This window comes from Nyctibius grandis, chromosome 17 (genome assembly GCF_013368605.1).
Source record: "Nyctibius grandis isolate bNycGra1 chromosome 17, bNycGra1.pri, whole genome shotgun sequence".
Classification (NCBI taxonomy): domain Eukaryota; kingdom Metazoa; phylum Chordata; class Aves; order Nyctibiiformes; family Nyctibiidae; genus Nyctibius; species Nyctibius grandis.
Genome location: NC_090674.1, coordinates 9959039 through 10225026, shown reverse-complemented (window position 1 = coordinate 10225026; position 265988 = coordinate 9959039). Strand labels below are relative to the sequence as shown.

The 265988-nt window shown below is 63.3% G+C and overlaps 22 protein-coding genes and 2 long non-coding RNA genes across 30 annotated transcripts in view; 14 read left to right on the top strand and 10 right to left on the bottom strand.

Moving 5' to 3' along the window:
- Positions 1-13686, top strand: part of KIRREL1 (kirre like nephrin family adhesion molecule 1) — a 25288-nt gene extending 11602 nt beyond the window's left edge. The window contains exons 2-15 of the mRNA XM_068414465.1: positions 5478-5627; positions 6428-6577; positions 7235-7392; positions 7504-7654; positions 8524-8629; positions 8780-8928; positions 9019-9146; positions 9230-9356; positions 9471-9571; positions 9678-9876; positions 10635-10742; positions 10854-10993; positions 11089-11166; positions 11293-13686. Of these exons, the coding sequence (XP_068270566.1) occupies positions 5478-5627; positions 6428-6577; positions 7235-7392; positions 7504-7654; positions 8524-8629; positions 8780-8928; positions 9019-9146; positions 9230-9356; positions 9471-9571; positions 9678-9876; positions 10635-10742; positions 10854-10993; positions 11089-11166; positions 11293-11763 (2216 nt within the window). The 3' untranslated portion in view covers positions 11764-13686. The remainder of the gene's footprint in view (positions 1-5477; positions 5628-6427; positions 6578-7234; positions 7393-7503; positions 7655-8523; positions 8630-8779; positions 8929-9018; positions 9147-9229; positions 9357-9470; positions 9572-9677; positions 9877-10634; positions 10743-10853; positions 10994-11088; positions 11167-11292) is intronic.
- A 2681-nt stretch (positions 13687-16367) lies between these two features.
- On the top strand, positions 16368-17310 carry LOC137671587 (uncharacterized). The gene is made up of 2 exons (XR_011049426.1): positions 16368-16458; positions 16970-17310. It is a non-coding gene; the product is annotated as an uncharacterized lncRNA (long non-coding RNA).
- Positions 17311-19981: 2671 nt separating this feature from the next.
- LOC137671425 (SLAM family member 8-like) lies at positions 19982-26378 on the top strand. 3 transcript variants are annotated; one of them, XM_068414994.1, is made up of 7 exons: positions 19982-20104; positions 22761-23102; positions 23500-23793; positions 23903-24022; positions 24126-24217; positions 25343-25450; positions 25560-26378. In XM_068414994.1, exons 1-7 carry the CDS (start codon positions 20035-20037, stop codon positions 25602-25604), a joined length of 1071 nt encoding a protein of 356 aa, XP_068271095.1. In that variant the 5' UTR covers positions 19982-20034; the 3' UTR covers positions 25605-26378. The 3 variants fall into 3 exon arrangements, with proteins under 3 accessions (XP_068271095.1, XP_068271096.1, XP_068271097.1); XM_068414995.1 differs by having other exon boundaries at positions 25343-25467; XM_068414996.1 differs by lacking the exon at positions 25560-26378 and having other exon boundaries at positions 24126-24206; positions 25343-25455.
- A 1834-nt stretch (positions 26379-28212) lies between these two features.
- LOC137671537 (SLAM family member 5-like) lies at positions 28213-32807 on the top strand. The gene is made up of 6 exons (XM_068415133.1): positions 28213-28282; positions 29992-30321; positions 31145-31429; positions 31503-31622; positions 31762-31853; positions 32733-32807. Exons 1-6 carry the CDS (start codon positions 28213-28215, stop codon positions 32805-32807), a joined length of 972 nt encoding a protein of 323 aa, XP_068271234.1.
- Positions 32808-34614: 1807 nt separating this feature from the next.
- ETV3 (ETS variant transcription factor 3) lies at positions 34615-43169 on the top strand. 2 transcript variants are annotated; one of them, XM_068414684.1, is made up of 5 exons: positions 34615-34742; positions 36171-36233; positions 37150-37387; positions 39415-39530; positions 41936-43169. In XM_068414684.1, the coding sequence occupies exons 2-5, from the start codon at positions 36188-36190 to the stop codon at positions 43111-43113; spliced, it is 1578 nt and encodes a 525-aa protein (XP_068270785.1). In that variant the 5' UTR covers positions 34615-34742; positions 36171-36187; the 3' UTR covers positions 43114-43169. The 2 variants fall into 2 exon arrangements, with proteins under 2 accessions (XP_068270785.1, XP_068270786.1); XM_068414685.1 differs by lacking the exon at positions 34615-34742 and adding an exon at positions 35716-35736.
- A 13714-nt stretch (positions 43170-56883) lies between these two features.
- Positions 56884-82587, top strand: ARHGEF11 (Rho guanine nucleotide exchange factor 11). Its single transcript, XM_068414522.1, is given in 43 exon segments — positions 56884-57013; positions 64841-64932; positions 65438-65536; positions 66836-66885; positions 66985-67042; positions 67564-67685; positions 67687-67743; positions 67840-67911; positions 69035-69154; positions 69362-69416; positions 69498-69574; positions 70045-70182; positions 70343-70417; positions 70716-70817; positions 71146-71244; positions 71813-71855; positions 72213-72309; positions 72405-72527; positions 72802-72825; positions 73240-73384; positions 73619-73715; positions 74176-74205; positions 74530-74659; positions 74799-74978; positions 75419-75466; positions 75960-76147; positions 76254-76400; positions 77108-77187; positions 77385-77510; positions 77597-77714; positions 78008-78186; positions 78268-78343; positions 78547-78714; positions 78842-78929; positions 79033-79134; positions 79358-79446; positions 79559-79792; positions 79884-80114; positions 80739-80831; positions 81298-81497; positions 81638-81687; positions 81689-81807; positions 81926-82587. Coding segments are annotated over 43 exon segments (4503 nt in total). The 5' UTR covers positions 56884-56981; the 3' UTR covers positions 81976-82587.
- A 46-nt stretch (positions 82588-82633) lies between these two features.
- LRRC71 (leucine rich repeat containing 71) lies at positions 82634-87521 on the bottom strand. Its single transcript, XM_068415093.1, has 16 exons — positions 87485-87521; positions 86458-86551; positions 86254-86370; positions 86017-86148; positions 85747-85822; positions 85587-85661; positions 85408-85476; positions 85140-85299; positions 84973-85056; positions 84797-84883; positions 84609-84677; positions 84408-84447; positions 84270-84322; positions 84077-84182; positions 83872-83987; positions 82634-82814 (listed from the first exon to the last, which is right to left on the bottom strand). Exons 2-16 carry the CDS (start codon positions 86540-86542, stop codon positions 82698-82700), a joined length of 1386 nt encoding a protein of 461 aa, XP_068271194.1. The 5' UTR covers positions 86543-86551; positions 87485-87521; the 3' UTR covers positions 82634-82697.
- Positions 87522-88089: 568 nt separating this feature from the next.
- On the bottom strand, positions 88090-100978 carry PEAR1 (platelet endothelial aggregation receptor 1). The gene is made up of 23 exons (XM_068414788.1): positions 100898-100978; positions 99262-99354; positions 99067-99171; positions 98661-98761; positions 98494-98586; positions 97306-97552; positions 97100-97214; positions 96887-97023; positions 96288-96500; positions 95348-95522; positions 94434-94554; positions 94193-94356; positions 93593-93695; positions 93365-93511; positions 93152-93280; positions 92944-93072; positions 91672-91800; positions 91381-91596; positions 91184-91299; positions 89522-89633; positions 89298-89357; positions 88498-88713; positions 88090-88357 (listed from the first exon to the last, which is right to left on the bottom strand). The coding sequence occupies exons 2-23, from the start codon at positions 99351-99353 to the stop codon at positions 88206-88208; spliced, it is 3072 nt and encodes a 1023-aa protein (XP_068270889.1). The 5' UTR covers position 99354; positions 100898-100978; the 3' UTR covers positions 88090-88205.
- Positions 100979-105107: 4129 nt separating this feature from the next.
- On the bottom strand, positions 105108-115471 carry NTRK1 (neurotrophic receptor tyrosine kinase 1). Its single transcript, XM_068415313.1, has 16 exons — positions 115284-115471; positions 113807-113881; positions 113573-113644; positions 113066-113134; positions 112605-112759; positions 112344-112492; positions 112038-112164; positions 111629-111958; positions 111101-111177; positions 110750-110852; positions 109653-109799; positions 108652-108782; positions 108405-108577; positions 106260-106500; positions 105389-105547; positions 105108-105293 (listed from the first exon to the last, which is right to left on the bottom strand). The coding sequence occupies exons 1-16, from the start codon at positions 115469-115471 to the stop codon at positions 105108-105110; spliced, it is 2382 nt and encodes a 793-aa protein (XP_068271414.1).
- A 1674-nt stretch (positions 115472-117145) lies between these two features.
- Positions 117146-128175, bottom strand: INSRR (insulin receptor related receptor). The gene is made up of 22 exons (XM_068415312.1): positions 128082-128175; positions 125384-125935; positions 123575-123887; positions 123348-123490; positions 123090-123234; positions 122786-123000; positions 122588-122714; positions 122190-122428; positions 121944-122111; positions 121667-121856; positions 121510-121551; positions 121133-121401; positions 120860-120996; positions 120179-120347; positions 119777-119885; positions 119590-119660; positions 118816-119045; positions 118626-118736; positions 118353-118512; positions 117802-117931; positions 117587-117721; positions 117146-117398 (listed from the first exon to the last, which is right to left on the bottom strand). The coding sequence occupies exons 1-22, from the start codon at positions 128173-128175 to the stop codon at positions 117146-117148; spliced, it is 4002 nt and encodes a 1333-aa protein (XP_068271413.1).
- A 651-nt stretch (positions 128176-128826) lies between these two features.
- LOC137671535 (death-associated protein kinase 2-like) lies at positions 128827-132363 on the bottom strand. Its single transcript, XM_068415131.1, has 12 exons — positions 132295-132363; positions 131973-132076; positions 131672-131893; positions 131454-131592; positions 131181-131310; positions 130888-130936; positions 130732-130758; positions 130466-130618; positions 129773-129818; positions 129603-129692; positions 129291-129374; positions 128827-128999 (listed from the first exon to the last, which is right to left on the bottom strand). The coding sequence occupies exons 1-12, from the start codon at positions 132361-132363 to the stop codon at positions 128919-128921; spliced, it is 1194 nt and encodes a 397-aa protein (XP_068271232.1). The 3' UTR covers positions 128827-128918.
- A 1488-nt stretch (positions 132364-133851) lies between these two features.
- On the top strand, positions 133852-138276 carry SH2D2A (SH2 domain containing 2A). Its single transcript, XM_068415130.1, has 9 exons — positions 133852-133905; positions 134629-134709; positions 135889-136023; positions 136199-136353; positions 136483-136572; positions 136646-136811; positions 137078-137245; positions 137401-137901; positions 138160-138276. The coding sequence occupies exons 1-9, from the start codon at positions 133852-133854 to the stop codon at positions 138274-138276; spliced, it is 1467 nt and encodes a 488-aa protein (XP_068271231.1).
- Positions 138277-139229: 953 nt separating this feature from the next.
- On the bottom strand, positions 139230-147761 carry PRCC (proline rich mitotic checkpoint control factor). The gene is made up of 7 exons (XM_068414610.1): positions 146929-147761; positions 144549-144596; positions 143440-144018; positions 142777-142872; positions 142092-142235; positions 141440-141505; positions 139230-140892 (listed from the first exon to the last, which is right to left on the bottom strand). The coding sequence occupies exons 1-7, from the start codon at positions 147487-147489 to the stop codon at positions 140806-140808; spliced, it is 1581 nt and encodes a 526-aa protein (XP_068270711.1). The 5' UTR covers positions 147490-147761; the 3' UTR covers positions 139230-140805.
- Positions 147762-148030: 269 nt separating this feature from the next.
- Positions 148031-149898, top strand: LOC137671624 (uncharacterized). Its single transcript, XR_011049434.1, has 4 exons — positions 148031-148104; positions 148662-148790; positions 149029-149113; positions 149669-149898. It is a non-coding gene; the product is annotated as an uncharacterized lncRNA (long non-coding RNA).
- Positions 149899-151166: 1268 nt separating this feature from the next.
- Positions 151167-158326, top strand: HDGF (heparin binding growth factor). 3 transcript variants are annotated; one of them, XM_068414872.1, is made up of 6 exons: positions 151167-151624; positions 156891-156967; positions 157125-157263; positions 157370-157552; positions 157626-157831; positions 158009-158326. In XM_068414872.1, exons 1-6 carry the CDS (start codon positions 151538-151540, stop codon positions 158013-158015), a joined length of 699 nt encoding a protein of 232 aa, XP_068270973.1. In that variant the 5' UTR covers positions 151167-151537; the 3' UTR covers positions 158016-158326. The 3 variants fall into 3 exon arrangements, with proteins under 3 accessions (XP_068270973.1, XP_068270975.1, XP_068270974.1); XM_068414874.1 differs by lacking the exon at positions 151167-151624 and adding an exon at positions 156163-156236; XM_068414873.1 differs by lacking the exon at positions 151167-151624 and adding an exon at positions 156395-156813.
- Positions 158327-159282: 956 nt separating this feature from the next.
- On the top strand, positions 159283-161763 carry MRPL24 (mitochondrial ribosomal protein L24). The gene is made up of 6 exons (XM_068414511.1): positions 159283-159347; positions 160050-160249; positions 160334-160429; positions 161128-161231; positions 161317-161447; positions 161543-161763. The coding sequence occupies exons 2-6, from the start codon at positions 160070-160072 to the stop codon at positions 161677-161679; spliced, it is 648 nt and encodes a 215-aa protein (XP_068270612.1). The 5' UTR covers positions 159283-159347; positions 160050-160069; the 3' UTR covers positions 161680-161763.
- METTL25B (methyltransferase like 25B) lies at positions 161676-164768 on the bottom strand. Of its 2 annotated transcripts, none has more exons than XM_068414509.1 (7): positions 164746-164768; positions 164060-164319; positions 163670-163960; positions 163506-163568; positions 162686-163419; positions 162415-162602; positions 161676-161975 (listed from the first exon to the last, which is right to left on the bottom strand). In XM_068414509.1, the coding sequence occupies exons 2-7, from the start codon at positions 164162-164164 to the stop codon at positions 161779-161781; spliced, it is 1578 nt and encodes a 525-aa protein (XP_068270610.1). In that variant the 5' UTR covers positions 164165-164319; positions 164746-164768; the 3' UTR covers positions 161676-161778. The 2 variants fall into 2 exon arrangements, with proteins under 2 accessions (XP_068270610.1, XP_068270611.1); XM_068414510.1 differs by having other exon boundaries at positions 164060-164277; positions 164746-164765.
- A 122-nt stretch (positions 164769-164890) lies between these two features.
- ISG20L2 (interferon stimulated exonuclease gene 20 like 2) lies at positions 164891-167828 on the top strand. The gene is made up of 3 exons (XM_068414623.1): positions 164891-165606; positions 165933-166133; positions 166474-167828. Exons 1-3 carry the CDS (start codon positions 164977-164979, stop codon positions 166585-166587), a joined length of 945 nt encoding a protein of 314 aa, XP_068270724.1. The 5' UTR covers positions 164891-164976; the 3' UTR covers positions 166588-167828.
- A 3942-nt stretch (positions 167829-171770) lies between these two features.
- CRABP2 (cellular retinoic acid binding protein 2) lies at positions 171771-177648 on the top strand. Its single transcript, XM_068414624.1, has 4 exons — positions 171771-171840; positions 175248-175426; positions 177337-177453; positions 177574-177648. Exons 1-4 carry the CDS (start codon positions 171771-171773, stop codon positions 177622-177624), a joined length of 417 nt encoding a protein of 138 aa, XP_068270725.1. The 3' UTR covers positions 177625-177648.
- Positions 177649-181715: 4067 nt separating this feature from the next.
- Positions 181716-186612, bottom strand: LOC137671133 (dnaJ homolog subfamily A member 1-like). The gene is made up of 8 exons (XM_068414485.1): positions 186556-186612; positions 185360-185502; positions 185085-185283; positions 184292-184396; positions 183985-184212; positions 183667-183897; positions 183484-183584; positions 181716-182467 (listed from the first exon to the last, which is right to left on the bottom strand). The coding sequence occupies exons 2-8, from the start codon at positions 185489-185491 to the stop codon at positions 182240-182242; spliced, it is 1224 nt and encodes a 407-aa protein (XP_068270586.1). The 5' UTR covers positions 185492-185502; positions 186556-186612; the 3' UTR covers positions 181716-182239.
- Positions 186613-193370: 6758 nt separating this feature from the next.
- NES (nestin) lies at positions 193371-201028 on the bottom strand. Its single transcript, XM_068415202.1, has 4 exons — positions 200133-201028; positions 199051-199175; positions 197939-198012; positions 193371-197403 (listed from the first exon to the last, which is right to left on the bottom strand). Exons 1-4 carry the CDS (start codon positions 200943-200945, stop codon positions 193835-193837), a joined length of 4581 nt encoding a protein of 1526 aa, XP_068271303.1. The 5' UTR covers positions 200946-201028; the 3' UTR covers positions 193371-193834.
- A 9812-nt stretch (positions 201029-210840) lies between these two features.
- BCAN (brevican) lies at positions 210841-222817 on the top strand. The gene is given in 16 exon segments (XM_068415129.1): positions 210841-210925; positions 211042-211434; positions 211835-212009; positions 212096-212223; positions 213819-214112; positions 215559-215851; positions 215854-215973; positions 216266-216287; positions 216578-216757; positions 216929-217363; positions 220015-220122; positions 220323-220481; positions 221543-221625; positions 222175-222319; positions 222525-222707; positions 222792-222817. Coding segments are annotated over 16 exon segments (2829 nt in total).
- Positions 222818-224269: 1452 nt separating this feature from the next.
- On the bottom strand, positions 224270-226014 carry HAPLN2 (hyaluronan and proteoglycan link protein 2). Its single transcript, XM_068415218.1, has 5 exons — positions 225927-226014; positions 225316-225666; positions 224982-225098; positions 224694-224879; positions 224270-224553 (listed from the first exon to the last, which is right to left on the bottom strand). Exons 1-5 carry the CDS (start codon positions 226012-226014, stop codon positions 224270-224272), a joined length of 1026 nt encoding a protein of 341 aa, XP_068271319.1.
- Positions 226015-228996: 2982 nt separating this feature from the next.
- Positions 228997-234822, top strand: RHBG (Rh family B glycoprotein). The gene is made up of 10 exons (XM_068415216.1): positions 228997-229177; positions 230842-231028; positions 231422-231572; positions 231994-232141; positions 232458-232624; positions 232846-232983; positions 233155-233288; positions 233495-233616; positions 234484-234557; positions 234757-234822. Exons 1-10 carry the CDS (start codon positions 228997-228999, stop codon positions 234820-234822), a joined length of 1368 nt encoding a protein of 455 aa, XP_068271317.1.
- Positions 234823-265988: the final 31166 nt, after the last annotated feature.

Sequence of the window (265988 nt, the reverse complement as noted above, 5' to 3'; positions counted from 1 at the left end):
TTTAAGGCTCCTCAGGAAGGAAAAATAGAACCCAATTCCACCACGTCATCTCTCCCCCCGGTGTATTTATGCCTCTTCCCGACGAGATTTTTAATTGAAAATTGTTTTGCACGGTCGCCGCGTCGGCCCTAGCTGGGTGATTGGGGTGGAAAATTTGGGGGTGGGTTATCCTCGGGCTGGTGGACCCTCGTGTCTCTTCCCCCGTGCCTCAGTTTCCCCGTGAGGACGGCCAGCGTCTCCTGGGGACCGTGGCAACGTGGGCAAGTGGTACCCAGGGTACCAGGCCCTGTCCCCGCCGGGGTGGTGATGGGGTGCGGCATGGCAGCGCCCGTCCCCCTGCCCGGGGGATAATCGAGGTGGGATGTTTGATGGGATGGGAAATTTTTGGTGTTGGGGTTGGTGCCACCCCGAAATGAGGGATTGGGAGGGTACAGGAGGAGCCGGTGGCGCGGGGACATGGCATGTGCTGGGGACACGGAGGGACCCCAGAGCTGGGGTCACACATGGGTGGCACAGAGGGGCTGGGGAGCTCCTGTCCCACGTCGCGGTGCTCCAGGGGGTGGCACTGCCAAGGTGACCCCGGGCAGGGCACGAGGAGGGGGGAGGCGGTGGGGACGCGGTGGTGCCGGGAGCGGGTGGGGAGGAGAGGCGGCGGGGCCGGGGGAGGGGAAGCCATCGCCTCCTCATTTGTTTTTATAATTTTTGCCTTTTAAAAAATGAAAATAACTGGAGCATCCTTTCCCCGGAGAGCTGCGGGAGCGGGGAGGCACGGAGCGGCCCCCGCCAGCACCCTGCGGGGACACTGGGGACGCCCGAGTGTCCCCAGCCCTGGGGGAAACTGAGGCACGGTGCAGCATTGGTGGGTTGTGGAGGCTCCTGTGCCCCCCACCACGCCTGGTTTTCCCCCTTGGTGGGGGTTGGGGTTAAAGCAGCCCCAGTGCCACAGGGGACACTCAGCCAGGCGAAGTGACACCCCCCCGAGATGGTGACGGCGATGGGGGCCAGGCTGGATGTGGCCCCATCCTGGTGCCTCCCGAGCCCGGGCGCTGGGCGCTCGCCAACGATGCGCTGGCGTCATATGATGGTGTTGAAATACTTTCCGTTCCTGGCGGGATGGGGAGGATCCGCCAGCGCCGGGAGCAAAGCCAGGGTGCGGGGACCGGAGGGAGCCGGGACGGGGACCGGGATGGGGACAAGCGGGCGCCGAGGATGCTGGCGTGGCGGGGACGGGGATGGGGACAAGCGGGCGCCGAGGATGCTGGCGTGGCGGGGACGGGGATGGGGACAACTGGCCACCGAGGATGCTGGTGTGGCAGGGATGGGGATGGGGACAACCAGGCGCCGAGGATGATGGCATGGTGGGGATGGGGACAACCAGCCACTGAGGATGCTGGTATGATGGGGATGGGGACAGGGACAACTGGCCACCAAGGACACTGGTATGGCAAGGATGCGGATGAGGATGGGGACAACCGACCGCTGAGTGTGCTGGAGTGGCCAGGCTGGGGCCAGGATGGGACAAGCAGGCACGGAGGGTGCTGGCACAGCCAGGGTGCTGCCGGCTCCCCGCGCATCCCGGCGCAGCGGCCGGGGGATTCAATTAACGAGGAATTAAAGGATGGTAATATTCAATTAACGTCAATCAAAGCGGGATTACGGGCGAGCGCTCGCGGGGGCTGAGAATGAAGCGGGGGGCGAGGGGGGGAGGGACAGAGCTTTGACCCCCAAATTGTGCTGCCAGCACCGAGATGGGTCCTCAGCTGCCGGTCCCCCCGGTGTCACCACCCCAGGGCCACCCCCCCAGGTGGCTTTGCCACCCACCGTCCCGCCAGGGCAGTGTTAAAAAGCCAAGAGGAGAGAGAAGAAAATAGATGAGTGGCTCCGGGCGGGAGCAGAAGCGGCTCCTCCTGCCAAGGCCCGGCCTGTCCCTGGCCAGCGCGGCCGTGCCAGGACCGTGGCAGCGGAGGGGCGTCACCAGGCGTTGGTGGCACTGGGGACCCTCCCCAGCAAAGATTAATTTACTGGCCGGGAGCTGCTGGCGAGCGCGGTGCGGGGTCGGGTGGCCACCGGATGGGTCCCCATCCTGCCAGGGGCAGCGGTGACCTGGGGATGCTGCGGGAGGTGGTCAGGGGCATCTGAGGATGGGGCAGCTGGCCCTGTCCCCATCCCTGCCATGCCAGCATCCTCGGTGGCCAGTTGTCCCCATCCCTGTCCCTGCCACTCCAGCATCCTCACTGGCCGGTTGTCCCCATCCCCATCCCCACCACACCAGCATCCTCAGTGGCCAGTTGTCCCCATCCCTGTCCCCATCCCCGCCATGCCAGCATCCTTGGTGGCCAGTTGTCCCCATCCCTGTCCCCATCCCTGTCCCCATCCCCATCCCCGTCCCTGCCACTCCAGCATCCTCAGTGCCCAGATGATCACCCTGGGTGTCCCCCCCCATCCTCCCCACAAAACCCGCCGAAGCCTTGCCCCATCCCTAGGGTCAGGATGGGGCCCCGCTGCCACCCCAGGGCCACGCAGCGCGGGGGGTCACTGGCCTCGTGGCCATCCCCCTTGTGTCCCTGCCCCGATTTAGCTGAAAGACCCAAATTGCCGGAGCCTAAAATAGCCCCGACGCCGGGCGCAGCGGGGGGAGCGCGGGGACGTGCCAGGGCCGATCACGTCTCAGTGCCAGCGCATCCCCCCCCTGTGCCAGCGCCTGGCAGGACAGGACCCCACAGGCGGGGGGGACAACTGCGTCCTTGGTGGCCTCCACCAGCGCTGGGCGGCCGGCGCTGAGCTCAGCCCCATTCCGTGCCTCAGTTTCCCCACGCAGGCGACGGCTCCATCACCATCTCCCACCGGGGTTATTTCGGGGACGATTTTTCCGTGCCATCGCCTCGCGCAGGGTGACGGTGCCTCGGGGCTGTGACAGCGGAGGGGACAGTGCCCTGGCCGCAGCATCCTGCACGTCTCTCCCTTTCCGCAGGGAACCCAAATCCTCTTTTCTCTCCGGAATAAAACCACCGAAGGCGTTTGGGGGTTATTTTTTTCCCCCTCCTTATTTTTTTTTTTCAATATAAATAGAAACGACTCGGGGAGAGGAAGGGGGAAAGGCTTAAATTGAAAAAAGCGGCGAGAAGGGGGAGAGGGAGAGAGATAAAATACTAAAATAAATTAATAAAATCGAATAAAACCCCGAGCGCGGCGAGATTTAGCTCCATCTGAGAGCTGTCAGCGCGGATCAGCGGCGCCGCTTTGAACCCGGAGTTAAGAGCGAGAGGAGGGAGAGGGAGCGGAGAGCGGCCCCGGGGCTCCGGCAGAAACAGGGGGAGACGGGGCGGGGGGGGCTCCCCGCACACGCCACGCACACGCGTGTGGTCCCGTGTGCAGAGACATGTTGGGGGTGTGAGTGCGTGTTGGCAACGCGCGTGTAGGGGTGCTCGCACGTGGGTGCGTGCTCCCAGGCGCACGTGTGTATTCCCCTGCACACACGTACGTGCTGCTGTGCACACGTGTGCGTTCCCACGCACAGAGGCATGTTCTCATGCACACATGCACGTGCTCCCATGCACACAGATGTGCTCCCGTGCACACAGACGTGTTCCTATGCACGCATGCACGTGCTCCCATGCACACAGGCATGTTCCCATGCACACATGCACGTGCTCCCGTGCACACAGACGTGCTCCCATGGACACAGGCATGTTCCCATGCACACAGGCGTGTTCCCATGCACACATGCACATGCTTCCACGCATTCCCATGCACATGGATGCATCCCCATGCACACAGGCATGTTCCCATGCACACACGCACGTGCTCCCATGCACACAGGCATGTTCCCATGCACACAGGCACGTGCTCCCATGCACACAGATGTGCTCCCATGGACACAGGCATGTTCCCATGCACACAGGCGTGTTCCCATGCACACATGCACATGCTTCCACGCATTCCCATGCACACAGATGCATCCCCATGCACACAGACATGTTCCCATGCACACATGCACATGCTCCCATGCACACAGACGTGTTCCCATGCACACATGCACATGCTCCCATGCACACAGGCATGTTCCCATGCACACAAACGTGTCCCCATGCACACAGACGTGTCCCCATGCACACATGCACGTGCTCCCATGCACACAGACGTGTTCCCATGCACACATGCACATGCTCCCATGCACACAGGCGTGTTCCCATGCACACGCGCATGTGCTCCCATGCACACAGGCATGTTCCCATGCACACAGGCGTGTTCCCATGCACACATGCACATGCTTCCACGCATTCCCATGCACATGGATGCATCCCCATGCACACAGGCATGTTCCCATGCACACACGTGTGCATGCACGCTCAGAGCCCAGGGCTACCATGCCTGCCACGGCAGCGGGTGGGATCGGCTGTGCCGAGATGCTGATGCTTCATGGGGGATGGCGTGGTGAGGAGAGGGGGGCATGGTGACGAGGGGGGCACAGTGACGAGGGGGAATGGTGAGGAGAGGGACATGGTGACGAGGGGGACATGGTGACAAGGGGACACGGTGACGACGAGGGCACCCCTCGCCTTTTAAGCCCTGGCCTTGGGGAGCCGCCCGTCTCCTCGGCGCGATGCCAAGGCCCCGCGGCACCTTCCAGCGCAGCCTCCCCCGCACCCGCTGTCCCCTATCACCCTCCTCCAGACTAAACAGCCCTTTGCCCGGCAGGACAGGATCCTGGGGTGCCATATCCCGGGGTCCTGGGTGCCATATCCCAGGGATCCTGGGTGCCATGTCCTGGGGATCCTGGGTGCCACGTCCCGGGGATCCTGGGTGCCACGTCCCGGGGATCCTGGGTGCCATATCCTGGGGGTCCTGGGTGCCATATCCCGGGGATCCTGGGTGCCACGTCCCGCAATCTCAGGGTACCAGGTCCCAGGGATCCTGGGGTGCCCCACCCTGGGGTTTTGGGGGTGCCTGGTGCTGACTCTTTGGGGTACTTCTTGGCACAGCCTGGCGCTGCCGCACGTGTGTCATGGCAAGGGCATGGGGCACCCCTCGAGCAGCCCAGTCATGCCGTGCCATGCCATGCCGTGCCAGGCCCAGCCAGCCATGCAGGCGGAGACCACGCTGGGGACGTAGTGGCTTCGTTCTCCGCAGCTCGCTCATGCCCAGCGGGGATTTCTGCCCCCCCCTCGCCCGTGCCACGGCAGAAATCACGTGAATATTACAAAAAAAAAAGGCTTTTAAGGTGGGGGGAACCGCTGGGCTCCTCCGCCACGATGCCCCTCGCCCTGCTGCCCTCCCAGGGTCCCCATCCCCTGCCCCAGGGCTGGCACATGCCCCACGTCCCCCCCGCCGTGTCCTCGTCAATACCCGCTGGCCACGTGATGGGCACCGAGATCGATCCCGGCTGCAGCACAAGGCGGGGGCTCAGGAGCCCAGCGTGGGGGGTCCCACACCCCTGGCACCCCGGGCACTGCCCGATGCCCCTCCTCTGTCCCCAGTGGCGCAGACACGGTTCGTGGAGGAGCCCGAGGACCAGACGGTGGTGGCCGGGCAGAGGATCGTCCTCTCCTGCGTGGTGCTCAACTACTCCGGGATCGTGCAATGGACCAAAGACGGCCTCGCCCTGGGCATGGGGCAGGGGCTCAAAGGTACCCGCGGGGCGGCGCCGGGGGGCTCTGGGGGCGTCACCGCGTGGGGCAGGGGCTGTCACCGCGCAGGAGCCTCTCGGGCGTTACGTCTCCAGGGATCCTACATGTGCCAGGGATCCCACACGTGCCAGGGATCCCACGTGTACCAGGGATCCCACGTGTGCCAGGGATCCCACGTGTACCAGGGATCCCACGTGCACCAGGGATCCCTGGCACATCCCACGTGCGCCAGGGATCCCACACGCGCCAGGGAACCCACGTGTGCCAGGGATCCAACACATGCCAGGGATCCCACGTGCACCAGGGATCCCACGTGCACCAGGGATCCCACGTGTGCCAAGGATCCCACGTGCACCAGGAACCCCACGTGCACCAGGAATCCCACACGTGCCAGGGATCCCACGTGTGCCAGGGATCCCACATGTGCCAGGGAACCCACGTGTGCCAGGGATCCAACACATGCCAGGGATCCCACGTGCACCAGGAACCCCACGTGCACCAGGAATCCCACACGTGCCAGGGATCCTACATGCACCAGGGATCTCACGTGTGCCAGGGATCCCACGTGCACCAGGGATCCCACATGTGCCAGGGATCCCACACGCGCCAGGGATCCCACACGCGCCAGGGATCCCACGTGCACCAGGGATCCCACGTGTGCCAGGGATCCCACACGTGCCAGGGATCCCACACGTGCCAGGGATCCCACACATGCCAGGAACCCCACGTGTGCCAGGGATCCCATGTGCACCAGGGATCCCACACACACCAGGGATCCCACACGTGTGCCGTCCCCGCAGCCTGGCCGCGCTACCGCGTCGTGGGCACGGCCGACTCGGGCCAGTACAACCTGGAGATCACCGACGCCGAGCTCTCCGATGACGCCGTGTACGAGTGCCAGGCCACCGAGGCCGCGCTGCGCTCCCGCCGGGCCAAGCTCACCGTGCTGAGTAAGGAGCCAGCCCCCCACCACACCCCATGTCCCCCACCCCGTGTCCCCCACCCCGTGTCCCCCACCCCGTGTCCCCCGAGCCATCGCAGGCACGGCAGATGGCCTGGGAGGGGGGGGCTGTGAGCTGGTGGGAACAGCCCTGCCCCAGGGGCTTTGGGGTGGCACTGCCAAGGGTGGGGGTACCCGGGGGTCTCTGCCACCCACTGCCAAGCTCAGTGGGGTCCCCCTGTGTCCCCTGCCCAGTGTGGGGCTCAGTTGGGGCAGGGCAGGGGGGTTGCCAGGCAGGGTCCCTGAGCACAGGGGTCCCCAGGCAGGGGGGTCCCTGGGCAGAGGGGTCCCTGGGCAGGGGGGTCCCTGAGCACAGGGGTCCCCAGGCAGGGGGTTCTCTGGGCAGGGGGGTCCCTGGGCAAGGGGGGGTCCCCTGACAGGGGGGTCCCCTGACAAAGAGGTCCCCAGGCAGGAGGGTCCCTGGGCAGAGGAGGCTCCTTTGGGTATGGGGGTCCCCGTACAGGGGGGTCCCTCCCTCTCTGCCCCTCCCACCACCTCACCCCTCCACCAGACCCCCCAGTCCCCATTTCCATCGTTACCCACAGCTCCCCGGGGGGGTTCGCAGCAGCCGAGGCACCCACCCCGCTGTCCCCTGTCCCCTCTGCAGTCCCCCCCGAGGACCCCACCATCGACGGAGCCCCCGAGATCCTGCTGCGCGCGGGGACGCCGTACAACCTGACCTGCCGGGCACGCAGCGCCAAGCCGGCGGCCACCATCGTCTGGTACCGGGACGGGCTCCAGCAGGACGGAGCCATCACCAGCACGGTACGGGGACACGCCGGGACCCCGCACCCATCCCCTTGCACCCCGGGCCGTGCCTCGGCGTCCCCAGCGCGGTGCTGGGAGCCAATGGGGACCGCCCCCTCCCCGTGGCAGGAGGTGTTGGCCGATGGCAAGCGGGAGACGACCACCAGCCAACTGGCCATCAACCCGACCGACCTGGACATCGGGCGGGTGTTCTCCTGCCGCAGCACCAACGATGCCATCCCGGCGGGCAAGGAGACCTTCGTCAAGCTCAACGTGCACCGTGAGTGGGTGCCGGGGGCGGAGGGGACGGTCCCTGCGTGGCGGTGGTGGCACAGGGGTGTAGCTGGGGCAGGGGGCTGGAGATGAGTTGTCGGGGTGCCCGGGGGGTCCCTCCAGCCCCGTGGTTGGAGCTGGGTCGCTGCAGAGGGGCTGTGCCCACGGCGGGGGTTCGCCCAGTCCCACCCGGCTGGTGCCAGGCTGGAGCGGGGAGGCCAGGCTGGGACTTGGTGGTGAACACCGACCTCCAGTGGCTGCTGCGGGAAGGGTCTGCCCTGCCCGGGCCCGGCACCCACCCCAGCACCCACGGTGGGCAGGGACGCTGGGTGCCCACGGTGAGCACCCACGATGGGCAGGGACGCTGGGTGCCCACGGTGAGCACCCACACTGGGAAGGGATGATGGGTGCCCACACTGGGAAGGGATGCAGGGCACCCACAGTGAGCACCCAGACCGGGAAAGGATGCTGGGTGCCCACGGTGAGTGCCCACACCAGGCAGGGATGCTGGGTGCCCACGGTGAGTGCCCACACTGGGAAGGGATGCTGGGCACCCACAGCGAGCACCCATGATGGACAGGGATGCTGGGTGCCCACCCTGGGAAGGGATGCTGGGTGCCCACAGTGAGCACCCACACCAGGAAGGGATGCTGGGCACCCATGGTGAGCACCCATGCCAGGCAGGGATGCTGGGTGCCCACCCGGAGCATCAGAGCTTTTGGGATCTCCCACCCCGCAGGCCATGCCCCGGGTGGCAGCGTGGGGAGGGGGCGATGCGGGCAGCGCTGGGCAGGGGGCTCCTCCTTTTGTCCCCTCTCCCTCTGCCACGCTGACCCGGTGCCAGCGCCCGTGACGGCTCCGTCCGCCCTCCCGCAGATCCCCCGACCGTCACCCTGTCCATCCAGCCCCAGACGGTGCAGGAGGGCGAGCGGGTCGTGTTCACCTGCATGGCGACCGCCAACCCTGAGATCAAAGGCTACAGGTGAGGGTCCCGCGGGCCCCCAGGAGGTCCCTCCCCGACCTCCTGGCGTGGCTTCAGCGTCAGCTGGGAGCACGGAGGGGTCAAACGGGGCCACGGGGGTCCTGTGCACCCCCTGAAGGTGCCCATCTCGGGTCTCTGCCCCCCCCCAAGGTGGGCCAAGGGCGGGGTGATCATCGAGGACGCCAAGGAGAACAAGTACGACACGCAGGTGGACTACACCTTCTTCACCGAGCCCGTCTCCTGCGAGGTGCACAACGACATCGGCAGCACCAACGTCAGCACGCTGGTGGACGTGCACTGTGAGTGGGGCAGCACCCCCACCCCACCCCAGCACCCCCGGGCTGCTGCCAGCTCCTCACCTTCTCCCCCTTCTCCACCACCATCTCCAGTTGCCCCACGGATCGTGGTGGACCCCAAACCCACCGTCACGGACATCGGCTCCGACGTGACGCTGACGTGCGTGTGGTCGGGCAACCCGCCGCTGACCCTCACCTGGACCAAGAAGGAGTCCAACATGGTAGGGTTGGAGGGAGGGTGGTCCGAGGAGGGTGGGGGGTCTCGTGCCCCCCTCCCTGATACCCCCATGGCGCTCGCACCCAGGTCCTGAGCAACAGCAACCAGCTGTACCTCAAGTCGGTGACGCAGGCCGACGCGGGGCAGTACGTCTGCAAAGCCATCGTGCCCCGCATCGGCGTGGGCGAGCGCGAGGTCACCCTCTTCGTCAACGGTGAGTGCGTGGTGTCCCCACCCCGTGCCAGACCCTGATCCGGGACACGGGGGGGTCCATGCGGTTGCGGCACGGCGTGCCCCCCATCAAGCCCCCCCTCCTTGCCCCCCGCAGGCCCCCCCATCATCTCGAGCGAGGCGGTGCAGTACGCGGTGCGCGGGGACCGCGGCAAGGTGGAGTGTTTCATCGGCAGCACGCCGCCCCCCGACCGCATCGTGAGTGCCACCGGGCTGGGGGGGACGGGGTGGGGGGGACAACGCTGAGCTGTGGGTGCTGACGCAGCCCCCCCTCTCCTCCTCCCCACCACCCCGGCGGGGCCAGGCGTGGGCCTGGAAGGAGAACGTTTTGGAGGCAGGGACGCTGGAGCGGTACACGGTGGAGCGGGCTAACACGGGCAGCGGGGTGCTCTCCACCCTCACCATCAACAACGTCGTGGACGCCGACTTCCAGACGCGCTACAACTGCACGGCCTGGAACAGCTTCGGGCCGGGCACCGCCATCATCCAGCTGGAGGAGAAAGGTAGCGCTGGCACGGCACCGCGGCCACCTCGCACGGCACCGTGGCCACCTCACATGGCACTGTAGCCACCTCGCATGGCTCCACAGCCACCTCACACGGCACCGTGGCCGCCTCAAACGGCACTGTGGCCACCTCACACGGCACCGTGGCCACCTCGCATGGCTGCACGGCCACCTCACATGGCTCCACGGCCACCTCACACGGCACCGTGGCCACCTCGCATGGCTCCACAGCTGCCTGGCATGGCACCGTGGCCACCTCACATGGCACCATGGCCACCTCGCATGGCTCCGCAGCCACCTGGCACGGCACCGTGGCCACCTTGCACGGCTCTGCAGCCACCTCACACAGCACCGTGGCCACCTGACACGGCTCCACGGCCACCTGGCACGGTTCCACGGCTGCCTGGCACAGCACTGTGGCCACCTTGCATGGCTCTGCAGCCACCTCGCATGGCACCATGGCCACCTCACACGGCACCATGGTCACCTCGCACAGCTCCACGGCCACCTCACACAGCACTGTGGCCACCTCACATGGCACCACGGCCACCTCGCACGGCACCGCAGCCACCTTGCATGGCTCTGCAGCCACCTCACACAGCACTGTGGCCACCTGGCACGCCGGGGAGTCCGGCCAGGTCCCCGGTGTTGCAGGCAGCGAGGCCTTGGCGAGGGCAGGCACCCTCCTGCCGCGGCCACCTCCTGGCAGTGCCGCTGTCCCCTGTCCCCAGCTAACGTCTTCCCCGTCTCCCGTAGAGGTCCTGCCCGTGGGCATCATCGCCGGTGCCACCATCGGGGCCAGCATCCTCGTCATCAGCTTCCTCGTCGCGCTCGCCTGCTTCCTTTACCGGCGCCGGAAAGGAAGTGAGTAGGGGGGGCACAGGGGGGGTCTGCGGCCACGGATGGCACCCATGGGGTGAGGGTGGGAGGGTGCTGCCGGCGGCCGCCTCCATCCCCGGTCCCGCGTGTCCCCAGGCCGCAAGGACGTCACCCTGCGCAAGCTGGACATCAAGGTGGAGACGGTGAACCGGGAGCCCCTGACGCTGCACGCGGACCGCGAGGAGGACACGGCCAGCGTCTCCACGGCCACCCGCGTCATGAAGGCCATCTACTCGGTAAGGGACACCCGGCGCCAGGGAGTCACCCCACAGCACCAGGACGGGTGGGACCGGGGAAGAACGAACCCGTCTCTCTCTCTCCTCTCCTGCAGTCGTTCAAGGACGACGTGGACTTGAAGCAGGACCTTCGCTGCGACACCATCGACACCCGCGAGGAGTACGAGCTCAAGGTCCGGTGACGGCGCCGGGGGTGCGGGAGGGGGGGCAGGTCCCCGTTTTGTCCTGGGGGGGAGGAGAAAGGGGCCAGGGGACTCGTGGATCCTCTCCCAGCGCATCCCCCCGCTCTCTCCTCGCAGGACCCCACCAACGGCTACTACAACGTCCGCGCCCACGAGGACCGTCCGTCCTCCCGCACCGTCCTCTACGGCGACTACCGCAACCCCGGCCCGGCGCGCTACGACGCCCGCCCGCCCTCCCGCCTCTCCCACTCCAGCGGTTACGCTCAGCTCAACACCTACAGCCGCGGCCCCGCGTCCGACTACACCGCCGAGGCGGCGCCGGGGCCCGGACCCCCTCCCGGTACGGCGGGCGGCGAGACGGCGAGCCAGCTCTCCTATGAGAACTACGGGGGTCACGCCGCCTTCCCGGCGGGCGCCGGTTATGCCACCTACCGCCTGGGGTACGGCCAGCCCCCCGGCCTGGACCGGGCACCCTACGACGCCTACGACCCCATGGGCAAGTACACCAGTGCCACCCGCTTCTCCTACACCTCCCAGCACTCGGACTACGGGCAGCGCTTCCAGCAGCGGATGCAGACACACGTCTAGGGGTGGGCAGCGCCCAAAAGGAGGTGGGGGGGGGGGTGGCACAGGCAGTGGGGGGGTCCACAGGTACCTCGCGACTGTCCCCTGATATTCAGGGGCTCATCCTGACCCTCCTGCCCCGCTTCTCCTCCGGCAGCTGGACTCCAGGGGCTGTGCCACCCCTCCGGGGTTTGCTGCCGGTGGGGATGTGCCCCGAGTCTCTTCGAGCTTCCACTCATTCAGTTCGTTCTTTTCGGTACCTTCCTGGAGGAGGGAGAGGGGTTGGGGGGCATCCCACCCCCTCCATGCCCACCCTGTACCCTCCCATCACATCTGGGTCCACACGGCTGTCGGGGCCGGCTCTGCAGCCTCCCACCGGGCCGGATCCTTCCCCTGTGGGTCCCCAGCATCCCCGAGCCAGCACCCACCTCTCCCTCCTCTGCAGGAGGGAGGGGCTGCACACGAGCTGCCCCCAGAACCGCCCCCCACCCCGTCCAGCCCCCCAGGCGAGGGCGCAGGGAGGTGCTACACGTGTGCCCATACGTGTCGGGACGTACACACGTGTACGCAGCGCCCGGTTGCTGGTTTCACCCCAAACAAGCCCCGTCCCAGCCTGTTCCCTGTGCCTTGACTTCGGGGACAGCCCCCGCTTGGGGCCGGCTCCCCCCTTCCCCATCCGTCCCACCCGCCGGCAGAGCTGCAACCATGGGGGGGGTGCCCTGGGGGTCCCAGGGGATGGGGACTGGTGAGTTCAGAGCAGCAGGACCCCCCCCCCCGGCATCCGCGTGTCCCCCCATACGCACACTCGTACCTACAAGGTGGGTCCCCGTCCCGCCGCCGTCACCCTGACCCCAAGCAACACCGGCCAGCGCCGTCCCACCAGCACCAGCCGGTGTGGGGGGGTGGGGGGTGGGGGGGGATCCCTCTTCTGAATGTATATAAAGGCGTATACAGGGGTGGGAGCACCCTCCTGGCCACCAGCAACCGGCACCGCTCCGCAGCCCCATCCCCGGCACGGCCCAAAGCAGGCGGGAGCTCAGCCAGTTCCCCCAGCTCCAGGGACTGGGAGGCACTGGGCAGCCGGAGCCGTGGGGACCCTGATTTTGCTGCCTGCAGCGATGGGGACCCCGATTTTTTTGGAGGGTGGGGGCACAGGGTGGGTTTGGGGGAGCCCTTCCTGGCCACATCGCTGCCTGAAGCTGTCCCTGCGGTCCCTTGGGATTCGGTACGAAACACCTCCCCACGGTGGGGGTCTGGTGCGGGGAGGGGGATGTGCTGGGTGGTCCCCATCCCCCCCTCCCCAGCACCCCGGAGCTGGACCCCGGTGGGCTGGATTCGGCCCCGTGGCGAGCAGGTACGATTTCAGGGGGCTCACTGGGAGGCTTTGGGAAGGGGGGGTCCTCTGCCCCCCTCCTTTCCTCCCTGACCCCCCCCAAAGGTACTGGCAGGACAGGCCAAGCTCTGGAAGGTGCTGAGCCCGCGCCCAGCCTGAGCCCCCGACCCCAGGACCGCGTGCCATTTCTTGCAGTGGTGCCTGATTTACCCCCCCCCCCCGACTTGACACCCTCCTCCACACCCCCTCGCAGGGCACAGCCCCATTCTGGGGGGGCTCCCACCCCAGGTGCTGCACCCCCACCCCCCCGTCGATAGCAATACCCACCGCGGCGGCGCGGGACGGGCCTCCCGCCCCAGCCATCCCCGGGTGCCGTGAAGCGAAGCCGAAGCTTTAAATTAAACCCCCACCCTGGGGTGGGAACGGGGTCCCCCCCCACACCCCGAGACCACGGCTGAGCCCCCCAGCACCGGGCGAGCGGGTCCCCTCCTTGGCCCAGGCTGGTTTCGAGCCCTAGAGACACATCTGTGATCCCCCTCCCCGCCCCCCACCACCCATTTTTTGTCATTTTCCTTTTTTTTTTAAATATTCTGTACTATATTTTTAGTCTTAAACACGATATATTATATATATTTAATTTTTTTATATATATATATAAATATAAATGTTAAAAAAAAAAGGGGCTGCAGGTCGCCTTTGTTCTGGGGGAGCAGCTGGGTGGGTGTGAGTGACCCCCCTCCATGGGACAGAGTGGCTTCAGGCTGGGGGGTCCACAAGGGGTTGGGGACATGGGTGCTACAGCGGCCCCAGGGAGGGACGAGCTCCTTCCCCATGCCCAGCACTTGACCTTGGGGTGACGTCTGTGGTGGCACGAGGCGGGGGGGCTCCACTGGCCCTGCAGACCCCAACCAAGCAGCCCAGGGGGCGGCAGGACGTGCCAGGCTCCGCTGACCTATTTTACCGAAGCTTTTAGCTGGAGCCGATGCCAGGAGGGGCAGGGGAGGTTTGCCAGCCCCTCCACACCCCGCCTGCCTTCATTTTCTAGATATATATATTTTTTTTTTTCCCCCAGCAAACCCTGCAAACAAGCTCGCTTAACGATTTTGTTTCCCTACAAACTCGGTGGGTTTCCACGCCTGGTTTATTATGCATGAACCAAGCGGTTTCCCTGCTGCTCCCAGGGAACCCATCTTTAAAACAACAACAAAAAAGCTGCTCTGTCGTTCTTAACGGCTTTTGGCAGAGCGAGGAGCGGGCCATGGAAGCGGGGAGAGACGGATGGACACGGAGGAGAGACATTTCAGTTTCTTCTCCATCCATCACCCCTCAACTCCAACGCCGACGCGCGAACCAAGCCAGGCAGCTTCAAAGGGCTCCGAAATCCGAGCCCCGGAGGTGCCTCCACCTTGCTAAAGCAGCACAATCCTTTCCCCAGGAAGCCAATCTCCCCTCCAGCCGCCTCATTTCTTCCCCAGATAGATTCTAATTTATTCCCCAGGACTCACCGCCTCCTCGGTGAGCGGCACAGAAGTCTCTCGCTGCCTTCTTCCTCCTCTCGCTTCCCTTCCCTCGCTGGGGCTGCAGCCTTCGGGGGAGCAGGGGCAGGAGGGAAGGAAAGTTGGGGTGAGCTGCGTGGTTTTCCTTCGCTTCCATCCCCGTGGCGCCCGTTCTCCCCTCGATGCGGCGGAGAGGAGGGCGGCAGGCGGGAGGGGAGCGTCTGTGCTGAAGTTTGGGGCCCCTGCCCTTGTCCCTTCATTTGGGGTGGGGGGAAGGACCCCCCCCCAGGACCAACACCACGTACTCCCCCTCAGGGCCCAGGGTTTGCTCCAAAATCCACCCTCTACCAGCAAAACCACGAGGCAGGCAGAGAAACAACCGGTATGGACAGCCACAACTTAACTCCGAGCCACTCTGGCAGCTGCAGGAGGTTCAAAAAAAAATAAATGAAATGAAGATTCTCTGAAGAAAAGCGTAATTTGTCTCTCGGAGCCCAGCGCCCGATGATAACACGCTGTAACCAGAGATACGATTCCCGTCCCTTCCCTCACCGCCGGCTGTCAGGCTGGAATTGAATCTTTCAGCCCTCTGTTACCTCGGCTGGTGATAAAATAAAATTTGATTTCGTTCCTAATAAATCACAAGCTCTTGGAGAGGAAAAAAAAAAAAGATTGAGGGAGGTTTGAGGTTGCCTGAATTTGTCTGTGTGGCAGAAGGATGAACAGTGGGGTTAAGGCCAGCACCCCAGCACGGTGCTTGGCATCTACAGCCACCCTGAAGCAGATGCAGGAAGCAGGGAAGCAAAGCAGAGGTTACAGGCGGGAGCTGCCTACAGGCCTCAGTTTCCCCACCCACCCAGGGCTCACAGGGCCAGGTCAGCACCAGGAGCAAACCATGAGGGCAGTGACACAGCAGCCACCCCTCCAGCCGCAGCACTGCAGGGTCTGCCCTGGGCAGGACGGCTGCTTAGAGGGCAGTGGAGAGGGGGAACGACAGGGTGAGATAATAACTCCCCCTTGGCGCCAGGCCTCAGGGGCAGCCCTCAAGAGCCAGGCCTTGGCCCTCACAAGCTTCGGCACCAGGCTTCGGCCTTCACAGGCCTCAGGAGCAGGCCTTGGCCCTCACAGGCTTCACCCCTTACAGGCCTCAGGAGCAGGCCTTGGGCCTCACAGGCTTCACCCCTTACAGGCCTCAGGAGCAGGCCTTGGGCCTCACAGGCTTCACCCCTTACAGGCCTCAGGAGCAGGCCTTGGGCCTCACAGGCTTCACCCCTTACAGGCCTCAGGAGCAGGCCTTGGCCTTCACAGGCTTCAACCCTTACAGGCCTCAAGAGCAGGCCTTGGGCCTTACAGGCCTCGGCCCTCACAGGCCTCAGGAGCAGGCCTTGGCCCTCACAAACTTCAGCACCAGGCCTCGGCCACCACAGGCCTTGGCCCTCACAGGCTTCAGCCCTTACAGGCCTCAGATCTCACAGGCCTCAGGAGCAGGCCTCGGCCTTCACAGGCTTCACCCGTTACAGGCCTCGGCCCTCACAGCCCTCAGGAACAGGCTTCAGCCCTCACAGGCCTCGGCCTTGCCGCTTCACGGCACCCGCCCCGGCTCTCCCGACCCCTTCAGCCCCGGGCCGCCCGGCCCCCGCCGCGCCCCCTCCTCGCCGTTCCCCGCCCCAGGCGGGCACTGAGGAAGCCCCGCCCCCCGCGGGCTCTATTTATAGCTCGGGAAATCCCGCGAGACTTGCGTGATGTCCCCGCCAGGTGAGAACGAGGCGCGGGGCGGGACTTGCCTCCCGCTGCTTGCGTCATCACTTGGCGCCCGGCGCCAGCGGGCGGGAGGCGCCGGGTGGGGCCTGGGGGCAGCGTCGGGGGGTTCCGGGAGCGGAGGGGCCCTTGGTAGGGGCGGGGGGCATCGGGCATCGGGCCGGGGGGGCAAGAGGGGGCTCGGGGGCTCCAGGGGTGTTGGAGGGCCCAGGCAGGGCTGGGGGGCGGTGGGGCCTAGGGCTGGGGTGCAGGGGCCCAGGCCCAGGGGCTCTGGGGGGCCCAGGGCTGGGAGGTGCTGGGGGCCCCAGGGCTGGGGGCTGCTGGGGCCCGGGGCTCGGGGGGTGCTGGGGGGCCCAGGGCTGGGGGGTGCTGAGGCTCTGGGGGTGCTACAGCCCAGGCCTCTGGGCTCTGAGGGGGCTCAGGGCAGGGGTTGCAGGGGTCCAGGGCTGGGGGTGCTACAGCCCAGGCCTCTGGGCTCTGGGGGTGTTCAGGGCTGAGGGGACCCAAGGCTGGGGGGTACTGGGGGCCTTGGGGGGGGTCTGCTACGCCCATAACCCTGTTCTGCTTCCTGGGGGGCAGCAGGCAGAGGTGGGCAGAGTCCCCCCCCCTTCACCTGCAGCCTGACCCCCATGCACTCCCGCAGGCTTCTGTCCTCAGATGAACGGGGGACACGCCGGTCCCCGAGCAGCACGGGGGCTCCTCCAGGAGTGGTGTCACTCAGCCCCGGCGAGGGCAGCCCCGGAGGGCACGGCCGAGCCCCGGAGCTGCCCACAGCAGCCAGGCCTGTGCCCGAGAGCGCTGGGAGCGGAGGCAGGAGGGGCTGGGATGGGGTTTGCCGAGTGCTGGGGGGCTCCCGGGGAAAATGCTGCTTTCAAAGTGCTAAATCGTGTTAGTGCTGGCCTGGCCCCGGGTGGGAGCGCTCCGTAAGAGCGAGTCTCCATCCCTAACCCTTGGTGATAAATAATAAAACACCACTTTCTCTTCTCCTCGTGTTCTTGGCCCCCTCTGGTAGCCCTTTCTGGAGCAGCAGCCTGTTTCCCAACGTGCTGTCGTGGCGAGGGGCACTCGCTGTGCACAGGAGTTGCTCACAGCAGCCCTTGGCGCTTCCACGGTGTCACAGCCCTTGTTCTGAGGAGAAAAAGGGTCTTAATATTGTGAGTTCGGCTGCCTCTGCCCCTCGCAGGGGGCCAGAATCGGGACCTGGCGCTGGCAGGTTGAGCTCTGGCCGTGGCTGTGGGGCGCACGGGCACCCCCAGTTTGTGTTACCTGGTTTTAAATGGTTGGGTTTTGTTTGCCAGTGTGTGCTGGAGGGACAGGGGAGCTGGCATCGGCTTGTGGGGGGTCGGTGCCCCCCATGCTGGGTTCCTCCTCCTCCTCGTGCTGCGGGGGTGAGTCCTGGGCGTGGGGGGTGAGCTCCTGACCCTGCGCTGGGGCAGGGGGTAACGGGGCAGCTCTCCCCGGCTCTGCCCCCCAACAAGACGGTGAAGGAGATCAGGTGGAGCTTTTTGTGCCACACCAGTGCCACCATTTACGGGGTGACAGCGGGGTCTACGGGGCTCGGATGAAACCACCTGGCGCTGGTGGAGGATCCGTCCTTCAACCTCTCCGTCCACGGCGAGCGGCTGCGCAGGGGAGGATGGAGATGACAGAAATCCCTTTGTTGGCAGCACCTGCCAAGCCAAGGCCGGTGAGCACAGGCAGCCCCAGCTCTGAGCTCCCCACACTGTTTCCTGACCTCCTGGCTCCAGCACGCTGCGGCCACGCTGGGTTTGAGCTAATCTGGCTACAGCACGGGGCGTGCGGCTGGTCCCCATGGCCATGGTGCTTGTTGGGCCACATCCTGGCTGCTCCCAGCCTCTGCCCAAGCTTTCGGTTGCCCCCGAGCCCCTCAGGACAGGACGATCTGCTTTTGCCGGTGTGTGTAATCCCCTCCTGTTGTAGTTTCCCAAAGTCCCTCCGTGGCACCATCCCTGGTGATAGTGGTGGCTCAGACCTCTGTGCCCACCTTCACTGATGCTCTCTGCTGCCCGGCTCCCCGTGCCACAGGGACATCCCTCGCCATCACATGCCAAGAGCCACAGCCCGTGCCCACGGCCAACCATTCCCAGCTGCAGGGAGCAGCTCTGTCAGCGGCACGTGCCAACGGGAGTGACAACCTTGGGACTGATCCCGTGTCCTCCCCTTGGCTCTCACGGACACCCCGACACCCCCATGGCATTTCCTGGCACGATGGTCGCGGAGCGACAGAGCCAGCGGCTCCGCTCGGTGTATCCCAAAGTCCTCAGTCAGCACCCAACGCTTTCAGCCCACCCCAGCGAGGTGCTGCCCGTCTCCCCATCACCCAGGGACCGCAGGGGGTGTCTGGTGCAGCGACGCTTCACCTCGCCGGGGATGTCCCCGCCTGCGAAACCCCTCAGCGCTGCCCCGCAGGCAGGAGGAAGCCCCTGCCTTGCCCAAGAGCTGGCGTCCTCCCCGGGGAGCACCAACCGTCTCTGGGTGGTTGGCCTTCGTGCCATCCAGCCGCATCGTTCTCCTCTTCCTCGCCTCGCAGAGGACCGGCCGGTTTTCCCCGTTAGCTGGAAAATTCAACTCAGCAACTTTCATTTCCCTTCTTCCCTCGAGAGACGTGGGAGGAACTGGCAGAGTGGGCAGCGTGTCCGGCCCCTGCCCGCTCCACTCGGGGGGACCCCGACGGGCAATTTTGGCCGTGAACAGCTCATAGTCCCCCCCACGCTGGCCTCAGTTTCCCCAGCACTTTGAGGATCCTCATTTGAAGGTGCCCCAGGAGAAGGGCTGGAGTTAATTGTCCCCTGGGGGCAGGTTAATGATGTTGCTCGTAGGCGGGGAGCGGTGAACGCCCTGTCCTGCCGCAGGGAGAGCAGCCGGGCTGCGGAGGCTGCTTTTCCCCCCTCCCTGTTTTCCGCTTCGAGTTGCCGAAGGTTTTAAATAAAAAATAAGCTGATGGAAAGCGCTTCCTCCCAGCCACGGCCCCCGCAGCAGCTCAGAGCTCCTAAATCATGGCTGAGAGGGCTCGGGGGGGGCTTTTCTGCAGCCCCCTGAGGGGAGAGAGATGCATCAGGGCTTGGGGGGAAGGTTTGGCAGGTCCAGAGCTGCCTCAACATTGCTGCCAGTCCCTGCCAGGGCATCTGTGCCCCGGGTGCATACCCTGTGATTCAGCCAAGACCTCACAGCCACGCGGGGACACCCCCTCCTGTGCTGCTTTCTGCACCCAAGGGTGCTCGGGCACCCCCACACCCCCCTGCCCCAGGAGCAGAGCTGGCAGTGCTCCCACCACCCAGCTCCAGGGTGCTCCCGCTCCCTGCGTGTCCCCAGGGAATCGCTCTTGATATTGAGAAACCCCATTTCAACGAGCCCCTTGGGCATCCCCAGGGCCAGCGGGAGACCTGCCAGGGCTGCCCCGGGCATCACCACCGTTAATCCGGGCACCGAACCGGGCTGAGGAGGGATGCGGCAAGGTCGGGGGTCACCGGCAGCCCCCGCCACGCTCGCTTGGCATCCTCGGTGGTGCCTGTCCTCCGCGCTTCCCCCGGCCGCCTAATCATTTCTGGCGAGCTAATTAATAAGCCGGCTGCGCCCCGCGATGCTCCGCTTCCTACGGGTTGCGGCGAGCGGCGGCTTTGCTCCTCCCCGTCTCTCCTGCCGCTGACTCTGCCCACTGGAGCCGCACGAAGAACCCGAAGAGGAGAAATGGAGGGGGAATTGAGGAGCAAAACCCGGCTGCCCTCGCTGCTCCTGGCGCTGCTCAGCCTCGGGCCAGGTGAGTGCGTGGGTGGCCACTGCCAGGGCCACCGAGCCCGAGCCCCCCCGGGGAGCCTGGTGGCAGGGTGGGCTGCGGGCAGGGCTGCCCACCCCATCCATCCCTCCCGCCTGGGTGCGAGGCCTTTCTCAGCCTTAACGAGGGGGTTTCGTAACGAGGTGGTGGCCGTGGACCCCCTGGCTCCATCCCCCTGGCTCCATCCCCTCACCCCTACCGTGGGGTGCTGCTGTCCCCTCCCCCGGAGCCCTTGAACCAGATCGGGCTGCGAAGCGGCTCCTTACGTAAAGCAGGAGCGAGGAATCCCCTTAATTCCCCGCGTGCTAATCCGCACATTTAATAATTCCCATAAAACCTCCAATTCCTACAGAAAGCATCTAATAGTCCGGGCAGATTAGCAGGGAGGGTTTATCTTCCGAACGATTAATTGGCTTCACGAGCAAAGACGGGCTGTCGCCGGGCACGGGGCAAGGAGGGCTGTGGCACAAGGTGCCAGCCCTGCCACGCTCGTGACAAATATCTAGATGGAAAATAGGCTGTTAACGGCGCTTCGGAGTTTTCCAGCTGGTTTCTTTGATCAAGATGATTTGATATCAGAGCGTAGCGGGGAGGGTGATGAGAAACGGCTCGCGGTGGATAAACCCTGGGCTAAAATCACCCCCGGAGCTCTTATGTTTTAGGGGGTGATGGAGAGCTGAGTGGGATTAATCCGGGTGCCGAATGCATCGCGATGCGTCGAGCATCAACGTGTTTATCCTCCGCCGCGGGGTCGGGGCTGCGGGTCCCCTGAATCCCGGGGTAAACAGGACGGGCTGGGTGGGTGCCGAGGCGGCGGCTGGAGCCCTGGCACCGGCCGCCTTTTCCCAGCCGTCATTTCCTCCGGCCGCTCGTACAATAGTGCGGGGGCAGCCGGCGGGGACACCCCCCCCCGGGAGAGCCGGGGCTGGCGGATGGGGGAGTCGCCGGGGAGGGGTACGGGGAGGATGCCCGGGGCACACGGGCACCTCCAGCCTTCGCACGGCAGCAGCCGGGGATGGGGGAAGAGCATCTGCCCGGGTTCCTCCATAAGAGGAGGGCTCCCCCCAGCTCCTTTCTCCTACTCAGGGTGGTGGCTGTCCCCTCCTGTCCCCCCTGAACCCCAAACCTGGTGCCTCAGCACCCCCTCGCCACCCTGTATCCCCCCATTCCCACTCACGGGCTCAGCATCCTCCCTCCCCGCTGGGCGAGAGCCACGTGGCGACATGAAAATCGCCCAAAACTTCGCAGTCAACCAGGAAAAAACCATGAGGAATTCGGTCAGGTTTAAGATCCAGCTGGAAGAAGGGGGCTGGAGCCCGGGATAAGCAGGATCAGAGCAACCAGAAGCTCCAGCGACGTGGAGCTCTTCTTACACAGCGAAGCGAAGAGGCAGCTCGTACCGTGGGGCTGCTCGAGGGGTTTATACGGAGTAAACCCTCGGATGTCTGTGTTTAATCTGCTTTAATATAGAGGCTCATCTGCTTCTGTCTCCCTGCGGCGGGGGGAGAGGAGGGGGGTGCACAGAGGCAATGCAGGACCTGTCACCCCGGCCATCGCGGGGACCCGTCCCAGGTGGGACGGGGACAAAGCCGCTCGCCCCGACCTCGCCGTCCCAATGACTGGGCACCCCGGTGGGACGAGGCCAGGGAGAGAGGGGGGCCGTTAGCCCAGTGGCAGAGGGGCGTGGGGGGCCGCGGGGGCTGGGGCCGGCAGAGGAGACAGCTTGTGGGTAGGCGGGAGCTGCCAGGAGCGAGGGCGGCGGTGCTGAGCGGCGCCCGGCGTGATTCCACAGAGAGCTGGCGGTGCTGCCGAAAAAAACCTGATGGTGGAGGCTGGGATGGGGGGGCTGAGTCCTGCCCCTGGGGCTGGGGGGGCTGAGTCCTGCCCCTGGAGGTGGGGGGGGGCTGAATCCTGCCCCTGGAGGTGGGGGGTGCTGAGTCCTGCCCCTGGGGCTGGGGGGGGCTGAATCTTGCCCCTGGGACTGAGTCCTGCCCCTGGGGCTGGAGGGGCTGAGTCCTGCCCCTGGGGTCGGGGAGGGCTGAATCCTACGCCTGGGGCTGGGGGGGGCTGAATCCTGCCCCTGGGGCTGAATCCTGCCCCTGGGGCTGGGGGAGCTGCTCGGGCTGGAGGCAGCCAACTCCATCCCTGCAGGACTTGCCCTGGTCCGGTGTCTCGGAGGCGGCTCCATCCCTCATGGGTGCAGGGCCCCCGCCGTCGCCCTGACCCCCATCCCTCTCTCCGTAGGCACCCCGGCCGAGGCGCGCGGGCGGGCGGACGGGGAGCTCTGGCAGGTGCTGCCTGGCAACTCCTCGCAGGCTCTGTTGGAGCGGTGTTCTGGTGAGAGCCCGGCCGCAGCCCTGGCACCGTTCAGATGGGGCACCCGCATCTGAACCACGAGGTGCCTCGTGGGTTTGGGTACCCGGTCGCCATCCTGCCCTCCCTGCCGGAGCATGAGGCGGCTCCGTTGGAATATAGGGCTTTTTAGGGGGGACATCGCCGTCCCCAGCCCCGAGAGGTGCAGAGGAGGCTGTGTCAGGGCAGGGACGTGCTGCTTCATCCCCCCAAAAAGGGACCCGTCCCCGAGGATCTTCTGTCCCCATCTTGTCCCCACGCACCCAGTGACTTTCTGCCTTGTCCGCAGAGCTGCTCTTCGGCCAAGCCTGGGCCCAGCCCCAGCAGGTGAACGGCGTTTTGGGGGGGTCGGTGCTGCTCTCCCCGGCTCTGCCCCCCAACAAGACGGTGAGGGAGATCGAGTGGAGCTTTTCAGCCGGCGCCGGTGCCACCATCCAAGTGGCAGAGTTCGGTCCCGGTGGCTTCGAGCGCCCGGACCCCCAGGACCGGTTCAAGGAGCGGCTGGAGATGTTCAACGCGACGGCGCTGAAGATCAGGGCGCTGGAGCGGGGCGACAGCGGGGTCTACGGGGCTCGGATCAAACTGCACCCGGCGCTGGTGGAGGATCGGTCCTTCAACCTCTCCATCTACGGTGAGCGGCTGCGCAGGGGTTTGGCAGAGCCTCGAGTGTGAGCATTAACTTTACAGGTGGGGAAACTGAGGCACGGAGCAGTGGTGGGGATTGCCAGGGTTAGGTTAGACCCCAACCTTTGCAGGTGGGGAAACTGAGGCACGGAGCAGTGATGGGGATTGCCAGGGTTAGGTTAGACCCCAGCCTTTGCAGGTGGGGAAACTGAGGCACGGAGCAGAGATGGGGATTGCCAGGGTTAGGTTAGACCCCAACCTTCGCACCCCAGTGCCTGCAACCCCACAATCTCCCCGGGGTGGCCGTGCCGTGCCGCGCTGGGGACAAGCGTGACGGTGGGGATGAGCAGGGTGGTGAAATCCCCGCGGCCCCGCGCTGATCCTGTCCCCCCCCTCGGGCGCAGAGGCGGTGCCGAGCCCCCGCACCCGCAGCCAGCTCCTGGCCAGCACCCTGGAATGGTGCAACCTCACGCTGCAGTGCCAAGGCGCTGGCAAAGGCGCCGTCAACGTCACCTGGAAGAGGGACAACGTCATCCGGGACCTCACCTCCGATGGCCACCAGCTCTCCCCGGACGGGACCACCCTCCGGCTGGCCCTGCCACCCACCGCCACCAACGTCACCTACGCCTGCACCGTCAGCAACCCTGCAGACCAGCGGGTCGTCCTCTTCGACCTGCAAACCATCTGCCAGAGCGGGGGTGAGCCCCTGGCCCCCGGGGAGGGCTCAGGGGTCTGATGCCAGCCAGCTGGCTTGGCACAGGGCAGGGGGGGGTTGGCACCACTCAGTGCCTCTCTCTGCCCTCCCAGGGGGACAGACGTCCTTCTCGAAGTCGGGGTACATCGTCCTGACCCTCATCCTGCTGGCAGTGAGTTTGGGGGGAGCCTTTTGGTGCTGGCGGATGAACAGCGAGAAGGCAGCAGACCCAGGCAAGTGAAGCCCCCCCCCACCCTCCCTGAGAGCTGGCACGGCTTTGGGGGGCTGGGGGAGTGTGTATGGGGGGTGGTTCTCAGCCCCCCCGCTCCCCTGCAGCTGCCACCCCCACGGTGCCCGCCGAGGAGAGCCCCTCCGACCCCCAGTACGCCGAGATCGCGCGCCGGAGCCCCCCGGAAGGTAATGACCAGGTGAGGCCCCCGGGGGGCTGGGGGCTGCCACCCGCGGAGGGCTGTGCCGGGGGGGGGGGTCACAGCCACACCGGGGGTCCTCAGCCATACCAGGGGTCCCGGCCACACTGGGGTCACAGCCATGTTGGGGACCTGACACACAGGTCCTGGCCACACCAAGGTCATGGCCACACCAGGTTCTTGGCCACACCGAGGGTCCCAGCCACGTTGGGGTCCCCACAACTCTGGGGGTCCCAGCCACACCAGAGGGTCCTGGCCAAACTGGCGTCCTGGCCATGTCGGGGTCACAGCCACACTGGTGTCCCAGCAGCACTGGGGGTCCCCAGACACACCAGGGGGTCCTGGCCACACTGGGTGTCCCAGCCACACCAGGGTCCTGGCCAAACCGGGGTCCCCGGCCACACCAGGGGGTCCCCAGCTATACCAGGGGGTCCTGGCCACGCTGGGGGTCCCAGCCACACTGGGGTCATGGCATCACAGGGTCCCCAGCAATGCCGGGGGTCCCAGCCATACTGGGGTTCCTGGCCATACTGGGGGTCCTGGCCATACTGGGGGTCCTGGCCAAACTGGGGTCCTGGCCAAACTGGGGTCATGGCCAAACCGGGGGTCCTGGCCACACTGGATGTCCCAGCCACGCCAGGGTCCTGGCCACATCAGGGGGTCCCCAGCCACATCAGGGGGTCCCAGCCACATCAGGGGGTCCCCAGCCACATCAGGGGGTCCCAGCAACACCAGGGTCCTGGCCATACTGGGGTCCTGGCCATACTGGGGTCATGGCCAAACCGGGGGTCCTGGCCACACTGGATGTCCCAGCCACGCCAGGGTCCTGGCCACATCAGGGGGTCCCCAGCCACATCAGGGGGTCCCAGCCACATCAGGGGGTCCCCAGCCACATCAGGGGGTCCCAGCAACACCAGGGTCCTGGCCATACTGGGGTCCTGGCCATACTGGGGGTCCCAGCCACACCAAGAGTCCCAACCATAGTGGGATCCTGGCCCCATGGGACACCCATGGGTGCAGGCTGGGCTCCGTGCCGGGGCAGAGCACCCCGCAGGGGCTCCCCGAGGCCGGGGAGGGGAGCGGGGCCGGCGGGTCCCTCACCACCCCCCCCAATTTCTGTCGCAGGCCCTCAGTCACCCCCAAAATAACCCCGAGCAGAGCCCGCCGCAGAAGGCACCGCTCACCACCGTCTACGAGCAGATCCGCCGGGCGCCAGAGGACACGGCCGAGGAGGTGACGTAGACCCTCAGGTGCGGGGGGGGCAGCATGTGGGGACCCCCCCCCCCCAAGCTCTGTGCCCTCACCCCACCGAGGCTGAAGGGCTCCTCTCCCCCTCCCGCAGGCACCCGCAGAGCCGGAGCATCGGAACCTTCCGGAAGGGCTGTGAAGTGCATCGTGTGCCAAATCCAAACCCCCCAGCCCCCGTTTCGGCTCCGGGGGTGGGATGCACTGTCTCGGGGTGACGCTTCCCCCCCCCCCCCCCTCCGCTTCTTCTCCAACCCCCTTGTCTGACACCCTCCGAGACTTGTGTGGGGAGCGGGATCAGAGATGAGCGGCTGCAGCGGCGAAGCTGGGGGACCCTCCGTGGTCCCCAGATGCCCCAGGATGGGGGGGGACCCCGGATTCACCTCCCACATGCCACCACCACCATGGGCTGGGGACATTGGGGAGGGCAGGGGGACATCCCGGTGCCAGCGGGGCCACGCCGCTTCGGCACGGCGCTGTGGGTCCAGGATGAGACCCCATGGGGCAGAGTGAGCCCCCCCCTCCCCAGCCCACCTCCCCCAACCTCCAGCTCCCCCCAGGGCCTCACAGGGACCCTCTGTGGGGACAAACCTGCGTGGAGGGGACCTGCCCACCCGCTTCGCCGCTGCCGCAGACACACGGAGAAGGGGGACGCCGGGGTGCCCCCCCAGCCCTGTCCCACGCAGCTCCAACTGGAGCGGACCCGGGTGGCATCTCCGGGGCCACGGAGGGATGCAGAAGGGACCGTCACCCACGGCTCCACCGAGGAGCACCCCGCTTCCCCCCCCGCACCCCATCGCTGTCGCCTGTGTAGCCCCGTCACAACGGAGGGGGTGTCCAGCACCATGACGGGGCCCCTCGCTCGGCCGGACCCTCCCGCCGTTGTGAAAAGAGCAAATAAATGTTGGTGAGATCACGGGGGAGAGCTGGTGGCGTGGGCAGGCGTGTGGGCACGTGTGTGCACACGTGTTTCTGTGCAGCCACGCGTGGATCCGTGTGCTCAAAGCACCCCGGGGCCGTGCAAAGCTTTGGGGCTGCACCCCAAGAAACCCCCAGCCCTGCGTGACCTCCACTCGTGTCCGTGTGCTGCCTGGGGCCAGCCCGGCCCCCCAAATCCCCCCCAAACCCGGGGGCCTCTCACAGCCTGACTCTGCAGCGGGAGCCCCGAGGGGTGACAGTGACCGTGGGGACAGGGCAGGGCTGTCCCCAGAGCCCTGCTCCTCTTTTACACGTCTCCTGCTGCTGCTGTGGTGGGGTTTGGGTTCAGCGAAAGCTGCTCAAGTGAAGATGTTGCAGCCTCGGGGCAGGGGATGGGACATCCTGGGTGTAGGGGACAGGAGCATCCCGGGTGTAGGGACAGGAGCATCCCGGGTGTAGGGGACAGGAGCATCCCGGGTGTAGGGACAGGAGCATCCAGGGTGTAGGGACAGGATCATCCTGGGTGTGGGGACAGGATCATCCTGGGTGTGGGGACAGGATCATCCCGGGTGTGGGGGACAGGACATCCCCAGTGTAGGGGACAGGAGCATCCCAGGTGTGGGGACAGGAGCATCCAGGGTGTGGGGACAGGAGCATCCCGGGTGTGGAGGCAGGAGCATCCCGGGTGTGGGGACAGGACGTCCTGGGTGCAGGGGACAGGACATCGCGGGTGCTGGGAGCCCAACCAGGACGTTTCCAAGCCAACAGGAACCCCATCCCCTCGATGCCAAGCCAGGCGAACCCTCGGGCAGAGCAGCCACCCCAGCCCGGCCCCGCGGTGGGGACCGAGGGCTCGTCCTCCTCCCGGCTGCGCTGGGCACCGAGCAGGGCACAGCTGGTGCTGTTTACCCAAGAGGTGGCATCCGGCTCCTGCCTTCGTTTATTGTACCTTGTTCCCGGGGGGGAAAACAGGGGCTGGGCAGCGGGGACCAGCTCAGGGACTTCAAGGACCAGCTCAGGGGCTTCAAGGACCAGCCTGGGGGCTTTAGGGACCAGCTCGGGGGCTTCAAGGACCAGCTCAGGGGCTTCAGGGACTAGCTCAGGGACTTCAAGGATCAGCCTGGGGGCTTTGAGAACCAGCCTGGGGGCTTCAGGGACCAGCCCGAGGGCTTCGGGGACCAGTGTGGGGACTTCAGGGACCAGTGTGGGGACTTTAGGGACCAGCCCGGGGGCTTTGGGGACCAGTGTGGGGACTTCAGGGACTAGTGTGGGGGCTTTGGGAACCAGCTCAGGGGCTTCAGGGACCAGCTCAGGGACTTCAAGGATCAGCCTGGGGGCTTTGGGAACCAGCCTGGGGGCTTCAGGGACCAGCCCGAGGGCTTCGGGGACCAGTGTGGGGACTTCAGGGACCAGCCTGGGGGCTTTGGGAACCAGCTCAGGGGCTTCAGGGACCAGCTCAGGGGCTTCAGGGACCAGTGTGGGGACTTCAGAGACCAGCTTGGGGACTTCAGGGACCAGCCCGGGGGCTTCGGAGACCAACTTGGGGACTTCAGGGAGCAGCTTGGGGGCTTTTGGGACCAGCTCGGGGGCTTCAGGGACCAGCACCAAACCCTTGGTGCAGCAGGAGGGTGAGATCCCACTGACCCCGACCCACGGCAGGGGCCCTCCGGCCGGGGCTCAGCGATGTCCCCGCGGTGTCCCCGTGCTGTCCCCGCATCGCCACTCCCCCGGGGAAGGTGCGGTGCTGTACGGGGGTAGATTTGCATGGTCACTCCCCCGGAGCCGGTCCCGCAGAGCTGAGATCAAGGCATCGAGCTCGCAGCGTCGCAGTGATGGGGATGGCACTGGGCCACCCATGTCCCCATGTCCCCTGGCTGCTGGCCCCGCTCCTCGTGGTGGCAGGTAGGTGTGAGGGGAGGGCTGGAGCCACGCTGGGAGGGGACCACGGCTGTTCTGATGCTTGTGACCCCCATTTCTTAGTGACCCCCATTTCTTAGTGACCCCCATTTATTAGTGACACCCATTTATTAGTGACCCCTATTTATTAGCGACCCCCATTTATCAGGGAACCCCATTTATTAGCGACCAGGCGGTGGTGGCAGAGCCCTGGGGAGCGTGGCTTTGTGTCCCAGTTGCAAAATGAACCCCAAAAATATGTGTGATATTAGGGGTGAGAACGGGATTTCCCCCCCCGAAGGAGCCGGGGGCGATGCACTGGGACACCGGGGCTTCCTTGGCGTGGGGCAAGCCGGGGCTGCTGGCTGGTAGCCCATGGGGGAAGCGATGCGGGGTGTTGCTCAGCCTCCTCTCCTCGATTTACTACCGGCATAAATCAACCCCTGAGACATTTATGGTCCCCCCCGAGAGATTTACGGTCCCCAAGGGGGCTGGGACCCCGGGGATCTTTGCTCCTTCCCGTGGCTGCCGCTGGGCGCAGCGATGAGAGGAAAAGGGAAAATTCACTTTGGTGGGTTATGGGGGAAGGAGAGGAGGAGGGGTGAGCTGCGAGGAGGAAGAGGGGGGCCGAAGGGCGGCTTGGCCCCCGCGCTGCTCCGGCTGTGCCGCGGCACCACCGCTACGTACCCGCATCCTCGGTCGGGGGGGGTTCGCACCCCGCAGCCGCCGGTGGCACCTGGGACATGCTGGGTGGGTGCGAGGAGTGGGCAGGGGCTGGGGGGTGGGCAGGGAGATGGGGGGGTGCCCCAGAGATGGGTGGGTGCCCCGGGGACAGGCGGGACACCGCGGTGTCACCGGGCACGGCTGCTGAACCGAGCCCAGCACCCCGGCAGCACCCGACGCGGTGGCACTCCAATGAACCCCCCTCCTTTGCTCCCTCCCGAACCAGGGGGGTGCGGGGGGGTCCACGGCTCGTGACGAACCCCCCGACGCCGCGGTTTGCCGGCCGCGTCGCTCCCCTCGCCCTCGCCTTCCTCTTTGCAAACCACAGCGGCTGCGGGGAGCTGGGGGGCGAAGCCGGAGCCGGCCCCGAAGGGTGCAGGAAGCCAGCAGCGTGCGAGCCGGGGTGCAGGGTGGGCCCTACGGGGGGGGGATGCGGCCGTCTGTCCGTCCGTCCGTCCATCCCCCACCCGTGGAGGCTTCTCACGGCATTTGGCATCTCGGAGCCACATCCCGTGGCGTGGGCATCTCGCTGTCACCCCGGGGATACAGCACCCCAAAAGCTCAGCCCTGAGCTGCCCCACAGCCCTGGACGGAAGGTCCCTGTCCCCACCGGGACCCGTGGGGACATTTCCCGAAGGTTTAAGCTCAAATCTGCCCTGCTTTGAGCCTCACTTGGGCGCAGGCGCGGTGGGGAGAGCATCCCCATCCTCTCCGCGGAGCCCTGGCTGGTCCCTGTCGTGGGGGTGACCCTCGCACAGCGTAGGGTGACACTGGGTGACACTGGGAAGGCACCACAAGCACCCAGCGTCCCTGGGGATGCCCAGCTTCGTGCGTGGTGCCCGGCTGCTGGCAGGGAGGTGATGGGTGTAGGATGAAATGAATCAGCTCCAGCGGACTGGAGGACCACGGGGACCTCAGCTGGGGGGGCTGCGGGCAGGGACGGGGGGTCTGCTGGGGGTCCCTGTCCTCCAGCCCACCCCTATCCCGGCCAGGCACCACGGCTGCCCAGCCCCAGCGGGTGAACGGCATTTTGGGGGGGTCGGTGCTGCTCTCCCCGGCTCTGCCCCCCAACAAGACGGTGAAGGAGATCGAGTGGAGCTTTTCAGCCGGCGCCGGTGCCACCATCCAAGTGGCAGAGTTTGGCCCCAGTGGCTTCGAGCGCCCGGACCCCCAGGACCGCTTCAAGGAGCGGCTGGAGATGTTCAACGCGACGGCGCTGAGGATCAGGGCGCTGGAGCGGGGCGACAGCGGGGTCTACGGGGCTCGGATCAAACTGCACCCGGCGCTGGTGGAGGATCGGTCCTTCAACCTCTCCGTCTACGGTGAGCGGCTGCGCAGCGGCGGGTTTACAGCCCCGTCGGGACCGGCCCGTGGGTGATAAAACCCTTCTGCGCCCGGGAAAGGGGAAGAGAAATCGCTCTCGCTGCTGAGCGTCTGTCACGGGGGTTTCTCCTGGGTTCATGACTAACTGCGACTCACCCCGACGTGCTCTTCCCCTTCCCACGCCCTCTCGCTGCCCCTCCAGCCCAGCTCGCCCTCCCTGAGGGACCCAGGGTGTCCCCGGGGTGTCCTCGGGGTGTTCCGGGGTGTTCCGGGGTGTCCCAGGGTGTCCCAGGGGTGTCCCAGGGTGTCCCCAGCATGTCCCAGGGTGTCCTATGGTGTCCTCGGGGTGACCCAGGGTGTCTCTAGGGTGTCCCAGGGTGTCTCCAGGGTGTCCTTGGGGTGTCCTATGGTGTTCTCTGGGTGACCCAGGGTGTCTCCAAGGTGTCCCAGGGTGTTCCAGGGTGTCCTGGTGTCCCAGGGTGTCCTTGGGGTGTCCTATGGTGTGCTCTGGGTGACCCAGGGTGTCTCCAGGGTGTCCCAGGGGTGTCTCCAGGGTGTCCCAGGGTGTCTCCAGGGTGTCCCAGGGGTGTTCCAGGGTGTCCCAGGGTGTCCCTGGGGTGTCCCCAGTGTGTCGCAGGGTGTCCTATGGGTGTCCTAAGGTGTCCTCGGGGTGTCCCAGGGTGTCTCCGGGGTGTCCCAGGGTGTCTCCAGGGTGTCCTATGGTGTGCTCGGGGTGACCCAGGGTGTCTCCAGGGTGTCTCCAGGGTGTCCCCGGGGTGTCCCTGGGTGGGCTGTGACAGGGTTTATTTGCACCTCCAACAGGGCCAGTGCCTGTGCCGGAGATCCAGCACCAGCAGCTCTCCCTCGGCACCCAAGGGTGCAACGTCACCTTGAGGTGCTGGGTGCCAGCTGGCAGCGACGCTGAGGCTGCCTGGCAGCTCAGCAGCTCCCTGGGGACAACATGGGGACAGCTCTGCGAGGACAGCCGCACGCTGTGCCTGGCTGTGCCCGCCAGCGCCTTCAACACCACCTACACCTGCGTGGCCCGAAATCCCACCCAGGAGCGGAGCACCTCTGTCCGCCTGGACACCCTGTGCCAGCAGCAGGGTAAAACCCCCTCTGACACCCAGTGCCACCTATCCAGGGGGGTCCTGGCACCCACCACGGCTTGTCCCCGCAGACACGCGTGGCTGGCGGAGGTGGCACGTGTGGCCGGTGCTGCTGGCTGTGAGCGCGGGAGCCCTGCTCGGCATCGGCTGGCTGTGGAGGAAGAAGAGGAGGAAGAAAGCGGGCGAGGGAGGTGGGCGCTGCCAGAGCCAGGAAAGAGGGAACTGGCTTTTGCTCTGTCTGCCCCTGCCTGAACTGGGGTGTCTCCATGCCCCCCTGCCCCGCAGCCTGGCCACCCCCCCGCTCACCCCCGCCTGCTCCTCTCTCCGTAGCCGCCCTCGCCTGCCCCTCCAGCGAGGATGCCCCGCCGGAGCAGCCGTACACCGAGATCCGGAGGAGAAACCCCCCGGAGGCGGACGAGAGGGTGAGGCTGGGGCCGAATTTGTCTCCTGGCCCTTGGCACAGGGATGCCAGGGCTGAATTTGGCTCCTGGCCCATGGCACGGTGATGCCAGGGCCGAATTTGGCTCCTGGCCAATGGCACGGCAATGCCAGGGCTGAATTCAGCTCCTGGCCCATGGCACAGGGATGCTGGGGCTGAATTTGGCTCCTGGCCCATGGCACGGTGATGCCGGGGCCGAATTTGGCTCCTGGCCCATGGCACGGCAATGCCAGCGCTGAATTCAGCTCCTGGCCCATGGCACAGGGATGCTGGGGCCGAATTTGGCTCCTGGCCCATGGCACGGTGATGCCAGGGCCGAATTTGGCTCCTGGCCAATGGCACGGCAATGCTGGGGCTGAATTTGGCTCCTGGCCCATGGCATGGCGATGCCAAGGCTGAATTCATCTCCTGGCCCATGGCACAGGGATGCTGGGGCCGAATTTGGCTCCTGGCCCATGGCACGGTGATGCCAGGGCCGAATTTGGCTCCTGGCCCATGGCACAGGGATGCTGGGGCTGAATTTGGCTCCTGGCCCATGGCACGGTGATGCCAGGGCTGAATTTGGCTCATGCCAGGGCCAGGCTCTGGCCTCCAGCCCTCCCCTCCAGGCGCTGTGGCTGAGGGTCCCTCCGTGTCCCCCAAGTCCCCTGAGGGGGGGACGCAGCCCCTCGCTCAGCCCCGTCCTGGATGCGGCTCCCGGCATCGCTCCGACGCTCCTCGTGCTTCACCGGGGGTGGACGGGGAGGTGCCACGAGGGGACGTTGAAGGGCTCTTTCCAGGGCCACCGTGTCCCCAGGGGTTTGTCCCCCCACCCAAGGGCCGGTGGCTCAGGGGGGGTTTCTCCCTGTTTTCTGGCCCCCAGCAGCGAGACCACCCCACCACCATCTACAGCGAGGTGCAGGCAGGCGCGGGCAGCTGGGCCCAGCCCCTCGCCTAACCCCCGCCCCGGTGAGCACCGGGGGGGCCCCGTCCTCGTCCCACACCCCCGGAGGGACCCGGCTCTGTCCCCAAGCAGGATGGAGCAGCAGGACAGGGCCCACCGAGCCCCCACAGGTGCTGTGGGCTGAGGGACACTCATGTCCACCCCCCCCAATGTCTCCTGTCCCCTCCCCACTCCGTGTCCCCCCACCCCTGCTGTGGGGCACAGCGGGACTCGGGGGGGTGGCGAGCAGCATCCCCGGAGGCTGCCACATCCCCTTTCCCCAAACCCCAGCGGGGACGGGGTGTGGGACGGGCTGGAGGGGGGGTCCCAACCCCCCCCCCCCCCCCCCCCCCCCCCCACTGGGGACTCCAATAAAGGCAGGCGAAGGCGAGCTGTGGGTGATTTGTGGGGGCCGAAGCCCATCGTGTTCGTCATCGACACCTCGGCTCGAGCAGCTCGTGTCGATTCGATCCCCATCATTCACATCTGGTAAATAGGGATCCGAAGCCCATCTACGCTGCCCAGCCCCACACAGCTGGATCCAGCCACAGCTGGATCCAGCCACAACTGGATTCCCACACAGCTGGACCCCATATACCAGGATCCCCGCACAGCTGGATCCCTGCACTCCTGGATCCCCACACAGTTGGATCCATTCACAGCTGGATCCGTTCACACCTGGATCCCCGCACACCCGGATCCATTCATACCTGGATCCATTCACGCCTGGATCCGTTGACAGCTGGATCCATTCACACCCGGATCCATTGACAGCTGGATCCATTGACACCTGGATCCATTCACACCCGGATCCATTGACAGCTGGATCCATTCATACCTGGATCCGTTCAAACCTGGATCCGTTCACACCTGGATCCATTCACACCCGGATCTGTTCACATCCGGATCCATTCACACCTGGATCCATTCACACCCGGATCCATTCACACCTGGATCCATTCACACCCGGATCCGTTCACAGCTGGATCCATTCACACCCGGATCCATTCACACCTGGATCCATTCACACCCGGATCCATTCACACCTGGATCCATTCACACCCGGATCTGTTCACATCCGGATCCATTCACACCTGGATCCATTCACACCCGGATCCGTTCACAGCTGGATCCATTCACACCCGGATCCATTCACACCTGGATCCATTCATACCTGGATCCACTCAGACATGGATCCATTCACACCCGGATCCATCCACACCTGGATCCATTCATACCTGGATCCACTCAGACATGGATCCATTCACAGCTGGATCCATTCACAGCTGGATCCAGTCACACCTGGATCCTTTCACACCTGGATTCATTCTTACCTGGATCCGTTCACACCTGGACCCATTCACACCTGGATCCATTCACACCTGGATCCATTCACACCCGGATCCATTCACACCTGGATCCTTTCACAGCTGGATCCATTCACAGCTGGATCCCCGCACACCCGGTTCCGTTCACACCCAGATCCCCACACACCCGGTTCCATTCACACCCGGATCCGTTCACACCCGGACCCCCGCACACCCGGTTCCATTCACACCCGGTTCCGTTCACACCCGGATCCCCGCACACCCGGATCCGTTCACAGTGGATCCCGTCCCCCCCGCCGGCCCCTCCGCTTTCCGCCCTCCCTTGTCCCTCGCCGCCTCCCGTCGCAGCGCCGGGCCGGGGGAGGCGGGGCCGTGCGTGCGCGCTCCCGCGCGGGCCGGAAGCGGAAGCGGAAGCGCGTGGGCGCGTGCCCGGAAGTGTGTGGGCGGTGGCGGCGGTTCCGGTTCCGGCGGCCGTGCGGGGGAGGCAGCGGCGGCGGCGGCGGCAGCAGGGAGGCGAGCGGCGCGTACCCCGCATCGGCACCGCGGCCCGGGCGCGCTCCGCCGCCCCACCGCACCCGCTTCACCCGCCGGACCCGGCCCGGCGCCCCCGCCGCCCACGCAGGTGGGTCCCGGTGTCGGGCGCGGCCGAACCGCCGCCACAGCCGCTTCCCGGCCTCCGGTGGGGCCGCCCCGGACGCGCAGGCTCGGTGGTGCTGGGGGCCCGGGGAGCGGCTGCCGGCGAGGCCTTGGCGAGGAGGGCTGGTTACCGGAGGCGGGGGGGGGGGGACGTGGGTGCCCCGGGAACCGGGAGGCCCTCGGTGAGGCGGAGGCCGCGGCGGGCCCGGCTACCGGAGGCCTTTGGCGGCGATGCTGGGGATGGTGTGTGGGGGGGTATTGGAGGCCTTGCGGGGGGGTAAACGGGGAGCCCCCGGTTACCGGGGGTCGCGCGGTGGGAGGGGCTGCGGGAACGGTGTGCGGCTCCGGGGAGCCGTAGTGGGGGGGCCCTGCCGGTAACCGGGCGCCTCGGTAGGTAGGATGGCGGTGGGGGCGTACGGTTTGCGACGGCCGTGGGGAGGGTGGGAGCCGGTAAGCGGGAGGGCCCGGCGGGGGAAGGGGCGCGGGGGTCGCCCAGGCGGCTCGTCCCTGGGGGGGGGGTTAGCGGCGACGGGGAGGCGGCGGCGGCGGCCTGGGCCCTTCCCGGAGCTCCGGGGGGGGTGGAGGGTGGGGGGGCGCGGCGGTGCCCCGCCCGGGGCAGGGGAGGGAGCGGCGGGCAGGCCGGGGCAGGCCGGCGGCGGGGAGCGGAGGGGGCGGCGGCGGCGGCGGTGGCAGAGCTGCTGTAACGGGAGCCCGGCAGCCCCGGGCCCGGCCGCCGCCGCGGCGCCTGGGCTCCTCCTGGCAGCCATTTCCATCCTTTGAACAGTTCAAAGCAGGAAAGGCCGGCGGGGACGGAGCGGGGCCGGCGCCTCCCGGGGGCTGGGAGGGCGACGGGGCGGGGGGGGGGGGGGGGCTCCCCCGGAGCCGCCGCTGCTGCTCCCCGGAGCCCTTTTTTTTACCTTTTTTTTTTCTTTTTGCGGTGGGGGACACACGGCGACGCCTGATTTCCGCGGCGCTCGCAGGTAGCGCTTCCCGAGCCCCCCGAAAGCGATTGGAATCAGATGTGGCGGCTCCACCGGGGAGCGGGAGCCGGGATTTTCTATCCCCCCCCCCCCTCTCCCTTCTCCTTCTCCCTCGCTGGTACATCTGGGCGAGCTCAGCAGCTTGTGTATTTTGGCAGCCGAGCCCGTCTAGTAACAGAAGACAAACTGTGTTTGGCTTGTTTTGTCTGTCTGCCGGCCCCGCCGCGCTGCGTTCGCCCGGCTTTAACGGCGAGGCCGGGATTAAAACGGCGGCTTTTGGCGGCGGGGATGGAAAGACACGAACGTGGGTGCTGGGGAGGGAGAAGCCCGGGGCAGGGCTACGGCTCGAGGTGGTTTCACCGGCGAAATTCCAAGCGCCCGTCGTGATAACGGCGCCTCGGTGCCGCTGATGCCGCTTTCCTTCTGTTTCGCAGTCAGCAGGAGGGAGAAAATGAAAGCAGGCTGCAGCATTGTGGATAAGCCAGAAGGAGGAGGAGGTAAGGAAGGCTAAAAGCTGACTTGTTCAGCTGTTATGATTTTTTTTTTTTCCCCCAGGATAAAGGAGCTCAGGCAGGATTAAGCTCTCGTACGTGGGCAAAAGCCGTGTGTGAGCGAGGATCCATCAGATGTCTGCTCGGCGAGTTTAAGAGCGCTGGGTTTCATACGCAAATAGATCTTCCCAGAGGTGTTTTATATTTTTAAGGTGGATCCTCTCCGCTCTGGTACAGCTTCGTGCCTGATTTTTATCTCCGGCGCAGCCCGCCGTAGTGGTGGGGGTGGCGTTGGAGTGTGCGATGCGACTTCTTCCACGCTGCCGGAGCCTGAAATCGTGGCCACGATGATCTGGAAAGAGGAAAAAAAAAAAAAATAAAAAAATAATAAAAAAAAAACAACCAACCAGCCTCGCGTTAGTAGCTGGGCTGGGAAACTATTCTGAGAAAGCCGAACTTGGCAGGCGCTCAGAAACATCTGCCGGCGCAGCTGAGGCTGGAGCGGGCTGCGTGCTCTGAGAGAAGGGGGAGCTGGAGTCGCCTTCCCCCTCCCCACCAGCGCGCCAAACGCTCCGTTCAGGATTATTCACCTTATTTCAGTCGCCTGGAGGCCAAATTGTAGCGATGTCTCGAGCTTTTAGGCTCCTTTCCGCTGCTCCTCGTGCTTACGGCCCTTTGAGCTTAACCCTTTTTGGGTTGGTTGGGGATTCTCCAAGGAGAGGGGGCTAAAATGAGCGTGAAAATGAGTAGGAGAGTCACGTTTCTCTGCTTCCACGTTGAATGTTTAATGGAATTCCAGCCCCCAGCGATGCTCTGTGATCTCACTCTGGAGATAACACGATAAATACGCAGTCGAGCTTGGCAGCGGTGAGCTCCTGTCGCTGTCTGAATGCCTTTTCTTTTCTTTTTGGCCCTTTCCAAGGTTATCATTTCCCAGAGTGGGCTTACAAAACCGAGTCCAGCCCCGGCTCCCGACAGATCCAGTTATGGCATTTCATCCTGGAGCTGCTGCAGAAGGAGGAGTTCCGCCATGTCATCGCCTGGCAGCAGGGCGAGTACGGGGAGTTCGTCATCAAGGACCCTGACGAAGTGGCCCGGCTGTGGGGCAGGAGAAAATGCAAACCCCAGATGAACTACGACAAGCTGAGCCGGGCTCTGAGGTGAGCAGGAGTCTCCGTGGAGGTGCGGGGCTGGTAAGGAGCCCTCCTTCCCTGCCTCATTTGGGTAACACTGTAGATATTCCGGCCCTGGCTCAGTGGCACCTGTATTTTGGGGAGGTTTGTATCACATTTTGCTCAGGTAGGTCTGACATGGGTGTGATGAGAGAGAGAGAGAGGAGGGAGTCCCTGGTTCACCGTGCTGTCACGGTGTAAATTTGCACCTCCAGTTCAGGTTGTCATTATCAGGATGGCTTCCTTCCTTCCGGGGAGCTTTTCTGTCCCTTTTCTCAGCTGCCATCTCTGCCGCTGGCTTGAGCAACGAAGGTGTGGGAGGAAAGCAGAGGTGTTACTCTATTATCACCCCATCAAGGGTACTGGTTCAGAGAAAGCAACTCCCCTTTCTAACATGATCTGTACTTGCCTCTTACCGCTAAATCCGTGCGAGGCAGAGGTTGGGTGTCAGTCCCAAGGTGAGGGGCTGGGCTGAGTGTTTCCTAAGCTCTGATGACACGAATTTGGGTATCCTTAAGGACACCCGTGTGAGATGGGGGCTGAGCATTCCTCACTTGGCACTTCACAACTCCAAAGCCTCAAGACTAGCACGACCCTCTGAAATATTTCACCATTTCAAGCAGGAGTGGCTGGGTTCTGGCATTATCAGCCTGTAACGTGGACTTCGCTGCCTTACGCCCTCTGATACCTCCTGGGTGGAGCTGACAAAGACAAACAAGGCAGCAAACACAAGAGTCTCGGCCTGGAACAGGAAGGAAACAATAAATTGAGTGGCACCGAGGCTGTAATTGGTGCATGGGGGTGGAAAATAGCCTCCACCTGCCGACACCGATCACGTCTTGGCATCTTGATGCCTAGTGTGACAGCAGAGGGTATCAGCAGCCACTTCAGCTCGGGATCTGCGGCTCCTTCCCTGCTCCTGCTCAGGGCTGGCCCTGCTCTGGGTGCTGGCACTGTGGCAACGGGCCCTGGGTGTTCATCTGCCTCTTAAATACAACGGTGACGCTGAACCGTGTGTAACAGCTTTGTAACCAGTATGAGGAGGCTGAGGATAAACTGGTGGTGTAAGCGGGGAGGAGGCTGCGGTGGGGATTAAACCCGCTGTCTCTGCTGCAGAGTTCTGCCTTCGTTTGGTGCTGTGAAGGTGAGGAAGGGAGGCAGGAGGGCGAGCAGGGCTGGTTGCCCTCCGCAGCCCCGACCAACACCGCCTGCGAAGGCGAGGGAGCGTTCGGAAGGTGCGAGTGGGTGAACAGAAGGGAAGCAGCTTGCTCACGGGCGGGAGAGCTGCAGAAGCCAGCTCGCCCCATTTCCAGCCCCTGTTACAACGCCCCGGGCTCTGAAGATTGCAGAAATAAAAAACAAATCGGAGGCTGTTGGGGTGATCCGGTCCCTTTTGCTCAGCTCCACTGAGTTTTGTCCTGCCCCAGCCCAGGTGCACGTTCCCCTCTGTCAGGCTCTGTGCCTTAGCGCAGGTTCACCTGAATTTTCCCCCTCCTGGTTTGGGTCCTGTAACGTTCCCCGGGTGCTCACAGCCCACGCGGTGGGTTCTGCTGGCTGCGGGGCATTCGTGCAGGTGGGACTAAGGAGGTAAGTGCCAGCACCGTGCAGGATGCTTGTGTGAGACCCCCTCAGCCCATGGCACCGGTCCCAGTTTGGACAGGGGTGAGAACGGCGTGTACAGGCTTGGCCTGGTGTTCGGCTTTCGCTCCTCTTCAGGATCTCACCTTTTCCCACACGTTCTAAGAAACATAAAATGGTTTGAACCATGAATGGTTGAATGGTTTGAACCTGTAAAATGGTTTGAAACTTACTGCTAAAGAATGGGTTGTCAGAGGAGTTGAGTGGTGCTTGGAAACTTCCCGATCGACTAAGATTTTATTGTATTAATAACAAATTCTCTGGGCAACTTCATTTTTGTAGCTACATCAGAGGTGGGTGTTGATGGCGCTAAAAGAAACGAGACCTTTACGCAGTCACCACGTGCCTTGATGGCTCTCTTTGGCTTTCCTTAACAGATACTATTACAACAAGAGGATTCTCCACAAGACTAAAGGCAAAAGGTTTACCTACAAGTTCAACTTCAACAAACTGGTGATGCCCAACTACCCCTTCATCAACATTCGGCCTAATGGTGAGTGGGGGGTGCTGGGGGCTGCTGCTTTGAGCTGTCACCTCTCCTGGTGTGTGGAACAGGGCCGGGACCGACCCCGCAGCCTCTGCAGATCCCCTATCAGTCATCTCCTACACTTAAAAGACTGCCGGGGCAATCAGTGCTGCTGGGGGGGGAATGTCTGGGCGCTGATAAAGCTTTATCTGCTCTTGCCCTCGGGTTTGTCCCAGCCACAGCTGTGGTTGTCTTCGGGGGGGGAGACTGGAGGCATTTTGGTTTCCTATTTGAGCTTCTTTGTTGGACTTGTCTTTATGGGTGCTGCGGGTTTGCTTTGCTTTGCTCTCGGGGGGGTGGGTGTCCTTGGGCTAAGACACCCTAGCTCTGTCGCGGGGACCTTGCCTCGCTCACATGCTTGTCACGTCACTTTATGGTGCCATATAAGTGTGACCCTTTTTGACAAGGAGCTTAGAGGTGCACGGTGGGGCACGGAAAGGTCGCAGCTTAACAGCAGTTTGCTCTCCTCCCTGCTTCTGCCAAGGCCCCTCGTTCGCTTCAGTTCTGCTCCTTTTTATATCAAAAGGAACTTTTCTTAACCAGCTTCTGTCTGGAGCTCGGAGTAACGCAATAGCGAGCGCAGAGAAGCGTAGCAACTCGTCTGAGTTTGACTAAAATCACAGGTATTTCTCGATTCTCCCTGCGGCAGAACGGCGTGCTGACAGCCAGGATAACGAAAAAGGGTTTGGGAACGGAGCGTAATGGTTCCCTTCTCATCCTAAAAGGCCTTTGAGTCTCTTGCCTGGGAGCAGGAGTTCGCTCTGGGGTTGTCCTGGAGTCAGCAGTGCTGCTACGGCTTCGCTGGAAGAGGGTCCTTTGTTCACAAGGTCCTTTTTGGTGGAGTTAAGCCCCCCCTCATAGCTAGATTTCTCCAGCTCCATAACTGCAGAGCCACCACGCAGCCAGGGAAATTAGTGGCCATCGAGTCCATCAAAAAAAAAAAAACCCAAAACCTTCTGGAAGTCATTACAGCGAGACTGCAGACTCCGCAGCAAAGAGGGCGAACGCAGAGGCGCCTGCACCAGCCTTTCTCCCAGCACCTCGTGGAGGGTGCCCCAGGGGAAGCCTTGAAGATTCGTCTAGCAGGGAGAAAGAGCAGGGGAAAGTGGGGATTGAATGTTGACTCTGAAACCCCGGCGGCTGAGAAAAAAAAACAGGTTATGTGTGGGCAAGAGTATTTCTCATCGGCGCTCGTGTAGGCTCTGCCCACGTACGGTGGTGACTGCTCGGCGCTTGAAGCCACCCGCGTCCCCCTCCCCACCCCGGGGAGTCCCAGCCTGGGCGCGAGCACGAACGTGATCTCAAGGCATTGTCTTCTAAGCAACCAGTAACCTCAAAACGGGGCTGGGAGATTAGAAATATTCATCAAGGCGTTGTGCTTCGCCTGTGTGGGCCACGCTGCCTTTATGGCAGCGGCGAGAAGGGAATGTGTTCTCCAGGAGTCCTCAGCCAAAGCATGGGGGTGTAAGATGTAGTACGAAGCCGTGCTGCAAATCTATAATTACTTGCAGCAACGAGTCTGGGCAGTTCCAGCTCAATATTGCTCACTGCTGTTCCTTTTCCCTGTTTGCAGCCACTCCCTCCTATCTCTGGGGCATGCATTTAAAAAAAGAAGTTTGGAGAACTGGAATGCACTTGTCTAATTACAACCTGTTTTCTTTCCTTCTGGCTGGGATGGGGGGTTGGGATATCAAACCTGTTTGGGGCGCTGGAATCGGGTTTCTTCTCTGGGCTCGTGCAGTTTTGAAGGGAAGGGAGAATTGTGGAGGTGAGAAAGCGGGTGGAAGAGTTTTGCCTCAATGTGGCTCGTTACGGCACGAGTACGTCGTAGGCAGGCGGCTCCGTAGGTGTGGCGGTGGAAGAGGGGCCGGCAGCGACGTCGGAGAGGAGATTTCTTCCCAGAAAAGCACAAATCAGGGACTTTCAGTCAGAGCTTGAGGTTTGCTGGTGGCGTCGGAGCGCGGTTGCTTAACCGTGCTCCCAACGCACCGGCGGCGAGACGTTCGCTGGGTAAACCAGAGCGAGGAGGTCAGGGGAGGGCGTCCGAAAGTGGAAGTGATTTCAGTGGCACTGGAGGTTCACGAAACCTCAGCCGGGGCAGAGGGAGGAGAAGATTCCTCCCCAGAAGTGGCGAGGTTTTGAGGTGGGCAGAGGAGACTGGAGCTACGCAGGGGAAGGGAGCAGATGGGAAAGGCGCCTCCCGTCTAATTGTCTGCCACGTTGGTGATACCACGTTGGTATTTTTGTGTTACTCTTCCAAACGCCCGCGGGTGCAGCCCGAAAAGCAGCTCTTAACCTGTGATTTAACTCCCTCGCCAACCACACTCTTTAACTCTCTCCCCTACTCTCTCTTCCCCCCCTCCCTGCCCCAGGTGTCGTGCCGCAGAGCGCTCCTCCCGTCCCCACCGCTTCGTCCCGCTTCCATTTCCCACCGCTGGACAGCCACTCTCCCACCGAAGATGCCCAGCCGGGTCGCTTCTCCGCTGCTTCCCTGGTCCCATCCAACCCAGAAGCGTTGGGTGACGGCGGCGAGAGGAAGCCGGACATGCCCGAGCTGGAGGACGCCTCCTCGGATTGGCGCCGCGGCGTGGATCTCATGGCCTCGCGCAACGCCGTGGGCGCCGGCGGCGTCAACCACCAGAAGCGCAAGCCCGATATCATGCTCCCTCTCTTCACCAGGCCCGGGATGTACCCGGATCCCCACAGCCCCTTTGCCGTGTCCCCTCTGCCGGGGCGCGGCGGGGTCCTCAACGTCCCCATCTCTCCGGCGTTGTCCCTGACTCCCACCCTTTTCTCCTACAGCCCCTCGCCGGGTCTCAGCCCCTTCACGGGGAGCAGCTGCTTCTCTTTTAACCCCGAGGAAATGAAACACTACCTGCATTCGCAAGCTTGCTCCGTCTTCAACTACCACCTGAGCCCGCGGACTTTCCCCCGCTACCCGCTCATGGTGCCACCACTACAGTGCCAAATGCCCCTCGAGGAGCAGCCCCAGTTCCCCATCAAGCTCCAGCCTCCGCCCGTGGGGCGTAAAAACAGAGAGAGACTGGAGAGCGCTGAGGAGCCGGCGGCCCCCCAGCTGGCCAGTCCTCCTCCTCCCAGGGTCAAGGTCGAGCCCGCGGTGGACAAGGAGGCAGAGTGTGAAGAGCCACCGGCGAAAGGAAAAGAGAAAAGCGAGAGAGAGGAAGGCTCCGGCGTGGAAGAGGAGAAAGGGCCTGTGTTTGCCAGACCGGCCGCGCCATCGTGGCACCCAGCCCCAGCGGCACCCAGCCAGGCCGGTTTCTCGGCTGAAGAATCCCAGGAGCAAGGGGAGAGCAGCGGGGAGAAGCCATCCCGAGAGGCCGCCGGAGAAGCGGGCGCTCAGGAGAAGAGAGAGGACGCCCTGATGCCTCCCAAGCTGCGTCTCAAGCGTCGCTGGAACGGCGACCGGCAGGCGGACGGCCCCGAGGAGCGTCACAACGGCCGAGTCCACTGGAACGGCGAGCTGGGCGGCCCGCACCTGCTGGCGGCTCCCAAGGCCGTGGCGGCCGCGGCTGCTGCCTCCGACACCTAAACCCGGAGGAGCCGCGCTGAAAACATCCGTGTATTTATGTAGCAAGGTTGCAGAGCGTGGGGGGCGGGCGGGGGGCTGGGGCTAGCCTGGTTTGGTAATTCTAGAAACTTAGAGGGGAGGGGGTGGGGGGGGGTTTGTGTTCTTTGTTTTCGTTGTTGACTTGCAGGTGAGACGCGGTTGTCTTGCTCCGCTTAGGAGAGGCGAGGGAAGCCTTGCATGGACTCCAGCGGGGTTGAGGCCTCCACCGGGACGGAGGAGCTCCAGACACGGTCTATTTTATCGATGCGCTAGTATTTATAGCAGCAGGAATCTCGGAATTCATCTAGTTCCCTTTTTATTTTGATATACGGAGCGTGGCACGACGGTGGGAGAGGATTTCCTGCCCCTTCGAGACGTGCCGTGTGTCCTGGGTGTGGTTTTTTTTCGGGGCGAGGGAATATTGCACTGTCTGTGGAGCAGGGAATGGGGTGGAAAGACAATTTGAAAGTCAAGGTGGGCCGCTGCTGGAGAGGGAGCCGTGTCCCTGGCAGTAGCGCTTCAGGATACCTTAGTCCTTTTCGCCTTTCTGAAATACTGCAGAAGCCATGAGCAAAATATTTTTAAAGAAAAAAATAATCTTTCAGGGAAGGGAGTGGGGTGGGAAAAAAAAAAAATAACCTAATGCCTTTAATAGACGCATTAAAATGTACCCTAGGTGGTTTTTTTTTTTTTTCCCTTTCCCCCTAATTGTCTGGGTGGAGTCGGGAGCGATTGGAAGATTAACGCTGAAACGCTTGTTGGTGAGTTCATGGAGAAGGAATGACAGGAGCTTTGTTCAATCTTCTTGCCTTTGTTTGGTTCCCCTATCACTTTGACTCATGCCTTAACTACGTGTACACTTTAGAGCGGGGTCTGCTGGCAGCAGCGGCAGCCCCGGGTGCGTTGGGCCCAGGTTGGGTTTTGCAGAGGGTTTTTTTTTTAGGATTTCGAAGCGATGGGGAGCGGAGGGGCGGTGTAAATCTCGCTGTATTTTTGCTTATAAATCTGCTTATTTTTTCCCTACGCGGTTTCTCGTTAGGCTGATTAACTTCCCCCTCGAGGAACGTCCCTGCGTCGGGACGAATCCCACACGATTCCTTGAAAAGGGGGTTTGGAAACAACCGATCTCCTCGAGCAGGGATCAGAGAGCGGCCGTAGGCGTGTGCGGGCAGGTGGCTCCTGGCCGGGGCTCGGGCGCTGCCGGGGCTGGTGTGAGCACAAGGATTTCTTTGCAGACGCTTTTAGGCAGGTAGAGAGGGGCTGCGTGAGCCTCGCGGCGTGCGGGGTAACCGGGGGATGCTGGAATCCCTGGGTGAGCTCAGCCCCCTCCTCGCTTCGCCTCCGGACCCCCCCCACGCCTGGATTTACCTCCACACCCGGAGGACGAGGGGGAAGGAGCCCCTCGAGCGAGTGAACTCAGGAATTCAGAAACACGAGGCCTTTCCCATCAGTAATGCATATCGTCCCCCCCCAGAGGTGGGCTCCCTTTGGGGAGGGGGCTCTGGGGGGGGGGGGGGGAGCCGCCCTTCTCGCCCTTCTTAAGGCAAAAAAAAAAAAGTTTGTACTCGGTTTTGGGGCGCTGGGGAGGGGAGGGGGGTGTTCAAAGCCATTGCACTGCGGACCCGGCGGCGTTCAGGGATAAAGGACTCAGGTTCTCAGGACAACGGAGCAGTGACCGGCTGCGGGTGATGGGCTGGGGGGGGGGGGGGGGCTGTGCACCCCCTGATCCCCCCACAGCGTGTCCCCAACCCCCCCCCCCAACTCAGGGGGTCACCTGGGTGCGAGGCAGGGGCTCCTCCCCACCAGACTTCACCTCGCCGAGCAGCCTCGGAGGGGAGGGCGCTTATAAATACATTTTAAATAAGAAACGATTAAAAAAAAAATTAAAAAAAAAAATTATATATATCTATTCCGATGTGCCAAAATATTTAAACTTGTAAAGTTTAAATGGTTGAAATCTCCACGTCCACCTGTATTAATTAATCAAGAGCATGTTAATGTTTAAACCATTTTTTGCTTTGTTTAGTCATAGAGAAGCTGTAGGAAAGAGACTTTTAAGCGGACAACCAGCGGGAAGAGAGTTTTGGGGGGGAAAACCCACAAACGATCGAGGGAGGATTCGCCACGTCCCCCCCACGCTGCAACGAGCCTGGTAGGACTGAGCGAGCCCCGGGCTGGGGCCAGCGTCCCCTCCCCAAACCCAGGGGAGGAGGAGGAGGAGGAGGAGGAAGAGCCCCTCTGCGAAGCATTAACCTCGGCGGCCCATCGCGTTGCTCGGTTGTCCCTTGTTTTTTATTTATTCCATAATTATGTTTTTGTTTTTAAAAGTAACTTGTGGGGTATTTTTATTTTTTTTTTGCTCTTATGCATCCTGGTGGGTTTTAAAAAAAATGAATTTCTTTTGGTTTGAAATAATCGTAATCAGATTAAGAAAAAAATTTGATTTTTTTTTTAGAGTGCTTTTAAGGAGAAACTATTTACTGATAGAAACTTTTTTTTTTTAATTTTATTTTAAAAAAATCACTTTTTTTTTTCCTGAAGCATGTTCTTTTGACTTTACTCGACTGGATTCAGCAGGGATTCGTGTGGGTGCACCCACGCTGCGGGGCCGGGGGTTGGCTGGAGCTGGCTGTCGGCGGAGAGCGGGCTGGATCGTGGGTGGAATTGTACATAACCGTGTAAAGTAGGCTTGAAATACTCCCTTGTGCAGTGCCTTTAGACGTTCCACTTTCTATAAAGTTCTTCAAACAAACAAACAAACAAAAAAAAAAAAAAGTTTGCATATATATATTATATATATATGATGTAATGTTATAGAAATATATGTATAATATACATATTTTTTTCCAGGGGTATCCGATAGCTCTGTATTTTGTTATGGAAGTTGAAAGAAAAAAATAACAAAAAAAAAAAACGACAAAAAAAAGTATTTTACCTCAAATTAAAAAGTTAAATAAACCTTTTAAATAAGCATTTCTGCTGGTAGCTCCGTTCTTGGCGGGTTTTGCGCCGCGGCCGGGCCTCGAGCGGCGTCTCTGCAAGGCCGGATCCGGAGTCGCTGCGGATCAAGATGCTCTTGGGGGGATTTTTGGAGATTTTTTGTTTAAACCCGAAACCTGAAAAGTCAAATTTAAGTTGGATTTAACTAAAACTGGCTTAAATCCTTGCCCTGAGCCCATCAATCAGGTTGGAAGAGACCTCTGAGATCACCGAGGCCAACCATTGCCCTGACCAGGGCGGCTTTCCCCTGCCCTGGGCCTTTTTTTTACAGGATTTCTCCAGAGGAAAGGGGCTGGGGTGGGGGCCGTGGCTCGGGGCCTTTATTTAATTTCTTTTTTAATTTGATTTCTAAGCAGAGAGAAGGGATCTGTGTCGGGAGAGGATGAAGGGATGGAGCTGCTGGTGCTTACACCGTGGGGCCAGCCCCTTTCGTGGCTTTAATTCTTATTATCTTTTATTATAATTATCATTATTATTATCATCATTATCATCGTTATTATCATTATTATCATCATTATTATCATTATTATGATCGTTATTATCATTATTATTATTATTCTGGGCAGCAACACCACACATAAAGCAGCTCAAACCCCCCCCCCCAGGACCCTCTTGTTCACGCTCTTGGAGGGACAGAGCTGCCCGGCTTTCCTCTCCCTTCCTCAGCCACACAATTAATCTAATAAGCAGGATATTTAATTAAACACCCATTAATTCCCAGCACGCAGGCGCTGGGGTCCTGACAGCCACCTAATCCTCACGCTGGATTTATTTTTAATTTCTCAATCAGTGCTTATCAATTAGATGGGAATTCAAGCCCGTGCTGAGCGCGGCGGCTTTGGCGAGGCCGTTCCCAGGCTGATATTGGGGGGATTTAAGATGTTTTTGGGGAAAAACTGGCCCCGTTTAAACGTTTTTAAAAAGGTTATTGCAAAAAAAATCCCGTTGCACAAGGAGGCACCAAGTTGTTCCCCCTCCCTGGGGATGCTGCTGGGCCCCACGCAGGATCTGGCCCCTCCTGGGGAGAGAACGGCCAGGAAAATAAGGGGAAAAACCGCATTTTTGCAGATGTTTTTTCAGCTTCTTGATTAAAAGGAAAAATTACAAATGCTCTTCCAGTTCTGTGATGGAGACGAGCCCCCTTCCAGCCCCGCTGAGGATTCCTCTGCAGCAGAACGCTGTTTTCCAGGGAAAAACAAGGGGGGTTTGAGCCCCCACTGGAAAAACAGAGCTTAAATCGTTAAAATTTCCATCAAAATCCAAGTGTTAATTTTCCAAAGCGGCACCAACAGCTCGTGCTGATGGCAAAGCTGGTGAAGAGCCTGGCACGGGTCCTGTGCCTTCATCCCAGCATCTTCCTCGTGTCCCCTGAGCGAAGCCACCTCGCCGATGGCATCTGCCACAACCTCCCAGGAGCAGAGTCTGGCCTCCCCGGAGGAGCTGGTGGCCACGTGCCCATGGCCACGTGTCACCTGCTTCATCCCAAACCAGGTTGGGGGTGAGGTGGGGATGGCAGGACGGGTGTCCCCACCGCATCCATCGGCTCCTGGGTCCCGTGTGCTGGCATAGTCGGTGCCAGGAGCCAGCACCGCTGCTGGGTGCTGCAGCTCCAGCCCCGCAGAGCGTCGATCAGAGCCTTGGAAAGGGATAAAACCAGGTTTAAGGAACAACCCCGCAGGGTTTTCCCTTCTCCCTCTGAGGGACAGGAGCCCCGGCGGGGTGTGGGGCAGGGATGGGGGTCCCCTGTCCCCACCTCGCTCCGTGTCACCCCAGCACCACCGCTGTCCCTGTGAGGATGGCAATGGGAACGGGGGGGGCTCAGCACCGCAGCATCGCCGGAGCATCGCGGTACCCGGGTCAGGGGGGCTGGATGACGCGGCACCGGCGGGGGTTGAAATCCCTGTGGGACTTTCCAAAGCCTTTTTGGGGAGCTCTGCCCGGCTCGGCGGGGCGGGGGGGTGCCGGGGTGCAGCTGGGCGCGTGGGAGGGCCCCCCCGAGGGCAGCGAGCCTGCGGACCCGCTGGGGCTTTCCCCACGCCTTCGCCGCCCTGCGCTTCGCCGCTCCCCTGGGTCTCTCCTTGGCATCGTCCCTACCCCCCCCCCCCCCCTAAATCCATCCCGGGGGTCTCTGCTCCCCGCGGGGACCCGGCCGGGAGCACCCCGAGGTCGGCAGGAGCCCCGCTGCTGTCGGCACCACCCGCATTCACAGGTGTAATAAAACCCCAAAACTCTTTCATCCAGCCCCAGCCTCCTCTTAATGGCAATTAAAACCACCCCCAGCCCCGTTCCTGCCTGGGGGGGCCGTTAATCCTCCCTTGGCACCCGAAAGGCACCTCGGGGAGGCCGGGAGGAGGGATGAACCGTGCCGTCCTGGCTCTGCGGAGCCCCAGGGCCCGGTCCTGCCCTTTGCACGGCGTCGGCTGCGGCCAAAAAGGGGTCTGGGGGTGGCCGTGGTCTGGGGGTGGCCATGGTCTGGGGGTGGCCATGGTCTGGCGGGGGGCTCGTGGGCGCTGGAGGGGACGTGAGTGAGGTGGGTTTGTCACCGGGATTCTGCGGGTGTGACAGTATCGATGGGCAGCTTCATGTCACCTCCCATCAATGTCACCTCCCATCAATGTCACCTCCCATCGATGTCACCTCCCAGCCCCGCTAATGGGACCCGAAGATGCTTCGGGAACTGGAGCGGGGCCCCCAGCACCCCTCGCTGGCTCCTGCCTCCTTTCTCCCGTTCCTCCACTTGCTCTTTCATCATTTTGGGCCATTTCTCCCTCCCCTGCTCCCTCCCCATCCCCGTTTCGCCGTGTCCTCTTGCTCTTCATCTCCCTCATCCTCCTCCCAGCTGAGCCCCCCTCACCCTCAGCTGAGCCCCCTCCCTCCTCCTTCCCTTTTCATCCTGCTTCTCCCTTTGGCTTTTCTCCCCCCCTTTCTCTCCCCAAGTTTTCAATCCCCTCCACCCCGACCCCTCGGCTCAGCACCCCACTCCCAACCCACCTCTTTCTTCCCCCCCTCCCCACCCAACCTCATTATTATTTTAACTCACAACCTCTCCCAGCGGGGTGGGGGGGATTAAAAACCCTCAGAAATGATTTATTGATCCTGGCTCGTGCTTTGTAGCTCCATCCTGGGGACGTCGTGGTGGGTTATTGGCAACGAAATGCCGGGGCTGGACCAGGAGCATCCCCTGGCCGGGGCAAGGGGCAACCGTGCACAGGGTGCCAGGACACGATGGGGTCAGGGGTCTGGCACCCACACAGCCACCCATCGCCATCCCGGCACGCTCCAGCCGTTCAAGTCTGAACAGCGAGCGAGCGGCCAGGCCCTTCCTCCGGGTTACGAGGAGGGAAAAGCCAAGGAGCTTTGGTAGGCGAAGCTCTCGCCGCCCGAGGCCCTGGCACCGCGCCGCCGCGCCTGCCGCTGTCGCAATGGGTGGGCAACCGCGCGCCGGCTGCGCCCCGCGGGATTCACAGCCAGCTCCTGGATCGGTTCGCCCGGCTCCACCCGGGGTTGGCGTCTGCCTGGCTCGGGCACGAGGGCTGTGCCCAGTGCCAGCGCCGGGGAAGTGCCACGAGGGCATCGCGGGGAGCGTGGCCATGGAGGAGGTCATGGCTCCCACCGTGGGCTCACATCTCCCCCAGGCTGTGGGGACGGGGTCTGGCTGGGCCGAGGGGTCTCGGGAGGCCGAGCTGTGCCCATGGGCACCCACCGGGCTCTGCCGGGGCTGTGGCTGCACCGAGGGGTGGCCAGGAGCTGGCGGATGCCCCCCAAAGCTGGCCTGTGCCGATAGCGGGGTGTCGAAAGGTGCCACCCCCTTCACTCGGGTCGGTGCCCCTGTGCCAGCCCCCTCCTGGCTGCCGACTCTGAAGAGGATTTAGGCAGCGAGGGAAAACCCCAAAGAGCTTTGAGGCTTAGGGCTGGGTGCGGGGGATGAAGCCGATGATATCGCAGCCCAAATCCCAGCCCCGCTCCTCACGGCGGCCATCAGAGCTCCACGGTCAGGAGCCAGAGCCAGTGTCCCCTTCTCCCCTGGTGCCCAGCACGGCTGGCGCCAGGATGGCCACATCCAGCTCCGGGATGGCCACGTCCAGTACCAGGATGGTTGTATCCAGCCCAGGATGGTTGTATTCAGCCCAGAATGGCCACATCCAGCCCCAGATGGCCACATCCAGCCCCAGGATGGCCATATCCAGCCCCAGATGGCCACATCCAGCCCCAGATGGCCGTATCCAGCCCCAGATGGCCGTATCCAGCCCCAGATGGCCATATCCAGCCCTGGGATGGCCATATCCAGCCCAGGATGGCCACATCCAGCCCCAGATGGCCACATCCAGCCCCAGGATGGCCATATCCAGCCCCAGAATGGCCACATCCAGCCCAGGATGGCCATATCCAGCCCCAGAATGGCCACATCCAGCCCAGGATGGCCATATCCAGCCCAGAATGGCCATATCCAGCCCAGGATGGCCACATCCAGCCCAGAATGGCCATATCCAGCCCCAGAATGGCCACATCCAGCCCAGGATGGCCATATCCAGCCCCAGAATGGCCACATCCAGCCCCAGAATGGCCATATCCAGCCCAGAATGGCCATATCCAGCCCAGGATGGCCACATCCAGCCCAGAATGGCCATATCCAGCCCAGAATGGCCACATCCAGCCCAGGATGGCCACATCCAGCCCCAGAATGGCCATATCCAGCCCAGATGGCCACATCCAGCCCCAGAATGGCCACATCCAGCCCAGAATGGCCATATCCAGCCCAGGATGGCCACATCCAGCCCAGGATGGCCACATCCAGCCCCAGAATGGCCATATCCAGCCCCAGAATGGCCATATCCAGCCCAGAATGGCCACATCCAGCCCAGATGGCCACATCCAGCCCCAGATGGCCACATCCAGCCCCAGAATGGCCACATCCAGCCCAGAATGGCCATATCCAGCCCAGGATGGCCACATCCAGCCCAGGATGGCCACATCCAGCCCCAGAATGGCCATATCCAGCCCCAGAATGGCCATATCCAGCCCAGAATGGCCACATCCAGCCCAGATGGCCACATCCAGCCCCAGATGGCCACATCCAGCCCCAGAATGGCCATATCCAGCCCAGAATGGGCTCCATCCTCATCCCTCTGCGGCAACCCCCCTCCCCTGCCCCATACCTGGGATGAGCCCTGGGACCTGCCCCCCCTCAGCCCCGTTGGGGTCCCCCCCGGCTCCTGGCTGTCTCGCTGCTCCCTAATCCGCTTGGTTTAATAGTATTAAATGCTTTTAAACCACCAGGCCCTTCACCTCTGCCTGCCCAGGGGGTGATCCCCCCCCCAGGGCGTTGGGGGGGGCTGGCTAAGGAGATTGGAGCAGGATTTGGGAGAGATAAAGGGGCAGGAACCCAGCCAAATCCCAGCCCCGACAGCCAACCCTGCGGGATCAGCCCCAAACTCTCCCCTGTACCCACCCCGCTGTCCCCCTCCCCCTGTCCTGGGGGGACCCAGGTGTCCTGGCCCCCTGCCCACCCCCAGACCCCGATTCGGACCCCCCCCCTCCACCTCTGCGGTCCCTGCTTGGCTCCTCTCCCCCTAACCCAGGGAGGACCCTCACCCAGAGACCAGGCACCCCAAACCCCCCTCCCCGGGGCTCAACAGCCCCCACGGGGTTCACAGGGACCCCAGACCCCCACCCTGACTTGGACGAGGCGTCGAGGCCCTCGTTAACGAGAGATGGAGAATAAACGAGGAGTGGGGAGAAAATTAGGAGAGGAAAACGGGGGCATGAAGCCTTTCCCTCGCCCTGGGGGGCTGCAGCCCCCTGCCCTGTGGCTCGGCTGCTCTCGGGGCCCTGTTCCCGTTCCCAAATAACCCAAATTCACCCCATTTGGATTTAACGGGGCTGGGGAAGCACCGCGGCTGCTTGGGCGAGGGAGAGGAGGGAGTAGGGGGAGGCCAAAGCCTCCGTCAACCCGTCCCATCGCTCCCATCTCTTCTTTTTGGCTGAATCTGGACTCACGCTCAGATAAAACAGGGGGGGCACGGTGGGGACCCACCACTGGGCACCCAAGGAGCCCAAACCAGTCGGGATTTTCGGCAGTGGCCGGGCAGGGACCCCCAAACGTCCCCCCTGCACCCCGACCCTCCGCTCCCCCCCTCTCCTCCCCAGCCCTCTCCTCCCCGCCGGGGTGTAAGCAGATTTACGCTTCACCCGTCCCCTCCCTCTATATATCCCGGAGACGCTCCCCGAGACCCTCCCAGGGTTTCTCCCACCCAGCAGCTCCCGCTTGGGAAGATCCCCCTGACTGGGGCCGCAGGTGAGTGGGGCAGGGGGGGCTGGGAGCATCCCCCCGGTGCTGGGGGCATCCCCCAAGTGATGGGTGCATCCCCCTGGTACAAGGTGCATCACCCCCCCCATGCAGGGTGCATTGCGGGTGCTGGGTGTAACCCCCTCAGTTTTGGGTGCGTCATGGGTGCATCATGGGTGCAGGGTGCATCCCCCCGGTGCTGGGTGCATCCCCCTGATTCAGGGTGCATCGCCCCTGTGCTGACTGCATCTCGGGTGCTGGGTGAATCCCTCCAGTGCAGGGTGCATCCTAGGTGGGGGGTGCATCCCCCCAGCGCTGGGTGAATCCTTGATGGTGGGTGCAACCCCCCCAGTGCTGGGTGCCTCCTGGGTGCTGGGTGGATCCTTGATGGTGGGTGCATCCCCCCGGTGCTGGGTGCATCCCCCTGACACTGGGTGCCTCCTGGGTGCATCCCCTGTGCTTGGTGCATCCCCCCAGTGCTGAGTGCCCCCCGGGTGCTGGGTGAATCCCGGGTGCTGGGTGCAACCCCCCGGTGCTGGGTGAATCCTTGATGGTGGGTGCATCCCCCCGGAGCTGGGAGCATCCCGGGTGCTGGGTGAATCCTGGGTGCTGGGTGCATCCCCCCAGCACTGGGTGCCTCCTGGGTGCTGGGTGCTCACCGCAGGGCTCCTCTGCTTTCTGCTCTCACAGGCTGGAGGATGCAGCGTGGCCGCCCGTCCCAGGGGCTGTGGGTCCTACCCAGCGCCTGCTGGGTACCAGGTGAGGGCGAAGGGGCGAAGCCAGGGGAGGGCAGGGGTGACGGGACCCCCCTTGAGCCCCCCACTGTCCTCCCCGCATGCACCCATGGTCAGTCCCCCTCTGCAGACCCACAGCCACTCCGGGATGGGGCCCGGAGCTCATCATCCTCCTCCTCGGAGCTAAAAAGCAGCTGCCTTGGGGGGGAGCGGTGACCTTGGGGTGACGTCCCCCGGTCCCCTGAGTGCCCTAAGCGTGTCCCCACTCGCTCCGCAGGGCTGCCCTGCCCCGGCTGGGCACACAAAACCGAGTCCAGCCCCGGCTCCCAGCAGATCCAGTTGTGGCATTTCATCCTGGAGCTGCTGCAGAAGGAGGAGTTCCGCCATGTCATCGCCTGGCAGCAGGGCGAGGACGGGGAGTTCGTCATCAAGGACCCCCAGGAGGTGGCCCGGCTGTGGGGCAGGAGAAAATGCAAACCCCAGATGAACTACGACAAGCTGAGCCGGGCTCTGAGGTGAGCAGGGGATGGCGGGGGCATGGGGGGGACCCCATGGGGTGGCATCTGCCATCACAGGGGACCCCTCGGCTCGCCCGGTTCCCAGCCCTCCTCGGGGGTGTCCGTCCGTCCGTCTGCCCGTTAATGCCCCCGCCTCCCCCCCCCGCCAGGTACTACTACAACAAGCGCATCCTGCACAAGACCAAGGGCAAACGCTTCACCTACAAGTTCAACTTCAGCAAACTCCTCTTCCTCACCTGCCCGCTGAGGGATGCCCTCTGCCTCTGCCACCCCCCGGCCATGCCCGCCGGCATGCCGAGCCAGGTAGGGGCATCCAGGGGACCCAGGGACGTCCCTGGGGACAGGCTGCCCTTCCCCACTGCTGCCACGTCCCCTTTCCCCCACCCAGTTGGTGCCGAGCATGCTGCTGGTGGAGCCGCTGGCCTGGCACTGGGCACCCTGGCACCCCGACACGCTGGTGGCCACCACTGGGACCTGTAAGTTCACACAAGTGCTAGCACCCGGCACGCTGCTGCCTGCACAGGCAGGGGATGCCTTGGGGACAGGAGGGGATGCATCAGGGACAGGGAGGGGATGCGTTGGGGACAGGAGGAGATGCCTTGGGGACAGGCAGGGCAGGGGGCTGCAGGGCGGCGGGTGCCAGGGCTTTGTGGGTGCCGGGTGCTCAGGCCCTGGGTGCTCAGGCCCTGGGTGCAGGCAGGACGCCGCCGTTGCCGGTCCCACAGCAGCACCCAGTGGCTGTGGCTGGGAGAGAGGCCGGGGCACACACAACCCCCCCCCCCAAGGTGCCCAGGCTGGGGGACAAGGGACCGGCCAGAGCACCCCGGGGTGCTGCCCGCGCCCCTCGCCCTGACCCCGGTGCCCCTGGCCTCGCTCACGGTGCTCCCTCTCTCTTGCCCCCCATAGGTCTCTGCTCTGCGTCCCCCCCGTGCCTGGGGGGCTCCTGCTGCCATCTGGGGGTCCCGGAGGAGCCCCCCCGCCTGCCTACCTGCCCCCCGCCTCTGCCAGCCCTGGGACCCCCGGCACCGCCAACCAGGGCCACCTTCCGCAGCCACCTCCTGGCCCACCCCAGCTGCCCCCCGCCACTGCTGCCCCCCGAGCTGGGGGTCCCCAGCCCCGCGGGGCTCCCCGCATCGGTAACCCCGCACCCTGGCTTCCCGCTGGTGCCCAGGGGGCTGGTGCCGGAGCCCCCGTCATCCCAGGCAGGGGAGGAAGGCGAGGAGGAGGAGGAGGAAGGCCAGCGTGGTGCCCCCACTGCGCAGAGCTGCCCCAGGGTGAAGCCGGAGCTCAAGGGCAGGGGGACGGGTAAAAGCGGGGTGCTCCCGGCCAGCAGCTTCGCACCCCCCCAGGAGGTCCCTCCAGCCACCCTAGGGTGGGCTGTGCATCGGGGTGGGGGGGTGCACCCATGACACCCCCTCGTCCCCCCATCCCAACCCCGCAGCACCCCAGGATGTGGCTGACATCCCCGGCGCAGCCCCTGGGGTCCGGCTGAGCCCCTCGTGGGGTCTGGGGTGCCCCTGAGACCCCCAAATTCAACCCTTTACCCCCCCCCAGCCTGCATCTGGCTGCCGGGCTCGCCCCGCCTGTACGAAGGGCAGGAACCAGCCCCCACCCCCCAGAATAAACCAGTTTGCAGAGAGGGATCGGGCTGTTCTCAGCACCCCAAACTGGTGGCACCCCAAAACCACCATCACGGCGGAGGGGAGGCCACGTCCACGACCCCAAACCCCCCCCCAGGGGGGTGCGAACGGGATTTGGGGGGACGGTGGCGTGGGGGCATGCGGGCAGGACGGGCTGGCCCCAGGTGGCAGCGGGGGGTTGGGGGCCAGTGTGGGGATCGGGGTGGGGGATTTGGGGTGCGGGGGGACGAGCCAGGCGGCTGCCGCTCGCGCTCAAGGATTCCCGGAAAACGACTCATTTTCATTTTCACTTTTCCATGTTTTCCGCGCTGGGAAATCTGCGGGGGCAGGAGGGGGGGGGGGGGGAAGCGCCTCGCTCGCCTTTTTGGGGACACCCACTGTCCTCCCCTCATGGCACAGGGCACCCGTGGGGGCTCAAGGGGTGGCGAAGGTTTGGGGGGCTCCTCGCGGGGCACCTCTTGGTGGGGTGTCAGGGGTGAGCCCCCACATCCCCTCCCAAAGCCTTGTGCCCCCCAAATCCCTGCTGTGGCTACGGGACCCCCATACCTGGGGTACAGGTGGGACCCCTATAACCAGGCTGTGTCTGGGGGTCACCCCCTTAGTCCAGGGGTCCCGGCAGCCCCTGGCCACGTGCCGGTGCCCAATGCCAGGCTGGGGGGTGTCCCCCTATACCCGGGCTGTGTCTATGGGTGCCCCACACCTGTGTCTATAGGTCACCCCATCTGTGGGTCCCCCCATACCCGGGCTGTGTCTATGGGACACCAATACTGAGGCTGTGCCTGTGGATCCTTCCACACCTGGCTGTCCCCGTGGGTCCCCCACAACTGGGTCTCCCCGTGGGTCCCCCATACCCAGGTCTCTCTGTAGGTTGTCCCCTCACATCCACGCTGTCCCCGTGGGTCCCCGAATCCACTGTGTCCCCCTGCGTCCCCTATACCCAAGTCTCCTTGTGGGTACCCCACACTCACATATCCCCATGGGTCCCCCCACATCCACGCTGTCCTCATGGTCCCCCCACAACTGGGTCTCCCCGTGGGTCCCCCATACCCAGGTCTCTCTGTAGGTGTCCCCTCACATCCACACTGTCCCCGTGGGTCCCCCCACACCCCGGTCTCCCCCTGAGTCTCCCCACACCCTGGGCTCCCCATGGGTCCCTTATACCCAAGTCTTACTTTGGGTACCCCCCATCCACGCTGTCCCCATGGGTCCCCCACACCCGGGTCTCCCCGTGGGTGTCCCCACACCCGGGTCTCCCCGTGGGTGTCCCCCCACGCCGGGTGTCCCCGCAGCTCGTCTCCCCGTGGCGTCTCCCCTCGCCCCCCGCCCCACCCGGTCCTCCACCACCCCCCTCCTCCCCCGCCGGCGCTGCCCCCTCGGCGGCGGCAGCGGGGGCCGGGCGAGCCCGGGGATTGGGAGCGGGCGTAGGCCTCTCCCTCGGCCCGGCCCCCAGCGCCGCCGGGCGGGTCGGGGGCGGCCGCGCCGCCGCTGAGCCGAGCCGAGCCGGGCCGGGATCAACACCGGAGCCGGGGACGGGGCGGGCAGGGGGTCGGGCCCCGCCGCCGCCGCCGCCGAGGCCGCCGAGGCCGCCGCCGGTGCTCCGGGGATGGTGGCGGCCGGAGCGGGGCGGCGGCTCCCCGCGCCCTGACCGCCGAGGGGCCGCGGGCGAGGCACCATGAGCGTGCGGCCTCCGCAGGCCCTCGACAGGTAGGTGGGGGGCCCGGGAGGGCCGGGGAAGGCGGGGGGAGCAGCTCAGCGAGGCCTCGGGGCGGCTGTCAGCCGGGGGGAGCGGGGTGTGGGGCGGCGGGGAGACCCCCCTGCTGCAGACGGAGGGTCCTGTCTGAAAAAGCAGCGTTTTGGGGTAAAAAATCAGTGTTTTGGGGAGTGTGGGAAGGGCAGGCCGCGGGCTGCCCGGCTCTGGGTGGGGGCTCAGCCCTCCCTGGCCCCCCCATCCCATCCCTGCGTCGCCCCGGGATGGTCCCGTTCTGCCACGATGCTGGGACCAGGTTTATGGTCCCCCCCAAAAAATACACCCCAAAACCAACCCGTGTCTGACCGGTGGGAAAACGCGGCCGAAATTAGAAATGGGGAAACACCCGGGTTGTTAAATACATGTCCCCGGGCACAGTGGGGACGTTTGGCCCCAAATAGCCTCAATTTTAACCTGAATTTCGCGGTTTGCGCCAAATAGCCTCAGTTTTAACCTGAATTTTGCATTTTGCCCCAAATAGCCTCAGTTTTAACCTGAATTTCTTCAAGGTGGGCTTGTGGGGTGGGGGGTACGCTGCTGGGGTGGATGGGGTATCTTATCCTCGCCAGTGCTCAGTTCCTAGCAGGTAATTAAGCTAATTAAACCCCAGCGGGATGTGTTCGCCTTCTGCCCCAGGAATGGGGGGTAAGCGTCCGGTGAGGGTCCCGCTCGTGTCCCCCCAGATCCCCGCACAGCGTGGTCCCAGGTGGGCAGCACTGCCTGCGTCCTCCCCGCTCTGTGCACGATAAGATGGAGGTTTGTGCGCGTTTGGGGGCTGGAAACGGGCACCTCGTTCCTTGGCGGGCTGCTCGGACCCCTCTTGGCATCCTTGTCTGGGTTCCAACCAGACCAGAATGGCAGGCGGGATGCGAGCTGGTGGAATAAGCCCCAGAAAAAAAAAACCATTTGCTTTTGGGGTGACTTGAGGGATGGAGGCAGATGGTGACTGCCCTGCCTCGGGGTGAGGAGCTTCCCCGTGTCCCTGGCACGGGCTTGTGCACCGGCACCCCTGGTCCAGCCGCAGGGATGCAACAGCGTCTGTTCCACGTGGATCTCGCCCATCCGTGCCGCCGGTGTGGCTTTCTGCCGAAAACAAGGTTTTCTTTTCCCTCCCCGTGCCCCAGAAGAAGCCGATTCAGGGCGCTGGGGGCAGCTGCGATGCCACGTCCGCTGGAGACATCCAGTTGAAGATGCTCAACGCGGGTTCCCGGCGCGTCGGCACACGATATCGCGCCGAAAAGTGGTTGGGTGCGTTCGTTGGCGGCACGTTTCCACCCCCTTCGCCAACGAGCCCTTTGCGTGGCTTTCTCTGGGTTTGGGGGGGAAGAGTGTGTGTGCGAGGCAGGGGCTGGGGTGGAGCACAAAACCACCCCGCCACGATTTCCCTCCCTGTAACTCTTAATTAGCCGGAGAACGGGGTCACAAGGCTCTGCCTGTCCGCAGCCGGCCCCTGCGGAGCAGAAATTAAGGAACTGCTGAATTTCGCTCCCGTGGCGGGTGGGGAAGCGGCAGGATCGGGTCCCGGCGGTGTGTCGGAGCGGGGACGCGCGGCGTGAGCCTCGCTGCCCGACTTCCCTGCCTCGGGGAGCTGCGGGGCGGCATTACCGGGCTTAAGGCTTCTCTCTGCTCTTTAAATAGCCGCCGTCTCCTCCGCTCTTTAAGGTCAGGCGCCTGAAGTGCCCCGGCCGAGCTGGGAGTCACTCGTTGCTGGGTGACAGGGCTCTTCAGCAACAAAAATGGCTTGAAAATGGGTTCGTGTGAGGACTTTCCCACCCCAAAACCACCCCAGCAGCCCCTGCCCTCCTCCCACCGCCAAGCACACCATGGTTTTGAGGTGGGCACGAGGCTCCTGTCTGCTGGTCCCCATCGACGTCCAGGCAGCTCCCGTGGCACAGGCTCCCAGGAGAAGCAGACCAGTGCACACCAGTATAGATCCTCCTCTGGTGTTAGGAGATGCAGAAGGAGCCGTGCATCACCAGCGAGCGCCGTCGGGCTGCGACTTGTCCGTGGGTTTAGTCGCCGCTCTCTAACCTCTTGCATTGCCCACGGTTTTTAATTGTAGAAGGAGCTCACGGGGAGGCTGGAGGAAAGCCTTTCCCGAGCCGCGCTGGTGGGAAGAGACACATCCTTCCCCGCTGCGGGGTGCGCGGGTTTTATTTAGGAGGAAGGTCGGGGAGAAAAACGTCCCTTCGGGGTAGGTTATTCCGTATCTCACTTGCTGCTACACATCTCGCACCCCAAAAGCGCCCTCGGTGCCGGACAAACCAGATCTGCCAGTCTGCGTGTGAGTGGCACCGTTAATGATTACACTGGGGAGGGATTTGAAGCTGCTCACGGTCCTTCCCCGTTTCGCTGCAGCGTTCCCGGAAAAACCGGGCCCTGCGCTGCGTGTGAACGCGTCTTCCTCGGTGGGGAATTCGGATCCCAGCTCCTGTTTCCTTGTCGGACTCTCTCCGCGCTCCCAGGCCGTGGGTTTCTCGCAGAAGGACGGCGCAGGCTTTTTAAATCGAAATTTTGTGGGAGGAAAAGGGCGTTGGGCGTGCAGGGTCGCTGCTGGCCTGGCCTAACTTTGCTGGTAGCGGTCGGGGTACGTAACGTAGCGGAGTGCGTGCGCAAAGTGCTTTGCCAACATTAATTAAGATGTAAATAATTACTCACCCCTTCCTTGGCTCCCGCAGCCCTCCCGCAGCTCTCGCTGGTCTCTGCTGGGCAGAGCGCTCCAGCCTCCGTCCCTTTTTGGGTCTAATCCTGCTCGGTAGCTCCCACGGCCTCATTGAGGAGCGGAGACGGGGTTGTTTAGGGTCTCCCTTCCCCTTCTAGAAGCTGTCGGGGGTGCTTTGGGAGAGCCGGGCAGACAGAACGACTGCGAAACCCAACGAAATTTTGTGTAACCGACCGGCTTGCCCGAAATCACAGCTGTCCCCGCGCTCAGCCTCCGTTCCTCCCCGTGGGGAATTGGCATTGCAAAAATCTGCAGCACACAGACAATTAGAAACGTGGGGAATGGAGCCTGCCGCGCCGTTAAACAGCCGGGGCTGCTGTGCTCGTCGTGTTAATTCCCCCCCCCGCGTTTAATTAAAAGCCTTAATTTAAACAAAGCTTTTGCAGAATCCCCAGTTTGCTGCGACAAAAAGTTGCTGGAGGAATCGGGAGGGTTTAAATCCAGTTTGGTGTGGCGTGTACACGGGGCTTTGCATCTGATTTGTAAAGCGATATTTGCTACCAGCCGCCTCCCGAGGGCTGAGGGTTTGCTTTGGGAACGAAAAAAAATAAGCAGAGAAAGAGAAGAGAGAGAGAAGGAAAAAGCTTTGCTGCCTAAAGCCCAGATGGATCCGGGATGACTCCAGCCCCGTGGATTTGCGGGCAGCAGCTGCAGGGTGGCTTGGCAGTCGCACGTAGCCCGCGTGCCACGGGGATCCCGGCCGGGCGCCGGTGCTGCCCCGGCTCCGCCGAACCCCCCGTTCGGTGCTGGCCGTCCCGTGAAGGATGCTGAGCCGTGCTGCGAGTCAGAAACCTGTTGTGCTCTCGCGTGGGAAAAGCTGCGAAGAAACCCAGCTCTCCTCGGGCACGGGGGGTGTCGGCGCAGGCTGCGTCTGCAGGCGGCCAAAAATGTGGAGAAATGATATTTTTTTATTTTTCCCTTTCTTTCTTTCATTTGCTAACGACACCCTAGCAAGGTTTAAATCTGCCTCGCCGTGCAAACTTGAGAGGCAGACGCATAATTACAAGCTTCCCCGATGCGTCATCGTGCAGCAGCCGACGGCTCGGCCGCGGAGCAGGAGCAGCGGGTGGCTTCGAGCCTCAACCCCTCTGTCCCCAGCAGCGTCCCCAGGTCCCCAACAAGCCCGGGGGGACACACACCCCGTTTCCCAGGGGGATGTGGAGGGATGTTCCCAGGAGATGAGCATCCTCCGGCTTTCCGCTGCGAGGCTGGACCCGCTCCAGCCCGAGGAGCGTCGGGGCTGGCCGCAGCCCGGCCAACGCGTTTTCCCTCAGCCTGCGAGGGGGGAAGGGGAGGAAGCTGAATCATTTTTATTTTATTTATTTTTTTTTTGAAGCTGAGATTCCTTCTTCCTTCCTTCCTGTCCCCAGAATACCAGTATGTGAAATCGGCTGCGGGGCTGTGGCCCGGGAGAGCGGCCGGCCGCGGGATTTGGCACGGGAGATGGCGGGTAATCCTGGTGCTGCCGGCGACGCAGACCGTGCCGTCGGGCCGCCGTGGAAGCAATGACTCAATTGCAAGAGGCGTCCCAAGACACTGATTTCCCTTTTCAAGCTGTGGGGTTTTCTTTTTTCCTTTTTTTTCCCCCTTTTTTTTTTCATTTTTTTCTTTTTTTTTTCCTTTTTTTCCTTTTTTTCCCTTTTTTTTTCCCCTTTTTTCCCCTTTTTACCCTTTTTCCCTTTTTCCCCTTTTTCCCCTTTTTCCCCTTTTTTCCCCTTTTTCCCCTTTTTCCCCTTTTTTCCCCTTTTTCCCCTTTTTTCCCTTTTTTCCCCTTTTTTCTTTTTTTTCCCTTTTTTTCCTTTTTTTCCTTTTTTCCCCTTTTTCCCCTTTTTTCCCCTTTTTCCCCTTTTTCCCCTTTATCCCTTTTTTCCCCTTTTTTTTGCTTTTTTTTCCCCTTTTTTCCTTTTTTTCCTTTTCTCCCCTTTTCTCCCCTTTTCTCCCCTTTTCTCCCCTTTTCTCCCCTTTTCTCCCCTTTTCTCCCCTTTTCTCCCCTTTTCTCCCCTTTTCTCCCCTTTTCTCCCCTTTTCTCCCCTTTTCTCCCCTTTTCTCCCCTTTTCTCCCCTTTTCTCCCCTTTTCTCCCCTTTCCTCCCCTTTTTCCCCTTTCCTCCCCCCTTTCCTCCCCCCTTTCCTCCCCTTTCCTCCCCTTTCCTCCCCTTTCCTCCCCTTTCCTCCCCTTTCCTCCCCTTTTTCCCCTTTCCTCCCCCTTTCCTCCCCCCTTTCCTCCCCCTTTCCTCCCCCTTTCCTCCCCCTTTCCTCCCCCTTTCCTCCCCCTTTCCTCCCCCTTTCCTCCCCCTTTCCTCCCCCTTTCCTCCCCCTTTCCTCCCCCTTTCCTCCCCCTTTCCTCCCCCTTTCCTCCCCCTTTTTTCCCCTTTTCCCCCCCTGTTCCCCCCTTTTTTTACACTTTTCCTTTTTTCCCCTTTTTCCCCTTTTTTCCCCTTTTTCCCCTTTTTTCCCTTTTTTACCATTTTTTCTTTTTTTTCCCTTTTTTTACTTTTCCCACCCTTTCTTTCCCTTTTCCCACATACATTTCTATTTTTTTCACCACTTCTCCTGCTGACAGGCCGCACCGGCCCCACCTGCCTTCCCCGCTCGCTTCAAAAGGCCGCGGGTTTCCAGCCGTGCCGAGGCGAGCTCCGGCTGCTTGCAGAACCTTTTCCCCTGCACTGGGACCACCAGGAGCAGCCGTTGGGAGACCTGGGAGGGGGAGAAAAAAAGAAGAAAAATAGAAAAATAAAGCTCCTGGGCTCCAAGAGCGTTTTGCGACGCTCTGGCTGGAGGCTGCCGCGCTTCGAGGAGTTGATCCTGTCCCTCTCTTAATCTTTTAATTGTGGCGTTTGCTCTGTGTGGGCTCCCGTGCCGGGCTTTGCTCTTTAGGGTGTGTGATGGTTTTATTTTCCTCCTTGTTTTCCTTTTTTTTTTTTCCCCTTGGCTGTGCCCACCTCGGCCTGGCTGGGTGTTTCTTGCAGGGATGCCCAGCGTGCCCTTGCTCCCTGCCGCGCTGCGTCCTCCATCCTGCCCCCGCTGCAGGCAGAGCATCTTGCTCCCATCATGATAAAACAGCCAGGATTTAACCAAAAGTAGCCAAAATTGGGGAAAATTTTGGAACCTCTGAGGGTAGCACGTAGGATGTGGCTGCAGGTGCTGGTTTGGAGACTGGTCCCAGCGCTGGGACTGGGCGGTTGCAGGATTCAGGCGTCGCGAAGGGCTCTGGAGTTGTGACTTTTAGGAAAACTGGGGGGCTGATCTTAGAGGGCACCCAGAGGAGCTTCCCCGGCTGGCACCAGGGCCCCGGGGTCAGGTCTCCGTGGAGCTGGCAGCGTTTGGTTTAAAATGGCATGTTTGGGCTCTCTGTAAGTCAATTAGGAAGGAGCTTATGCAAAGCCGAATTACACGACTCCTTTAGACGGGAATAAGCCAGCGCTGGCCCGGCTCCTTCGAGCGGGGTGGAAACAGGCTCCTGCCACGGGCACGGGGTTGGCACGTCCCCGTGTGGGACTGGTGTGGGACTGGTGGCTCCTGGCCAGGCTGTGGGCTCGGCCACGCGTGGTCCTGGCACCGTCGCGAGGAGCTTCCCCTAACGAAGAGGCTTAACGACTGTTAAGCAGGGCCTTAAGTCGTGGCGTCTGGGGCGATGCGGGAAGGGGAGCGGGATCCTTCCTCGGCCTGGATAAGCAGCAGGTCTGACCTGCCCCCAGCACCCTCCGCCTGACTGCCGGGTAATCCCGCGGGGTTAATCCTGCACCTGCTGGGTGCCGGTCCCCATCCTGGATTGCCTCTGGAATGGGGGACACTGGTCCCATTCCTGCCCCCAGCTCCCTTGGGGATGCTTCAGCCGTGTCCCCCCCTCTGCAGCCCCCATCCCGGGTTGTGACCCTCCCTGGGCTCCTTGGCGCTGAGGTCCTGGTTTATCCCCCACTTCAGCGAGAGAGGGTTGGAATTGAATAAATTAGAGGCTGTGGCATAAGGGTTGTGTGGGTCGGGGCTGGATGAAGATCGTCCAGGCGACCTGAAATGAGGCGTTTCCCTAAAATTCATCTCCTGGAGCGGGGAAGGAGCTGAGGAGCTCAGGAACCGGCGATGGCAGCGGGGCTGTTGGGTTTGCACTGCTGCGGGCTCCCGTTTGCATCGCCGTGGGGTGGTTTTGGAGGGGGGGGACACCCTCTTGTTCAGCTGAGGGAGGGGACACTCCCTTGTGCCACCTCTCACTGCCACCCCCCCTGTCTCTTGTCCTCCCCGGCAGCCCACCGGGCAGCAAGAGGCAGCCTCGCCTGCCCAGGTAAGCCGGCTCAGGGACGGGGCTGCTCGCGCTCTCATCCTGCACCTTCCATTTTCTCACTCTTCCCGTCGCTTTCCGACCCCTCCAGCCCTGTCCCGACGGCTGGTTTGGTTGGGAGGATGAGAGACAGGACAGCGGAGCCGGGCTTTCACCCCTGGGCTGGCGTGGGGTCATGGAGGGGCAGAGGGAAGGGGAGGCAGCGCTCCAGGGCCCTCGTTGTGTGGATGGAGCTGGGTTCGGAGGCATCAGGCCCCCGAGGAGGGGTAGAGGCTGAACTCCATGCAGGACTGACGAGGCTCAGCGAGAGGGCAGGGCCGTGAAGTCACCGTCCCTTGTCTGTCTGTCTGTCTCTCACCCCTCCTTCGCTGCTTCACGTCTCTCCTTCCATCAGCCCCATCGGAGCTCCGTCCTGTCCGCGCTGCACGACGCATGTGGCCCCTCGCCTGCCGCCTTCGCTGCTCTCCCCGCGCCCCGCTCGCCCCGGGGAGTCAGCAAACGCCAGACCTCAAGGTCCTGGCCCCGAGCGGGGTCCCTTCTGGGGCTCTCTGTGGTGGTGAAGGGAGAGGAGCCTTTTCCCAAGGCAGTTTGGGGACAGGCAACTGGAGGGATGGGCAGCACTCGCCTGTACTGGCTGCCGTTGCCTTCCAGCTCCATGCATTTGTTTTTCCCAAGCCCAAGAAGGAGCCGTGGCTGGAGGATGGCTCCGTCCTGTTGTCCCCGGTCCCAGCCGTGGCCGGAGGATGGCTCCGTCCCCCTCCCTGAGCTCTCCTCCTCCTCCTCCATAGGTTAAGCAGCCTGTCTTCCCTGGGCGATTCGTCTTCAGAGCGGAGGTCTCCCGGGCACCACCGCCAGCCCTCTGACTCCTCCGAAACCACAGGTAGGTTTTCCTGCCCCCTCTTCTGCTCCTCTTGCACTTGAGGACTGCATTTAGTGCCCTGTGTGCCCAGGGAGCTTGGTGGCACCTTGCCACCTGCCTCAGTCCTTGGGGACAGGGCTCCTGTGCCCCTTCACAGCACCCAAAGTCACCCGGACGAGGCTGCACATGCCTGGGGAGGACAAGACCCCGTCAAGGCAGCCCGGTGGGGCCGGGGATGATGCTCCAGCTGCCCGCAGCTGGGAGCTCTCCCCACCCTGCCCGTGCTCCCCGGGGCACCCTGTTTTCAGGAGAAGGGGTCCGAGGAGGGACATCACGTGAGGGGTTTGTAGGGTGAGGATGAATTAGCCGTGCCCTTGGGGTCTGGCAGCAGGGTGGCTGACTCCGGGGGCCCTGCACCCAGCTCTGGGTGCTGCAGCCCCTCAAACCGAGGCAGGGGGTCCCCCCAAACCAAGCCTGCCCCCCCAAGCTCAGACCCTCACCGCTTCTCCCTCCTCTTCCTCCCCAGGTCTGGTCCAGCGCTGCGTCATCATCCAGAAGGACCAGCATGGCTTCGGCTTCACGGTCAGCGGGGATCGCGTCGTCCTGGTGCAGTCGGTGCGGCCAGGTGAGAGGGGTCGGCTCTAGGGGGGGATCAGGGGATGCCTGGGGGCTCCCCTCACCCACCCAGAGCCACATCCCTCGTGAAAAAACACGGGGGAAAGGGGTTTTCCTTCCTAAGCGGTGCTGGCTCGGGGTCTCGCTACAGCATCAGCCAGGACACAATTGCTGGGGGGGGCGGAAGGTGTTTTTGGGGGGAAGGAAGGTGGTTTTGGGAGGGAGCGTTTTGGGGAAGCTCCCCCCAAACTCTCACGCTCTCCCTGCTCCGTGTAGAAGCCGGTGGGTGAGTGGGTGGGGAATTCCCTGCCGCAGCCCTGGGTAAACACGGACTCAGCAGCTCGCTGCTCTTGGCTCTGTGCTGCGGGAGACGCTGCCGGTTTTGCTGGATAATGACTTTGCGGGGTGGCAGGGCTGGGAGCAGCAATTTAAATAGACAATGAGCTGCTTATTTTACAGCGGATGTTCCCACCTCCTCCCCCTTCCCCCCCCCCATCTAGCCCAAAAGCCAGGAAAAAAGGAGAATATAGGAAAGGGAAAACGAGTTTCAAGGGCAAGGTTAGCGCTGGAGTGACTGTCTCCTGCAACTGGAGCTGCGTGGGGAGACCCCCGCACCGGCCTCCTCACCCTGGGGGGCCAGGGCCAAGGTCCTCAGGTGCAGGACAGCCCAGAGGCCTGTCCCCTCTCTCCTTGCTCACTTAATTTGCCAATAACAAGACTGTTAAAGCCGAAAGAATCCCAACAATCCGGTGTACTTTCCACTCTCGGAGCTCGCTGCCGTGTTTCAGGCCCTTGGCTTGGAGTTGGACCTCATGGAAACATTTTCCTCTTGGTTTTGGCTTTAGGAGAGGTGAATTTTTCCTCTATTCCAACCTTTGTTAAAGAGCAGGCAGGGGGAGAGGGGGCAGAGCAGTGCTGGGCCCTGCTCCTGCCTTTGGATCTGGGCACGTGGTGGCTCTCTAGATGTGTCGGAGCCAACCCGAGTGGTGGGACAACAGGTTGGGGCCCCCTTGTCCATCCCGAGGTGGATGGAACAGGCTGGGGTGCGGCTGGGTGAGCAGAGGAGGGCTTGTCTGGATGAGCTGTGAGCCAAGTGTGTGCTGGGTGCTGTGCGTTAAGCACCCAAGGCTTGGCCACCAGCCTTGTCCCGCAGGGAATACGTGCCTGGTGGTCCCCGTGTCCCCACCCTGGCAGGATGAGTGGCACAGAGTGTGCCAGGACGATGTGGGACCGGTGAGAGTGGAGCCCCTGGCTCCGTCTGCTGCCCCTCCAGCCCTCCTGATGCCTGTCTCTCCTCCCTGTGTCACAGGGGGAGCGGCCATGAGAGCTGGGGTGCAGGAGGGGGACCGGATAGTCAAGGTGAGCATCCCCAGCCCTCACCCCCGCTGCTTCTCCGCACGGGGCCGCACACCCCGCTTTCCCCCACCAGCCTGTCTGACCCCCTCTCTCCTCTCCCAGGTGAACGGCACGATGGTGACCAACAGCTCTCACCTCGAAGTGGTGAAGTTGATCAAATGTGAGTATAGCCAGGGAGCTGTGGTGGCTCCTTCTCGCCCCGGGTGACCAGCAGCCCCAGACCCCCGGCCGGCTGCCCTGCTCCATCGTGCCCGGGCTGCTGCGGGTGAAACGGGGTGAGGCAGCGTGGGTGTTTCCATCGGGCTATAGGGAGATTGGTGGCACCAGCCCCCACCTCCTGCACCCCCAGGGTGACGGTCTGCCCCGTAGCAGGGTCCTAAAAAGACAAATGAGTGCTTACAGCCTCCGAGTTGTGTGGCACGGAGAGGGACACCTCATTCCTCCCCAGCCCGGGAGGGCGCAGGATCCCACCCAAGGGCAGGTCTGGATTCCTGGGAAAAGATGGGAAAATCTCTCTCCATCCTTCCAGTGAGTGCCCTCAGGCTGGGCCAGGGTGGCACCTGCCACAGCAGAGGTGGCCTCGCTGCTTGCAGGGACAGGGACGTGCCCGCCCCGATGCCCATCTGATGTTTGAGGTCGAGAGGTGAATAACAAGAGTCTTCCTCACCCAAATTTTTCCAGCCGGTGCCTACGTCGCTCTGACCCTCCTGGGCTCTCCCCCTCCCTCGGTGGGGCTCTCTGGTTCTCAGCCAGACGTCAGCACGGCGGGGGCTCCCCGCGTCACCCCCGCCTGTCCCCCGCCGCCCCCCCCCGCCGCCGCTCCCTCCGCCGCAGCGCATCACCGACCCCAAGCCCCTGCAGGTAGCAAACCCCACCCCGCCTCCCGGCTCTGTGCCCCGCGCTGTGGGCAGGAGGAGGGCGAAGCTCAACCTTCTTTGCATCCATCCGAAACTGCAGGACCCCGAAGTCCAGAAGCACGCGACGCAGATTCTCCGGAACATGCTGCGGCAGGAGGAGGCAGAGCTGCAGGTACGGCGGCGGCACGGCTCTTCTGCAGAGCCCTCGGTGCTGCCCTGGTGCTGTCCCAACCCCCCAGCCCTTGGACCTGCACACGCTTCAGCCCATCACCCCAGTGTTGGGTCGGAGCTGACGGGGTTGGGTCACCAGCGGTGTTCCCCAGGGCTCAGTTCTGGGGCCGGTGCAGTTCAATATCTTTATAGATGATCTAGACGTAGGGATTGAGTGCACCCTCAGGGAATGTGCAGGTGACCCCAAGCTGGGTGGGAGTGTTGATCTGCTGGAGGGTAGGAAGGATCTGCAGAGGGATCTGGACAGGTTGGATCGATGGGCCGAGACCAACGGCGTGAGGTTCAACAAGAACAAGGGCCGGGTCTGACACTTGGGCCACAACAACCCCACACACCGCTACAGGCTGGGGGAAGAGTGGTTAGAAAGAGACCTGGGGGTGCTGATAGACAGCCGGCTAAACACGAGCCAGCAGCGTGCCCAGGTGGCCAAGAAGGCCAATGGCATCCTGGCCTCTATCAGGAAGAGTGTAGCCAGCCGGTCTGGGGAAGGGATCGTCCCTCTGTACTCGGCACTGGTGAGGCCGCACCTTGAATCCTGTGTCCAGTTCTGGGCCCCGCACTTCAAGAAAGATGTTGAGGTGTTGGAGCGAGTCCAGAGGAGGACGACCAAGCTGGTGAAGGGTCTGGAGGGTCTGACCTCTGAGGAACGGCTGAGGGAGCTGGGGGTGTTTAGCCTGGAGAAGAGGAGGCTCAGAGGTGACCTTAGTGCAGTCTACAACTACCTGAAGGGAGGTTGTAGCAGGGTGGGAGTCGGCCTCTTCTCCCGGGCAACCAGCACTAGGACAAGAGGACACAGCCTCAAGCTTGGCCAGGGGAGGGTCAGGTTGGACATTAGGAAGCATTTCTTCTCAGCAAGGGTCATTAGCCATTGGAAGGGGCTGCCCAGGGAGGTGGTGGAGTCACCATCTCTGGAGGGGTTTAAGAAAAGACTGGACATGGCCCTTAGTGCCCTGGTCTAGTTGCCATGGTGGTGTCAGGGCAATGGTTGGACTCGATGAGCCCAGAGGGCTCTTCCAACCTCAGTGATTCTGTGATTCTGTGTCCCCTCTGGTTCCTCTGCTCAGCGGTTCTACGAGGCGTACAGCCGAAACCCTGCCACCGCCGTGGAGGAGCAGATCGAGGGGGCGCGCCGGCGGGTCAGCCAGCTGCAGCTCAAAATCCTCCAGGAGACCGGTGGCTCCGTGGTATGTGAAATTCAAGGGGTTACCCCCAGTTCAGGGGTCCTGCCGTCCTCCCTCTGGAACCTGGGGTCACCCTTGCGAGGCGGTGGGCACAGTGACATCCCTGCTTTCCAAAACCTGCTGCGCCTGGCACGTCCCTGGCCCTGGGCCCGGGTGTCCCCACGTGCCAGGGAACGTCCCACCGCTCCAACACACCTTCTGGTGTTGCAGGATTCGGGGCGGCTGTGCAGCGACCCCGGCTCAGCCGGTTTCAGGATGATGGAAGGTGAGTGGTGCTGGTGGCTGGGACTGTCCCCCTGTGTCCCTGTGGCCTGAACACACGGGTCAGCCTCTCCTCTGCTCCCAGGACGCCTCTCCCTGGACTCACAGGACGGTGACAGCGGGTTGGAGTCGGGCACGGAGCGGTTCCCCTCTGTGGGCGAGGTGAGAGTGGGGTGACTGCAGTGGGGAGCCCACCCCAGCTTCTGCTGGGCGCTGGGAGCAGGGGGAAAAGCCCAGACGGGTGGATCTGGTGCTTCCTTGGGACTAAGGTGCCTCCTTAGGAGTCAGGCACCTGCTGTTGCAGTTGCAGTTATTCCTTTGCCATCTGAAGCAGCTGAATTTCTTGTAATGTGGTCTTGGCTCTGAGTTCCTTGGGCTTGTAATGCTTAGCCTAGTGTGGCTGCCCCCAAAATGAAGGGTGCCCCAGAGTTCCTGCCTCGTGGTCCTAATCTTCAAGTGTTTCTGATGGCTCCTGAGGTGGTTTCCAAGTCCCCTGGGCCCCTCTTCCTTTATGGTCTCTGACCTGGAAACTGCTCTCGAGATGGCCCCGAGTGCCTCTGCCGGGTGGGCGAGCGGTGTCAGCCCCCGGCATGGGGCCATCCCCCGACGCCTGGCACTGCCATCCCGAGCAGGTCTCCCTGAACCGCAACTCCGTCCTCTCCGACCACGGCCTGGACAGCCCGCGAACCTCCCCGGTCATCACCACCCGCCTCTTCCAGCACCATCGCCGCCAGGGCTCCGACACCCCCTTCGCCCCCTCTGCCGAGCAGGTGGGCTGGGGCTGGGGGGGGGTCTGGTGGGTGCTCGACCTGATCAGATATGGTCCGAGCCTCCCTCGGGAGCTGGCGGGGTGGGTGCTGCAGGGGGGATGAGGTGTCCACCACCAAAGCCGGGTGCCTGGCTCCTAACTCTGTCCCCTCTCCCTGGCAGTGCTCGGACCGGCCGGGACGACCCCTCATCATCGGCCCGGAGGAGGATTGTGACCCAGGATACTTCAATAACGAGGTAACGGTGTTCTTGGCTTTTGTCCCCTCTCCTCAGGGGACAGGGCTGTCCCTCTCCCATGTGGGTCCCTTTGTGGCCACCCCAATGCCCTGGCATCTGGTGGCATTTAGAAATCCTCCCAGGGGACACCCAGGGCCGGGCTGGGCTGGGGGAGGCGAGTGCCTGGCTGGGATGAGGAAGGGGCTGTGGGAGCTGGGGGTTTACCCTGGTGCTGAGCTTTGGGACAGGCCTGGTCCAGAGGAGTTAATTCCTTCCCTTCCTAACTGGCTCTTTCTCCTCTGGTCCCTTCTCTGCGCAGTGTGACTCCCTCTTCCAGGACCTGGGCAAGCTGAAATCCCGACCTGCACATCTCGGGGTCTTCTTGCGCTACATCTTCTCCCAGGCAGACCCCAGCCCCCTGGTAAGGGACCCGCCGGGGGCACCCACGCAGGGCAGGGTGGGAGGGTGCAGATGGGGTGGCATATTTGGCACGGTGCTGGTTTGCTGACCCCAAACCGGTTCCCAGAGCCGTGTGTGCAGGCCAGAGGGAAGCACGGCGCAGGGTTACACTTCCTCCTCTTCCTCCCCTTCCTCCCAGGCGTGGCACTGGGGTGCTGCCCTCCCCAGACCCCAGCGATCGTTTCCTGTTTCATGGCTCCTACGGGCGCCGCTTCACTGAGCCTTTCACCTCCTCCCTTCTCACCCTCCCTCCTCCTCCCCTGCCCACCTCCCCTCTCCTCTCTTGGCAGCTCTTCTACTTATGCGCCGACGTTTGCCAGCAGACGCCCGCCAAGGATTCCCGGGGCTTGGGGAAGGACATTTGGAACATCTTCTTGGACAGGAACGCGGTAAGGGCAGGACTGGGAGCCTGCACGGGACTCCTTGTCCCCGCAGGGGATCAGCTGGATGATCTGGTGGCTTGGGTGGCACGTCCCTTGCATGGGGATGCTTTTTGAAGGGTGTTTTTGCCACCGTTGCTGCTGGGTGCGAGCAGTTGCGTAAGGCACGTACCCACGCGTTGCACAACCCCGCTGCCCCCTGCCTGGGTGCTGGGCACAGGCAGGAGAGGAGGGTCCTGGCAGCGAGGAGGGGGCTCCAGTGCTCCCATTAGCACTCCTGGGGGCCAGTGCCCCCTCAGAGGGAGCGGGGTCCCATCGCACTGTTCCACAGGGGGTTGTGTGTTGGGTGCTGGGGTGGACGCTGTGTGCTTGGTGTGTGAGACCCCCAGCTCCCGCCTCTCTGGCTGCAGAAGTTGGCACAGGGTGATGGTGCAGGAGCACGGGGCAGCCTCTCCGCGCTGGCTGGAGCGTGGCTCTGGCGTGTGCACCGTACCCCCAGCTCCTTCCAGCCCTGCTCGCTGCTCAGGGGAGGTGAACCGGTGCTGAGCCACTCTTCTGTTCTGCTTTCCCTCCCCAGCCTCTCCGAGTGAAAGTGTCTGAGCAGCTCCTGGCTGAGATTGGTGAGTGGGGGGCTCCCAGGTCGTGTGCCCAGAGCTGGCACCTTTGCCCTTCGTTAGGATGCCAGAGCAGGATCCCAAAGGACTTCTAGAGATGTGCTGAGATTTGGGTCTGGGGCTCCTGAGCTCTTCCCCAACTCGGTCCTGAGGGTCCTGGGGGTCTTGTTATGGGCTGGTGTCTCAGCCTGGATGTGCAAACTGGGAGACAGGTCGCCCCAGTCTGGAAACCAGCTAGCAAGGGGGCTGTGCTCTTGCAGGAGGCTGGCATGGAGGCTCTGGGGTCTCCCTGCTCTGTGCAAGGGCCTGAGGCTGCCAGAAGATCCCTTGTTGGTGACACCGCTTCTCCTCTCCTGTCCCCAGAGACTCGCCTACGGAACGGGGACGATGTCCGAGCCGCCCTCTTTGAAGCTCAGGAGATGGTGATGCCCGAGATACAGGAGCAGATCCAGGACTACAGGTGACGCAGCTGCCCGGGTGCCCGTGCAGGTGGCCAGTGCCCGGGCTTGTGGCCCTGACCCTTGGGTTTGTGGCCCTGACCCTTGTCCTCTGCAGAACAAAGCGTACCATGGGCCTGGGGAGCCTATACGGGGAGAACGACCTCTTGGACCTGGACGGGGACCCCCAGAAGGAGCGGCAAGTGGCCGAGAAGCAGCTGGCCCAACTGGGCGACATACTGTGAGTGCTGGGCTGCGGCGGAGGCTCCCTGCCCTGCACGTGGGGGAGCGCCTCTCTGCCTGGATTGGGGGCGAGGACGTGGGGAAGGGGATGGGACACAGGCTTAGCTCTGCTCCTCCATCCTGCTTGATCCACACGTTTGCTGTTGGAGGCGGGAAGGAGAGTTTGGGGCAGGCGGTGAGGGGCAGGGGGCACGGTGGGGTGGAGGGCTGAGTGCTGCGGGCACCCTGCCTGTTCCAAACAAGCTCTTTGATCCCTCCCCATCTCTCTCCAGGTCAAAATATGAAGAGGACAGGAGGTGAGTGGCTCCAGGGCACAGGGGGTACATGTCCAGATGTGATGCCTTACAGAGGAGTCGCAGGAGCATCCCCTTCCTGTGCTGGCCTCCGGCACCCTCTCCCCGTGCCAGGCATATCCCTGTGGGCTCTCAGGCTGCCCCTGGGGACGGGGGAACACCTACCTCAGGGTCCTGGTGTGCTGGATGCAGCCCCCTGCCAGCCCCTGCCCACCCTCTTGAACTGTTTCTTGCCTTTCCTCCCTTCTCACTTGCCCGCATCCCTACCCGGGCATCCTCTCCTGCCTGGGGAGGGGTGGACCCTCTCTCCCCCCAGAGCCCCACGGGATGTCCCAGCCTCACCCACGTTCTCCCCTGGCCTGCGGTGCCCTGTCCTGGTGTGTCACATCTCCAGCCTCGCGCTCTCCTCTCTTCCAGCTCCCCCATGGCCTTTGCCCTCAGCACCTATATGAACCACACAGGCATCCGCAGCCGGGAGCCCCGGGTGGCCGGCACCAGCGAGAAGGCCCAGTCCCTCCCAGACAGGGACAAGTGGTTGCCCTTCTTCCCCAAGACCAAGAAGGTGGGTGGCTTGCTGCCAGATGCTCCTCTGCCCTGGGGCCAGGCTCTTGCTGGATCTTTTGAGGCAACCCAGGAGATCCCCATCTCCCCTCACGCCTCGAAGAGCCACTTAGCACCAGGGCAGAGCCAGATCCCGGCCCCATCCCATCCCCGATGGCTCGTGCCACAGCGTGAAGGTTGGGGTCACCCTCGGGGTGTGGGTTTTTATCGGTGCTCCTCTCGGGTGCCCCAACAGAGCAGCAGCACGAAGAAGGACAAGGATGCCATGGAAGACAAGAAGCGCAACCCCATCCTCAAGTACATCGGGAAGCCCAAAATCTCCTCCCAGAGCAGTGAGTATCGGGGCGTCCTGGGGTGCTGCACCCACCAGCCTCCTTCTGCCCGGAGATCTGCGGCCTTTGGCACCCGTGGGGCTCCCGTTCACCCAGTAGCAGGCCCTTTGCATCAGCCACCCTCTGCTCTCGTTGGAAACCTGTTGTCTCGACTGCCCGTGCTCCCGTGTGGCTGTGGGAGCAGAGCTGAGCTCTCCCCCCAGATTTATGTGCCCCATCCAGCAGCTTACAGGCTGCTCGCTGTGTCTTAGAAGTGCCACAGCTCCTGGGGGGGCCGAGGTGGTGGAGAGCGAGTGTGTACACGTATGTGTGTGTGTACACGTGTGTGTACACGTGTGTGTGCCCGTGTTCCTCTTCCTCCCCTTCTGCTTTGAGTTCTCATGCCGTTAGCTCGCACGTTCCCTCTTTGTTGCTGCAGCGCAGGATTGATTTGACATCTCATTTTTGTTTTTCCTTCCAGCATTTCATGTCCCTTTGTCCCCTGTGGAAGGTAAAAGGCCTCTTCTTTTGTTTGCCATTCACCTCATGCGCTTAGTTTTATTTTATCCCCCCCACAAGGTACCCCAGCGTTGTCACACCGGGTGTTGGGGTGGGTACCACGGGGGCTGGGAGGAGGGCTGCCGTTCCCATCCAGCACTCGGGCATCCTGGGTGCCCGCTCAGCCCATCCCCGAGGATTCTGGCCTCGGGGAACCCCCCTCGTGGTGCCACCAGCGCCTTCTCCTCCGCAGCCTGAGCTGGGTAGGGCTCTGCCAGGCAGACCCGAGGCCACGGTGCCCGCTCTCACTGGGATCCCTTCCTTGCTGTCGCCCCAGCAGTCAAACCCGGCAACGTGAGGAACATCATCCAGCACTTTGAGAACAACCAGCATTACGAGAGCCAGGAGCCTGGCACCCAGCGCCTCTCCACCGGCAGCTTCCCCGAGGACCTGCTGGAGTCGGACAGGTCGGGCAGGGGGTTGTGTGGGGGGTAATCCATGTTTTCGGGGGTCCCACCACGGTTTTTGGTGGGTTTGCGTGCATGGGGACGTCCCTACCTGTCCCACCACGCTCAGCCTGTCCTCGGCTTTGTCTCCCTGCTGCAGTTCCCGCGCCGAGGTCAAGCTGGGCCGCTCGGAGAGCTTGAAGGGCCGGGAGGAGATGAAGAAATCCCGGAAAGCAGAAAACGTGCCTCGGTCCCGTAGCGACGTGGACATGGACGCGGCGGCCGAGGCCACGAGACTCCACCAGTCGGCATCATCTTCCGCTTCCAGCCTGTCCACAAGGTGGGAGATGCTGCCCGAGCCCTGGGCGGGGAGGACCTGGGTTGCCCTGGGCAAGTCTGGCTTCAAAAGGGAGCTGGGATGGCTGGAGGGTCTGAAAGCTGAACCCAAGGGCTGAGACGCTGTCTCTTGGCTGTGGGTCAAGGCCAAGCCCCAGCCACGCAGAGCGGGGTGGTCCCAGCCCTGCAGCACCCAGCTGCCTGCAGACCCTCCTGGGTGATGTTTTCTGATGAGAGAATTGGGCTTTAATCCCCATTTGTGCCCCAAACCCCTCTTGTGGCCAGTAGCACCTGACCCACGTCTGGAGGGGCTTTGGAAACGCTGCTGGAGGGGCTTGTGGAGGTGCAGTGGAGGGGCTGATGGAAACCCCCCGAGGTGCAGCGATGGGAGGAGGGGGGGCCAGGACAGCAGGACACGAGGGTGACTCTCCCGTTCCTCCCCAGGTCGCTGGAAAATCCCACCCCCCCGTACACGCCGAAGATGGGCCGCAGGTGAGTGGCCCAGCCTCTGTCTGTACCGCGCGGTCCCGAGCCGGCCGGGGTCCCTGGGGCCAGTTTTCCTTCAGAGCAGGAGGGTCACTGTAGGGGTGTGCCGGGGCTGTGCCCCCGCGTTGGGGCTCAGAGGGGCTCCTTCCCAGCTTTGCCCTCCCCGTAAGCCAGCCTTGACAGAGCAGAAGGGGGGGCGATGCCCAGGGCTGCCCCGGGAGGGAGCGCCCCGTTAGTCCTCCATCCTCCTGGGGCGAGGGGGCACCTCTGTTCCCTTGTGTCTCACGCAGGAGCTTAAAGGACCTATGTAGATGTCTGCTGGGGGACCTAGTCTTTTAGCTCAAGAGTCAGAGGCTTGTACTTCTTGTGCTGAAGGCCCCGGGTTCAAGCCGAAATAGGGCCCAGGTAGATATTGGCTGTACTGGGAGCGCTGCGGGGTGGGCTGGCTGGATCGGCGTGGCTGCAGAGTACTCCCACCGCCGCCTTTTCACCCTCCCAGGAGCATCGAGTCGCCCAACCTGGGTTTCGGCGTGGACCCCTTCCTGCCTCACCTCCTGGAAGACGAGCAGGGCCAGCTCTCCGACCTGGAGCTGGAGCTGGACTCCCAGAACTGGCAGCACACGGTCAGCCGGGAGCTGGTGGCCAACCTGCCGCAGAAGGAGATCGACCGGCAGGAGGTGATCAACGGTAAGGAGCAGCCCAGGGACACGAGGGACCCCCCCGGGCACCGCGGGGCACCCCTGGGCACTCCTCCACCCCTGGGCACTCCTCCACCCCCGTGCCTTCCACACAGAGCTCTTTGCCACCGAGTGGTCTCACCTCCGCATCCTCCGAGTCCTCGACCTCCTCTTCTACCAGCGGATGAAGAAGGAGGGTCTGCTGTCCCGGGAAGAGCTGGCACTCCTCTTCCCCAACCTCCCTGACCTGATAGAAATCCACAGTAAGCTTCTTCCTCCTCGGATCCCGCTCGGGTCCCGCTGGAAATACCTCCCTGCAGTGGGAGCAGAGGGCACGTGGCCCACGGCCACCCAGGGCTCCTGCTTGGTCACCCACCGTTGGGTGGACATTAGGAAGGTTGGACATCAGGAAGCATTTCTTCTCAGCAAGAGTCATTAGCCATTGGAAGGGGCTGCCCAGGGAGGTGGTGGAGTCACCATCTCTGGAGGGTTTAAGACAAGACTGGACATGGCCCTTAGTGCCCTGGTCTAGTTGCCATGGTGGTGTCAGGGCAATGGTTGGACTCGATGATCCCAGAGGGCTCTTCCAACCTGGTTGATTCTGTGACCAGCCCTGCTGACAGCATCCTCCCATCCCGCTGCTCCAGCCTCTCCTTCCCCTCTCCTGGGAGCGATCCAGAGCCTGTTTTTTCGGGGCTCTGCCAATGCCCACGTCTGGGACGCCTGGTCTGTACCAGCCCTTGGCGTAACATGCTTTGAGGACACGCTTTGGGTGTCACACTCCTTGATTGCTGCACCCCAGCAATCGAAACCCATCTGGTTCTCAGCCCCTCTTGCCTGCACCCATACTGGGGGGCTGGCAGGGACCCTCTGAGGCAGGGACCTCGGTGGGTGCTCGCAGGGATGAGTGGTGGGTGGCCCCGGCGCCCTGTTCACGCCAGTCCTCTCTGTCTCTCGCATCCTCATCCAGATTCTCTCTCCGAATCCATGAAGAAGCTCCGGGAAGAAGGACCAATCATCAAAGACATTGGGGATCTCATGCTGTCTCGGGTAAGGGGGGGACAGGGGTGGCAGAGCCCCCAGGAGCATCTTGTCCTCCAGCGTGGAGGGGTTGACATCTTCAAGGCGAGGTGGAGGTGACCTCGCTGTCACACCGTCTTCTGGCCGTGATGAGCTCGGGGAGCCTCAGGGCTCAGCGCCAAGCCTGGGGGGTGCCTGAGCCCAGTTCTCCCCTGTACCCCCCCCAGTTCGACGGCCTGGCCAAGGAGGAGATCCAGCAGGTCGCTGCTGACTTCTGCTCGTACCAATCCATCGCCCTGGAGCTGATCAAAACCAAGCAGCGCAAGGAGACCCGTTTCCAGATCTTCATGCAGGTTTGGCTCTCTCCTGGGTGGTTCCTCACTCCCCTGGTTTTCCCCCATCCCACCTCGGGGCTTTCACCCTCTTCCCTCCACCCCAGGAAGCAGAAAGCAACCCGCAGTGCCGGCGCCTGCAGCTCAAGGACTTGATCATCTCCGAGATGCAGCGCCTGACCAAGTACCCGCTGCTGCTGGAGAACATCATCAAACACACCGAGGGTACGGGCTGGGGGGGGGACACGGGGGGCTTGTCCCCAGAGTGGCTCGGCCACGTGCTCCCATCTCAAGCACGTCTGTTGCCATCCAGAGCGAAATCCCAGGGCGGTGGGGAGGACGTTGTGCCCTTCCAGCAGAAGGAGCTGGGCCAGGAGGGTCCTGGGGGTGGGAAAATCTCCCTCTTGGTGACAGGGAGCTCTGGGCTGGCGGCGTTTTGGGATCCTGTCGCAGCAGGACAGGGACAGCGCCATCTCCTCGGGGTGCCCGCTGACCCGGTGCCACCTCTGCCGTCCCAGCGGGCACCTCGGAGCACGACAAGCTGTGCCGAGCCCGGGACCAGTGCCGGGACATCCTCAAGTACGTGAACGAGGCGGTGAAGCGAGCGGAGAACCGGCACCGCTTGGAGGGCTACCAGAAACGCCTGGATGCCACCTCGCTGGAGAGGACCAGCAACCCGCTGGCCGCCGAGTTCAAGGTAGCCCCAGCTCCCGGGGGGCCACTGGGGGTCTGCCAGACCCCAGCCCATCCTCACCACCCCCTCTTTGGCTTCCCACAGAGCCTGGACCTCACCTCCCGGCGCATGATCCACGAGGGGCCTCTCACCTGGCGCATCAGCAAGGACAAGACTGTGGGTACGGACCTTCCCCACCATCCGCTACTGGGAGCACTGGGAGACTGTGTCCTCAGCATCCCCCAGCCCCAGCAGCATTACAGAGACCCCCGTAGCCCCCCACCTCGCTGCGTCCATTGGGCCATCATCCCTCCTGGTTCCACCTGGCTTGCGAGCGCATCCCTGGCTGAGCCTCCGCTCTCTCTGTCCCCTCTCCCACCCCAGACGTCCACGTGCTGCTCCTCGAGGACCTCTTGGTGCTCCTGCAGAAGCAGGATGAGAAACTGGTGCTCAAGTGCCACAGCAAAACGGCGCTGGGCTCGTCAGACAACAAGCAGACCTTCAGCCCCGTCCTCAAGCTTAACTCGGTGCTCATCCGCTCCGTGGCCACAGGTAGGGAGAAGCCACCAGGGAGAAGCCACGTCCTCTGGCCACAACCCAATGCCACCGTGCTGGTGGGTCGGGTTAAAGCCCTCCTCGTGCTCTGACCTTCCTCCTCACTCTTGGTCACCTCACGCAGATAAACGAGCCCTCTTCATCATCTGCACGTCAGAGCTGGGCCCCCAGATCTACGAGCTGGTAGCGCTGACGTCCTCTGAGAAAAACACGTAGGGCTGGGCAGGGTGGGGGGGGCTGGCAGCGGTGGGGGGCATCTCTGGGGGGCAGCAGCCCCCCCCTGGGCAGCTGACGAGGGGCTCTTGGCCGGGGCAGGTGGATGGAGCTGCTGGAGGAGGCGGTGCAGAGTGCCACGAGGAATGCCACCTTCCCCCCCAAGCGCCGGCCGCTGGAGCCCACCCGTGCGGCGCCCTCCGGGTGAGCAGCCCGGCCCTTGCTGGGAGCCGGGGGCCTTAGCCCAGTCCCGTGCTGGTGGGTACTGGGGGACAAGGCCAGCAGGCTGCTGGGTCTCTCCAGAGGGTGGTTGGGATGGGGGTGATCAGTGGGGACTTGGGGGGTGGCTGCCAGGGCTCCTGGCACCTTGTGTGGGGGCTTTGGGGGTGCCGAGCCCCTGCCCGACGCCCCTTCTCCCTCCTGGCAGCCTGGGCTTGCAGGACCCGGACGTCTCCCCGCTCCTGTCCCGGGGCACCAGCTCTGGGGCAGAGGCAGAAGGAGAGGATGGCTCCTCAGGTGAGCTCCCCTGGCCCTGCCCGCTCCCTGCCCGCACCCTGCCCGCACCCTGCCCGCACCCTGCCCCTTCAGGGCCCACCCGTGGGTCTGAGCTCTCCCCTTCTCCCCGCAGCAGACGACAATCCCACCGTGCTCCTGAGCAGGGAGGAGCCCCCGGCGCTGCTGGAGGAGCCGCTGAGCAGCGAGGTAGAGGAGGAAGGCGAGGAAGAGCTGCCCGCAGCCCCCCTGGGGGCCCACACGGAGGCAGCTGACACCCTCCCAACCGAGCGGCCGGGACCCCCCATGCGTTTGCCACTCCCGGTGCCCGGTGGCACGGAGGGGCTGGCCGAGGCGGCGCTGGAGGATGGTGAGTGCCCATGGGGGGGCTGCGGTGGGGTGACCCCCCCACCATGCCACCCCCAAGCCCCAAACCACCTCTTCCCTCCACCCCATCCCAGTGGAGAACCTGCGGCTCCTCATCCTCCGGAGGCTCCTGCCCTGCCGGGACGCGGAGCCCGAGGACGACGTGACGCCCACGCCGTCGGTGACCGGGGGGACCGGGCAGGGCTGGGGCTCGGCGCTCGCCAGCCAGGACTCGGCCTCGCAGGAGGTGCTGGAGGAGGACACGAGACCCCGGCCGAGCCCCGAGGAGCCGGAGGAGCCGAGCGGCTACAAGGTGGTCAGGAAAGGTAGCGAGGGGGTGAGGGTGCTCGGGTGGGCAGGGTGGGGGGCAGCACCGGGCACCCCCCTCCTCTCCCTGCCCTGCCCCTCGCTGCCATCTGGGGGCTCGCTGCCTGCTCGCTGGGGTGAGCGGGGCTGGGCTGGGGCTGGGGGCTTGGGTGGGGGGTGTAGGGGGTGGGTGAACCACCCCACACGTCTCCAGTGTGCACCCCAGGGGTGCGGGGGCTCTGGTGGGTGCTGGTGGTGGGTGCTGATGGCTGCTGGTGTTGGGGTGGTGGTGGGGTGCTGGTATTGGGATGCTGGTGGTGGGGTGCTGGTGGTGGTGGGTGCTGATGGGTGCTGGTGTTGGGGTGCTGGTGTTGGGGTGCTGGTTGTGGGTGCTGATGGATGCTGGTGGTGGGATGCTGGTGGTTGATGCTGATGGGTGCTGATGGTGGGCTTCTGCTGGGTGCCGGTGGTGGGTGCTGGTGATGGGCACTGATGGGTGCTGCTGGGCGCTGATGGTGGGGTGCTGGTGGGTGCTGGTATTGGGATGCTGGTGGTGGGATTCTGCTGGGTGCCAGTGGCGGGTGCCGGTGGCGGGTCCTGCTCACCCCTTCCCTCTCCCCCCCGCTCTCTTTCGGGGTGCACAGCCCAGGCGGAGGGTGCTCAGGAGGCCACGCCCTCGCCAGGTAGCAGCCAATCAGAAACTGAGCTGCAGGAAGGAGGCGGAGCTAATGTAGATGGTAAAGAGACCCCCCCCCAGCCCCCCCAGGTGTCCCCACGTCCCGTGTCCCCACGGAGGGGACGCCCTCACGTCCCTCCAGGGGAGCCGTGGCCTCCAAGGGGACTCTTGTCCCTGGCTGGTGGGGGGGGGGGACGGTGTCACTTGGGAGGACGCGTCCCTGGGGGGGGACCATGTCCTGGGTGGGGGGACCATGTCCTGGGTGGGGGGACCATGGTCTGGGTGGGGGGACCATGTCCCTGAGGACTGTCCCCATGGCCCAGGACACCCAGTGCCACCGCAGCCACGACCCAGAGCGAGCTGGAAACGGGTCCGTGGCCAGATCCTGCCACGAAGGGGCACAACCCCCTGCCCGTGGTGGGGTGGGGGGGGGCAGGACTTTGGGCAACAAAACCCCCCCGAGGGGGCCACCGCCACCCCCCCGCGCAGGTCCTTGCCCCACTAACGCTGCTCGTCCCCCTCCTCAGGCAACTACTTCTACGTCAGCATGCCCACGGGGCCGCCGCAGCCCCCGGCCCCCGCGCCGCCCCCCAGCCCACCCCCGCAGGAGCCACCCCCCCGTCCCAGCCCCCCCGAGGGCTCCCCGGCCCCCCCGGCTCCCCTCCGCGACGTCGACCTCATCTTCCGCACCATCGAGCAGCTCACGCTGAAGCTCAACAGGCTGAAAGTGAGACCCCCCCCCACCCCCAAATCAGGGAAGGGTGGGGGGGGGGGGGTCCCATCAGGGTGTCACAGAGGAGAGGGGACACATGGGCCTCGCCCCCCCACCCCTCTAACCTGGCACCCTTGCTCCTGGGCACCCTCCAGGCTGTGGAAACAGCTCACCGGGAGCTGCTGCGCTCCCTGGGGCACAGCACCCCCCCCCCTGGGGGGCTCAGCCCCGCACGTGGACGGCTGGGCACCCCCCAGCCCCGAGGGTGACAGCCCCCTGTCCCGCGCCCTCCGCGGCCTGCAGGGCCCCGCCACCAACGCCCCAGGTAAGCCCCACTGCCACCATCCTCACCCCCCTGTCCCCTTGTCCCCCCCCCACCCCCTCACCCCCCTGTCCCCTCGTCCCCCCCCACCCCCTCACCCCCTTCTCCCCATCTCTTCCAGGCTCCAGAGCCCCCCTCGCTGAGGACCCCCCTCGCGCCGCCGGCCTTTAGCCGCCGTGGGGAGGAGTTGGGGGGGGGGAATCTCCCCCCAAGGGTCACTCAAAGCCGGGGAGCTGCCCCACAGCCCCCCCTGTGCCCCCCCTACCAGTGCTGGCAGCCGTGGGACCCCCCCTCAGCCTGCCAGGGGTGGGGGGGCTCAGCTGGAAGGAGGGAGCACAACCCACCGGGGCCCCCCCCCATCCCCTCACCCCCTCGCATGGCAGCCCCGGCTCGGTGCCCCCCCCCCCCCCCCCACCCCGTGCCCCCTCCCCAGGCCGTGAGAGCTGGATCTAGTCTGTATAAATGCACTTTGTTCTGTTCCTCTCCGTGCTGCGGCCCCCCCCCCGGCGCGCCCCACCTATAAATATGTACGTACGTGCCCCCCCCCCCCCCCCACTCCCCCCCCTCCTCTTCCTCCTCCTGTAAATAACCACCGCCCACCCTGCCCGGGGGACAGCGGGCACCCCCCAGCACCGGGCTGTCCTCGCCTGCCGCCGGTGACAATCGGGGGGCCAAGGGGGGGGTCCCACCTCCGCGCCCCCCCCCCCAGGCGGCGTGGCGAGGCTGATATATATATTATATATAATAGAGCCGGGACGGGCCCGTGGCTGTTCGACGCCGTAACGTGGGTTATTTTCTTCCTTTAAAAATGTTATTTTTGGTGGTTTTTAAAAAGAAAAGGCACCACACGAGCGCTCCCTGAGGGGGGGCACGCGTGGCACCACGGGGGCCGGCTACTTGCCCGCCTCCGGCTGCTCGCCCTGGGCCTGGGCACCGAGCGAGGGGTCCTGGGGCAGCAGCAGCTCGTGGAGCCGCGCGAAGGCCGGGCTGGCGGCGGGCACGCGGTTGTTCTGCGGGGAAAGGGGGTGTCAGGGTGTGCCCCTTGGCACCCGCTGTGTGCCCGCTGGTGATGCCAGCCCCATGGTGATGCCAGCCCTGCCCTGTGCCCCATGGTGATACCAGCCCCATGGCAATGCCAGCTCTACCGTGTGCCCCCCCAGTGATGCCAGCCCCATGGTGATACCAGCCCCACTGTGTGCCCCCCAGTGATGCCAGCCCCATGGCAATGCCAGCCCCACCATGTGCCCCCCAGTGATGCCAGCCCCCCCCAGCAATGCCAGCCCCATGGTGATGCCAGCCCCATGGCAGTGCCAGCCCCACCACGTGCCCCCAGTGATGCCAGCCCCGTGGCAATGCCAGCCCCATGGCAATGCCAGCCCTGCCCTGTGCCCCATGGCAATGTCAGCCCCACTGTGTGCCCCGTGGCGCTGCCAGCCCCACCATGTGCCCCTCAGCTATGCCAGCTCTGCCATGTGCCCCCCAGCGATGCCAGCCCCATGGCAATGCCAGCCCCACTGTGTGCCCCGTGGCGATGCCAGCCCCATGGTGATGCCAGCCCCACCATGTGCCCCCAGTGATGCCAGCCCCAGCAGCAATGCCAGCCCCACTGTATGCCCCGTGGCGATGCCAGCCCCATGGTGATGCCAGCCCCACCATGTGCCCCCCCAGTGATGCCAGCCCCATGGTGATGCCAGCCCCACCATGTGCCCCCCAGTGATGCCAGCCCCCCCAGCAATGCCAGCCCCATGGCAATGCCAGCCCCACCACGTGCCCCCAGTGATGCCAGCCCGCCCAGCAATGCCAGCCCCCTGGCAATGCCAGCCCTGCCCTGTGCCCCATGGCAATGTCAGCCCCCCTGTGTGCCCCGTGGCGCTGCCAGCCCCACCGTGTGCCCCCCAGCAATGCCAGCCCCGCCATGTGCTCCCAGTGATGCCAGCCCCACCATGTGCCCCCAGTGATGCCAGCCCCCCAGCAATACCAGCCCCCCCAGCACTGCCAGCCCCACCATGTGCCCCCCAGCCATGCCAGCCCCCCCCTGTGCCCCCCAGCACTGCCACCCCCCCTCACCTCCAGGGACAGGCACATCAGTCCCTGCTGTCCGGGCGCCTTCGGGCTCTCCTCCTGCCGCTGCCCCTCCAGCGCTGCCAGGAGGGCATCGAGGCCCCGCTCGGTGACACGGTTGTCTGCGGAGGCACGGGGGGGGTCAGGGACTGGCAGTGGGGGGGGGCGGTGGGTCCGAGCCCCCCCCACGCACCCACCCGGGGTCACTCACGGCTCAGGTTGAGGTTGAGCAGCGCCCGGTTTCCCGGCAGGACGACGGTGCCCTCCTGCGCCCGCGCCTCCAGCAGCACCTGTGCCAGCTCGCTCAGCTCCGGCCCCTGGGCACAGGGAGGGTCCCTGAGGGACTGGGGGGACCCCAGAGTCGGGCACCCCCCTCCCCACCCCATCCCCCCAGCGTCCCCCACCTCCTGCCCGCTCGTTTTCCTGTCTTTGCTCTGGGCGGCTCTCGGCTCCGGTGCTGCCAGGAGGGGAGAACAGGAGGGCGCTGAGCCAGGCACAGCCCCCCCCGTGCCCCCCCCGGTGCCCCCCGGACCCTCACTCACGCTTTCGGGGCTGCCTGGCCTCCTCCTTCACCAGCAGCTCCTGCAATGGATGGGGCAGGGGGCAGCGGCTTGCAGACCCCCTGCCTGCCCCCCATCAAGGCTGGGAGGGTGGGGAAACTGAGGCACCGCCTGCCCCCGGCGCCAGGGGGGCACCTGGGGGCACCTGGGGGGGGTCCCCACACCACCCGCCTGCCCCCTCACCTTCTTGCTGGGGGTTTTGCCCTGCTTGGCCAGGCGCAGCTTGCTCGGGCGCTCAGTCTCTTTTGGGGCCTGGGGGAGAGAGAAGAGGGTGCTCAGGGTGCCCGCACACCCCCCCCGGGAGCCCCCGACCGTGCCCGGAGGTGGGGAGGGCAATGTGCCCCCCGAAAAATGTTGGGGGGGGGTCTCACCGTGCGGGATCGCCTCAGCTCCTCGGCCAAGAGCAGCCGCCTCCACTCCACCACCTCGGCCTGCGAGAGGGCGAAGGGCCCCAGGACCTGGCAGGGGCTGGGCTCAGGGCAGGATCCAACCCAAGCTGTGCCCCCCTCGCCCCCTCCCCGCTCAACTCCCGGCGGGGGGCACCCACCTCTGCCAGCCTGGTGGCCCCCGCGTCCCCGATGTCGTTGTTGGCCAAGGAGAGCGAGAGCAGGGAGCGGTTCAAGCGCAAGCCCTGGAGAGCGGAGGGGGGGGGGTGGGTGCTGGGGGGCGGGGTGCTGGGTGCTGGGCACCCCCCCCACCCCACCCCGTGCCCACCTGGGCGATGTAGCCGGCTCCCAGGTCCGAGATGTGGTTGAAGCTGAGGACGAGGGAGAGGAGGGAGCGGTTGAAGGAGGTCGGCGTGGAAAGGCTCTCCCCGATGAGGTGGGCGCCCGCCGCCCCGATGCCGTTGTTGCGCAGCGAGAGGTGGGCGAGCCTGTGGGATGGGCAGGGGGCTGAGGGGGGGCTGCTGGGCACCCCACGAGGGGGGTACGAGGGGTGGGGGGCACGGGGACGAGCGCGGCTCGATGCGGCTGCCACTCACGTGCTGTCGCTCCCCATGAGCACGTGGAAGGCGGGTTCGGGCAAGGGGTTGCCCTCCAGGCTGAGGGTCCTGCAGAGGAACACCCCCCCCCCACCCAGAGGTGGCATTAACGATCCTCCCTGGCACCCCTGTTCATTAATTAGCGCTAATGAGGGAGCACCCCTCGAGCGGGCGCGTACCGGAGGCGAGGGCAGCGTGCCAGCAGCTCCGCCAGCCCTGGGAGCAGCTGCTCCGTCAGCCCGACCTTCCAGAGGCTGCGGGGGGACAAAGTGGCATCAGGAGGGGACACGGCGGTGGCTCTGGGTTGGGGGGGGATGCCCGCGTGCCCCCCGCACTCACTGCACTGCCTGCAGCCCTGCCAGGGCGGGCAGGCACCGGCTCAGGACCCCCAGCATCGCCTCCTCAATCTTCCAGCCTGGTGGGGACGGGGAGGTCAAGGCCACGCCGTGGGTTGGGGACAGGGGGAAGAGCCCCCAGCGTGGCCCTTCCCCTCCTGAGAGCCCCCAAAAGGCGCTGGCACGGCTTTGGGGGGGGGGCCCCCAGGGTGGTTTCCAGGGGGTCCTCATCCCTGGGTGCCAGGGGGGGCCCGTGGGGGTCCCCAGCACCCACCGCGGAGGTGCACGGTGTGGGTGCCGCGGGGGTCCTCGCCGTCCCTCTCCACCTGCACGCGGGGCTGGAAGAGGCCGTGCTTGTGCTGGATGCGGGCGAGGACCTGCGGCAGCGACTCCTCGGGGGGCTCCTCTGCGGGATGGGGGGGATGTGGGGGGGATGCCAGCAGCCCTGGGCACCCCCCCAGCCCCCCTACACCCCCCAGCCCCCCTACACCCCCCCCCCGGCCCCGCTCACCATCCGCGGGGTAGCTCGGGGACGGCCGGAGGGTGACTTCGGGGACGCCGGCGATGCCAGCGTGGGCGCAGAGCTCGGGGAAGTCCTGCTCCAGGATGCCAGTGCACTGGTACTCCTCTGCGGGCATGGGGTGGGGGGGGGGACATGAGGGGGACCCCCACAGCCCCCCCCCCCCCCCATGCCCTGCCAGGGCCGGGGGCTCACCTCCGCCCTGCTCGGCCTTCCTCTCCGCGCTCTTCGTCTCTGCCTCCACCTTCTCCCTGGACGTCCGCTCCCCCCGCCGCCGCATGGCCCACAGCTGGGGGGCACCGGGGGGGGCTCAGCACCCCCCCCAGCACCCTCCGCCCCCCAGCACCCAGACCCCCCGCATCCCTGGGCCAGGGGGTCCCGGTGGGGTCCCTATGCAGGTAAGGGGGGGTCCCAGGGCCCTATGGGGGTCCCTATGTGCGTGGGGAGGGTCCTATGGGGGTCCCTGTGTGGGTGAGGGGGGGTCCTATGGGGATCCCTCTGTGGGTGAGGGGGGGTCCCAGGGCCCTATGGGGGTCCCTGTATGGGTGGGGAGGGTCCTAGGGGGTCCCTGTGTGGGTGAGGGGGGGTCCCAGGGCCCTATGGGGGTCCCTATGTGCGTGGGGAGGGTCCTATGGGGGTCCCTATGTGGGTGAGGGGGGGTCCCAGGGCCCTACAGGGGTCCCTGTATGTGTGGGGGGGGTCCCAGGGCCCTATGGGGGTCCCTGTATGGGTGGGGAGGGTCCTAGGGGGATCCCTGTGTGGGTGAGGGGGGATCCCAGGGTCTTGTGGGGGTCCCTATGTGGGTGGGTGGGGGTGTCCCAAGGCCCTATGGGGGTCCCTGTATGGGTCGGGAGGGTCACATGGGGATGCCTGTGTGGGTGAGGGGGGGTCCCAGGGCCCATGGGGGTCCCTATGTGGGTGAGGGGGGGTCCCAGGGCCCTACAGGGGTCCCTGTGCAGGTGGGTGGGGGTGTCCCAAGGCCTTATGGGGGTCTCTGTGTGGGTGGGGAGGGTCCTATGGGGGTCCCTATGTGGGTGGGGGGGTCCCAGGGACAAGGGGCCCTATGGGAGGGGGTCTCTTGGCTGTGGGGTCCCCATGGGGTCCCAGTGGCAGGGGGCCCTTGGGGGTCTCCCTGGAGGCCTTCCTGGGGGGGTCCCGGGGCTGGCAGGGTCCCTGTGGGGGTCCCTATGGAGGTGCGGGGGGTCCCGGCGCCGGCGGTAACCTCGGGTGGCGGGTGCCCGCTGTCCCGGCAACCCCGCGGGGGGGGCGGGGCCTCGGGGCGCTGCTGCGCCTGCGCGGGGCGGGGCCGGCGCCGGGTGGGCGGGGCCGGGGCTGAGTGGGCGGGGCCGGCCTGGAAGGCGGCAAAGAAGGGGCGTGGCCAGTGGGGAAAGGGGCGGGGCCTGTGGGGAAATGGGCGTGGTCTGTGGGGAAATGGGCGGGGCCTGTGGAGAAAGGGGCGGGGCCTGTGGGGAAATGGGCGTGGTCTGTGGGAAATGGGCGGGGCCTGTGGAGAAAGGGGCGGGGCCTGTGGGGAAAGGGGCGGGGCCAGTGGGGGAATGGGCGGTGCCAATTGGGAAAGGGGCGGGGTGAGGTGGAAAGGGGCGTGGCCGCCGCCACCCGTGGCTGGAGAGGCCGGGCACTGGGCAGCGCCACTGTGAGCACTGGGCTGTAACTGGGCCCTTACTGGGACCAGCGCTGGGCTTGCACTGGTGCCTTTCTCATCCCATTACTGGGTCTTTACTGGGACCATCGTGGGTCCCCCCCCCCCCGAGTCCCCCCCCGGCTCCCCCCCGCTGTCTCCCCCGCACGCAGCCCCGGCTCATGCCGCACCGACAACCCCTTTATTCACAGCCTGCGCCCCCGGGTCGGGGACAGGGAGAGGGAGAGGGACAGGGACAGTCCTGGGGCCCTCCCGGGGTGGGGGGGTCCCCTGTCCCCGTCCCTCAGCGGTCCTTCCTGCGCAGCGGGGGGGACGGCGGGTAGTGGCGGGCGGGCGGCACGTCGTAGTGGCTGGGGATGTGGCTGTTCTTGGGGGAGTCGTAATGGCCGGGGGGGGCTGCGGGGGTGACGCCTTCGGCCCCCTCGGGGCAGCTCTCTGCGGGGACAAGAGGAGGCTGCAAGGGGCCGTGTCCCCCCCCCAGGGCCATGCAGCCCCCGTCACCAAGGCCATGTCCCCCCCGGGGCCATGCAGCCCCCATCACCAAGGCCATGTCCCCCCCCCGCAGCCAGGCTCACCGGGGCCAGGGGACCCCCTGGGTGTCCCCTCCTGGGGTGGCTCCTCGAGGAGCCCGATCTCGGCGTAGGACATCTCCCTCCGGACGGGGGATTTCATCTCCATGTAGCTGCCCTCGGGGGCCTTGGCGGCGGGGGGGGGCGGCTCCTTGATGGTGGCGTAGGGGTTCTCGCTGGCCAGGGAGCTGGCGCTGGCCCCCAGCCCCTCCGTGGGGCGGTCTGGGGGGGGGGGGAGAAGGAGTTGGGGGGCTCCCCAGGGCGGGGAGCGCAGGGGAGAGGGAGCAGCCATGTCCAGCTGGGTCCCAGGCAAGTCCCAGCCACGACCCTTCCCCACCCCAGCCCCATCCCATCCCCATCCCCATCCCATCCCCATCCCATCCCATCCTATCCCATCCCCATCCCATCCCACCCCATCCCACCCCATCCCCATCCCATCCCCACCCCATCCCCATGCCCATCCCATCCCCATCCCATCCCAGTCTCTTCCCCAACCCCATCCCTTCCCCACCTCATCCCACTCCCATCCCTGTTCTTTTCCCATCCCAGCCCCATCCCATCCCAGTCTCTTCCCCAACCCCTTCCCCATCCTTTCCCTATCCCAGCCCCAGCCCTTCCCCACCGCATCCCTGTCCCTTCCCCATCCCACTCCAGCCCCTTCCCCATCCCATCCCCATCCCAGCCCCATCCCATCTCTATCCCTTCCCCATCCCAATCCCATCCCCATCCTTTTCCCACCCCAATCCCAGCCCCATCCCATCTCTATCCCTTCCCCACCCCACCCCAGTCCCCTCCCCACCCCATACCTTTCCCATCACACTTCCCCAGGCTGTAGCTGTAGCTGTAGCTCCGGTCCAGGGCCCCCCCTGTAAGGGGGCAGGTTTGGGGTCCCCCCCCCTACTCCATCCCCCCCCACCCCAGCACCTTCCCAACGGATCCTGAGCAGGGAGGGGACCCAGTTGCCCACCCCGCTCCGGCCCAGGTCCCCGCCAGCCCCCCAGGAGCTGCCCCCCCCCCCCCCCCCCCCCACCCCTGGGGCCCAGGGCCGGTGCCCCGAGGTGCTTCCAGTCGGGTGGCAGCGTGGCGTTGCCCTCGGTGCCGTAGGGTCTCTCGGCGCCGGGGAAGAGCTGGGGGCCGGGCACCTGGAGCCCAGAGAGGGGAAGGGTTGGCCAGGAGGGTCCTGGCAGCGGTGCCGTGCCGTGGTGCACCGTGTAACACCATGGTGCACCATAGAACACTGTGCTTCACCATGGTACACCGTGGTGCACCGTACCACACCATGGTACACCATGCAACACCATGATGCACCGTACTACACCGTGGTGCACCTTACAACACCACAGTGCACCAAGCAACACCACGATGCACCGTGCTACACCATGGTGCACCATACAACACCATGATGCACCGTACAACACCACGGGGCATTGTGCTACACCATGGGGCATTGTGCTACACCACGGTGCACCATACAACACCACGGTGCACCATACAACACCATGACGCACCACACAACACCACGGTGCACCATGCAACACCGTGGTGCACCATACAACACCGTGGTGCACCATACAACACCACGGTGCACCATGCAACACCGTGGTGCACCATACAACACCGTGGTGCACCATACAACACCACGGTGCACCATGCAACACCGTGGTGCACCATACAACACCGTGGTGCACCATACAACACCACGGTGCACCGTACAACACCATGATGCACCGTGTAACACCATGGTGCACGATACAACACCACGGTGCACCATACACCACCACGGTGCACTGTACAACACCGTGCTGCACCGTGGTACACCGTGGTGCACCGTGCAACACCACAGTGCACCATACAACACCACTGTACACCGTACAACACGATGGTACACAACACAACACCATGGTGCACCACAAAACACCACGGTGCATCGTGCAACACCATGGGGCATCGTGCTACACCATGGTGCACCATACAACATCATGGTGCACCATACGACATCACAGTGCACCATACAACACCACGGTGCACCACACAACACCATGATGCACCGTGTAACACCGTGATGCACCATTCAACACCATGATGCACCACACAACACCACAGTGCACCGCACAACACCATGGTGCACCATTCAACACCATGATGCACCGTACAACACCATGGGGCATTGTGCTACACCATGGGGCATTGTGCTACACCACGGTGCACCATACAACACCATGGTGCACCGTACAACACTACGATGCACTGTACAACATCGTGGTGCACCGTAACACACCATGATGCACCATACAACACCACGGTGCACTGTGCAACACCATGGTGCACCATACTACACCATGGTACACCGTAACGCACCATGGTGCACCACACAACACCACGGTGCACCACACAACACCATGGTGCACTGTACAACACCGTGGTACACCGTACTACACCACGGTGCACCGTGCAACACCATGCTGCACTGTGATACACCACAGTGCACCATACAACACTGCGTTTCACTGTACTACACCATGATGCACCATACAACACCATGGTGCACCATAACACACCACGGTGCATCATACAACACAATGTTGCACCATACAACACCACGGTTCACCACACAACACCACGGTGCACCGTACAACACCACGGTGCATCATGCCCCACCATGCCCCCTGCACCTCCCCGCGCCGCGCCGTACCGTGAGGGAGCTGGCTCTGTCCTGGGCGCCGGGGCCGGGGGCCGGCAGCGTGCACTGGGACAGCGTGTGGTAGCTGGGGTTGGAGTAGTAGTGCGCGTGGTGGCCCGGTGGCACGTCTGGAGGCGGGGGGGGACAGGCGTCAGCTTGGCACAGCGGGGCCACCACGGCTGGGGCAGTGTCCCCACCGCCAGGCTCACCTGGCACCATGTAGTCGGAGGTGTCCGTCTGTCCCGGGGTGTAAGCCACGGCCAGGTGCCGGCTCTCCTTCCCCTTCCGCCGGTGACGGTAACACAGGGCCAGGGCCACCGCGGCCACCAGCAACGCCACCAGGGCCACCAGGCTGAGCACCACCCCCAGGGAGCTGTAGGCTGCCGGCAGGGCTGGCACGATGGTGTAGGGCTGCTCGGGGGGCCCTGTGGGGTGGCAGGGGGGGGACAGTCCGTAGGGTGCTGCAGGGAGGGTCCCCTCCCGGCTCTGCACCCACTCACCGGCCTCGCAGCTGGGCCCGATCCTGCCCGGGGCGCAGGGGCACGTCCCGCTGGCCGGGTGGCAGGTGGCGTTGTGGGGACAGCGGCAGCGCTGGGCACACTGGAGCCCGAAGGTCCCGGGGGGGCAGGCTGGGGGCACAGGGCTGGGGGAGCCAGGGCCACACCGCCCGGGGCCGTAGGGCTCCGTACGGGGACCATACAGCTCCATACTGGGACCATACAGCTCCGTACTGGGACAATATGGCTCCATACTGGGACCATATGGCTCCGCACTGGGACCATACAGCTCCATACTGGGAAAATATGGCTCCGTACTGGCACCATATAGTTCCATACTGGGACCATATAGCTCTGTACTGGGACCATATGGCTCTGTACTGGGACGATACAGCTCCATACTGGGACAATATGGCTCCGTACTGGGACCATACAGCCCCATAGTGCCCAGGGCCATACAGGTCTATACTGGGACCATATACCTCCATACTGGGACCATATAGCCTCATACTGCCTGGGACCATATCCCTCCATAGTGGGACTATATAACTCCATACTAGGACCATATAGTTCCATACTGGGACCATATTCCTCCATACTGGGACCATATAGCCCCATACTGAGACCATATAGCTCCATACTGGGACCATATAGCCCCATACTGGGACCATATAGCTCCATACTGGGCCCATATAACCCCATACTGGGCCCATATAGGCCCATACTGGGCCCATATAGCTCCATACTGGGACCATATAGCTCCATACTGAGACCCTATAGCCTCATACTGGGACCATGTAACTCCATACTGAGACCATATAACTCCATACTGGAACCATATAGCTCCATACTGGGCCCATATAGCCCCATACTGAGACCCTATAGCCCCATACTGGGCCCATATAGCTCCATACTGAGACCCTATAGCCTCATACTGGGACATGTAACTCCATACTGAGACCATATAACTCCATACTGGAACCATATAGCTCCATACTGGACCATATAACCCCATACTGGGCCCTTATAGCCCCACACTGGGACAATATGGCTCCATACTGGCACTGTATAGCCCCATACTGGGACCATATAGCCCTATACTGGGCCCATATAACCCCATACTGGGCCCATACAGCCCCATACTGGGCCCATGTAGCCCCACACTGCCCAGGCCGGAGCTGGCAGGGGTAACCCCTCTCTCTCTCGCCCCCCAGGACCCCCAGGCTGGCCCCGGGGGTGCAGCCCCCCATGGTGGGTCCCGGTGCCAGGCTCTACCTTCTCCGCAGAGCGTCCCCGTCCAGCCGGGCGGGCAGCGGCAGGTCCCCTCGGCGGGGTCACACGTCCCCCCGCGGTGGCACAGGCAGGGCTGGGCACAGGCGGCCCCCCAGAATTCGGGGGCACAGGCTGGAGCGGGGCAGGGAGGGGGGTGAGGGATGGGGTCAGCCCCGCTCCCCCCGGACCCCCCGTTGTCCCCCCCACTCACGCTGGGCACAGCGGGGGCCGTGCCAGCCCGGGGCGCAGAGGCAGGAGCCGGTGACGGGGTGGCACGAGGAGCCGTTGGCACAGGAGCAGCTCAGGGAGCAGCGCTTGCCGTAGCGGCCGGGCGGGCAAGCTGGGGCGAGACGAGTTGTGCCTGGGCTCAGCCTGGGCACCAAGGTCAGGGGGGTGCATTGGGGGGGGGGGGGGTGGCACTCACGGCGCTGGCAGGTGGGACCGCGGTAGCCCGGGGCGCAGGTGCAGGAGCCATCCTGGGGCGAGCAGGTGGCCCCGTTGCGGCAGGCGCAGGGTGTGTGGCACCCCCGGCCCCAAACGCCCGGGGGGCAGCTCTGCTTGCACTGCTGCCCTGTGAGGAGGAGGAGGAGGAGGGATGAAGGCTGAGGAGGGCACAGCGGGGTCCCCCCCATGTCCCTGGTGCCACCCTTACCCGTCCAGCCGGGCAGGCAGCGGCACTCTCCCGTCACCGGGTCGCAGGCGTCGGCGTGGGCACAGTCACAGTGCTGCCCGCAGCCCCCCCCGAATGTCCCGTTCTGGGGTACGGGGACAGGTCGGGGGGTCAGCGCCAGGGGTGTTGGCACCCAACCCCAGGGGTGGTGGCACCCAACCCCAGGGACGGTGGCACCCAACCCTGGTGCAGTGGCGCTCAACCCTGGTGAAGGTGGCAACCAACCCTGGTGCAGTGGCACCCAACCCTGGGGACGGTGGCACCCAACCCTGGGGATCGTGGCACCCAACCCCGGGGATGGTGGCACCCAACCCCAGGGACGGTGGCACCCAACCCCGGGGACGGTGGCACCCAACCCTGGTGCAGGTGGCTCCCAGCCCTGAGGACGGTGGCACCCAGCCCCAGGGATGGTGGCACCAAACCCTAGGGACGGTGGCACCCAGCCCTGGGGACGGTGGCACCAAACCCTGGTGCAGTGGCACCCAACCCTGGGGACAGTGGCACCAAACCCAAGGGACCGTGGCACCCAACCCTGGGGATGGTGGCACCCAACCCTGGGGACAGTGGCACCGCGGGACTCACTGGGCAGGGCTGGAGGCAGCGGGGGCCCTGCCAGCCCGGGGGGCAGCTGCAGGTGCCACCCTGGGGGTCACAGGCAGCCCCGTGGGCGCAGTCACAGCTCCGGTTGCAGCCGGGACCCCACGTGCCAGCGGGACACGGCACGGAGCAGTTGGGTCCGTGCCAGCCTGCGCAAGGAAGGGGACAGCGGGGTGGGCACGGGATGGGCACAGGGACCCCCCCACCCAGCCCGGGGAGCACCCACCCTCCTTGCAGAGGCAGGTGCCATCGTGGGGGGAGCAGGCGAGGGCGTGCTGGCACGAGCAGTGCCCCGAGCAGTTGGCCCCGAAGGTGTCGGGGGGGCACAGGGAGGAGCAGTGCTCGTCCTGGGGGGGGACACGATGGCTTCAGGACACCCAGGACCCCCACCCAGGGCTGGGGAAAGCACCCACAGGTCTGGGGACCCCCCACCCTACCCCTCCTCTTGGCATCCTGGCGCTGGAGGTGACCCCAAGACCCCCCCATCATCCCGTGGGAGCCCCAAGCTGTCCCCAAGGTCACCTGGACCCCCCAGCTGCCCCCCCAGGGGTGCCCACATGCCCATGACCCTCCCCCAAGGGATGCCCAGACCCCAAAACTGCCCTCAAGAGCCCCAACCCAGCCCCAGGGATGCCCCCAGACCCCCCATCTCCCCAGGGATGCCCCCAGACCCCCCCCACTCTCCCCCAGGACCACCCAAACCCCCATGTTCCCCCTAAGGATGCCCCCAGACCCCCACACTCCTCCCCCCCCCCCCCAGGACCACCCAGACCCCCAAACTCCCCCCCCAGGACCACCCACACCCCCCTCACTTCCTTCCCAGGACCACCCACACCCCCACGTTCCCCCCCCCCCCACCCAGGACCACCCAGACACCCAGTGTCCCCCTAAGGATGCCCTCAGACCCCCCACAACCCCCCCCCCCACCCAGGACCGCCCAGACCCCCCTCACTTCCCTCCCAGGACCACCTACACCCCCCCCCCACTCCAGGACCACCCAGACCCCCCCCCTCTCCCCCAGGACCACCCACACCCCCCCTCTCCCCCCAGGGATGCCCAGACCCCCCCCCCACCCCACTCCCCATGCTGCCCCAGGCCCACCACCCCCCTGTACCCCCGTGTGCCCCCCGTGCCCCTCACCGTGTAGCCGGGGGGGCAGCGGCAGTGCCCGGTGGTCCCGTCGCAGGCCCCCCCGTGCAGGCAGAGGCAGGGCTGGAGGCAGCCGGCCCCGAAGGAGCCGGGGGGGCAACTCTCGTTGCAGAAGAGCCCAGCCCAGCCCGGGTGGCACACGCAGTCCCCGAGCAACGGGTGGCAACTGGGGTTGGGGCGGGGGGTGTGGCCACTCAGCACCCCAGTGCTCCCAGTATGGGGTACTGGGTGTGCTGGGAAGGGGTTTTGTAAATGGGGGGGGGCACAAAGCACCTGCCCCAGGGGGGGGGTTAATCTCTGCCTGGGCACTCAGATGGCACCCTGGCTTGGGTGGTGAGGGTGCTGGGGGGGGCAAGGGTGCTGGGGGGAGAGATGAGAGTGCTGGGGGGGATATGAGGGTGCTGAGGGCAAACGAGGGTGCTGGGGGGGGAGACAAGGGTGCTGGAGGGAGATGAGGGTGCTGGGGGGAAGATGGAGGGTGCTGAGGGGGAAACAAGGGTCTGGGGGGGACATGAGGGTGCTGGGGGGGGAAATGAGGGTGCTGGGCAGGGGAGATGAGGGTGTTGGGGGGAGATGAGGGTGCTGGGGGGGGAAATGAGGGTGCTGAGAGCAAGCAAGGGTGCTGGGGGGGAGATGAGGGTGCTGGGGGGGACATGGAGGGTGCTGAGGGGGAGATGAGGGTGCTGAGGGGGAGATGAGGGTCTGGGGGGAGAGATGAGGGTGCTGGGGGGGAGATGAAGATGCTGTGGGGAAGAAGGGGGTGCTGGGGGGGGAGATGAGGGTGCTGGGGTGAGATGAGGGTGCTGGGGGGGGGAAATGAGGGTGCTGGGGGCAAGTGAGGGTGCTGGGAGGGGGACATGAGGGTGCTGGGGTGAGATGAGGGTGCTGGGGGGCAGCCAAGGGTGCTGGGGGCAGTGCGGGGGGGCCCCACCTCTGGCTGTGCCCGGGGTGGCAGAGGCAGCGGCTCTGGCAGCGGGGGCCGTAGAGGCCGGGCAGGCACTGGCGCTCCTGGCAGCGGCCCCCCTGGAAGCCGGGGGGGCACAGGCACCCCCCGTCCACGTGGAAGCACTGGCCCCCGTTGGCACAGTCGCAGCTCTCCAGGCAGTCCTGCCCGTACCGCCCCACCGGGCACCGCTCCCGGCACCTGCGGGGGGGGCACAGGGGTGACACGGCCCTGCCAGGAGCCCCCCCCAGCCCATCCCCAGCTGAGGCCGCTCAACTCATCGCATGCCAGGCTGGGGGAGCTGGGGACCTGGCACTGCCAGCAGCGGGGCTGGGTGGCCCCGTCCCCATGTGCCCCATCCCCGTGTACCCCTGTGTGCCCCCCACCCCCATATACCCCCCTCTCCATCTGCCCCTGTCCCCTGTGCCCCCAGCCCCAGGTACCCCTGTGCCCTCTCCCCCTGTGCCCCCACCCCCAGGTACCCCATTTCCATCTGCCCCTGTCCCCATGTGTCACACCCCCCCTGTCCCCCCCATCCCCCTGTGCCCCCATGCCCGCCCCACCCCGTGCCCCCATCCCCCCCTCACTGCTGTCCGGTGAAGCCGGGGGCACACTGGCACTGGCCCCCCCGGGGGTCGCAGTGGCCCCCGTTGTGGCAGTGACACTTGCCCTGGCAGCCCGAGCCGAAGCGCCCGGGGGGGCACGGCACGGAGCAGATCTCCCCCTGCGAAGGAGAGACAGGGTCAGGGGGGGAAACTGAGGCAGGGACTGCATGGGGGGGGGGGGCACAGCCCACCTACCATCCATCCAGGGGGGCAGACGCAGGTGCTGGTGCCAGGGGGGTGGCAGATGCCCCCGTTCTGGCAGGGGCAGGCGGTGTCACAGGGTGTCCCCTCGGGACAGGGCACCTCGCAGCTGTGGGGTGGCGAGGGGTGAGCGGGACCCCGACCCCAGGGAGGTGCTGGGGTGGGGGGTGGGGGGCACAGAGCAGGGACCCCCTACTCACAGGGGCCCGGCCAGCCCTGGGGGGCAGCGGCAGGCGCCGGTGGAGGGGTCGCAGGGGGCCCGGTGGTGGCAGGGGCAGGGCAGGCGGCAGCCCTGGCCGTAGGTGCCCGGCGGGCACGGCTGGCGGCAGAGCGGGTCGGCGAAGCCGGGGGGGCAGGAGCAGGCGCCGCTCAGGGGGTCGCAGGGGGCCCCGTGGTGGCACTCGCAGCGGTGCTGGCAGCGCGGCCCCCACCACTGCTCGGCACAGTCTGCCCGGGGAGACACCGGTACCTCCCATCCCCATCCCCGTCCCCATCCCATCCCATCGAATCCCAGTCCCTCCCCATCCCGTCCCCATCCCATCCCATTCTCCATCCCCATCCCATCCTCATCCCCACCTTATCTCCATCCGAATCTCCATCCCCATCCCATTCACGTGTCGTCCCAATCCCATCCCCATCCCATCCCGATCCCATTCTCTGTCCCCATTGTTCTCCATCCCTATCCCAAACTCCATTCCCATTCCAATCCCATTCCCATCCCCATCCCTCTCCCTGTCCCAATCCCCTCTCCATCCCTCTCACCATCCCATCCCAATCCCATTCCCACCCCAATCCCTGTCCCCATCCTCACCCTGTCCCCATCCCATCCCAATCCCATCCCCTCTCCATCCCAATCCCACCCCATTCCCATCCCATCCCCATCCCATCCCTCTCCCCTCTCCATCCCTCTCCCTGTCCCCATCCCTCTCCCCATCCCCATGTCAATCCCATCACAATCCCATCCCCATCCCATCCCATCCCAATCCCATCCCCACCCCAAACCCATCCCAATCCCATTCCCATGTCAATCCCACCCCCTCTCCATCCCATCCCAATCCCATCCCCATCCCTCTCCCCATCCCCATGCCAATCCCATCCCCATCCCATCCCATCCCCATCCCAATCCCATCCCCATTCCCTCTCCATCCCCATCCCAATCCCAATCCCATCCCCATGTCAATCCCACCCCATCCCCATCCCATCCCAATCCCCATCCCTCTCCCTATCCCAATCCCATCCCAATCCCATCCCATCCCCATTACCCACCCATCCACCCCCCCCCACCCTACCCACCCTCCAGAGAACCCCCCTACCCCACCCTGCCACCCCCACCCGGGGGTCCCCAGCCCCACATGTCCCCCCCCAGCCCCCCGCCCCCCGCCCCTCACCGCTGGAGCAGTCGGGGCCCCGCCAGCCCGGCTCGCACTGGCACAGCTCGGGGGCCACGCACCGCCCGTGGACGCACTCCTGGGTGCAGCGCGCTGCGGGGACACGGGGCTGAGCCAGGATTGGGGACCCCCGGGACCCCCCCGCCCTCCAAGGTTGCCCCACTCACGGACGCAGGAGTCCCGGCTCTCGTAGTAGCCCTGGCAGCACTGGTAGCGCCGGCGGTGGTCGGTGCGGATGGCCTGGCGGTACTCGGTGCGGTACCGGATCCTGCGGCACCCCAGGGCCATCAGCATGGGGACAGCCCCCCCCCCGGGACCCCCATGGCCTTGGGGACACCCTGCAGGGGGACAGCCCCGCCCCATAGCCATGGGGACACCCTGCAGGGGGACACCCCCCCCCATGGCTCTGGGGACACCCTGCAAGGGGACAGCCCCCACCCCATGGCCTTGGGGACACCCTGCAGGGGGACACCCCCCCCCCATAGCCTTGGGGACACCCTGCAAGGGGACAGCCACCCCCTATAGCCTTGGGGACACCGTGCAGCCCCCGGGGGGGGCCGGGGCTGCCCCCACCTCTGCTGCAGGCAGGGCAGGGGGGGTCCCGGCCCCCCAGGACAGGGTTCAGCCGAGGCCACGACGTGGGGTTTGGTGTAGGACTCCTTCACCGCCACCGTGAAGCTGCCCAAGGAAAGGTCACGGGGTGACAGTGGGTCCGAGGGGGGGACCCCACTGCTCTCCCCCCCCTTTCCCCAGTCCCCCCAGTCCTACCTCTCCCAGTAGCTGCAGACATTGGGGTCGCTGGGCCGGAGGGCGGCCAGGAGGCAGGCGTGCACGGCCAGCGCCGCGGCCCGCAGCACCATCCTGCGCGGGGAGGCCGATGGCTTCACCCCCCCCCACCCTACCTCACCCCATCCCCACCCACCGCCCCCACCCCGGGCGCAGGCTCCGGCCTCCCCCCGGGGCCACCTTCGCATTCCTCCGGCCACACAAACAGCCCCAACCCCGCTGCTCCCCCCTCCTCCCCACCCAGCACCGACCGGTGCCAAGGGGAAACTGAGGCACGGCCGCTCGCACCGTGGGTGGCCCCATATAACCCCCCTGGGGACACATCCTGGAGTCACCAGCACCTCTCCCAGTGCACCCCAGTCCGGTGCGGGGTGCTGCTGGAGTTTGGGGTGTCAGGGTGGCCCCAACCCTGGTGTGGGGCCACCTTGGCCCCATTTCAACCCCGTTTTTTCATGTTTATTCCCAGTTTCCTGGTTTCTTGCTCAACCCAGCGAAGGTTCGGCTGCACCGGGATCGCCGCCAGCCCGGGGCGGGGGCCCGGGTGTGGGGGGGGACCAGCGAGGCCCCCCCTGAGCCCACGCTCCCGTGTTTACGGGGTGGTTTTATGGCCGAACACCCCGTGGGCCGGGGGGAGGAAACAGAGGTTTCCTGGTGGGCACAGCTGGATTTAGGGCCCCTTCCGAGCCCCCCCGGCCAGGGGACACCCCAAAAGTGCTGCCCCCCCCCCCCCCCAAATCCATCCTCCCCCTCAGTGGGGTCAAATAAGGGGGTGGAGGGAGGGATCCCCCCTCATCCCAGAGTGGAAAAACCATTTAATGGGAAAATTTCCCCCCCCCAGTTTCCCTTTGATGAGGAATTAATTGCTCATCGCTGGTGAAATTCCTTCCCAGGGTGGGGGGCAGAGCCCAGAGGACCCCCCCAGCCCTCCCCCATGGCCCCATCCCCTGCTCCAGCAATGTGGGGGGGGTCAGGGGGGTCCCCAGTGCTGCTGCGAACTGGAATCACTGGGAGGTGCTGGCAGGAGTCACCAAAACACCCCGGCGGCTCCTCACCGGGGGGGGGTCCGGCCGTGGTGCCCCCCCAGGTCACCAGAGTGGCACGAGGCCCTCCAAAAGCCACTGCTCCCCACCCCATGGGTGCCCCCGAGCACCCTCCGAGGGGATGGGGGGTGTCACCCGCCTGTGACAAGGCACAGAATGGGGGGGGGGCGTGTGGCCGGTGGAGGGGGGACCAGGGGACCTCTGTGTCCCATGGGGGACACAATGCTGATGTCCCCCCCCCCTCGGAGCCACTATCTCTGCCCCGGGGCTTCCTTCACCGCAGCCTCGGGGCTGACGCGTTTCCTCCGGGGGGTGCGAACCCACGGGGATGGGGCTGGGTGAGGGGGGCGAGGGTGAAGGTCAGGGTCAGGGTCAAGGTCAGGGTCCCCATCCGCCACCCCCCCGCCACCACCGTCCCCTCACCTCCACCACCGCGACCCTGCGATGTCCCCACGCTCCCCACCACGGTGCTGGGGACCGTCCCCTCCGCCACCACCCCAGCAGGGCACAACCCCCCCCTGCCCCAAACCCCCCCTCGGGCCCTGGGGGTGCCCCGGGCTGGGCACGGGGGCACTGACCTGGCGGTGGCGAGCGGGGTCGGGGTACGGTGGCCCCACGCGGGGCTGGGCTGGCCGGGGGGACGCCGTCGGAAGCGGAGGGAGGGCCGGAGCCGCGCTCAGGAAGTTTGGACGCGGAGACGACGACGGAAAAGGGAAAAAAATAAAAAACCTTCGGGTTTGGGGTTATTTTTTTATTATTTTTGGAATTTTTCTGGCCAGGAACCAGCGGGTTTTGGAGCAACAACATCGCACACGGCGCAGGGTGGGGAGGGGGCCCTGGGGACCACCCAGCACGGCCCCTCGGCTGGGTCCCAGCCCTGGAGGGTGCCCCTGTCCCCTGGGGGGGTCTGTGGGGACCAGGACCCCCCTCGGCACCAGGGCCAGCCCTGCCCGCCCCGTGGCCAGTGACCGTGGGAGAGGATGGGAGCGTGGCACCAGCGAGGACGGGGAGCTCTGTGCCCACCCCGGCTTCGAGGTCACCACCTGGCGCTGGCACCCATGGGTGCACACCTTGATGTGGGGTGAGCAGATGGGACCCCCCAGCTGTGAGGGGCCGGGGGTTTCCTTTGGCTTGATGGTAGCTACTGGAGACAGCGCGGAGCAGAGCTGGTGCCCAGCACCCCGGGCACAGCAAACTGGCACCCCAGCACTGTCATCCCTGGCACCCCAGGCACACGTTGTCCCTGAATCCCGGGTACACATCGTCCCCACACCCTGGGATCCCAGGCAGACACTGGACCCCCATCCACGTCACCCCCATCCCAGGACCCCCATCCATGTCACCCCCATCCCAGGACCCCTATTGATGTCACCCCCACCCCAGGACCCCCATCCACATCACCCCCACCCCAGGACACCCATTGACGTCACCTCCACCCCAGGACACCCATCCACATGCCACCCCCACCCTGGGACCCCCATCCACATGCCACCCCCACCCTGGGACCCCCATCCACATCACCCCCCCATCCCAGGACCCCCATCCACACGTCACCCCCATCCCAGGACCCCTATTGACATCACCCCCATCCCAGGACCCCCACCCACGTCACCCCCACCCCAGGACACCCATCCACATGTCACCCCCATCCCAGGACACCCATCCACATGGCACCCCCACCCTGGGACCCCCATCCCCACGTCACCCCCATCCCAGGACCCCCATCCCCACGTCACCCCCATCCCAGGACCCCCAGCCAGGCAGCTCAGCACCACGTGTGCCCCCCCCCCCTCCACACCCACCCGCCCCCCTCCCACCCAGCACACGTGCATTAGCCGCCCTCAACCCACGGCAAGACACCGTTAATTGCCTCTTCTCGTTACAGTAATAGCTCTAATCACTCATAACGATTTTCAGGTCCCAGGGTGGCTCAGCTGCCCCCCCCCCCCTCACCCACCCACCCCAGGGCTCCATTAGGATCAAACCCACCCGCAGCTGGGGGTCTGCTGTGACCCCCCCCCCCCCAAATGCCACTTCCCAGCTGGGCATCAAGGGCAGGGGGGGCTGCGGGTGCAGAGGGGTCCCACGCTGGGGTCATGGGGGCCAGGGAACATCCGGAGCCAGGGACCTGGTGTGGAAGTGACCCCCCCCCCCCCCCCGCGATGCTCTTCAATAAGGTGTCCCCAGGGCGGAGGGGAAATATTGCTCGGGGACACTTCAGCGCCGAGATGACTTTGCAGCCCCCCCAGAGACCCCCGGTGCCGGAGGGGACGGGGACCCCCAAGTGCACTTAGGGGCAGCCGGGGGGGTACTGGGACCCCCAAGTGCACTTAGGGGCAGCCAGGGGGTGCGGGGGGTCTGGCCAGCACTCAGCCCCCCCCAGGACCCATAGCGCTGGGGCACAGCTGCACCCCCAGACCCGATGTCCCCCAAACCACCCCCAAACATATGGCTGGTCCCCTCAGGGGGGACTTGGGGGTCTTCTTAGGGGCTGCTGGGGGGTGTTGAACCCCCCCAAGGAGCAGACCCAGCCCTGGCGGGGTCCACGCCAGCAGCATCGGGGGGCTCAGCTGGGGTGGGACCCCCCCCCCACCCTGCGCAGGATGCGGCCAGGGACCACCAGGGGTTGGTTGCCAGAGGCAGGATGGGGTCTGGGACCCCCCAGCCCTCCTTAACCCTCGTTAGCAGGGCCAGGCCGCGGTGCCGCTGGGGCGCGGGGGGGGGGAGCAGAGCCGTTAATTACCTCATTGCCAGAGTCCATTAATGCTCCCCCCGGAGCCGGTGAAATGGAGCAACTGCAGCAGGAGAAGTGATGGGGAAGGGGGGGGGGGGGGATAAAATCAATATCAGGGCTGAACCCCTCAGGGAAAGAGGCTGGGGGGGGGCTTAACCCTTCCTTGACCAGCCTAAGAGGGAAACTGAGGCACAACCACCCCATAGGGGAACCTGGGGCGCAGCCACACCTATAGGGGAAACTGAGGCACAGGGAAGCCCACCCTGTTTGGGGGTGGCAGGGGGGGTCAGCACCACGCACGGTCGCTTTTGGGGCGTTGCTCTGCAGCAAGCTGCGGCGCGGGGCTGGAAAAGCTCAAGGTTATAATCTTGTTCCTCAAATTAGATAAAGAAAGAAAAAAAGGGTCATAAATCAGCGCGGGCAGCGCCGAGAGAGACCCCAAGGAGGCGGGTGGGGGGCTCGGCTGGCCGCATCCTGCCCGCACCAGCACCCCCCACCCCAGGCTGGACCCTCGGCCAAGATTTGAGGGTGGACGGTGGGACGGGAGCCATGGGCTGGGGGCAGGATCGGGCCCCTTGTGGGGTTTGGGGGTGGGTTAGAGGCTGGGAGCTGTGGGGTGATGGGGACAGCTCCGGTGTCCTCCGTGCCACATCCAGCCCTGGCCACCTGGCACAGCCACACACCAGCCCCAAGCCCCTCAGCACCCACCGCGGACCCCCCCCCCCGGGGTGCTCCCGCCTCGTGCCTCAGTTTCCCCCGCGACCCCGCTTTCCCCCTTGCTTATCTCAGGTCGCGGTGGGTAACAAAGGAGCTGCCAGGGCCTGGCCTGCGCTGCCCTAATTAGCCAGATGCAATCAATCCAGCTCCATTACGGGTAGATCCAGGTCTCACCCATTACCAAGGCGGCCGGAGAGCCCGGGGAGGGATGATGGAGTGGCCGCTACAGGGCATGCGATAACCCCCCGGCTCCGAGGACGGGGAAGGGAGGGCTGCACCCTTCGAAAGCGGGGGGGGTGGCTTTGTGCTGCCACGTCCCATCGTCAGGGGGGGTCCAGGGGACTCAGGGGGGCTGGGCTGGGGTGTGGGGGGAGCATCCCTGGAGGGGTGCCCAAGGGGGTGCTAAAAAAATCACTCAGGGGGATGGGGACAGGGACATCAGCCCTGAATCCCGGGCACACGTTGTCCCTGTGTCCTGGGCACACATTGTCCCTGCATCCCGGGCACACGTTGTCCCTGCATCCCTGGCACACGTTGTCCCCGCATCCCTGGCACACATGGTCCCAGGCACACATGGTCCCTGCATCCCAGCACCCCTGGCACACCACATCCCCTCCACCTCCTCTTCCCCAGCCACCCCCTCCCCACTCCAAAAAGCCCCTTTTCTCCCCCAAAAGCCCCTTTTTCTCCCCAAAAGCCCCTTTTTCTCCCCAAAAGCCCCCCCGTCCCACCCTGCACCCAGCGGCCCCCCCGGAGCAGGCAGGTCCCAGCACGGGGGGAGAGAGGGACAGTTTTATTATCGACCTGTTTCGCTGCGGGGCGGGCGAGCGCAGGGTGTCCCCACCAGATGGGGACCGGGACGGGGGACCAAAGAGCAGCCAAGCCACGGGGTGTCCCCAACTCCCCCAGGAGAGCCAAGACCCCCCTCTGCTCCTGCAGGGACCCAGCGCTGGGGGGGCTTTCAGCTCTGCCCACCCCATATCAGCCCAGTGCCTCCATCCTGGCACGCTGGGGCAACGCCAAGGAGCTGGGTGGGATAGTCACAACCCAAGGGACATGGCCACAACCCCGGGGGACATGGCCACAACCCCAGGGGACACACCTCGGGGGTCCCCCAGCCCAGCCCTACAGCCCCCAAGGGGGTGGGCTGCCATTTCCCACTATAAATAAGGCTTCAGCCCTCTCCCCCCATGAGGGCATCAGTCCAGGGGGTCTGGTGGGTGGGGGGAGAGGGGCTGGCCCCCCACCCTGGGTGTCCTGGCAGGGTGAGCCGTGTCCCCTGGCAGCGGGGAGGGCAGGGGGAGCAGCGGGGAGCGGAGGGGTGGGGGGGTCCCCGCTCAACCCAGGATGTCCAGGTAGACTGGGGGGGTCTTGACGAGGGCTTGGAGGCGGCTGTGGATGTCCTTGATGGGCCGGCGCTGGTGGGGCTCCCGCTGCCAGCAGCTCTGCATGATGGTGTACACCTCGGAGGGACACGTGCGGGGCCGCTCCAGCTCCCTGCCCTGCGTGATGCACTCGATGGCCTGCGGCGAGAGGGGACGGAGATGGAGTAACCCCCACCCCATGTACCCCCCCATGATGGAGGGGGGATCTGCCACCACCACCCCAACCCGCTCACCTCGGTGTTGGAGAGCTGGTACCAGGGCTGCTTCCCGTAGGTGAAGATCTCCCAGAGCACCACGCCGAAGCTCCAGATATCGCTCTCCGTGGTGAACTTACGGTAGAGGATGCTCTCGGGGGGCATCCAACGGATGGGCAGCATGGTCCTGCCCCCCACCTGCCCGCAACGGGGCCGTCAGCGGGGCAGGGACCCCCTCATTCACCTCCCCCGCCCCAGCCCTGCTCATTAAGTGCCTCCAACTAGATGTAAGAACTTCTTTACGTTGAGGGTGGTGAGGTCTCGGCCTCTTCTCCCAGGCAACCAGCGATAGGACAAGAGGACACAGCCTCAAGCTTGGCCAGGGGAGGGTCAGGTTGGACATTAGGAAGCATTTCTTCTCAGCAAGGGTCATTAGCCATTGGAAGGGGCTGCCCAGAGAGGTGGTGGAGTCACCATCTCTGGAGGGGTTTAAGAAAAGCCTGGACATGGCCCTTAGTGCCCTGGTCTAGTTGCCATGGTGGTGTCAGGGCAATGGTTGGACTCGATGAGCCCAGAGGGCTCTTCCAACCTCAGTGATTCTGATTCTGAGACACTGGCCCAGGTTGCCCTGAGAGGTGGGAGATGCTCCATCCCTGGAGACACTCAAGGTCAAGTTGGATGCGGCTTGGAGCAACCTGTCTAGTGGAAGATGCCCCTGCTCATGGCAGGGTTGGACTAGATGACCTTAAAGGTCCCTTCCCACCCAACAAAGGTCCCTTCCCACCCACCAAAGGTCCCTTCCCAGCCATCCCAGTGTTTGATTCTGATTAAATATGGATGGAGACGGGTTGGGGGGCAGCAGCTAAGAGGGAAAATCACGGAGCTGGAGGAGAAGGAGGGGGCAGCTCACCCGGTAATAGTCGGTGCTGTAGATGTCCCGGGACATGCCGAAGTCCCCGATCTTCACCACCAGGTCGTGGCCCACCAGGCAGTTGCGGGTGGCCAGGTCGCGGTGGACGAAGTGGAGGGAGGCGAGGTAGACCATGCCGGAGGCGATCTGCGTGGCGATGTGCAGCATGTGGCCGAGCGAGAGCTGCCCGCGGGGCTGCCCCGTGCCCTGCTCCAGCATCTTGGCGTCGGGGCCGTGGGACCTGCGGGCGGGGGGTGGGAGAGTGGGTGGGGGGAGTGGGTGGGGGTGCCAGGATGGATGCACACACGTGTGCGTGCACGCAGGGGAAGGGTGAGCACACGTGTGCACGCGTGGCAGGGAAGGGGGTGCATGTGTGTGTGCACATGCACAGGGGAAGGGTGCACACGTGTATGCATGTGTGCCAGGGAAGGGTGTACACATGTGTGTACACGTGTGCCAGGGAAGGGCATGCACATACATGCACATATGCCAGGGAAGGGTGTGCACATGTGTGTACATGTATGCCAGGGAAGGGTGTGCACATGTATGCATATGTGCCAGGGAAGGGTGTACATGTGTATACATGTGTGCCAGGGAAGGGTGTGCACATACATGTGTGCCAGGGAAGGGTGTGCACATATGTGCTCACATGCCAGGGAAAGATGTGCACATGTGTGGGCATGCACAAAGGAAAGGGGTGGTGTACATGTGTGTCGGGGGAGGGTGTGCACATACATGCATGTGTGCCAGGGAAGGGTGTGCACATATATACACATATGCCAGGGAAGGGTGTGCACATGTGTGTACATGTGTGCCAGGGAAGAGTGTGTGCATTTGTGCATGTGTGCCAGGGAAAGGTGTGCACATACATGCACATGTGCCAGGGAAGGGTGTTTATATACATACAAGTATGCCAGGGAAGGGTGTGCACATGTATGCATGTGTGCCAGGGAAGTGTGTGCACATATGTGTGCATGTGTGCCAGGGAAGGGTGTACACGTGTGCGTGCACACAGGGGAAGTGCAGGCACATATGTGCACACATGCCAGGGAAAGATGCACACATATGTGTGCACAGGCAAGGGAAAGGCGTGTGCTTGTGTACGTGCATGGCAGGGAAGGGATATGCACATGTGTGTGCATGCACAGGGGAAAAGCATGGACTTTTATGCAAGTATGCCAGGGTAGAGTGTGCACACGTGTGCATGCACACAGGGGAAGGGCGTGCACATGTGTGCACACATGCCAGGGAAGGGTGTGCACATGTGTGTGCATGCATAAGGGAAAAGCGTGTACTTTTATGCATGCATGACAGGGAAGGGCATGCACACGTGTGTGCATGTACACAGGGAAAGGGCGTGCACATGTGTGCATACAGGGGAAGGGCATGCACGTATGTGCACACATGCCAGGGAAGGGCGTGCACATGTGTGTGCAAGTACACAGGGAAAGGGCGTGCACATGTGTGCACACATGCCAGGGAAGGGCGTGCACATGTGTGTGCATGCACAGGGGAAAAGCATGAACTTTTATGCCCGTATGCCAAGGAAGGGTGTGCACACGTGTGCACACAAAGGTAAGGGCACGCACATGTGTGTACATGCACCCAGGGAAAGGGCGTGCACATGTGTGCACATACATGTGCACGCATGGGGAAAAGCATGTACTTTTATGCACGTATGCCAGGGAAAGGATGTGCCCAGGGGAAGGGCGTGCACACACGTGCACACACACGCCAGGGAAGGCCGTACACGCGTGTGCACACACACCCCCCCCCCTCACGCCAGGCCTGGCTGCGTGCCGGCGGCCAGCACACCCCGCGCCAGCCGTGCCGGGGGGCTCCTGCTCGGCAGAGCCATTAGTGCCAACTCCCATCCCAATAACCATAAACGCTGGCGCTGGGCGCGTGGCCACGAACGCGCCGCCTCTGGCCCAGCCACCCCCCCCCACCCCGGGCTGGCAGCAATACCTGGGGGGGCAATCGCGGGGCCTGCGCTCGCCCAATCGCTCTCGATTAAAGCCTCTCAGACAGCAAATCTAATCAATATTGCAGCGAGGCTGCATTAGCGGGGAGCTGGCGGCGTGATGGAGCTGGGGGGGGGGAAAAAGGGGGGGGGGCACACACATAGGACCCCCCCTCGCCCACCTGAGGAAGCGGTTGAGGTCGCCGTGTTTCATGTACTCGAAGACCATGAGGAGGGGCTCGCCCTCGGTGCACACGCCGTAGAACTTGACGATGTGCTCGTGCTGCAGCACCGTCAGCAGCTCGGCCTCGCGGTGGAAATCCAGCCGGGCGCTCTCTGTCACCTCCTTCAGCGCCTGGCGGCACCCGCGGCGTCAAGCTGGCACCAAGACCCCCCCCCCCCATCATCCCCCCCCCCCGCCCACCTCACCTTCACGGCCACCAGCATCTTCTCCTGCTCCGGGAGGAGGTTGTAGCACTCGGCCAAGAAAACCTTCCCGAAGGCGCCTTCGCCCAGCTCCCACTTGAGCACGATGTCACGGCGCTGCACGTGGTGCACGCCTAGAGGGGGGGACACCCCCACCCATCAGTGCCCCCCCCCACCCATCAGTGCATCCCCACCCTGATTGGGATGCAGGGATGGTGTGTGTCTGGGATGCAGGGACATTGTGTGTCTGGGCCGACATGTGCCTGGCATGCAGGGACAACGCATGTCTGGGATGCAGGGATGCAGGGACTATGTGTGCCAGGGCCAACGTGTGCCCGGGATGCAGGGACCATGTGTGCCTGGGATCATGGGATGCCGGAATGATGTGTGCCCAGGATCCCAGGGTGCAGGGGCCATGTGTGCCCAGGATGCAGGGATGATGTGTGCCCAGGATGCAGGGATGCAGGGATAGTGTGTGCCCAGGATGCAGGGACCAGTGTGCCAGGGATGATGTGTGCCCAGGATGCAGGGACCATGTGTGCCAGGGATGCAGGGACAACATATGTCTGGGATGCAGGGACCATGTGTGCCAGGGCCGGTGTGTGCCTGGGATGCAGGGCCGATGTGTGCCCAGGATCCCAGGATGCAGGGATGGTATGTGCCCAGGATGAGGGAAGCAGGGACAATGTGTGCCAGGGATGGTGTGTGCCCAGGATCCCAGGATGCAGGGACCATGTGTGCCCAGGATGCAGGGATGCAGGAATGATGGGTGCCCAGGATTCAGGGACCATGTGTGCCAGGGACAATGTGTGCTGGGATGCAGGGATGATGTGTGCCCAGGATCCCAGGACGCAGGATGGTGTGTGCCCGGGATGCAGGGACAATGTGTGCCAGGGCTGATGTGTGCCCAGGATCCCAGGATGCAGGGACCATGTGTGCCCGGGATGCAGGGATGATGCTCGGGGACCGCAGGCTGTGTCCCCCCCTCCCACCCCAGCGCTCACAGGCGTCGCAGAAGTACTGGGGGTTCTCGATGAAGTTGCTCTTCAGCCCCTCCAGCTTGCTCTCGGCCGAGGACAAGGGGCTGCTGCCCAGGTTCATGAAGTGCAGGGACATGGCCAGGTCGTCCTCTTGGGCCAGCACGGCCGAGCCTTGCCGGGGGTGGGGACAAGGCCAAGGCCATTGCTGGGGTGTCCCGCAGCTCCCCCAGCCAGCGCAGCCAGTGCCAGGTTCTGCCGAGCATCCCCCCGCCCCGGGCGGCCCCCGGGGGCCAGTCTGCCCCAGCAAACCCATTTACGGGCTGAATCAATTCCAGGAGTGAATTAGCAGCTGCTGCCCGCGCTGCTGGCGGGGACTGGCACCCCTGCACCGTCCCCCTCCACCGTCCCCAGCCACAGTCCCCCTCCCCAGTCCCCATCCACTGATCCCCTCCAGGGTCCCCCTCCACTGTCCTCATCCACCGTCCCCCTCCACTGTCCCCACCATAGTCCCCATCCACCGTCCCCCTCCGTGGTCACCCTCCAGGGTCCCCATCCACCGTCCCCCCCCAGGGTCCCCATCCACTGTCCCCATCCACTGACCCCCTCCAGGGTCCCCATCCACCGTCCCCATCCACCATCCCCCTCCATGGTCCCCCTCCACCGTCCCCCTCCATCATCCCCATCCACCATCCCCATCCAAGGTCCCCATCCACTGTCCCCCCCAGGGTCCCCATCCAGGGTCCCCATCCACCGTCACCCCCCTCCATGGTCCCCCTCCACTGTCCCCACCCCCTGTGCCCATCCACTGTCCCCCCCATAGTCCCCATCCACCGTCCCCCTCCACCATCCTCATCCACTGTCACCCTCCAGGGTCCCCCTCCACCGCCCTCATCCACCATCCCCATCCGGGGTCCCCCTCCATAGTCGCCCTCCACTGTCCCCATCCACCATCACCCCCCTCCACAGTCCCCACCCACACTCCGGTCCCCACAGGGACCATCACCCCACCGCCATATCCCAACCCAAGCACCCGGCACAGCCCCCGGCCACCCCACGGCTGCAGGAACCGGGGTGTCCCCGTGCCGCGGCTCGAGTCCCCCGCGGCACCGGGGGGGACTCACGGTTGATGCCGAACTTGGAGCGGCGCCCGCACTTGTTGAGCACGAGGAGCATGAAGGAGAGGAAGAGGCAGGCGAACACGGCCAGCGCAACGGCCACCGAGATCTGGTGACACCAGGGACGGGGCTCAGGTTGGGGTCCCTTCTCCCAGCCCTCAAGGGGGGACTGAGGTGGCCACACAAGCCCCAGGAGCTGCCACAGGGGAAACTGAGGCACCGGGACTCTGCCCTTCATCCCCAGCACGTGTCCCCAGCCCAAGTGGCTCTGGTTTGGGTGTCACCTAAGGAGTTGTCCCACCCTCGCACGGGTGTCCTTCTCCCCCCCCCAGCCCAAACCATGGCGCATCCCCTCACCCCAAACGTGTGCTCGTCCGTCGTCTCCACGGGCCCCTCCAGCGAGCTGTTCCGGGTGCCTGGGGCAGGGAGAAGGGCTCAGGGTGAGCGTGGGGCAGGGGGTCCCCATCCCCTGGGGTGGCCCCAGCAAGGTGTGTGTGGGGGGTGTCCAGGATGACAACGCTCCTGCAATGAGCATTGGGTGGGGGGGACCCCAGGAGCAGCGCTGGAGGGGGGGATGTGCACAGTTTGGGGGGGCTGGAGCAGGGGGAGCAGCGTGTCCGTCACTCACCCAGCGGAGACAGAGACACTGGTGCAGCCCAAAGGGAGAGAGAAAGGAGAAATTGTTGTTATTGCCCAGGCGAGAGCACCCCATCGCCCCGCTCCCACCCCTGGGGAAACTGAGGCACGGCGGGGCTTGCTCAGAGCAAGCTACAACCCACTTTACACACCGGTGCAAGGAGAGATGTGGCACATCTCCTCCAGTGAGACGGGGTGGGGGGAGCCCCCAGATTGTCCCCTCTGCACCCCACGTTTGCGGGTCCCTACCGGGGATGGGCTCCTCGGGGCTGAAGCTGAAGGGGTTCTCCATGAAGCGGCCCTGGACGCTGCGGGCGGCGGAGCCCAAGGGGTTGCGGACCAGGAGGGTGTAGTTGCCGTTGTTGACGTGCGTGGGGCGGTTGAGCTGGAGGCAGCCGTGGAGGACGGTGGAGTTGGGCTCGTACTCCACGATGCGGGTGTGGATGTAGGGCCCCTCAGCCAGGGCCGTGCCGTTGAAGAGCCAGCGGACGCTGGGCGCGGGGTTCCCGTCCACCGAGAAGGGGATGCACCAGAAGTGCTGCGGGATGGCTTCGTGCAGGAGCAGGATCACGGGGGGGACTGGGGGGGGGACACAGAGCCAGGTGGGTCCCCCACGTCGGACCCCCTCACCCACGCCGGTCCCCTCCGGGCTGCTCACAGGTGACGTTCAGCATCACGCTGTCCTCCGCTGGCCCCGCTGCGTTCTCCGCCCGACACGTCAGGTCTTTGTGGTTGAGGTTGGAGGAGACGTTGCTGAGCTCCAGGACGATCTCCCAGGCCGAGAGCTGCGGGGGGCAGCGGGATGGGGTGAGCAAACACCCCCCCCTTCCTCCCAGAGCTCCTGCATCCCCAGCGAGAGGACGCTGCGGTGGGGACGGTGCTGTGGAGGACCCCAGCGAGGGACCCCAGAGGTGCTGGAGGGACCCCGGCGGTGCTGGAAGGACCTCAACGAGGCTGAGCTTGCCTTGGTGACGACGGCCACCTCGGGTCCCACCTCGGGGAGCACCCACTCGGCGGCGGCCGGCGGCTCGGCGGCGACGCGGCACGTGAGGTTGACGCTGTCCCCTTGGCGCAGCATCACCTCGGGGTGCTCGATGCGGACGGTCGGGGGCTCTGCCAAGAGAAGGGGGTGAGAGGAGCCACCTTCCCCCCCTGTACCCCAACGCTGTCCCAGGAAGCGGGGACAAAGCCAGCACCCAAAGGCAGCGGGTCCCCTGGCACGTACCGCAGGCGCGGAGGGGCTGGCTGCCCAGCGGGACCAGCACGCTGCCCTCCCAGCAGCCCAGCGACTGGTTCCCCAGTTCAGCCCGGTGCCCGGTCTGCCAGAGCTGCAGCCAGCGGAGGCCGCAGGAGCAGTTGAAGGGATTTCCCACCAGGATGCTGAGATGGGGACAGGGAAGAGGACAAGGGGGTCAAAAGGGGCTGCGGTGGCCCCGGGCTCCGACCCCCAGCTGCACCAATCCTGCACCGAGCGCTGCCGGTGCCCCCAGATACACCCAGGGCCAGGTGCCATGCCACACATGCCACCCCGTCCCCACGTCCGTGGCTGTCAGAGCTGCCATCTCGCTGCATCCCTAGCCCTGTCCCCATCTCAGTGTCACCCTGGGGGTGCAGCCCCTCCGCCTGCCCCTGTCTCAGTGTCACCCTGGGGGTGCATCCCCTCCGCCTGCCCCCACCATCACTCACAGCTCTTGCAGGGGCAGATGCTGGAAGGTCTTCCAGGAAAGGCTCTGCAGCGCGTTGGAGGAGAGATTCCTGCAGGGACAGACCCCGTCAGCCACCCCTTCCCCGTCCCACATCACCCCCCCCTTGCTGAGGGTCCACGGAGCAGCACTGTCACTGTCACTGTCACACCATGACCAAGCAAAACCCCCCTCTGCCAGGCTGCCACCAGCCTTCGGGCACCTCCCTGCCACACGTCCCAGGGTCCCCCCCCTGCTCCCTGGGGTTCCCTCCCATACCAGGGCAGCTCGGAGCCCCCCGGGGGGGGGCTGGTGGCTGCCACGCTCCTGTTCCCGATCGATGGTCCCCACTCAGCCCCCCCAGCCCGGCTGATGCGCCGATGGGACCCCATCGATCCTGCCCGGGGACCAGCCACCCCGCACTGGGGCTGAGCACCCGCGGGGATGGGGGGGCTGAGTCCCAAACCTGGAGGGGGGGGTCGTTGGGGGTCGTTGGGGGGGGGATACTCACACATGGCTCAGCCTGGGGGTGTCCAGGAAGGCGTCGGCAGAGATGTGCTGCAGCCCCGACCTGGAGATGGTGCTGGGGGGAGGAAAGGCTGAGCACCCACCTGAGCACCCACACTGGGCACCCACACTGGGCACCCCCAAATCCCCTGCGCCTCCCCACAGCAGGATCAAGCTCTAGGGACCCCCCCCCCGGCCCCGTTTCCCTGCGCAGGGACCCCCACCCCGGGGTGCTCACAGGCTCCTGAGGTCCCGCAGCATCCTGGTGTCAGCCCGGGTCAAGGTCACCAGCGTCGGCTGGTTCTCGATGACGCTGGAAGGAAAAAGAGGGGGGATCGGGGGGGGCAGCCCCAGGACCCTCCCCAGGCCAGGGGGTGTCGGCAAAGTGTGGGGCGAGGGGAGTGGGGGGTCCACAGCTCTGCCCTAAACTGCCAGTGGTTAACTGGGGACTCAGACCCACACCCAGGGGGTTTTGGTCCCACTGACCCCATCCACGCTGAGGGGGTCCCTCCCCATGGATGGGGCTGTGGGGATGGGAGGGACGAGGGGGGCTGGGGCAGGGGGACGGCCGGGGGTCTCTCAGGGCCATCCCCGTCGTCACCCACCCCACCCCGCCAGCCAGCGAACAAAGAGCTGGCAGCGCCCCGCGGCGCAGCGTCCCCCGGCGCCTGGGGGGAAACTGAGGCACGGAGACGTGCCGCAGCCAGCACCCAGCAATGCGGCACGGCCAGGGCAGCGGCGGGGGGGGACGACCCAGGGGTCTGGGCACCCCGATATCACCCAGCACCCTGTACCCCCCCCAGCACCCTCCTCGCCTCTGCTCGCTCCACCCTCCTCTGCCCACCCCACACCCTGGAGCAGGGGGTTGAGCAAGAGCAGAGGAGATCCCCCCCCCAAACCAGCAAATTTGGGGTGCCTCCCACCAGCATCCCAACCCACAGGCCCCAGGACAGGGTGACAACCCCACTGGGGTGGGGACGAGGGGCTCAGACCCCAGCCCTGCCCACCCCATGGGTGCTCCCTGCCCGAGGACCCCGCTGCGCCCTCAACCATCGCTCCCACTGGCATCACGGTGGGAGGGGGCGAAGAGCTGCCCCCAGCCCCTCACTTGCTCCCTAGGGGCGTGCAGCCAGGTGCCCCCCATCTTTGCAGCCCCCAAAGCCTCCCACCAAGCAGCCCCGCTCCCCACAGCCCCATGGCAGACCCAGCCCCATCACCCCGTCCCGAGCTCCGTCACCTCCAGCCCCATCGTGCCCAGCCCCATCACCCCCCGTCCCTCTACCCTGTCCCCAAGCTCCATCACCGCCTTCTCCATCATCCTGTCCCCCAGCCCCATCACCCTCGGTCCCCCTGCCCTGTCCCCAAGCTCCACCACCCCCTGCTCCATAATCTTGTCCCCCAGCCCCATCACCACATCGCTCATCCCCATCACCCCCATCTGGTCCCTCAGCCCCATCACCCCCAGCCCCATCACCACCTCCCCCAGCCCCATCATCACCCCCAGCCCCTCTGACTGGTCCCCAAGCTCCGTCACCACCTTCTCCATCATCCTGTCCCCCAGCCCCATCACCCTTGGTCCCCCTGACCGGTCCCCGAGCTCCATCACCCCCAGCCCCATCATCATCAGCCCCATCATCACCCCCAGCCCCTCTGACTGGTCCCCAAGCTCCATCACTGCATCCCCCAGCCCCATCATCACCCCCAGCCCCACTCACACGTCGGTGAAGCCGCCGGTTCCCAGGAGCCTGGCCAAGCTGTCCACGGTACCGGGCTCCCGGCAGAGCACGGTACCGGCCCGGGGACAGCGGCAGGGCCGGGGACAGGGACCGGCAGCGCCCGGGGCGGGCAGGGACAGGGGCAGGAGCAGCGCGGCCAGGCAGAGCCAGGCGGGCGGCGGCGGCATCGCGGGGCCGGACCCGGGGCTGGACCCGGTGCCGGTCCCGGTGCCGGTGCCGCCCTCCCTCCCTCGCACTTGCCCGGCAGCCCGAGCACGGGGCCGTGCGGGGTTTAAAAGCATCGCAGGGATCGGCCTCCCGGGAGGGGCCGGAGGCTCCCCCCGCCCCGGCACCGCCCCCGGCCCGCGGGTGGGGATGGAGGGGCAGCACCGGGCCCCCCCCGGGGCTCCCCCGCCAGTTACTCACCGGCACTCGGGACCTGGGAAGCCCCCGGCCCGCGGAGAGGGGGTCCGGCCGCCCACGGGCACCGAGCAGGGACCCTGCCCGCACCCTGCCTGGGCACCAGCACCCTGCCTGTACCCCTGCACCCTGCCTGGGCATCTAACACCCTGCCTGTACCCCTGCCTGCATCCCTGTACCCTGCCTGTACCCTGCCCGCACCCCTGCACCCTGCCCGCACCCCTGCACCCTGCCTGGGCACCTAACACCCTGCCCGCACCCCTGCACCCTGCCTAGGCACCTAACACCCTGCCTGCACCCTGCCTGTACCCCTGCACCCTGCCTGCACCCTTGTGCCATCCATACCTGCACCCTACCCAGACCCTTGCACCCCACACCTGCACCCCCCAACCCCAAAAGCAGCATCCCAGCACCAGCCCCCCCCAACCACACCAGATCACACGCATGTACATGCCTGCACATGCATGTACACACACACACATACACCCCTCCAGGACCTGGCCCCGTCCCCAGCTGTCTCCCCCGGGCCAGGACCCTCCTCCTCCTCCTCCCCCATGGGTCCCCACCCTGTCCCCAAGCCCATCCCAAAGCACCTCGGGGGGGGCTCATCTGTGTGCTGAGCTGAGCACGTTCTCAGCCCTGGGCCCAGCTCCCACACCAGCCCCCCCAGTGACACCCATGGGGGGTGCCCCCCTGTGCCACCCCGCTGTCCCCCCTCCCCAGCAGACCGGCCCGTGCCTGCCGCCCATCCCGTCTTCCCAAATTCCTGCTGCTTTGACGTGGTTTTCCCCAGAAACGCCCCCGGTTCGGGCACCGCAGGGCGAAGCCGCAGCTGGGGCACGCAGGAAGCAGCTGGGGCCAGTGGCGGGGGGGGGGTTGGAAAGCCCCATGTGCTGCCCCCCCCCCCCCCACCATGACCCCCCCACAAACCAGTCACCGCCGCGGCCGAGCTTCGTTCCCCTTTATTCATGCTCATCCCACAGCTTAGACAGTGAAACCTCTTCCACAGACCAGCACGGCCCCCGCACTGGTCCCAGTACCGGGAACTGGTAGGGGGGAGGGATGAGGGTGGCCCCAGGCATCTTGGGCTGCCCCGTGCCTCAGTTTCCCCACCTGTAAAAGGGGGGGGCTTGCACTCCTGACCTGTTTGCTGGGTGGCTGGGGAGTGGTGGCAGTGGGAGGTTGGTGGGGGGACCCCGACCCCCCTTCCCCACCCCCAGACCCCTATTCCCCCCCCAAAAAAAAATAATAATAAGGCAAGACGTGGTCTCCTCCCAACCCGCAGCCCCCCGCTCCCTCCCCCTGCCTGGGGGCACCCCAATTTATCCAGGGGCTCCCTGACGGGGCCCTTGGAAGCAATAAATAACACGGGGAGGGGTCCCGAGGAGGGTGGGGGGGTGCAGAGTCCGGCGTGGGTCCGAGGACCCCCCCGGGGGGGTCAGTCAGGCCGTCCCGTTGGGGAGCCGGCCAGGGTCCTTGCGGGTGGGCAGGGGGGAGGCGGGGGGCTCGTCCTCCCCGGGGGGTTGCTCCGTGTCGGAGGGGTCGCCCGCGGGGCGGGGGCGGTTCTCGGGGCTGTAGAAGAAGGAGAGGGTGCGGAAAGCGGGCGCCATGTGGTCCTCGATGCTCTCCAGGAGCTGGACGAAGGAAGGACGGTGGCGGGGGTTCTGCTGCCAGCACCGGCACATCAGCTCGTGGCTACGGGAGAGAAGGACCCCGCTGGGTTGCGTGAGGGACCCCACGGCCACCCCAACACCGCAGAGACCAGAGGCCAGGGTGATGGGCTCGGCGGCTGTTTCCCCCCCTCCCCAGTAGCAGGGTGGGGGTCTGAGGTGGGTGGTGGTGGTGGTGGGAGGTGGGGGGGGTGTTTCCCTCTCCTCACTCACAGTTTGTCGGGGCAGTTTTCGGGGCGCTCCAGGACACCGTTGTCCATGACGAAGCGCAGGACCTGCTCGTTGGACATGCCCTGGTAGGGCTGCTCGGCCAGCGTGGCGATCTCCCACAGCACCACCCCGAAGGACCTGCCGGCACGGCACCGCTCAGGCAGGGGGGACATCCCCCCCACCCCCCCAAATCTCCCCCCACCCTCCCCAACACCTACCAGACGTCGGACTGCGTGTTGAAGATGCCATCCTTGAGGGCCTCGGGGGACATCCAGCGCACGGGGAGCAGCCCCTTGCCCCCTTTGCGATAATAATCCGTCTCGTAGATGTCCCGGGTCATGCCGAAATCTGGCGGGGGAGGAAGAGGAGGAGGAAGGCCTTATTCAGAGGTGACCTTAGTGCAGTCTACAACTACCTGAAGGGAGGTTGGAGCGGACAGTCGGCCTCTTCTCCCAGGCAACCAGCGATAGGACAAGAGGACACAGCCTCAAGCTTGGCCAGGAGAGGGTCAGGTTGGACATTAAGAAGCATTTCTTCTGAGCAAGGGTCATTAGACACTGGAAGGGGCTGCCCAGGGAGGTGGTGGAGTCACCATCTCTGGAGGGGTTTAAGCAAAGACTGGACATGGCCCTTAGTGCCATGGTCTAGTTGCCATGGTGGTGTCAGGGCGATGGTTGGACTCGATGATCCCAGAGGGCTCTTCCAACCTCAGTGATTCTGTGATGGCATGAGGACCAGGAGATGTAGGGCTGGCAGCGAGCCCACCCACCTCCGATCTTGACGGTGAAGTCCTCGGACACCATGCAGTTGCGGGCGGCCAGGTCCCGGTGCACGAACTTGTTGGCGTTGAGGTAGGCCATGCCGTCGGCGATCTCCCCCGCCATCTGGATCATGTCCTTGAGCGACGGCGGAGGCAGCCCGGGGTTGTTCTGCACCGTGCATAGAGATTTGGGGCTTGGAGGGGACACAGTGGGACCCCCGCGGGAACAAGGTGGGTGTCCCTTCACCCGTGGGGCACTGCGGCACCCGGCCAGCCCCTCACCTCGGCGTCAGGCCTGAGCGAGCGGAGGTAGCTCTTCAGGTCCCCACGCGTCATCAGCTCCATGATGACCAAAGCTGGCTGGCCCTGGGACACGACACCAAGCAGACGGACCTGGGGGGGACAAGTGGGGTGGCACGTGAGCGGCCAGACCCCCCCGTGTCCCCTCCCTCCCCTCCAGCTGCCCACCTACCACGTGGTGGCACTTGAAGGCTTTCATGACGGAGGCCTCGTTGAGGAACTCGATGCGCTCCCGCATGGTGGCCAACTCGTTGACCGTCTTCAGGGCCACCTTGGTCTCCTCGCCCTCGGTGACCAGCCCCAGCGCCAGCCCCTCGTACACCATCCCGAAGGAGCCCTGCCCCAACTCCCGGATCACCGTGATCTTCTCCCGCGACACCTCCCACTCATCGGGGATGTACACTGCGGGGCGAGGGGAGACCACTCCATCACCATCCCATCCCCATCACCCTCACCATCCCATCCCCATCCCATCACTGTCACCATCCTCATCCCCATCCCATCACCGTCACCATCCTTGTCACCATCCTCATCTCCATCTCCATCATCTCCATGTCCATCTCCATCTCCATCATCTCCATTTCCATCCCCATTTCCACCCCCATCTCCATCTCCATCTCCATCATCTCCATCTCCATCCCCATCATCTCCTTCCCCATCCTCTCCATCTCCATCCTCTCCATCTCCATCCTCTCCATCATCCCCATCTCCATCCCCATCTCCATCATCCCCATCTCCATCCCCATCTCCAACCCTATCTCCATCCCCATCTCCATCCCCATCCCCATCATCTCCATCCCCGTCCCCATCCCCATCCCCATCCCCATCCCCATCCCCATCATCTCCATCCCCATCATCTCCATCCCCATCCCCATCCCCATCTCCATCCCAGCAAGGGAAGGGGGCAGCAGACCCCACAAGGACCCCCCCACCCATCCCTACGTACTGTCCGAGGCACTGAAGTACTCGGGGTTGACGGAGGCGTAGAGCGTCCCACTCGGGTACCCATCATTGCTCCTGTGAGGGGTGGGCATCGCTCAGAGGACGGGGCAGGGGACATGGGCACCATGCCACCTCCCCATGACCCTTCCCCAGCCCAGCTGGATCAGGGGGTGCAGGGTGGGGGTCTCTACCTCTTCTTGTTGTAGAAGAAGACGAAGACGGCGAGGCAGGAGATGAGCACCATGAGGACCACGGGCGTGACGGTGAGCAGGACGTAGAAGCTGCTGGACTCCTCCTCGGCTGCCGGGAGCAGGAGGCCGTGGGCAAGCGCCCAGGCACTCATCCCGCCCCACACGTTGTAGGGACACTTGTCCCACTGCCACCACCAGGCCAGAGAGGGGGAGTCCCCCAGCCCCCCTGAGCAGCAGCACCCACTGATGTCTGGGTGTCCCCATCCCAGAGCATCCCCCAGTCCCCTAGAGCCCCCAGTCCAGCAGCACCCCATGATCCCCAGTGTCCCAGTGCCCCCTTCCTTCCTGCCCCACAACCGGGGACCCCACTGGTGTCCCTCCACCCCATCCCCCCGCAGGTACCTGGCCCCAGGATGTAAAACTTGACGAGCCCCGTCCAGGAGCCGTTGCCGGCCAGCGAGGTGGCCCGGACCTTGGCCGAGTAGTTGCCCGGCTGGAGCAGAGCCAGGTGGACCCCCCCGCCGTACTTGGAGTAGCGGTGGCGGGAGACGCAGACAACAGTGGTGACGTTCTGGGGGGGGACAAAGGGGAGGGTGGCCAAGGGGGCTTTGTCCCCCACACCCCAGCCGTGTACAAGCCTCAGGGGAGGGAGATGATGGGATGGGGTGGGATGGGAAGAGATGGGATGGGATGAGATGGGATGGGATGAGATGGGATGGGATGAGATGAGATGGGATGAGATGGGATGAGATGGGATGAGATGGGATGAGATGGGATGAGATGGGATGGGAAGAGATGGGATGAGATGAGATGGGATGAGATGGGATGCGATGGGATGAGATGAGATGGGATGAGATGAGATGGGATGAGATGGGATGAGATGGGATGAGATGGGATGAGATGGGATGAGATGGGATGGGATGAGATGGGATGAGATGGGATGAGATGGGATGGGATGAGATGGGATGGGATGAGATGGGAAGAGATGGGATGGGAAGGGAAGAGATGGGATGGGATGGGTGCTGTGCCCCTGTAACTGGACCCGGCAGGGCCAGGCAGGAGGTGCCACGGGGGGTCCCTCACCTCGCTCTCGCGGCTGTACTTGATCTCGTACTTGAGGATGAGCCCGTTGGGGTTCCTGGGCTCTCCCCAGCGCAGCAGGACGCTGTTCTTGCCGGCCGGCTCCCACGTGACGTTGCCGGGGATGTTGTCAGCTTGCACTGGAGAGGGGCACAGAGCGGGGTCAGCTCCTGGGGGCATCACCCAGACCCCAACCCAGTGCCAATCCCCCATCTTGAAGGCACCAGGACCCCAGAGCATCACCGAGGTGGGGTTGGGGAGGCTGGTGGGACCTACATTCCGGCATGGTCCTGGCGAAGACGAAGGTGGCGGCGCTGCAGCCCACGGTGTGCGCGGCGTGGTTGCAGGCGTGGATGTCGATGCGGTACTCGGTGAAGTGCCGCAGCCGCGACAGCACCGCCCGGTCCCGCACCACCTTGTCCTCGAAGATCTGGAAGTCGGGTTTGGGTTCGCCCCCGGCGCGGCTCAGGGCCGGCGGCGGCTCCGCCGAGGAGGAGTTGGCCGGGGATGTGACGGCCACCACGTCCCTGCGCCGCTTCGGGGTCCTGTGGGAGATGGGGACAGGAGGCGGTGGGGACACAGGACGCCTGGGTTGTCCCCCAAAATTGAGCAGGGGAGGGGAGACCCTCCAGGTTTGCATGGTCCTCGCTCACCTCTGAGGGTGCTTGTTGATGGACGTCACCTTCCAGGGTGGCCTGGGACAGCGGGAAACCGGTTAAAGGATCTGCCACTGGACCCCCCCACCCAGGGCAGACCCACACACCCAGCTTGGGGACCTCCCCCCGACACAGGGCCCCCCCCAGATGGCACCTGGGGATGATGATGGAGTTATGGAGGAAGTTCTCAAACTTCTTCTGGAAGGACTCGGCTTCGCCCTCCATGCGGAGCTGCCCGTCGGCGGGGCGGCAGGGGCAGCACCGCTCCTCCGCGTCCTGCTCCACCTCGGGGCCGTCCCCGTCCCCGAAGCGGGTGTCCGCGCTGCTGGTGGGCAGCTTCAGACCTGCGGGGGAGACAGGCAGGGCTGGTGGTGCCACCACAGCCCGGCTCGGTGGGAGCAGCCCTCATCCCACCCATGTCCTATCCTCACCTTTGTGGCAGTAGTCGTTGACGTAGAGCTCCATGTCCTCGGCCAGCTGCTGCCACAGCACCAGGTAGTAGGTGATGTTGCCGTTGCGTTGCGTTGGCGGCTTCCACCGCACCACGATGTGAGAGGAGGAGTTGGACATGGAGATGACATCCCGGGGCACCGTCGGCGCTGGGAGGACATGGGGGGGTCAGTCTGCCTCTAGGGGGGTCACCACGGGCATCCCCGGCCCCCTCCCCAGCCCCTTACCCGCTGGCATGGTGCGGATGTAGACCACCTCGCTCTGCGCCCCGTAGTTGCGCCCTTCCTCGGCGGTGGTGAGGGTGATGGCGCGGACGAAGATGGCGTATTGGGTCCAGGGGCGGAGGTTGAGCAGGGCCACCCCGGGCTCCTGCTCGCTGCTCAGAGGCAGCTCCACGTCCAGCACGTTCCAGCTCTGCGCCCCACAAGCGTCCTGCCCCACGTACTCGGACACGTTCTGGAAGGGTCTGCCCCACACCGGGCATCGAGGAGGGTCCTGGGACCCCTTTCCCAGCCACGCATCCCCCACCCTGGGGTCCAGCAGCCCACCAAGGCACGAGGACACCACGGGCTGGGGATCCCAAGGCCTCCACGATGGGGACAAGGTGGGGACAGGGACCACTTACGACTCCTTGTAGTAGACGATGAAGCTGAGGAGGTCCCGGTACTCGGGGGGCCGGTACCGCTCCCACTTGAGGAAGATGCGGTCGGACTCGGTGACGTTGGAGATGAAGCGCAGGGTCTGGGTCTTGCCTGCGGAGAGGAGGCAGGGGTTGGGCAGGGGGTCACGGCGCCGCCAGGGTGTCCCCATCCACCGTACTCACAGGACGCCCGGTCCCCGTTGGTGCGGGGGTTGATCTCCGCCTTGTTCTGCCGTCCCTTGGTGCCCGTCACCTCCTCCATGCGGTAAATCTCGGCCAGGCACAGCTTGGGGTTGAAGGCGAAGTACATCTTGCCCACGGGGATGGAGAGGACGTGGTGGCTCCAGTCCCAGAGCTGCTGCAGGTTCTGATTGTCCAGGACGTACAGGGTGTAATTCCTGGGAGGAGGAGACATGGATGGAGGCGGTGGGCACAGGCACCTCCAAAGCCACGTGTGTCCCCCCCCAAACCCACACCCCGTCCTCACCCGTCCACCATGGAGTCACCACGGATCAACTTGAGGTTCTTGAAGAAGGACAAGGAGACGAGGGCGAAGGAGTGCTTGATCTTCAGGAAGCCCGTGATGGTCTCGATGAGCCCCAGGCTGCTCTGCAGCTCCGAGGCCAGGTTATCTGGGGACAACCCATGGGCATGAGCTTGGGGAGGGAAAAGACCCCCCTCCTTCACCCCCCACACCAGCTCTCCCACCCGGGGTGGGTTGTGGGGGGCCGGATCGGGCACTCACAGCCCCGGCGGATGTTGAGGATGAGGTTGCCCTCGATGAGGGTGCAGCCCCCCAGCTCCTGCGCCGCCCGCGTCGAGTCGATGGTCTTGGTGCCCACCTTGCACTCCTTGGGGCACAGCCCCTCGCACTTGTGGCAGAAGATGCTGCAAGCAGGAGGATGGCGATGGGACGTGAGCTGGGCACCACCATGCCCCGTGCTGGGGGGCACTGGGGACACCCCCCCTGACCTGCTGTCGTTCCTGGTGTAGCCCGAGGGGCACTCGGAGAGGCACTGCCGGTGGTGGATGACGAACTTGGAGGCATCACGGGGGTTGTGGGAGACCTTGCGGAGGCTGGCGCAGTACTCGGCGGTGACGCAGCGCCAGCCCTCGTACTCGTAGGTGCGGGGCGGGCAGGAGGGCAGGCAGTGCCCGTTGAAGTGGAAGTGGCGACAGGCGACGCAGGCTCGGTTGTCGCGGGGTCGCCCGCAGCCCCCCAAGCACTCGGGGTGACAGCACTCGCCCGCCGCCGTGCACGCCGAGCCCGCGCCGCACGGGCACACTGCGGGGAGAGGGTGGGTGCTGTGGGCGAGGAGAATCTTCTGGGTGCGGATAGCCCGGCCCCGGGGCAGCACGGAGGGGCTGGGGGTCACAGGGGGGGGACAGGGAAGAGGTGGGAAGGGTTGGGGGGGCTGCTGACAGCCTCCGGCTCTGGAGAGGGGTAGCTGGGGGGATAGATGGAGGGATGCAGGGAGGGAGGGAGGGAAGGAGAGAGGGATGGAGGGAGGGAGGGAGAGAGGGATGCAAGAATAGATGGAGGGATGAAGCGATGGGGGGCTGCAGGGATGGAGGGAGGGATGAAGGGATGGAGGGATGCAGAGGTGGATGGGTGAAGGGATGAATGGAGGGATGGGAGGATGGAAGGAGGGAGGGATGGAAGGAGGGAGGGATGGAAGGAGGGATGAAGCGATGGAGGGATGGATGGCAGGATGCATGGTGGGATGGCAGGAGGAATAGAGGGATGGATGGAAGGATGAATGGATGCAGGGACAGATGGAGGGATGCAGGGATGGGTGGTGGGATGCATGGTGGGATGGTGGGATAGAGGGATGAAGGGATGGATGGTGGGATGCAGGGGTGAAGCGATGGAGGGATGGAGAGATGGATGGTGGGATGCATGCTGTGATGGAGGGATGCAGGGAGGGATGGAGGGATGGAAGGCAGGATGCATGGTGGGATGGCAGGATGAACAGAGGGATGGATGGATGGAAGGATGAATGGATGCAGGGACGGAGGGAGGGATGCATGGTGAGATGGAATGATGGAGGGATGGAAGGATGGAGGGATGCAGGGATGGGTGGTGAGGTGCAGGGATGGATGGAGGGATGGAAGGATGGAGGGATGCAGGGATGGGTGGTGAGGTGCAGGGATGGAGGGATGAATAGAGGGATGGATGGATGGATAGATAGAAGGACGGAGGGATGCAGGGATAGGTGGTGAGATGCAGGGATGGGTGGTGGGATGCAGGGATGGGTGGTGGGATGGAAGGATGGAGGGATGCAGGGATGAATAGAGGGATGGATGGAAGGATGGAGGGATGCAGGGATGGGTGGTGGGATGGAGGGACGGCCAAACAGCGAGCGGATGGACGGACAGGCGGGTTGGGGGTGGCTGTGTGACCGGCTGGCCGGCAGAAGCAGCCAGCAGGACAGACAGACGGCCGACGGGGCGAGGCTGAGCCCTCGCTGAGCCCCAGCTGCGCGGTGCAGCGGGTGCCGGGGCAGCCCCGCGGTGCGGCCCCGATAAGGATCGGTGTTTACAGCACACATCCCATCACCAGCTCCCCTGTTTACAGCAAACCACCGGGAGGGGCCCGTATTTACCTCCCCGCTGGGAAAACACCGCGGAGGAGGAGCCGGCCTCTGCAACACCGCGGCTCCGGTTACCCCCCGGCGACGTGCCAGGGCCTGCCACCCCCTTACAGCTCCACCAGCTTCCCCAGTGCCCTCCCAGTTTACCCCCCAGCCACCAACGGTGCAAACCAACACCAGCACCCACCTTTCTGGCAGTAGCTGGAGGTCCAGCAGCGATAATCCAGCCGCCCGTTGACGCTGGTCTGAGCACAGGGTTTCTCCACGTCCAGGATGCCCGGGCAGACGTCGGCGCATTCTTCGGCCAACTTATTGCCGACGATGTAGGTGTTGTCCACGGCGTCGGGCAGGAGCAAGCCCCAGTCGATGGTGGAGAGGTGACAAAGCTCCTGGTTGCGCTCGATGCGGACGGAGCCGCGCAGGACGTGGCTGAGGCTGTGCAGCCCCACGTCGCGGAGATGCGGCATCTCGAAGATGACCAAAGCGTAGCTGAAGAAGAGGTTGGTGCCGCGGATGACGGAGAGGTTGGGGAAGAGATCCCGCAGGCTCTCCAGCCCGTAGACGCGGAAGAGGAGCAGGTACTCGGTGATCATGAGCAGGCGAGGGAAGCTGAGCCCGCGGAAGTCCTCGGCGCCCGTGGTGAACATCAAGAGGATCTGCAGGTTGCCCTCGATGATGGAGCAGTTCTCCAGCTTCTGGAGCTGGGAGACGTCGTTGCGGATGTCCATGCTGCCACAGACTGGGGGGGCGAGAGGGAGGGACCCCCGTGGGTGGCAGGGACGGGGCAGCTGCCCCCACCCCACCACCACCACCACCCAGGGACCCCCCATGGACAGCAGGGACGGGGCAGCTGCCCCCCACCCCACCACCACCACCACCACCCAGGGACCCCCGTGGGCAGCAGGGACAGGGTAGCTGCCCCCACCCCACCACCACCCAGGGACCCCCGTGGGCAACAGGGACGGGGCAGCTGCCCCCCCACCCCACCACCACCGCCACCACCACCCAGGGACCCCCGTGGGCAGCAGGGAAGGGACAGCTGCCCCCCCACCCCACCCCACCACCACCACCACTACCCAGGCACCCCCGTGGGCAGCAGGGACAGGGTAGCTGCCCCCCCACCCCACCCCACCACCACCACCACCCAGGGACCCCTGTGGGTGGCAGGGATGGGGCAGCTGCCCCACCACCACCCAGGGACCCCCATGGGCAGCAGGGATGGGGCAGCTGCCCCCCACCCCACCACCACCACCACCACCATCATCACCACCACCACCCAGGGACCCCCGTGGACAGCAGGGACAGGGTAGCTGCCCCCCACCCCATGCCACCACCACCACCCAGGGACCCCCGTGGGCAGCAGGGACGGGGCAGCTGCCCCCCACCCCACCCCTCCACCACCCAGGGGCCTCCCCCTGCTGAGGCCACAGTGATGCTCGGGGGGGGTTTAATATCCCGACGCTGCCTGTCAAAGGTGGCCACGATGGAGACACGAGTGGCTCTGACAGGCACCGGCGCGCCACGGCTCCCCGGGGCACGACGCGTCCGCCAGCGCGGCAAGAGGTGACGCTAACGAGGTCTGGCTGCCCCAGACACCCCGTGTCACCCCCAGGCCCACGGCCCAGCCCCACACTGGGGGTGCAGAGGGCTTTCCCCCTTCCCCAAGCCGTGGTGGGGGGCTCACATCTCCCCCACCGTGGGTGCGTGGGCCAGCAGCTCCCTCGAGGTGGTTCCCATTAACTCCCCAGGGCTGTGGTGGGCACCCAGGGGTGGGTTTGCCACCCTGGGGCTTCCCCACCAGGACCCAGACCAGGAGCGGGGGCAGCACGGGGCTGAGCATCTCCCACTGGGTGTCCCGGGTGTGTGGGTCACCCCTCGTCTGTCCGCAGCCACCACCTGTGGCTCGTGGCCGTACCCTTGTGACTACATGTCCGTTTGTCCCCTCCCAGCGTCACCCATTAACCACCAGCACCGTGGCCCTGGCAGCTGCCCATGGCGGTGGGGTCACACCCCACCCCTTTGCGGGGGGCAGGTGCCAGTCAGGGGGAGCCCTGTCCCCCCCAGTGAGGACACGGTGGGTCCCCTCCATCCTCCCACAGGACCGGTCATGGGGGTTACAGCCCCCCGCTGCCACCGCCACCCTCCCTGCCCTTGGCAAAGTCATCCCCTGTCCCTTCACCGTGTGAGGGGACAGGGGTCCCCCGTGTCCCTGGGGAGGCAGAGAGGGGACGGGGGTCCCGGGTGGGGGCAGACACACTGAGGTGCATCCCCCTGGGATGCTTCACCCCCCTCCTCCATCGCTCCCACCCCCCCCTCCCAGCACAGCCCCTTGCTGCTGGGGGAAACTGAGGCACGGGGCGGCGGGGAGAGGGGCGGGCAGGACAGACCCTGACCGCAGCCCTCCTGGTGCGGGGCTGGGGTGGTGGGGGGAGCCCAGACATGCCCCCCGCCACGGCCACGAGAGCCAGGACCCCCCCCACCGCCCCCTCCCCAGCAATTTTCCATCCCACCAGCAGCGATGGTGGCCCCGGCTCCCGCCCGGCTGCGATTTTCCACCATCCCGGCTCCCGGCGGGGCCGAGCGATCGATGCCCCCGGCTCCGGCCGAGCCCCCCGCCACGCTCCCCTCTTCCCATCCCAGCAGCGAGGGGGGGGGGGTCCCAGGCTCTGCCCCTCCTGCCCCACATGAGGGGGGTCCTCAGCCTACGAGGGGAAACTGAGGCACGGAACGATCCTCAGCCTACAAGGGGAAACTGAGGCACCGGATGAGCTTTACCTCGGGGTTCGGCTCTTGTAAGCCCCCCCCGGACATCACCACGCAGCCCCCCACCCCAAAATTGCCCCCCCCCCCCAAAATTACCCCCCCACCCCCTTCCAGGCACTTACTCTCGGAGGGCGCCCACACGGGGGGCAGCGGGAGGGGACCGAGGACCAGCAGCGTCACCCCCAGCCGCAGGACACCCAGCGCCCTCGTCCCCATCCCCGAGTGGGACCCCCGGGGGGTCCCGTCCCCGTCCCACCTCGGGCTCTGCTGCACCGTGGCCGGCCGGCACCCACGGCACCCACGGCACCCACGGCACGCCGGGACAGGGCTGGGTGGCCCCCGCGGCCCCCGTGGCCCCTTCGCTTGTGTTTTTGGCTGCCACACACTAAATATTTAACCTGACAACGGGCAGGGCCGGGGCTGGGGCTTGTTTGGGAAATAGAGATGATGGGGGCGGGGGAACAGGGTGGCCGCCTGTGGCACGGCCACCTCCTGCCTCAGTTTCCCCAGTGGGAGCAGGAGGATCCAGGATGTGGGAGAGCAGATAGGGACCCCCCCGAGGGTCACCCTCCATCGTGGGGTGCCAGGAGCCCACGTCCTCTGGGGTCTCCGTGTCCCCTGGGGTCTCCGTGTCCCCTGGGGTCCCCACGCCCCAGCAGTGAGGAGGAGGAGGGGGAGGAAGCTGCGGGCGCTGGGCACTGGCCAGTGCAGATACCGGAGGGGAGATGAGGGGGAGATATTTATTTCGAGGGCCACGCATAGGTGGGGGGTCCCAGCCATGGGGCAGCCCCCCCTGGGGGGGCAGGAATAGGGGGGGGTGCTGCCCCAGTGACCCTCCAGCACTATGGAACTGGGAGAACTGGGGCTGGACAGTGCTCCTGCGCCCTGGGATGGGGATATGGGGGGGACCCCAATGGGGTGGCGCCTCTCGGGGGGGTCCCGTCTCCTTTGGGGGGGGTTTAGGAGCAGCTGCTTCTCCGCCGGCGCAGCAGCGTGACGGGGTGGCTGCCCTCCTCCTCCTGGTCGCTCTCGCAGCCGCGCTGGGGGCACAGGGGGGGTGGAGGGCAGGGAAAGGACCCCCCCCAGGAGAGAGGACCCCCCCAGGGGAGAGGAACCTCCCCAGGAGAGAGGAACCCCCCCAAGGGGAGAGGACCCCCCCCAGGAGAGAGGACCCCCCCCAAGGGGAGAGGGCACCCCAGATGGTGACACCCCCCATTGCACAGCCCCCTCACAGCCCCCTCTCTCCATTTGGGGGGGGGTCCAGGCCCCCCAACCCCCTTCTCCCCCAGCCCACGCCAAGGGGGGGGGTCTGGGTGCTCCCACCCACTCACCAGCTCCTCATCCTCCTTCCTCAGGCCGCAGAGCAGGCGCGTGCGGCAGAGCCGGTTGCAGGCGGACACCATGTGGTAGGAGAGCTGGTGGGGGCAGGAGGGGGGGTCTGGGGGGGAGATGGGGGTCTGGGGGGGGATCAATCCCCTCCTCTGCCCCCCACATCCCACAGCACGACATCCCCCCCCACGCAGACCCCTCTGAGATGCAGCCACCCCTGGGATGAAGCACAGCCCGAGCTCCCCGGGGACCCCACGGGTGGTGGGACCCCATTGCTGGGTGCCCCCCCCCCAAGGCCAGGACCCCCCCGGCACCTTCCACTTCCTCCGAGCGTTGAACTTGCGGAAGTTTTTCATGTTGATGGAGGAACGGCTGCGGTTCATGGCCTGCTTCCTGCTCAGGGGCTGCGGGGGCAAGGGCACGGCGTGGGCACCGTGCCCCCAACCCCGCTCCTGGGGGTCCAGCACCCGCCCGTCCCGCTCACCTTGATCCAGGGGTGGACCAGGCACTCGGTCGCTGTCATGCGGTGCCTGCAGCACAAAGGGAGGTGGTGGGGGGGGGGGTGGTGGGGGGCCTGGCCCCTCATATCCACCACGGGGATGGGGATGATGGAGATTATGGAGATTACAGAGATTACAGAGGTGATAGGGATGGAGATGATGGGGATGATGGGGATGGAATGGAGATGATGGGGATGGAATGGAGATGATGGAGATGAAGGTGGGATGGGGGTGCAGATGATGGAGATGGGATAGGGATGGGGATGGAGATGATGGAGATGGGATGAGGATGATGGAGATGATGGAGATGGGATGAGGATGATGGAGATGATGGGGATGGAGATGGGATGAGGATGATGGAGATGATGGGGATGGAGATGGGATGAGGATGATGGAGATGATGGAGATGGAGATGGAGATGGGATGAGGATGATGGAGATGATGGAGATGGAGATGGGATGAGGATGATGGAGATGATGGGATGGAGATGATGGGGATGAAGGTGGGATGGAGATGGAGGTGGGATGGAGATGATGGGGACAATGGAGATTATGAAGATGATGGAGATGGGGATGATGGAGACAATGGAGAAGGGGATGGAGATGACGGGGATGGAGATGATGGGGATGGAGATGATGGGGATGGGGATGATGGGGATGGGGATGATGGTGACTCACTCTGGCTCCTTCACCAGCAGCTGCCGGATGAAGTCCTTGGCCATCTCGGAGGTCTGGCTGAAGCAGCGCTCCTCGAACTCGTAGGCACCAGCCACGACGTTGGAGAGGGTCTCGGCATCCGTCTCACCCTGGAAGGGGGACAAGCCGCTGAGCCTGCGGGGACACGACAGAGCCGCTGAGTGCCAGGGCAGCACCAGCCCGGCCACATCGCGGTGTCCCCGTGCCTCAGTTTCCCCCCACCACAGGGAGCATCGCCCCGTACTCACAGGATGTAGGTGATGACCCCGATGCTCCTGAAAGGCAGAGGTGGGGGCTCAGGCGCTGCCATCCCCAGGGTCACCCCCCCCGTGCCCCACAGCTCCTGGGGGAGGTGGGGGTCCCTCCCCACCCCCTGCCTCAGCCCCCCCCTCCCTGCTCCTCACCACATGTCGGTCGCGGAGCTCAGCGGCTCGTAGTTGATCACTTCAGGAGCTGGGGGTGAACGTGAGCCGGGGAGGGGACATCAGAGGGGACAGCACTGTCCTGTCCCCTCCCTCCCTGCATGCCCAGGGGGTCCCATCCCCACCCTGGGGGTCCCATCCCCACCCCAGGGATCACTTTGCTGCATCCCCACGGAGCATCCCAGCTGCACCCTACAGAGCGGGGCTGCTTGGGGACCCCCCGGGGCTGCTTGGGGACACCTCAGGGCTGCTTGGGGACCCCCCCGGCCCCATACCGATGTACTGGGGGGTCCCGCAGAGGCTCTTGAAGGTGACACCGTCCTCGAGGCGCTGGGCCAGCCCGAAGTCGATGATCTTGATGTGGGGCTTGGGGACGTCCTTCTCCTGCAGCATGATGTTCTCGGGCTGTGGGGACAGTGGGGTGACGGGGAGGGACAGGACCTGAGGGCAGCAGCACCCGGGGCAGGATGCGGCCAGGGATGCCCGGCAGAGGGGATGCAGCGCCTGGATCCCCCCCAGGAGTGGGCACAGGGGGTCCCAGCGGGCACCTTGAGGTCGAAGTGGGCGACGCGGTGGGCGTGCAGGTACTGCACCCCGCGCAGGATCTGGCCCAGGAACTCGATGGCCTCCTCCTCCGACAGCATCTCCTTCTCGGCGATGAAGTCGAAGAGCTCCCCGCCACCAATCCTGCGCGGGGCGAGGATGGCGCTGAGCTTGGCCACCTCCCACGGGTGCCCCCCGACCCCAGGACCACCCCCCAACTCACAGCTCCAGCACCAGCACCATCTCGGCTCTGCTGGCGAAGAGGTCGTGGAGCCGCATGATGTTGGGGTGGTCGAGCTGGCGGAGGATGGTCACCTCCCGCTCCACCTGCGCCCGCTCCAGCCCCCGCCGGCTGCCCCGGCACCGACGCGTCTTCACGAATTTGGCGGCGTAGAAGGTGCCGGTGCTGCGCTCCCGGCAGCGCTTCACCACGCCGAAGTGCCCGCTGTGGCGAGAGGCCGGGGCTGGATCGGGGCCGGGCTGGTCCCCGCACCGGGGACGGGGACCCCCCCGCACCCCCTCACCTGCCCAGCTGCTCCAGCAGCTCGTACAGCTCCTCCACGCTGCCCGGGCGGAGGGTGGCCACCGGCCCCTCGCTCCCCGTAGCCACCACGGGGCTGGCTGTGCCCTGCGAGGATGTCACCTGGCTCAGCCGCCTGCCTGGGCTGTGGTGACATCCCAAACCCACCCCATGTGTGGTGACACCCCGACCCTGCCCCATGCAGGGACCAGGATCCATAGTGGCCAAACCCCCCCTCCACGAGCTCACCCGTGAGTCCCACCCGGTCACAGCCCCCAGCCCCACTCAGGGGACCCTGCACCCGCAGCCCCTCGGTCACACCTCACCTGGGTGCTGTCAGGGGTGGCCCCCAGCCCCCCCTCAGCCCGGACCCCGGCCCGGCCGCCCTCGGCCATCGCTGCAAAGACAAGAGGGCACTGGGTGAGGGGGGGGCAGAGGGGCTTTGGGGGGGGACAGCGGGGTCCCACGGAGGGCTCTGCTGGGCCAGGGCCCTGCTGCACCCCATGGATCTGGCTGAGCCCCCCCCAACTCATGACACTGATGGGCAGGACACACTAAGGGGGTCCTGGCTCTTGTCCCCAGCAGCTCCAAGCCACAAACCAGCTCCTGCAGCACCAAACACACGACCCCATCCCTGTGCCTCAGTTTCCCCAGCTGTAAAATGGGGCCAGTGCTGCTCCAGCTGGGACCCACAGCTCTGCAGGGAGGCAGACAAGGGGGGGACATGGGCTCCGAGCCCCAATCTTGGGGCCACCTCGATGTCCCCAGCACTGTGTCCCTGAGAGCGGGAGGTCTCCTGGACCTGGCTGCGGGGTTCAAGGCCACCGGGAAAGGGATAAGGAAGGTGACAGCGGCCGGAGGTGGGGTCCCCCCCGCAGGAAAAAACAGCGTGATAAGGGCCCACGAGACCCCAAGACACCGACCCCCCCACCACCACCTGCCTTGGCTTTATCTGTCCCCCCACGGTGGCCCTAACAGTCCCCAAGCCCGGTGTCCCCTCGCTCGCCCCGGCTGTGCCCCCTTACCCTCCCGAGCCTTCCTCCGTGCCCAGCCGTGCTCTCCCTCGTTCCAGGGGACAGCTGCTGCCCACGGTGACAGCCCTGTGGCACCCCCGGGTTTGTGGGGGGCACCCGGCCAGGCACCGGCTGGTCCCCGGGCTGGTATGTGCGTGGGGGCGGCCGCGGCTGGAGCCAGGCCACCATCCCCGGCATGTGACACCAACGCACCGCCCGGGGTCACGGCCTGTCCGTTTGTCCCCTGGGGAGGGACACGAGAAGCCAATCCCCCTCCCCATCCCTCACTGGGCAGCCACCCCCCACACCAGGGAGGGAAACTGAGGCACGGGTGGGCACACGCCGCCACGGGTGGGCTCACGGCTGCCAGGGCTGGGCTCGCAGGGGCTGCGGAGGGCAGAGCATGGAATCCCACCACGTCCTGCTGCTGGTGGAAAACCAGCCCTGGCACCCACCGACGGGGCGATGGGCTCCCAGGGCAACGACCCCGCCGGGGACAGCGGCCGCTCCCACCATCAGCTACCAAAAAAACACCACAAGACCCCAGAACTCCCCCCCCGCTGCACCGGGACTGACCCCGGCACCCCAACACCCCTCACCTCCGCGCGAGGGTCCGCGCCCCCGGTGCCACCGCCCACGCCTCCAGCCTTCCTCCGGCAAACCCCGGCCGTGCCAGGCTTTTTCCTCGACGTCCCGGGGAGCTGGCGCAGGCTCCGGCACAAAAAAAAAGCTTTTTGCGTTCCTCCTGCCAAAGGCTCTTGAGAAATCCCCCCACGGAGGGGCTGGGAAAGGCCTTTTAGGGACAATTCCCGGCGTTTCCAGCACTTCGAGGAGTGGCCGGGACGCGGTGGGACGAGCCGCTGGCGGCCGATGCCCCCTTCGTCGCTGTCCCCTTGGCCGATGGCCACCCTGGCGCCCGTCAACGTGAGGATTGCAAACAGGAAACCTGGGTGACAGATAAAAACAACCTCGTCGGGCGGCTGGCGGAGGGGAAGCGGAGTGGAGGGTGTGAAGGTGGCGGGGAGGGACGGGTTTGTTAAGGTGGAGAGAGCCGGCGCTGGCACCGGGCACCGTCGCCACCCCGGGGCTGGCAAAGCCACCTCCTGGCACACTCCGTCCTGGTGCCATCGGTGAGCCGTCCCCAGCCCCAATCCCAGCCCCAATCCCTCATCCCAGCCACCTCCGGGGTGCAGCAGGGTTGGCACCGCAGGGTTGGCACCACGGGGTTGGCACCGCTCTCGCCGCAGCACCCGGAGCCTGGCACCGCTGGGAGGGAACGTCACGGCTGGTGTGCGGTGCTGGCAGCTCTGCTACTGCGTTTCCCAGCTGGGCTCACCCCCCCCCTCGATGTCCCCAGCACGGCAGCCGATGGGGACAAGGACGCTGCCCCCCGAGGAAGGGAAGCGGTGCCAGATGCCACCGTGCCGGGTGGCACGGCCTGAGCCTGGGCCAGCCGAGCCTTGCTGCCCCACGCAGCATCCTCCTGGGATGGAACAAAGAGCCCTTTACGGGTGGGTGGGCAGCCACAGCCCCCTCCTCACCACAGCCCAGCCTCGAGGGTCCCAGTGCCACCTGGGTGTCACCCCAGTGCCACCTTCCCGTGACGTCTCCGCCGTCGCGCAAAGGCTCTTGCGGCTTCGGTTGCAGCTTCCTGCAGGCAGCGGAGACGAGGGCGGCAGCGGTGCCCATCAGCTCCGGACCCCCGGGTCCCTGCGGGGCCGGGCAGAGGTGGGTGCCTGCGCTGGGGGATGCCTGGGGGGTTGGGGTGGGGGGTAAAAGGTCGGGGAGCAAACCCCGAGTGGGGGCACTGGGGATGGGGCAAGCGCTGGGTGACGCGGGGATGCTCCAAGGGCGTGGTGGGGAAGGGGCAGAGGGCAAGTGGGTGCGGAGAGAGGGGTCCCGTGCCCGTCCCAGCCAGGTCTTACCCTCTTCGAGGGGGAAATCCAGCTCCAGGAAAGGATTTAGCCCATTTCAAGCCTGGTTTGACCCACTTCCAGCCCAATTTGACCCATTCCCACCCCGGGAGCGAGGGGTTTATCAGCACATCCCACCCTGGGGAGTAAAGCCCCCCGAGCCGCCTCTCTGAGGCCAATGTGCTGGGATGGTGGAGCAGGGACGAGCCCCCCACCTCCACCCAGGACCCCCACCCAGCTGGGGGACACATGGGGGACAGTGGCTTTGTCCCCAAGCTGCCTGGCCCTGCCCGGGGCAGGATCTGACCCGAATTCGCCTCCCTGCGTTGCGTTGCTGCGGTTTGGGGTGGTTTGTTTCGCTTTGTCAACCACCTCCCTGCCTGCCCCTGCCTGCCCCTGCCTGCCCCTGCCTGCCCCTGCCTGCCCCTGCCTGCCCGGGCACAGGGACGGGCTGGCCACCGCAGCCAGTTAAAGGTGGAGACAAGGTGCTGTCCCCCCCCCAGCTCTCCCAGTCCCCCCAAACTGGATCCCCCCACTCTGGGATGAGCCTCAACCAGCTCCTCTGACTCAGCTTCGCCTCCCGGCTCGGCCCAGCCCCGGCCCCTTCCACCCCCTCAAGCATCTGCTGGGGATTAACGGGGTTTTGCTGAGCGTTGGCTGCTCGGGGCCGAGCTCGGGGGCCCTCGGAGTCCTCACTGCCCTCCCCACGCTGACCTGACACCCCAGGGACTTTTGGGGGGCTGGGGGGTTCACACGCCTACCCCCCTCCACCAGCTCACCGGTGCCCCGGGCCTTTTCTCCTCTGGGGTCCCAGGGTCCTCGTCCCTTCTCGACGCGGGGGTCCGGGGTGGTTTCCCTGGGGAGAAGCTGGGTGATGAGCCCCAGGATGGGGGGCACGAGGTGGAGGTGACACTTACCACATCCCAGTGCCCCACGGGCAGCGATGGGGAGGTTTCACTGCCCTCAGCCCATTTCTCCCCCCTCCCTGGGACAGAGGACCCCCATGGATGACAACTGGCCCCTCTCCAGCACCTTCAGAGCCATCAGTGAGGACAACACGGCCAGCGCCAAGCCGGGATCCAACATGACCCCGGTGCAGCCCTGGGGACACCACGACACACATGACAGGGTAGGACACGGGGCTGTGAAGGGTCCATCCCCCCCCCACCCCTCTCCCAGCACCCCCGGGCTCACACCCCGCAGGGACCGTGTCCTCTCTGCACCAGGAGCCCCATGCAGGGAGTGGAGCATCCTCGGGGCACGTCCTCACCTGAACCCCCTGGTTGTTCCCCACTTCCCTCCAGGTCCCACCAGGCTGGTCCCCACTGGAGGGGGACCCGAGGCCAGAGCTGGTGGCCCTGCGTGCCCGGACGAGGCTGTGGTTCGAGCAGACACAAGCCACGAGGCTGGGGGCCGAGGGCGAGCTCCCAGCCTGGTTCCACGGCTTCATCAGCCGGAGGTGAGCACGGGGGGGAGGCGAGGGGGGGGACCCTTCAGCACCCCCACCCCTGGGCTCCCAAACAGGGAGCTGGACCCCTGGATCCCACAAAAAGGGTGACAGCGAGTGGCTCCGGGCCCCTTCCCGCAGGGAGACGGAGGAGCTGCTGCAGGATCAGCCCCTGGGCTGCTTCCTGGTCCGCTTCAGCGAGAGCACCGTGGGCTTCGTCCTGTCCTACAGGTGAGGGACCCCCAGAGCCCCAGGACCCCCCCGTCGGTCCCCTCTGTGCCAACCCCATCCCCTTTCCTCGCAGGGGCAGGGATCGCTGCCGGCACTTCGTCCTGGACCAGCTGCCGGACGGGCGGTACGTGATCCTGGGCGAGCGGAGTGCCCACGCCGAGCTGGGCGCCCTGCTGCGGCACTACGCCACCGCGCCCATCACGCCGTACCACGAGTTCCTGACCGTGCCGTGCAGGAGGGTGAGCACCCAGCCCCTGAAAAACTCGGGTCAGATCATAAAAAGTCGGGAATTATTTTCCCAAGCTGGGAAAAATCAAAGCCAAGGGAAGCCCAAGCATCACCGACGCCGGGGTTGGCACCGGGGCCACCCTGCAGCATCCCAGCCAGGAGCGAGGAGCTGAACCGTGGGCAGCACACCCGAACTGGGACCAGCACACCCGAACTGGGACCAGCACCCAGCTCCGGACCACGCACCCACCCCAGCACCTCTCTCGTCTCGTTGCAGGAAGATGAGCCCCAAGGAGGGATGCGGACCCCAGCCGTGCGTTCCCCATCGAGCGAAGCGCCAGCAAACCCCCCGGCGTACAGCACCGTGGTCAAGGGCCCCCCCAGAGCAGCCGCAGCCCCCCCAGTGCCCCCCAGCACCGAGGGAGGCTCCTCCAGGGAGGTAAAGGCAGGGCAAGAGGGGGATAGGGACACTTGCCCAAGGACAGAAGGCGCAGCCTGGACTGAGCTCTCCTGGACGCAGCCGGGACGGGGGGACGCAGCCCCAGCCACCACGGCTCCACTTCCAGCCCTCACCTCCGACCTGTCCCCTCTCTTCCACAGGCTCCCAGTGTCCCCCCGCCGCTCCCAGCCAAAGCCAGCTCCTCGGCCATAGCTCAGGGGCCGCACAGCCCCAGCCGAGGGGCTCCCGAGGGTCCCTACGCTCGGGTACACAAAGAAGCCGTCCCCTCCGCGCCGCCCCAGCCGCCTGACACCAAGTACCAGCAGCTCATGTGCTTCCACACCTACGCCGAGCCCCACGAGGGCATCGCCCCCAGCCCCTCCGCCTGCTACGAGCTGGAAGAGCCCATCCCCTTCTACGCCGTGGGACGGGGCTCGAGCCCCGAGGAGAACGTCTACTCCGAGGTGGCCCTGGCCCGGCGGGAGCTGCCCACGTCGCTTCCCAAAGGGGGTCGAGGCGCCTTCTCCACGCTGCCCCCCAAGCCCCGCGCTCACCGCCGGCTCTTCCGCAGCGTCTCCAGCCAGGCCTCCAAGAGACGGCAGCTCCCGGCGGCTCCCACCGCGGACGGGAAGGAGAGAGGAGGCGCCGGGCCGGCCACGGAGGTGAGGTCACGTCGTAGAGTTGCTCTAGAGCTCGGTCCCACCACCATGTCTCAGCATCCCTCCCATGGTGGGTCATGGGCTCACTCCGCATCAGGGTGATGGGGGGAGAAGAGGGTGGGTGCCCCACGCCAAAGCAACAGCCCCCAACTCACCGGGAGGGAAGTTGAGGGCTGGGAGGGTGAAGGACCAACTTTAAGCAGGGCCTCAATCAAACCTCCACGCGATCTCAGGGCCGTTTCCCTTCGCCCTTCCCTGCAGGGCATGACGGGGAACCCGCCGCTGCTCGAGGATCCCCTTCGCGGCCGGAGCACGAGCGCAGCGAAGCCGAAGGGCCCCGAGAACGTCTACGAGCAGCTTCCCGGAGACCGGCTCTAAAGACAAGCCCCAGTTGCCCAGGCAGAAGGAAGCTCTCGGGCTCCTTCCCCACCACCTTGGAGCTGGGGGGGGTGAGGGCTGAGGCTGCAGTCGGCCCCTCCGCAGACAACCAGCGATGCCGGGCCGCGCCGCGCTGGGATTCCCACGCCCTTCCCGAGCCCTGCGAGACGCTTGGGAGGGGAATAGCGGAACAGATTTAATTTATCTTCCAACACACTGAAAAAAAAGAGGTTTCTATTAATAGAATGAGGGCGGAAAAGGCTATTACAGTAAAACCAGAGATGGGTTTCGGGCACAGCTGGTGCGTTCAGAATCAGACGTTAACTTGGCCACGAGCCGCAGCGAGGCCGCAGCCCGGCAAGCAGGGTCACACCAACCCTCACCAGCTCGCTGCCGACACCTCCAAGCCCCTCTTGCCTGTTTCCTCAGCCACAAAACACCAAACCTGAGGACCAAATCTCAGCTGCTGGGTCGGTGACACCGGTGAAGGGCTTGCCCAGAGGGGTGCAAAACCCCGGCCTCATCGTTTTGTCCGAGGCAGCGTCGTTGGAGCATCCAGCCTTAAACGGAGCAGAAAATGCCCCAGGACAGCTCCAACCCCACACTCAGCCTCAGGACAGGGAGGAAAAAGGAGGGCTGTGGGGCTGTGGTTGTTTTACCTCTCAGAAAAACATCCTACGCTTCTCAGAAGCCTACATTTTGTCGCTCTTACACGGCTAAAAGCAGAGTCAGCCACGATTCCCGTCCTCACAGCTCCCCTCTAGTGCTAAAAATAAGCCATTACACACCAAAATGAAAAAATAAAAGGGGAATCCATGAGCTTCAGCCCCTCACCTCACCCCAGGGCTCCCACTGAAGCAGTTTGGGGGCCTGCAGGAGGATGAAGCAGGGAGGGGAGAAGGAAAAGCGATGCCTCGAGGAAGGAGCCGAGCACCTCACGCTGGAAACAAGTGTGGTTGGGTTCATTTAAAAGTTTATTCCTTTTATCAAATCTCTTTTCAGAGGCTTTCACTGTACATATATGAATAAATTACTCAACAAGTAACTTTATTCTGCTCATTCAAATACTCAAAACGGGCTTTGCAAAGTACTAAAACATCCAGGGAACTAAACTAGAATTGGGATTATTTTAAAATAGTCTAAGAAAAGGCTTCGTGGGGGTTGGTTTGCTCGTTTTTAACAGGTAACACGGGAGAAAAACAACCTCTTGGGAGTTTTTCTAAACATAATAAGAAATATTAACTGGTTTAGCCGCGGTTACAACAAATATAAACCCTTAGTGGTGGGTGTGTAAGTTCACTAACCAGCCCAGCTCTCTGTTCCCTTCGGCATCACACGCTTTGGTGACCAAAAAATTACACGAGGCCACAGAGATTTGGCTACAGATCCGTGGATCTGGCCAGCGAGGCTGCACGTGATTCGCAGTCGTATCGCCTAGACTGAATACCTTAAAGAAAAGATTTCATTTTAAAAAGTTAAGGCCGGACACAGTCTCCTCTTCCCAGCCAGGAGGGTAAAGTTAACACTTAATTGAAACAGAATTGATACAAGCAAGATGGAAAAAAAAAAAAAAAGAAAAATATACAGTTGGCAGCTTCCATCTGTGTCTGCTCAGAGGAAACGCTGCTGCTTCGCTTGCCAGCGGCACCGCTGGGAATACTCGGCTCAGGCAGTCTGGAGAGCAGCCCAGTACAGCGCTGCAGGCCCCAGGTCAGGGGGAGGAGGAGGAAACGGGGGGGAAAAAGGAAGAGAAATGTACATACACACATGGATCACGCTGATCCGAAAGCCCTCAGGAGCACCTCGTGCCGGGCGAGAGATCCTCGCTGCTTTTTGGGCGTCCCACACTCGGGGGGTTTCACCTCTATCGCAAGCTCTGACCTGTAAAGGAGTTTTCCCTCCACATGGTTTGAGACATACAGGTGGGCAGAGCTGAGAACAAAACCACTAATTAGCCACGCTTAAAACAAAAAGATATCAAAATAATTCACGAGAGGAGCGCTGGATGTACTTGGATGTGAGTGAGCAACCGTGAGGATGTCTCAAAGAAAAGGATAAAGCAAAAAAAAAAGCCAGGCTTGCTCTTGAAACTCACTTTGAGAAAGAAAAATCACCCTCTCAACGCAGAGCGAGTCCAAGAAAGGAGCAAAGTGGGAACTGGAAGTTTATTGAGTCTGGCTAAGGGTCCAGTGGCGAGGCTACGTCGAAGGAGGAGTCGCCACCCCTGTACCTCCACAAAAGCTCCAAGCCTCGCACCAGGCGCCTGCCCTGGGCCTGTCCTCCGTCGTACAAAACAGACTTGATTCCAACCTTCCACATTATGGTTTATAAGGAGGGAGGGGAAAGGTTACAGGTGGAGTTTCAGGACTGGTTTGCATTCAACCTTTCTCCTGCCAGGCAGGGGAGCGCAGTGTCCTCCCACCCACCGAGCAGAGCGCGCGCTACACGGGGCCTGGCGGATGTCCAGGCCAGGAGAAGTCCGACGCAGCAGGTCACCTGGGCCAACAGCCAAGAAGTGGGACAGAGATGTTAGAATCCGTATTTGGCTTGAGTCTGACGTCGGCTGAGCTTGTTTTCAGACCATGTGTTTTTCAGTTCCAGTTCTCTTTCCTTTGCCTGCAGAAAGGGAGAGGATGAACATCAGCGTCGCTGCTCACTGACTCAGCAGTATTCCACCCTCCTCTGCCCCCCGCTGACGGGGATTACAGAGCACTTCAGCGAGAAGCCTCGTTACAGGAGTTAGCACAATTATCTCGACAAAGGCCTGAATTAATGGGGATGCACAGGCATTTCATTCATGCTGAAAGGCTGTGGGGTGGTTCACAGCAGCGGTGTGGAACGAAGAGGGGAAGCAGAGAGTCTGGGAACACACACCACCACTGGAGCTGGGTGGGAGGGGAAGAGCGAAGCAGGGCAAAAAGCAAGCTGGAAGCTCAGTGCTGTGACACCCTTGGGGACAAGGCGCTGCTGCCAGAGGTGGCCAGGACGCTGCTGCAGCACGGCCACCTCTGTCCCCACCAGAGTGGCTCAGGGTGCTCTGAGGGTCAGCCCCTGGTCCCCACCTGCTGAACAAGCAGCTCCACCAGCTCTGCCTCGTGCTGCCAAGCATCAGGCCTTGTCGTTCTGCCTGGGTGAGTTTCCATGCTAGAGGGAGGTCACTCACCTGATGGATCAGGTACGTGATCTGATGTTTTCTCCTTTGCTGTCCCGTGGGTTGATCTCCTTTTTTCTAGAAAGCAAAAGCAGGTGAACTGTTAAACCTGGAAAGATACTGACCCAGGCAGCAAAAGAAGACAAGAGCTTGCACAAAGCCATTTCAAGAAGCATTTCATAGAACCATAGAATGGTTTTTGTTTCATATGAAACGGCTCTGGGCAGATCACAGAATCAATGAGGTTGGAAGAGCCCTCTGGGCTCATGGAGTCCAACCATTGCCCTGACACCACCATGGCAACTAGACCAGGGCACTAAGGGCCATGTCCAGTCTTGTCTTAAACCCCTCCAGAGATGGTGACTCCACCACCTCCCTGGGCAGCCCCTTCCAATGGCTAATGACCCTTGCTGAGAAGAAATGCTTCCTAATGTCCAACCATTCCGTAGGCTGAAGCAGTTCCTGGCTGGTCTTTACCACCTGCACGCTGGGAGTGTGCTTTGAGCAGCTCTACTGGACTCTCACATGTCATTATTTATACAACACAGGGTCCCTGTCCCCCCACCCTGCTGACTGCACAGCACCCAACACAGCTCCAGCTGGAACGGGAACTGAAGAGTGGTGTCCAAGCTCCCAGCCAGCACTCCTCCCTTCCTGCCTGTACCTTGCTGAACGATTTCATGGTCTTCTCCTCTGTTAAGGATTTGGTCAGCCACTGCTGGGCTCCACTCAGCTGATCATCACCTTTGATGTCTACAAAGTTGATCTCTTCCCTCCCTCGGTTCCGCTTGCCTTGCAGACGCTTGAACTGAAAGAAGAACAGAAACAACCAGAGTTACGCACGCACATCACACCCCAACGCTACCCTGGAACAAGGCAGATGGGGTCTGAGCATGGGACAAGCCACATCAACAAACATTTTTCCAGCCAGGATCTTTTTCTTTAGGAGAAGTGAGATTATAACCTTCGTGCTCTGCATTTAAACAGCATTTACTCTTGCTTTCAGTCTTGCTCAGGAGACCCTCGGACTCCTGGGTCTCGTTTTAAGTGCCAGGGAGGCACCTGAAGGTTTGCTGCTAACACACCCACCTCTTGTAACACAAACCCACCTCCAAAGCAAAGAGGCCCCTTTATAAAGCAAGCCAACCCGCCTGGAGCAGTAGCCCAAGAGGCTGCTGGAAGGACACTGCATGTGTCCATAACACTAGACCCCACAGAACAACTTGGTGCAACTCGGCATGAAGCACAGGTCGTGCTGGTGGGGCAGGACTGTGCCTGCCAAGCAGGTCCTACGTTCTAGCAGAGCTTAAATGCAAATTCTGCAGCGGGGTAGACAGCAAAGTGCCAACCGCTTCGTCATCGATGAAGGAGGAGTCAGTGTTCGTCTCCTGCGGCGGTGCCTGGGCTGGTTCCACCTCCTGGTAGTACCCACTGCTGTAGTAATCCTGTCAGCAAAAGGAAAAGCAGTTTGTCACAAGAGCAAAGCAAGATCAATCCTGGAGCAACCATATACAGAGACCCCACGATGGAGCACTGTACCTCGCCCCGTGAGCTGCTGCTTTTTCACCCAGAAGGATTTCACTCCGGGGAGTACAGCACGTTACGTGTGTACCTCCTAAGTAGTCATTAATCACACCTCATTACTCTGGTACTACTGAAGAGTTTACAGGGTGTTTTTTTCAGAGATACTCAACAACACTTTGCTGAATTACTAGAAACAACCTGGCTTCAGACACCAGCTCTGGCGAGCCCCGATTCTGCACCCTGACAACAACAGGGACAGTTGCACAGGGGCACTTTAAAACGAGCACAGCTATTAAACATTTATCCAGCAAAGAGCATCTACAGCTCTCGTGCCAGAGGAACCCTCTTGTGCTAAGTGCTGAGGATCTCTGCTCCTTGCCCCAGCTAGCCCAGACAGGTTAGATCCCCACATTAGCCTGCTCCAGTAATTAATTCAGAGCCCCTCGTCCCAGATGCCTTCTCAGAGCTTCACCTCCCAGTGAACCCACCTGATAATATGCACCAGCCTCGCCGTAGGCAGGGAACTGGCCGTAGGGCTGGCTGCCGTAGTCTTCTCCAGGCTTGGGCACCCAGCTGTGCTGAGCACCGCTGGAACCCGCGCCCGTTTTGAACTCCAGAGGGGCATTAGCAGCAGCGTCCTGGAATTGGGGCTCTGTCTCTGTCCCAGGCGGTGGGTCCTCCGACACCACCGTGCCAGAGTACACGTACGTCTCTGCAGCACCCACGACGCTGGGCTCGCTCCTGTCAGACAAGGAGAAGTAGTTCTCTGGTTCCACCTCTTCGTCGCTGTCGTCCTCTTCCTGCGTGATCTGCTTGGTTACCTGCAAGGCAGCGCTCTTGGCAGCCGCTTTGATGGCAGACGGAGACGGAGTCGTGGGCACCGCTGGCTTGGACAGAGGTTTTGTTTTGGAGGACGAGGTCGGGGCCTTGGTGGGCTTGGAGTCGGAGGCGTTTTCTCCTGCTTTCTTCGAGAAGGCGTAGGGCAAAAGTAACCGATTGGTCTCTTTCACTGTCAAATTTTTGGGTTGAGGGAGCAAAGCGGATAAACCGGAGCCCTCGCCGCGTCCCTGGTGAGTTCCGTGCAGGGCAAATGGTTCAGAGAAATAAAGAGAAATGAGTGAGACTCTTTAGTCTGCCTGACTCCCTGCCAATTATCTCTCCTCCAATTCTAACAGCGTTAATGGGTTTCCCATTGCTCAGCACAATCGGTTGCTGCTTCGAACACGCCGCGGGGCTTTCTTGCACAAAAGGCCAGTGGGACTTCAGGGAAATGTGGTGCCAACTTCCCAAATTAATGCCAATTTTCCCAAGATTCAAATTTATAAAATTGCCCAAAAAAAGGGACTTGACACCCCAGGGTCAATCCCCCATTCCCAGGGGATTTCAGGAATTTTATACACTAAAAGTGTATATTATATATATTATATATATTATATACACTTTTATATTTTATATTTTATATTTTTTATACACTAGAAGTGTATAAAATTCCAGCTGATCAGAGTGGCTGGTTTACACTAGCAGAAACCCAAGATCTGTCACAGTCAAATGCTTCTTTCCCGTGAAACTTGTTTAATTGAATATCCGAGGTATTTACCTGAAGAGTAGTTTTCTTCTTTGCTGGTTCATCTTCCTCTGAATCTGACTGAGAAAGAAAAACAGAGCTTAGCACAACGCAAGATATTAAAATAAAGAAGCTCATCCACCACGTAATTTATTAATTTTCAGTTTGAACCAGTCAAAGCATCACGGTAACGAGGATCTGGATTTAAAATCTGCCACCAGCCGAGCTAAAAAGCAACAGTGGGATGTTGTCAAGCTCTTTTTCACCATCTTGCTGATGCATCTATGTCAGGGCAAAGAGAGATAAAAGCCTGTCCTGGTTACTACTACGAGAGATAAATAAACTGTCCATGGTTAAAGCAGGACCATGGGACTTGTTGCTATATTTAGAGACAGCTGGGTCTGCTGTGGGCCGGGCAGAGGCAAAAAAATAACCTGAGTTCTGCTGTAAAAACCTGAAGCTTTGCAAACAAGCCAGCACCACCTCTTAAAGATCTCGTAAGAGTGATCTATCCACAGCCCAACCCCAACTTGAGCTCATTTAGGCAACTTATAGAACCAAAAAAAGGATTCCTTAACCTAAAATTCCCCATTTTCAAGGCGACTTTTTAATGCTGCTCTAAAGCAGAGAAACTCAGGTGCCAGAAATTAGCACTTAAGAGAGCCAACGGCTCAAAATTGATTTATTTTTTTTAAATAAATGACAGGAAAATAAACCTAAAGCAAGACAAAGAATACAAGCTGCACGGCGTAAGGTCAGCGCTCTCTTTCAAAGTAACAGACAACATCACTTTAATAGAGGGGGAAGAACAAAACCACACAAAGGGCGTAAAAATTCACTGTGGGGATGAACGGGGAGTTGCTAAAATCTCCGTTTAAAATTTGAGTGGCAAGTCTGGTTGTCTCTGGCATCTGAAAAGGCCCTTAACGTCTTTATCGTTTTATAGCTTTGCAGAGCACTTTAAAGAGATTACAGGAAACAAGAGCCTGCTGCCAGTTTACTATCTAAATTATAAAAGAGGACAAAGACGAAGAACATGCATAAATAAAGGCAAGAGTTGCCATAAAACCCCGCGTGGGAGCGAGGAGATAAAGCAGGCTGCCCGGGAGCGTCTCCAGAGGGGCAGACAAAAGGGACAGGAGGTATTTTAAGGAGAAAGAGGGAGCGAGGACGTGGGTCACAGGCCAAGGGACTTCCAGGAATCCAGCTCAGGTTTTAAGGTCCTTTTTCTCCCTTCTACATCCATTCACTCGCTTGACGCCGACGACCTGCAGTATTTCTGCTCAAAGGTGGAATACAGAGGGGGAGATAAATGGGAGGAACAAATCTCCTTCCATTTGAGCTTGTTTCAGTAACTACAAGCAGCGAGGAAGAGAAAAGCCCCAACACTTGCTTTATTCCGAAGTGCTGCAAGAAAGCAAGTAAGGAAAAAGGGGGTAAGAGAGTGGGACATCCCTCATCCTTCTGCCTAAAAGGGAATCCCAGAATCAATGAGGCTGGAAGAGCAAAGCGAGACGCGCTGACTTCGTTTCAGCTCCCCCAGGCCCAAGGTGCTGGCAGACCACTATTAATCGACGCTGTTTATAAATCCACACAGTCAAACCTCCTCCTCGAGCTACCTGTCGCCGTGGAAATGACCCTAAGCTTCGTAGTTCAGCTCTTCCTACAGCCAGAGGCACTGAAGTCTCACCAGAAGCATCGACGGAGGCCAGACACAGCCACGCGACTGTCACCTCCGTGCTAGGACAGCGCTGTCCCAGAGTGAATGAGGGGAAAGAAGGAAAAGCTGATCAATAGGGACACTCAGAACAACAAAAAAAGGGGGCAGGGACAGCAGGTCCCTGCTCTTGCCACGGGGCTGTCTGGATTCAGCGCTCAGGAGCACTGCAAACACAAAACAAGCACAAGCTAAGAGGGAAATGATTAGCTAAAGGTCTGGAGGACACCTGAAGCCTTTAAATACGCAAAAAATTGTCAGGAAAATCTATCAATTGCACAGCAAACAAAAGCAGAGGCTGTTGTGGGATACCCCCACGCAAGGCCATACAGCTCCACATCATCAACTCGTTAACTTCAGTAATAAATAAGGGCGCAGATAATCTGGGTTTTGCTGTATTATGATTATAAATAAGGTTTCTATATCAGTTTAATTCTGCAAAGCGCTTTAGGATTAGGGCTGGCAGCGGGGACAAACCTCCCCATAGATGCCACAACAACAGCACCAGGCGACGTTTTGGTACCTTGCTATGCTGTGATGGGAGAAAAGCAAAGAAAGACGCTGTGATTTCTGGGCAAACAAACCCACGGGGGGATTGCTCCGGGGAGAGGATTTCACACACAAAGGGGCTCCTTCTCGGGAAGGCTTGAGCAGGCCCCCACCCCGCCAAGAGCTGGTGGTTTGTTTCATACTCACATCTCCCTTGTGCAACTCGGGCGCCGTGATCCGCACCGGCTCCGTCCTCTTCTTTGGCTTGGGGAGGCTCAAATCCACCCCAGCCCCGGGCAGAGCAGCAGAGGCCGAGACAGGAGGGGGCAGGTTGAGGGTAGAGGCAGCGGTCGTGGTGGCAGCATTCCTCGGGGGAGGCAGGAGGAGCCCCTCCAGCCTGGGCTGCTCCCCGCTCCCGGTCCCGCTGGCGTCCGGCTCGGGCAGGCTGGCGGCCGAGGCCTGGGCCAGGCTCATGGCCGGCGGAGGGGTGCTGAAGCCCCTCATGCCAGGCGGGGGGCCCATAAGGAAAGGAGGGGGCGGCCCGCCGTGGGGCGGTGGCAGCAGGGGGAAGCCGCTGCCCAGCGGCTGGTGAGCCAGCGGCAGCGGGGGCATCACCGAGGCTTTGGGGGGAGGCAAATTGGCGAAAAGCCCCCGAGCCGGGGGCTGCTGGTCTGCGGCAGGAGGCGGAGCGGCGGCTTCCTCCTCCTCGCCCGCGGCCTCCTCCGCATCGCTCTCCTCTTCGCTGCTCGCATAGGCCACCAGGGACATGGCCACCCCAGGAGGGCGGCCCTCCGCGGGCAGGAGCCGCTACGCGAGGCCGAGGATCCGCCCTCCCACCTAGGCCTCGCTCGCCGCCGCCGCGCCTTCAGCCACCGTAGCGGGGAGGAAGGGGAGGGTATGGGCGAGGCTAAGCCGCCATGGCGGCCCCACCCCCGCGCAGCGGCAGGACCGCGGGCTCGGAGAGGCGGCGAGGCGACCCAGCGCCCAGCTCCGCGCCCGGTGCGCCGCGCTCCCAGATAATGGCTGCCGGGTGCGCCCCGCTCCCCAGCGCCGCCGGACTACAACTCCCGGCGTGCCCCGCGCGCCTCCCCCGCCCACCTCCCAGCGGGCCCCGCCGCGCTGCACCACGGGAAATGTAGTCTGCGCCGCCGCCCCGGCGGGACCACCGCTCCCGGCGTGCACCGCGGGGCGGGCCCTGACATGGCGGGGGGGAAGCGGGTGGTGCCGAAGGTGACGGGGCGGGAAGGCCCCGGTGAACCCGGGCGGGGGGAGGGGGAGTCGGTGAGGGGTGGGGAGGTGTTAGGGGCAAGGCGAGGCCTGGCCCAGTCAGGTCAGGCCTAGTCAGACCACATCAGGCCTAGTCAGGCCCGGCCAGGCCCCGAGGTAAAGTGCGGCCTAGCCCGGCTGGAGGCCGCTTCGTGGGGCCTCGCTGGGGCCTGCTCCTGCCAGCCTCCGTGGGGCTGCGGGTGGGCTCCGGCCCAGGCTTCCCCGGGGGGTCACTCGCCCTGCCCGGGTGCGCTGGGCCCGGCTGCCCGCCCGGACTACAGCTCCCGGCGCTCCTCGCCGCCCTCCGCCTGGGCCGTTTCCCCGCCCTGCTCGCCAGGCCGCCTAGTTAATCGCCAAACCGAGCTGTGGAGCGGCGGACTACAGCTCCCGGCGTGCCCGGAGACACCGGCGGGTCCTCTCCGGCGCCGGGCTGCTGTGTCACTGCAGGGGGACAGAGCGACGGGGGCGGGGGGGGGGCAGCTGTGCCAGCGAGCTGGTTCCCTTCTTGCCTATTCATCGCTGCTTGGTTAATTTTAAGGCAGGAGCTGTGCCTAGACCCTGCTGTGAGCCTTGGTGGGAGGCTTTGCTGGAGCAGGGTGGAGATGGGAGTTCTTTGTGGCAACAGGGGCCCTGGCTCCCTTCCTTTATTCCTTTAAGCTCTTCCCTGCCTTTAGGTGTGACTCCAGTGACCTCCTTCTGGTTTGTTCTGGCCTTAATAAGGAGAGAGCTGGGCTCTGAATTTGGGTCCCCAACGCAAAGCCTGAGGAAGTCATCAGCCAAGCTGCTGCGAAGTAGGAGCACAAGTAATTAAAGCAAAATCAAGATAAATGAGAAGCGTAGCCTGTGATGCAAGCCCGTTATCATTTCCAACGGTGTCAAAACCAACTAACATGCCCTGTCCCACTCCCCTTGCCCTGTTCTGAGGGACTCATAAGTATTAAAAATAGACATGGAGGCCTCTGGGTGCGAGAGGGAAGGGTGAATGTGGTTTTCAGTAGCTGTGACTCTTACAGGGACATTTTTTCTCCACTCTTTACCCAGTTGACACCTGTATGAGAGAAGCTGAGCTATACTGGTACAAGGACGCTGAGGAGGAGGATGTTCCTGTGGCCACGGCTCGCAGAAGGTCCTGTCTGATCAGCCTTGCTTTGTGGCACCACAGAAACCCCTTTCCCTGGGACTGGAGGTTCCCCACCCACCAGGAATGCTGAGCCGTTGTCTGGGCCGTGGCACGTGCGTGCGGTGACTCGGAGAGTGAACCCCGTGTCGAGGGGGCCTGAACCCCCGAGGGTGTCACGGAGGTGGTTGAGCCTTTACAGCTCTGCGGGGGAACATCAACAATAGCCCTGGCAGAGACAGGAGGGACCGAGTTTAAACAAGGTCCAGCTCTCGCTGTGTGGAAGGAGGGAGAAATCTTTGTTTCCTTTGCCCTTTGTCCAAATGTTCTGTTTAAGCTAGAGATTCCTCAGGCCTGGGGCTCTCACCCCTGGGCAGCGGGGTCCTGCTTTCAGCTGTGACCCCTCTGATTATTTATTTGTGTTAGTTTGCAGCTCGTTAGGAGAAATTAAGCCAAGGAAAGCAAAGGGGGGATGGAAGGAAAAGAGCCCAGCCCAGGAACCCTGGGTCAGGGTGGAGATTCTAGTCTTGCAAATGGCTTAATTGGTGCTTAATTTAATCCCAGGTGTTCAGCTGGGCCAGACCTGCACCCCTCGCAGCTGGGAGGACCCAGCCTCACCTGGCACAACGTCCCTCCTGATGCCTCAGCCCCACCACCCTGACGAGGAAATCCCCAGTCTGAAGCTGGGACACGTTTTGTAGCAGCGCTGGGGGCTGAAGGAGAACCAAGGTGATGATTTACTCATCTGGTGACTTAGTCACCCCTTCAACCCCACACTGAGCCTGGCTGGGCGGCCCCAGCCTCCTCCCCAGGCACGCAAAGATTTTCCTACACGCTTAATTTTGCGTGTGCCCTGAGTAATCCTGGTACCTCCAGCCCGGGCTCTGCAGAACAGGGTATTTCTGAGGCAAAAGGCTTTTGTTCTGCTTTAGGGGAAGGGGGGAGCGTGCCCGAGGCAGCATTTGGGCACGAAATGCTCCTGGTTTTTATTGTCTTTAAAGGCTGGTCTCCCTCTCCTACGACATATTCAGCTGCAGCCAGGATGTGGAGTTTGGGGGATGCCACTACACTGGGTTTACACTGGGTTTACACTCGGTTTACGTGGGTTTTACATGGGTTTACACTGGTTTTACATGAGTTTACAGGGGTTTACACTTGCTTTTACACTTGCTTTTACACTTGCTTTTACACTTGCTTTTACACTTGCTTTTACACTTGCTTTTACACTTGCTTTTACACAGGTTTTACAGGGGTTTACACAGGTTTACATTGTTTTTTACACAGGTTTACACTGGTTTTACATGGGTTTTACATGGGTTTACACTGGTTTTACATGGGTCTACATGGGTTTTACATGGGTTTACAGGGGTTTACACTCGCTTTTACACAGGTTTTACACTGGTTTTACAGGGGTTTACCCAGGTTTACATTGTTTTTTACCCAGGTTTACCCTGGTTTTTACACAGGTTTACCCAGTTTTACACAGGTTTTAGCCGGTTTTATCTGGTTTTACCCCGAGTTTACCCGGTTTTACCCAGTTTTCACTGGTTTTACACTGGTTTTAGCCAGTTTTACCCGGTTTGTCACTGCTTTTACCCAGTTTTACACTGCTCCCCTCCATTTCCAGCCTGGGCCTCCCTCCAGTGTCACACCGGGGTGGCACATCAGCCTGTGTCCCCATTCCCAGCCACGCGGCCACCATTATTCACCAAAACCGAGCTGGGGGCAACCCCCCACACCCCCAAAAGCCACCTGCAACCGGATATTTTATTATTATTAATTAGTTTTTTGGGGTTGGTTTATTATTTTTTTACACCACGGTGAGCGTACTCTCCCTCCCTCCACCCGGGGAGCCCCCACCCACCCCCTGCTCTGCCTCCCTCCACCCGGGGACCCCCCACCCACCCCCTCCTCTCCCTCCCTCCACCCAGGACACCCCCCCCACCTCCCCCATCACCCGTGGGTGCGGGGGGGTGGGTGTGCGCGTGCCAGGCAGCGCTGCCGAGCCTCCGAGCGCATCCACCGGGAGGAGGAGGAGGAGGAAGAGAGAGAGAGAGAAAAAGGGGGGGTGGTGTGGGGGGGGTGGGGGTGGCGGAGGGAGGGAGCAATTGAATTTCAAACACAAACAACCGCATGGGGCACGGACCCACCGCCGCCGCGCCGAGCCGCTCCTAGGACCCCCCCCTCCCCCCACCCCGGGCTCTCCCGTGCTGGGGGGCAGGAGAAACCAGCTGCTCCCCCCTCTCCCCTTCCCTCATTTTTATTAGTATTAATTTTAATTTTTTTTTTTTGCTAATCCTTCCCTCGCACCGTTTTGCCTCTTAAACTTCATCTTTAACCCCCCCCCCCCCTTTCCCCTTCTCCCCTGCCCACCCACCCCCCCCCCCTTCCCCTTTACCCCCCCTCAGTTCCCGGGAGGAGCCGCCAGCAAAGATGTCCCGGTCCAACCGGCAGAAGGAATACAAATGCGGCGACCTGGTCTTTGCCAAGATGAAGGGTTACCCGCACTGGCCTGCCCGGGTAAGGAACCGGCGGAGGAGGAGGAGGAGGAGGGAGGGAGGAAGGCGATGGGACCCACCGGGTCCCCCCCCCACCTCCCCCGGGTGCTCCCGGTTGCATAACGCGGCCGCACGCTGCAGCCGGTGTCCCGGGGCTGCGGCGGGGGGGGGTCCCCGGGGTAATGGGGAGTGGGGGGGGGGTTCCCCGGTGTACCGGGGGCTGCGGGGGGGCTGCCGGTTTTCGGCTGGATTCAACTTTACCGGTGCCTTATGTAAGGCCGGGCCACGGGCCCTGCTTCCCCCCCCCGCCTCCCCGGGATGGAAAAGTTGGGGGTTATTCGTTACCGGGGGGGGGTGGGGGTATAAAAGCTCTTTTTGGTTATTTTGTTGGCTTTAGGGGGGGTTTAATGTGTTGGAAACAACGTCCCGGCCCCCCTTTGTGCTATTTCCCTCCGGGGAGGGGGGGAAGAGGCAGGTGGGGGGGTCATGCGGGGGCCCCGCGTGGCTTTTGCCACCGCGTGGGAGTGGGCACCCACCTCCCCCAGGTTGCTCCTGCTGGTTGCAGTCCCACGGGGCAGGACAAGCCCCCCCTGTGCCCCCCCCCCTCCCCGGTACAGAGGGATGAAGCCATGACCTGGGCCGCATCCTGCACCGGAGCACGAGGCCGGCGCCAGCCCACGCCTCCTCCCCACGATGACCCCCCCAGTGGCTTTGGGGGGGGGGTCCCATTCCTGCACTATGGCCACCCCCTCCCCGCTTTGGCTACCCACTCTACGGGGGCTCCATCACCGGGACCCCCGGGAGGCCCCATGGACTTGCTGCTGCGCTTCACCCAGGATTTGGGGGTGATCGGGGGGGCTTAGACACCCCCCCCCCCTCCCCAAATCGTGGCTTCACCAGCGGGTCCCCGAGCGTGTCCCCCTGGTCCGCGTGGCCTTACCTCTCACCGGGGCCAGCGCTCGCCAGGAGTTTGGCTTTGAAAAATCAATATAATTACTGAGGACTTAGGACAGAGTTTTTTGAGGGGGGGGGACACATGTGGGTGAGGGCGGGGGGGGTCGAGGCAGGGTGCCGGACCCACCGCCCGGCTCGCTCACACCAGAGCAGCGGTCCTGGGTGCTGTGTGGGTGCGGGGGGTCCCCGAGCATCTTGGGTGGGGGGTTCAGTACCATGAGTGCCCCCCCCGGGTTAAAACCCCTCGCTCAGAGCCATGGGGGCCTGATCCTTCCCCGGGTGGGCGAGCGGCGGCTGGGCCGGGTGGCCGTGGGGAAGCTCTGGCTACGGAATACGCCGCTGGTTATTTTTAAGTGGTTGATGATGCAGTTTAAAATTTCCTTGGAGTGTGTTTATGTGTGTGGCCCCCACCCTCACCACCCCCCCCCCCCCCCCTCCCCTCACCACCACCCCCCCACCCAGGCCTTGCTGCAGAGGGAGCTTGGCCGCCTGCAAACCCCAAATTAAAGCGAAACGGGGAGGAATGGCGAAGCGCGGCGGGGCTTTAAAGGCCGAGGATCTGCCCCCCCATCCCCTCCTCCTTCCCCTCCTCGGGTTTGAATAACTTTTGTTTGGTTTGTAGGGTTCTGGTGGGGAGGCCGCGGAGGGGGTGGGGAGGCGTTCGGCTTTGGCACCGCCGGCCTCCCAACAGCGTGGTTGAAAAGCGGCTTTGCGAGGAGGAGCCAGAGGGATCCCTGGGAGCCCGGCGTCCCTTGGGCGAGCCGGGGGGAGCGATGCTCTCCCCTGGCCCCCCCAACGCTGCTTCATTCCCCTTTACCCCATCCCCAGCACCCTAAAAACCCCTCTGATGGGTGTCCCCAGCGCTGGGAGGGGGGACATGGGGACGGTGAAGCCGGGTCGCGCAGCCTCGTGCCAGGCTGAGCTCCCAGAGACCAAATTAGCGCCTGCGTGCGCTGCGTGGGGCCAGGCCCGCTCGGGTTTCACGCCATCCTCGGCTCCCGGCAGCCCGTTTCACCGCCACCATCATGGCAGGAGCGTTTTTGGGGGCCGCCACCAAGCTCCCCGCCCCCTGCCCTCGCTCCGGTGACTAATCCCATGGCAGGGCTGGGGTGAAGCAGGCAGGGTTTGCCCGTGACTAATCGGGTGCCATGATGAAACGTTACCCGGCCGCGCGGGGCGTTTGCTGGGGTGTTTGTTTCTGACCAGGTGTGGCTGGAGCAGAAACGGCGAAGGAGGAAAAAAGATGGAGGGGGGAGAGCCGGAGGCACCGCGGGGAGGTGGGGGTTATCATCCCTCTGGCCCCCGGGAAGATGGTGCCTGGCACCGTCCCCCAACGCCAGCAGCTCAGCCCCCTCCTTCAGTGGAAACCTCTTCCCCAAGAGGGGAAACTGAGGCACGAAACAGGGGGATGAGTTGCCAGCACCCAGAGCACACTGAGATGTCCTCATCCCCTCGCCCTGTCCCCGTGGGGTCCCCGCTGCCCGGACCCTCGCCTGCCTGTTGGTGCTTCCCCCCTGCTGCAGCCCCTTCTTCCTCACCTCTCTTCTTCCTCGTAGCCCCCAACTTATTTACAGCCCACTGGGACGGTGTGGGAGCGCGGCAGGGACTGGTGCACCAGCCCAGGGGCTGGCACCGCACTGGGGGTCCTGGCACCGCTGGCATCCCCCTCCCCAAGCATCTCCTGGTCCCATGGGGGGGGCACAGGGGAGGCGGAGGGCTCCTCGCTGCCAGGCTGGATCCGGCCACGTGCTTTGCCACCGTTTGGGGAAGAAAGCGGGTGGGGGGGTCAAGGCTGCCTGGTGCCACTGCCATGGGGCTCTGCCCCGGCACCGTGCCACCAAGGCCAGGCGAGCTCGGTGGCCAGCCCAGGCACTGGGATGGGGCCACAGCGATGTCCCCTGGGCTGGGGACGGCCCCGGGGGGGTGCGTGGCTGTAGCTGTGAGGCTCGGGGACACCCCAGGCCCCCAGCCCGGCTGTGTGTCCCCCCCACCCATGGGGGGTGAATCGCCAGCCTTTCCTCCAGCAGCGGGGAAACTGAGGCAGGGGGTGGGTTGCTGGCAGGGTCCCCCGGGGCCCACGCAGGGTGGGCTGCTCCCAGCCTTGCTCCGCTCCCACTCCGTGGACCAGTTGCAAAGGTCAAGTGCAGAGGTTGGGGGCAGAGTCCGCGCCGGGGTACGTGTCCGTCCCTCCCCTGCCACGCTCCAGAGCTTTCCCTCCCCGGGGGCTGTCCCAGCCTCTTGTTTTCAGAACCCCCCACCCCAGTGCCACGGTCCGCAGGTCCCCGGGCAAGGACGGGCTGGTGACACTGGTGCCGGAAGGGCACACGTGGACTTTAACCTCCCCCTCGCCGATGACCAGTGGTGCCTCAAGCCCTGGCTGACCACGTTGGGGTGGTTTGGTAGCCCCTCACCTTGGGGTGAGGGGGGTCTCCGAGGGGTTTCCAAACAGCCCCAGCCCCCTGGCATGGGTGAAGCCCTCGTGGCCACGCTCATGCCTGAGGACGCTTCACCGCGCGCTTTGGGCAGCATGAGACCCCCCCACCCCGGGTTTTCGGCAGGGTTCCCAGCGCTATCGGTGTCCCCAGCGGGGTCTCTCACCCGTATCACCCCACACCCCAACTTCCCCGCCTGCCCCTGCAGATAGGGCTGCCGCATCCTTTTCTCCAGGGACGGAGGTTTGGGTGGCAAAGGGGCCGATAAGGGGCTGTTGCTCACGGGGCCGGGCTGGGCGCTGGATCAGCCGTGGGGCAGACGGGAGCTTTCCCCGCTGGCCGTTCCTCCGCCAAGGAGGGTTCCTGGCGTGGGGACGGGCAGCGGTGGGCTCAGGGACCACGTGCCATGGGGTAGCCATCCCCACTGCCCTCGACGCCACGTGTGCCACCCTTCCTTGGGGAAAGAGGTTGTAAAACTGGCTGGGGTGGGCAGGGGTCCCACCAGTGCTAGGGCAAGACTGACCATTGCACCACCGGGACCATCCCCGCTCACCCCGTCCCTGCTCCTCAAATGCCTCCGTGCCTTTAGGGGTGCTGGCTGGGGGGCTTCAGGGCGGGATGGCAGCGCCAGGAGCCCCAGGGTGCTGGGTGGAGGCACCTCACCCATCCTAAAACACGCCCTGGATGTGGGAAGGCGGATGCAGCAGGGTGGCCTGGATGCCCCAAGCCATGTTTGGGCCCCGGGGGTGGCACGGAGGCACATCCCACCCCAGTCCGGCTCTGCGGGAGTGGGGACCGTGCACAGGACACGGTGCCCGCAGGGAGCCCCTCTCCAGCACCCCATCCCACCCCACCGGCTGCCCTTGGGGCCGTGCTGGCGTTCCCACCCGGCACGATGGCACGTGTTAGTCCCTGGATGGCGGGGGATGAAGCTGCACGGTATTCCCAGCTCCAGGAATGAAACTGGGAGAAACCCTTGGCCCAGTTGACCCATTTGGGACGGGTCGGTGACATCCCAGGAGGAAAAAAACCCCGGTGACAACCCAGCTGCCAGCACCTCGGCTCCACGCTGGGGAAACTGAGGCTCGGCGAGCCCGGGGGGGGTGGCAGTGACTTAGCAAAGGTCGTGCCGTGAGTCAGCAGCGCGCCGGGAAGGGGACCCAGCACCCCGGCGCTGGCACCTTCCTGCCCGGTGACGCGCTGGCGCCCGCCCCGAGCCCCCCGCCCGCATCCTCCTTCCACCTCCCGGTGAGGTTTTCACAGGGAATTTACGGCCGCGCTCCTGGCGCTGGCTGGAGCCGGGGAGAGGAGGGGGGGGAGGTATTTTTAGACGCTATAAAAAGCAGCCGGAGTCGCTTTCGCTCCGTTCCCGCTTGGCGCCTCGGGAATATTCACGCTCGGTGAAACGGCACCTGCCGACGGGGTCCTTACGGTGCCGTTGTGGCCTGTGACCACCTTTCAGCTGGGGAAGGGGTCCCAGCAGCAGGATGGCATCACTTGGCACCCCAAAACCTCCTGTTTTTTCCCCCCACTGCTGCATCCCCCAACCCCAGGCCTGGAGGCGATGCCTCTGGCTTCCCCGGCGCCACCGGCACGCCTCTCGCCCGAATTTGCTGAGCTAAATATGTCTGAGCCAGTCTAGACAAGAGCTTACGGCGAGTCCCCTCGGGGTGGGAGAAGGGGGAGCCCCCACCGACCCCGCACCCATGGGCACAGCCCCTGTTCCTGCTGTGGGCCGGGGGGTGAATCCCCAAGGAATCATTTTCTCCCTCCCCGAGCGGTGTTGGGGCGGTTGGATGCGGCGTGACCAACCCCCCGTGTCCCGGTCGGTGTTGGGGTGGTGGCGGGGGGAGCCAGGGCTCTGCCCTCCCCAATCCTCACCCCGTCCTTTGTGTCGCACAGATTGACGAGATGCCAGAAGCCGCAGTTAAATCTTCCTCCAATAAATACCAAGTCTTCTTCTTTGGGACCCACGAAACGTGAGTTGGGGCCCTGGCGCGGGGGGGAAACGGGGTCGAGGGGGGCACTGATGATCGACCCCTCCGCCGGGCAGCTCTGCCAACAACCCCAGGGGGTTTTGGGGAGAGGCAAGACCCCCCCCCCCCATCCCTCACTGCTTCCCCCCTCCCTGAGCAGGGCATTCCTGGGGCCCAAAGACCTCTTCCCCTACGAGGAATGCAAGGAGAAGTTTGGGAAACCCAACAAACGGAAAGGGTTCAGCGAAGGTTTGTGGGAGATCGAGAACAACCCCACCGTCAAAGCCTCCGGCTACCAGGTGGGTCACAAGCTGGGGTGGGGGGTCCTGGCACCTCACATCCCCCTCCGGCCACCTCCTTTCCCCCCCTGTTCCCCTTCCATGAGTCCCCCCGTGTCCCTTCCAGCCCACCCAGAAGAAGACTTGCCCCGAGGACGCCGAGCCGGAGCGGGAGCCGGAGGGTGACGGGGAAAAGAAAGGCAACGCGGAGGGTAGCAGCGACGAGGAGGGGAAGCTGGTGATCGACGAGCAGTCCAAGGAGAAGAACGAGAAGGCCGGGAGCAAGAGGAAAGCGGAAGATGCTTTGGAGGTAGGGGGACGTGGGGGACATGGGCAAGGGGGGGGTCTAGGGCTGGGATGAGCTGAGCTTCACCCCCCCCCAGGACTCCCCCAAACGCCCCAAGGAAGCGGAGGAAGGGGAGAAGAAGGTAGACAACGAAGAGGTTCCCAAGGAGGAGCCGAAAGCCAACCCGGCCGAAGGGGAGAAGGAGAAGAACAGCGACGCCGCCGGCGTGCCGGACGCCAACGAAGCCAAGCAGGAGGGCAAGGAGAAGGCGGGTGTGGAGGAGGTCAGAGACCACAAGGAGAGGTGAGGGTGGTGCGGTGGTCCCCAGCACCCAGGGTCCTCCTGAGCACAGGGGCAACGTCCCCAGCACCCAGGGTCCTCCTGAGCACAGGGGGAACGTCCCCGGTGGCACAGAGAGGGGGGTCCCGGTGCCATGGGGGTCTGTGATCGAGCGCCCGGGTCTGTTCTTGCCTCCCGCAGCCTGTAGCGGCCTCCCCGGCGAGCTGATCTTCCCACCTGCCCCTTCCCCGCTGGGCTCCCTGGGTGCTGCCCCGTCTTCGCCGTCAGCGGCTCGTCGCGTCCGTAGCTCCGGACAAGAGAAACAAACCCGAAAATTTAAAAAACAAAAAAAAAAAGAGAGAAAGAGAGAGAGAAATGAAGAGAAACCCAGTAACACAAACCCCTGAACCGACCCGCATCTCCCGGCCCCGCCGTCGCGGGGCGCATGCTTTGTATTAGTGATTTCTAGGGGGCTTGATCAGTTGATTTGAAATAAAAAGCGATTCATGCCTTTTTAAAGCGTTTCCACCGGCCTCTCCCTGCCCCGGGGTTGTCCCTTGTGCTGTCCCTTGTTGTCCCTTGTCTCCCTGTGGTGTCCCTTGTTGTCCCTTGTCTCCCTGTGGTGTCCCCTGGGAGCTTTGGTTTGTTTTCTCGGGGCTGGAGGGGGGACCAGGAGGGATTGGAGCGGACAGGGAGGTGCAGGGGCTGTTCCTGGGGAGAGAAGTGGTTGAAAGGGGGAAAGAAAAGAGGATGGGGAAGGTTTTTGGAGGGGAAATGTTTAATAAAAATAGAAAAACACCAATTCTGCAAGAAAACAACAGGGAGCAGCGGGGATTAGGGGCCGTTTGAGGCCGGGGGAGCTGAGCCTTGGTACGGAGCTGGGCCTCCAGGGCGTCTCGGCGGTAGGAAAGCCTCGGGGAGCCGCGGAGGCAGCACCTTCGTCCCCCGGATCAGCCCCGGGGACGGAGGGACGGTGGCTCCCGCAGCAGAAAATGGAGCCCTGGCCATGTGCCAGCCCCACCGCGGGACTACAGCTCCCAGCTGCCCGCGCTGGGCGGCCGCTGGCACCGAGGGGCCCGGGTGGGCTGTGAGGAGCCCCGGGGAGCCCCCACTGCAGACCCCGGCCCCCCCGGGGAGCGCCCTGGCCTCGGGGAGCGCCCAGCGCCGCGTGGGGATCTGCAAGGCCGAGCCCGGGCAGGGAGAGGGAATGGCGGGGCCGTGAGGGGCGGAGAGGGGCCGGGGGGCGCCCCAGCAGCTCGGCCCCGCGCCCCGGGGCCGCCCCGGGCCCGACGGGGGTCACCGGGAAGGGGAGGGGCGAGGACTACAGCTCCCGGCGTGCCCCGCGGCTCCCGGCGTGCCCCGCGGCGGCCCGCACCGCCCGCGGCCAATCCCAGGATGCACCGCGCCACGGGGGGGCGGGGCTTCGGACTACAGCTCCCGGCGTGCACCGCGGCGCCGCTTGGCGGGAACTACCCGTCCCGGCATGCACCGCGGCACCCCCCACTGCCCCTCCTCAGCGAGCGGCGCGGGAGAGGCGGAGGTGAGCGGGGGGGGGGCGGTTTGTGCGACCCCCGGGTACCCTTTGGGGGGTGGGGAGGGCTCTCTGGGACCCCCGGGTGCCCTTTGGGGCGGGGGGGGCTCTGAGGGGCACCTGGGTGCCCTTTAGGGGGGCTCTGTGGGACGACCGGGCCCCTTTTTGTGTATGGGGGGGGTCCCTGCAGGATGCCTGGGTGCCCTTTGGGGGTGGGGGGCTCTGTGGGACGTTTGGGTGCCCTTTGCGGGGGGGGGGGGGGCTCTGTGCGACATGTTGGTGCCCTTTGAGGGGGTGGTGGGGCTCTGTGGGACGTTTGGGCCCCCTTTCTGTGGGGGGGGCTCTGCAGGGCGGCTGGGTCCCCTTTGGGGGGGCTCTGTGTGACACCTGGGTCCCCTTTGAGGGGGCTCTGCGGGACACCTTGGTGCCCTTTGAGGGGGTGGGGGGACTCTGCAGGATGCCTGGGTGCCCTTTGGAGGGGGGGGCTCTGTGTGACACCTGGGTCCCCTTTGAGGGGGTGGGGGGGCTCTGTGTGACACCTGGGTCCCCTTTGGGGGGGGGGGGGGGGGCTCTGTGTGACACCTGGGTCCCCTTTGGGGCTGTGGGGGGGGGCTCTGTGGGACACCTGGGTGTCCCCCCCTATCCGAGGCACGTCACCCTGGGGACCACAAGGTGGGGGGTCCTGACTTGCTATCCCCCCCCCACCTCCAGCCCCCCCCCCCTGCGGTGCCATGCGCCTCTCGGCCCTGCTGTGCGCGGGGCGGCTGCGGCTGCCCCCCGGTTACCGGCACGGCACGTGGCGCCCCGACACCAAGGCTGCCCAGCTCCGCAACCCCCCGGGGCTGCGCCGCCGCAAGATCTTTGTGGAGCCCATCGCCAGGGAGGACTGGAAGGTGTTTCGGGGGGACACAGTGAGTCTCACCCCCCCCCCCTTCCCACCCCCAGGATGGCGGCCGGGCTGGGGGGGCCCCCCTGACCCCCTCTCTCCGCCGCAGGTCCAGGTCCTCACCGGGAAGGATGCGGGGAAGCAGGCGATGGTCACGCAGGTCGTGCGAGCCCGGAACTGGGTGGTGGTGGAAGGGCTGAACACGGTGAGGCTGGAGGTGTTCGGGGGGGGCTGTGCCGAGGGGGGGGACACGCTACAGCCTGGGGGAAGAGCGGCTGGAAAAGGCCCTGGAGGTGTTGGTCGATGGCGGCTGGATATGAGCCAGAACTGTGCCCAGGTGGCCAAGAAGGCCACCAGCATCCTGGCTTGTACCAGCACTAGTGTGGCCAGCAGGACTAGGGCAGGGATCGTCCCCCTGGACTCGGCACTGGTGAGGCCGCACCTCGAATCCTGGGGTCAGTTTTGGGACCCTCACGACAAGAAAGACCTTGAGGTGCTGGAGCGAGTCCAGAGAAGGGCAACGGGGCTGGTGAAGGGTCTGGAGCACAAGTGTGATGGGGAGCGGCTGAGGGACCTGGGGGGGTTTAGTGTGGAGAAAAGGAGGCTGAGGGGAGACTTTATGGCCCCAAGTTGCCCCAGGGGAGGTTTAGGTTGGAGATCAGGGACAATTTCTTCCCCAAAAGGGTTGTCAAGCCCTGGCACAGGCTGCCCAGGACAGCGGTGGAGTCCCCATCCCTGGGGGGATTTAAAAGCCCTGTAGATGTGGTGCTGACGGCCATGGGTTAGTGGTGGCCTTGGCAGCGCTGGGTTAACGGTTGGACTTGATGATCTTCAAGGTCCTTCCCAACCAAAACCATTCTGTGACCCCCCCGGGCTGTCGCTAACCCCCCCATTCCCCCCCAGCACTACCGCTACATCAACCGCACGGCCAAGTACGCCGGGACCTACATCGCCAGTGAGGCGCCGCTGCTGCTCACCCAGATCTCCCTGGTGGACCCCGAAGACCGGTAACAGCCGGGGCGGGGGGCGAGGGGACCCCACCGTGACCCCCCCACCCCGCTGACCCCCCCTCTGCCCGCTGCGTGCCGGCAGGAAGCCGACGGAGGTGGAATGGCGCTACACGGAGGAGGGCGAGCGCGTCCGCGTCTCCCTGCGCAGCGGCCGCATCATCCCCCTGCCCCTGTGGCAGCGCTGGGACGGCGTCGTCCCCGAGCAGTGGATCGGTGAGATGGGGGGGGGGGGACATGGCTGGGGAGGGGGTGGGGGGGATGTGGGTCCCCCCCCAGGGGCTCAGCGGTGTCCCTCGGGCTGCACGCAGACGGCCCCAAGGACACGGCGGTGGAGGACGCGCTGGACAAGACGTACCTGCCCTCGCTGAAGACCTTCGAGGAGGAGATCATGGACGCCATGGGGATCGTGGAGACGCGCAGGGCCAAGAAATCCTACTGGTATTAACTGGTATTAACTGGTATTAACTGGTGGTATGAACCAGAAACCCCCCCAGGGTGGGGTCTGCAATAAAGCCACCCCTTTATTTTCCCCGTTTATTGGGGTTTATTGGGGTCCGCGCGCGGCCCCGGGGGCCGGGGGGCTCTGCCCCTCCTCGGGGGGCTCCGTGTCCCCCGCGTCCTCGTCGCTGTCCTCCTCCAGCCCCGACAGCGCCGCGCCCAGGGGGGTCCGCGCCGCCACCAGCACCAGGTTACGTGGGGAGAAGCGGGGGTTGAAGAGGGGCACGAGGGCGCACTGGAACCCTGCGGGGACGGGGAGGGTCGGTACCGGCAGCGCTGCAGCCCCCTCCTCGCCCTGACAGCCCCCTCCCCACCACGACAGCCCCCTCCCCGCCACGACAGCCCCCTCCCCGCCACGACAGCCCCCTCCCTGCCACCACAGCCGCCCCCCGCCACCACAGCCGCCCCCCACCACCACAGCCCCCTCCCCACCACCACAGCCCCCACCACAGCCCCCTCCCCACCACCACAGCCCCCTCCCCGCCACCACAGCCGCCCCCCACCACCACAGCCCCCTCCCCACCACCACAGCCCTCACCACAGCCCCCTCCCCGCCACCGCAGCCCCCTCCCCGCCACCGCAGCCCCCTCCCCGCCACCGCAGCCCCCTCCTCGCCACGACAGCCCCCTCCTCGCCACCGCAGCCCCCTCCTCGCCGCCACAGCCCCCCCCCCGGCCCCCACCTTGCTCCCGCAAGTAGAGCAGGCGGTCGAGGAGGATGAGGGTCTCCACCAGCGGGGCCAGCAGCAGGGAGAGGCTGAAGAAAGCCACCACCTTGTGCTGCTGCTCCAACATGGCCCCCACGGCCTCCGACTCCAGCGCGACGGTGGCCGGATCCAGCCCCACGCGGGGCAACCCCAGGCGGGCGTACCTGGGGAGGGGCGGGGGTAACATCATCACCGGGGGGGGGGCAAATTGGGGGCACAAAGAGGTGTCCCCCCACCCCAAACTCACTGGGGGAAGCTGAGGGCGTGCGCTTTCTTCACCGTCTGCACCCCCGGGCGCCTCATGCCGGGGTGGGCCGCTCGGATGAGGGTCTCGAGGACGGCGCGGTAGCAGTGGACGCGCAGGGAGCCGCTCTCGGCGTCCAACCGCCCCACGTATTCCTCCAGCGCGTGGCAAGCGCCTTCCCGAGCCCGGTAAGAGAGTTGGTGACCCGGTAATTTGGCTACCCAAGAGCTTAAAGGGTAGCCAAAAGGGTCGCCGGGGGGTTGCGGCGGGGTAGAGAGCTTCATGTGACAACAGGGGACGGAGGCGAGGGCGGCCACGGCGGGGCTGCGAGCGAAGTGGCGCAGCAGAGCGGGGCTGAGGTCCCCGCAGGCGTGGAGCCCCGTCACCAGCACCCGCTGCCCCCCCTCAGCCCCCCCCGGCCCCCCCAGAGGGTTCCTGGCGTTGGGGGTCGGTGCCGGGGGGTCGGGGGGCAGCAGGAATTCCCCCCAGGGAGCCTTGGGGTCCAGGCGGCCGGCGACGTGGCGCGGGGCTCGGGGGGTGAGGGGTGGTGGGGGGCGGCGGGGGGGGGGCTGGGGGCACCGGGGGGGCCCCTCCGCGTTCCCTGACCCCCCCGTTTTCCCCAGCTCCCGCAGCAGCTCCCGGTCGAAGTGCTCGGCCGTGGCGGCCAGGCGGCCGTCGCCCTCCACCGCCGTGACGGAAAAGCCGAGGCCGAAGGCCAGGAGTCGCGAGAGGTGGCCCTGGGGTAGGGGGGGGGGACACGCTCAGCGTGGGGGGGACACACACACATCCCCCCCCCCCCCCCCCCGTCACCCCCTGCCCCTACCTGCCCCGCTCCGACGTCCACCACGCGGTCGCAGCCGGTGGCCTGGCTCAGCCGCTGCAGGAGCTGTGGGGAGAGGGGGGGGGGTTGGGGGGGGCTGCAGGGGGGGTCTGGGGGCCGGGGGGGGGGGGTATGGGGGGGATTTGGGGTGGGGGGGGGGCACCCACCTTCCCCAGGCGCCGGATCTCGTGCTGCTTTTTGGGCTTGATGTGGCGGCGGAGCAGGGGGTGCAGGCGGGCGCTGTGGCAGGGGGGCCGCGGGGCCGGCCCCCCCCCCCCACGGGGGAAGGCGAGGGCGCGGGCGGCAGCGGCGAAGGCCAGGAGGGAGAGGGGCCAAGTGGCCCCCGGCCCCCCCCGCTGGCCCCCCAGGAGCCCGGCTAGCTGCGGGGGGGTGGCACTGGCCAGGGCGACCTGCCAGGGCGGGGGGAGCTGCGCCCAGAGCCCCTCGGCGAAGAAATCCTGGGGGGAGAGGGGGTGTCAGCGGGGGGGGACACACGGGGGGGTGTGGGGACACGGGGGGGGGCGTGGGGACACGGGGGGACACGCGGGGCCACTCACGATGACGTAGGCGTCGAGCAGGGGCCGGTAGAGCGACAGGAGGCGGATGATGTCGGCCGCGCGCTGCTGCTCCCGCTGCAGGCCCGGGCGGGGGGCGGCCGCCATGGCGGCGCCTGGGGGGGGGGGCGTCACCCCCCCTCCGGCTCTGACGTCACGCCGGGGTGTGTGATGTCACCGCGGGATGTCACCCCCCAGCCTCAGGCTGTGACCTTGCGGGGCTGTGACGTCGTGGTGCTCTCAGTGGGCATGATGTCACCGGGCTGTGACATCACGAGAGGAGGTGATTCCCCCTCCCGCGGCCATGACGTCACCAGGCCATGACGTCACCCGGTGAGGCGCCCCCCGCAGCTATGACATCACTGGGTCACACCATCACCCAGGAAAGCAGCTCCCTCCCCACCATGACATCACAGGCCATGACATCACAGGCCATGACATCACTATGACATCACCCAGGGATGCGATTCCCCCTCCCGCAGCCATGACGTCACCGGGCCGTGACGTCACCCGGCGCGGCGCCCCCCTGCGGCCATGACATCACCAGGCAGCTCGAGCAACCCGCCCGCACCGACGAGCTGTGACGTCACCCCGGGCTATGACGTCACATGTGCCGTCAGCACCGAGTCCTCCCAGGCCACAGAGTCGCCCCCGCCCGGCGGGCCAGAGCGGCCCCACGCGCCACTCACCGCCGCGTTCCCGCCGCAGCGCTGCGCATGCGCACACGGGGAGGGGGGGGGGGGGGCGCAGGCTTATTACGTCACTCCCGCGAAGCGAGCAGTTTCCGCTTCCGGGGCGCGGAGGTGAGCGCGGGGGGGGCGGCGGCGTGGCCGGGGCCTGCGGGGGGTCGGTGCCGGCGGGGCCCGGTGCTGAGCTGCCTCGCCCCGCCGCACGCAGGACCGGCCCGGCCGGGCCCCGCCATGGCGGATTTGCTCCTCAACGTGAATTTCGCCCCATCCGAACGCCCCAAGAAGAAGGAAACCGGTAACCGAAAGCACGAGAGCTTCCTACGGCGGCGGCGGGCGCTGGAGCAGCGGGGCGTGCTGAAGCAGAAGCAGCTGCCGCCGCCCGGGAAGGGCCCGCAGAAGCAGCCGGGTCCCGGGGGCAGGAGGGGCGGGAGGCCGGGGGCGTCCGGGAGGGGCCCGAAGAAGCCGAACTCCGTCCAGCCCAAGCCGTGCCCCAAAGCCAACGGGCCCGTGGCCACCCGCCGGCCCGGTGTGGCCACCCAGAACGGCTCCACCGGCTCCCAAGGACCGGACCTGCCCCCCAACCCGAAGCCGACGGCCCGTGGAGGGGCGAAGGGACCCCCCGCGTCCATCCCCCCCCGGCCCAGCAAACTGGTGGCCATAGACTGTGAGATGGTGGGCACGGGGCCCGGCGGGCGCACCAGCGACCTGGCCCGCTGCAGCATCGTGGGCTACCAGGGCGACGTCATGTACGACCAGTACATCCGCCCCGTCGCCCCCATCGTGGATTACCGGACCCGTTGGAGCGGCATTCGGCGGCAGCACATGGTGAACGCCGTCCCCTTCGGCAAGGCCCAGCGAGAGGTGCGCCCGCGCCGGCGTTTCTGGGGGTGATGCCGCCTGGGGGGGGGGACACAGGGCTGGGGGGGGACACAGGGCTGGGTTCTTCATCTCGTGGGCTTTTAGGGCCGTTTGTGGGGTTTGTCAGGGCTGCGGGGTCTCACCCGTGCGGGTAGGGGCTGCCTGCGTCCCCGTCTGGCCTCTGCCACAGCGGGAGCATCCCCACGCCGCCATGTGGGTCCACACCTTCGCAGTGGGGCAGCCCCACATCCCTGGGCGTGAGCTGTGAGGCAGAAACCTGCGGAGCTGCTGGGTGTCTTAAACCCTCTTCTTCCCTCCCCGCTCCTCAGATCCTGCGCATCCTCTCCGGGAAGGTCGTGGTGGGCCACGCCATCCACAACGACTTCAAGGCGCTCAAGTATTTCCACCCCAAAGCGCTCACCCGGGACACGTCCAAAATCCCGCTGCTGAACCGCAGGGGCGGCTTCCCCGAGAACGTCTCCATCTCCCTGAAGCGCCTCACCAAGGAGCTGCTGCACAAGGACATCCAGGTACCTCGGCTGCATCCTCACCCCACCCTGTCTCGGCAGCCGCCGAGCTCCCCGTGCCCCCCTGAGAGGTGTGGGGATCCCCCTGTGCCACACCGAGGGGACAGGAGCGGGGAGGTTTGTCACTGAGGAGACGTTGGGGTTTCACACCTTGTCCTGAGATCTGGGCGCTCTGAGTTGCCCCGCTCCTTCCCCGGAGCGAGGCAACCCCGTGCCTCAGTTTCCCCTTCCCTAAAAGCCAGCCCGCAGGAGGAGGGACCCCCTCAGCTCAGCGCCTGCAGTGCCAGGGGGGCTTTTTGCTGCTGTCAGGGTGGTGGCCACCCCCTGCCTCTGTCCCCAACAGGTCGGCAAGAGCGGCCACTCCTCGGTGGAGGACGCCCGCGCCACCATGGAGCTCTACAAGGTGGTGGAGGCGGAGTGGGAGCAACACCTGCTGCTGAACCCCGAGAAGGAGTGACGACCCCCCAGCCTGGCCCTACACCCCGAGAGGGGCCCGGAGCCCGCGGGGACGAGCAGCGAGCGCCCCGGGGCTGCTCCGTCCGTCCGGGCGAGGTAGCAGGGACGGACAGACGGACGGAGCGTGGAGCCAGGCGCCGCACCCCGACGTGCCTTGTTTCGCTCCAGCCTCCCCCAGGGTGGTGGGGGAGAGCTGGGGCCACCCTGTGCCTTCCCAGGGGGGTCCTGTGCCCCCCCCAGACACCTCGGTGCTGCCCGAGGTGCCGGTAACGCGGCAGGGCCCAAGCCCGAGCGGTGCCGCCGGTCTGGGTGCGGCGGTGGGGCCGTGCCGGCTGCGGTGGCCCCGGTTGCCCGGGGGGAATCGGTGCCCGGGGTGGGCTCCTGCCACCCCTCGGCTTCCTCCCGGCTTGCCAAACTACCTCTGCCGAGGGCAGGAGCCGCCCGAGGGCTGCGGCGGGGGCGTGGGAGCGGGCGGCAGCTCCTGCCGGGAAGTCCCCGCTCCCCCTCGGTGATTTCGGTGCCGTTTTCCTCGTTGCGTAAATGGTGCTGCCAGTGCGGGGGCCGGGACGAGCCCGGGCACGGCGGGGGGGTGGCCGGTGTCGCCCCAAACGAGCCCGGGCACGGCGGGGGGTGGCCGGTGTCACCCCAAACGAGCCCGGGCACGGCGGGGGGGTGGCCGGTGTCACCCCAAATGAGCCCGGGCACAGCAGGGGGTGGCCAATGTCACCCCAAACGAGCCCGGGCATGGCGGGGGGTGGCCGGTGTCACCCCAAACGAGCCCGGGCATGGCGGGGGGGTGTCCGGTGTCACCCCAAACGAGCCCGGGCACGGCGGGGGGGTGGCCAATGTCACCCCAAACGAGCCCGGGCACGGCGGGGGGTGGCCAATGTCACCCCAAACAAGCCCGGGCATGGAGGGGGGTGGCTGGTGTCACCCCAAACGAGCCCGGGCACGGCAGGGGGTGGCCGGTGTCACCCCAAATGAGCCTGGGCACGGCGGGGGGTGGCTGGTGTCACCCCCAACGAGCTCGGGGACGGCGGGGGACCGGTGTCACCCCGTCTGCCTGCACGGTGCCACCCTACACACGGTGCCACCCCACACACCGGTGTGTGGCTGTTCCCTGAACTCTTGGAACGTGCCCCCGAGTTCTCCGTCCGCCCCGGCGGGGCGGGGGGGGGTGGGAGAACTGGCTTTGAACCCAAGTGTTGATGGACAACATCCTAATTAAAAAGAAATGATTAACGAGCCCTCTCTTTCGCCGCTGGGGGGGGGGGATGGCGAGGGAGGGCAGCGGGGCCCGGGGCCGAGCGCCGCGTTTCCGGGCTGCGAGCCGGCCCCGCGGGTGGCTGCTGTCACCCGTCACCTGCCAACATCTGCCTCGCTGTCACCCTTCCTCCTCCTCCTCCTCCTCGTCACGACGTGGCCCCTTCCCCCTCTGCCCGGGGCTTGTGGGGACCCCCCCACTTCACCCCCTTTCCTGGTTGAACCGCGGGGTGCCGCGTGGTCACCGGGGTGGCCAAAGTGGCCAAGCCGTGCCCAGGCTGCCGGCCATCCCCGCGGCTCCTCCTCGTCACCTCCTTCGTCACCGGGCCCGGGCGCGGTGCCGGTGCCGAGCCAACGGGCTCCCTCCCGCCCGCGCTGGATTTTCCATCACATTTTCCACCCTTCGGGCGCGTTTACGTGGCCGCGCTCGGCCCCGGAGAGCGAGGGGGGGGTTTGGGGGGCACCCACCCCCTTCACCCCCCCCTCCTGCGGTGGGTTCCCCTTTTTTTGGGGGGTTTAACCCCAAAAATCTGCGCGCTGGGGAGGGGGTTTGTGAGCATCGCATAGACCAGGATCCTCTGGGAGGTGGTTTTTTTTTTGGGGGGGGGGCAGCTTTGCAGCGCTCTCCCCCTTCCAGTGCCCACATGTGTGCACATGTGTGCATGTGTGTGCACACGTGTGTGCCTGGTCACGCCTTGCACGCCCATCCCGCCACCCTGGGGAGGGTGGGGAAGCTCTTGCAGCCCCCAGACCCGAGGGAAGGTGGGAGCCTTTGTGTCTGGGCCGGGTTTGGAAGCGATTAGCGGGGTGATGGGGGGGGGTTTATGAGGTGGGTTATAAATGGCCGGTCGTTAAAGGATTTTTTTTTGGACGTCTCTGGAAATGAGAAGCAGGCGGCGCGGCCCCGGCGCGGCGGCACACGCTGGCGGCGGCTCGGGGTCGCCGGGGGCTTCGCTCCCCTGTGGGGATCCCGCCGGCCACGAGCCGGGTTTGGGTTCAAGGGGTCTCAGCGGGGCGGCTGCTGAGGGGGCGCGTGGGCTCCATCCTGCCCCACCGCCGGGGGGTCCTGGTGGCCACTGGGCTGGGGCCAGCGATGGTCACAGCGGCCAGCTGTGATTCATTTCCGTGGCCATGGCCGGGGAGGGGGGAAGGAGGAGAGGGGGGCTGCACCCCACCAGCTGGGATGGATTTACCGGGGTGGAGGGGGGGGGTGATGTGCCCCTCGCTCAGCCCCACGCAGCAGCTCGGGGGGGGCTTCATCCCAGCCCCCACATCGGAGCCCCCCAACCCCTCTCCCAGTGCAGTGAGATATTGAGGGGGGGGTCAGCAATGAGCCCCCCGCGGCCTCGGCAGCGGGGTGTGGGGGTACACATCACCCCGGCGCGGGCTGGGGACCTCGGGCAGCCGCATCCCCCCCCCCGCCATGAGGGGCTCTGGGGCATTTCAGGGGGCCCATAGGGGTGTCCAGGCGAGGGGGGGGGGGCCCGCAGCCATCTCTACGCTCCGGATTTCTGCGGTTGGCGAGGGTTTGTGCCGGGAAGGGGGGAGCGGGCGGCCGGTGCCAGCTGTTTCCAGCGGCCGAGCCAACCGCTGCTGCCCCGGCACGCTGCTCCTCGCCGGCCACCCCCTCTCCCGGTTCATCCCCCGGGGGTCCCCGCTTCTCCCCGGGGTGGGGTGGTGGGGAGGGGGTTATTTAGTGCCGGTTATTCGCCTGCCCACCCCAGGGAGGGAGAGGAGGGTGGGGTGCGAAGGCTCCCGGCACAATCCCTTCCAGATGTGGCGGCTGCCGGGGCCGGCGCTCATGGGGGGTCCAGCGCCACCAGGACGAGGGGTCCCCGTGGGGGTGGGGGTCCCCATGGGGGTGGGGGTGCCCCAGGGTGGGGCATTTATTTTTTTGCCCCTAAATTTGGAGCAAACGCGGCGTCACCCCCCTCCCATGCCTCCGTGACAGGGGACACCCACCTCCTGCACCCCTGGGATGAAGGGCTTGGGGTCACCCTTCCCCTGCGCCCCCTCCCCGAGCCCCTCCGGCTCCGCTGGGGTTTGCAGAGAGCCCCGTGCCCCCCCTGTCCCCCCCTTGTCCCCTCCGGCGTCACGTCGAGCATCCGCGTCGCTGTAGGTCGGGTTGTGTCAGCCCTTTGTTCCCGATCCTGTTCGTCGGGGGATTAGGGCCACGCTGCAAGCCGGGACTTGGCTCACGCGGCGGCGTGGCCTGGAGATTTTGGGGGTGAGGAGGGGGACGTGGGGGTGACGGTGGCTCTGGCGAGGCGTTGTCACCCCACACCGGAGCAGAAACCTCTCGCCTTCCATCTCAGAGCTGCCACGGATGAGCCGCAAACGCCATTTCTCACTCGCCCACCGCGGTTTCGGCCGCCACCGCGGCACCTTCCCCCGTGGCTGTGGGTGCACGAGCACCTGCACACGCCTGCACACACGTCTGCACATCTGTGTGTGCGAACACGCGTGCTGCGTGCACACACGTGTGCCCTTGGCGTGTGCATGTCCATGGGTGCCCAGCCAGCACCCGGCTGTGCCGCCGGCGTGCGAGTGGACACCGGGCTGGGCAGCTCTGTGTGCCCAGGGTGGGTTTAGGGGGTGTGGGCAGATTTAGGGGGGTTGCAGGCAGCTTGGGGGGGATGTGAGCAGTTTGGGGGGGTACAGGCAGATTAGGGGGGTGCAGGGAACTCAGGGGGATGTGGGCAGTTTGGGAGGGGTGCAGGCAGATTAGGGGGTGCAGGTGGTTCAGGGGGGTGTAGGCAGCCTGGGGGGGAAGTGAACAGTTTGGGGGGGTGCGGGCAGCTTGTGGGGGTGTGGGCAGATTTAGGGGGGTGCAGGCAGATTAAGGGGTGCAGGCAGCTCAGGGGGGTGCAGGCAGCTTGGGGGGGGATGTGAGCAGTTTGGGGGGGTGCAGGCAGATTAAGGGGTGCAGGCAGATTAGGGGGTGCAGGCAGATTTAGGGGGGTGTGGGCATCTTGGGGGGGTGCAGGCAGATTAGGGGGGATGTGAGCAGTTTGGGGGGGTGCAGGCAGATTAGGGGGGTGCAGGGAGCTCAGGGGGGTGCAGGCAGATTAGGGGGGTGCAGGGAACTCAGGGGGATGTGGGCAGTTTGGGAGGGGTGCAGGCAGATTAGGGGGTGCAGGTGGTTCAGGGGGGTGCAGGCAGCTTGGGGGGGATGTGAACAGTTTGGGGGGGTGCGGGCAGCTTGTGGGGGTGTGGGCAGATTCAGGGGGGTGCAGGCAGATTAAGGGGTGCAGGCAGCTCAGGGGGGTGCAGGCAGATTTAGGGGGGTGCAGGCAGATTAGGGGGGTGTGGGCAGATTAGGGGGTGCAGACAGATTAGGGGGTGCAGGTGGTTCAGGGGGGTGCAGGCAGTTTGGGGGGGGATGTGAGCAGTTTGGGGGGGTGCAGGCAGATTAGGGGGGTGCAGGGAGCTCAGGGGGATGCGAGCATCTTGGGGGGGGTGCAGGCAAATTGGGGGGTGCAGGGAGATTTAAGGGGGTGCAGGCAGCTGGGGGGTGCAGGCAGCTCGGGGGGGGGTGTGGGCAGTTCAGGGGGGGTGCAGCCAGATTAGGGGGTGCAGGTGGTTCAGGGGGGTGCAGGCGGCTGGGGGTGCCTCCATCCCGCACCCCCCCGGGGCAGATCCGGGGCGGGGAGGGGGCTCCCCCGGCTCCCCCCGGTTCCCCCCGGCTCCCCCCGGCTCCCAGCCCCGCAGGTGAGCGGGGAGTCCCCGGCAGCGGGGCCGGGGGTTGGGGGGGGGCGGAGGGGGTGGGACCAGCCCGGCGATAAAACGGGCGGGACGGGACGGGACGGGAGAGCGGCGGGGCCGGGGCTGGTGCCGGTGCCGGTGCGGAGGGAGCGGCGGGTCGGTTCCCTCTCGGTTCCCCCTGGTTCCCCCCCCCAGTAGCCCCCCCCAGTAGCCGCGATGCCCAACTTCTCCGGGAACTGGAAGATGAAGAGCTCGGAAAACTTCGAGGAGCTGCTGAAGGCGCTGGGTGAGTGCGAGCCCCCCGCCCCGGGACCCCCCCGGTATCCCGGGATCCCCCCCCCCGGGGCTGGCAGGGGAGGTGAGGGGGGGTCCTGCCCCCCCATCTCCCCATCAAAACCCTCCTCCAGCCTGGGGGGGGTGGGATCGCAGGGCTCGAGGGGACCCCACTGCGCTCCCCCCCTTTTCACAAAGCCCTCGGTGTTGCTGCCCCATGGGGGAAACTGAGGCACGGGGAGGCGGGGGGGGGGGGGGGCTGGACAGCGTGTCCTGCTCCCGAGGGGTCCAACATGGCCCCTGCACCCCCCCCTCTCCTCCCTGCCTCAGTTTCCCCACCGTGAAGCCCTCCCCAAACTCTCCCCCCACCATCACCGGGGGCTTCCTCCCCCCCCCCCCCCTGCACCTGCCACCCCAAAAGCACCCAACGGGGTTCACCTGACACCCCCCCTCGGGGGGGGGGCGGACCCCCGGGGTGTCCCCAAATCCCCAGCCCACTTGGGACCTCGCTGCGTGGGTGCCCCCACCCCACAGGGCTCATTTCGTGCCCCCTCCACCTCCCACCGCGGTGTCCCGAGGGGGCTTTGGGGCGGTTTATAGGGCCAGGACCCATAGTGGGGGGGGGGACACAGGGTGTGGGGGTCTCCAGAACTTTGGGTAGGGCTGGAGCCGGCCCCCCCACTGCTCCCCTCCGCCTGACCCTCTCCTCGCCCACCGGGGAGCTGCCGGAGCCAAATATTTTCCAGGTTAGGGGATCCGGAACAAATATTTCGGGATAATTATCACTTTCTTGGGTTTCACTCCCGCCCCACAGCCCCCTTCCCCCCCCCCCCTCAACCCCGCCGAGAAACCTCAGCAGGAAAATCAATCTGCCACCCCCCAGCGAGCCCCTCGGCACGAGTGGGGGGCTCCTGCCCTTCCGACCCCCCCACCCGACCCCCCCCCCCCCGGGCCTTTGGGCAGCTTTGGGGGGAGCTGATACCCCCAGACCCCCCTGGGCAGAGGGGCTGGGGGGGGGAAATCAGCTCAAGACCCCAAATCTGGCTGCAGCATGTGCCCCCCCCCCGTTTTGCTCCATTTGGGGGGGGTCTCCTCATCCCCCCCCACCCGCCGTGAGCAGCATATGGGGGGGGTGGGGGGCTGCGGTTTCGGGCACCCACTGCAGGGTGAGACGGGTCCCAGAGGGAGGGAAGGGACTTGGGGGGGGGGCTGTGGGGACCCCCAGCCCCACCGCCCCAGCCAGCAGCGGCAGCCGGGAGGGTCCGGCCATGGGGACGTGGAGGGGACCCCCGGGGGACATGGAGGGGACCGCGGGGGCAGGGACATGGAGGGGACCCCCGAGGGACATGGAGGGGACCCCATGGGCAGGGACATGGTGGGGACCCCATGGGGACGTGGTGGGGACCCCCGGGGGACATAGAGGGGACCCCGGGGGCAGGGACGTGGTGGGGACCCCTCAGGGACGTGGAGGGGACCCCCGGAGGACATGGAGGGGACCCCGGGGGCAGGGACGTGGAGGGGACCCCAGGGGCAGGGACGTGGTGGGGACCCCATGGGGACGTGGAGGGGAACCCCGGGGGACATAGAGGGGACCCCCAGGGGCAGGGACATGGTGGGGACCCCTCAGGGACGTGGAGGGGACCCCCGTGGGGACGTGTGTGTCCCCCCCCGCTGCCAGGGGATTTGGCTCCCACGATCACCCTCATCCCACCCGTGTCTCCGCTGTGGGGCTGGGAATGTCCCCCCCGGTGCCAGGGGAGCCCCTTTGTGCAGGGACCTTCTGTGGGGGGGGTGGTGGCCGGGGCACTGTCCCTCTCCCGGGGCGGGGGCCCACCCCCAACTTTGGGCTGCCGGAGGGTGACAGGGGAACAATGTCCCCAAAGAGGAGCCGGGCTGGCCCCGGTGACAGCCGGGGGCGCGGGGACGTGATGGATGAGGCGCCCCCGGGAGCGGGGACAAAGCCCCAGCTGCCCTGCGGGGGGGGGGGACACACGGAGGGGACCGCGGGGACCCCTCGGGGGGGGGTCACGCAGGTCACCGGGCGCGGGGCTGCGGGTCCCTTGTCCCCGCTGTCACCCCGTGCTGGCTGAGCCCTCACCCCCCCCCCCCCGCACCCTCCCCGTCACCCCCGTCCCTCCCCCCGGGCGCATCCGGAGCCGGCCCCGGCATCGCCCCCCCCCCCCCCGCCGCCAGGTAACGAGAGCCAGATGTGGCCCAGATGTGGCTGGAGGGGGGGGGCTCACACATCCCCCCACCGTGGGTTGCTCGGGGGTCCCCTAGGATGTGTCACTGCCCACTCGGGGGGGCCATGGCGGTGTCCCCCCTCCCCGTGCCCTGAAAGGGGCTCCCGGGGGAGAGGGGGGGCCACATCCAGCCCCGGAGGCTCTGAACCCCCCGGGGAAGGGGCAGCTCCGGGTCCCCCCCTCACTGAGGGGGGCTGCTGGGGCTGGGGGGTGCTGCAGACTGGGGGGTGCCGGGGGGGTGGTGGAAGCTGGGGGGGTGCTGGGGACTGGGGGGGTGCTGCCGGCTGGGGGGGGTGCTAGAGGCTCGGGGGGGTGCGGCAGGCTGGGGGGGTGCTGGGGGGCTGCTGGAGGCTGGGGGGGGTGGTGGTGGGGTGCTGGAGGCTGAGGGGGTGCTGGGGGGGTGCTGGAGGGTGGGGGTGCTGGGGGCTGGGGGGTGCTGGGGGGGGTGCTGGAGGCTGGGGGGGTGCTGGGGGGGTGCTGCAGGCTAGGGGGTGCTGGGGGCTGGGGGGTTCTGGGGGGGGTGCTGGAGGCTGGGGGGGTGCTGGGGGGCTGCTGGAGGTTGGGGGTGCTGGGGGCTGGGGGGGGGTGCTGGAGGCTGGGGGGGTGCTGCAGGCTGGGGGTGCTGGAGGGGTGCTGGAGGCTGGGGGGAGGCTGGGGGATGCTGGGGGGGTGCTGGGGGCTGGGGGAGGATGCTGGGGGGGCTGCTGCAGGCTGGGGGGGTGCTGGGGGGGTGCTGGGGGCGGGGGGGCTGCTGGAGGTGGGGGGCTGCTGGAGGCTGGGTGGGTGCTGGAGGCTGGGGGGGCTGGGGGGGGGGGGCTGCAGGCTGGGGGGGTGCTGGGGGCTGGGGGGGGCAGCTAGAGGCTGGGGGGGGGGGAGCTGGAGGCCCAGGGGGTGCTGGGGGGGTGCTGCAGGCTGGGTGGGTGCTAGAGGCTGGGGGGGTGCTGGGGGCTGGGGGGCTGCTGGGGGCTGGGGGGTGCTGGGGGGGCGCTGGCGGGGGGGAGGATGCTGGGGGGGCTGCTGCAGGCTGGGGGGGGCAGCTAGAGGCTGGGTGGGTGCTGGGGCCCCCAAGGGGGGTGCTGGGGGCTGCTGGGGGTGCTGGCGGGGGGGAGGGTGCTGGGGGGGTGCTGGGGGGTGCTGGCGAGGGGGGGGGTCTCGACGCCGCCGTGCCCCCGGCCAGGCGTGAACGTGATGCTGCGGAAGATCGCGGTGGCGGCGGCGGCGAAGCCGGCGGTGGCGATCGGGCAGGACGGGGAGCGCTTCTCCATCCGCACCGCGACCCCCGTGCGCACCACCGAGATCCGCTTCCGCGTGGGCGAGGAGTTCGAGGAGCAGACGGTGGACGGGCGGCCCTGCAAGGTGCGGGGACCCGCGCCGGGCCCCCGAGGGCACCGCACACGCGTGTGCGTGCGTGTGGCTGCGTGTGTGCGCACTGGTGCACGCGCATACATGTACACGTGTGTTTGTGCGTGTGCATGTATCGTGCACGAGGGCAGGAGCACCCACTTGTGTGTGTGTGTGCACAGTGCACATATATGTGTGTGCACATGTGTGTGCATGCACACAGCTGTGTGTGCACACTGGTGCACGTGCATGCATGCACACATGTGTCTGTGCGTGTACATGTATCATGCACGAGGGCAGGAGCACCCACTTGTGTGTCTGTGTGTGCACAGTGCATATGCACATGTGTGTGCACATGTGTTTATGTGTGCACATGCAACTTGCACGAGGGCAGGAGCACCCGCTTGTGTGTGTGTGTGTGCACAGTGCACATGTGTGTGCACACTGGTGCATGTGCACATGTGTGTTTGTGCGTGTGCACATAACATGCATGAGGGCAGGAGCACCCGCTTGTGTGTGTGTGCACAGTGCACAAGTGTGTGCATGCACACGGCTGCGTGTGTGTGCACGCTGGTGCATGTGAACGCATGCACATGTGTGTTTGTGCGTGTACACGTATCATGCACGAGGGCAGAAGCACCCACTTGTGTGTGTGTGTGCACACGGCTGTGTGTGTGCACACTGGTGCACATGCATGCATGTACATATGTGTTTATGTGTGCACATGCATCTTGCACGAGGGTAGGAGCACCCGCTTGTGTGTGTGTGTGTACAGCACATGTGCACATGTGTGCATGCACACGGCTGCATGTATGTGCACACTGGTGCACACATGCACATGTGTGTTTGTGCGTGTACACATATCGTGCATGAGGGCAAGAAAACCCACTTGTGTGTGTGTGTACAGCACACGTGCACATGTGTGCACGCACATGTCTGCATCTGTGTGCACACTGGTGCACGCATGCACACGTTTTGCAGGAGGGCAGGAGCACCCGTTTGGGTGTGTGTGTGCACAGTGCACGTGTGTGTGTGCACAGTACACGTGTGTGCACGCTGGTGCATGTGCACGCATGCACACGTGTGTTTGTGCGTGTGCATGTATCGTGCATGAGAGCAGGAGCACCCACTTGTGTCTGTGTGTGCACAGTGCACATGCGTGTGCATGCACATGGCTGTGTGTGTACACTGGTGCACATGCACTCATGTACACGTGTGTTTGTGCGTGTACACACGTTTTGCAGGAGGGCAGGAGCGCTCAGGCATGTGTTCATGCACACAGATGCATGTGTGCATGCACACACGTGTTTGTGCCTGCCTGTACATCTTGCACGAGGGCAGGAGCATCTACTTGTGTGTGTGTGTGTGCACATAGGCACGTGTACACGTGTACACACGGCTGCATGTGTGTGCATCCTGGTGCATGTGCACACACACATCTGTGCATGCACACGCGTTTTGCATGAGGGCAGGAGCACATGTGTGTGCGTGCACAGGCGTGTGTACACATGTGCACGCACACTTCTGCATGCTCACACACACATGTGCACGCACAGATGTGCACGCACACTTCTGCATGCTCACACACACGTGCACACACACACGTGTGCACACCCGCACATCTTGCACGAGGGCAGGAGCGTGTCTGCGTGCACATACACGCGTGTACACTCACATGTGTGCACACTTACATGTGCAACTGCACACATGCGTGTGCCACACGCTCCCTCTCCCCCCTCGCCCCCCCCGGCACCACTGTGTCCCCCCCCCCAGGTGACAGATGACCCCGGGGGGGGGACACAAATGGCACCGGGGTGGTGACGGCTGGTCCTGCCCGGGGGGGGCTGCGCGGGGGCTTCTCGGGGTGTGTGTCCCCCCCAATGCCACCCTGTCCCCCCCCAATGTCACCCTGTCCCCCCCCCCAGAGCCTGGCCAGGTGGGCGAGCGAGAACAAGCTGGTGTGTGAGCAGCGGCTGCTCAGGGGCGAGGGGCCCAAGACGGGGTGGTCGCGGGAGCTGACCAACGACGGGGAGCTCATACTGGTGAGGGGGGGGGCAAACTGGGGGGGACTGGGACTGGGGAAGGGGGGCATCTGCCCGAGTGCATGCTGGGAAACTCCCATGGGGGGGGGTCTGTGACCATGACCCCGCTCCTCCTTGCAGACCATGACCGCCGACGATGTCGTCTGCACCCGCGTGTACGTCCGGGAGTGACCCCCCCCCCTCGCTGTCCCCCCCGCCATGTCCCCCCCCCCCAGACCCCTTTACCCCCCCCACGTCCCCTCCACACCCCCCCCACCCCAGGGAGGGGGGTTACACCCGCCCCCGGGGGGCAAAACAGCGCGACCCCTTTATTTGAGGGGGGGAACGCAGCTTTTTGCCCCCCCCCCCCAGCACGGGGGGTCTCGGGGGGGGGGGGGGGGGGAGGACAATCATCTCCCTGGCCCCGTTCCCCCCCGCCTTGTCCCGGGTTTGGCTCGGGGCCGGCGCGGCGGCGGGGGGTAGCGCGGCCCCTCCCTGCGCTTTCGGGTTGGATTTCACCGGTTTTGGGTCATTTCAACATTATTCTATTTTTTTTTTTAATTTTTCCATACCCCTCCCCCCCACCCCCGCTCGCCCCCTCCCCAATATTTATTTGTGAATATTAATAACGCAAACAAACACCAACCAACCCCCCCGCCCCCAACTCGGTGGCACCGGGGCCACCCCCCCCCACAAAGGGTCCAAACCCCCCCGGGATCGTCCCCGCTGCCTCCCCCCGCCTCTGTTCAATAAACGTCCTACAACCCCTCCCCGTGTCCCTGTCCCCCCTCAGTGTCCCTGTCCCCTCCCGGCATCCTTGTCCCCCCCTCAGTGTCCCTGTCCCCCGCGGCATCCCTGTCCCCTCCCGTTGTCCCTGTCCCCCCTATCGGTGTCCCTGTCCCCCCCCTCGATGTCCCTGTCCCCTCCTGGCATCCCTGTCCCCCCCACCAGTGTCCCTGTCCCCCCTCAGTGTCCCTGTCCCCCCCCTCGATGTCCCTGTCCCCTCCTGGCATCCCCGTCCCCTCCCGGTGTCCCTGTCCCCCCCCTCGATGTCCCTGTCCCCCTCCCAGCATCCCCGTCCCTTCTCGGTGTCCCTGTCCCCCTCCCGGTGTCCCTGTCCGCCCCCTCGATGTCCCTGTCCCCTCCTGGCATCCCTGTCCCCCCCACCAGTGTCCCTGTCCCCCCTCAGTGTCCCTGTCCCCCCTCGGCGTCCCTGTCCCCCCCTCGGTGTCCCTGTCCCCCCCCTCGATGTCCCTGTCCCCTCCTGGCATCCCTGTCCCCCCCCACCAGTGTCCCTGTCCCCCCTCAGTGTCCCTGGCCCCCCTCGGCGTCCCTGTCCCCCCCTCGGTGTCCCTGTCCCCCCCCTCGATGTCCCTGTCCCCTCCCAGCATCCTTGTCCCCCTCCCATTGTCCCTGTCCCCCTCGGCATCCCTGTCCCCCCCCTCGATGTCCCTGTCCCCCTCCCAGCATCCCCGTCCACCCTCAGTGTCCCTGTCCCCTCCCGGTGTCCCTGTCCCCCCCCCCTTGGTGTCCCTGTCCCCTCCTGGCATCCCCGTCCCTTCTCGGTGTCCCTGTCCCCCCTCAGCATCCCTGTCCCCCCTGTCGGTGTCCCTGTCCCCCCCTCGGTGTCCCTGTCCCCTCCCGGTGTCCCTGTCCCCCCCCCGATGTCCCTGTCCCACTCCCAGCATCCCCATCCACCCTCAGTGTCCCTGTCCCCTCCCGGTGTCCCTGTCCCCCCCCTCGATGTCCCTGTCCCCCCGTGAGTGTCCCTGTCCCCCCTCGGTGTCCCTGTCCCCTCCCAGCATCCCTCTCCCCCCTCGATGTCCCTGTCCCCTCCCGGTGTCCCTGTCCCCCCCCCAGCATCCCTGTCCCCCCTCTGCGTCCCTCTTCCCCCTGGCATCCCTCTCCCCCCCACCAGTGTCCCTGTCCCCCTCCCGGTGTCACTGTCCCCCCCTCATGTCCCCGGCCCCTCCCGGCCCCACGCACCGATCCTGCCCCGCACCCGTTGCACAAGGGGCCGGGGGCAGAGGCGGTGGCCGGGGTTGGCACGTCCCAGCGTGGGAAGCGAGGGGCAGCCGTGGGGCAGCCGTGGGGCAGGGAGGGTGCCGTGGGGCGGGGGCGCAGCTCACGCTGTGGACTTGGCATCAGCTCCGTGGCACCCAGGGGTGCCCCATGGTGCTGGGGGGGGCTGGATGTGCCCTCTCCCCAGTGCGTGGCCACCCCACGCCAAGGCTTGGCTTAACCAGCAAATTCCACCCCTGGGGGGGCCCCAGAGCTGCTGGGTGGGGGGGCCCCAGGGTGGAGGGGCCACCAGTGACCCCAAAACCTTGGGGGATGCTCTAGGCTGTGCCCCCCCCCCTTATACGGGACCTCGTGGGTAGTTTCGGGTGCCCTGAGCCGGCACTAATCCTCCCCGGTGACCTCGGTGGCCCCTGGCTGGCCCCGCTGCCCCTTGCCCAGGGCTGGCGAGGGGGGGGGGGCCCACGCTGGCCCCTCGCCTTTCATCTGCCGCAGACAAAGGGCCCCCCCCCGCCCCGGCCCCGCTTTGTGCTGGGGGTGATGAATGGCCACCTCCTCACCCCAGAATTTTCTGGAAGCGAAGGGCTGGGGCTTGGGGGGGGCGCTGCTTTGGGGTCCTGGGGGGGTGCATCCCCCCCCCCCATGCTGGAGCCATCAGGAGGGAGCTGGGGGGGTTCCTCCCACCCAACATGAGGGACACGCTGGCTCTTGTCCCCCCCCATGGTAATACCTGCCCTGGGGGGGGGGGGGGCAACAGGACTTGTTGGGGCAGGTTTGGGGGTCCCAGACCCCCCCCCCCCCCCATACCCGCTCGTTATGGGGTCTGATGAGCCGGGGGCCGAGGAGGTGCCAGGTTTGGGGGGGTCTTCACTGCTCAGCCCCCCCCCACGCTCCCTGGAAAGGGGTTTTGGGGTGGGTGACAGTGCCAGGGGGCTGGGGGGCGCCGTGGCCACGTGCCCGGACGGGCTCTGGCACATGGTGGTGGCAGCGTGGCCCTGCCCAGGGCCACCATCATGGGCACTGCCCGGCCCGGGGGTCCCCACCGGCGGTGTCCCCTTCCCTGGGGACACGGTGGCTCGCGCCCAGCGTGACCGGAGGGGCCCCCTCGTCTCGGGGCCGTCGTTGACGTGGGGGGGTGACACTCCCGTCCCCGCGGGCGTCCCCGCGGCTCGACGCCGCTGCCGCAACCGGGCGAGCTGGGGTGGCACCCCGAAAGCGCCGCCAGCTCTGGGAGGGGACAGCCAGCGCTGTGGGACCATCACCTCCCGCGCAGGGTCACCTCCGGGGGCCACCTCGCTCGCTCTGCTGGCAGGGCTGGGGGGTGGGGGGGGCCGGAGCCCCCCGCCCCACTCCCCCACGCTGGCTGCTGGCCAGCATTGTTCTCAGCCTCCTCCTCCTCCTCCTCCTCCTCCAGCCCCATCTGGCACCAGGCGCTTTCCTCGAGTGGGGGGGTCCAGCTGCAGCCCCCCCCCTTGTCCCCAACACCCCCAGACTGGGGCTCCCCATGGGTGAGGGGCTGCAGGGTTTTGCCCCCCCCCCCATCCTATTGCATGGGGGGGGTCTCAGCAGGCAGCTGGGGTGATTTATGGGGTCCCCAGTGGTTTTTAGGGGGTGCCCCCACCCCTGCTTGGCAGCCTGGAGCCCCCCCACTCACTCCTGTGCCCTCCCAAGGGGGGTGAGTTTTGGGGTGAGGGGGGGGTCTGCCTCCATGGGGATGGGCAACAATGGGACCGGGAATAAAGGGGTGAGGGGGGTGGGATGGAACAGGGCAGGGTGAGGGGCTCTGGGGGTGGCGATGGAGGTTTGGGGGGGCAAAATGGGGGGAGAAGAGGGTGTGGAGAGGATGGGAAGGGGAATGGGGGGGTCTCGGGGGTCCCTGTCCTGTCATGGGGCTTCTGGAAGCGAAGGGGGACAAGCCCTGGCTGGTAGGGGCAGGATCTGGCTGCTGGCCCCCGCTGAGCCCCAGCGGGTCACCTCCCTGTTGTGCAAAGCTGGGGAAACTGAGGCACGCCCGGCAGATCAAAGCGGGGAGCAGGAGTCGCCGCCCGGAGCGCGAACACGCCGTCACTCGACTCGGGATTTGCTTTTAATGTGTACAAACCTCCCGGAAAAAAAAGAAAAAAAAATAAAAAAAAAAAGAAAAAAAAGAAAAAAAAGAAAAAAAGAAAAAAAAGAAAAAAAAAAGAGAAAAATTCTTTAAATTCTTCCAAAAATAAATTAAAGGGACCAGGTCCCCCCCCCCCCCAACCCCCTTCTGTGCAAAGAGAAACCCCCCCCACGCCTGACCCAGGCTCCAGCAAGGAAAGAAACGGGGCAAAGCAAAGGGCCCTCGGGGGGCACGGGGCAGTGGCACCCCCCGGCGTGGGGCAGCGGCGGGTCCCGTCCTCCCCCACCCGATGGGGAAACTGAGGCAGAGGGCGAAGGGCCCCCCTTGTCCTCCTCATCATCAGTCCAGGGCTGCGCCATCGCGGCGCTGGGCTACCAAGGGCTGGATTTGGCCGCCGAGCCCACAGCGGACCCGGAGGGATGGTGTGGCCCCCTCTCAAGGGCAGGTCAGAGGGGGCCTTGTCCCTGACCTCGTCCCGTAGCGGGACGGGTGGGGGTGCCCCCAACGCGGGGCAACCCCGTGCCCGGTTCCCCGGGGAGGGCGAGGGGGTGAAGCGCTGTCGGAGAGGTGACCTATGTACATCCCTGAACGTGACGGCTCTCCGAGCCCCCCCGGGCGGCCACCAGCCCTGCTGCCACCCCCGGGGGTGGGGGGGGGCTCCAGCCCCTGTCCCCTCCCCGGCTACGAGGTTTGGCACTGGACGTGTTGGCGCACGCCGTCCTCGAAGTCATCGTCGTGGTAGGCTTCGCCGGCGTAGGGCCGCCGGCCCGGCCCGCTGTGGGCCGTGTAGTCGTTGAGCTCGACCTCCTCGGTGTCCTCGGTGGCCATCACCTCGTCCTGGGGCGGGAAGAAGGCCTGGAGCTGGCGCAGGCGGTCGGTGGGCAACCAGCCGGGCTCGGGGAACTTCACCTGGGAGAGGAGAGGGGGGATGGAGGCATGGGGTGGGCACACGGGGACACTGGGCATGGGGGACGCCGGGCATGGGGGATACTGGGGATAGAGTGGCGATGGGGGGCACCAGCAATGGGGGACACCAGGGATGGGGGACACCAGGGATGGGGGATAGTGGGGATAGAGGATACTGGTGATGGGGGACACCAAGGATGGGGGACACTGGTGATGGGGGACACCGGTGATGGGGGATACCGGGGATAGAGGAGAGTGGTGATGGGGGACACCAGCAATGGGGGACACCGGCGATGGGGGAAACGGGGGATGGAGGATACTGGCGATGAGGGGCACCAGCAATGGGGGACACCAGCGATGGGGGACACTGGAGATGGAAGATAATGGTGATGGGGGACACTGGGGATAGAAGATACTGGTGACAGGGGACACTGGTGATGTGGGACACGGGGGATAGAGGATACCAGTGATGGGGGACACCAGTGATGGGGGACACTGGTGATAGGGGACATGATGGATAGAGTATACTGGTGATGGGGGACACCAGTGATGGAGGACACTGGAGATGGGGGACACCGGAGATGGAAGATAATGGTGATGGGGGACACTGGCGATGGGGGACACCAAGGATGGAGGATACTGGTGATAGGGGACACTGGTGATGTGGGACACGGAGGATAGAGGATACCAGTGATGGGGGACACCAGCGATGGGGGACACTGGTGATAGGGGACACCAGCGATGGGGGACATGGGGGATGGAGGATACTGGCGATGGAGGACACCAGCAATGGGGGACACCAGCGATGGGGGACACTGGCAATGGGGGACACCAGTGATGGGGGACACCGGGGATAGAGTATACTGGTGATGGGGGACACCAGTGATGGGGGACACCAGAGATGGGGGACACGGGCGATGGGGGACATCAAGGATGGAGGATACTGGCGATGGGGGGCACCAGCAATGGGGGACACCAAGGATGGAGGACACTGGCAATGGAGGACACCAGCTCCTCACCTGGAACTGCACAATGAGTTTGCCCTTCTGGAAGGGGCTCCTGTAGATGGGCATCCCCTCGTTGGGGACACACTTGAGGTCCCCAGGTCGGATAACATCACCTAAGACAGAACTTAGCGTCACCTCGCTGCGCCTGGCAGCTCCTGGCACCCCCCTGGGGTGTCCCAGAGCACCCCAGCCCACCTGGCTGGGAGGAGACGAGCAGGGTCCTGTTGTCCAGGGTGCGGATGACCTGTCGGCAGCCGCACAGGGCGTCTGCCAGGCTGATCTCCCTCTTGACGATGAGGTCGTCGCCGCTGCGGCGGAACACGGGGTGTTCCTTCTGATCCAGGACGATGATGATGTCCCCGGGTTCCAAGCCGGGAACCTGGTCCCCTTCCTCGTGGAAGGTGATCTTCTGCCCGTCCTTCATGCCTGCGGGGTGGCACGGGGAGAGCTCAGGGCGCGGAGGGACACCTCGGGGGGGGGGTGACCCCACCTCCCCACGCGGCCCCGTCTCACCTTTATCCAGGTGAACGCTGAGGATCTTCTTCTCCCGCACGACCTTGCGGCCGTTGCAGGTGAGGCAGCAATCCCGAGGCCGGATCCACTCGCCTTGACCTTGGCACTGGGAACACACCGTCTGGATCTGCTGGATCATGCTGGGTCCCAACTGGTGGATACGAACCTCCATGCCCGAGCCGTGGCATTTGGGGCACCTTCTTTGGGCGCCCTCCCGCACCCCGCAGCCTGGGGAGGGAGGCAGAGAGGGGTGAGCGGCTGGGCTGGGCGAGGAAGGACCCCCCCGGGGAACCCCGCAGCCCCTCACCTCCACACTTGCGACAGATGATGTTCTTCTGCAGGGACAGCTTGCGCGTGGCGCCGTTGTAGAGGTCCTCCAGCGACACTGAGAGCTGGTGCACCACTGTCTTCCCTGGAAGGATAGAGGGGTGAGCTCAGCTCAGCACCCAGCCACGCCCCAAATCACACCCAGATGGGTGCTGGTCGCTGTGGCTCAGCATCAGTGGGAGCCAGAGCCCATCCTGCTTCACCCCCAGCTTTAAGCCAGGCTCAGAAAAGCCTCCAGCAAGGATCTCCTCGTGTCTCCAAGCCCGGGGTCCCCAGCGTGGCTCAGGGACAGCTCCTACCCCAAGGCCCTTCGCCACCCAGCCGCCCTCCAGCCGCTCATCACCTCAACCCAGAGTCACCAAGCCGTTCCCCTCCGCCTTTTAATCACCCTGCTATTAAATCGTTGCCACTTCAGCAAGAACCGCCGTGGCGAGTCACCCTCTCGGCGTGAGCCAGGCCGAAAGCATCCGTGCAGTCACCCGAGCAGCCCTTTGCACGCCCTGCGTCTCGCTGCAGCCTCCCCCCCGGGGGCTCGCGGGGAGCCCAAGGCAGCGCTGGGGTGACTCAGCCCCAGCCCTAGGGACAGCGGGGGAAAGCTGGGACAGGGACAGGGACAGGGCAGGGCCCTTTGAAGAAGGGGCAGATGGGAGAAAGTAATGAGGATGACGAGGAGCTGTGCGGGGAGGGAGGTGGCCCCACGGGTACCCCACCGTGCCGGGGTGTCGGTCCCCTCCCAGCACCCAGGGTCGTGGCGGGTCCCTCGTCCCCGGTACCTCGCCTGTCCGCCCGGCCACGCATCCGCACTCCCCCGCCGAAGAAGAGGTCGAAGATGTCCATGGGGGAGCCGAAGCCGCTGCTCCCCCCTCGGCTGCCCAGGCCGCCCTCCTTCATGGCCCGCTCCCCGCCGCGGTCGTACAGAGCCCGTTTGTGGGTGTCCGACAGCACCTCGTAGGCTTGGGAGATCTGCTTGAACTGGGGGAGAGAAGGGGAAAAGGGGGTGAGACGAGGGGAAAGAGAGATGGGGGGGGCCAGGGGGGGCTGCACCTACCCGCTCGCCCTCGCTGGGGTTCTTGTCGGGGTGGTAGCGCAGGGCCAGGCGCCGGTACGCCCGCTTGATCTCGTCCAGGCTGGCTCCCGGCCGCACGCCCAGCAGGTCGTAGTATCCCGTCTCCTTCACCATCTTCCTCGCTCCTGACGTGATGTGAGAGGACAGAGAGTCACCCCCAGCCTGGGACCCCTCCCCTGACACCCAGGACCCCCCACCCATGGGACTCACCGCGGGGTTTTATCCCTGTTCCCCTGGGCACAGCCCTGCCTCAGTTTCCCCACAGCATCCCGTGGGGTGTGGGCTGGCGGGGGCTCCCCCCGTCCCGCAGCGCAGCCGCTCTCCCCCCACGCCGGGCAATGTGCCGGGAGCCGATAAACCCCACGCGGGGTGTGGATGTGTTTATCGTGTGACACTGGGGGGACGCGGGGAAGGGCCCGTCCCCCTGCACCCTGCCCAGGGCCATCGCATCGCCCCCCCCGGGGCTGGCAGCGCCCCCCCAGGGACCACGGCCGGATCCAACCCATAGGGACCGGGCTCGGTCAGCTGGTGTCACCCCCAGCCCGGGCACCTCTGAGCCCCGCCCGGGGGATAGAGGGGTGTCGGGGTGGCCACGGGTGATGTGACATCCCGGTCCCCAAGGTGGGGATGTGACAGCGCGGGGTGGGTGTGGGGGCAGCCAGGAACCCCCACGGGGCACCCCAAAGCCGGTCCCTATGGGGCAGATGGGGGGGGGCACCCCAAAGCCGGTCCCTGTGGGGCAGGACCCCATCATGGCGGGAGGGGGGCACCCCAAAGCCGGTCCCTATGGGGCAGGCGGGGTCGGGGGGCACCCCAAAGCCGGTCCCCGTGGGGCAGGGCCCCGCCATGGCAGGGAGGGGGGCACCCCACAGCCGGTCCCCGTGGGGCTGGTGGGGTGGGGGGCACCCCACAGCCGGTCCCGGTGGGGCAGGACCCCACCAAGGCGCGGGGACACCCCAAAGCACCGGGCACCCCCACGGAGAGGCCTCACGGCGGGCTCCGGGCCCCCTCCCCGGCCGGGTCCCCTCTGCTGACAGGCCCCGGCGCCCCGTAACCGGGGATCCCCCCCGGACCGGGCCGGTCTCCGCCGCCGCGGGCGGGCCGGGAGCGGGGTGTGCGGCCCGGGGGGGTCCCGGGGAGGGTCCCGGGGGGGCTGGGCCGGGGCCGCCCCCACTCACCGCCGCCGCCGTCGCTCCGGTCCCGTCTCCGAACTCTCTGGAAGCCGGGGACACGCCCCCCACGCTCCCCATTGGCTGGGAGAGGCACGGCGGGACACGCCCACCCCGCCCCTCGCGCCGCGCCCATTGGCGGCGAGGCCCCCAACCTCCCGCCCACCGCCACGCCCCCTCCACCCCGCCCCGCCTGCTTCCAATTGGCTATCATCTTCACTGGGTCCGCCTCCTAGGCCGACACCTCCTCTTTCATTGGCTGGAAGCGTGTGACCAATCAGAGGAAGGAGTGGGAAGCCCTAACGCCGCGGCCGTCCGGCAGGGGGCGCTGTGGGGCGCGGCGGGGCCCGATCCCCCCCCCCGAGGGGGCCCGATCCGGGGGGGGGGCCCCGATCCCGCGGGGCCGGGGGTCCCGGGGGGGTCCTTCCCGGTGCCCCCCCACCGCGGAGAGGCTTTTAGGGGTGCTTGGGACCCCCCGCAGCCGGGAGGCTCCTGGTTGTGTCCCCCCTCCCCAAAATAGGCTTCCATGTCCCCGTGTTTGGGGGTGCTGGGGGGGGGCCACCATGCTGTGGGGTGTAGTAGCCCCTCTTGGGCTGGGGTCGGGCTGGGGGGGGGTCGGGGGTGGGGGTGAAAGGAACGAACCCCTGGGAGGAGGAGGAGGAGGAGGAAGGCTGGGGGGTTTGGGGGTGCGCAGGGTGCCCCCCCCCCCCTCAGTGGCCACCTCACAGCCATCCTGGCCATGTTTGGCCAAGCCGGGCCACCGTGCTGGGGTAAGGGGGGGGGTCCCAGCGTGAGCCTGGAGGTGATAAATCCCCCCCCGAAACCCAACGCTGCCGGGCAGTTGTCGCCCCGCTGGGGTTTCAGTGGCCCCCCCCAGCCCCACCTGCCCCGGGGGGGTTCGGGGTGAATTCCTGCGAGGAGCTGCCAGCGACGGGTGATGGATGGGGAGGGGCTGGGAGAGGGGGCGGCAGGGGGTCCTCAGACTGGGAATGGGGTCGCCAGACTGGGAATGGGGTCGCCAAACTGGGAATGGGGTCGCCAGACTGGGAATGCAGCCCCCAAACTGGGTAGGGGGTCTCCAAACTGGGAATGGGGTCACCAAACTGGGAATGGGATCACCAGACTGGGAATGGAGTCCCCAAACTGGGAATGGGGTCCCCAAACTGGGAATGGGGTCACCAAAGTGGGAATGCAGCCCCCAGGCTGGGTAGGGGGTCTCCAAGTTGGGCACATGGTCCCTAAATTGGGCAGAGATTCCCCAAACTGGGAATGAAGTGCCCAAACTGGGAATGGGGTCCCTAAACTGGGCAGAGGGAGTCCAAGCTGGGCACGTGGTCCCCAAACTGGGAATGGGGTCCCCAAACTGAGGATGGAGACCCCAAACCGGGCACATGGTCCCTAAACTGGGCAGAGGGTCTCCAAACTGGGCATGGAGACTCCAAACTAGGAACGGTGTCCCCAAACTGGGAATGGGGTCCCCAAACTGGGAATGGGGTCCCCAAACTGGGCGGGGGGGGGGATGCTGTTTGGGGCCAGCAGCGCCGGACACACGGGCCCTTCCTGCCCCTTCCCGGGGCCGGATCCAGCCCCAGCTGCCGGCGGTGACTCAGCGCTGGCCGCGGTCACATCCTGTCCCCAACGGGGTGGCCCGCGCCTGGCACCGTGCCCCGAACCCGGCGGGCACCGGCTCGGGATCCGCGGGGGGGGCTCAGCCCCGTTGGGTCATGGCGGGTTTGGCCCCGGGGGTCCGGTTTGGCTCTGGGAGGGGGGGTCAGATCTGACCCCAACAACCCCAGGGAAAGGGGGGACACGGCCCAGTTTGTCCCAGTGCCACCTGCGTGCCGCGGGGGAAGGAGCTGCTTTGTCGGGGTTTCCTCCGGCGCTCCTGGTCCCAAACAGCATCCCCGCCCCCTGCCCAGTTTGGTGACCCCATTCCCAGTTTGGGAACGCCATTCCCAGTTTGGGGAACACATGCCCAGTTTGGAGACCCTCTGCCCAGTTTAGGGACCATGTGCCCAGTTTGGGGTCTCCATTCTCAGTCTGGGGATCCCATTCCCAGTTTGGGGATCCCATTCCCAGTTTGGGGTCTCCATGCCCAGTTTGGAGACCCTCTGCCCAGTTTAGGGACCATGTGCCCAGTTTGGGGCCTCCATTCTCAGTTTGGGGACCCCATTCCCAGTTTGGTGACCCCATTCCTAGTTTGGGGACTCCATTCCCAGTCTGGTGATCTCATTCCCAGTTTGGGGACGCCATTCCCAGTTTGGGGGCTGCATTTCCAGTTTGGAGACCCCCTACCCAGTTTGGGGGCTGCATTCCCACTTTGGTGACCCCATTCCCAGTTTGGTGTCCCCATTCCCAGTTTGGGGACCCCATTCCCAGTTTGGGGATCCCATTCCCAGTTTGGGAACGCCATTCCCAGTTTGGGGAACACATGCCCAGTTTGGAGACCCTCTGCCCAGTTTAGGGACCATGTGCCCAGTTTGGGATCTCCATTCTCAGTTTGGGGACCCCTTTCCCAGTTTGGTGACCCCATTCCCAGTTTGGGGACTCCATTCCCAGTCTGGTGATCCCATTCCCAGTTTGGGGACCCCATTCCCAGTTTGGGGGCTGCATTTCCAGTTTGGAGACCCCCTACCCAGTTTGGGGGCTGCATTCCCAGTTTGGTGACCCCATTCCCAGTTTGGGGACCCCATTCCCAGTTTGGGGACCACGTGCCCAGCTTGGACACCCCCTGCCCAGTTTAGGGACCCAATTCACCTCCTGTGCCCGCTGCCCCCCCCACCCCAAATACCCCCCAGCTCGCACGGGGTGGGTGCTGGGGTGCCCTGGGTGGGGGGTTCCCCACGGCTGGTCAGGTGAGAGGGGAAACTGAGGCACGGCGTTGGCACACGCGCGCCGGGAGCCGGTCGGGTGCCTTCCCACGCGCGCCGCTGCCCTTTGCCCGCCCCACGCCCCCGCTAATGACGGGGTGTCCCAGCGTGGGGCCACGTGCCCCCTCCTGCGCCACCTTTATGGGTGCTGAGGCCCCGAGAAGGGGCTCTTGGGGTGCTGCTGGGTTGGTGGGTGCCACTGGGTTGGTGGGTGCCACCTTCCCCCTCTCCCATTGTCCCCCCTCCGTTTTGGGGTGCAAAGGAGCGTTTTTGGGGAGGTGACGGCGTGGGGATGGGGGTGGGATCTGGCGGGGGGGGGGGTATAACCCCGGGGATGGGGGTGCATCGCCCCAGGGACCCCCACCACCCTCCCGGCTGGTGACGGACGGCCCCAGACGCGCATTCCGGGCGCGGGGCTCGGCCGCTGGCATCCGTGTCACCCCCAGTTGGCAGCAGCTGTCGCGGCGCTGGGACACGGCGCTGGGGGGTGGGGGGGGTCAGGACCCAGCAGCTGGGTGAGCCCCCGACACCGGGGCAGAGCTTATTATAGTCGGCGGGAGCTATTCCTGGGGGGGGTGTCTGGGTGGGGTGAAGGGCGGGTGACAGGGTGGCCCAGCCACCCCCCGGCGTGTCCCCAGGGGTGTCAGGGGAAGGGACAGTGGGGGACACTGGCGATGCCTCGCTGGGGGGGCACCCAGCGCCCCCCATCCCTGCCCTCACCTCGCGGGGGGGGTCCAGCCCGCCTCTCCCACAGGGGTTTTTTGGGTCCCCATCGATTGTCCCCACCGTGTACCCCCCCTTGGGGACAGCCCCGAGGCCCCGGTGGCCCCATTCAGCATCATTTTGGGGAGGGGGCAGCTGGGGCTGTATTTTTAGTCCTTCCCTTATAAGGTTCCCATGATTTTTTGGGAGCCGCGAGCGGAATGAAGTCATCGCTGAGGTCATCCCGCCTCGGCCCCCCCCCCCCGGCCCCGGCGCGGGCTCACCCCACAGGGAGTTTTTGTGCGGGCTCCATTGAAATCCCCCCCCCCCCCATCTCGCCTCAGCCTCAAAGGAAACAAAACCCGTCGCTGGCTGGTGGGGGGCCAGGCTGGGGGGGGCTGTGGGGGGCTCTGGGGGGCTCTGGGGGGCTCTTAAATCTCCCACATGCTGCTCCCCCCATGACCGGGACCCCCACGACCCCCTCCACCCCACCCGTGGGTTTGGGGTGTGGGGGTGGCACCTTGGCTGCTTTTTCCAGCCCCCCAAAGCGGCGTGGTCCCCAAAACAAGGTGGTGGGTGCTGGGCTGGGGATGGGGGGGGTGCCTGGTGGGTGTCTGAGCTGCAGCCCCACGCTGGGGTCGGGCATGGGGGGTCCTGGGCACACTTGGTCCCATCAGGGACACATTTGGTCCCATTGGGGACACACTTGGACCCATTAGGGGCACACTCAGTCCCACTGGGGACACGCTTGGTCCCGTCGGGGACACACGGTCCCGTCAGGGACACACTCAGTCCCATCAGGGACACGCTTGGTCCCATCAGGGACACACTTGGTCCTGTCAGGGACACGCTTGGTCCCACTGGGGACACACACAGTCCCACTGGGGACATGCTCTATCCCATTGGGGACACACTCGGTCTTGTCACAGACACAGTCGATCACATTGGGGACACACTCAGTCCCATTGGGGACATACTTGATCCCATCAGGGACACGTTTGGTCCCATCAGGGACACTCAGTCCCATCAGGGACACACTCGGTCCCACTGGGGACACGCTTGGTCCTGTCAGGGACACGCTTGGTCCCACTGGGGACACACACAGTCCCACTGGGGACATGCTTGACCCCATCAGGGACACACTTGATCCCATCAGGGACATGCTTGGTCCCATCAGGGGCACGCTTGGTCACATTAGGGACAGACTCAGTCCCATTGGGGACATGTTTGATCCCATTGGGGACACTTGGCCCCATTGGGGACACACTCAGTCCCACTGGGGACACTCAGTCCCACTGGGGACACGCTCCCAGTGCAAACACACCACTGGCTTTGCAAAGCCCCCGGCAGCCGTGACCCCCAGCCCTCGGCAGCCTCCTCCCCTCCTCCTCCTCCTCCTCCTCGGGGCGAGGAAGGGGCTCCCCCTCCCCGCCGCCATCTGTCCCCCCTCGTCGCTGTGTCAGCACCGCCTGGAATGCGGATTCATTTCGGGAGGAATGTCACCCCCTGCCTCGCCCTGCTCCTCCCCAGCAGCCCCCTGCCACCCCCTCCTCGCCCCGGGCACCCCGGCACGGAGCAGCCCCGCTTTTGGGGGACCACAGAGGGGCTTTGGGGGGGGGTCTTTGGGGGGGGGGGCCCTGGCGCCGCCGGGGCTGACGCTGCCCAGGCCTCACTGGGGCCGAGGGCTGATTGAACGCAGACCCGGCGCCTGATTAAACTCATCGCAGGGGGGTTGATATATTTTTTTATTACGGTGTTTGGAGCCGTTGGAGTTTCACCTTAAAAGGAAACCGTCGCCTGCGGGCAGGGGAAGGGGGCCAGGGGCTTCGCGGGGATCAGCGGCGGGTTCTTATCGCTCCCTGGCTCCGAGCATCCCCCGGGCGCTGGCACGGCGACGGCCGGGCTAAATCCGGCGCGTGGGCGAGCGTCGGGGCCAGCCTGGCCCTCGGCACCCGAGGAGCGATGCTGAGCGCACCCGTGGGTGCCAGGCTGTTGGTCCCGTGGCCACCCAAGGCCCCTGGTCCGCTTGCCCGGGGTGACTCAGCTCTTTGCCAGCCATAAAGGAGCCCATTCTCTGGCCGGAGGCTGATTCATGCGGCTCTTCCCCACGCCCGGTCGCGCAACGGGGCGACTGAGCCCCCCCCCAGGCTCCTCGCAGCACCCCCCTGCAGTCCAGCACCCTTTGGGACAAGGGACAAAGCTGGGTGTGCCGGGGTCCCCGCCGTGATGCCACGGCCTCCCCAGTCTGGGTTTGCTGGCTCGTGGCTGCAGGCTCTGGCACGTGGACGGGGTGGGCTGGCACGGGGACGGGGTGGGCTGGCACCCTGTCCCGCACCCGCCGGCCAGCCCAGGCCGACAGCAGGGAGGTGCCCGGCCAGCAGCGAGCCCTGTGTGGCATCCACGGGGCTCTGGGGATGGGGGAGCATCACCCTGGGGGGCTGCATCACCCCAGGGCTGGGACACCATTGCCCCAGGGATGGGGGAGCATCGCCCCAGGGGGCTGCATCACCACAGGGATGGGAGATCATCACCCTAGGGTTGGGGGATCATCACCCCAGGGTTGGGGGAGCATCACCCCGGGGGCTGCATCACCCCTGGGATGGGGGACCATTGCCCCACGGTTGGGGGAGCATCGCCCCAGGGGACTGCATCGCCCAGGGATGGGGCAGCATCACCCCAGGGTTGGGGGAGCATCGCCCCAGGGTTGGGGCAGCATCACCCCAGGGTTGGGGGAGCATCACCCCGGGGGCTGCATCACCCCTGGGATGGGGGACCATTGCCCCACGGTTGGGGGAGCATCGCCCCAGGGGACTGCATCGCCCAGGGATGGGGCAGCATCACCCCAGGGTTGGGGGAGCATCGCCCCAGGGTTGGGGCAGCATCACCCCAGGGTTGGGGGAGCATCGCCCCAGGGTTGGGGGAGCATCGCCCCTGGGGGCTGCATCACCCAGGGGTGAGACCATGTGGCCCCAGGGTCATGCATTGCCCCACGGATGGGGTAGCACCAGCCCCAGGGGGGTACCTCACCCCAGGGATGGGGCAGCATCACCCCAGGGACCCTGTCCCCAACCCACGCAGACAGACAGCCCCAGGCTCGCTTTCCTGGTGCGAATCAGCCTGGAAGTGCAACTCCCTCCTCACCATGACCCCCCAGCCCTGCCCTGCTGCCCCCTCCCCTCCCGTCCCCCCCCCAGAGCCCCCTGGCCATGGGAACCAAGCGAGCCGGGCTGCAGCGGGTCGAGCAGGAGGACGAGGCTTTATTAAATTAACGTCAAGGCAGCGAATACACCCGGCGTGGGTCAGCCCCCCGCGGGGCTGGGGACCCCGGGGTGCCCTCAGCACCCGCGTGGGGGTCCCCAACCTCTAGCTGGGCTTCCTGGGGTGGATTCACTGCGGGGGTTGAAGGTGGGAGATCACAGGGGAGGGGGAAATATGGGGGTTTTAATTAAATACAGCCCTGGCGACGCACCCAGAGGGGGGACAAAATGAGGCGGGGGTCCCCGAGCAAGCATGCGGGTTTGGGGGGGGCCAGGGCTGAGCTTGGTGGTTCTTCACTCTGCCAAGGGGTGCAAAAAAACCAAAAATCCACACAAATGTGTTAAAAATCATAAGGAGATGGAGAAGCGTTAGGTGGGCGGGTGGGCAGAGGGAGGGGGCTGGGGTTTGGCAGGGAGGGGGCTAGCGGAGGGTCCCTGTCACTAGCGAGGGGCTAGTTGTCACTCGTCCCCCGAGGACCAGGGCTCCTGCTCGGCTCTGAGCCGGCACGTTGGTGGCTGGTCAGGCCCGAGGCGTAAGACATCATCCCCCAAAGCGGGCGGCACGGGGACGGCGTCGGCCCCGCCGTGCTTGCCCCATGGGGTGACATCGGCCAGCTTGGCGGTGGTGGCATCGCCGGGCTGCGGTGGCATCGCCGGGGCTGTGGGCTCCGCGGGGAGCTCCTGTGCCGGTGGCACGGCGGCGATGCCGTTGGGCACCTCCTCGGGGAATTCGGCCAGGTCCTCCAGGCTGGCCTCCCGGTGCAGCCCGTTCTCAGCCCGAACTGGTCCCGGTGCCACATCCACTGGTGCCTCCTTCACTGCTGGTGCCTCCTGCACCGTTGGCTCCTCCTCGCTGGTCGAAGCAGGCGAGGGTTCATCCCCAGTGTCCTGGGGGAGCTCGGTGTCACCAGGATCCCGGTGCCCACCCCCAGCCACCCTCACCCCCATCACCACCTCCTGGTTGAACTCCAGCGCTTGCTCAACGATTTCCAAAATATCCGAGTCTCTCACCACGGCCGCCGGCACCTCTGCAGAGAGATCGGCCACGTCTGCGCTTGCTTTAAGCATCTCCAGGAAACCTCCCTGCTCCGGCTGAGGTGGGGTGGCCTCGGGGGGCTCTTCGTCCCCATCCAGGGGTGGGCTGTCACCGTCTGGTCCTTCCTCCTCCGATGGCTGCTCCGCTTGGTCGGGCAGCAGAGAAACCGGCGTCGCCTGAGCCTGGAGCCGTGCCGGAGCGATGGGCTCATCTGCATCATGGTGAGCCGTGCTGGGCTCATCCTCCTCCTCCTCCTCCTCCTGCCCCACGTTGCAGCCTGGGGGCGTTTGGGCTCTGCCACCATCGCTCTCCAGCTCCTCGTCCGATTCAGCAGCCAAACCCTGCGAGCGCCCTGGTCCCTCGCCAGCACCCTGGGCTGGCTCGTCGGTGCCTCCGGCTAACAGCCCCGTGGCCCCAGGGCACCCAGGATCTGCTTCGGGCACAGCCTGACCTTCCTCCAGCTCGGCAGTAAAACCCCCAGCATCGTCCTCATCCTCATCCTTTGGCATCTCAGATTCTCCTGTGGGCATCTTCATGTCTTCGCCTTCACCAACAAACTCCTCGAAGTGCCCTTCGTCCTCCGGTGCTGGAGATGCTTCTCCGGGACCTTCCACATCATCTTCGCTGCCTTTGGTTGCTTCAACTTTAATTTCTTCAAAGTCCTTGGAGATCTCAGCTTCCTCCGAGCTGGACATCTCTTGGTTGGGAGCAGAGACCATGAAATAGCCTTCCTCCTCCTCGGCACCCTCTGCCACGGGAGCTACCTCCATCCCTGCCTCCTCTTCGTGGCTCTCCAAAGCGGTGGGAGTGGGTGGCTTGTCCCTCCCTCCCAGCCATCCTTCCTCCTCCGGAGCTGTTTCGGGTGCAGGGGCTGTCTCTGGGGTCTCCTCGATCTCAGGAGGGTTTTGGCTGGGTGCGACCGCAGCCAACATCTCCCCTTCGTAGAGGTGCAAGGGCGTGCTGTCCGGCAGCGTGTCCTCCAGCTCCACCCTCCTGCCCGTCCCTGCTCCCCGCTCCAGCTCTCCCCAGCGCCCAGCATCCTCCTCCGCCCCCGTGCCATCACCCTGCGCCTGCTGAAGTGCCGCAGGGCCGGTGCTGCTGCTCTCCAGCTGTCCCAGCTCAGAGCAGAGCTCATCACCATCCTCATCCTGCACCTCCCATGGCTCCTCAGCTCCCTCCTGGCTGTCCCCTTGCCCGGGGGCATCTGTGCCCACCTGCTCATCCCTCACCAGCCCCGGGGCCGGTGGCTGTTGCTGGCTCAGCCCCTGGCTCTCAGCATCTTCTTCATCATCTTCCCGGGTGGCCTCCAGCTCTGCCGGGGACACCCCGTCCCTCTCCTCGCTTTCCAGCCCTCCTGTCCCCAGAGCCCCCTCTGTGTCCTCTGCTGTCACCTCCCAGTCCTCAGGATGGGGCTTTTGGTTGTTGCCATCATCCTCCCTGCCCCAGGGCTCCTCTCCGGGCTCCTCCTGCTCCAGCCCCTCTTCCACAAAGCCATTTTCCTGCAGGTCCCCGGGCTCCTCCCAGGCTCTGCTCTCCTGCCCCAGGGTTTCAGGTCCCACAGCTTCTCCTGCCCAGGGGTCTTCCCCTCCCAGCGCCTCCCCACTGGCCTCTCCCTTTTCTCCATCACCATCTGGGTCCTCCCTTCCCATGGCATCTTCTTCAGCCCCCGATGAAGCCTCTTCTGCTGGGATGGCCTCATGGATGCTCGAGGGCTCCTGCCCTGGGCACGTCTCCTGCCCTGGGCATGTCTCCTGCTCTGGACACATCTCCTGCCCCCTTCCCTCCTCTGCAGCCAGATCCATCTCGCACACGGGCATTTCCCCATGCTCAAACTTTTCCTGCTCTCCATCACCAAGGTCCTCCTCCGGGTGACTTTCTGTGGGCAAAACTGTGTGGCTTTCCACAGGGACAGCAGGAGCAGCTTTGCCTTCATCCATCCCTTCACCCTGGAAATCGCTGTCCTCCCCGCAGGGGCTGGGGGGTCCCCTCTCCTCCTCATCCTCCGAGGGGTGTGACGCCTCCATGCCTGGGGCCTCCGCCTCATCCTCCCCTCGCTCTGGCTCTTCCCAGCTGGTCCCTGTCTGGCCAAGTCCACTTGTGTCCCCTTCCTGGGCCACCACGTCTGGTTCCTTTGGGCTCAGCACATTGGGCATCTCCTCCTCCCAAGCTCCCATCCCTTCCTGGCTCGCCGCGGCACTTCGGGGAGCAGCCGTGCCGCAGGGCTGCGGTGCCGGGGGGGACATGTCTCCATCTCTCTCTGCACCCTGCAGCACGGCTTCCCCAGCCACCTCCTCCTCCTCTTCGAGGGCTTCGCCATCCCCGGCGCCCTCCGAGGGCTCATGCCCTTCCCCGGCCCCTCTGCCAGCCTCTATGGGGGGCACGGGGCTGGCGACACGGGCGTCCCGGGGGTCCCACGCAGCGCTGAGCGTGGGCTCTTCTTTGGGCTGAGCATCGTCTTTCATTTCCTTGAGAGCATCCTCCAGCGCCTCGCTCACCAGCCGCGCTGGGTACCGCAGGGTGGGCGCCGTCCCCGGGGGCTCGGCGCTGGCGTCGGGGGTCTCCGCTGGCGCTGGGTGCTCCTTTCCTTGGCTCAGCTCACCCTCGTCTCCCCCCGGCCAGGCAGGACCCTCTCCCCCTGGGCTCCCTGGCTCCGGTGGCACGGGGCTGGGGGGCTCCGGGGAGAGAGAAGAGGCAGCTTTGCCAGGCTGTGGGGGGCTCGGCGTGGGGCGGCCGGGGGCATCCACCTCCCTGGCCGTGCCCACAGCCTGTGGTGGGGTGGCATGAAGGACCGAGCTGATTTTCTGGAGCTCCCTGGCTCCGTGGCTCTGGCTTTTGGGGGTCAGAGCATCGCTTTGGGCTTTTGCTGGCTGCCCCCTCCCCTCCGCCCTGGGGAAGACGGAGGGGCTGGCCCGGTGCTCCCGGGGCAGCAGCCGCCTCACCTCGGTGCCCGCCGGTGCCAGCTTGCTGCCGCCGCTCACCTCCAGCTTGAGATCTGCGAAGGGCGAGGAGGAGCGCGGTGAGCACGCTGAAACGGGCTGCTCGCACCTCTCCCTCAGCCCTCCGCTGCCCCCTGGGTGCCCCTCACCCCTCCTTGCCCGCTCTCCTATTTTTAAACATGGAGAAAAGTGAGAAATTCCTCGCTCGGACCACGCCGATGGTCCCCGGGGGATGTGGCACCGCGCGGGGACGATGCTCTGCCCGCCCCACATCCCGCTGCTGGGGGATACCTGCAGGTGACAAGTTTTCCTTATTGTATTTTTAATTTTTTTGGAGAAAAAAAGAAATGCTCAGCTTGTTAGAACAGGCTCCTGCCTAAAAAAAAAGAGGTGAAGAAGCAGATAAGCCCTTATCTGCCCCGCGGCGGCTGCCAGCGCGGTGCCAGGAGCCCCTTGGTCGCCGTTCGCACCTTCCTATCGCACCCGAGTGGGTGCCAGGAAAATGCTCGTGTCTATATCCAGCCTCACCCCCCAAACCTCCCCGGGGTGACGCGGCGGAGGTGCCAGGGTGGGTGTCGGGGGGTCCCTTACCTCGCAAGCCGTTGGCCAGCTTGTATTCCCCGGGGGGCATCTGCAAGCGGGTGCTCTCTGCTTCCAGCAGCGTCCTGCGAGGAGAGGAGCGGGGTGGGTGCTGTGGGGTGGGTGCTGTGGGGTGGGTGCTATGGGGTGGGTGCTGTGGGTTGGGTGCTGTGGGATGGGTGCTATGGGGTGGGTGGGTGTGTGTGTGCACCGCTGTGAGAGCCCAGCTGCACCCCAGCACACCCCGCTGGGCTACGGACGCTGCTTCGCAGGTAAACTGAGGCACGAAGGGGCTACGGATGGTTTTGCTGCTGGTTTTTGACTGGGGGGGGGGACCGGATCAGCCCCCACTGTTCCCACCTCCCCTCCCATCCCCCTCGTCCCCAGATCTGTGGCTGCGCCGGGTGACATCATGCTCTGCCGGGGAGGCCCCTCGGCTGCTGGGGACAGCCCCTATTCTCATGCTAATTGTCCCCCCCCAGTCCCCTGGCAGCCTGCCTTTGTCTGGGGCCGTCTGGAAGGGCTGGGAGAGGGGGCACGGGGCTGCCCCTGCGCAAGACCCCCCTTGTCCCCCTGAACCCCCTTGTCCCCCAGACCCCATTTGTGCTCCAGACCCCATTTGTACCTGAGACCCCCCTTGTCCCCCAGACCCCCCTTGTCCCCCAGACTCCCAGAGTCCCATTTGTGCTCCAGACTCTGTACCCAAGACCCCATTTGTGCTCCAGACCCCATTTGTACCCGAGAGTCCCCTTGTCCCCCACACCCCATTTGTACCCCAGACCCCATTTGTGCTCCAGACTCTGTGCTCCAGACCCCGTTTGTACCCAAGACCCCTCCTGTGCCCCAGACCCCCCTTGCCCCTTAGACCCCATTTGTGCCCCAGACCCTGTTTGTACCCGAGACCCCCCTCATCCCCCAGATTCCTCTTGTCCCCCAGACCCCATTTGTGCCCCAGACCCCATTTATACCCAAGACCCCTCCTGTGCCCACCGAGACCCCTCCCGTGCCCACCGAGTCCCCTCCTGTGCCCACCCCGGTGCAGGGTTCAGCCCCAGCTCCCTGCCCACGGCGGTGCCGGGGAACCGCCTGCTCCCCGTCCCTGTCCCCACCATCGGGGACCTCACCTGTAGGTCGCCACTTCCAGGCTGAGGGACATCTTGAGGTGCATGAGCTGCTGCCTATCCTCCAGCACCTGGGCGATCTGTGCCCGCAGGCTCTGCTTCTCCTGCTCCAGGGTCTCCATCGCCAGCTGCGGGGGGCACGGGGGGGGGGGTCAGGGGCACCCCAGCCCTGCCTCAGCCCTGCCCAGCGTGGGACCGTGGCGGTAGCTCTCATTTTCACCCAGCACCCCTCGGGATGCTGCGGGGAGAGGGGTGCTGGGTGCTTGATTTTAGCACGGGAGGGTGCTGAGGATGGGGAGGAGGGGGGGAGAAGGGGAGAGGGGCTGAAAAGCGAGGGGGAGGCGGCTGCCAGAGCAGGGAGGGGAAGCTGGGGGGATTCGGGGTGCCGGCGTGGGAAAGCAGCATCTTCGGGTGAGCGGCCGAGGCCGTGGCACCCATGGTTGGTCCCCAGAGCTGGAACAAAGGGGGACCCTTCCCCGGGCGGTGTCTGAGCCATCCCCGGCATTTCCAGCCCCGTCCCCCCCCGCCGCCTCCATCTGCTGAATTACTTTTGCAGCTGTTGGGTCGCAGCTGCAGTGAAGTCAGTCAGAGTTTTAACCTCCCCACAACACCCCCCTCCCCTCCTCGCTGCCTGCACCCCCCTGCCTGCACCCCCCTGCCTGCACCCCGCTGCCTGCACCCCGCTGCCTGCACCCTCGCTGGGGGGACAGTGCTCAGGGGCTGCTGTTCCCCTGGGACCCTGCTCTGGACCCCAGTGGGATGCAGAGCATCAGCCCTGAGTAGGACCCAGCATCTGGGTGCTGCTCCCCTGCAGCCGGGTGACCCCAGGTCCCTGTTGTGATGGGGACAAGGATGTCCCCGAGCTGCCCCGCTCTTCCTCCTGCCCTCCCCAGCTTCCTCTCCATCTGCAGCTCATCCAGGGCCACCATCCAGCCCTACCCTGGGGTTTGCTCCCTCCATCTCCTACCCATCATCTCCCCCATCCCTTCGCAGGGGGTGGGTGCCCTGAGCACCCCCCAGGCACCCACAGCACCCTGCTCTCCCCCTCCCCAAAGAACCAGCACCTCCCCACCTCCTTCACCCACCTGGAACTTCTCTGCCTCCCCGCGCTGCTCCTGCCACTGCCGGGCCAGGCTCTCCTCCAGCATCTCCTTCCGCGCTTTGAGCCCCGCCAGATCCTTCTCCAGGTGCTGCAGCTGCAGCTGGCTCTGCTGGTTGTCCTCCACCGCCTTCCAGAGGTTCTCCTTGGCCTGGCACAGGGAACCTTCCAGCTGTGACACCTCCGTCTTGTAGGTCTCCACGGCTCCTTTCCAGATCTCCGAGAGCCTCTTGGAGTAGTCCTCCACCTCCACGGGCTGGAAAGCCACCGGCGCGCAGCGAAAGCTCTCCAGGCTCTGCGAGAAGCTCGCGATCTCCTGGTCCAGCCCTGCTTTCTCCTCCTCGTGCACCTCCAGCAAAGCTTCCACCTCCTTCTCCAGCTGCACGGCTCTCTCCTTCAGCCAGATCTGCGCTCTCCTCTCCTCCTCCAGCTCCTTCCTGCTCAAGGACAGCAGCTTCTTGGCTTCTTCTCGGGCCGCCTGCTCCTTCTGGCATCTGCTTTTCACCTGCTGGACCTCCTCGTAGAGGTTGTCCCTGGCCAGCTCGGCCGTACACTTCTCCCTGAAGGCATGATCCAGCGCGTCCCGCAGGGCTCGCAGCTCCTCCTCGTACTTCGCCCGCCACGAGTCCCCTCCTGGGCTGCTCTTGGCGCTCTGGATTTCGGCTTGGAGCACTTCGTTCTCCTCCTCCAGGAACTTCACGCGGGCCAGGTAGGCCTCCAGCCGCTTGTTGAGGTCCCACATCTGCAGCGATTCCTCGCCCAGGGCTCTCGCCCCAGCGAAACTTTCCGTGCTCAGCATCGGAGGGTGCCGGGGAGGATGCCGGGGGCTCTGGTGCCGGCGATGCCGGAGGATGCCGGGGCAGATGCTGGGGCTCTGAAGGAGAAGGGAGGCAGGGAGGGAAGTGGCTGGGAGCGGAGGGGAGCGCAGCTATTCATACTCCACGCCGAGGAGGCGAGTGGGAGGCCCCTGAGACCCTGGCAAGCAACAGGGCTTAACTCTTCCGCAGCCGGCTCGGCGCCAAGCGCACGTGGGCTCGACGCCGGCTGCGGGAGGGCTGAGCCCACATCGCCGTGATTTCCCAGCCCTGGCGAAGGGAAAAGGGTTTCTTTGCACTTTGGGAGGGTATTTGAGGAGGTGGATCCCCTCTGCAGGGTGGTTCGGCTGGGAAAATGCCCCCCTAAAGCCTGGGTGCTGTGGGGGGGTGGTGGAGGGCTGCCGTGGAGGATGGGAGATGGCCAAGGGTGGGCGAGGGCTCGGCTGTGGGCATCCCTCCGTGGTGGCTCAATGACCCCGTGTCGCTCTGAAACGTGGGGCTGAGGGAGCCTGGATGGGACCCATCGAGGGTCTCATGGTCCCAGGGAGGTGACAGCTGCACTGGGGACACTGGTGTTTGATGGTGGCCGGGGCAGTTTTGGGCTGAGCCAGTGCCCTGGATCCTGTGCCCAGGGAGAACCAGCGCGGGGGGATGGCAGGGCACACAGGGCACCATCCCAGCCAACCCCCCCTACCCTTGAGGTGCTGCATCCAGCTGTGCCCAGCTGTGAGCTTCTTTCTTTCCAGATGTGCACGGGGGGAGCCGGGAGCCCGACGGGGACTCGGGGCTGGGGCTGACCCTGGGTTCACCAGCAGCCTCCGAAACTTGGCAAGCGCCGGACCAACATTTGGTTTCATTCACAGCTTTCCCCCGAGCCGTCGCGGGGGGGTTGTGAATCGCGTCGCAGGGAGCGTTTGGGGATCAGGATTTTTTATTTTCTCTCTTTTTTTTTTTTTATTTTGCCCCCCGGCTGATTTATTAGGGCTGGCGAGGGGCGGAGGTTTAAAAATTCAAACTCGGGAGGGTTCTGGGAACAAAAGAGGCAGGAAAACATCATCTGGGGAGAGGCTTGGTGCCAGTTTTTTTCTCCCCATCCTGCCTCTCCCAGTGAGATGGTGGTTTTCCCACGACGGGAGGGTCCCTGCTCCATGAGGACAAGGAGGAAGAGTAAATGTCCCCTCCCGAGCTGTCCCACGGGGCAGGCTCCAGGCGAGCTCCTTCAAGAGACAAGCAACAGTCCCCTCTGCTGGCAAAGCCACCCAGAGCTGTCCCCGAGCTCCTTCCAGCTTTTCCATCAGCTCCCCATTTCCTCCTCCCGTTGGGTGCTTGTGGGGTGACTGGGTGCCCCAGGGCTGCCCAAGGGCCACCAGCCCCCAGTATTGGCATCTGCCGCAGGGCGGCCCTCGGTAGCCATTTCCTTCCTCCCTGGCCTCGCTCCCATCTTCCTCCTCGTGCCTTTTCTCTGGCTCTCCCCATCGTGCCCGGTCCCCTCTCCCTCAGCCAGCACCGGGGCTCCGTGTGACACCCCAAATCCTGCAGCCCAGGGAGGACTCAGGGTCCCCAGGGGTGTTGGGGGGTCCCAGAGCTTTCCTGCCTGGGGGAGGCTGGGGGCAGAGCTGGGGGGGGCACCCCAGGGTGGGCATCTGTGTGTATCCCTTCCTTCGGCGGGGTGCTCGGGGTTGGGGCACTTGGGATGGGGACATCTGTGTCCCTGGGGGATGCTTGGGGTCAGGACCCACCTGGGGTGGGGACATCTGTGTCCCTGGGGGATGCTTGGTGTCAGAACCCCCTGGGATGGAGACATCCATGTCCCTGGGGGATGCTCAGGGTCAGAAGCCTCTCAGGAGGGGGATGTCCGTGACTTTGGGGGATGCTCAGGGTCAGGACCCACCTGGGGTGGGGACATCTGTGTCCCTGGGGGGTGCTTGGGGTCGGAACCCCCTGGGATGGGGACATCTGTGTCCCCCCTGTCCCCACGGGGTGCTCGGGGGTGGCCATTCGGCAGCCGCAGAGGTTTGTGGGGGCAGCAGGTTTGGGGGTCCCGCAGCCCCCGGTGGTGTGTGTCACCCCAGGGTGGGGGCCTGGCAGGGTGCTGGTGAGCAGGAGCTGCTACGTGGCTTCGAGCAGGGCTGGAGGGGGAAGGAGGAGGAGGAGGAGGAGGAGGAGGAGGAGGAGGAGGAGGAGGAAGAGGAGGAGGAAGCACAGCTGGGCACCGGGGCCCTTCCAGCTGGACGCAGCTGGGCACCGACAGCAGCTGGCATTGTTGGACGGGGTCCCCGTGGGGCTGGGACCCCTTCCCATGCCCTCAGCTGCTGGGGCTGGGGCACTGGGAAGGGCTGGGAGGCCCCTGACATCCCGGGGGCAGCGGGCAGGGCTGGGGATTCTCTGATGTCTAATAAGGGTTGTGCCCTGCTGCCGCCTTGCTCCTCTCCCTCCTTCCCTGCCCCTTCCAGTGTTGGGTGTCCCAAAGGCTCTGTCCCACCAATGCCATCGGCCAGGAGGGACCAGGAGCTGCCCTAGGAAGGGGCAGGCAGAGCGGCAGCCCTGGGAGGTTCGCTGTGAGCCGGCGAGGAAACCCCAGGCAGGCTGGGAACATTTGTTCCCAATTAGGCTGGGGGACGCGCGGTGCTGAGCAGGCACAACGCGCCTCGAGCCCTCTGCCGCAGCAGGGCCGGGAGCAGGATGTGACCTCACGGGGCGGGTATGGGGGGCAGAGCCTGGGCAGCCTGTGGGTTTCACCCCTGACCATCCCCGTGTCTGTCCCAGGGTCTGTTCCAACATCCATCCTAGTATACGTCCCAGTGTCCATCTCAATGTCCGTCCCAGTGTCCATCTCAATGTCCATCCCAGCATCCATCCCAGTGTCCATCCCAGTGTCCATCCCTGTGCCCATCCTGGTGTCCATCCCAGTGTCCATCTTGGTGTCCATCCTGGTCTCCATCCCAGCATCCATGCCAGTGTCCATCCCAGTCTCCATCCCAGCATCCATCCCAGCATCCATCCTGGTGTCCATCCCAATGTCCATCCCAGTGCCCATTCCGGTCTCCATCCCAATGTCCATCCCAGTGTCCATCCCTGTGTCCATCCCAGTGCCCATCCCAGTGCCCATCCCAGTGTCCATCCCAGTGTCCATCCCTGTGTCCCTCGAGGGCAGCGTTGCGCCGGGCATCACCCGCCAGACTCCACTGCTAACGAGACCGTCTCCGCCGCCCGTAATTATTTCCCAGGGCGACGAGTGATTAATTCTGCTCAGGAGCTGTGGCTTCTGCAAACTCACCCCAGCAATTATCTGGCCGGCTCCGCGCCGGCCCCCCCCGGGCAGAGGATGCTCCACGCCAGAGAAAATCTGAGTAAAAGCTGATTTAAAAAAAGCCCCGACACCGGCTCGTGGGTGCTGCCCTTCTCCCGAGGGTCCTGGCTCTGCAAATGAGGGTCCCACTGGGTGCCCAGGTCCCAACACGTCCCTCCAGGAGCAATCTGCAACCCTAAAGCTGCATTAATTATCCTGGCTCCTCATGACACAGATGCAGGTGGGTAAACTGAGGCACGGCATGTGCTCTCCGCAGGACCAAGCTCGGCTGTGAGTGCCGTGATGGGAGGTCACTCTGGCTGCTTCCACCACCCTTTTTGGGGCTGACAAACCCCCCCTAGATCCCTCCAGCCCCCGGCTGGTGCCTTTACCCACGTGGGGATCCGCTGGCATCGCTGCAAAGGGGCTTTTGCATGACAAAGCCTCCGCCGGGACCCCCCACCCATGACCCCCCACCCATGACCCCCACCCATGACCCCCTCATTGTCCAGCTGAAGCTGCCAAATATTAGAAATAACCACCCCAGGGGCATTTCCAGGGGGGCGGGGGGGGACCCCCTACTCTCTGGCTGGGTTCAGGGGAGATGGCACCGGTGTCTCCTCCGCTTGGGTTAAATAACGTGCCCGGGCTGAGCATCCTCCTCTTGCCCACGCTGGGTTTGCCAGGAGGGAGGGAAGGGGAGGGACGAGCGCCTGCCAACACGGTAATAATTTTTTTTTCCTTAATTAGGGGAAGGAATAAATATAAAAGGAGGAGGGAAAGGGGAAGGGAAAAAAAAAAAGAGAGCCGAGGACACGGACACACACACAGAAGACTTTTCTCTCGGTGCCCGCACTTATGCCCGGTGCAGCTCGGTCCCAGCCGTCCTGCCAACCTGCTGCCACCCGCTGCCCCGGAGAAGCCGCAGCTCAGCCCCTCACCGGGGTCCCGGGGAGGGGAAAAACCCCCCAGCGCTGCCCTTATCCCACCCACCACGAAGAAGAAGAAGGACCAGCACGGGGCTGCCGTTATCCCCATCCCGAAGAAGGAGGGTCCCGGCGGGGCTGTCGCCGCGCACCGAGCGAGGTGGGATGCGGGGGAACGCGGTGGGCTCGGCCCGTGGGTACCCGCGGGGTGGGTGCGTGGGCAGCTGCCCGCTGCCGTACTGCGCTACTCCTCCCGCTATCCCGTTTCACCTCCGCGCTGGCACAGAGTAAGAGGCGAATCGATCCGGCGTGGGGATGCCGTGGGATGCAGGCACCGGGGGGGGCACGGGGCATCCTCCTGCCCTACAGCGGAGGATGCTCGGAGCTGGTGGTCCCCACCGTCCTGCTTCGGGGAGGTTTGTCCTTGTCACCGACCCCCCCGGGAGGACAGCATCGCTCTGCAAGTATTTTTTTTTAATGGCTCAGCTCGTACCAGCGCTGGCTCTGCAGGCTGAGGGGGGGTTTGTGCTGAGCTGGATGGAAAAAGGACTTTGGTGCTGCCAGGGCTTGGGGATAAGGGGGATTTTTGGGGCTGTTTCAGCAGCTGCTCCCACGGGACCCTTGTTTTGGGGGAGCTGCGAGAGGGGCTGGGGGTCCAGCATGGGTTTGGGGTGTCCCATCACGGGGGAGCTCACCCTGTCTGTCCTGCAGAGCCTCTGGATGGGTCCTTGTCCCAAGGAGGCTGCAGTTGGGGCAGCAGTGGAAAGGGAAACTGAGGCAGGGAGCTGGGCAGGAGCTTGCAGGGGAAAGGGAAACTGAGGCACGGAGCTGGGCAGGGGCATGCAGGGGTCTGGCTCCCCCCTCTCCTGCCTGGCCCCGTCGCTGCTCTCCACGGGGAAGGTTTCAGGGACAAAGCTGCCCCGTCCCGGAGGGGCTGGGGCAGAGCCCAGGGTTTGGGGTGGCTGTAGGGCGCTGACGGATCTCTTCGTCCTCCCCCAGATCTGCCAGTGTCCTGGTGCGGGGGATAGGAGGGGATGGGGGGAAATAGGAACATTTTGTAGGATTTTCATGGGTTTTCCCCACCGAGCGGTCCCAGCGTGACCCCCAGGCCCCCCGTGGGGTGCTCCGGGCTGGGGTAGTTTGCTGCAAACCCCTTCTCCTCCCAAAGCTGGAGCATTTCATCCCCGGGATAAAGGGGGAGCATCCCCTTTGGGGACAGCTTTTGGCCCAAGCCACCTTCCTCTCCCATCACGCTGACTTCTCCCATCTCAATCCAACCCAGAACCTGTTGCTCTTCCTTTTTGGGGTGGGAAACCCCCCCCTTACCCCAACACGGAGCGTTTTCCAGCTGCTGGGTGGGTGCGTGGCAGCGTGAGGGTGGTGGGGATGCTTTAGGGCTGCTTTAGGGCTGCTTTAGGGCTGGGTTTAGGGCTGCTTTAGGGCTGGGTTTAGACTGGGGACACTGGGAGCCCAGGTCCTTCCTTGGGGTGCCGTGATCTTGTGCTGGGAGCGAGGAGCTGAGTGCGCTGGTGAGGGTGCAGAGGGGCTTGGGAGCCCTGGCTTGGTGGGTACCACCTGAGTGGCAGTGCCAAGATCTGGGACAGTCGCCCCCTCCAATCCTCCACCCCACACTTCTCCTGCCCCACGTCGTGCCTCCGTTTCCCCCCCCGGAGCTCCACAGCAGGGATGGGTGTGCAAACCTTCACGTGTGCGTGCGACACGCTCACCCAGGCGTGCGTGTGCTCACGTGTCCCTGGGGTGTCCCTACGGGGTCTGCTGCCACCCCCACCCCTCCATGTGGGACCGTATCTCCCCAGGGACCCTCCCTGAGCTCCCCCGGACCCCTTGCTGCGGGCGGGGGGCACATCACTACATCCCAGACCTGCAACAAGGAGCCCCTTTCTCCCTGCTGGCATGGGGGGGCCGAGTGGGTCTGGCAGCCATCGGGACCCCCCCCCTTTCCCCCCACCTGCTTCCGGGCTTTTAAGCTCTGCCAGCGGCCGCTGCCAAGAGGCTGCCGGGCTCTTCCCGCTGTGCAGAATGCGGCCCTCCAGCCCCAGCCCCCTCGCAGGGGAGCCGGTGTGTCCCCCCAGCACTGCCCTGCTCCGGGGACCCCTCCGTGGCTGCACCCCACGCACACCAGGGGCTGGGACAGCTCACGGACACAGGGTCACTTTGTGGGACACCGACACGGCGGCAGCCACATGCGCGCGGGATGGGTGCGCACGTGGATGGGGACGTCGGCGTGTCCGGCTGGCCGGGGTGACAACGGGGTGTCCGAAGCCCTTTGTCAGTGGGGACAAGGCTGCTGGCTTGTGCCTGGAGCGGGGCCAGGCTCTGCCCGCGGCTGCTGACTCATTCTGCAGCTGAGCATCCCTGGAAAGCCACCGCTCCGCTGCCTGCCCTCCCCTCGGCTCGCTGCGGGCTGGCAGGGCACCTTGGCAGCCACCAGTAACTGTCACGTGGAGGGGACAAGGGGACCGTGGAGGAGAAAGCCCCTCTCTGGCCATCCTACCCTCCACCATCCCCTTGCAGCATCTCCTGCCTTTCACCCCAGACCAGGTGCCTCAGCCCCGAATCGCGCCGGCCCCGCGTTCAAGGAGCCTCCTCCGAAAGCGGGGCCGAGCTCAGGGGAGACAGAAAGATCATTCCCGTCCCAAAATAGATTTCAGCTCCATTTTCCACCTGGTTTCCCACGGAGATGGATGGCGCCGGCCCCGCCACTTGCGTGCGTGCCTGGGTCTCGGTCTGGTCTGTCCCCGGCAGCTCCTGAGGTCTTGGAGATGATCGAGGCCCACGAGCCGCCGCCATCCCCCCCTCTCTGAGCTTTTTGGCCGCCTGTCCCTAGTCCTGCTCCCAGCTTTTCCCTCCCCACGTGTGGGCTGAAGAATTTTCCATTTGTGGCAAATAGGGAAAAAAAAAAAACCCCAAACCCCAAAAATCCAACCCCAAACATGACGCCTGAGAGTCTCTTGCCATCACAGGACTCCAGGACCTCGGGGCATTGCCCACGGGCAGGGTGAAACTAGATTTAACCCTCTCCGTGCCCCATTCCTGGTGCTGACCCCCTGGTCCCAGGCACAGGAGGGGAGCAGACACCCACTTGCCCCATTCCTGCAGAGTTTTTATCACTTGAATTTCCTCCGTGGGGTTTTGTGGCTGCTGCCGGCCGCTGCCCGCGCCGCCGCGGCGCCTTGGGAACGGGAAGAAAAGGTCCCCGTGACAAAAGCCTTCCTCGCTTGGCCACCCCAGGGGGACGGCAGCCAGCCCCCGTGCTGGAGGCCGGCCATGGCCACTGAGCAGGAGCGATTTGTCTCTCACTCCAGAGTTGTGGGGCTGAATTCAAATGAAGCGGCCGGAGCAGAGAAAGCCCCTGGCTCGGCGCTGGCACCACGGCCGAGATCTGGGCAACTGGGTTTGGCCGCCTGTGCTGAGCTCCTGCTGGGAAGGGGGTGGGTGCCAGGGGCTGCACATGATGGGAGACGTCCACAGTGCTTGGTGCCAGGGGCTGTACATACATGGTACGTGGTGCCAGGGGCTGTACGTCCATGGTGTGTGGTGCCAGGGGCTGTATGTCCATGGTGTGTGGTGCCAGGGGCTGTGCATCCATGGTGCTTGGTGCCAGGCACTGTACATCCATGGTACATGGTGCTGGGGGCTGTACATCCATGGTGCACAGTGTTATGGGCTGTATGTCCATGGTGTGTAGTGCCAGGGGCTGTATGTCCATGGTGCCTGGTGCCAGGGGCTGTACATCCATGGTGCATGGTGCCAGGGGCTGTACATCCATGGTACCTGGTGCCAGGGGCTGTATGTTCACAGCCTGTGGTGCCAGGGGCTGTATATCCATGGTGCTTGGTGCTGGGGGCTGTACACCCATGGTGTGTGGTGCCAGGGGCTGTATGTCCATGGTGTGTGGTGCCAGGGGCTGTATGTGCACGGTACATGGTGCCAGGGGCTGTACATGCGTGGTGCGTGGTGCCAGGGGCTGTACCCACACCCTCTCCCTGGTGCGTTGGTCCCACGGGTAAGCTCCGGGAGCCCTGTTTGCAGAGGGCTGCAGGTGACGAGGACAGCCCCCCGCCAGGCTGGCCCTGGCCCCTCGAGCACCGCGGAGGTGCCAAACCCGCTTCTGTGCGTGCCCAAATCAGAGAGCTCATGAATTCAGAAGCTGTTCCGAGTCTCGGGGTCGCTGCGCTCCCGTCCCGGGGCACCGCTTGGTGCATCGTTGGGGAACCGCGCGGTGCATCCTCAGCACGGGGGGCTCAGGAGACCCCCCCCAGCCCCCCGGGGAGCCTCTGCAGAGGGGTGAGGGGGTATCGGGGCTCCCCTGCACCCTGCAGAGGCATCTCCCTGCATCCCCAGCATCCCCTCCGGATGGCTGCGAGAGGCCGTGGGCAGCCCGAGCGCCCCACGCCATGCCCGGTGTCCCCAGCGGTCCCCTGGGGAGGGCCGGGGGGCCGGTGGCAGCCGTGCTAGCCGCTGGGCTCTCCTTTCAGCTCGGGTCCCCAACCCTTTGTGCCAGGCAGCCCTGGGACATAATGGCTGCTTTGGCCAGCCCTGCTTTTCCCAGCCCGCGCGCGGGGAACCTCCGGCGTGAGCTGAATGGCAACGAGAAGCCCTCCTGCTCCTTCCCTCCCCCTCTGCCCCACGCTTTGTGTGTCCCCCCCTCACCGCCCCAGAAGCTCGCTGACCTCAACCCCCTCCTCACCCCCCTCCCTGTAACGCACACGTGCACAAGCACACGCGTGTGCACACCCACAGGCGTGCAGAAGCGTGAGCGCACACGTGCGTGCCCTCCTTGCACACTCGCCCCCCCCCAGGACTCGCTGCCTCTTCCCTGCCCCACACCAGCTATTAAAAAAAAACCTTTCTGAGGTTTTTCGCTGCGGCCCCGGCGCTGGCATCGCCTCCCCTCTTGCTGCTGCCAGGCTTTGGGCTCAGACTTTCCGTGCTGTCTTGGCCAGGTTGGGCTCTGCTTGTCCCCAGGGGACCTGGTGGGGCTGGGTAGGACCCAGTGGGGCTGGATGGGACCCAGTGGCACCCAGTAAATGGTCCCAGTTGCTCATGCTCTCCTTGCTTCTGTTAACCAGAGTATATTCCTCTTCTTCTCTCTCCTCTCCATCATCCAAGGGGCCAGTTTGGGCTCTGCTTGTCCCCAGGGGACCCGGTGGGGCTGGATGGGACCCGGTGGGGCTGGATGGGACCCAGAGGGGCTGGATGGGACCCAGTGGTACCCAGCAAATGGTCCCAGTTGCTCGTGCTCTCTCCTTCCTCCTGTTAACCATATTACTCCTCTTCTCTCTCTCCTCTCCATGATCCAAGGGGTCAGGTTGGGCTCTGTTTGACCCCAGGGGACCCGGTGGGGCTGGGTGGGACCCGATGGGGCCGGATGGGACCTGGTGGGACCCAGTGGCACCCAGCAAATGGTCCCAGTTGCTCGTCCTCTCTCCTTTCTCCTGTTAACCCGAGTATATTCCTCCTCTTCCCTCTCCTCCCCATCACCCAAGGGTTACCCGTGCCGGTGCTGCCTCTCCCATCACCTCATCCCCGCACCCAGGGGCTGGGGGTCTCTCCCCCTCATGCAGGGAAGGGAGATTTTTGATGCTGCTCTGGATTTTCAGCACAGCTGGTGGTTTTTCCTCCCCCCTCGCAGGGCAGAGGATGGCCTCAGCCCTCCCGCTGCTGCTGCTCTGGGTGTTTGTCCCCGTGGTGGTCCCGGAGGTGTTTGGTCCCGGCGATGGCACAGGTAACCCGGCATCATCAGCCGCATCCGCGCCGCTCCCTGCCCCGCTGGTGGGGGTCTGGGGAGGGGGGGGCACCCCATGGTGATCCCACTCATGGCTCCTCTCTTCTCCCACCCAGAGGACCTCAAGGCTCTGCAGGTCTCCATCCCGCGCCACCCAGCCCTCGACGCCGTGCTGGCGGGCGACATCACCATCCCCTGCCTCATCACCTACCTCGGTCCCCAGCCCACCGTGGGCACGGCCGGCCGCCGGGCAGTCCTGGGAACCCCCCGGGTCAAGTGGACCTTCATCTCCGAGGGCAAAGAGATGGAGATCTTGGTAGCCCGGGGGGCTAGGGTGAAGGTGAGCGAGGACTATCGCCTCCGCGCCTCCCTGCCCATCTTCCACCAGCGCTACACCAACGCGTCGCTGCTGCTCACCGAGCTGCGGCCCAACGACTCGGGGATCTACCGCTGCGACGTGCAGCACGGCATCGAGGATGGCCACGACATCCTCGACGTCAAGGTCAAAGGTACCTCGAGGTGGGGAGCGGTGGGATTTGGGGTGGGGGCGATCAGAGGTTCACCCTGCCAGGGTGCCTTCTCCTGGCTCTGCAAGCTTCTCCTGCACCCTGCAGAGGCACCCATGGGGGGTGGGGGGCTGCAGTGAAGGTGCACCCATGTGGGTGGGGGGCTGCTGTGAAGGTGCACCCAGGTGGGTGGGGGGCTGCTGCGAAGGTGCACCCAGGTGGGTAGGGAGCTGCTGCAAAGGGGTGCCCGGGTGCAGGAGCACCCATGTGGGTGGGGGGCTGCAGTGAAGGTGCACCCATGTGGGTGGGGGGCTGCTGCAAAGGGGGGCCTGGGTGCAGATGTACCCATGCAGGTGGGTGGTGCCATGAAGCCCCTCGCCCATGCCTGTGTCCCTGCCCCCAGGGGTGGTGTTTCACTACCGGGAGGGCTCCCTGCGCTACGCCTACACCTTCGCCGAGGCGCGGGAGGCTTGTGCCAGGATCGGTGCCCGCATCGCCACCCCCGAGCAGCTCTACGCTGCCTACCTGGGCGGCTACGAGCAGTGCGATGCCGGCTGGATCGCCGACCAGACAGTCAGGTGGGCACCGGCTCTCCCCCCCACATCGCCTCCCCTGTGCCCCCCTCCGCGAGTGCCCAGCCCTCCCCTGTGCTCTCCTGCCCCAGGTACCCCATCCACGCGCCCCGCGAGGCCTGTTACGGAGACATGAACGGCTTCCCTGGGGTGAGGAACTATGGGGTGGTGGACCCGGAGGACATGTACGACGTGTACTGCTACGCCGAGGACCTCCCAGGTGCCCGCGATGCCACCCCCACCCTCCATCCTTCCCTCCCCTGCTTTCCCTGCACTAACTCGCCCCCATAACCCGTTACAAACCCGGGTGACTAAGCCACCCCAAACCACAGGGTTTGGGCACCTGGATGAGCGCGAGCGCAGGGACTTGCAGCAGCCCGTGCCCATCGCTGGCCTCGGGGCTGGGGGATGCCCGGGGTGATGTGCCCCGGGTTGGGTTTGGCGTTGGCGAGGGTTTGGGGGTTTGGGCGAGCTCACGCATGCGCTGGGGTGCTGTGTGTCCTGCAGCTTGGGCACATCCTACGTGGCCGGTTGCACGTAGGGGTGGCCGGTGGCTCCTTCAAGCCCCGATGGGCCTCCTTGACGGTGGTTGGGGTGATGCCGGCCAGGCAGCAGGGATGTGGTGCAGGTCGCTGGTGTGCAGGACACGATGCGCTGGGACGGAGTGACTGGTGGGGACACGGGGGCTGGCACACCTTAGGGCATCGATCTCCAGCCCTTCTCAATGTGAAGTCCCACCACTGGGCTTGCAAGTCCACTTAGATACACCCCGTAGGGTGCGGGTTTGCTCCTCCGCGGTCCCTTTCATGGATGCTTTAAGGTTTCAGCTCTGTTTGCCAGGGCAGGTAGCCCACGTGGCACGAGAGCTCCAGCCGTGCCCGCGCCGTGGTTGTCGTGTGCATGTGTGAGGAACTGATAGGAATTAGCTGGGCTTGTTTTTAAGAGATTTTGTCTGCACTTATAACACTGTGCTCACCTCCTGGGGTCAGTTTTGGGCCTCTCACGACAAGAAAGACCTTGAGGTGCTGGAGCAAGTCCAGAGAAGGGCAACGGGGCTGGTGAAGGGTCTGGAGCACAAGTGTGATGGGGAGCGGCTGAGGGACCTGGGGGGGTTTAGCCTGGAGAAAAGGAGGCTGAGGAGAGACCTTATGGCCTCAAGTTGCCCCAGGGGAGGTTTAGGTTGGAGATCAGGGACAATTTCTTCCCCCAAAGGGTTTTCAAGCACTGGCACAGGCTGCCCAGGGCAGCAGTGGAGTCCCCATCCCTGGGGGGATTTAAAAGCCGTGTAGATGTGGTGCTGAGGGACGTGGGTTAGTGGTGGCCTTGGCAGTGCTGGGTTAACGGTTGGACTCGATGAGCTTAAAGGTCCTTCCCAACCAAACCCATTCTGTGATTCTGTGTGTCATTACAGAATCCCAGAATCAATGAGGTTGGAAGAGCCCTCTGGGCTCATCGAGTCCAACCATTGCCCTGACACCACCATGGCAACTAGACCAGGGCACTAAGGGCCATGTCCAGTCTTTTCTTAAACCCCTCCAGAGATGGTGACTCCCCCACCTCCCTGGGCAGCCCCTTCCAATGTCTAATGACCCTTGCTGAGAAGAAATGCTTCCTAATGTCCAACCTGAACCTTCCCTGGTCAAGCTTGAGGCCGTGTCCTCTTATCGTATCGCTGGTTGCCTGGGAGAAGAGGCCGACCACGCTGGACGTTCCCCCATCTCCAAGCCAGCTCCTGGGGTGGTGCAGCGAGCGGGAGGAGGTGCCCGTGCCCCCCTCCCCAGGCCCTGACGCCCCGTCTCCTTCCTCTCTTCGCAGGGGAGCTCTTTTTGGAGACGGCCCCAGACAAATTCACGCTGGAGGAGGCGGCGGCGCGGTGCCGGGCGCTGGGCGCGGAGCTGGCGAGGACGGGGCAGCTCTACGCCGCTTGGAGCGCGGGGCTGGACGCCTGCAGCCCCGGCTGGTTGGCCGACGGCAGCGTCCGCTACCCCATCGTCACCCCCCGGGAGCGCTGCGGCGGGGCTCTGCCGGGCGTCAAAACCATCTTCCTCTTCCGCAACCAGACGGGGTTCCCCGACGCCCAGAGCAGATACGATGCGTATTGCATCCGAGGTAAAGAGGGGCACCCACCACCCCCCCCCACCCATGGGTGCTCCCGGGCAGGGACCAGCGTGAGGTTTTTGGGGGTGCAGGTGCCCGGTGGGTGCTGGGTGCCGGCTCCATCCCACCCACGCGCTCCGGGATGTCCTGCGGGATCAGGATCGCCGCGTGCTCTCCGTGCTGCCATATCGCGATAGAGCAGGGGGGTTTTGTACCGTCTCAGTCGTGCATATCGACCTGCCGTGGTAGGATAGGGACGCTTTGCATGGGCTCCGTATCGCATGCCGATATATCGTGACAGAGGAGGGATAACCCGCATGGTCCCGATACTGCATGCTGATGTATCGTGACAGAGGAGGGATGCTCTGCATGGTCTCAGTAGTGCATGCTGATATATCGCGACAGAGGAGGGATGCTCTGCAAGGTCTCAGTAGTGCATGCTGATATATCGCGATAGAGGAGGGATGCCCTGCATGGTCTCAGTAGTGCATGCTGATATATCGCGACAGAGGAGGGATGCCCTGCACATCCTCAGTACTGCACACCACCATATCGCGACAGAACAGGGATGTCCCGCGTGGCACCGTCGGTCTGCGTGAGCTGCGTGGGCACGGCTCTGGGCTGGTTCGTCCCCCAGCGGCTGCCGCCCAGGGGGGCATCACCGGGTCCCTGCGGGCTGCTGGAGCCTGCGGGGCTGGTTTGGGGCAATATTGGCACAGGGCAGCGATGCGGAGCCGCCCGCGCTGCCGGGGACACGGGCGCCGAGGTGGGAGGGGACGAGCAAGGACGGAGGCTGGCAGGGGTGACAGGAGGGGGAAGAGCCGCTGCTTCACTCCTTCGTGGTCCCACATCTCTGTGCATCCCCTTGGGGCTGTGGGGACACGCTCTCCCAGATCAACAGGACACCACCTATCTCCGTGCCTCAGTTTCCCCATCTCTCGGCAGGATTAGGGTTAGGCAGGGTGGACCCGTCCCATGAATCCGCGACCCCCGTAACCCACTAACTCCCCACGCACGTCTGCGCTCCCCGAGGTGGGGCTGGGGGCTTGGAGAAGGTGGGGGTGCCGGTGTGCAGCGAGGTTTAGGGTCGCTGGAGGGGAAGCCGCTGTCGGGAAGGGCAGGGACCAGCCGAAAATGTTGCGAGGGGAAAATTCGGCGCTGCCTGGACGGCTGCCGAAGCCACGAGCCTTGTCCGGGTGGCTACCAGGGGGAGCCGGGATGGAGCCCGGCTCCGGGGCCAGCGTAGGTGGTGTAAATCAGCATCACCCTGGGGAAACAGGGCTCAGGATCCGGCCCCACTGCCAGCTCCAGGGGGGGTCCGATCCTGTCCCTACGTAGAGGGGAAAGGGGAGGTGGAGTGTCCCCGTTGGGGCTGTCCCCAGGGCTCCAGCATCTCTCTGCCTGTCGCGGCGCCACGACGGGGCAGTAATAAATATCCCGCTTTCTTTCTGCCCACAGAAGGGACAAACTCTATCCCTGAGGCTGCAGGAAAATCCCGAGCCCGAGAGCCCGAGGGCTTCCAGGAGATTGTTACAGTGGCAGAAAAGCTGGAGGAGCTGCAGCTGCCCAAAGCGCACGTGGAGATTGAGTCGCGAGGGGCTATATACGCCGTCCCTTTCTTTGAGGACGCGGAGCTGGAAAAGCCGAGCCCGTCCCCAGAAGACGCCCCAGGTCCAGGGACCTGGCACCCCCCGCTAGATACCTCCGTGTCCTCAGGTCACCCCCCCTCTGCCGCCCCTTTCCCCACGGCCCCCCGGCTCTCCCCGAGGCAGGCGTCCCGCGTAGCTGCGGTGTAAAACCGGGGAGCCCGTCCCCCGCGGAGGAGGATGGGGTGACAGGGACAGGCGGGCAGGGCACGAGCTGTCCCACGTGGGTAGGTCGAGCAGCTGCTGCGGTGATGCCAGGGCTGGGGTGGCAAGAGGAGACACAGGGACGGAGAGATCGGGATGACAAGGAGAGGTCGGAGGCACCCGTGGGTGCCCGGGTCACCCCAGCCGTCCCCGTCCCTTCCGTGGAGGGAGCACCGGGGCACCGGTGTCTTGGTGTTAGGGCTGTGCACCAGTCCCTGGTGTGGGGACATCAGTCTGTCCCTCCCTTGGCCGGGGTCGGTGCCAGAGAGTGTTTTAGCAGTGCAAAGAGCCGGAGAAGGGCGCTGGCAGCCAGAGGGAGAGGAGGCCAGGCGCAGCGGTGAGGGGCTGAGCGTGGCCTCTGCCCTGGGGAAGCCTGTGCCGGGGCTGGGCTTGGCGGTGGCCGAGCCGGAGCTCGGTCTGCCGTGGCGGTTCAGAGGGGACAATGCCACACGGGCTCGGGGCCATTTCTGTCTCCCTGTGCGTCTTCGTGCCGGTGTCACCCCCCAGCTCTGCCCGCCGCGGGCAGGGTCTGCAGCGCTGGCGGGCAACGCCGGTGCCCGTGGCCCCGCGCTCCGGCTGGCTCCCCGGTGCTGGCATCTCACCGCCTTTGTGCCTTGCCCTTTGCAGAGGAGGAACAGGGAGCAGCGCTGGGCAGGGACCCCGACAGCACATCGGCGGAGAGCCCGGGCGGAGGGCGAGACCCTGGCCAGCCCACGGAGCCCGACGGAGCCGCCGGCGCGCAGACGCTCTCCGTGGCCCCCACAGAGGCACCCACCAGCGCCCCGTCCCCGGTGGGGACCGCAGCAGGTGACACGGAGCCTCCCGAGGGGTTTCCCCGGCCGCCCAGCCCCGCCGCCCCCACATGCCACCCCGACCGCCCGCGGGATGCTGTGGGGCGGCCAGCCCACACCGCCAGCCCTGGGCCACCTGGGCACCGGGTGACATCGCCAACCGGTGCCACTTCTGCCACCTCGACAGACAGCCGAGAGCCTGGTGGGACCCCCCGACGTGGCCACGCGTCCGGCGGGGCGAGCACCCCCGTCCCCGCCGCTGAGGACGCCGAGCTCTCGGGTGACGTGGGTGAAAGCCCCGAGGTGTCCCCGCTGCCCCCCGCGCCCTCGCAGCTGCAGGAGGAGGTTGAGGAGCAGTCGGGGGCCCTGTGGCTCCCCTCGCCCGTGGCCCCGGGGGATGGGAGCACGGTTCCCATGGCGGAGGGGACAGCGGTCACACCACGGCACGCGGAGGTGCCGGCCACGGGAGGCGAGGAGGCTGTGCCGCGACCCCCGGGTGCCGACCGCGGGACGCCTGCTGCGTCTTCGGAAGAGGAGGAAGAGGAGGAGGAGGAGGAAGAGCAACCCACTCCCTCCGTTGCAACCGTGGAGGGTTTCCTTGCAGCCGTTCCCGGAGAACCAGGTGGGACCCGCAGGGATGGCCTCACCTCTCCCCGTCCTGGTACCAGCTCCGGGGTGACCCCAACGGGGACCCCCTTGGGGGACCCGACCCCCAGCACGGCCGCCCCCCTGCCCGCCCTCCCCACGGAGCGTGCCAGCGTCGGGGCGGGCGCCCGCTCGGGGCCCCGCCGTGCCACCCTCGCCCTCGGGGCAGCCCTCCTGGCTGCTGTGTGGTGCTAGAGAGAGCCAAGACCTTTCCTTCGCGCCGCGCTTCCCTCTGTCCGTCCGTCTGTCCGTCCGTCTCTCTCCTCTCAGCTGGGTAAGGGAAGGTTACAGGTCCGGAGAAGCACTTATTTGTCAAACAAATTGGTCCGAGCTCTGCATGCACTTAAACCTCTAGTTCTACTTCTGTGAAGTGTTTTAATGACTGTTTCCATGAAAAAAAAAGAGATATAATAATACTCAAATGAAGGCCCCAACCACCCCCCTCCTCTGACTAACTGTGATACTAATAAAGGGAATTAAAAGCTTTCTAGAACAATCATCTCGGCGAGCTCTTCCCTTCGTCCTCGCGCCCGCGTCTCTCTCCCACTGACGAACTAATCCCCCGTACCCGCGAGTCCCCCGGGGAGGGGGGTGGATGGGATGGGGTGCTGGGGTGGGTGACGGCTGCTTTGCACCCTCCATGTGTGTCCCCCCCCCACCCCAAGGCTGGGTCACCCCGTGCTGCCCCGGGCTGGAAGCTGCATGGTGGGAGCAGGGGGTGGGTTCCTATCCCTGGGGTCATGGGGGGCACCGGTGGGTCATGGGGTGCCAAGATCACCCTGCCTCGTGCAGCCCTCCATGGCCAAGCACCCCAAAGTCGTTACTGTCCCCCCAGGGAGCACAGCCCCCCCTCCTCCCCCAACACAGGGGCTGAGCTGGGCGAGCGGTGGGTGTGTGAGCTGCCACGGGTGGGTGTCACCCACCCAGACCCCCCTCCAGCCCCCACGCCGGGATGCCCCCAGCTCCGATGCCCCTTACAGCAGCCAAGCCCCCACCCCATCAGCCCTCCCGGCTCCCTGCAAGAGTGGCTGCAGCGGAGGGGACATCGCAGGGTCCCTGTCCCCCCGGTCTGGCAGTGCCCTCCCTGGTCCCATGGCACAGAGGGTGCTCCATGGTGGGTGGCCAGCCCTCGTGGGACAGTTGCCTTTGCCCTGGCAAGGAGAGATGCTCGGAAGGAGCCGTGTGTGTGGTGTTAGAGCCCTAAATAGCTCATCCCGCTCCAGGCTTCGGTCTGCTGGGGAGGAGCTGGGCATCCTGAGCGAGCCCCTGGCACCTTGCGGGGAGCTGATCGTGTCTGGGGACGGGCGAGGGTGGTGGCATCGTCCTTGGTGCAGCTCCACGGAGCCAAGGGCCATTAAATGGGCATCGTTAGGCTGGAGGGTGGCAAGGACTTTCAGTCTCTGCTGGCGACAGCCCTTAATCACGCTCTTGAGCACACGATGTGCTCCGGGTGCCTTAACGACCGTAACGGGCTGGTGGGGACGTACGGGTTGGGGACGGCGCCGGCTGAGTTATCAGCCCGGGCCAGGCTGAAGGTGACAACAGAGGGACAGACACCAGGCTCACCTCGCTGCCAGGCTGAGGACGTGCCGAAGGGTTTATCCTTTGCTGCGTCACCCCAGGGGAAAGCAGGAGCCGCGCCCGGGCGGTGGGAGCAGGCCAGGGGCTGGCACGGCAGCGAGGCCACCGATGCTGGGGGTGGGAGCATCCAGCTCAGGTCCCTGTGCCAAAGCCTCAAGCCCGGCCAGCTCTGTATCGGGGCGGCTGAGCTGGGAGTTTCCCATGAACCAAGGGCAGACGGGATGGCTCTGGGCATGTCACCGTGCGCCCACATCCTCCCCCTGCCTCAGGCTTGGTGACGGCTGTATCTGCTGTACCCTGAGAACTGGATTGTTTAGGAAGAGTGTGGGCAGCAGGTTGAGGGAGGTTCTCCTTTCCCTCTACACTGCCCTGGTGAGGCCACACCTGGAGTAACTGGGTCTAGTTCTGGGGCCCCCCAGTTCAAGACAGACAAGGAGCTACTGGAGAGAGTCCAGCGGAGGGTAGGAGATGGTCAGAGGGCTGGAGCATCTCTGCTGCGAGGAGAGGCTGAGGGAGCTGGGGCTGTTCAGCTGGAGAAGAGCAGACTGAGGGGGGATCTTCTCAATGCTCACAAATCCCTTCGGGGCGGGTGTCAAGGGGATGGGCCAGACTCTTCTCAGTGGTGCCCAGCACCAGGACAAGGGACAACGGGCACAGACTGAAACACGGGAAGTTCCATGTGAAAATGAGGAAAAACTTGTTTGCTGTGAGGGTGCCAGAGCCCGGGCACAGGCTGCCCAGGGAGGGGGGAGTCTCCTTCTCTGGAAATATTCAAACCCGCCTGGACTGACCCTGTGCAACGTGCTCTGGGTGACCCTGCTTGGGCAGGGGGTGGGCTGGGGGATCCCCAGAGGTGTCTTCCCACCCCAGCCAGGCTGGGATCCGGTGATCTGGTGATTGCTGTAGGATGCACACTGCAGAGATGAGGGTTTAACGATGGTGGGCACTACCCAGCTCCTCCCCATCTCGAAGTTCTGGCAGTGAGGAAGGCTCCATCCTCCCCATCGCTGAGCTCTGGCGGTGAGGAAAGCTGCGTGTGCCTTGCAGGTGGCTGCATCCCCAACCCCTGCCTGAACGGAGGGACCTGCACGGAGGACGGCACCCACCTCGCCTGCCTGTGCCTGCCCGGCTACGGAGGCAGCAGCTGTGAACGACGTGAGTCCCCCGGGTCCCACCACGGCCGCGCCGCCTGGTCCCCACCGAGCTCCCGCTGTAGCTTTGGCTGCTGAACCAGCGGCCCAGGAGACATAAATGTAGAGAAATGAGTTTTTTTGGGGTTTTTTTCTTGCTGGTGGGTCGGGCTCCATCACGCTGACCCTCTCCTCTCTTTCCCCTCGCCCCTCGCTGTGGCTCAGCGCTGAGGAGGTGCAGCCCCGGCTGGGACAGCTTCCAGGGAGCCTGCTACAAGCACTTCTCCACTCGAAGGAGCTGGGAGGACGCAGAGACCCAGTGCCGGCATTACGGGGGGCACCTGGCCACCGTCCTGACCCCCGAAGAGCAGGACTTCATCAACGGTACACGGCCCCTCCCCAGACCCCACTGCATCCCCCTCAGACCCCTGCCCGTGGGAGCCTCAGCATCCCGCAGCCGAGCCCTGACCCTGTGGAGCTGAACGAGAGGCAGACATAGGCTGGGGAAGGCAAAGAAAATAAAGGGTGAGGGGAATAAAAAGTAATATAAATTGCTCTAAAAATACTCTAAAATAGAGAGAAATACAATTTTTTTTTAAAAAAAAAAGGGAAAAAAAAAGAGTAAAGGAAATAGTTGATATAATGGATGTACCAGAGCGTAGTCAGATGTTCAATGGCCTCTTGGCTAGTGGGAGGTAGGGGAAGTGTGACAGATAGTGGGAGCACTGGGCTGGTGGAGGATGGATGGATGGGTGGACAGGCAGACAGATACACGGACAGAGATGGGAGCAGATGGGTGCAGGATGGATGGACAGAACGGGAGATTGTTGGATGTGGGCGAGTAAATGTGAAGGCAAAGCAACAACCTGCCTGAAAGGAGACGAGGAGGGAGAGGGGGGGAAGGCGGAGAGAGGCAGAGCAGGGGATGAGAGTGGCGGGGACGGGGACGGGGCAGAGAGTGGGGAGGCCTGGAGGGATGTGAGGGGGAAGGAGGAAGGGGCAGGGAGAGACCTGGCAGGGACAGGCAGGGACAGGCAGGGCCAGGGAGGAACAGGTAGGGACAGGCAGGGAAAGGCGGGGACAGGCAGGGCCAGGGAGGAACAGGCAGGGTCAGGCAGGGGTGGGCAGGGACGGGCAGGGACAGGCAGGACATGGGGGACACAGGGCTCTGCCGCCCCCTGCCGGCCACTCCCCGGGGGTGCAGGGCCGGGGGGGGACCCTCTGTGTCCCCCTTCGGGGCTCCCCTTATCCCCAAACCTCCCAGCACCACCACCACCCCCCCGCAGCGCTGGGGCCCCCCCCCCACCGCCCCGCACTCACCCCCACCCCCCAAACCTCCCCAAATTCAGCCTTCAGCTCCCTTGAGCCCCCTCCTGACAGAGGGTGCTGGGGGGCCCCGGCTGTGCCGCTCCCCCCCCCCAAACCACCCCCCCTGCCCCCCCCAGACCAGTACAGGGAGTACCAGTGGATCGGCTTGAACGACCGGACCATCGAGGGGGATTTCCAGTGGTCCGACGGGAGCCCCTTGGTGAGTGGGGCTGCCAGCCCTCGGGTGCCCCCCTGGGACGAGACCCCCCACCCTGGGAGAGGAACCCCCCCCCCCCAGGCACCTCCTCATCCTCCTCCATCGCTTGGGACCATGCCCCGGGATGGGTCCAACCCCGGGACCAGGCTTTGAAGCCCCCACAAAAGCCATTTGCCTCGGCCGGGCTGAGCATCCTTGGGGGGGCTGTAGGGCCAGACCCCCATATTTGGGGGAACCAGACCTCAGGATTTAGGGGAGCCAGACTTCAGGATTTGGGGCAACCAGACCTTAGGATTTGGGGCAGCCAGACCCCAGGATTAGGGGCAACCAGACCCCAGGACTTGGGGCAGCCAGACCTTAGGATTTGGGGCAACCAGACCCCAGGATTTGGGGTCCCAAGGCCATGCCAAGGGGCACGGAGATGGGACCTCATTCCTGACGGGGATGTCACAGTCAGGAGAATGCAGATGGGTGCACGCTGGTGCTGGCCCCCTCCTTTAAAGGGTGTGTTGGGGTGCCCCGTGCACCCCGTCCTGCCTGTCCCCCCCAAAGCTCTACGAGAACTGGCACCCCGGGCAGCCCGACAGCTACTTCCTCTCTGGGGAGAACTGCGTGGTCATCGTGTGGCACGACGGGGGCCAGTGGAGCGACGTGCCCTGCAACTACCACCTCTCCTACACCTGCAAAATGGGGCTGGGTAAGCTGTGCCCCCCCCCGCACCCCTTGCCCTGATGTGGGGGCTGGGGGCCCCCTCCATGACCCCAAAATGGGGGTTCCCACCATCGCCGCAGTGGGGAAACGGGACCTTTGGCTTGTTTGGGGTTTATTTGGGGCATTTTGCTGGAGTTTGGGGGTGCCCATCCGTGGCTGGGTGCAATGCCCCCTTGCCCCCACCCCTTCAGTGCAGTGCGGGCCCCCCCCCGCCGTCAGCAACGCCCGCGCCTTCGGCAAACCAAAGCAGCGCTACGAGATCGGCTCCATCACGCGGTACCGGTGCCACCGCGGCTTCGTCCAGCGCCGCTCACCCCTCGTCCGGTGCCGGGAGGATGGGACCTGGGAGCCCCCTCGGCTGGCCTGCCGCCCCGGTGAGCACAGGGCACCCCCAACTCCCCCTAATATCTCCCTTTGGGGCTTTCCCTTCACCTGGGGCTTCTTGTGTCCCCCCCCAGGCTTGGCTCAGCCCCACGATGACTGAATGAGTCCCCAGGGCAGAAGCCACCACCTCCCCGGGGTCCTGGAGCCAGCGTGGATGGGGATGGCACCAGGACTCCAGCACGGACCCCGGTGTGGCACGAAACCTCACTGCTGGGCGTCTGCCTCCTTGTTTGTTTTATATCTGTACAAAGAAATCCTAATAACTAAAGATCCCCCCCGAAAGGAACCGACCGTGACCCAAAACGTAGCACAAAAGGGGTGTTTTGTTCTTGGAGTCAAAATCAAGGTGGGGGACCGCGGGCAGGTGATGGCATTGACACGCCAGTGCCACCTCCAGCCCCTTTCTCCCACCTCTGGCCCAAGGGTCCTCATCCTGTGACACCCCAGTGAGGGGTGACACGGGGATGTCCAAGCTGTGCTGCAGCTCAGCACCCATCCCGGGGTGCAGGGGGGCTTTGGCACTTCCCAGGAAAGGCAGAAGTTGCTGCTGCAGGCTCGGGGTGGGTACGTGTCACCCAGACCCCCCACCCTGTGCTTCTGTGGGTATTAAAACCAGTAAATGGATGGTGCGGAGCGGTGGCCTGGTCATTTGAGGCTGCAGAGCCCCAAAACGGGGAGCGTGGCAGCACCCACCAGCGCTGGAGAGCCCCTGGCACAGCGACGTCCCCAGGGACCCCAGAAACAAGCACAGCCCAAAGTGCCCCCACACCCCTGCGGCGTTGGGGACGGGTCAGGGCTCGGGCTGGGACGCTGCTCCCGGCAAACACACAGGACTTAGGGGTCACATGGCGGGTGCCGGGGGGTGCTGGCATCTCTCCATGGCGTTTTTTCCCCCCGTGCTGTGCCAGCTCTGGTGCTTTTTATAGCTCTCCCCGGCCGCGGTGACGAGGGAAACTCCGAAATCCCCCGTGCCCGGTGCCAGGGACACCGATAACCCCCGGGACAGGGTGGCCGAGGGGGCCTGCACTGGCTGCCCCCCTGCTTGAGACGGAAAGTCCACGGCAAATTCCCCTCTTCGAGAGGCCAGACGGTCCTGGAGGGGGCAGAGGCCAGGCGGGAGCACGGCTTTGCCGTGCAGCTTTATTAATTGAGAAGGCGAAACGCCATTAGTCACGCTCGTTAATGCCCGGCCTTCCAGCTCGCTCGCACCAGCCAGAGCCCTCGGGGCTGCGGGGAGCGAGGATGGAGTGGGAGATGTACCAGGGTTGAGGAATAGGGACCCTGTGCTGCCTGCTGGGGGGGGTGGGCTGGATGAGACCCCCCTTCCTGGCCCAGCGATGCTTCTCCAGCAAGCCCCCAACACCCAACGAGCCCCCAAAGCAGGGTGGGGAGCAGCTCCATCAGTTGCACCCAGCACCCCAACGCAGCTCCTGCTCCATCAGATGTACGATCCACCCGACATCACCAGGAGACCCCTCCTCACCCCCTACCTCAAGCTGGGGTCCCACCACCGTCCTCCTCCCAGCTCAGCCCACCTCCCCTCCCATCTTTCCTACTTCCCCACAAAGCAGTAGGTGCCGTAGGTCCTCAGTTCCTTCCTGGGGAAGCCGAAGCTGCGGACGCCGGGGTCGGGCAGCCCCCCGCAGCGCTGGCGGGGGGTGGTGATGGGGTACCGCACGCTGCCGTCCTCCAGCCACCCCCCGTCGCAGCGATCCAGCTGGGAGAACTTCCAGGCGGAGTAGAGCTGCCCCACTTTGGCGATGGCAGCCCCGTGGTTGCGGCACGCTTGCCCGGCCTCCTTGAAGTTCAAGTGGCCCCGGATGAAGTAGACCTGGCCTGGGGATGGACGGGGACGTGGTGGGTGAGCGGCCACCATGGATGACCTTCCGGGGAACAACTCCCAGCCCTAATGTAAATCCAGGTGGGCATCGGGGTTCGGTGCCACCATGGGAGGGACAGGGGGACCCCGGCGCTACCTTGAAGAGCGGAGGTGAAGCAGAAAGCATCAAATCGGTCCTTCTGCTTGTCCCTGGCTCCGTAGGTCCGGACACCGGGCAGGAGGAGGTGGCCACCACATGGCTCCCGGGAGTTGATGATGGGGTAGCGGACGGTCCCATCGAGGATCCAGCCGGCGTTGCACCAGTCCAGCCCCTCCGTCCAGGCTGCGGAGCAAGAGGTGGCTCAGCCCCGGCACTTCCCTCCTCCCCACCCACGTTTTGGGGCAGATAAAGGGTTTTTTTTGGTTTTTTTTTTGGCTGCTTCACCTTTATAGAGCTGCTGGTAGGTGGCGAGGCGGGAGTCCTGCTGCTCGCAGGCTCGCTTGGCTTCGTGGTAGTTGAATTTGTAGCGCCCGTTGCTGGGCTGGTAGGGGAAGACGACGCCTGGGGGGAGAGGGACAGGGACGGAGGGTGAAGGAGATGCTGTCCCCGAGGATGCTTTGGTTTATCAACCCCAGGGATTTGGTGCTGAAGATAAGGGTGGGACATGGGGCCTTGCAAGAGGGGACACGAGGGGTGGAGGCACCCAGCCACGGACCCCCAGTCCAGTCCAGGGTCCGCTCTCCCTGTGGGGATGCATCAGGAGGGATCCCAACCTCACCTTCGAGGTGCAGTGTGAGCGAGACGCTCTCATCCTCCAGCCCGTTGACGAGCTGGCAGCGGTAGCGTCCCTCGTCCTCCAGAGCCACGTCAGTGATGGTGAGCGAGGCGTCGTAGCGGTGGCTGTGCCGCAGGCGCACCCGCGGGCTCAGCGGCCCGTAGTTCTTGTGGTAGAGCCCGTTGGTGATGATGATGACGCTCTCCCCGTAGTTGGCCGGCTCCACTTTGCTCCACTTCACCCGGTAGTTGCGGGGCAGGGCGCGCAGGACGCAGGGCAGGGTGGCCGTGGCACCTCTCTGCGTGTGCACCGTGGCGTGGAGGGGCTCCAGCAGGTACTGCAGGCGCGGGGGGGCTGCGGCACACCCGGGCTCACCACGGAGCATTGCTGGGGCCCCACCACCCCTTCAACACCTCCCCCGACACCCCTCGACCCTCATTGCCATCTCCAGCCTGGTTTCCATCACCCATCCTGGCTCCTTTTCCCTCCTCCTTCAACCCCCAGGATGCCCAGCTCAGCCCCTGCCCTGGCTGGACCCCCCCAGCATCACGTCCCTCCTCCAGCACCGACCCCAAACAGCAGCACCCATCCTCCCAGCGGGCCCTGCACCCTACCCGGGGTCCCTGTTGGCTGCTGGAAGATGCTCGACGCCAGGGGTGCCGCCGAGAGCCAGAGGGAGCAGAGCAGGAGAAGCCGGAGCATCCTTAGAGCTGGGGGCAGGACGGTGCCTGGGGGGGGGGGAGCGCAGGGGTCAGGGACATGCAGCGGGATGTCCCCTGGCTTTGGTGGGGACCGGAGGACGTGGCGGGGGGCATCTGCAGTGCTTGCTGCCGGGGATGCCGTGGGGCTGACACATGGCCCTGCTCCATTCGGGTCTCACCGACATTTACTGTGCAAAGGGGACGTCCCCTCGCAGGACACGGAGCCAACGCAACGTGTCACCCATCCTCCCCGCCGCCCCGCACCTCTTACCGTCCCCAGCTGCGTCCTTCACGGAGCCACCGTTCCCATCAAACTCCTCCAGCTCTAGTCCCTCCCCGGCGCCCGCCGCGGCCCGTCTCCGTCACAGCCGCCCCATCGCGGGGCCGAGGGCTCTGGAAAGGTCCAACCTGCGTCGCAGTGCTGCCGGGAAGAGGGGACGTGGGGACGCGGCGAGTGGGTGCTCCCGTGTCACCGTCCTGGGGCGGGCATTGTCCCCGCAGCCCCGCAGCCCCACGGTCCCTCGGCGCCTGCTCCCATGGTGTGCGGGTGCGGTGAGCCCCGGCCGTGCCCTCGCTCCCTGCCCTGTCTCTTCCCTCTTTCTTCTCTTCTTTTATTTTTTTCCCCTCCCCGACACCTCCCCGAGGAACGCACGGGGAGGAGGAAGCACAATTTCCCATTGTGAGCATCTTTCTCTTTATTGTTCTGCTCAGCAAAACACAGCGCGCCCGGCTCACAAACATCCCTTTATTTGTTGGGGAATTGGGGGAAAATGCCAGCACTGCACAGGGCTCCGGCAGCCCCTCGGGCCGGCAAAGTCTCCCCTTGGCATTGACTCCCGGTGCTGGGATCTGCTCCCACAGACATCAGGGCAATGGTTAATTTTATGCCCCCTCTTAAAGTCCCCAGTAGGGAGATGCTGCTCCCATCCTTTGGGATCGTGCCAGTGCGGTCCTGCTGCTCTTGCATCCCACCAGCCTCATCCTGTGCTGGAAAAAGGCATCGGAGAGGCTTCCCCAGCGTCACCTTGGGGCCGGGATGCTGCCGGGAGCAAAACAAGGCAGCACAATGGGGCTGTGTTTGGGGCTCCCTTATCTTCGCCCTCCCCCAGGGTCCATCTCCAGGGGTGGAGGAAGCTCTTCTCAAAGGAAACACAAGACAAGCAGCGTCTGTTCCCCGGCACCGAGAGGACAGAGCGATCCCGGCTTCGCCGTGGCACGCACGGCACCGAAAACAAACCTCCCCGTGGGGGAAGCGGCACCGGGGCGTGCGCTGGTTCCCCGGCCCCTCGCCCCCAGCCCACTGCCCACATCACCCAGCCTGGCTGGGGTGGGAAGGCACCTCTGGGGATCCCCCAGCCCACCCCCTGCCCAAGCAGGGTCACCCACAGCACGTCGCACAGGGTCAGGCCAGGCGGGTTTGAATATCTCCAGAGAAGGAGACTCCCCCCCTCCCTGGGCAGCCTGTGCCCGGGCTCTGGCACCCTCACAGCAAACAAGTTTTTCCTCACATTCACATGGAACTTCCCGTGTTTCAGTCTGTGCCCGTTGCCCCTTGTCCTGGCGCTGGGCACCACTGAGAAGAGTCTGGCCCCATCCCCTTGACACCCGCCCCGAAGGGATTTGTGAGCATTGAGAAGATCCCCCCTCAGTCTGCTCTTCTCCAGCTGAACAGCCCCAGCTCCCTCAGCCTCTCCTCGCAGCAGAGATGCTCCAGCCCTCTGACCATCTCCGTACCCCTCCACTGGACTCTCTCCAGTAGCACCTTGTCTGTCTTGAACTGGGCGGCCCAGAACTGCACACAGTTACTCCAGGAGTGGCCTCACCAGGGCAGTGTAGAGGGAAAGGAGAACCTCCCTCGACCTGCTGCCCACACTCTTCCTTGTGGCACCCCAGGACACCATTGGCCACCTTGGCCACATTGTTGGCTCGTGGGGAACTTGTCCATCAGGTCCTTCTCCGCAGAGCTGCTTTCCAGCAGCTCACCCCCCAGCTCCTTGGCAGGAGGATGTCATTTCCCAGCTCCACGGTATCACGAAGGAGCTGAGTCTTTTCCTGCATTTTTCCCAAGTGAAGGCAACAGCTACAGCCCTCGGCGCTCGCCAGGGCCTCCAAAAGTGACTCATTCCCCTTCCCCATCCCGTCAGGGCATGACCCCAGCCCGACGCTGCTTATCTGAGATCATAATTTGGCCGGGCGCTGCGGAAAGGAGTCACTCAAGTCCCTTCCCAAACAACCGCACGCCGTGTTTGACTTCTCAGCTCCTTTTCCTCTCCCTTTTCAGGATGTCCACCCGCTCTCGGGGCGTTACAAACACCTCCCACAAAAGCAGCAGCAGCCAAAGAAAATCGAAGGGAACCCTCGCATCCCAGCTCCCCCCCACCTCTCCTGGCAGCCTCTGACTCCTCGCCCTTATTTTCCAAGGCTCAGCTTCTCCTCCTCCCCCGCGGGTCACCCCTTCACCAAATCCCCCCCCCCAACCATCATTTTTCCTACCGACCAGGGAGTTTAAACCTGGCTTTGCTGAGCTTGCCAGAGCCCAGCACCTCCGCAGCACGTTGGTCCCACTGCACCATCCCCTCCACCTCCATCTGACCCGACACCCCCCAAACCACCACGTTTCTCCCATGTCCAACCTCCAGAAAGGCTGAAACCTCCGAGTTCCCCCAGCCACGCCTCCCCCCCCACCCCAAATCCCACCCCGACCCTCTGGCACCCAGATGAGATGGACACTGACACCAAAAGCCCCGGCATGGTGGCCTGAGCCTCCCACCCAAGTGCCGGCGCACACCGGGACGGCCAGCCCGGGGTTTCCGTGTTGGCAGCACCGTCCAGCTCCCGGCTGCCTCTTCCGCCCTCGGGAAGCACCGAGGCGAGGGCAGGACCTGGCAGCCACCCCGACAGGCGGAGTTTGCAGCCCCAGAGTGTCTCTCCTCGTGTCTCCCCCAGTTTCGGGGGGTTTTGCCCGTCCTGGTCACCCCACAACATGCCTGCGCACACCACAACCTCGAGGCTTCAACTCTCCGGGCTGTGCTTCCTCCTCCAAACCCTCACCATCATCCTCTTCGCTATCTTTGTCCGGTACAGCCCAGAGAACAGCCCCGGCCTCTGCTCCCAGCAGCTGAACTGCAGCTGGAGGAACCAGGATTTGGGTTTTCAGCACCCCCGTGAGTACCCCCACCCCGGGTGGGTGCAGAGAGCGGCCCTATGGGGTCCCCAGGCGCTGCGGAGGGGGTGGCATGGGATGTCACCGCGCTCGGTGCACGCTGCAGCCCTGTCACATCGTCCAGCTCTGGATCAGACTCCAGAGTAAAACAGGGGAGGGGGAACATCAAGGCGCAGGGTTGGGGTATCGATGCACCCCACCGAGGAGGGGTTGGGGAGTGGAAAGCAGACGTGCTGCAAGGATTTCCCATGTGCTTGGGCAAAACCAGGACCAAACCAGAGATATTTGGGTGTAGGACACGGGTTTCAGTGGCTGGAGCACAGAGGGGATCGCTCGGTGCGGTGACAAACCTGGGGTTGTCCTCCTGTCCCCAGCAGCTGTCCCAGCTGCTCCTGGCTCTGTGGGGGCTGCAAAACCTCCCACCGACCTGGCTGGGTTTTGCAATGTCGAGGGATTTGCACCGAGCCCCTTTCACAGAGGATTCGGCTCCCCCGGTGCTGCCACAGTGTCCAAGGTGGGGTTGGGGGGTCCCGCCTGGCCGGGAGCATCCTCCTGCCCCCTGGGCATCGCTGGGAAACTCCTCCTGGGCTGGGGGATGAGGGGCTGACCCCGGCTTTGCCGAGGCAAGGGCAAGGGGGGAGGTTGGAAAGGGGCCTCCGGAGCGCCCTGGCCGAGGGAGGGGAGGTGATCGGAGCCGAGCTGCAGGCAGGGAGCAGGCAGGGAACAGGCAGGGTGCAGGGAACAGGCAGGGAGCAGGCAGGCAACAGGCAGGGAACAGGCAGGGAGTGGGCAGGGAGTGGGCAGGGAGTGGGGAGCAGGCAGGGAGCAGACAGGGAGTGGGCAGGGAACAAGCAGGGAGCAGGGAGTGGGCAGGGAGCAGGCAGGGAGCAGGGAGCGGGCAGGGAGCAGGGAGCGGGCAGGGAGCAGGGAGCAGGCAGGGAGCGGGCAGGGAGCAGACAAGGAGCAGGGAGCGGGCAGGGAGCAGACAAGGAGCAGGGAGCGGGCAGGGAGCAGGCAGGGAGCAGGCAGGTTCTCCCGGTTTCGCCTGCCCACGTATCCCCACCCACGGCACGCAGTGACTCACGGCTCCGGCACACGGGGCAGGACGGGGCACAGCTCTTGGCACGGCCGAGGCTTGCAAAGGGTGAGTATCAGGTCCCCTCTCCTCGGACTGGTCCCAGTTTACCGTTCATCCTTCTGGTCCTCTTGCCCCATGACGCAGGACGTGATGTTTTCAGGGCCAGCAGAGAGGTCCCAGGGGGTGGCTGACGTCTCAGACCCACCTTTGCGCTGGTGTAACGGGTGCAGGTGGATCTCGGCCACCTCGAGAGGTTTCTGGGCCGCAGGGTGACGTGTACTGAGGTACCTGCACAGGGCTGTTGCAAACAGGGTGGCAGGGGCTGTGTCCCCACGGCGTTACCTGTCACTACCATGAGCAACAACCACTCGTGCTCTCTGCTGGAGACCTCCAAGGGAGACCCAAGGCCAGACCCACCCCGGTTCCACCGGCACGTAGCCCATTTCTATCAGCTGAAGCCTTCAGCTCCCCAAAAGCTGTTAGAGATGGGGGGGTCCGAGTCCCCTCGGGGGCACCGGCAGGCAGGAGGGTGGCTGCCTGCCCTCGACGCCTCCTCCAGCCCCATCCTTCTACCTCTGCTCTGCCAGGTTTCCGCGATGTCCACCTCCAAGCTCTCCTTGGCTTCGGGCTCCTTGTGACCTTCCTCGGTCGCTACGGGCTGGGCAGCGTGGCCATCAGCATCCTCGTCGTGGCCTTCGCCGTGCAGTGGGCCATACTGATCCAGGGGTTTTTATATTTCTTCCTGAACGGCAAAATTTACGTGGGAGCTCAGAGGTAAGGCAGGAGGGGGTGCAGCTGCCCGGCCTCGCTCGTCCGGGGTCCAGCCCTGGCACGCTGGCTCCCTCCTCTGTAAAACTCACAGCTCTGCTTTGGAGGAGGATTATGAGGACGAGTTATTTGAGTACCACACTAGTAAGGGCCGTGTAAGTACTGCCAGTGTCACAGCCAGGCATTTAGGGGGCCACACTGGCCCCTCTCCTGCCACAAGCCCAGCTGTCCCTTTGTCACCAAGGCTCGGGCTGCCCGTTCAGCTTGCAGGAGCGGTGGGACACAGGGTGCAGGCTGCAGGCTCAGCTCCTGTCCCCCCCAACTCCGCTCTCCCCAGCTCCCATGCTCACCCCCCCAGCAGCACCGGGTCCAGCCCCACGCCTTCCCTCTCCTCCCCAGCATGGTCAGTGCTGACTTCTGCACCGCAGCCGTTCTCATCGCCACCGGAGCTGTTCTGGGCAGGGTAAACCCTGTGCAGATGCTGCTGCTGACCCTGCTGGGAGTCACCCTCTTCGCTCTCAACGAATACATCCTGCACAGTCTCATGGGGGTGAGTCACCGGTGGGGGGGGGCCCACCAGAAATGGGGTGACCATGGGTTTAGGCTCCTCATGTCAAGATCTGCCTTTGTAGAGACAAATCCCATATCCCCCCCCCTTCCATATCCCCCCCGGGCAACCAGCGATAGGACAAGAGGACACAGCCTCAAGCTTGGCCAGGGGAGGGTCAGGTTGGACATTAGGAAGCATTTCTTCTCAGCAAGGGTCATTAGCCATTGGAAGGGGCTGCCCAGGGAGGTGGTGGAGTCACCATCTCTGGAGGGGTTTAAGACAAGACTGGACATGGCCCTTAGTGCCCTGGTCTAGTTGCCATGGTGGTGTCAGGGCAATGGTTGGACTCGATGATCCCAGAGGGCTCTTCCAACCTGGTTGATTCTGTGATTCCTGCACTGTGTTTTTCTGTACTCACCAGGTAAGGGACAGTGGGGGCTCCTTGACCGTCCACACCTTCGGTGCCTATTTTGGCTTGATGGTTTCACGGATCTTGCACCAGCCCCATACGGACAAGAGGAAAGAGCAGCAGGACACGGGGCACCAGCCAGATGTCTTTGCTGCGGTTGGTACGGAGCTCGTATCCTACAACACCTGAGTCGTAGACACGGTGGTGGAAGGACCATCACCAACATTAGGACAGTGTGGCTGTGGCTTTGACCAACAGAGTCCTGCAAACCATCAAGGACAAAGGTCCTCCACCTCCCTGGGGACCTGTCCTGGGGCTGCATCACCCTCTTCAGGAAAAAGTTCTTCATCGTGTCCAACCTGAACCTCCCACACTACAACCTGTGGCCACTTGCATCTCTTGGCACTAGCAAGAAGATTCTTTCCCACAAAGGATCAACCCCAACATCAAAACCTGCCTGTTCCCCTTCCCCATAGGAACCATCTACCTGTGGATCTTCTTGCCCAGCTTCACCTCAGCCACCACAGCCCGCGACAACGCTGAGTCCTGGGCACTGCTCAACACCTACTTCTCGCTGGCGGCGAGCACCCTGGCCACCTTTGTCCTCTCGCCTGTCCTCCACGAGGAGGGCACGCTGCGGATGGTAGGTCCTCTCCTGGGACAAACCCAAGTCTCATGCACTGCCCGTGTCCCATCCTACAGGGGCGGCCAGCATGAATACCCCTGGGGCAAAAGGGGATGCCCGTTAGGCTTTCTTAGGTTTGTTAAGACCCAGTTTGATCCCTGAGGAAGCCCAAAACCCCCCAGCCCCATGCTGATGTCCTCCACAGAGCCAATTCCCCTGACCACGCCCTGCTCCATCAGGTTCAGCTCCAGGATGCCACCTTGGCCAGCGCAGCCATGATGGGTACGGCTGGGGAGATGCTGGTCACCCCCTTCGGGGCCCTCATCGCGGGGTTTCTGGCCGGCCTGATCCCCCCACTTGGCTTCCGATTCCTCACGGTGAGTCGCCTTGGGACAGCTGAGGACACCAGTCCCGGGTCAGGGGACCACCCCGCTTTGGGGGGTTACCAACCTGCAGCTCCCAAACCTGCAAACACCGAGCCGCAGCGCAGCCTCCCTGGGCAACCCTCCCCTGTCCGAACCCCGGCTCTTCCATAATGCTCTCCCCAGCCCATCCTGCGCTCCAGGCTGAAAACCCAGGACACGTGTGGGGTTCACAACGTCCACGGGCTGCCGGGGATCCTGGGCGCCTTGCTGGGGACGCTCCTGACAGCACTGGCCACCGCGGATGCTTACGGTGGCAGGTGAGAATAAGCAGAATCAGGGGTGCCAGTGACTCCGTGCACCAAGCTGGGGCCACCACGACCTCTGAAATCAGGGATGCTCCATGCACCCTCAGTTACAGCACCCCCTTATAGCACATCACCCAGAGCCACGAGTGGAGACCACCACCATTTCCCTGCGTGGGAGAACAAGCTCCCCAAAAACCCGTCCCTGTGCTGGCTTGCAGGCTGGAGCTGGTGTTGCCGCTGGTGGCCCAGGGCAGCCGGACAGCCGCCTACCAGGCGCTCTGCCACCTCTGCGCCCTGCTCGTCACCCTCCTGCTCGCCATCCTTGGCGGGTGCCTCACAGGTGAGTTTTGCCTCTGGTGGGACGGGACAAAGGATGCGAAGGGCAGGGAAATTGATAGATTTGGGGGAAAGGACACGGAGCTGTTGGAATGAGTCCGGAGGAGGCCACGGAGATGATCCAAGGGCTGGAGCCCCTCTGCTCTGGAGACAGGCTGGGAGAGCTGGGGCTGTTCAGCCTGGAGAGGAGAAGGCTCCGGGGAGACCTTCTAGCACCTTCCAGCACCTGGAGGGGCTACAGGAAAGCTGGAGAGGGGCTTTTGACAAGGGCATGGAGTGATGGGACAAGGGGGAACGGTTTTAAACTGAAAGAGGGGAGATTGAGATGAGATCTGAGGAAGAAATTCTTTGCTGTGAGGGTGGTGAGACCCTGGCCCAGGTTGCCCAGAGAAGCTGTGACTGCCCCCTCCCTGGCAGTGTTCAAGGCCAGGTTGGATGGGGCTTGGAGCAACCTGGTCTGATGGAAGGTGTCCCTGCCCATGGCAGGGGACTTGGGACTGGATGGGCTTTGAGGTCCCTCCCAACCCAAACCAGTCTGTGATTCTATGAAAAAAAAACCAGGAGCAGCCCCAAAGCGGATCCTCCCCATCAGCCGGGGCGGGCAGAGCCCAGCGGTGCTCGGGGCTGCGCAAACCCCCCGGGGCTGGGGGTACCCCTGGGGCCGGGGCTGGAGCTGGGGGGTCCGCCCGGAGCTGGGGGTCCTCTTAGGCCCGGGGGTCCCCGCAGCCCAGCCCAGCGCTGCCACTAGATGTCATGGGAGGCCCGGGGAGAGGAGCCGGGCTGGGCTGGGCTGGGCTAATCTGGGCTGGGCTAATCAGGGCTGGGCTGGCCCCGGTCTCACACGTCCTCGCCCGGCTTTCGGCATCCTCAGGAGCCATCCTGAAAATCAAAGGGTTGAATTCTCCCTCGGACACGCGGTACCTGGAAAATACAGTCCTCTGGGAGGTAAAGCTGGGGGGTTTGCTGGTAAAAAAAGGGGGTTACGGGGCTGCAGGGGTTCGGTGCTGCTCCCCCAGCTGCCCGTCCCCCGCCTCCCCCCGCAGCAGCGCTTGGGGTGGGACACAGCTTCGTTAAATCCCCCCCAGTCCCCCCCATCCCGTCCGGGCCCATTTCTGCCCCTCTCCGTGTCTCTGCGTTGGCGCAGGTGGCCGAGGAAGGATGCGACCGTGGGGCCAGCAGGAAGAAGCCGGGCACCAGCACCTTGGTCTAATGACCCCGACCCCCCCTCGGTGAGGTCCTGCACCACCAGCTCGACCCTCTGCCAACATGGCCAGTGCCGGGCAGCTTCTGGCAGCCTGAATTTCCCAGCAGCCTGAATTTCCCAGCAGCCTGCTCCGGTGACAGCCAGGCTTGTCCCCACATGGGCGCCAGCTCCTGGCCCCTAAAGGTTCGGGGAGCAGTCGGGTGCCCACGGGCCTTTGTGGGGTGAAGAGATGCTGCAGTGATACAGGTGCCTGCTGTGGGAGCGACCCGGCTCCCAGGGACACCTCAGGGTGTCCAGACTTAGCTCATCCACTTCCCCTCTCTGCTCTGTGCCTCAGTTTCCCCATATACTGCTCTCCGAAGAGAGGAAGGCAATGAGGGTTGCTGTGTCGGGGAAGGGGAGTACCAGGCTCCACAGAAAACAGCAAAGACTTTTCTCCAGACACTTTTACACATAACAATTAAAACACGTAGATCTTTTGTAGCTTCAGGACTTGCCGGTGAATTCACACAGCACCTGTCTGGCTTTGCTGGCTGAGTTTCCTCCAGGTTTCTTTCCAGGGAGGAAAGCAAAGCCCCCAGGACCCCCCTTCACCCTAAAGGCTGATGTTCAGGTGGTGGGTTTCATGGGTGCTCCATCCCTGTTGTTCCCCCCCACCCCAAGGTGGCTACAGAGCCTTGGCCATCAGAGGGTGCAACAGCCCAGAGCAACCAGCACCAGGGGGCAAGACCAGGGTGACACCGGGGTCTCCAGCACAGGGTGACCCCCCTGCCTTCCCCTCACCACTCAGCACCCTACACCAGGGCCAAGAAACAGCCCCCCTCCTCAAAACAGGAGGACAGGGACAGGGATGCTCCCCCGGCCATCGCAGCCCCCCAGGTCCCTCTGCTTTCCAGGAGCCCCAGCAGCACCCAGCACCCCATCTCTATGTGCTCCTCACAGAGACGCTCTCCCCCTGCCTACCTGCCCCACGGGTGGGCCGCAGCCCCCAAAGTTCCTGCGTGGGAGCAGGTTTGAGCACCCTGCGACTGTGGCAGCTCGAGCGAAGCCGAGGAGGGGTCCTGCAGCACCTGGAGCAGGGGCACAGCCCCAAAGGGCTGTTGGGGGGTGATAGTGGCTGTCCCAGGGGTCCCCTAAAGGAGGGGGCCTGGGGGGACCCACCTCTCCCGAGCCTGGGGGCGTCTGCCAGATGCTTTCACACCTCCAGTGCCAGACTCCAGCCACCACCAGCTGCCAGCACCTTCTCCCCGGGGAGGGGACCACAGCCCCATCCCACGCAGAGGGGACAGGGGGTTCAGGGCCAGCACAACGAGGTTTGGGGTGAGCGGTTTGCTACCCAACCAAAGCGGTCACATTCAGCACCATCTTGTTTTAATACCTGCCCCTGTTAAAACACGCAGATTTTGTTTTAAATGATTGTATTAAAGATAAAAAAAAAAACCAACAGTAATCGTTTGGTTGCAGGCTGACCATAAAACGTCATTTTCAAACCAGGCTTTTTATCCTTTCTAAAAGGAATTAAATCAAATTAGAGAAAATTTGGAGTCTGAAGCATTGCTCCACAGCAGAAATTCAAAACTTCTTGACTGGATAAGTCAAACCATCACTTTAACCTTTCCACTTTCAGTTGTTCATTAAAGAAAACCAACACATTTGCTAAATGCTTTGGTGCCACAAAATTTCCACGACAACACCCAGGCAAGCAGGGCCACGCGGCCCCGGTCCTGCTGCCACCGCAGGCGCTGGGGCAGGTTTCTGCTGTCCCTGCTCCGTGCAGAGACCCCAGCCCCACTCCATGCTCAGGTCACAGGGGAGGACACGTCCCACGTGCCCACGGTGCCACATCTCAGAGGAGGGACGTAAGAGGGAGAAGAGATGCAAGAGGGAGGAGAGATGCAAGAGGGAGAAGAGATGCGAGAGGGAGAAGCGGGATGAGGACCCCAGCAAAAAGGGGTGCCAGGCTCCAACCAGCACCCCCAGCCCGGCGTGCAGGGCTCACCCCTACCCTGTGCCACCCCCTCCCCACCTCCCCTCCTTCCCAGCCCTCTCCTCCTCTTTCCCAGGCAACCCCTTTCCCCTTTTTTTTTTCCATCTCCTCGCAGCACGTTTCAAAAGCAACCCACTGCGCCGGGAAGAAAAGCCCCTCCAGTGAGATCATTGCGAGACCCCCAGACGTAGGGGTCAGGTATGAAACGGACCTCCCTCCTCCTCCTCCTCCCCTCTGAAAGGCTGTTATGTTTTGTAATCGGATTAGGGGAGCCCCGCACCCTCCCCGCTCCCTTTTACCAACGCGACCCAGCCTGCGCGCCGCCGCTCGCCCCGCAGATTGTTTAAGCGAGCCGGGCGCGAGCGGAGAGCTCGCCCGGGCAGCGGCGAGGGTCGGTTCGGATGGCGAGAGCCTGAAAGGTTTAGTCAGCGAACAAATTGCTTCTCTGTAGGGGCCGTTTTCTTCCCAAGTTGAACATAATGATGGCAGTTTGGCGAACAGATGGTGTGGCTAAGCAGATAATCCCGCTCGCTCGGGGAGAGGCTCTACCCACGGCTCAGGGACCCGTCCTGGGACAGGCAGCTCACGGTGGCTGGGTGACGATCACACCCCAACGGGGCATGAGGAGCTTGGGAGAGCACCTCACCGTCACCCCTCTTCTGCTTCGAGGGTGGTTTGGGTGCTGCTCGTGCCTCAGTTTCCCCAGCCCTGCGGGGAGCTCTCTGCTCCTTCGCTTTCCAAAGCAGGGCTCACCCTCAGATCACATGTACTGTGAGACAGCATCGCTTTCCCTGAACAGCAGCTGAGAAAAGCTCATTTTAGTCTCATTTTCCTATTTTGCCTCCTTCTCCAACAGTATTAAAGATGTGGAAAGAGCTGGAGAAGAAATTCTGCCAGCTCGCAGGGGTTGGGTGCACGGTGTGCGTGCACCAGGCTCAGGGATGCTGGGCCTTGCCTACTGAACAAGGCTTTATTTAAAATACATCAGCAGGAAAAGCCCAAGGCTCCGCCAACACGATGCAGGCAGGGGAGGGCATGGACACAGCTGCATGGAGCAAGCCCTGCCCGTGCCACACTGGCACCAGGGACCCCTTCCCCACGCCTGCAGACACGCTCCAGACGCATCACACCACATCCCTGCTTCCAGGGGGGGTCATTTAATTCACATTTCCCCCTTGTCCCCTGAGAGCCCCGACTCTGACAGCTCCCTCGCCCTCTCCCGTGGCAGCCCAGCTGCCAAGAGACCTGCCTAAATCACCTCTTGCTAATACAGGAGCTCCATCAGCTGCTCAAAGGGTGTTTTACAAGGAAAACCAGTAACAACCTCTCTCTGTTACAGCTGGGGAAACTAAGGCACACAAAGAAGTGCCCGAGAGTCCATTGGAATTAGAGGCAGGACAAAGCCCGGGCTCCTGGAGCTCCCGGCGTACGTGTCCTTACACATCGGCAGCCCCCGCCGCCTCCCCACCCCCAGGAACAGCTGATGCCGGGTGCTGTTTGATAGAAAGCCAGCTAATCATCTTTCCCACCTTCGTTAAGAGTGTGAATCGTTATCCGAGTGACACCTGTAAAGCTCCTTGTCAGACGAGGCTGGTGCGCGCGGCTAATAATGGGCACCAGATGGGAGAGGGAAGGCTCGGGGGCCCGACCATCCCTGCGCCAAACAAAGAGCAGTGCCTGACAGCTTCCCATGGCGGCATCCCCAGCGTGGTGGTGGAGGAAGAGCCGCTGCTCGTGGTACTAAACATCTCCATGACTGCCCCAGCAGCCCCTGCCCTTTAGACAATCACAGAGTCACAGACTGGTTTGGGTTGGGAGGGACCTCAAAGACCATCCAGTCCCACTCCCCTGCCACGGGCAGGGACACCTTCCACCACACCAGGTTGCTCCAAGCCGCATCCAACCTGGCCTTGAACACTGCCAGGGAGGGGGCAGCCACAGCTTCTCTGGGCAACCTGGGCCAGGCTCTCACCACACTCACAGCAAAGAATTTCTTCCCAATATCTCATCTCAATCTCTCCTCTTTCAGTTTAAAACCGTTCCCCCTCATCCCATCACTCCATGCCGTGTAAAAAGCCCCTCTCAGCTTCCCTGTAGCCCCTCCAGGTACTAGAAGGTGCTAGAAGGTCTCCCTGGAGCCTTCTCTTCTCCAGGTGAACATCCCCAACTCTCCCAGCCTGTCTCCAGAGCAGAGGTGCTCCAGCCCTCGGATCATCTCCGTGGCCTCCTCTGGACTCGCTCCAAAAAAGGAAAAGGACCCATAAAGCAAACCACAGCTCGAGCGTGCAGGTCAAAGGCAGGAGAGTCATGGAGCCCTGCTCCCCACATGCCCAAATCCTGGGACTGGGCACCTCAAACCCACCCAGGCACATCCCCTCACCGCCAGCCTGGCAGAGGCCACCCATGGGTGCAAAGCCTCTCGGGACCCGCAGGTTATATTGTGACAGGGAGGATGCGGTGTGAATTAGAGACAGGTCCCTGCACTGGGGCTGATCCAGAGTCTCTCAGATTCCCTCCCTGACCCCAAACTTGGGGGGCAGAGCTCAGCCTCTCTGCCAAGCCTCCTCTCCCCCACCTTCGACCCATTGCAATTATGAGAGCTCCATTTTCACGCCCTCATTCATTGCCAGTGGCGTAACGAGCCTCCGGGCACCGTCAGTGGGGGCGAAGCAATTAAAATCGCTGGCGTGGTGGCCACATGGGTGGCTTTGTCATTGGCTGCTGCCAGTGCCGGTTTCAGGGCGAGTGGGCAACACCGGGCAGGGCAGCGCCTCAAAGCGCCGCGTCTCCTTGTCGGGCGAACAATCGGCTCGTTCTTCGCCGGGTTAAAAGAATGATAAAATAAAATAAAGAGGGGAATAAAGGCCCCGGGAAAACTGGGAGTCAAGTTTATTTACAAACTGACTATGAAGTGAAGGGCCTGGAACAAAGGTGTTATGTAAGGGACAGTCACTAAGGGGCTCTTTACCCACGCTAATTGCCACTTGCTCCGCGATACCCATTTATCTTGCAGCTGAAACAGCCTCCTCAGGCTCGCAAGGTTCACGCGCTGCTTGTTTGCCACGCTGCCCGGCACAATTAGCACGTAGGAGCTGCAGCTGATGCAGTCCCAAAGCCCTGGACCTCCCCAAAAAGCGGGACCGTGTCCCACAGCGGGTGGATGTGCTGGTGGGCACGTGGCTTGGGAGGGAGATGCTGCCCTGTGTGGGGCTTTGGTGTTGGTTGTGTAACGGGGAGGGACAACGGGGCTCGGTTCTGCTGGAGAAGACCTCCAGGTCCCTGTGTTGACCATACATGAGTGGTGATGAGCAGCAAACCATCACGGGATGCACACGGGAGCGGCTGCAAGAGTGATGGTTAATGGCTATGAAAGGAGGATGAGATGTGGAGAGGATGAATGAACCTGCTGCTCACGATGGTGTTTCTGAGTCCTCCAGATGGCAACTGCCCTCAGATGCAAAAGACCAAAGGGTAAAGTCTAGTAATAAAAAAAAAACCCAAACACGGGGAGAAGCAGCTGCCACAATCGCTGCTGTGCCCTGCGGCACGTGGCCATTCTGCTCCCGTCCCTGCTCTCGCCCTCGGCATGTCCAGGGGTGTGAAGATCACGGAGGCACCGTTAGCTCTGCTCCGGCCAACTGAGAGCGAGGAAGAGGAGGGGGCAGCATCCCCGGGAGCCGAGAGGTCAATTTTATTGACAAACTGCCTCTTGAATGGAGCGCGGGGAACAATGCCGGCCCTCAGCCCGGGTCATCGGGGCTGTGTAAAACGAGGGGCCGGCACCAGCGGCCCCGGGAAAGCCCTCCAGGCGAGTGGCCTTTACCACCGTGTTTGCATAACCCCTGACCCCTCCTTTGGGGGTTTAATTGAAATCCCAACTTGGTGACAAATTGGCATGACCAGCGGGCCGGAGGGTGGGAGGGCGAGCGTGGAAGCGGTGCCGGGAAGCCCTCTCCGTTCTCCGGCAGAGACCGACCCGCTGCTCGCCGTGGGCAACCTGCCCCTTCACCTCTGGCACGGGCCACCTGTAAAGCAATTTACATCCAAGTTGAGTGTTTTAATTGCAGCCTGCTCCTTCCTCTCCTCCTCCGTCACTGCCCAAAGGCTGCCACGATGGGCTTTGGACAGGCAACTGTCCAGCTCCGCAAGCAGCTCAACGCAGGCAGGCGCTGCCTGGAGATGTGTGAGGCTCCTTCAGCAAAGACCTTTTAGGCTGAAGTCTCCTTGGACTGAGATGCTCTGATGCTTCCTTAATCACAGAGCTCGTTAGCCCCAGGCAGAGGCATTTGCAGCGTGCATTCTGGCAGGCCCCCACCGCTCAGACCCCTCTCCTCTCCCTGTCCAAAGGGAAGGGTCGCAGCCCTTCACCAGTCTTTTGTCTTTAAGTAAAAACTGCTTTTTAGAGCTGGTAGGAGAAATGAGCTTCAGAAAAACAAATATAACTAAGGCCCCAAAGCAGTTCCCACACACTGGGGATCAAAAACTGACATGAAGTTGAACAGGGCTGAAGACGTCCCATTTCAGAAGTTCCTGGGAGAGAGGTGAGAAGTGACAGATGTACCCTCGTGATCACAGAAATCTCATTTTCTGCAGAAACCAGACTGAAAACAAAGAGAAACAAAACCCCACATCAGCTGCCTCCAAACCCCCGTCCCTTTTACGAGCTTTAGCAGCATCCCAGCCGCTCCACGTGGTACGTCAGCGACACAGAGGTACCACTGCACCTGAGCTGGATGTCAAGGTGGGTATTACTGCTGGCTTAAGGGACTCCACGGAGCTACAGCATAATCCTCCAAAGCACTAATACTGTCACTTCGCTTTTCTCCCTGTCCCAGAACACTGTAATCATCAGATGCTGAGATTAGACTGCAGAGTTTTCCTGCCCACAGGTAGGTATTTAATATTTTACGTTCTGTAGATCGTCCAAGAGCAATCCCAGCTGCTCTTTAAAGCTGATGGAGTAACGTCTGGTCCCACGCGCAACCAGAGCCCCAAAGCGCAAGTGGCACAAGCAGGGCTTGAACCAGTTCCAGTGTAAACCTGTGCGATTTCCACGTGCAAGCAAGAGCCTGTAAATCATAGAATCCCAGACTGGTTTGGATTGGGAGGGACCTTAAAGACCACCCAGTTCCCACCCCCCTGCCACGGGCAGGGACACTTTCCACCAGACCAGGTTGCTCCAAGCCCCATCCAACCTGGCCATGAACACTGCCAGGGAGGGGGCAGCCACAGCTTCTCTGGCCAACCTGGGCCAGGGTCTCACCACCCTCACACCAAAGAATTTCTTCCTCCAATCTCATCTCAATCTCCCCTCTTTCAGTTTAAAACTGTTCCCCCTCATTCTGTCATTACTTGCCCTTGGCAAAAGCCCCTCTCCCACTTTCCTGTAGGCTCACCGAGGCTCCTGCCCATGGTTTTTCCAGCCTGGCCCTTGCAGCCCATCCGCAGGACTTTGCTGGGTCTGGTGAAGCGTCCCACACTTCGGAGCATCAATCACATTTTTACAGTCCCAACATGAGAGTTTTGCTCGGTAGCAGATGTCTGTGCATCCAACTTGCACTAAAGCATCTTAAAAACGGAGTGGCCCCACTTTGAGGCAAAACCCCAAAATATCCCCATTGGTGCCTGCTTTACCGTCTGTACCTCATTTGCAAACCATTTACAGGGATATTTACATATCCTAAAATACTTCTAACTGCAGGTTTCATGTCTGTCATCTGTCACTGATTAATACATTTCATTGCTATTATTACTATTAAACATGCATCCACCCAATCCATAAATCAGACACGCTGTCGACTGGGACAAAGCCAGCGATCGCCAGGGTTCGTTCTCAGGAGGTGCAGCCATCGGAGGTGATGAGGCTTGTAAGAGCAACCCCTTGCCCCCTCCGTCAGTAGATGTGGTTTGCAAAGAGAACCAGATCACTGGTTTGCAGAAGGAGAGGTACAAGGTGGGGGTTAACCTTGCCTCCAATAAACTGGGGACACTGGTGAGGACTGGACTGGCCTATCCCTTCATCCTCCTGCACGACCTCGGAGTTTGCCATGTTTCAAGGGAAAGAAACACGCTGCAATTTTGCGTTAACCTCCTTACCTCCCAGCCCCACGTATCCTTGTGAATAAATTCGGGATGATTTCATCCCCCCTGATTTCTCTCCCCACCTCCCAGGACAGCCGGGTCCTTACGCTCTGCTGACTGTCACTCAGCCACCTTCCCGCGTACCCTGTGCATCACTATTCCTCCAAACAACCTTCGCTTTCCACCAGTTGAGGTTCTTAGGGGCCTTCTTGAACAAAACCCTTTGAGGTATTTCACGCAGGGCTTGAAAAGGCTCCTGCTTCCTCTGGGGGGAGGGGCATTATCATGACAACCGCCTCGAATTCAGGGCAGATCCAGGCTCCCAGCTGGATCCTCAACCACGCCAAGTCTCCCTGACACCCTTCGGCTGGCACGGAGAGGCCAAAGGAGCGCGCGGGTCCCAGGATCACGGGGAAGTGGCCCAGCCCCGTTTCCCAGTCCCCATCCTCATATATATTCCCTTCCAGTCACCTCGCGCTTTTCTCCGCGTGTTCTTCTTTTAGCGAGAGCTGCCCTCCTCTTCCCCACTCCCACCGGGCGCTTCCCCCCCTCCCCGTGGTCCTCCTCTGTCCCCGGCATCCCCCTTTTCTCTCGGCTCTCTATAAACAAAGCGCCTCAGTGTCTGCGGGGGAAGAAAAGTTGCATTATGCAAATGGGAAAAAGCGAACGGGAGATTTCTCACTCCGAGAACCCCCCATTCCGGGCCTGCACCTCGGTTTCCATGGCATGCCCAAAGCCTGCTGGAAGCTGGTTTGCATACGGATGAGAGAGGAGATGAAATCAGCACGAAAGCCCATCGCTGACAGAACACCATTGTTTAGCCTGTCTGATTTGGAGGCTAATGAAACGCCATTAAAAAAAAAAAAAAAAAGAAAGAAAGAAGGGGGAAGAAAAAAAAAAACCCTCCGCTTTCATCCTGGCTTTGGTCAGTGATGGGGAGGGGGGGTTAAATATGACGATGGAAGATCGTCTGCACGATGGGGCTTGGGGTGAAGGTATTCTGGCACTGGGGAAGGAAATTCCCAGGATGCACCGGCCCTGCGAGCCGGAGCGATGCCGACGGGAGATGGTGCTGTGGGCAGAGCGCTGGGCTGGGAGAGGCTGTGAAAGAGCTGGCAAAATCAGCCCTGCTGCTCTTGAGGAGATACAGCAGCACCTGGCATGAAAATACCCCAACCTACTGATGCCCAAGAGCAGCCACAGACCCATTCGTCCCACAGCATGTCTCGGGGAGGGGATTGACCCACTCAAAAACACACCGTGCCCAGGAAAGGCGCTGGACCAAGTGTGTGGGCTGGGATCAGGCTCTCCTGGTCGCAGGCTTTCAGAGTGGAATGAATTAAAAACTGTGAAACCAAAGGCCAGAGAGGGAAGAGGGTCAGCAAGCAAGCGTGGTGCGTTAGCACTCCTTCACCATGCAAGCTGCGACCGAGCTGGAGGAGAGGGGAGAGCTGCATGCATCTCAAAGGACAACACAAAATATAAACACCCATGGGTGCCCCAGCTCCACCACTCCAACAGCCTCCTTGGGCTACTCCTGAAGCATCAGGCTAAGGAGGTCCCAGCATCTCTCCATCACAGAATCAACGAGGTTGGAAGAGACCTCTGGGATCATCGAGTCCAACCATTGCCCTGACACCACCATGGCACAGCGCTCCGAGGCGGTGGGATGGATGGAGCAGGAGCATGGTCACCCGCTCTCAGCCCCCGGGTACCTCTCCTCCCCTCACCCCGGCCACCCAGTCCCTTTCCCCCTGCCAACAGCACATTGTCTCCAGTGTGTGCCTTCGAGAACAGCGTGATTGGCCTTGAAAGGGCTGATTTGCTTTCCCCGGTCCATTGAAACTCCGGAGACCAAAGCCTGTTCCCCTCCAGGCGCTCGGAAACCTGGCACCCTTTCCACTTCGTTTTCCCCGTGCCCCTGAGCCCAGGGGCTCCTGCTGAGATTTTGCTGTCAACAGAGCTTTATTCCCTTTCTAGGGCGGCGCGGAAGGGACACAAGGACCTTGAAAATGGCAGCTTCTTTGACACAGCTATTCTCCTTCGACCGCCCTGGCTGAATAAACAGCTCACAAAAATGGAGTTTACTGTATTTCCTCCTCAGGGGGAAAACACTGCATCTTGGTCCTAATTAATTTACCTAATTAACATTATCTTCATTGGGTCTGTATGCAAAGACCTCTTTCTGTACTGGCCGGGACAGAGGGCATAAAAAACAGGAATAAAATATATTCAGGCATCTCCGACTGTAAAAGGGACATCGCAGAAAGAATTGTGCTGCTCCCATCGCTTCAGCCTTGGAGAAAGCGGCCGTGGGGAAATGCCTCCGCCTCGACCTCCTCTCCTCTGCAAACCGAGCGTGGTACAACCACGCACCAGCCTCTCGCTGCTGTGCTGGAGGTGCAGTGCGTGTCCTCGGGGAATTAACTGCTGGGACGGGCGTGCTTGGGGATGCTCGGGTGGATGAAGGGCAGGAGGGAGACCAAGGGATAACCAGAAAAATGCCCATGAACAGGCTAAAATTCAAGCTGCCGAGCTGACGACTCCACTGCAGTTAACCAGCGAGCTCTGTGCTGGTTTATACCTGCCCAGGGAGCCTCCCCCGTGTTCAGACCCTGAATTTTTCTGGGGTTTGCCCAGATCCCAGACAGTCACTACCAAAGAGGTAAAGGGCCCTGCGAACCCTCCGCCTTCGCTGCTCCTGCCTACCAAAGCCCTGCTCCGCTATTTTGTTCTTTTCCCTGCCAGATGCCAGCTCTCTTCAACCTCTTTCTTCTCCCCACGCTTTGCTTTGCCGCATAGTTCCGGAAATCAGAAACAAAAGGAGAGGAAAGAAAATAGGCTGGATCTGGGGTGGTGGCAGGGAGAGGAGGGGGAGTTTCCCTTCTGTTAAAGCTTTTTTTTTGCAGCTCTCCCTGCCTCCCAATATGAGACGCTCTATGGCATCTCACATGACGAGCGCTCGCGCCCACGTGCGCGGCCACGTGATGAGATGCCCAGCAATGCCAGGCTGCGGGATGGAGGTGAAAGGAGAGAGGCTGGCTTTGCAGCCCGACCCCTTTGGCCAGAGAAACAGGAGGATGCAGAAAAGAGAAGCTCCTCTCCGCTCCCCACCTGCACACCCAGAGCTGCGTGCACCGCCGAAACAAACGCACTGGGGGAAAAGCATTCCCAGGCTGTGCGTTTGCAGGGTTTTTGTGGTTTAGTTCATGCAGTAAGAGCTGTGCTTTAAGGGCAGGACATGGACTCAGCCCCACTGTTGCTATCAAGGCCCTTATAGATCAGATACCAGCAGCCAAAACTTCCTCAGCCCTGTGAATTCCAGAGTTCAAGCCGCACATCTCTGCCTCCACATCTTCCCATCATCCCCCTTCAAATGGGGCTGTCAGCACAGGTTTACATGTCCACATCATCAGAATCATTTGATTTACAGATATTTTTGTTTAATAAAGGGAAATTCCCCATCCCAGGCCTCATAACCATTGGCTGAAATGGACAGCAATCCTCCTAGAATTTGTTTTCCTTCCTAAAATAAAGCCCCAGCTCGGTGTGCGTTTCCTTCTGGAAACGTCAGCTCCCCCCAGCAGCCCGCTCTGAGCACGCTGCCTTTCCCACCAACCCAATTTACAACAACACTGAATTTTAACGACATGATAAGCAGCTCCCATCCTCAGGAACCTCATCAGGATTCTCCACGCCAGAGGAAGAATGGGCAAGAAACCTCTGTGCGTCCTGATGGATGAGGAGGAGAGAGGGAAGGTCTCACAGGCATCATCCTCTGCTTTGGCTTTATTTGGGGAGAGTCAGAGCGCACCTCCAGCCCTGGGAATCGTGCCGCAGCCAGCACGAAGCCTGTCCAAGAGGCAAGGCAGGGTCTGGCTGGCTCCAACCGCTAGTAGGAGCTGCAAAGTGCGAGTGTGAGCAGCAAAAAGAGCTGAGAAAATGGGCCACGGAGCCACACCAGAAAGGGATGCGCTGAGGTAGGAGTGAAGGCTTGGGTGTTTCTGCTGGTCTGGCACTGGTTTCTCATGGGGGCACCTCCCAGGTTGTGCTCTCCTGCTGCAAACCTGCTTTGGGCTGTTGGAGGAAGAGCACAGTGTCTGCTCTCGGTTCCCAAAGCAAAGCCTTGAGTCGCCTTGGCCGAGCACAGGGGTGGACAAACAGGGCAGTGAGCACGAACGCTCCAAGGGATCTGCTGAAAGCAGATATTCCTGCAGCCCAACTAAAACTCAAGTCATAGGCTGGAGGAGAGACCTCAGACATCTTCACCCGCCTGCTGGACCAGGCAGAGGGGAGATGCTCCCACCATCAGAAACCTGCTATTAGCAGCAGGTGCTTTGTCCACCCCATTTCCAGCTGCTGCTAGACTTCCAGTAATTCTCAGTGACCTCATTTTCACTTAATTTTGTAAAATCATTTTCAGGTTGTTGTTTTGCATTTTTACTCTATTTTTAATTTGTTGTTGTTTTCCCTCTGAGCTGGAGTTTGTCATTTAATCAACTTAGACCCAGATAGCCTGGAGGGTGTTTGGGGAAGGGGGGTAAGGGGAGGGGGGGGAAGAATGAAAACGCTAATGTCACATCACCTCCCTAAAATGAGTTTTAATTGTAATCCTTTAATCCCTCTCAGATGGCCCTCTCTCCACTGATGTTTTTCATAATTATTCCTTGCCATTTTCCCATCGGTCTAAGGAGTGTCTTCAAGAGGGAGGGGGTGGAGAAAAGGCCCTTTTATCAAATAATAATAATGGGCCAAATTAAGACACAAAGAGGGAAATAACAAGGGGGCAAGGGCTGCAGAGACAGAATGGGGATTATTAATGCCTCCCCCCTCAGAAATTTCAGTGATGGTGCTCTCAGCCACCCCAATCAGTGGGCAATTGAGGCTTGTTTGCTCGAGTGGCTGCACCCTCCTACAATGACCCACATTTAGCCAAGTGGCTGCATTGACTGAGCACCAGGTGCGCAGGGACTGGGAAACCGCCTCCAGGCAGCCTCCCCCCAGCCCGCCCTGCTCAGCACAGAGGGGTCTGCACAGGGCTGCACACCTCCAGGACGGTCCCCATCTGCCCAAGCTGGACTTGAGAATGAGATGGTCAGTGGGAACATCTGCTCCAGTGCTGCTGAGCACCCAAGGGCCCTCTGCCACCATGGAGAGCTTTGAAGGGCATTGTTCCCACTGCCAGCTATCAGCCCCTTCACTCTCTGAAACAAGGTGTAACTCATCTCTTGGTCTCACTCAGATGGAGCCTGAAGGATGCTGAAGAGGAAGGGATTGCCTTCCCCAGCAGCAGCAGAGGAGGACATGGTTGGGTGGGGGAGCAGGTCAGAAAGGGTCTTCATGGAGGTCTCGGTCCTGCCCAGGGTCCACTGAGCCCTCAATACTGGCTCCAGCTTTCCACCAGGTTCAGTGCTCCTTGCACTGGTACCTGCCAGCACCCACCATCACAGACACCCTTGCCCTTCCTCAATGCTGAGCTGGCAGGAGAGCAAAATGACTTGTCCCTGACTGATTTACTCTGCTCTGAGAAGCGCCAAATTTCACCCAGGACCCCAGGGCACATTACAGCCATGTCCAGTGCGGCCTCTCCCCACCACAGTGCCAGTGCCATACAGATGGGACCATCACCCAAAGCCTGTTGGAGGGACTGCAAGCTCAATAAGGGTTCTCTGAATGCTTCTAAGTGGCTTGGAAAGCTACCAGGAACCAAGTACCCAGGTTAATCTGGCACTTGGGGTCTCAGGTCTCTAAAGGCACAGGGCTGTTAATTCAGGAGAGTTAAGCCCAACCTCCCTTTGAAAGGATGGGGGCCCTTGAATGGAGATGCCATGAAAGTCTGGTCCCTGAACACAAGCTGCAGAGTTTTCATTAACTCCAGAGTTGCTCTGGTGAAGCACCCTGGCGAAAGGGGAACGTTTACACACCACTGAACTTGTATTTAATCTGGGAAACCTCTTGTACAGGTCTGACGGAGGTTAATCCACCCCTAACATCTCTTTCACCCTCTCTCCCCCTCCCCAGCCATAAAGCTCAATGATCATTGCTAATCAGCACATTACTTCAATGAGCCTGACCCAAAAGGCTCCTCCAATGCCTCCTCCCCGCCTGTCCTGCTCCCCATTTCGGCTTTCTCCCCACGGCAACCTGCACCGTCCCACCCTCCACCACGGTGCAAGGATCAAACTGACAGTGCATATCGGCGGGGCGACCCTCGGGGACGGCAGGTCGTGGCCACAGCGACCTCGAAGGGCAAGTGATTCTTGCGGGAACAAAGAGCCCCTGTGTGCCGACGGGCCGGAGTTTGTGTGCAATTAACTCTGGTCAAACCAAACAGACCGAGTTCATGAGCGCAGAGTCTAAGAGCATCGTCGGGGTTTATAGACTCCCAGCTCCGAGGGAAGGGGAACCGGCAACGCCTGAGCAGCGGGAGCTGCAAAATGAGAGGTGAAGAGAGCCCTGGACACAAAGCAGGGCAGGGAGGGGGGTAAAAATAGGATTACAGCAGGGGTATGGCTGACAAATTGTGTCAGGCACCAGGAGCATTTGGGGAGGAGAGCTGCAAAGAAAAGGATCCCTTTAATTACCAACGGTTGGGCACCAGAGGAAGAAGCTGGAGGGAAGCGGTGGAATGGCTGGACAAGGGGCTCCCACCTGCAGCCCGACTTGCGGTCAGGAACAGGGAGGATGGACAAACCCTGGCTCTGCCAAGGGCTGGTCGGGGTCCTGAGCACAGGCACAGAGGGGCTGTTTTACCTCCCGCCTTGCCTGGCACTGGCAGGAGGCAAACCCCAGCCAGTGGAAAAAAGGATAGCTCAGCACCAAATGGTCCCCCTCCATCCCAATGCATCCCCCCCCAAGGATATCTTTTCCTCCTAAAATACAGGGAAGGAAAAAAATTAAATTTGCCAAGAATTTCCGTGCAGGATCATCAAAGCATTTTGGTTTGAATTGTATCAAAACATAATAATTATGTGCAGAATTTTCAATTATTTATATAGTGCAGTCTCACTAGAGATACAATACACAGCAAAAGTTTACTGAAATGAAACCACCAAATAAAGGTACTTTATGGTGTTTTATGTTACCAGCCCTCAATAAAAGCACCGGAATAATGTATTAGCAGGGTTGTTCTGTTGCAGTCAGGGAAATATTCCTGTAAAATGTGTCGATTTCAACAAAACTGCATTTTCCCATTGACATATCAGCAATGAACTGAACATGTCCTCTCCCTGAACACATCCTCCCCCATCAGCCCTGAGCTGCTCCCAGGCACAGGCACAAACGAGCCCCATTGGGCTGCACCCAGACACCCTGGACCACAAAAATCACCACAAAACCCACTTTTACTCATCTCCCATATTAACCTCACACTCCAGCAGCAGCATTGTCCATCGCCTGCAGCACCCTGGTTTCGGGCGAGGCTTTTGGACAAAGCCACAACAGCCAACACTAGCGATTTCCATTACCAGCCTCAAATATCCACGTTAGGCTGCTCTCCTTTAGGAGAAACACCTATTCCGACTTGTAAAAATGAGATATATCCTTGGAATAAAGACAGAGAAGGAGGGAAGGCTGGGGAAAACAACCCCCAACCTTTGCTTCCTTTTGAACTGATTTTTAATTTTAAGCCCGTTTCCCAGATATTGGGGAAGTTCAGAAATACACGTTCAGCCACAGCCACCTCCGAAGCGATGCCACATCCCTGGGCAGCCCCTCTTCCCCGTCTTCCGGCCCCTCCACAGCCCCCCAAACTCTTGACCCCCTTTCTGCCAGCCCCACTGATTGTCCTTCATGGGCAGACATGGAGGCTGGCACAGAGTCGTGGGAAGCAAACAAGCAGCTGCGGGTGCCGGAACGGGGCAGTTGCCCTGCCAGGCCCCTTCGCCCCCAAACCCAGTGCCATCCCCACCCCATGGCGAGGGGCAGCTGTGGAGGCTTAGGGAAGAACTGGGGCAGGGGGTGGATAAAGATAAAAGGAGAGGGGGAAGAAAAAGAAAGGGAAAACAGCCCCCTTTAAAATAAAGAGGAGGAGAGAGCAAAAGAGAGGGGGGTGTGTAAAAATCGTTAGCACTAATTATCAGGCACAGGGACAAACGATTAATTTGCAAGTCAATTAGTCTCAGATAGGTTCACGTTTCCTGTTCTCAGCCACTGAGGGGGAAAGAAAGAGGGAGACACAACTGCGGCCTTAATCCTCCTCAGCGGCGGCCATGGCGGGGCCGTCTGCCCGTGCCAAGGCAGAGGGAGGGGGGCTACAGCTGGCACCACCGCAGCAGAGGGGCGGCCGTGGCGAGGGGCCGTTATGTGCCAGTCATTGTGCCCTCCAGAGTGGGCCTGGCACCGCGCCGGCGCCTTCCCTGCCAGGCCCCGCAGGACGGGCGCCGCCATTTGGGAGCCCCTGCCGCCATTTTGTTGATGCCCTGGGGAGGGCAGCTGCTGCTGCGGGCTCTTCTTCACATAGAGACTATAGCCATGCTGTCCTCCTGCCTCCTCTCCATCCCTCTGCTCCCCCTGCCAGGCCTGTGGGACCACGGGGGCCTGCAGGTGCCACCAAGGCCTGCGGGCACCATCAAGGCCTGAGCAGTTGCTAGGAGACTGATTGGCCTGGCTAGGCCTTATCAGGCCTGGGGTTATGGCTGTACCAGGCCCCAGTCTGGCCTGGGGTTATGGCAGCACCACGGGGACAGGGCAAAAACCTCCTCTCAGCTGCAGAGATGGTGGGGATCATGCTATGAGGGGCCAACAGGAAAAAGGCCCCATGTCAGCAGCCAAGGAATGGAGCTGCCACCCCTCTGCATGGGTCGCCAGCCCTGCCCTGTGCTGCAGAGGCTGCCAGAGTCCCCAAAGGGCTGGGGTTTAGCCCAAAGTTGCCCTCTGAGCTGCAGAAAGGTGGGGTCCCAACAGCAACTGTGAGGCTGGGGGCTTGGGCAGCTGGGGATGGAGAGGAGCCCAGGAGTCTGGGGTGGGGAAAGACATGGGATGGGTGTTGAGGGTGTCCCCCCACCCTGAGCCTAAGTTGTGGTTTCTCTGTCACCTGACGTCACTAATTACACAACTCACAAAACCAGCAATGTAAAATACATATTTTCTAGGATCAGCTTGAGGATTCAACTAAACATCACTCCGTGCTGGAGAAACATGGTGAAAAAAACTGAAGAAAACCAGCTCAAAGCAACGGATGGAAAAAAGCAACAGGGGGGAAAATTCAAAACGAGGGATAGAAGCACCAGCAGCCCCCCGGTTCCATCCAGCAGGACAGACAGCCCCCAAGGACGCACGGACATGCGCAGCATCTCTCAAGAATGAGCACCCTCACCGCTTCCCTCTCCAGCCACCCCCGAACCCCAATTCCCACCTCCCCAGGGAGGACATGACGGCTGTTAACACCCATGTGCACCCCGCGTGTTGTGCGTCCGCGCACGATCTGAATGTGCGCCGCATTCCCCCACGCTCGGCGCGGGGGGGATATTTGTGTGCATGTGGACACAACATGTCTGGGACCTGACAAAAGCCATCTGATTGACACAGAAAAGGGGGCTGACAAAAGGCCAAGCGGGGCTGGAGAGCGGCGCACAATGCTGGTCGCCGGTACCACGCGCAAGGGTGGGGGAACGGAGAGAGGCAGCGGGGAGCAGGGTCGCTTTTAAGGACACCTCTGCCTTCCACATTTTTTAAAAAATAAATACAGTAACAATCCTTCAGCCTTGCTTTTGTGCAAAGCGAGGGCTCTTCTGCCTAGCCAGAGATATTTTTAATGAGCCTCCTCATCCTCAGCAGTAGCAATAACAGTTTTGCTGCTGTCCCATGGCTGCAGTTGACACAGGAGCGCCTTAGTGCCAGGTGAAACACCTATCCAGGGACAACTGGAAGCCACCATCCTTTGCCCAAAGCCCGCTGAAGCTTTTATAACCCTTCGCAATGGTAAAACCCCAACAAAGCTGCAAAACACCAGCAGAGTGGCCTGAAATTTGGTTAAAGTGCCTGTAGAGAAGAGAGCAGCTGAGCTCCACCATGGAAGGGGCTGCAGCCTCCAAGAGCATCACATTGCCCTGCCTGGGGGAGTGGGCACTGACAACCATCCCTTCAAAAGTCACCTGTCCCTTCAAAAATCACCCATCCCTTCAAAAATCCCTCCACAGTGCTGGGGTGCGTGATAAAACCCACATTTTTCTTGTTCTAGGCAGCTAATTCCAGCTGGAGCAAGGGTCCAGCTGAATCCCCAGGAATACTTGCATTTTTTTAATAAGCTTTCTCAAAACTCATTTGGTTTTTGCAGGTTTTTTTTTTCTTCCTCCCTCCCTTGTCTTAACAAGAAACAAAAGTATTTGCGATTTAAACTGCTCCACTGCAACAGGGAAGTCCTGGAGCAGCAATTGCTTTGCTGCACAAGCCGCCCTGGCTCTGAATGCCTCCGAGCAGGGAGAGTAAAAAGACCCTATTTGTCTTTGAAAAGTGAAAATTTATTGTTCTTTTGCTTTGATCGTATTCTGAAAATTTCAAGAAGCTTCATAACTGATTAAGCGTTTGTACACAATAGTCTCAAGGATTGTTTTTCAATCAGAACTAGTTTTGAGCAGGGTTGACCCAAGTTTAAAAACTCTTGTTCAGCTTCACACCTGGGATTTCATATTTTTGTCTGTGCATTGAACATGCCTGAAAACACACACTTATTTTTGTCCATTTTCCTTCAGGGTTTTTAATATTTTTAAATTTTTTTGAAAAAAAAAAAGGGAGCACTAAGAAAATGTTTAGTTCACAATAAAGAATCAATCCAAATTCCTAAGAATAATAGGAAATACCCCGGGATGATGCCACACAATAGAGTTAAATTGGTTCCCACCAGCTCAGGACCCTGTAAAAGCCTTGTTAAGGTGCTTTTTTTTTTTTGTTTTAATGTGGACATTTAAAATTGTAATTTAAAATATAATATTTTATCAGAATTATTTCTAATAAAATGCTGACATTTTAGCGTGTTCAAGCATTTCTCAAATATTATTCATTCTATAAATGAACAAACACTAGTGGCAGGAATAATAATATAGCTAAAATCCTCTTTTTTAAAAAACTTTTTGGGGCAAATGATCACTACGATTTACCCCCCCAGCACAAAAAGTATTTTTTTTTTCGTTTGCCAAATTAAGAGGCAAAGCGGGAGAATTACATTTAGTAACTGGCTTAAAACCGGGATCTGCTTGACCCGACAAATCCCGGGTAACAAGACGGCTTTGTCCGAGCGTGTGGCAGGCGAATTTCACACTTCCTCCCGCTCCGAGCTGAGACCGGACCCAAAACCCCACGATATTACCCCAAATTTCCCCCCTCCTGGCTTTTAAGGCAATAATTCGACTTGAATGATTTTTAGAGGAAAGAAAGATCAAGGGAAACAATTTAAAGAGGTTTTGGGTTTGTTTTTTTTTTTGGTCGATTTGCTTGGAAAACTGGTAGAAAACGAAGGGGAAAGTTTGGTGGGGAAGGAATGGGGGGAAATTCGGGGGATTTGGCGACTTTCCCACGCCCTCACTCGGGGGGAAGCAAAACCCACCCGGGAGCTTTTCTCCGTGAGGGGAAAAAAAAAAAAAAAGAGAAAAAAAAGAATAATTTAAAACGAGGAACAGCGGGACGAGCCGGTGTGATTCGGGCTCTGCATTTTTAGCCCCGAGGTGCTAAAACCGGAGCGGGGGGAGCATTTTGGTGCTCCCCGCCTCAAAAAATAGCCTTTTTTTCTGTAAATTTTGGGCTTTAACCTGAGTTAAAACAACTCAGCACCTGCGATCAACACGGATATTTTCGCTGCCGGCAAAACTCTGTTTGCAAACGAATTATTTGTGCCCACCCCATCCCCGGCTCTGCCCCCCTCCCGCTTCGGGACCCCTCCTGAGGCTACACCGAAAAAAAAAAAAAAACCCAAGGGGAGAGGAGTTAACTTCGTGTCCTTTGTTATTTCTATTTGTTTGTTAGTTCTCTTTACTTGGTTGGTAATCTGGGGTTACTCTCTGATCAACTGCGCATCAACTAATTTAATTTTTAAAAAGCTTATTTTATAATCTGATTTGGGAGGGGGGAAATCTCCGTTTATGATTTTTTTTTTTGTTCCCCCCCTCCCTTGCCTGCTGGATGCAATCATTATTCTTGCATTTTCTAATGAAATGTAAGATTACAAATTAATTGAATTGCTTCCCCCGCCCCCCCCCTTCAATCTGTCATCTCTGTTAAATTTGGGGCTAATCGTAAATAAATTACAAATAGCCAAAGCGAGCATGGAAGAGGGGGTGTTTTAGTGGGGAAGGGGCTGGTTTGGGGCATCTCTTTGTAAAGAGCAGAGAAATCCCTGCGTGGAGGGACCAATGGGGGTCCCCTCATCAGCCCCGAACTCGCCTCCTCATCACTTCTGGGGGAAAAAACAGTAAAAAAAAAAAAAACCAACAATATCCCACCCATCACAGAACAAAAGAGAGATTTGAATGGCTGGGAGGTGAAAAATTAGTCTTTTTTTTTAAATAAAAAATAGAAATCCACCGATTTTAGCTGATTCCGTAGGTCCATAGAAAAACCTGCAGAAGGGACCCCAGCGTGGGAGCAAAAGCAGCTTAAAAATCACCCTAAAAGCCACGAGACCCCAGAGCTGAGGCTGCTGCCAGCAAAGCCCAAGCGGGCGCAGAGGGGTCCCACTCGCTCCTTCCTGCACCGTCTCCATCCATCCCCCGCCGAGGCTGCATCTGATTCTGACACCCCAGATATTCTGACACCTGCAGCCCCCAGAAAAAAAAACTTAGAGGCCAAAAAATTATATAAAATAAGAGGCATTCAACTTTAATGCGCCATCAGTTTGTCAAGCTATAGCGGTACAGAAGTACTGGAAATCCTGGAAAATAATAAATAGCGTAGTTTAAGCTTTCCACTTGATCCTCTAATATTAATTTAATTGGTTTTAACGATTTTTTTTTTGCATACCTAAACACAGCTCCTATATTTATAGCCATAGAGATTAAATATTGTATTTTTTAAAAAAATTTACAGCACAGTTCTGTTAGAAAGCACTGCAACTAGATTTTTTTTTTTAAAAAAAACTTTAGATTTTTCCTTTTTACCTGCTGACATCTTCCATCACTATTTGATTACATTTATTATAAACAGGGCACAAACGAGCACATTTTATATCATATAAATAATTTTTAAATTTGATGAAACGTTATCCCTCCATGACATAAAACACAGTTACCCACAAGCCCTGCGAGGGGTTTTTGCCCCCTCTGCCCTTGCCCAGCCCTTCTTCAGTCTTAAACCAGTTTCCATTGTCGCCAATACACAAATTTTAGGGGAAAAAAAAAAATTAATAAATTAAATATTCCAGGTCCTGCAATGCCAAGGGCTTCCCCAGCACTGGGATGGGGTGACCACTCTCCCACCAGTGAGTAATTTTCCAACAGAAAAGTCTTAGAGCCCATAGAAAATACACTTAATATTTGTTTTCAGAAGAAGAGGGTTGCACTGGAACTGAAAAATCAGCAAGTGTCATTTAGGGGAGCACCAGAGAGGACATATCTACAAAATTTCCAGCAATTTAAACAGGTATTTTAATATTTTCTTCAAGAGGTTGAAACTTTTTTTAACCTACTAAGACCCAAAAGTGGCTTTTCAAAGCCAAGCGTTGCTCTGAGCTGAGCTCAGCCAGGTGGGGGTCATGTGCTTCCCTCCAAAGCAGGTCATAGTTTTCCCCTAAAAAAAAAAAACCACAAAACACACAAACCCCAGACTCAAGCGTGCACACTCTCCCTGGCTCAACTGAACCCTTTACTCTATAAAATGCTGCATCCCAAGGAAAACATTTTGCCCTCGTGGTAAATAACGATTCCCCCTGCGCAGCTACGGCAGCAGAACTCTGAGCAAACCCATCCCAAGACGGTGCGTTTCAGCCCACCACGCTCAATGAGGGCAAATTCAGGACAATATTTATTACCTTTGAAACCACAATAACAGCCCAGCAACATGTTATTGTTCTTTTATATTATAAAGCAGACTAGACTATTTCTCCGCTGTTGCTCTTTTTATGTGTGCCATACCTTGTTTTTTCCTAATCCCCCATTAGAAAAAAAATAAAACATTATTATTTGGAAGATAAAGTCATACATAAATATCCTTTAATTATATATAAAATATTTCTGATAGCATTGTCACAGCTTTTCATTTCTTTCCAATACTTTTTATTCAACCTTTATCTAAGGCATCGCCTTCCATCCTTCCCTCTTTGCAGCACCACGAGTAACACGGACAAAACCTGCGCATTTTTGGTGCACGCACAGTTAAGGGATTCTCGGGATTCTCACGCCCGCCCTCGCTCGCTCTGGCATCACAGGGAGTTCTCCACGAACACCACTGCATCCTGATGCTCTGAGGCAGCACCAAAACCTCGGCTGGGTAACGGATAAAACCAAATCTATAATAATTTACACCAAACTGCTCCAACCAGGGGGGTGTTTAACCCGATATTTCATAGGGATCACTTTAGCATTCTCTACATGGGGTTTTTCCCCCCCTTAACGCTCCTGTTCCAGCAGTAGTTATGGGATTTAGCACACAAGGGCTTCTAAGATCACTAATCCTATTAAACTTCTGCAAACAGGCAGGGTAATAGCCATTGGCTGCCCAGGACCGAGGAGAGGGGGACACGCACAACAGCAACGACCCCAAAATCCTCGGGAAAGCCGGCGCGCATGTGTGCTCAGCTCAGAGGAGCCCTCGTTATGCTCGCCCTGATGAGCTGCCCCAAATCTGGCACAGAGTCCCCTTACCCATGGGCTGGGACATGGGTATGAATTCATGTGACTGTCCCTACGCTCAGCTGAGCAAAGGGCACGAGGAGGGTCGTGGGGTGGGATGGAGGGGTTGTACGGTGACCCTCAAAACCCAGGGTCAAGCCACTTCCATCCTCCCTTGGCTCTGCCACCAGCAGGCAGGGACAGGGGGGTCACCCCTGGGGTCCCTGAGGGTGCTGTGCCAAACCCTGAGCCAGACAGACCTCACAGCCAGGCTGGTGTCCCAACCCTGGGCACCCTCCCTGCGTCCTCCTTCCCTCGAGGACACACACCCCTGCAGCAACGTCCCCCCACATCCCACCCATACAACAGGGAAACCCCAAAAACCTGACGGAGGGGAAACCACCACCCTGAAATCCCAGTTAAACCATTCACTTCCCCCTAAAACCCACCAGTGTTTCCCAGTGCCAACAGAAAGCTCCTGCCCTGGCACACACGGCAGAGAAAAGAGGGCAGCAGCTGCCAGGCAGCGCCGGAGCAATGACATTTTTGGGGGGGGTCGATGGGGGCAGCTGGCTGCTGATTATTATTATTATTTTTTTTTAATTCATCTTCCTTTAAATAAGATCGTTCCAATTAACAAAGCACTCGCCCAGAACAGGTTTCAGAGAGGAAAGATGCAGGTGCAGGATGCACCACAACCACACACAAAGACTTAAAAAAAAAATATCCAAATCTATTTATAAGTGTAAGTCTCATCCAAGATGATCCGAGAGAGAACACGTGGGGTGTTATTTGTGATTTTATCTACGGGTTTATTTGTGATTTTATCTAAGGGTTTATTTGTGATTTTATCTATGGGTTTATTTGTGATTTTATCTACGGGTTTATTTATTTTTGATTTTATCTGTGTATATCCCAGCCAATTTGGGATTTACAGAGACCCTTTTCCACCACCCACTTGCTGCAGCACAAGCTACAACATCCAGAAAGCCTTGGGAAATGCCCTGCAAACCCAAAAAGCAAGAAAAAAACCCAAACTCAAGCCTGGCTCGTTCGCAGGGTGATGCCCGGGATGGTTCACAGCCCCAAATCTGTTTCCTATCCCAACCGCCGCACGACAGCCCTTTGTCTCCCAGCCCATTAGTGGGGGTGCCCTGTGTTTTATTGCCATTAACATCCAGAAAATAAATGGAAAATAAACAGTCCCTTCACAGCTGAACCGCCACAATCCCCCTCCATTAATACAACCCTGAGCCTCTCTGACAAATATTCCCTTTAAAAAATGCCAGCACAATCAAAAAGGGATATTTTTGCCTTAATAAATGGGTTTTTTTCCTCATTTACGCTGCACTAGTGTATTTACGAGGGGTTCATTTGAGCGCACGCTGCAGATATGGGCATCAGGATCATCACGACGAGGCATCACTGCTCTGTGCCACGATTTCAAGCCTCAAGACCAGCTGAGAACTCTGTGATACTTTCATCATATCTAAAAATTATATTTTTTTTTTTTATTATCCTACCTATAGAGCACAGGGAATCACACAGCAATTGGCTAAATTCAGATCTGGCCAAAATATTTTTAGCAGATTTTTTGCATATTTTTCTGGGGATGTTTCTGCAATATTTTTGTCAAATGCCAACTATGACTAGATGGATATTTCATGATCAAAAAAAAAAAGAAATCTGGTTTACTGAGTCTTTTTTTCCCAGTTTAAATACAAGAAATTTGATTTTTGCTTGACAAAATTTCAAAGAATTACCATGTTCCATTAAAAATAATTTAACAGCAGCTGGTGGAGCACGGGGACAGGGAGGGACAAGATTTGCAGCCCCTGGTCCCTGCCCAGGGGTTACCCCGCACCCCCGTGCCCAGGGGATGCCCATCACAGAGCCAGTGCCCCCCTATTTCCCACCCAGGCACCACAACCCAGAGGTAAATCCTATTTTAAACCATTTAACCATTAAAATAATTACAATTTTAACCCTTTTTAATTCTCTTGCAGCTCCCTGCTGCAACCCAGGAGATGGTTAGCGCTGAACATGCCCGGCGAGGGCAGGATACGGCCCCCAGCCCATTGCTCTCCACTGAGCATCATTGCCCACCCTGCCCCGTGTCACCGTGCCCGAGCTTGGGCTGCTCGTCCCTGCCAGCCTGGCCCACCGCCACGCAGGGCTGGCATTTGGGTTTTTTCCTTGCATTTTCCATGACTTCTCTCCCTGTGGTGCCAGGGACATGGGGCTGCACTGCAGTGCCAGGGCCAGCACCAGTAGAGGCTCCTGGAGCTGCTTTCAGCCCTGCCCAATGCTCCCAACTTGTGTCACCTTCCCAGTCCCCAAAGCACTCGAGGGGGAGTCCAGCATCATGTCACCTGCCCGCCCAGCTTTCTGCTTCTAATCGAACCCATACACCAGCAGGGTCAGCTCTGGGGTACACATGGGGTGGGGGGATTTGCTTGATGACTAGCACAGGGCGAGCACCCACCATCCTCCTCCTCCTCAGTGGGGCAAAGCCACCACTGCTGCTCTTCTCCCCTCGCTCTTCATAAACTTCCTGTGTTCAAGCCAAAAGGCTGAAATATTAGGGCAGGGGAAGGCAGGGCTGTTGCACTGCCCAATCCGCTCCCACTTGATTTTTCTGGGGGAAAAAACAAACAATTACGCTTTAAAAAATGAACCCTTTCTCTGCGCTGAGTCAAGCATTGAGCAAGAACAGCTCAAAGAGCGCAGGGCCCTTCCTCCTGAGAGCTGCTGTTTGATTTCTGGCCTGGAGAAGAGGAGGCTCAGAGGTGACCTTAGTGCAGTCTACAACTACCTGAAGGGAGATTGTAGTGCAGTGGGAGTCAGCTTCTTCTCCCAGGTAACCAGCGATAGGACAAGAGGACACAGCCTCAAGCTTGGCCAGGGGAGGGTCAGGTTGGACATTAGGAAGCATTTCTTCTCAGCAAGGGTCATTAGCCATTGGAAGGGGCTGCCCAGGGAGGTGGTGGAGTCACCATCTCTGGAGGGGTTTAAGAAAAGCCTGGACATGGCCCTTAGTGCCCTGGTCTAGTTTACATGGTGGTGTCAGGGCAATGGTTGGACTCGATGAGCCCAGAGGGCTCTTCCAACCTCATTGATTCTGTGATTCTCTGAAACCTTGCTAGAGGTAGGGGAGAAACACCATATCCTGCACCCCTGGTGTGCGCTGAGCACCCCAGGCTGCTTTAGTCAGATGGAGAGGAGAGGTGGCCAGGGACAGGCTGGAGTTCAGGGGTGAAAATAGCTGGGTTTGCAGGCAAGCACCCCAAACCTGGCCAAACCTCAGCACTCAAGAGCTGCCCCCAGTGTTATCTTGGCTTTTACTGGTGTTAACTGGGGGATTTGAGTCTCTAGACTGGTCCAGGGATGGAAGGAATCCCTTCACTGGGAGTTGAAGAGCTCGTTTCTCTAGCTGTGCACAAACTGAAGCAGTTGGGGATAGCACCAACACATGGCTTAGTGGGTGGAGCTGGCTGGACATTTTTCTGATGGAAAAATGACAATTCATCAAAAGCAAGATGTCACGCATAAACACAGTCCGTTTCTACAAAGAGTTTGTTTTGAAAGAGAAGTTGGGAGGGGAGAAGCACTGAAACGAGATCAACACATTTTGCTTTGGGCTTTTCAAGAAGGAACACTGAGCTTGTTTAAAAAAAAAATCACTTTTCATTTCAATATTTTACATTATAGAGTCTAAAGTAATTTACTTTGCAATTTCACTCGGAGAAAAACATTGAAGTTGCGGCTCTTGTTCTTCCTCAGAAGTGGAAGAAAGAGAGAAGGAGAAAGGAAGAAAAACCTCAAATATTGTCAATGAATTTAAAACATCCAGTTCCCCTTCCGGCTGTCTTAATGAAATCGGTCTTGAATCTATAGGAACCTCTCTCAGGAAAAATCTCCTTTGAAATGTTTTCTCAACGACAACAACAACAACAAAAAGATTAGGAATGGAAATGCCCATGGGAAAGGAGCAAGTTGAACACTTTTTGGTGGGGGAGAAGGAGGTTTTGGAGAGGACGAGCTCGAGGAGGTCCCATGGGATGGGGGAAGGGAGCATCTGGAACTACTTGTTGTAGCAAGGGAGCAGCACCAGATGAAGCGTGTTGAGGTTGCACTGAGCTGCCTCTCCCGCAGCCCTTTCAGTGGGAGCCGTCCCGATTTACCCCACCGAAACCAGTCCAGGGTTTACCCCAAATGGATGAGGCAGAGCAGCAACCCAACCTGCAGCTGCTGGACAGGCAGCGTCCGAGGACGTCATGAAATGTTGGACATCTACTGCAAAACCGTGCTGAGATGGGCGACTCGGAGCCCTGCAGCCGCTCACAGCTCACGCTGCTGCATCCCCGAGGGCAGAGCTGGGGCTCACTCTCCCTTCCACGCAAAGTGCCACCATCGCCACCTTCTCACATCAAAGCTCCTTCCACAAGAACACAACGGGGACAAGGGAGGCTCTTGGTCCTCTGTACCGACCACTCTACACACAAGTGGTACCGGGCAAAGTAACCACACCAATCCTTCCAGCTTGTCTTTTTTCTTTCTGGAAAATGCTTCCAACCATAGGAAATAAAATAAGATAGAGCTGGGGGGGGATGTCCAAGCCCTGGCAGACTCAATCCCCTGCTCCTCCTCTCCATCCCACCCCTTCAGCACCTGCCTGGGGGTAGCGTTGCCCTCCTGCTCCCCCCAGAAGATTTTTAGCTGCCGCAATTGTGCAGGCAGCAGTGCCAGGCTGATGCCAGCCACATCCCGGGCTAACGCTGCCGCCCCTTTTGTCCAAGGGCATTAAAACCCCAGAAACGTTGGGGTGGCGGCGGGGGGACCGGGAGGGCTGTCAGCGCATGACGAGTGGCTGCGCGGCGTTACCCGTCTGGCACCGGTGCCCCCTCGCCACGAATGCCATTGGCAAAGCTCTGCACAAACATCTTTTCAGGGCTCGCCCCGTTCTCCCGGCTGCCATAGAAACCCCTGTTCAGCTGAAAGTATATTAAAGGGTGGCGCTGGCCCTCGCGCTGAATTCATCACATTGTATTCCCCCAGAAAAAAAAAAAAAAGAGGAAAAAAAAAAAGAAGAAGAAAGCCCACCCCTTTGTGCCTCTGCCTTCGCTTTCTCTGTCCAAGGGAGATGGTCGTTCTCTGGATCATTTTGTACTTGCATCCCCGCCACGTCCCCAAGCACGGCACAGCCCTGGGAAGCACCACTGCGTCCCACCAGCCCTCACCTTCTGGCCTCCTCTCTTGCCATCTCCCCAAACACCACCAAGGAAGCACCAAAAGGCTCCTTAGAATTAAAAAAAAAAATAGATATGAGAAAATCGTGGGGGTAAATCCCTCCCTGTGCACTTGTTCCTCGCCAGCGCTGCAGACAGCCGTGGGGTGAACCCAGAGTTGCAGCCAGCGGGTCCCAACAGGGTTTTTGGGAGGTAGGGAGAAGCGGGCAGAGACTTATTTAGTCACACACATCCCTTTCCTTACAGAACCAAGTCGAATAGGAAGTTTCCAGCTTGAACAGCATCAAAAATGCTACGGAATACATCTCAAATAGAGATAAAATTATGTGTAAGGCACGATTTGAAGAGCTATAAACCCATTTTTCCCCAACTCCTGAGCACGTTCATCCCCACAACACCAGCAAGGACCTTGCCCAGAGCCTCCCTGTGCTGAGCAGAGCAGCTTCGCCAGCCCAGGAGGGACCTCGGGGACAGCAACGGGGTAATTTAGTCATTTCAGGCGCATCGGACGCGAGCTGGGAGTCACCTATTCAAGCAGATTTCATGCCCTGCCACTGGACGTATCTCTCTATCAGGGCGGCCGGCGGAGGTCTCGCAGCAGCAGCACCCGTGATCCACCTCCAGCCGAGCCCTTGCCCCAAAGACCCAAGCAACCCCAGGATACTCTAGATTTACACCAACAAGTCAAAAGTCCAGCTGTGTTACTCAAAACCTGCAGCACTTTGGGTTTATAATCTGCATTTTCACTTCCAGAAAGGGGAAACCTCCCTGTTTCTTGCAGAATTTACTCACAGTTTGTGACAAATTCTCCTGCAGTTTGGTTTTTTTTCTCTTCTGGAAGATTTAATTTCCTCCCAAATCTTCCCATTTCAGCAAAAAAAAGGATCACTTTTGCCCAGATTTATTGGCCATTATTTTTTTTAGCTGTTTGCCTCTGCAGAACAGTCCTCAAATCTCAACACACTTACTCATTGCTCACATCAGAGCCCGCAGCGGTGGCTGAACGCAGCCGCTATCTCAAATCTGCCGTGAAACTACTTCTTAAATTTTCAAAACCCTCTTCCCAATTTAATTTTTAAACCGTTTATTTTACCTCCGCTGACAAGAAAAGCGGGAAGGATCAAAGCCAAGCCCTTTTGTGGCTCGGGGTGCCCCTGCCATCAGCGTGCTTTGTTTGAAACACCCTCAAAGAAACTCTCGTTTTGGTCGAGAGCCAATTATAAAAATGGGGTTGGGGGGGTTTTGCTTCGCTTTAGAGGTGTAAAATTGTCGTTGCGTTGGTAAAGCTACCAAATGGCACAGGAGGTGTACGAGGCAGAGCCAAACTGTGCCTGAGCAGAGGGAACGTGGATGGAGGGGACGTACCTAGAGGGGACACATCGGTGCTTAAAGGCTGAGAAAAGCACTTTCTCAGCTCAGGAATGAGCCCTTCGTTCCTTATCCCTCCTGCACAGCAGCGTTTTCCCTTCCCCTGCCACATACAGCAGGTCCCGAGGAGCACAGTGTGGGGTTTGCTCGCCCCCCAACAATTCAGTTGACCCCCACAGACACTCAAGGTCCACCTGGCCCCACACAGCTCCCCACACCCCAGCAGCAGGGCCAGGACTGCGGCACAGCCTGGGCCAAGCTGACACGGGTGCAGCAGCACTGGGAAGAGTGACCCAAAAGCCAGCCCCTTCCCAGCCCCACATGCAGGCAGGGGAGCTGGGTGTCTGCTCCGAGGTGGCCCCGCACCAGGACTGAGCACCCCGCAGCTGCAGGGATTCACGCACCCCAAATGCTTTGCTGACCTTGTGCTGCAGGAGAACCCACACCCGGACCCACCAAACCCACCCCATGAACCAGCACGGGGCAGCCACCAGTGGCAGCAACCAGTGTCCCCCACCAGCCACCCCGGGGAGCGGAGGAGCCCCCCACTCATGCCCATGCCGGCACATCGGTCCCACTCGACGTCACGGCTGTGGGGGGACCCTGCCACGCTCGTCTGGCCGCTCTCTGCAGATCTGCATCACAAAAGCCCCATTCTTGCGAACTTGGGCGACCTCCCGACCTCGCCAGCTCCGGGAGTGAATGGCTTTAGTCTGCCACGACCATCATGTCACTTTGATTAGTGCGTGAATAAACTCTCAATCCCGGGCTGGGGGAGGCAGGGCTGGTGGGAGCTGCGCTGGCTCACAGCTCCAGCACCCTCAGTCCCTCGCCCAGGGATGGTCGCAGGGATCCCACCACCCAGAGCATCCTCACCCCTCTGCCAGCCAAACCAGCCCACGTAACCCCCCGCCCTGCCGTGCGTGCGAGGAGCCGGGAGCACTGAATCCCACCTCGGTGCTTGGGGGTGACCCCAACCCCTTCCCCACCACTGCCACCTCCCCACGGGACCTTGATGGCGAGCAGAGCAGCCAAAATTAAAAAGTTTAAGGACCCCCAGGGCAATACTGCCAGTTTCCCTCATTAATTCAGCACCCAAAACTCAGGCAGCAGCACCAAAAACATCAACTGGGAAGTTCCCTGCATCAAACCCCACTGTAAGCACCATTTGAGCAGACTGGGCTGGATCCAGCCCAGGTCCCTTCAGCCCCTGAAGGGTTCACAAAGGGTTGCAGGAGCCTCTGAACCATCTGACTCTTCCCAAACTGCACAGAGGGAGAGCAGCCACCTCTCCCCAGCCCAGGGCAGGATTTTCTGAGCACACAGATGCCTCTGGATCCATGGGCATGCCAACAGGCAGCCAGTGCCCCTCACCCAAGGGAGGGATGGGTGCTGGGGGGGACAACGGGGCTGCCCCTCACCCCAAGGATGCTCCTGGCTCACTCGGGTCCAGCGGCCGCATCCAGCTCAGCGGGGAAGGCCACGCAACCCACCAGCACCCCCAGCTTCACCTAAGAAATCAAATAATATCCAGGGAATCAAAAAAGTTTGCAAGAGCTGATAGCAAGCTTTCAGGGAGGCAGAAACTCATGCTTTTGGGGGAAAGCTGGGGGATTTTGTATTTTAGGAGGCCCTGAAGTACGCTTCAATTTACAAGCCACCCTGCGGTACGTAACGAGTCTCAAACCTCTGCTTTTGAGGGAAAGCTGAATTCTTGCACATCCCTCCCGC

Coding starts and splice junctions, on each gene's coding strand:
- ISG20L2 (XM_068414623.1), top strand. CDS start 164,977: ATGGCGGATTTGCTCCTCAACGTGAATTTCGCCCCATCCGAACGCCCC. Junction 165,607..165,932: donor TCGGCAAGGCCCAGCGAGAG/GTGCGCCCGCGC, acceptor CCCGCTCCTCAG/ATCCTGCGCATCCTCTCCGG. Junction 166,134..166,473: donor TGCTGCACAAGGACATCCAG/GTACCTCGGCTG, acceptor TGTCCCCAACAG/GTCGGCAAGAGCGGCCACTC.
- NES (XM_068415202.1), bottom strand. CDS start 200,945: ATGCTGAGCACGGAAAGTTTCGCTGGGGCGAGAGCCCTGGGCGAGGAA. Junction 199,176..200,132: donor GGGAGGCAGAGAAGTTCCAG/GTGGGTGAAGGA, acceptor TGCCCCCCGCAG/CTGGCGATGGAGACCCTGGA. Junction 198,013..199,050: donor CTGGAAGTGGCGACCTACAG/GTGAGGTCCCCG, acceptor CTCTCCTCGCAG/GACGCTGCTGGAAGCAGAGA.
- NTRK1 (XM_068415313.1), bottom strand. CDS start 115,471: ATGCCGCCGCCGCCCGCCTGGCTCTGCCTGGCCGCGCTGCTCCTGCCC. Junction 113,645..113,806: donor CTGCGGGACCTCAGGAGCCT/GTGAGCACCCCG, acceptor TCCTCCCCCCAG/CACCATCTCCAGGTCGGGGC. Junction 111,959..112,037: donor CGTGATGCTGAACGTCACCT/GTGAGCAGCCCG, acceptor TCCCCCCCCCAG/TCCCCCCCGTGATCCTGCTC.
- CRABP2 (XM_068414624.1), top strand. CDS start 171,771: ATGCCCAACTTCTCCGGGAACTGGAAGATGAAGAGCTCGGAAAACTTC. Junction 171,841..175,247: donor GGAGCTGCTGAAGGCGCTGG/GTGAGTGCGAGC, acceptor GCCCCCGGCCAG/GCGTGAACGTGATGCTGCGG. Junction 177,454..177,573: donor ACGACGGGGAGCTCATACTG/GTGAGGGGGGGG, acceptor TCCTCCTTGCAG/ACCATGACCGCCGACGATGT.
- ETV3 (XM_068414684.1), top strand. CDS start 36,188: ATGAAAGCAGGCTGCAGCATTGTGGATAAGCCAGAAGGAGGAGGAG. Junction 36,234..37,149: donor TAAGCCAGAAGGAGGAGGAG/GTAAGGAAGGCT, acceptor GCCCTTTCCAAG/GTTATCATTTCCCAGAGTGG. Junction 39,531..41,935: donor CATCAACATTCGGCCTAATG/GTGAGTGGGGGG, acceptor TCCCTGCCCCAG/GTGTCGTGCCGCAGAGCGCT.
- LOC137671425 (XM_068414994.1), top strand. CDS start 20,035: ATGGAGGGGGAATTGAGGAGCAAAACCCGGCTGCCCTCGCTGCTCCTG. Junction 23,794..23,902: donor AACCATCTGCCAGAGCGGGG/GTGAGCCCCTGG, acceptor CTGCCCTCCCAG/GGGGACAGACGTCCTTCTCG. Junction 25,451..25,559: donor CAGAGGACACGGCCGAGGAG/GTGACGTAGACC, acceptor CCCCTCCCGCAG/GCACCCGCAGAGCCGGAGCA.
- HAPLN2 (XM_068415218.1), bottom strand. CDS start 226,014: ATGCTCCGGCTTCTCCTGCTCTGCTCCCTCTGGCTCTCGGCGGCACCC. Junction 225,667..225,926: donor GCAGCCAACAGGGACCCCGG/GTAGGGTGCAGG, acceptor GGTGTGCCGCAG/CCCCCCCGCGCCTGCAGTAC. Junction 224,554..224,693: donor CTTCACCTCCGCTCTTCAAG/GTAGCGCCGGGG, acceptor GTCCATCCCCAG/GCCAGGTCTACTTCATCCGG.
- RHBG (XM_068415216.1), top strand. CDS start 228,997: ATGCCTGCGCACACCACAACCTCGAGGCTTCAACTCTCCGGGCTGTGC. Junction 232,625..232,845: donor AGGAGGGCACGCTGCGGATG/GTAGGTCCTCTC, acceptor CTGCTCCATCAG/GTTCAGCTCCAGGATGCCAC. Junction 232,984..233,154: donor TTGGCTTCCGATTCCTCACG/GTGAGTCGCCTT, acceptor TGCTCTCCCCAG/CCCATCCTGCGCTCCAGGCT.
- INSRR (XM_068415312.1), bottom strand. CDS start 128,175: ATGGGGACGAGGGCGCTGGGTGTCCTGCGGCTGGGGGTGACGCTGCTG. Junction 118,513..118,625: donor CGCTCAGGCCTGACGCCGAG/GTGAGGGGCTGG, acceptor TGCACGGTGCAG/AACAACCCCGGGCTGCCTCC. Junction 117,399..117,586: donor GAAAACTGCCCCGACAAACT/GTGAGTGAGGAG, acceptor TCTCTCCCGTAG/CCACGAGCTGATGTGCCGGT.
- LOC137671535 (XM_068415131.1), bottom strand. CDS start 132,363: ATGGCCGAGGGCGGCCGGGCCGGGGTCCGGGCTGAGGGGGGGCTGGGG. Junction 131,311..131,453: donor TCGCCCACTTCGACCTCAAG/GTGCCCGCTGGG, acceptor CTGTCCCCACAG/CCCGAGAACATCATGCTGCA. Junction 130,619..130,731: donor GGGGTCATCACCTACATCCT/GTGAGTACGGGG, acceptor GTGTCCCCGCAG/GCTCAGCGGCTTGTCCCCCT.
- LOC137671537 (XM_068415133.1), top strand. CDS start 28,213: ATGGGGATGGCACTGGGCCACCCATGTCCCCATGTCCCCTGGCTGCTG. Junction 31,430..31,502: donor CACCCTGTGCCAGCAGCAGG/GTAAAACCCCCT, acceptor TTGTCCCCGCAG/ACACGCGTGGCTGGCGGAGG. Junction 31,854..32,732: donor CCCCGGAGGCGGACGAGAGG/GTGAGGCTGGGG, acceptor TCTGGCCCCCAG/CAGCGAGACCACCCCACCAC.
- HDGF (XM_068414872.1), top strand. CDS start 151,538: ATGTCCCGGTCCAACCGGCAGAAGGAATACAAATGCGGCGACCTGGTC. Junction 156,968..157,124: donor TTCTTTGGGACCCACGAAAC/GTGAGTTGGGGC, acceptor CTCCCTGAGCAG/GGCATTCCTGGGGCCCAAAG. Junction 157,553..157,625: donor AAGCGGAAGATGCTTTGGAG/GTAGGGGGACGT, acceptor ACCCCCCCCCAG/GACTCCCCCAAACGCCCCAA.
- SH2D2A (XM_068415130.1), top strand. CDS start 133,852: ATGCCCCCTTCGTCGCTGTCCCCTTGGCCGATGGCCACCCTGGCGCCC. Junction 136,573..136,645: donor GGCTTCGTCCTGTCCTACAG/GTGAGGGACCCC, acceptor CTTTCCTCGCAG/GGGCAGGGATCGCTGCCGGC. Junction 137,246..137,400: donor GCTCCTCCAGGGAGGTAAAG/GCAGGGCAAGAG, acceptor TCTCTTCCACAG/GCTCCCAGTGTCCCCCCGCC.
- METTL25B (XM_068414509.1), bottom strand. CDS start 164,164: ATGGCGGCCGCCCCCCGCCCGGGCCTGCAGCGGGAGCAGCAGCGCGCG. Junction 162,603..162,685: donor CACGCCCTCAGCTTCCCCCA/GTGAGTTTGGGG, acceptor GCCCCTCCCCAG/GTACGCCCGCCTGGGGTTGC. Junction 161,976..162,414: donor GCTCTACTTGCGGGAGCAAG/GTGGGGGCCGGG, acceptor CCGTCCCCGCAG/GGTTCCAGTGCGCCCTCGTG.
- LOC137671133 (XM_068414485.1), bottom strand. CDS start 185,491: ATGGTGAAGGAGACGGGATACTACGACCTGCTGGGCGTGCGGCCGGGA. Junction 183,898..183,984: donor CAGCGTTCACCTGGATAAAG/GTGAGACGGGGC, acceptor GCCACCCCGCAG/GCATGAAGGACGGGCAGAAG. Junction 183,585..183,666: donor GCTCGTCTCCTCCCAGCCAG/GTGGGCTGGGGT, acceptor GTTCTGTCTTAG/GTGATGTTATCCGACCTGGG.
- PRCC (XM_068414610.1), bottom strand. CDS start 147,489: ATGTCCCTGGTGGCCTATGCGAGCAGCGAAGAGGAGAGCGATGCGGAG. Junction 142,873..143,439: donor AGGCTGGTGCATATTATCAG/GTGGGTTCACTG, acceptor TTTTGCTGACAG/GATTACTACAGCAGTGGGTA. Junction 142,236..142,776: donor CCTTCATCGATGACGAAGCG/GTTGGCACTTTG, acceptor TTCTTCTTTCAG/TTCAAGCGTCTGCAAGGCAA.
- PEAR1 (XM_068414788.1), bottom strand. CDS start 99,353: ATGGTGCTGCGGGCCGCGGCGCTGGCCGTGCACGCCTGCCTCCTGGCC. Junction 99,172..99,261: donor GTCTGCAGCTACTGGGAGAG/GTAGGACTGGGG, acceptor TTCCTTGGGCAG/CTTCACGGTGGCGGTGAAGG. Junction 97,553..98,493: donor GGGCCCCGACTGCTCCAGCG/GTGAGGGGCGGG, acceptor CTCCCCGGGCAG/ACTGTGCCGAGCAGTGGTGG.
- LRRC71 (XM_068415093.1), bottom strand. CDS start 86,542: ATGCGGCGGCGGGGGGAGCGGACGTCCAGGGAGAAGGTGGAGGCAGAG. Junction 86,149..86,253: donor CCCGAGCTACCCCGCGGATG/GTGAGCGGGGCC, acceptor CCCATCCCGCAG/AGGAGCCCCCCGAGGAGTCG. Junction 83,988..84,076: donor GCTCAACCTCAACCTGAGCC/GTGAGTGACCCC, acceptor GTGCCTCCGCAG/ACAACCGTGTCACCGAGCGG.
- MRPL24 (XM_068414511.1), top strand. CDS start 160,070: ATGCGCCTCTCGGCCCTGCTGTGCGCGGGGCGGCTGCGGCTGCCCCCC. Junction 160,430..161,127: donor TGGTGGAAGGGCTGAACACG/GTGAGGCTGGAG, acceptor ATTCCCCCCCAG/CACTACCGCTACATCAACCG. Junction 161,448..161,542: donor CGTCCCCGAGCAGTGGATCG/GTGAGATGGGGG, acceptor GGCTGCACGCAG/ACGGCCCCAAGGACACGGCG.